At 41.2% G+C, this 288,358-nt stretch overlaps 2 protein-coding genes across 3 annotated transcripts; both read right to left on the reverse strand.

Moving 5' to 3' along the window:
* Nucleotides 1-9,017: 9,017 nt before the first annotated feature.
* Nucleotides 9,018-196,547, reverse strand: LOC117157804 (uncharacterized). 2 transcript variants are annotated; one of them, XM_033336075.2, is made up of 6 exons: nt 196,528-196,547; nt 90,902-91,434; nt 82,730-82,938; nt 15,253-15,396; nt 13,511-13,640; nt 9,018-13,432 (listed from the first exon to the last, which is right to left on the reverse strand). In XM_033336075.2, exons 2-6 carry the CDS (start codon nt 91,268-91,270, stop codon nt 13,202-13,204), a joined length of 1,083 nt encoding a protein of 360 aa, XP_033191966.1. In that variant the 5' UTR covers nt 91,271-91,434; nt 196,528-196,547; the 3' UTR covers nt 9,018-13,201. The 2 variants fall into 2 exon arrangements, with proteins under 2 accessions (XP_033191966.1, XP_076478229.1); XM_076622114.1 differs by lacking the exon at nt 196,528-196,547 and adding an exon at nt 178,599-178,799 and having other exon boundaries at nt 13,331-13,640.
* Nucleotides 196,548-283,643: 87,096 nt separating this feature from the next.
* On the reverse strand, nt 283,644-284,122 carry LOC143303268 (uncharacterized). Its single transcript, XM_076622268.1, is given in 4 exon segments — nt 283,644-283,741; nt 283,804-283,826; nt 283,961-284,037; nt 284,099-284,122. Coding segments are annotated over 4 exon segments (222 nt in total).
* Nucleotides 284,123-288,358: the final 4,236 nt, after the last annotated feature.

Genomic DNA, 288,358 nt, shown 5'->3' on the forward strand with positions numbered 1-288,358 from the left:
AAAATCGTATATCTTATAGGTCGAACAAAATCAGCTGATTTACAAAATCAGTCGAATTACGAGTAGGTAGTTACGTTTGAAGAAACGGTTGTCGTTTCCAATAATGGTGGGCACCGGCTAATTTACTAATGTAAAGCCATCCGTTTTCACGCTCTCCCCTCAAACTTCGCCGTTTATCTCCCTTTTGATTCCACCCCGTTTCATCCCAACTATGTCTCTCACAAGCATCAATTTCGTTTTCCTTCGCCTTTCTTTCTTTCTCCTTTGTGGCCTTTATGCGATCCTGCGATCATCCGCCTTTGCCAACGCGTTATCTATCCTCTTGAACCAAGCTATTACGCGATTGTATCTTAAATAAAATATCACCAGCGTTCCGACGCCAGCCACTCGAAATAATAATTGTCATCTGGATGTCAGCTTTCGCTCTTGCGTTCCTTTCACCCTCGTCTCTGGGCCCATGTCCCTTTCCTGTCCATCTTCTTGTTCCCCTTTCCGCGTTTACGTTTCGAGAAAATGTAAAGATATGATCGCTACAGTCCGGGAGAATTCAAGTGAAAACGTTTCGATTTTCACGAAATATTTCTTTTATTTCGCATTCGTATATATCTTAGAAGTTACTCCTATCGATATAACAAATTGTGCCAAGGCGAAATTAGTTGGTTTAGGATGAATAACATTGACTTTAAGATTCTCTTCCTTTGAAGCTATTTTTGTCCAGTTTTCAATGTCACGAATATATTTTTATTCTTTACAAAAGACACATTGCAGTACTTTTGTAAGATATATCGTTCCAATGACGACAAAAAAAATATACGTAATGATCCAGCAATGAAAGTTATCTTGAGACGTATCATTCCGTTTCTAATCTTGAAACATTGAAACGCATTAGCATAGATAATCATAAGAGTATAACAATTTCTACAAAAATCCTTTTCAGTTTTTTTTTTAGTTTAGTTAATAGAAAATCTTTTCTAGTTAAACACATATAATAAATATATACAGTTAAACATGTATAATAAACGTTGTTTCCTGTATTTATTTAGTTACTGTTAAAAATTATGTTCATTTATACTACTGATATACGAATTACGCTTTATTTTAACTAACGTGACTTAAAAGAAGGAACAACAAAGCTATCCCCGCCTCAGCAATCGAATGGCATAGCTTAGAGAATTAATTAAATTTCAGCTTAATACGCGAATAAAACGAACGATTTAATAACATCAGCAATTAATATCTACGTTGTATTTTTTCTTTTTTTTTTTTTTGCGTCGAAAAGTATTCATCAACCATTTCAATTAAATATGTGAAAATAAATTCCTTTGTGAATTCCCCTGGACCAGAAAACTTGTTCCCTTCCTCCCTGTGCTTCAATTTTTTTCCTTTTTCCTTCTCTCTCTCTCTCTCTTTCTCTGTTTCTCTATTTCGCGACACAATATTGTACTTTTAATTATTTCGAACGCCGTGATCCTGCGAGCGTTATTAAAGCAATTGCAACAGGTATCGTCGCTTGATTCCGGAACGGACACTGGGAACGCTGCGAATATCGAGTGTAAAAGTTTTAGCAATGGAGGATTTCCATTCGAACGTTTCTGCCAGAGGTGCAAAAGTTAACAAGATTTTTCCTCTGCGACGTTTATTAAAATCCTCAAGTATGGAGAATCATTCGATTGATTAGAAGAAATTATATTCGTTTATCAGATACACAAATGAGTTTGGTGTAGCGCTTAATTCGTTTGTCCCAATGGTGTACTTTCTTTTTTGTCATCTTGTTTAGACGAGGTACTTCATGAAAAAATATCGAATATAAGATTATGATAAAGGACGATTTCTTTAATATATACATAATATACCTCTAACGTTCTACATAATGTAAATAATATATAATACATAAAATTGTATAATAAATTAAAATTCAAACATACGTTAGCTGAATACTTTAAATAAGCTACTCAAATCATAGTAATTCATTTGTTTCTTCTTTCTTTTTATCATTTCAGATCACCTTTTCACGGACTAAAATTGCAGCCAACTTTTAATATCTTCTACTCAAACACACCGATGGATCCATACCTCATCATATACGCACCATATTTTGAAAGGAGTTGGAAACCAACTAACTAACATTAAACCAACTAACCAAAAGTCCAACAAATTTTTAATATCTTCAAGTGAAACACACGAATGGAGCCAGGTCTCGCGCATCGTATCTTAAAAGGAATCTGAAGAACACACGGAGCGTTTCGATCACTAAACCAACCGACCAAAATTGCAAGAAAATCTTAGTACCTTCAACCGAGACACACCGATATAACCAGCGTATACGCGTCATATTTTACGTGCATTTCGATCGGCCAACCTTTGCTGGCGGATATCGTTTCGAAGGTGAAATAATTATTGTACCGAAGGCAACGAGCGTGCAGCGTGCACGATAAAATCCTTTCCGTAGATGGCGAACAACACATATTCATTCGCACGAACATGCACACAATCTCCCTTTCTCACGCATGTGTACTTGTGTATGTATATGCGAAACATACATACATACTTAGTTGAAGCAAGAAAGAGAGTCGAGGAGCTTATTTACTTAGCCTGCACACCACCCCCAGACGCAGGGAAAACAGTTATACGTAGCTAACTACGTAGCTACGCTAATTAGAACCACTCCGGCGGAATAATTAGAAATTAGACCGAACGGACTGCCGGCGAACTGGGCAGAGAACGCCGTCGGAGACACTCTTAATATATGCCTTTTATTTTTCCGCTCTCCCTCGTTTCACAGGATTGCACGCAACGGAAAACGGGTGTCGTTGGAAGGAGGATAAAAAGAAGCGGAGCGTGCGGTTACACCACTTCCAAGACGTCCGCACGATCGAACGCTCAGTCGCTTGTAATCTCGTTTGCTCCTCCTTTTAATAGATCGTTAATTAGCGAACGAATTAACTAGCCTTCCATTTCTGGTATAACCTTCGATCGGTAAATTTTTCTTCTTCTCGACAGATGAGGTACAGTGATTGGCGAAAGTTATTCGGACGCTTATTATAAGTTCGTCATGAGTTATATGAAAAATTGTGAAATTTCTTTAACGTTGTAATGAAATACGATTATCATAATTATATTGGAAAGAAACCAATTTGAAAATGGACATATGTAGAAATTGTAAGACGTTTGTTGCAAAAATATATTTAGTAAAAAATGAATATATAGTATGAATAGACATTTAATATATATATACTGAAGTGTAAAATATGATATGTAATATATAGTATATATCTAATAAGAGTCTTATTAATATAATAATTGACTGTCTCTAGATATCCTTGACTCTGCAAAATATACATACTTACACTAAATATCTTGTAGTTTCTGTATCAGATTTTCAGATTTGTTTCACATTTTATCGATATAATCATGATAATCGAGTCTTCTAATAGTACTAATAAAAGTTCAAAACGTTTCCTTTAATACGCGTAATATTCATATAAGATTTGCGCAAAGTGTTCCAGAGAAGATATTCGAAGCTATTTAATACGATTAACTTGAAGCTAAATGATTCGACTATTAAGAATGATCGTAAACGAGCAACGGATGCTCGTGAACAGATAACTAAATTAACCAAAGATTTTATAAAACTATCAATCTGACAATTATCGATCTTATCACTAATTCATAAAAGACGCAGATCATCGCACACAATAAAAGAATCGTAGCTCGATCTCGAATTAACCTGTTACTAACAGCCGGTTGTCTCGAAACAATCGAGCCAGGTAAAAGCGGGTTAAACGGATCGCGAACTCGTTTCTACCTTAATTATAATGCCGTTTCTCTGTTTCTCCTATATCAGAGAGAAAGAGTGGGGAAAGTTTGATTTTTCGCGTGACAAAGGCAAAAGTTTATCGGTTCGACGACGCGTAATTATCGTTGTTTCGATGGGAGGAATAGTCAACGACAGAGTCTTTCAGAGTACACGGGGCCAATTCCGATGGGGCAGCCCCCGGTTTCTACAACTTTAGCGGTAATTAACAATCGGTCGCGCATAACAAACTGAATTTAATTAATTGCATAACTGCACGGAGGTCCGTGCTTCTAATCGAACCGGGTACATATTGTTGCAGCCACCCTTCTACCCCTCATCAGCCACCGGCAATTAATTATAGCATTCCGGGTTAGCCGGGGAATTAATTACGTCCAGAAGTTGGACGTAGCCGGGGGATCGTTAGAAATCGTCCTTCGTTAGAGTTAAGCGAGCACCGGTTCCGCTGGTTATTGATGGTTTCTGGTTCCTCATCGGCCTGTTACTGACAGGGCCGAGTGCCCGTCCCGGCAATTCTGCATCCGTCTGCAATCAGACGCACTTTGCATTTTAATAAGAACCAATAATGTTATGGGATTTCTCTCTTTGCTCGGCCCTATCTTTATTTTCCCATGTTTTCTCCTTCCTTCAAGTTAGTAAACTTTATCTTTTTTTGTCGTTTTTTATTTCTTCTTGTCAATGATCGTCATTTCTGTTTCTTTCCTTGTCAACCTTCTCGCGTTTGGTATGCGATGCGATATATTTCAAAAAATGATTAATCCAACGATACATTTATTTTTCGTAAAACCAGTCTTTATTTTAATTTTGCTTCCTTGCGAAAATTGACCAAAGATGAGTTATCAATAGGTAAAGTCCATTTTAAGGTAATTATTCGAATTTAATATTCCAAGAAAACCGTAGCTCTCTAGGTAAGTAAGTTACTTCACCAGCGATAAGTTCTAGGATCTTCATCGTTCAAGCTGGATGTTCTCCAATTTGATCTCTAGATGATCAACTACAATCAGCCATCTCTCTCGAATGATTCGATACGAACAAAGAGAAATTTACATGTTAACCATCCAATTCAAGACGGCTGTCCACCGTCGGAATTTCTAAATTGAAACACGCGTCCGAGATACATCGGAAGAAATAACGGCTTCTTGATCGACACAGGGCAAACGAGCCAGGACCGCGGTTTTTGGTCTGGGATTATATTTAGAGGCATCCGGGGCGTCCGCCAAACATTCGTCGTAATTAAAGACGGTTCGGTAACGAGTTAGCGACAGTCAATTAAGAAAAATTCCGACAGTGTATTATTAGAAATCCGCGGTCATTAAGGGGAATGAGACAAAGCGGATCCGTTGGTCGGTCAGATGGGGTGGGTGACGTTTCTAACGAGCGAAACACGTCGTGGTGTCTCGACGCTTTTTGCGAGGGTTACACCTCGCGAACACACGCCTATTTATACGACCACTTTTATTTAAAGTGGCATAAACTTACGGATATAATAGGTGCACGTCGGAGGTCGCAGGGTCCTCGTACACTGAGACCGACAGAGTGAGGGAGAATCTGGCATTCTCCGTCCCGTGGAGGAGGCATTTAACAGACGTGCACGTGTTCGACCATATTGCATTTGTGTCGTTCGATAAATAGGTAGGTAAGCAACTCCAACGGAAACCCGTGTTAATTAACGTTGAGTTTCAGGACTGATTTACGTGGCGTCTAATTAGCGGGCCTGCCGGCGACGTAGTAGGCATTTTGATTGGCCACTCCGCGAATAGAGCATGGGCCGATTGGCCTTGCTTTCCTGTTCCGACAGTATCGATTGTTTTCGTTTCTTCTCCCTGCCCTGCTGCCTCCTCCGCTTCTCTCCTTCTCCAACCCCTGTCCCTCCTACCTCAACCGTCACCCATTGCAACCACCCCGTCCCAGCCCTTGTGGTTGCTCTTTTTACGATCTCCTCTTGGAACAAAGCGCAGATAGCTGGAGCAGTTGCGCGTCCTCAAAGGGATTCCGTCGCAAGAAGAGTGTCGGCTCGAAAATAATGTATTACGGCCGTCTGCTCGGCCATTAAACCGTGCGCTTTTTACGCTATTATTAAAGTTTTATTTCGGCCCATCGGTTCCCCCGCAGGATCACATGCATTGTTCTTCTTTTACATACTTGCGATCCTCCATCTTGTCCACCGCGTGCTTGTCCGCCGAGTGATTCATGCACCCTGCGCCGGTAGGGTTATTAACGATTCCTTAATTAAATAAATTCTTCCGTTTCCCTTTTTATTCGGCCAACTGTCAGCCTATTTTCTCCTTCCTGTGCAAGGAAATGCGTAGAGCAAGAAAGAGTTAGTCGAATTAGTGGAATACTTGAATCAAGTTACGCGATTCATTTTGCGATATATCAAATTCGATTACGAATAACTCTTTCCAACGATTGGTCTATGAAAGTAGATTCCTTGACTCGTCGCTAGTGATATGAGAAAATCTTATTGACAGTTCGACGGTCATAGTTTTCTACGAGAATATAACCTTCACTCATCGAAAGGAAAGTTTGTTCAACTAATATTAATATTCTCGGCTGTAATTATGATAATTCAGTAGCGTGCGCATACTACTTTATTTCTGAAAATTATTTGGTTGTTTATTTTATTACTTCCTGTATATTAAATACCTCCTTCTATTTTAGATAATCCTATTAAAGGATTATCCGAATGATTTTCTCGTTTTTGACATTTTCTCTTGCTCCACCTACGGTACACGATATTTTTCATTTTTTCGTTATCATATTATAAACTAGTGCAAAGTACGAGATCGAATATCGAGAATGTTGTAGCTTAATTGAGTCGAATAACTCTACTTTAGCCTATACGTTGCGTTGTTCTCTTTCTTCTTTGTTTGCCTATGTACAAAGATGGAATTGATTTGTTTCTTCGAAGTCAATTCACAGGGGTTAAATTGAATTTGCTGGCACCAATGGCTGCCAATTACCGCAGTCTGTGTGTATAATAATTCGATCGAGTGGAGCTGGCCCCGGTGCTTATGCGCCGCTTGTATTTAAATTGTGTTATTGCCGTACAATAGTTTCGTTTATCGTACGCCCAGGAAAACGATACAGCGCGGTGCACCGTAGTTCGAACTATGTTCAATTCCATTGTATTTTATTAGAGCCGTTCCAATAAAATCTGATTACATGAAAAATTGATTGCGTGCGCGCGAGCACGCGCTTGTGCGTTTACCGATTCTACGTTTGCAGCCGTGTGCCACGTTGAATTTTCCAAAAAATTACACGTCCAAAGCTATGAAACTTTGATATGAGATTTCTCTGTCAAAAATGTCCGATATTGGGATTCTTAATTGTTTCACAGATAATCCTTCCGATTCGATAAACATATTTATACTAGAAACTTAAGAAAGTACACCGGGTTGTCAAATAAATTTCTGCAATGCTTTATTTTTTTCAAGTTATTGTTATTAAATGTTATCTTGATTTAATGTGCAGCGTAATGTATGTACATTTTATATATACACATATGATGATGTATTTACAAATAAAATACAAGAGAAAGAAGTAAATACACGTCGTTAAACTTTTATACTATCGTAATCTCTGTCGAAACTTGTTATTTTTTGTAATACTCCATAATGTTGATTATAAAATGCCTTAGAAAATACATGTGCGATTTAAGTATTTCTTTTCTTATTCATCGATCGCCGCAATTCTTTTACTGAACCTCCATAAAACACGAAGTAACTGAGAAATATTAAGAGACGTTATTCACTGATGATATCTCAGTCGGTAAAGTTGGAAATTGCTAATATTATAACCTTCGTATACTTTCTTAATAATCCCTAATAATGAAACTCACCTGTACTTATACCTCGCCATAGCGAAATGAAAATCAACTATAAATGATTTGTAGCAAGATCTCACAACAAAACTACGTTCCGTTTTTTACAGAAACCTGCAACTGTGCCGCGTAATGTTAAAGTCTGCCACAGATGTCGCACTAGTAGTTTCCTTAAATCGATTGCTTCTTGATCTCTCAACAAATTATTTCCCGTTAACAACATTATTTCACCATTTATTCAGCAATTAATCACATACTTGCAAACTTTCCAATCATCGGGAAATCAGTTAATAAAATTTTACGCAAACCTATTAAGCTTAGTACAGGGACAAAGACACCTGTATAGGTTTTCCTTTTTTATCAAAATATCTGCGCTCAATTGCGTAGCATTATCGTTCTGAAATTCGGTATTCGACAGCCAACTTTCAGCAGGATTGCTAATTCATAAACGTTTATTACATCTATTTATGTCCTTTTTGAAAATATCGTTGATGGATGAGTAGTAGATAAGGCGTAGACGAATAATAATAATTGATTATCGAACAATTCGATCATTTACTCGATGACAACTACATCGTGGTCGAATGTTTTCAAAGTAAGTTGTAGAACTACAGAAGCATGAAAGAAATAAAATCTATAGATTCTAAAATAACTGATGAGTATTTCAAATATTTTTAGAGCAAATTAATCTGTTAACCGGAGGAGACGAGTCAACTTGTCACTCAAACTGCAACTTTCTCAGTTACGATAATATCTTCAATTAAAAATCCGCTACTTGTTTACGTAATCGCCGTTAAAAACGAATTATTTTACATTTATGTTTGCAAGAACTAAAACCGACTTAACTGAAGTTGATCTGTCTTTTATAAAGTTCCTGGCTAACAACGACTCGGTTAATAAATTAATTAAAATTCCAATGATTTTGATAGATATTCCACTGGCTCTTTTCGTCCGACCTTGAAACGTCCTTGATCCTTTCTCTCCCAAGAAATAAAAGAAATTGCCATCGCGTCCTTTCCTCAATGGCAAAACAACTTCCGCCACGGGGAGAGAGAAACTTTTTCCCCGTCTCCCGAAAACGCGGCCAATAAGTTTCCGAAGGTGGAGGCATGAAAAGTTTGGAAAGCTCGCTCATTAATCTCGCCACGCTGGGTACGATATCTCGTGAGATTCAATTTCTTAAATTGGACAGTAACGTTCGCTTACCTCGAGGTCGTTTTGGGCTTCCTCGTCTGCGTCTGTTCGCGGTAGACTGCCAAGGAAATGATCGTGTAAGTATACTGCGGAAGAACTGGGACGGATGTGATATTTCTCGTATATACACACATCAAGAATCGAACGTATGACCAAGCATATATATATGTGACTCACATGAACGAACGACGTTCTAAAAACTTGTGATTTTTATTTAATTAATAAACGTGTTTTGTATGTGTCTGTGTGTCGTGTGTATTTTTTTCTTTTTTTTTTTGTATTTTACAAGAGGCCGCGAGAAATCATTCAAAGATGTCGTCGGGTCCCGAATAAGAAGATCGAGATAAATCAAATAACAAAATTAACTAAACGCGAAAAGATCGTGATCTGATCCAACCGCGTGTACGCTCAACCGAGGACAACGTTCTTCGACGTACCACCACCAATGGATGCGACCTACGCATACAATCTTTCCAGTTTTCTTCGATCATTTCGCAATATTGGAAACCACCATCTTGTGGTTCGAGTCGAGACGAGCGGATAGATCTTGAAATTAAGATTTCGAACTGAGTATGAGGAATCGTAATTTCACGTCGCTTTAAACGAAGATAGATAAAAAGCAAATTGAACGAAATCTTCATTAACGATACAAAGGAAACAAAACAAAATAGTCAGTTTCATATTAGAATAAGACCGATGAAAATGATCATCTCGCTCGAACAATCATCAAGCGAGTCACACGTTCGATCGTACAATGTAGCGGATGATCGAAATCGTGCATCCACTAGTGATGGCCGTCGAGGCATCGTACCCGCGATCGTCCATCGTAGGACGCGCGGTGTCCCGTCGCCGCATTTAATAGTAAATACATAACCATTTATATCACACAAACTTTTAACAATATACAAAATGTACCCTATGTACAAGATTAAATTACACGATCCGTCAGCAAACAACTCCTTCGTCCGATCGAGCTTCTTCCATTCGAGAGCATGAAGTTTTCGTTTTCTCGCACGATCGCGTCGTGGGTCGAAAGAATTGGAGAACACGCGCGCTATATTCGAAGAGAAATCAACGCGAAATCAGCAAGGGAACGAACGCGCTTCCCCTTGGATCTCTTTCGTCGAGCACCATTGCGGCGATCGTGCGTTGAAAACATTGTCATCCGCTTTTTCTTTTTCGTTCTCTCCTTTTACTTTTTTTTTCATTCCGTTAACTCTTTAACTCTATCATTCTCATCTCGAATCCTCGTAAGCGCGAGGCGGCGTTCTCAGAGACGAAAGTTTCGCTAAGAACGATACGGGTAAACGAGTAACGATCAGTTGCACGGCACGGAGGCGGTCGTTCGGTCGCTTTATAGAAATTTCGGACATGGCACTTGTCGATCGATTTTAAAATAACGCGGAAAACATACAGTGACTCGTATTGATATTCGAACACGTGGTATGCGAAACATTATTGTTTGTAATTAACTAGTTGACTTGTTTTTAATATATTAGAATAAATACTGTAGTTGAATAGTGAAATATTGTAGTTGATTGAAACATTTTATCTAATGTACATAGCTTTCCTAAATAAGAAATGCTAAGGTAAATAATTCTCAAATTTTATGAAATATCCGATTACTAATGCGAGTCATTGTATATGAAAAACGTCGGAAAAAACAGGGGAAAGGATATTTTTTATTTATCACAAACAAAACTTATTACTTTGAATAAACCTCGAAGAGGAAGTCGTATATTATAATCACTGATCGTTCGTCAACGACTTTTCTTTTTTCTATTAGCTAGTATGCTATTTAGGTCTATACAATGTATGAATTTTTTTCACAATGTTCGTTAGCATTCGTTCGATATATTTTTGCAATGATCTCGACGATCGTTCGTCAAACGAAGAATTCTACATATCTCGAGGATGAGAAATCGACAAGAAAATGTAGACCGCCATAAAGCGAACCGAGGCAGCCGTTTCCGCGTGATTTACACCCAAAACATGTGTCTTTAGTTTCGCATTGAGCTTCGAACGTGCCCGAACCTGTGTCGTTTCCGGTTTCCCTGTCGGTTCGTCGACTTCGACGACGGAACAGCGTGTCTTGATGGAAAAAGGAAACAATTTGTACAACTTGTAACGAGGGACTTCGACACGGAAACCGACGACAAGCTCGGGCGATAGTAGATATATCGTAACGTGTTCACGATTATACATTTACGTAAATGTTTATTACGGATGTCGAAACCCTGCCACTTAGAAAAAGTATTGTTACACGTTTCAATCCTTCGCCATGAGCATCCTTGGGCAGCGGAGCTCGCGCTCTCATCATCCGACAGTGTATCAACTCTATTTCCTGTCTGCAAGAATTTTCTTTATTGTGCAGCTTACGCGTCAACTTTTTAATAAACAGAAAATATCGACAAAACACTTTGCTTTGATTCAGGACGATGAGTTTCTCTCTGCAGAAATTTTCTTTATCGTGCATCCTACGTATCAATTTTTTTAATAAACAAAATATATCGATCATATTGCTTTGATGCTGAACGAAAAGTTTCGTAGATTCTATCGACGTTTTGGAATTGTTTAAATTGAATATAATTGTATTCCCGATCGTTATTGGAGAATATTAAATGAAAAAGTTCTTCATCTTCGTGGGTAGAATATTACAGTATCAAATGACGCTAATAACAAACTGCGAATGCGATGTTTGATGAATACAATTTTTTGTTCGATGAAAATTGCGTAACGTCTCATGAACCGTGCACATACAGACTACATTTCGCAAAAGGAAAAGAATCAATCCAACCACGAGGGCATTGGCAAGGAAAATTCGAATAACAATTTCGCTCATTCGACAGTTTCACCTCGATGTGGCCTTTTATTTCACCATGGGAGAGACTCGATTAACGCGAGAACAAGGAACGCTTAATGAGATTACAGGGAGAGGCCACGCTTCAAGGACGGAGATGGGGCGACATTGAAAGAAAAATAATTTCGTAAGGTCCGGAACCTGACAATTTCAATCGTCGAATTATCTAGATCGATGAGATCTTCCGACATACGCGATTTTAGATCTCGAGGTTCCCGCTTCAGGTCCTGACTGCTTTAGAAATTCTATTCGAAGAGAAGAATACGTAAAGCCACGTGTTTGAAAGCTTCGATCGGTTGAACCTTTGCGAACGGAGAAACTGTTCTTTATGTTGTTATTAATATTTTTCCCTCGGGATTAAAGCAAAGCCAATAGGCCATAGATTAATAATCGCTGCAACGTTAATAAAACGAACAACCTGCCGAAGATTAAAATAATATTATCTTGAAACTAAAACGATGGAAGGGGTGATTTACAGCAATCACGAGACATATAATGTTTACAAAGGCTAACCAAACGAAATCGATTACAAAATATCGTGAATAAACAATCGTAAAAGAGAGAAAAGAGCACTAAGCGCGGATGCAAACACGTTACAGAGGAAACGCAGCGAAACACAAGCGCGAAAGTGATTGTCGATTGGCTGACGTGAGATTAACAGGATTACCGATTCGATTAAACAGTGACGAGTACCAAAGAATCGACTGGAGCCGAAGAGAACTTGCGTTACACTGCTGTCGGCGACGATACACGCGTCCGTGCACCGCGGGACGCTTCGATTATTCTCGATTCTCCGTGATTGAGCAAAGATTATCGATTAAAGGGGGGAGACCAGTTGAGAGGATGCGTTCAGCGTTCTCGCACGTGGCCGTACGCGCAATTTACCGAGCAATCCAACGAGACATGTGCACGCTATTGCTCGAAGTTCGTCTGGATCGCCCTCAAAGTGGCGATCTAGAGGATCGTTGGCGCACAAACAATTATCACGTGACGAAAGACCGAATCGAAGATACGTTCGATCGGTCGGAGCACGTCGAAAGACGAAAAAGAAACATTGTCCTCTCCATTCTTTATGGAGTACTTGCTAGCGACATATAGTTCGGTCACAAGCAGAACGAGAACCTCGTATTGCAGGCAGGTTCCTCGTCCACCAGGATAATCCTTCGTTTCCTCTTGCACTCGTACACAGAACTCGCGTCGTTCACAGGACAAGATACAGTCTATCACTTGTTTCCTTTATCTCCGCGAGAGGAGACCGCTCGCGAATCGGCTAATCAAAGCTACGAGGAGTTCACGATTCGAACGTCGCTGCAACTCTTTCTTCAGATGACAAATCGTAAGAACTCTATATCGTACTCCATTCTTCCTTTCTTCCATCTTCGAATCGACGACGATGATGGAACTGAGAGAGGAAGGAGACTAGCGGCGGCGCTCGAAACCAGGGCGAGGATTGGTTCAGCCAGGAAACGGGCCTGACACCTCGATAAAGTTAATCAACGAGGGTAGTTGTTCAATCACAGGTGTCCTGTGCCCACGGAGACCAGTCCTGATAGGTGGACGCCTGCAGGTGTGTTTGCTGTACCGCCAGTCCAGGATGTACGAGTGCCATCTGATGATGATGGTGATGGTGGTGGTGATGATGGTGGTACTGCTGATGACCCGGCGGAGGCGGCGAATAGGGATCCCCTCCGACAGCGACGTCCACGACATCTACCTGCGATGGTACGACGACGGGCGTCGGCTGCGGAGAGGCTTGTACCTTCTTCGGGCGACCGACCGGGTTGCCACCTCATTCGCGGCTTCTTCGAGGCCGACCAACCTTACCTTTTCTTACCGGTGCGCCGCCGTTCCCGGCCGCCGCTGCAGCGGCGGCGGCCGCGACGCTCGACGATTTCACGATTTTATGCCAATCCGTTTCACAGACCGGTGAACCGGACAGCAGGTAGTACCTGTGTAAAAAAAAAGATTCTTATTAATCTTTGCCGTTATTTGTATTATTTATGTAGGTTCTTAGATTTAATTTTAACATTACAACTACCTAAGTATGACCTGTAACATGTTACAGCGAATATAAATGATATATATATATATATATAGATGATGTAACTGACCCTCTCACAACGTGGCATGAGGTATATTTAAAGATGGGTATGTCGGTAAATATGGTACCATAAATTCTGCATTTTGAAGATCATACATAATGTAATTATCAATAATTCTTGTAAAGTACTGAATGTATGGGAAAACAGAATGAAACATTATCTTTTTAATTAATTTTTAAATTTAGTATTATTTATGTCATCTTCTTATACTCATGGAAGTAAGTAATTTGTTTTTGAGTATTGAATATTAATCGTGTACTTATATGATAAGATTAAGAAATTGATAAACCGTTTTGATTAATTAAATTTAAAATTACATCAGCATAGATGTATTATTGGTTACGAGAATAAGAAAAAACATCCAAATTAGGAACAACCATTGAAAGTAGCTTATCGAATATGAATCAATTATTGAAATAAAATATTAAACATCGCTGGAGCCACAAAACAGTAAGGACATTAACACTTGACGAAAATCGTGATAGTATAGAAACATGGACGTGAAACAATCGTTTCAAACGAACAAAAACCGTGGTTCGAAACGAATGTCTGGCAATCAAGCAGAGCACGACGTGCGCACAGAGTATCCACGAAATCGATGCTCATAAACAAGATTGCTTCATTACTGGCCTGCAATAATTGTGTCCCTCCTCCTTTATTACAAAATCCCCGGTTGCGATCCCCACCAATTAACCGACAGTCCCGTGTGACACGCCTCTTTTCCAACCCTTTAATTGCCGCGTTTCCTCTTCGAGTCGTATCTATGCTCCCTAGCAAAATTCGCGGCCAAATCCTAACCCCTCAACCGATTCCTCTTGACATCCCTTTGAACCCATGATCAATATTATCCTATCTTAAGATCCAGTCTTTAAAAATTCAAACACTAATGTTATTAATGTTTCAACATTTTATATAATAGCGAGATTGCAAAGCGAATGTTCTAGTTTGATCGTGATTGTATTTAATTCCAACCCCTTGATACACGTTTCTTGATACATACTTCTTTAAATCTACTATATGATCGATTCCATTTTATACCGAAATTTATACTTCAAAACAATTAAACAGTGGATATTTATGCAAATCGGTATTTTCAAAGAAGTGGGACTTAGTAGTGATTAGTAAGTAACCCGTATTCATATTTTACATTATATTCTTATTATTATTATACTTATTATTATTATATTTTATATTATTATCGTATATCATAGGTATATTTTTCGCTGGACATTTTTCGTAAATGCGTAAACATCCGTAGTCTAACAAAAATATTAATTTGTCTATTAACAGCATTGATAAAACTAGCTTATTAATTTCGATCGTAATTTTGTCAAATCCTAACTTCATGATTCACTTCTACCTATATATGTGACAGCCAAAACTAAGTACTTTAGTAGCTATTAATGCTTTATCGTATCAATAACACTTACAAAGTTCGTTTATTAGTTCATAATCTTACCTATCGCCGGAAACGAGTTGATTTCCACATTTGCTGCAGGTGAAACATTTCTGGTGAAATACTGATCCACCCGCCCTCATTACCAGCTCGGTGGCAGGTATCGCGTTGCCACAGCCTGCGCAAGCACCACTGCTTCCAAACATCCTGAAACAATCGAGAACAATACCGATTAATCGACAATCTTGATTACTTACACATTAGATTAATCCGCAAGTCTAATTATTATTCCATATCTACGGTATTATAAAGTTTGAAGAAGTTGGAGCATGTGTAGAACTATGATAAATTACATTCTTCCAAATAAAACATTTGTTTTGCGTGTAGTCTATATAGCACGTCACCTTAAAGCGTCTATTATTCTAATACATTTTCGTATCTTTAATAATAATGAATAAAACATTTGTATTTAATAATATCGTGTTTGTTACTTGTATATGTTATATATTTCACTGTTTGAGTTAATTCGACTTTGATTTATGCTTGAAGAGGCTGATAACGAACGATAAGAAGGAATTTGTAAAAAGAGGCAGTGGGTTTTAGGAACGATATTGTATAAGTAAGGGTTAGGTCGATCAGAGAAGGAATGGATAAAGCGAAACGAGGCGCCGATAATTACGAGATTTCTCTTTGTTTCGCGAAAACGAATATTTCTACGTTCATTAATGTTTCATTGGGTTATACGCGTAGCTGGCTACACTAACGAGTCCACATTTATGCCAGCTACGCATTATGAATTCAATGATGTTGACTGAAAACTGGTAATTCACAAAAACATAAGTACCCATATATGTATACGGCGGGTGTTGAATATATGTATATTCTACGTATTATCGTGGCATTAACAAAGTGATTTTCCCTCGAAGCCGAATAAATAGATTCCAATGGTGTCCGGACTCGTTACGACGCATTACCAGTTAAGTTAGTAAAAAAATTTCTCCGAAATGAGATTAATCTAATTAACCTGCTATTTCCTTCACTTTTTCTTCATTAAAAACCCGATCTTTTTAATGCTAATACATAGGAATTTATAGTGAGATAGTCGAGCTATAGAATATAAAAATCCTATGTCAGACAAGCAGAATTTTTGTTTAAACCTCGGAATTAGCATGAGGAAAAGTAGGTTTTAATGGTTTTTTCTTCCCTTCCTTTTCTTGTTCTGTTCTTCTTTTACTCTTCTATCCTTTTGCACTCCATCCTTTCCATTGTTTCCTTCACTTTATTTTCCAACTTCTCTTTTCCTTTCCTTTCCTTCCTTCCTTTTAATATAAAACCACTTTTATTATGTAATCCATTGTTACCATTACAGGATAGTTGCAAAATCATTGTCAATATTTTCCTTTCCTGTCCCATTACTGTAACATTACTCTTGTAATATTAAATATTATAAAAACTCTTGCATTCTAAAATAAACTTGTAACAAGCAGAATAACATCGAAGCCGTCTCGCCTACGTAGAACATAATATCAACCTCAACATCATCAACCGTTCTTCCCCAGGAAAGATTTTAAAACCCAACACAGCTTCATCGCTTGAACTCGTCGCGAATCTCCGAAACATGTTCGTTGCCGAGGTTCCTGGAGGTACGCCATTAGTCCGAATATACAAATTTATCATTGGGTAGGGGGGGGTGGTGGCGGCGGGTATCCCCTGGAAAATCCTGGCGGTCGGATGAAGCGAGAAAGGCGACCAATTACGGTCGCGGCCGAGGGCTCAGAGGATGACATTCTCCGGCTCCGGTTTGAACGCGATAGACACGAGGCGTTTCCAATTAAACCTCGCGCCAGTCTCATCGCGCAAACACTTTCTAACTAAATGAGGTTAGGCCGGCAACAGAGGGACCGTGTAGAATCCTATATTCAACCCGCCACGTTTCCCTTTCTTTTCTCCCTTATTATGCGTCGTCCCACTGATGTTCCAGCTGCTTTAAATGACACAGAGAGAAAGAGGAAGAGAGGTTGAAACAGACGAAGAAGGTAGAAGGGAGAGAGAAAGACCGATTATAATAAGGCGTCGCATATATAATTGTCGCGGTGTCTTCGTTCGCGCGAAATCTATCCTCCTCTCCTTTCCTAAATACGTTTCAAACTGTTCTAGTCGCGAGAAGAAGAAAAAACGAAAGGAGAAAATAATATAAAAAAGAATAACGAAGAACAGCGAGATGGAGTGAGAAGTCGGAAATATGCGTCGCTGCGAATTTCGCAGCTTTCAGAAGCCGCTAGCTCAATGAGCGTTATGTATCCACCCTTTTGATCCCTTCAAAACAAGCACGCCTTCTTTCAGGCTAAACGTCGTCGTTAGTCGCGTGCTAGCTACACCAACAAGCGAGTTAATAAACCCTTTTTCTCTCACTTCGTCCCTGTACCTGCCTCTCTCTCTCTCTCTCTCTCTCTCACTGCTCTCGTTCGCAATTAATACGTCATATAATGGATCGTAACCGGGAACTAGAGATGGTATTAGTTGTTAGAAAGGGAGCCTAAAGAATTTACGAGAAGAAGTCCTGTCGTCATAGAAATCGTCACTTTTGTTGGCTTTAGGCAGTCTTGTTGTGTAGAGCGATTACCGAAGGTGCTTGATGGAAATTTTGTATTGTAATGTAAGAGTTTGATTCTTAGAAAAATACGATCAAAAATAAGTTGGACATAATTGAAACAACATAACAAGGTTAAAATTCATCATTTAGATATATTTCCATATTGCATCAAAGACAAAAGAAAATTTAACATGTCGGTAATATTTATCTACATATTCGGGGGTGTATGTGTATTATATTTATATTGTTAAATTTTATACATGTGTATACTATATCATACTGTCAAATGTAATTCCATTTAGTAAAATTATAATGTTTTCTCTTACGTTTTATCTGTTAAATCAAACTATAACACAAGAGAAATATATTTTTCATATTACAATTGAAAAAGTTCAGTGAAATAAAATGACCAATTCATAGACATAAGACAGCGAAGAGATCAAGATTCGAGAGCAACGCTGTATAATTTCAAAATAACAAATCCTCATCCTCCTTCATCATCACACTATCTCCTTATCACTCTGTTCTCCATTAACGAATTACAATGATCAGAAAGCAAAGTCAGAATTCAGATTCGCGTTAGAATACGAGTATTCCAAAGGGCAGAAGGATTAACGAAACTGGAGAGACACTTGGAAATTTCATCCGTCGCAATCGTCTCGGTCCAGCTTTTGTCAATTTTACAGGAAAGTACATCGTGAACGTTTCCTTCGGCGATCTGGTCGAGCGTAAACGGGCAAACGTCCGCGCCTCGAATTCCTGAAAGGTCCGCCATGACTCCGGTAAAGCGAAGAAATAAATAAAGCCCTCGGTGCTTCGTGCTATCTCGAGATACCGAATAATCGGCTTTATAAAATGTACCGCGTTGCGTGACTAAAGCTTTATAGGTCCCTATAATCTTTAAATGCGCGCAGCATGTCGCGTCAACGCGTGGACGTTTCCCTCGTCGTGTACAATTCGCGACAACCCCTTTAGGTTCTGTGTATCATTAAAATTCCACGCTTTATAATCGCGAGGTCCTTTCTCGAAGCGGTTATTAATACAGGCTACGGAGCAATTAAAATAATCAATGTTAATATATTTGGGTTAAGTGGGTGCGGCTTGACGAAGTACCTATACGATATATAAGTGCGTTACTGAAAAATTGGCGATATTTAATGATCACGCGAAAAAAATGTGATAATTAGATCGTAGATATTTATGCATTAAGAAGATATAAGGTAAAAATCTTTTCGTATTTTATACAAACTTGAAATATGTTTTAACGTCAGATAAATACAATTGATATGGAAATATCCGAAAGATGCAGCAGGGTTGAAAGATGCTAGAGATGTTCGCTAAATTTCTGTTTGGTAAGTTTCTCTGGGTGAAATGTCGAATTTTTTTTATCGGGGTTAGGCTACGTACGCTCGCGTATATCTGGTTTGATAAAAAATAAAAACGACACGCTGCCAGCGGTCAACAATGGAAAATATATTATCGAGGCGTCGGTGAATATTTTTTTCTAAGCGCGCGTTCTTTCGCACCCGCGTTGGTTGCGATGGAAATTCCCATTAATTCACCGGGCGAACTTCGATATTTCACCCAGCTCGATCGGACAGCGTCGAGCGTTTTTCGTCGGTTCGTTTCAATTTGCTCCCTTCTCGTCCCTTTTACATCTTCCTTTATCTGTTTCTTTTCTTTTTTCCTTTATTTTACTTTTTAACTCCCCTTTTCGCGTTCTTTTTCTTCGTATATGTATAGGTACTAGGTGTTTAAAAAAAGTAAACGATATTTATACCTGCATATGATTCTGAACAATAAAGGAAATTCCATTTCCAATAATATGATAATTATTTAACTATAATTAAGTGTTTAAGTACTTTCACGATTTTGTATGTAAGTGTATGTAATATAGATACTTGTATTAAATGCGTTAATGAAATTTCAAAATGTTTCATATATTATAATACATATATTGATAAAAGACGCTTACAAGCGTTCGAATACTTTCATGAGTTTATGTATATATATCGTCGTATCGTCGATAGTATAATAACGTAATGTCGTCATCTATCGACGTTATCGAGGATACAGAGTTTCCGGATTAACAGGCCTGCCCACAAACTGGTTACTCGCGGTGTACGGAGCTTTTCACCCCAACCTTTCTATATTCTCTTGACTCTCTCTCTTAACTTTAACTCGCGATATTCGCCAGATTAGTTAAAATGTATTCGCCAGGGGTAGATTAATATCCATCCATTAGCATTACGCCGTGCTATCTCGGCCAATTTCCTGGAATGTTTCGCGTCAGGTGTTCGATTATGGGACGACGATCTTCAACATTTCAGCCTCTACTCTCCCTTGACATTGCGGATCTTCAAACCGCGGACGCATCAATACTGCGGCCTTATATCTTCGTTAATGGTGGTTAATGTTTGCCAGCCATACACTGGTGCCTCGTAAAGTCCACTGTTTATACCGCAATTAGCCGTGTAACGATACGTGGCCACATCGAATCGAGCATAACGCGATGCCTCTCCTTCGATCCTCGGGAATTTCGAAGCGGAAATTTCAAAGCTTTAAATCCGATGAAGGATCGACGAATAGACGAAATCATTCGATTTTCTGCTTGGTTATGTATAGAGGCGGAATTTGATCGATGATGAAAGCGTCGCAATCGTCTATAGGGTATAGTGATTTTAGTTTAGCAAGTTACATGGTGGATAAAGGCCCCTTTTTGATGGTAGAATTGATAGGAAAAGTTGACTGTAACAGGCCTCGACTTTTGTTGCTTTTGTAAATTGAGGTCAACATTTTTTAAAAATCATCTTTATATATATATATTTCTTTTTTCGTTGCTAGGGTTCAGTTTTTATTTATTGGAATTCTTCGTTGTTCGGAAGTTATAGTGCTTTTTAAATTATTCGAATTTTTTCTCAACGTTCTTACAAACTTTCTTTATTACTGGAACTTTTTTTATTTTGCACTTTTATCATGTTATATCTTTACTTTTTTATTTCTCTTTTATTGCTTTTGCATTGCCCTTTTATAACTGAAATATTCTCCTTTTTTCGGAGTGCTGCGTCAGAAATCCTCTTACAAGATTCCTTTTCGTGAATGTGGAAATTTTTCAAATTCCATTTTGATTACGATAAATAATAGAATATTTGGAGTAATAGAGTGTTTTCACATTATTGATTCGAAATATTCACGAAATAAGTTGCAGCTAAATGTAAAAATTTCAAGTCTCAATATCACTAAGAATATTTGATAAAAAGAGCGAAAGTTCGGTGAATAGCATATAAATTATTTTTCAGCCACGATTCTAAACTTATTGATAAAAGTAAAATATCGTGCTTCAATTTAGAATCTCATTGTATCGTAACGTCTTCCACGCTACTCTGTAATTACTAATCACTTAACCAGTGTGAAACAAATTGTCGGACAATAGAACCTCTCATCATTTACTATAAATCCTATAATTACTTAATACTCCGGGTTTCCATATTCCCGCTGAGTGAGAGAATTACGTTGATCGAGCAATAAAACCGCGCAGACTCCCGTGTGTTTTTCCCGCGTACGAATCACATACAAGCGAGTCGACTCGATTCACCGGATTATTTATGCCAGGTATAACACACGGGGAAGTGAAAATGAGAAAGCGTGCAAGGAGAAAATGAAACAAAGTTCTTGCCGGTGTGCGCGCGTCACGGGAGTGGTTGTGCGTTTAATTGCATCGGATAGAGGCGGCGTTTTGCATACGTGATCCATTCGACGGGATCGATCGTCGGAAAAAAGAAAAAAAACGAGCGAGCGAGAGAGAGAGGGAGGGGGAGAGGAGAAAAAAATAGAGGACGAACGGAGGAAAGCGGGACGATACAAAAAGCTCGAAGCGACCAGATGCGGAAGAAGAAAACTCTTTCCATGCTCGATTTTGCCCCCGTGTGTTTTCTCATTAATTTACGATGGTTCTCGGAATGCGATACTTATAATCGTTCGTCACTGAACCAGATATGTTGTTAAAATGAACTTTTTCCTACGGACCACGAGTGCAAAATGCCCATCGAGCAAATTTTCTCCGGAATGTGAAAGGCCTCCCACATTTATATTCCATGGTTATGTGTGAGTATTTGAATACATAGACGTCAACACGTATTACTATAGGAACACACATGCGTAGAATCATTGGTTCGTTCCACCTTCACGAACACACGTACGCGTCCGATATTGTCCAGAACGACGAAAGGAATCGATCGAAACGAACTGAAATTACCTTGGTTCGTTCGATTTTCGATTCATTCGGCCGAGAGATCGATAACTCACCGGTTCGTTGCACCGACTCGTTCTTGCTGCTGATTAATCAAGTACGCTAATAATTACGGTGACCTTTTGAACCGAAGGAACAAGTTGCCCCTCGAAGAGCCGCGAGTTACTTAAATGAAAGTTTGATTAGTTTTTGATTTTGATTGTAGCGAGATCAAGGGGAATATATTGGCTATCTTGTAAATATATTTAAGTAGATCGATCTACGTTTGTCAGACACAGTAGAAACTTGACCGTGTTTCGAAAGACCGAAACTATAGTACGATTCATTTTACTCTTATTATTCTATGTTTACTGGTATAGTAGTTGTAGTGAAACTTTCGATTTTAACTTTTAATCTATGAGCTTCTAGGTAAGCCATAAACTTATTTCTCTCTCTCTCTCTCTCTCTCTCTCTTGATATGATTATTTTTATCCTAACTTTACATCAAGCGTAAAGTAACTTCTATGCTATTGCTATCTCCGATCAGAAACGTCGTGACATCTTCTAAACGATAACAAACTTTTTTATAAATGAATCAATAAAAAGTAACATAAAAGAAACTCTAACTTTATCCTCATTTTGTATTCCTTCAAACTGAGCTAGCGCCTATAATTACCAAGTCTATATGGAAGGAATAAAAAGTATCATTAAAAAGAGTAATGAAATAACTAATTCTATCTTCGGTTCATATATCCGTAGAATTCAATGAAATTCTAATAATAATTCAGTGCGAAGCACACGTAAAATCTCAAAAAATGGAAACAAATATTTTAAATACAAACCAATTGCCCAAGCACAGGTACTTTCTGTAAAAGTCGTACAACGATAAAGAGTAGGAGGAGAACCTGAAGCAAATCCAGCCTCGACGGAACGATATCGAGCCATTTTCCGTCTGTCGTGGTACGCGGAACACGTGGCTGTCCGTTCACGGTGCTCGCGTTCGTTGGAGCGTAACGACTCGGACACAGTTACTGCACCTGTATGCACGTGCAGCTTGCATACCGCGATACTTTGTCGGACATTCTTATATAGGGCATACACTAGCTACAGGATGGTTCACGAATCTGTGCTCGATTCCTCCTTCGAAACGATAATCCACGCCAGAAACGAAGCACAGATCAACTAGGAAACCTGTTGATTCTTTGCGTGGAAAATTCGATGAAGAGGAAGAATTAAAATATCGAAGGATGGCATCAAACGTGGTGAATTCGGCAATTTAGCCATGTATAGACGATGATCGCGAGCCGATCGACGTCGATGAAAGTTTCAGGCGCGTCTCCGCTCGATTCCCCATTTATGTTGCATCGCGAGGAAGCGTCGAATTCGCCGCGCCGACCATCGTGCCGCGTCGATAAAATATCGGGGAATTTTAATCGGGCCCGGGTTCACCGTCGACGTTTAATCTCGTATCGGCCCGCCAGCCTGTAAACACTTTTGCTTTTCGTATATTGGATCACGTGAGCTCCACACAATGCGATGGGATACGGAGGTGTTCTGACTGGCGTCGAGGATGATCGACGTTTGCAACCTCGTCTGTAGACCGTAGACAGACAGTGCCCTGTAACAGTCTTAGAACCGTAATTTTCAATCAGCGTGACGCAAAATTTTTTTAAACAATACTTGACTATTTGGTCAACAGCACTGACCTCTTTTCCCTTAGATTGTACAAAAAGAAGAGGACAATAACCGTGCGGTGAATGTCCTGTCTTGAGTCAAACAGAATGTATCTTTTAGCGTGTCGTAGAACTTTAGCAATTAATTTATGTGCGCTATGAAATGAAAAATATGGAAAATTGTCAAAGACTTTTATACAGTACAGTGTAACCTTTCATGGGACGTTGGGAGTGGAATCTACAGTATAAAGGAATATCTTCAACTCCTTAACCATTCCATACAGTAACTTCTATTCGAAGCAACAAATTTTAATCATTTTCCAACTTATCCGAAAAGTTTACCACTGAATTTTCATTGGCGTCGAAGAACCACCGTTAATCAAACATGACGAACTTCCATGATATTGCGAAGCACCCCAATTACCAAGTAAAAACCTGTGCCATAAAACGAATTTTATCTGTCCCAAAATTCCTCATCAATCATGTCTCACGATTCTAATAAGCATCCCTTCATGAAAACGCTGTTTAATTCGCGTATAATTTACCTCTGCTGGGTCTCCTCATACCGAACAGCGAAGAGAAGGGAGGGAGAGCAAACGATGAGAAACAAGCAACTAACACAGCACCGACAAAAACAAATATAAAAGAAGAGAGGAAGAGGAAAGAGGATAGAGAAGAAAGAGCGCGAATAACGAGATAGAGGAAGCGAGCTCTTGCGAAGCGTAGGAGAAAATTGTCTGCAATTTCTGACAGCCTTCAAAATGGCGCGACGTACACACGCGCGCATATCGATGCGATATCGTCGGACGAGACCCGTGGAGCGCGAAAGGTTGCCACGACGGATCGGATTGGATTCGAGGTTTCTCGTTATTAATTTAATTACCGCCTGACAGTTCCATAATTAAATTGCTAATTTATCTGTCCAGGATCTGGCCGATCGCGCGCCAGCCAACCAGTCAGCTTGATGATTGCTCCCGGAATGACGTTTCAATTCTTTCTCCAATTTTCTTCCTCGTTTCCTTTTTTTACTCTTTTCCTTTCTTTTTTTTATTAATTTTATTATTCCAGACCTCTTCTATCCCGTTCTTTCTATCCTCTAGCAAACCTTCCTCGCTCTTTGCTTTTCCACATTGTTTCGATCGTTTATATCGTGATTATATTTCGTTTAAGCATACATATAACGCGTATGTGTTATATTCGTTTAACAACGAAGAAATAGAGATTTTTATCCAGGAATCAAGGAACCATGAGAATCACGATGATGAGGAGAAAGTATCCTAGCTAACTTTCCCACTTCGATTACGATGTTTCGATGATTTATACTCGTGTGTTGTGGCTCACGAGCGTTCGTTTTCTAGTTTGATGCGAAGCGTGATTTTCTTGTATAGGTTATGAGGAGTCGTCTAATAAGCTGTTTCTACTTTTGTCGGGCTCGTCCGTCCAATCAACGACGAACGGTACATTCGACGACATAGAAATTAATTTACCGATTTCATCAACGATACTCGTATTATAAAATATGTTTTTCGATTAACCGTAAAACCCAAGTCCCGATGTCGAATAAATCTCTAATTAAATCCTTAATTTATTCTCAAATCTAATCCCGCAATCTTCAACGACGTTAATTAAATTCTTCTCGATCAAAAAGAAATCTGGGTAGAAGATATTAATATTCGAAATCAAAGCGATAGCTATTCCGAACACGTAACTGTTTCGAACTTTATTATGCTCTTATTACGCGGTTAGTCGCGCTTTCCTCGGATTCAATTGGCCAGATTGGTGAGCAGAGATCGCGCCTTGATCCTCGCCAAAAGGGATCTTTCGATCGACGCGGCGTACCGTGAAACTTATTATCGTTCGGCCATCGCATCGCCGCCGCGACTCCATTGGACAAATACCCGCGCGCACACGTGGCTATTCCCCTAACGGGTCCAGCAATTTCCAAAGACCGTTATAACACCGCCGTAAGAATCGTCGATCGCCACGTCGAAATGCAATTAATTATATCGAAAGGCGGTAAACGCGGCGCCACGGAATGCGACTTAATCACCAAAAGACCTCCCGGTCTTCGAATCACCCTCGCTCATCTTTTCTCCTTTCTTTCTATTTAACGTCTCGTTACTCAGCCCGGATCCCGTAACTAAAGTCTTTTAAGATACCGATTTCCCCCTATTAACGAGCAGTTGAAATAAAAATATTTCCTGTGGAGGTTCTGCCTTAACCTTCCAGCGTGATTCGATTATTTGTGAATCCCCAAAGAGATTGTCGGAGGAGATGTATAGTTTATTGGAGAATCCAGATTGGAAAGTATCAATTCGAAAGAGAGAAGTAACAAATCGAAAGGTACATAAATTAAGTTTCCTTCTTTCCATCTCTGCCTTACAATCCCACAATAACTTTCAACAAATAACTTCATCTACGACTTCGCATTCCATTCGAATCATTCTCTCGTCTCATACACAGCCAATAAAACGATCGCACACGCCAATCAGAAAAATTAAACACAGAGAGAAAGAGAGAGAGAGAGAGAGAGAGACTCGTGACTGTAATTCAAAGCCGTCTCCGGTCGAAACGTCCTCCGCGTCTCATGGCGAAAGACGCCATGGAGAGAACCCCGTTAACGAAGACACGGACAGATTGATTAATGGAAAATACACGGGGACACGACGAAGAAGAGAGAGAAAGGACGAGAGGGAGAGAGAGAGAGGAAGAAATTCAGCCGGCGGAGGCGGCCTCGTGTATCAAGGTTAAATACAGATTCTATACGAGCGAACCGTTTAATAATTTTAATGAGCGAAGTTCAGCGCGCGGCTTACTTAAGGAAGTAATTGGTGATTACAGCCGGCGGGCTCGATCTTTAACGAGCAATCCGCGCTATTTCTAATTAGTTGATTTCACTAATTCGAACTTCGAAATTGAACCAAACCATCGGGTACACCCTTGTGTTCTCCATCTTCCGTCTTGCACGCAATTCATTTCGAGTCCCACCCCCACACGCCACCCGCCATCACCTAACGTCCCCCACTCTCGCGTCTTAATTATACGCGCGGTGTCAATCTTGCCGCGGTTAACGAGAATTCGTGCCGTGTTGGAACGGTTTGTCGCGGCCTCGTGTCGCTAATTAATACGGTCGATTTGCACACAATCCACCGACTGAAACGGCGAAAGGAGGGCGAAAAAAAAAAGCGGAAGGAGAAAGAGACGCGATCGAGCTAGAAGGCGCGCGAGGATCCAGGCCGCGGGAACAAAGCTCCGCAAATTGGGAGCAGTCGGTTGCCGAGATGGCTTTAGATGGTTAATAATACGACGACTTGGGTTATCGACTTTTTTGTTTTCATTGACGTGTTGCAGAAAGGAAGATTGGAGGATAAAGGGATGTTTGCATGCACTTTGGTATTTTCTATTTTTAGTTAGATTTTATGTGAAGGAAAATCGATATCGTCCATTTCGTGACAATATCGTGGATACAGGAGACTTGATAAATTATTCGATAGAAATTTAGAATCGAACGTTGAATAGTGAGATAATTTTGGAGACGATAGATCGAGCTTCAGATATGATCGATGTTGTTATGTTACTTATGCTATATGTTTCGCATTTAATTCTCTTGAAGAGATCCAGCTAAGAGCGTTATTTGATAGAAATTCGTAACAAAAATGCTAAGAACAACCCCATATGTGTATCTAGTACTCGATACCAGAAACGCAAAAAATTTTGCTGATAAATGAACGATTATTTTCCAAATTTCTGTCATTTATTCGCATTGTCGATGAGTGAAGAATCCAAAATACAAATCACTAGGCATATGTGCGAATAACTTCGAAAATTAGAAACGTAGATGTATCGGGGAACTTCACCAGTGCGCGTTCCAATCTTTTCGGGGTGTAATCCATTCCGCGCCCTCCCCCCTCACATCCCTAAATCGGAGCGATTGTACGATCCGTACGTAATAGCCGTAATTACGGGCATGCCAGGGCCCCATCTGCCACGCAGGACAATTAATAATCTAATCAGACGGCAGTGATTAACACGTTAGACACGGACAAATGCCGAGCGAAGGTACAGCCGAGATGAAAAGGCGCCGTGCCAGCGAGAGAGCCTCTTTGTGCGTCCTCTTTCAGGTCGCTCGTCCCACCGCCACTGCTGGGAACAACCAGTATCCATCCCGAGGAAATTATTCCACCGAAGAAAAAGGAAGCGAGGAAAACGGATCAACCGGGTTCACGAAATTGAAACGTGAACGCGCGTGTTATTTTCATCGAGGCTCGATTATATTCTACCGGTTTAGCTACTTTCTCGTGCTCGATTTTAGTTGAATAAGCCAATGGATGTTTCGCTGAGAAATCGATATTTTGATTGCTTACAAGAAATTGAAAATTTAGTATGCTCTACGTCAAGATGAACAAGAACTGTATTATTATTGCTCTGTATATCAAACAAATTCTATGATCAATTTCAAAAACAGTCTCCGGAATACCTCCACTTCTCTGAACATTTCAATGTTTGCTATGTAGTTATCTGGAAAAACAGCGAAGACTTCGAAACTAATAATGTGAAAAAAATAATGAAATATATAATAAGCAAAATTTACTCTTACCTTACCAGCAACAGTATGAAAGCAATGTTGAGCACATACATATACTGATGATTCCAATCAACAGTACTTTGATCTATTACCTCTACTCTAAAATACACTGCGTCAACTCTCCAAAGATTACCCTAATTGGAATTATGAAAAATTACTAGATAGAAAAATGTTGTAATTATGACAAATGAATTGAAATTATAAAAAAAATGTTAAATAGAAAATAATGCTAAATTTTAACTAATAAGAACAGTGTGGAAAGGTTCAATTACGAAATGTCTCAGTGCTTCGCACTCTCGCCGAATCTTCCTCATCTTCTATCGATTGTTATTTATCGTTTCGTGTATAACGAAAATCCCAATCGAAGCGGGTGGCTGTTTATCGACGTGGCATGGCGTGGCGCGGTGCGTTCAAGGGCCCCCTCTCTCAAACGAATCGACGTGGCAACTTTTAATTGCTCCGACCTTATCGAGCCAACGATGGATCCGGCGCGCGTCCTTTGCGGCGTAATGAGCGGAGATGCTCGACCGCTTGACCGAATCGCTCCATTTTCGATTTCTCCTTAATTACTAATTAGAGGCCAGACCGTCCCGCGTCGATCGACTAGAACGAGTAGAAGAAATTACACAGACCCGACCGGCCGGTGATCGCGCGCATAAAAATCTCCTTCTCCACCTCCTCCTCCTCCCTCGTCCTCTTCTCCTCTGCTGCGCCCAGACCGCCGTCTATCGCGCGTCTCCTTTTTGCCCCACGATTCTCCCGTTATTATGCTTTTTCCCATTTCTTTCGTCTCCTAATTAACCTCCGGAATGTCCGATGGTGTACGCGCTCCTCGTAGCTTATGGATGTTTCCATGTCACGTGCGATGATAGTATCACGAAATTCTATATTTGTAATCGTTGGAACTTTTTCGTGATCTTAATTGTTGTTCAGATATTTGAAATATTCGAAGTTACCCCTCTTTCTTGAATATTTAAATATTGGGATACAAGTACAAGCTACTTATGGTTTTAAGTCTATAACTTCGTAATACATGAAACAAATTACGTAATCAAGATTGTGTGCCTTAAGTGTCTTTATAGTGAACGTACAATAACAAAAATAGAATTCCAAATCTTCCAAAATCTCTTCTCTTTTTAGAAGATTTTTTGTTACGAAATAATGGCTAAATATTCTTAATGAATAGAGGAAGACAAAGATGACAGAAAAGAAATGATAACACTTTAGTTTCTAGTTTCAAAAATTTCTACAATTACAGATTTGAAAGATAACGAGGATAAATGAATTGGTACCTGAATATTTGAATGCTTGAAAATGTAAATATGATACAATTTATTTTTAACAGAAGTGGACGATACGTAAGAAAATAGGAAGTCCTCGAATAAGAAATTATTATATTCAGTCTTTAATCTACTAAATCATCAAGCACAGTTAATACGATGGCGAGAGAAATTGGAGCTTCGCAACGAGTCTATATTTTAAAAATTATTATGAAAGCGTAGATATAAAAAAAAAAAAGAAAGGAATGGAGTAAAAATAAAACGTGGAATAATAAGGAACGTTAGAAAGTTGGAGATTTCGTTCTTGTTCCTGTTTTGTCGCGCTTAAGCGCCACGATAATGGCCATTATGTAAATAGTGTACGTAAAATATGTTTCAAGCGAAAAGCCATCCGCGCCGGTCTTATCCATATTGTATCCACGCGTATGTTACTATTACGGGCAATTTGAGCTTCCTATTATTACTAGCACGTTCGCCGTGTAATAATATGGCATTAAATCAAATTGCACGGGACACCGGTGCGTTTCGTGCAAAAAGTCCCTTTTCTAATTGAAATTTGATTGCACCTGCCGAAAGAGAGAGAGAAAGAGAAGGAGAGTGAGACGACGTAGAGTGGTACAGAGAGAGGGTGGGAGATGGTGGAGAGTGAGAGGGGCGTATTTAATTAAGTGCCTCTGCAACGGGGCACCCATCTCCGCGTGAAATTCCTCCATTGTGTTATTAAACGGCCTTACGATTAAGGAACACTTTTCCACGATTATCCTTTTGTCTTCTCCGGGGCACATTTATTACTAGAACTGAATTCAGTTAATTAACACCACGAAAATTGCACAATCGACGATGCTCGCGTAATTCGTGTTTCTTCCTTCCCATCTTCTTTCTTCAGTTGTCGATTCAATGCAATATCAATGCATCGATGATAAAGATACGGCCTGTGTGCCAATTTACGAGAATAAGGGAGAAGAAGAAATTTTTAATCGATCTCGTTTACGCGTGACGCCAAGGCGCGGCTTTTTTTTTTCTTTCTTCTTGAATCTCGCGGCTGGCGAAGTTCGCGCGAATTCGAGCGAGCGAATGAATATTTCATGTCCCTCTGACGGGGCGAATAAATCGCGCGGATTCAGTAAATTGAATAGCGAATTATTACATTCCATAGCAGGGAAAATGAGTACCGCATTCAATGACGGCTGTGCCGAGAGAGGGCGCTACGCGTGTCGGAAGGGTGCGCGCCCGGAGGGGTAGGTTAGAACGTAATTCCAATTATAGTTCGGTCGGACTCCGTGTGTACAGAGTGTTTCTAGAACGGCGTAAGGGAAATTTACGTCTGACGTAATATATGTATGTATAATGATGTGATAAATGATGTTTGATCGCGAACCCATTCCGATTGAAAATAAGAGGAAATATTGACGAAGACGGGTGGAAAACTTTTCCTTATCAAATATCGATCGTTTTCGGAAACACCTTGTACATACAGCGGCTTATTACACTTGCCAAGTTGCGAAACTGTTAAAGAGACGAGTCAAGCCGATGGGGGTACGTTCGGCGAGTTCTATAAATACACGTTCGTTCTCTATTCATCGGTGCTTGATGTATTCCATCAGGTTAGCCGCGGAACGCTTTGGCTCGTCAATGAGAGAAAAAAGAAGAGAGAAAAAAAAAGGTAGTAATTTATAAACACGATCAGAGGCCGACTTTCCATGTGAGTAGAATACACCGCGAAGCAGAACAATAATGAATCCATTTAGGAACAGGAACGGACACTCGATCAACGGAGATCTTATTTCATGGCTGACAAAGAAATATGGATCATTATTACGGACGTGTGGAACAAGTTCTTGTTTCTGTGCAACGTAGAACGTACCGTTCAACGATGTTCAATGAACAAATTTCCAACATCTTTCGAGTACTATCGAACGTATATTCCACTTCGGAATGCAAATAGGTGTACCTTTGTCCTCAAGTATGTACGATCTATAAATTACTCGACAAATTTCATTATCTTACGCGGAATTTAAAAGAAACAATGAAAGACACACGAGAGATATTAAACCTTCTGAATACTCTTGGAATATTCCCTTAGACCCAGAACCGGAAGGTTTTCCTATATACTGCAAGCAGCGACGATCATACGCGTATTTATTAACACCATCGTACTACTCTACGTAATGAATTCCTGTACCGTTGAGTCTATTCATTTGGAAAATCAAGGCACTAGAGATAGAAAATTGGACACAAGTTCAAACGAAGGCGTGGCGTTGTCCAACCGGTGAACTCGGATTTTTAATCGCGCGAAGCGCTAACGAATCTATTTAGACGGGCCGCGGAAAGGGTGGCAACCACCGCCACTCTCTCCCTTTCCCTCGGCCGCTCGATACAGGGATCTTGGATAAACGGACAAACGAACCAAATAATTACGCTAATTAAAGCCGCCCAATTTGCGCTTTAGACAATTAAAGTGGCGAGGGTAAGGTGGTCTAACTCATTAACAGCGAGCCGGCCTCGTGTATGCACACGTGTGCACGTCGGGAATGCGTGTGTGAATGCGTTCATTTCGACGCGCCCGCGCGTTTCCATGTTTCCCTCTTATTCCCTCTTGTTAGCGAGACACGGCGAGGTGAGAGGGGGTGGAGGGGCGAAGAGGAGGAAGAGGAAGAGATAGAAGAGGGTGATCACCCTCGAGGAAATGGGCGAACAGACAGACGAAGAGACGGAACGGAAAGATAGAACGAGAGGAAACGACGAACGAAAGATGGCGGTGGGGCCAAGTTGTTTCGTGCGCCGTGAAACAAGAGAATTGAGCGAGAGACGACGGCAAGGGTTGCCTTGGGGGAGTTTCGGCGACTTTTTTTGCTTGAATTTGATGCACCGTGCATATATACTTGTTAATACCGAGGAAGAATTACGAGGTCACCGCCGTATGGACAATTGTCCGGTATCAGCCAAGTGTAAGGATTAAGCGGGATGAAGGCACAGTACAACTCCATTTTCCATGGCCTACCAATACTAATCCTTTCTATGGATCAGTTTCTACCGAATCGTATTTTTCTGTCGTTAGAATACTCCTTATGTTTGAAGAAAGTATGAAGAGCCAAGCACCATAACGATGAAGTCAGTCCACTTTTATTCTTTGTCAAATAATGTTCTGCGTTTTTTGACAGACAACATTTTGCTTTTTATTAAGCCGTCTGTATGAATTTCTCGGTTGAAACGAACGTGAGATTGAAACGTAAAATTTGAGGATCGCAGCAGAATTAATGCAAACGTTCGGTGATACCTAATCGGTGGAATGATGATTTTTAAAATGTGTCTAATTTGAGAGACGTTCGAAATTCGTAGTTCGGAGTTCACGAAATGACTGTCTTTGATCCTTGCGCTTTTGGTTGGAAATGTTGTAATATTATTGCTGTAGTGCGTGCTTCAAAGAGAATGGAATCAATTACGACAGCTCGTTAACGCAACTGTAATACAGTTGCAACGGACTTTCTGTTTCGAATATATTATCTATAGTAAGAAGATTAAAGTGAGAAAATCACGAATCGATCGACTTAATTTCGCTCCAGTATTATTAATAATTTTTGTACTCGTCAGAAGTTGCGAGAAACAATCAGGCAACCGTTTCGATTCTACGATATCCACGAAATAAGGAAGCAAAGTGTATCCGAACTCATTAGGATGATTATTCCAGGCTTCAGAGAGCAGAAAGGATAATTAAGGACACGGTTCTTCGGTGTGCTCTCGATTCTCGTGTTTCAGATTGCGTATACCTCTTTCACGAGCCCCGGTGGCAGACTAAATGGGTTAATTCTCGAGATAAAATGAAGGCGATTTCGGGCGTCCGTCGAATTTCGCGTGTAACGCGATAGGGTTATATAAATTTTGATCGCGCACCAAGGGGCCCGACAGCGCAATTTAGTTAATCTGCATATAATTGCCGCGATGTATAACCGCTGAAGGCTTTTGAATATAATTAAGCTACTTGCCACTTCGATCATATCGCGTCTTCCTTATAAACGAACGCCTAACAGTGTACATATATAAAGATTATCCAGAAACGCTGAACGTTATTAATGGCAATGAGTCTCGAGAAAGTAGCAATCGTAAACGAGCTCAAAGTCCGACGAATCGACGCGAAAGGAAGAAACGAGAGAGAAAAAAAGAGAGAAATAACAAATAGAAACCTAACGGTACAGGAGATCGATAATACAAAAGAACCACAGAAAAAAAGATACGGGGAAAAGTGAAACATGTAAAAAAGAAAAAAAAGACAGAAGGGAAAAACGAAAACGCATTATCTTCGTTTTCTACCGTGAATCGCATTCTCGAAGCAGTGCGCACACATTAATCCAATTACGAGCACGAATTTTTCGACTCTGGAATCATAATAATAAAGCAAACGTACTGGACGGGGCCCGCGTATCGAATCAGTGGTAATTAAATAAAAGCTGCAGCAACGTGGAAAAAAGCGAGCGGCAGACCGTAGACGATGCGGACTGAAGGGTGGTATACGGTCGCTGAGGAGAAAGAAGGAAATGCTCTGCGTATCGTACGAGGATGCAATAGAGACGGGTAGAGGGAGAGCGAGGGGCGCGGAAAGGGAGAGGCAATGAGGAAATTAAATACCGAGCGACTGCAATCGTGCTAATTTAACTACAGAAAATTACGCCGCCAATTCTACGAATCGCGTTCGTTCCAATACCGCTAAATAAACGCGCGTGCCGCACCGCGCACACCGCGTCGCGCACGACGAGTGCGTGTATCGGACAACGACGGACGTTCTCTAGCGACGCGACGTTCGTATTCGTCCGAGCGTCGCGGGCTAATTGCGCGACCGGAAGGTATCTTCGAGAGCGCGCGCGGCCTCGAACCCGCGTTTTTCATTTTTCCTACATAATAACGATTAATCGCGTACGCTCTCGGACGGACTAGCCCGGTTTAATTAAAAAGCGACACGGCATATGACGAACCAGTAGCAACCCCCTCTCTGATTCCACTTCCTCATCCCCTCACAGTCCTTTTACTATCCTTCGTCGTCGTTCGTTACCCTCCTCCCTTGTATGCCACCCTTCGCCACCCTGCGTCCTTCTTTCCGCGACGAAACGGCCGACCGGCAAATTAGATTGAAATTGACTAGGTCCGGTAATGAGGTGGCCCGCAGGCTCGACCATATTAACTAGTGTGCGTTCCAGAAAATGAGTTCCGATTTAACAACGAATTACCTCGGTGAACCCCCTCCCTCACCTCAATTCTAAGTCTCGTTCGAGTTTCGTCTAAGCTCGTTTCCAACTGACTGCCCCCCATCACTTTCACAACCTTCCTCTGGCCTTTTGCATCGACTATCTGGACAATTCGGTCCTAATATAGCTAATCGATACAAAAAGCCCGAATTTCCAATAACTATTTAATTCAGTCAATCAAAATTCCTATTAGCTCCCGAGCGCAATTTGGCCGGATATACCGAACATCGCGCTCATATTAGAAGTTCGCTGAGATATTGGATGGGGCCAGCAATGGCTACGAGTCGGTCGCGAAATCGAATTAATTCCGTCCTGGTCCATAAAGGAAGACGTTTTGTGCTCTTTCGACTCGTTCGGAGGTTTAAGCGTCCGGCAAGAAATTATTGCTTCTCTTTCTGTGAAATTGATTTTTTTTTAAGGATGAAGAGACAAGTAGAATGAAACGTTGAACGAATCGAGGTCGAGGTTTGTTATAGAATGGACGAAGTTATTTCGCCGTGAATCCGGCGAATGAGTAAACTAAATTATGTATACATCTGGATGTAGAAGTCCTCGTTTTGATTTTAACTACGCCCGTGTTCTACAGTTCAACTATTCCTGACCCCAGCATAGTTCGAACAGCCTCTCGTTTCGCTCCATTATTATTTTTTCAATTTAGAAAATCGTGATTTTACAGCGGACCCGTAAAATTCAGAGATCGTAATGTCGCTCGTAAAACAATTCGATAGCGAGCAACTTCCATACGATCTTATACCAACTACGTATATCAATTTTCTATACACACGTGAAAAGTTCGATTCTCGTGAAATTTTGGAAATTCTAGAATAGCAAATTACTCTTCTACGGTCTTAAACAAACTATGTGAATTTTTTATACGCATGTAAGAAACTCAGTTTTCAAGATGTTTGGAAATTTTATAACATCATACATAGAGCGAGAAATTCAATTATCAAGAAATTTTAGGAATCTTAGATGATGTACATAAGAAGTTCAATTTCCAAGAAGTCGTAGAAATTATATAATAGCAAGCAACTCTCATACGATCTAAAATTAATTTCTCAATTAATTAAAATCAATTTCTAAAATCAATTAATCAATCTCTTATGTAGGTACGCGTGAAATTCAATTCTCAAGATATTTTGAATTTTTAAAATAGCAGGAAACTTCTATACGTTTCTAAACCAACAACATCTATTCTCTATACATTCGTAGGAAATTCAATTTTCAAGAAATTCCCAAAATTTTAGCGATTGTTATGCGATATCATAAACCAATTATACATAATATACTTTAGTAATTTGAAAGATCCTAAACAATCGAAATGTTCTGAACCCGGTACGAGTCAAGTTAGATTTTTGGTATACACGAGTTCGAATGCCACTCGAGGCCATCGTCAGGCTACTCTGATTGGTCTGATCTTCGACTCATTTTAATGTAATTAACGTTTTGATTGCATGCTTTGTTTCCTCGTCTAACCTTCCTCTCCGTCGTTCGCCTACCGTCCCTTACCCGCCACAGTCCAGTCCACCCCCGTAACAAGGGGACCGTACAGTAGGAGGATCGATCAGTCGTGACTGGCACTCTCTGTGTGTGCATGTGCGTGGGCCGTACACAGACGCTCATACACATACACATGCCCACCCATACCGAACACAATTTCACTTTCCTATAGTTGTCACTTTACACAGGCTGCGCATTGTCTTTCGTTTGATCTACCTTCTGATATTTAAACACCCTATCGAACCGGTATCGAGAACCCGTGTACGCAACACCGCTGTCAAGACTCTCGATCAACATCTCAATTTCCAACGTAGCTCTCTGTGTACACTTTACTCAATCTTTGAAGCTAGTCCGATATACGTGTTTCTTAAAAGCGATACTTGTTACACTTTCGTAAAATAGCAGGTATTTCGGAAAATACCAATGTATTTCTATTTTTAAGATCAGTTTCAAGTTATGTAGCAAGATTTTAATACTTTCAATAACTTGAAATACTCTGATAAATGTACAGAGTCAGTATGTACTGACTGTCTGTGTGGCCGGCACTCAATTTGATCGTGGCGCTATGGGGGTCACCGGTGACCGGCACATCAAGATTAGTAGAAATACATAATTTGAACAAATATCAATAGTTATACATTTTTTATCATTACCATCGTTACTACAATGGTGTGACGAAATTAATGCAGTATAAAACATAAAAATATGTTTTATTTATACATGAAATATAGATCTATTATGTGCGCCCTCACCACTGGATGTCGAAAATGGGAAAACACGCTTTTTCCGTGTTTCACCTTAATGAAAAATAACCCTTAGGAACTTTTCGACCTGAAAGATGTATGATGGCAATTAAGGACCTTGACAGTAAAGTAGAAAATGCTAAATCTCGTGACAGTCCTTTAGGATTATTGGAGGTCCGAATAAGTATGACCGAGGGATGAATTATGGTTTATGGTAGGTCCCGGAATGTAACAACATAGAGCAATTATTCAGCAACGCGAAGAAAGTATGAGACAATTGATAATTATAAAAAATAAGTGAACCGAGCGAAGTTACACTATAACGCCATGGGGGTCACCGATGACCTCGGTGAGATAAATTCATTAATACTGATTATACACCGTAATTCTTGTAGGTAATATTTTAACATTATATGTATTGCGTAATAAATAAAACATCGTGGCGTCACGGCCAAACCTTGTAAAACTGGCGTGTTAATACGTTAGCGAAGAATACGAGTAATTTTATTTGCTTGAACATATTATTGAAATTTCAAACTTTTGTTTCCAGTAGAAGATTGTAAAATTAATCGTCTATCGTTTCGTTATATTGATTTTCTATTAATATGTCAAGTTTTAAAATAATTGCCAAATGATAATTTGCTGTTATTTTGAACTAAACGTGGAAAGACTGTCATCTTTTTCTCAATTCTTTAATAAGCTGTCCAAGTATTAATAAAATAGAATGGAATAAAATTATTTAGAAGACATAAAATAGCCATTCCCCTATTTTTACTAAATCCCCGGTTACGAAATAAAATAGCTACGGCTTAAAAAAATAAAATCATGTAGACAGCCAGTATTTCCTCAACGACTTTCATAAATCCAGACCTCATAGTCCCCCCTCAAAACACACTAAACGTCATTGAAATGGAAAGTAATACAGAATATTATTGTACCGAGATTTATAACGTGGATGAAAGTTCAAGGAACACTAGGGTTCATTCGTCGAACAAGTTTCATATCCGGCAAGCAAATCTCGTTACGAATTGCTAACAAAACGGCGGAGGACTAAAACGCGGAACCATTGTTCCTTCTGAATCTTTTTCGCCGCGTATAATCGAACCCTACGGGGTCGTAAAACCACAGATGTCCTGCACCGGTAATAATTGCTCGATTTGGTGAAAACCGTAAGACTGGCTGACGAAAGAGAGAAAGGAACAAGGAACCTGAGCTTCGACTTAATTAATCTATTTAAATTAGCCGCTTCCTTCCACCAGAAGAACGCTCGTTCCGACGGCGTTCGCCTTAATCCCTCGGCTATAGTCGACAACGATCCCAGAATGGGGTTAAAAAGGGGTGGGCTGGTGTACAAACTATGAAAAGAGAAACGTCACGGACCGAAGACAATTTCCTGTCAGTTTTCCGAAATTTCAGCGAGACGTGATTTTGATGATCGCCTTGTCAGTAGAGTAGAACTCATTTCCGGACATTGGCATCATTTTAGGTAAAAATTGAACAGAGAACTGGAACGAGTTGATCAATGATCGTTAGCTTGCTAGCAAATTTTAATATTAGTACATGGACTAATTGTCGAACACTTAAATCGAAAGGTAGAGCAAATGTGAGAATATTATGAATATTATTCTACTAAATTCATTTGGAACGTACTATTATTCATGCGATTTCCTTATGAATCCATGGAAGTAAGTTATTTATTTTAAAATTGAATATTAACCGCGTGCTGGATAATAAAATTGAATTATTTATAAAAGGTTAATCAGTTCGATTATAGATTTTGCTAAGAAATTCATTTTATTTTATTTCATATTTGATAGTAATAAAGGAGCTATTCAGCAGGTTTAAAGAACTAGTATGGAACAGTAGCTTTCTGGAAGTAGGTGAACGCGAATTCCTTGCGATATCGCGTGCGTATTGTACATTTATCACACCGTTCGCTAGAAAGTGAAAGAAACAAAAGTGAAAGAATAGCCATCGCTCGGAGCACAGGACGTGGAAAGTGTATCAACCGATCTATACTACGTGTAATCGTTGGCTGAATTGCTAGCTAAAAAAAAAAAAACATCGAGTGCTGCTTCGATAGCCAATGGTCGACTAAATATTTATTAACCTTTTCATCTACTTGTCTGTCATCGAGTTATTAAACTAACAAAGTATACTAATAATTCATAATAAAATACAATTTCCAATGTATTAGATTGTGTAATAATGTAATATGTAATATTTCGAAGACTATTAATCAAACGTTACTTATAATAAAATTAGATGACAGAACTAAATTAATACGCTTCTTTAACGAAACGTGAGTGAATTTATTCTAACAACTTAATATTTCTCATCTCTCCTTTTTCTAAAATTTCAACTCGCGATCAAAACGTACACAAACTATGATTTCATGATATGTAATACATATTACATAAATTAATGAAATTCTTATCACCGTTGTCCTTCTTGTCATTACGAAAATTTTACATTTTTATACAAATCAATTAACGCTTCGAACTGAACAATTCTTTCAATAAAAATCTCGTTTTCTACGTATGCGCGAGGAATCGGCAGTTATTCGTTCGCGATGTGGCGTAGTAATTAAAACTGGGTTCATTAAACCGCGGTGACTGCGTTAAAAATCGTGCTCGATAAATCCGGCCCACAATATGGCCAGAAATATTTGTAAACGAATAACGTTCCATAGTTAGTGGTGGGTTTCTGTCGGGCAATGTGAACTCGTTAAATGATTCGCGACGCCGCGCTGTTCAAGGTGGTCGTCTGACGTTGAACGCAGGCCAACGGAACGCGATGCAATTAATACGTCTTGATTAGTTACCGACGAGACACGCACTTTTCTCTCTCCCTTCTTCTCCTCCACATTCATTTCCGGTGACCACTGTCAGCGATAACGCTTTCGATGAATCGGTCTTAATTCCGAGTATTCGAGATCCGAGAAATGAATGAATGTTTTCTCAATTAAAAATTAGTAAATTTATAATTACAAGTAGTATATTTGTTAGTATAAAAATATATTAATTTGCAGATTCTATTTAATTCACGCTAAGTTATTAATATGAGATTATTATTACGAATATAATTAATCAATTTGTATTGCACTTTAATAAGTTATTAATTAATTAAACGAGAAATGTGTTTATTTTTCGTAAAACTGATCTCGGATTTTATTGTATCCGGTCTTTCTCACAAAATCAACCGAAAGACAATTTGTCTTACAGGATAAAAAGGGGATTCTGCCCTGACAGCGTTGAAGAAATGAAACCTAAGCAGAGATTTGTTTCATCTACTAGAACATGACAATTTGGGTATTTGATATATTTTTATTACATTATTACGATGAATGTATTCTGTGTACTTTTAGATTTCCAATAAACGTATAAATATCCAAACCTATAATTATTAACAATCCCGATATTGAATAAAAATTAAGAAACATATTATATATATCACTACACAAAATTTCTTTCTGAAGACTACTTTTTGAGAAGAACAGATGTCCTCAACTAAATACATAGATAAAAAATTAATAAATACAAATATAAATAAATAAACCGCAATGCAAGAAGATTAAGGAAAAAGACGGTTCTATCCAATAACGTCTAAAAGAAACAACGTCACTTTTCAAGAACTCCTATCGTCTTTCACCGAACAACTTAATTTTCAACTGGATCGCTAGTTAAGAGCATACAAAACCGATCTATTATATCAGGCTATTAAGCCGGTCGAAAACAAATAGCGAGAAGTAACCACCAGCAAGCGGCAATAATCACATTGTCGGCGATAGGAAGTCAGTCGTTTTGCTCTTCTTCTCTCGTCCATTTGTAACCCTTTTTCCAGTTCCTTCTCACCCGCTGAAGGTCGCACATTCCCAAACTCGTTCCCATCCCTGGGTCGCGATACAAAACGAGGATTCGCTCGATCGAACGCGCTAATTGGCGTTGTTTATCGCCGAGCGGGATTTTCGTACGAGAAGGTTAACGAATTTACTTTCGGCCCATAGCAGATTTCCAGCTGGCTAGGGGTCCTAGCAGGGGAATAATAATTTTTTCCCGCGGATTACGTTTATCGCGCGTATCAATTCTAATCAAGAAAGGGTTTGGAGAGGAAAAAAGACGAAAAAATAAAAAAAATTGGCTGGTACGCGCCTCGAAGCTCGTAAATTCGCGCGTACAGTGGGCGGCGAAGAGAGCGGACACGTATGTGTGTATGTGCGTGCTTTTTCGGAACTTATTACGGGTCCTGTATATTTTCGACGCTTAACAGATATTTTCGGCGATAACAGATTTCTCGCGTACCAGTAGATTGAACCCTCGCAGCCGGTGGAACACGATGCACGCTATTTTTCAGCAGAAATTGAAGGCGCCGGAGCATCGAGGTCGACGCGCGCCCGCTCGATATTACGATGAACGCACACTTTTCCCCCGCGTTTGCCTGCCCCGCGAGTAACTCTCTCTCCCTCTCTCACTCTCTCTCTCTCTCTCTCTCTCTCTCTCTCCCTTTCTCTGTTTCTGTCTCTCATCGCCGTGTTTGAACCGCTTTTAGATGCGTATCAATGGGATAGGGGAAATAACCCTCGCGTCTGCAAAGGCTATGTCGATTTAATATTTCAAGATTTCGTTAATGATTGATGGTCCGAACAGTGAACTCTTTTCTGGAATCGAACTTTGCGTTTGTTCTCATTCCTCCGTTGTCTACCCGTACAACTATGAATTATTAACTTTCTTTCATTTTTCTAGAGAATATCCCTATTAAATTTTTTTTTCTTTCTTCTTGAAACATCGTTACTTTATATTTTATTTTAGGATGTATCCATTTAGAAAAATTTGAAAGAATTTATTTGAATTTTGTAGCACGTCAGGCACATTTATTTGCAACCGAGAAAGTAGCGAGCAACAGCTTATCGTTCGTTTTCTTAATCATAAGTGGCACCGATTCACTACGACCGCAAATGGGACAACGTCATTAAACGAAACGAACCGCGTTTCACTTATCTCGCCTCTCCTCCGTTTCAGTTGATCCACTTATTTCTCAAAGTGAAACGATTCTGGGGCGAGAAACATGCGAGCAGCAGATATCGATCTGTTCTATTAAGTGAATTTTCTCATAAACCTTCATCCCACCGCGGGCGGAGTCCATCTTAAAAGCAATCGAAGAACCGTGTACCTTTCTCGTGATTTGATGGGACGTCGCGAGAAGGGCCAAAGGATGAGACAACGGGACAATTAATTGCAGTCAATTACAGACATTTTTCTTTTTTAAGAAATAGAGAAAATTCCAGTGACAAAAGATTAAACTTGTATCGAAGTTCATTATAAAACAAGTAGGTGCTGAAAGTAATATGGAACGAAACATTGTCATTTCTTTCTAAATATTATTTTACAAATCAAAAAGAATACAAAGGCTCAAAATGTATGTGTTAATTGATCCTTTCACATTTGATCAATTGCTTTTGTTAACTTCTATAAGTACAAAATATTTGTCGTTGTATACCTTACTAATTGATATGTATATAACAACAAATGTATTAGCTTTCAGTACAGCTGCTTTCAAATTATAATATTTTACACCTTCCTTATAAAGCGACAAAAAATATATTTCTACTATCAACAAATAATAAATAATGATCTTTCCCAGACTAACAGAAATTAGAGAAGGTTAATACTTTACTAATAATTCTATTGCAGCACCCAGTCCTAGAAGAAATCCCAACTTCGATACTAAAATATCCATAAGATAACAACGAACGCTAAAGAATTTGAGCATAACGCTCCTGTTACTGAGGCCCGTGTATTTACTACTCTAAACTCACGCTAAAATCGTGAAACAGGGAGCGTTCAGTCGCGGAACAACCTGCGCCCCCGGCTAAAGTCGACTGGAAAGGTCGTCGCAACCGGGTCCTCCGTCCAATAAATTCACCGTGTAAGGACTGAAATCCCTGGATAGCGGAGCCGCGGAGGCTGGATTGTGCACGTGGAAAGGTGGGCAAAGGATAGGGTCGGCCACGAAGGAAGATAGGTAGGTGGAGCATGGATGTGGGTGGCAGAAGGGTAGGTGGAGGTTGGTATCTATCGCGGGCAACGAAAGTTTCTAAACGGTACGGTAATAACAATAATAACTTTTGTAACTCTGCCGACACACACCGGCACGAGAGAGAGAGAGAGAGAGAGAGAAAGAGAGAGAGAGAGAGAGACGACAACGGCGACGACGACGACGACGACGACGCGACGGGGCGAACTGAACGAGAACGCGACGCGTGCGCTCGCGCACACCATGTAGAAGAGAGGTACGAACGAGCTGGTCGCGAGGGCAGGAGAAGAGCGGCAAGGCACTCCGACGCGTAAATTGAACGTCCAACTTGTATTTATATGATAATAAGCGCGTTTAAATATACCCGGTGTACCTAAACTCGCTACTTAAATATCGGACGATTACGGGATACCCGTGGCTTTCTTTCGAGCCGAGCCTCGAAGCTCCACCAACCGACCATCCTTCTCTTTTTCTGGGTTTCTTCTTTATCTCTTCGGCCGGTTTTACGCAACGTGCAACGTGTACATGTAATAACATCCACTGGCCTCATATTTACATATTTACCAGAGCCCACGAGTTCGCGTAAGTTCCAGTTAATGCCGCCTTTATCCGGATGGAAAGTATTTCTCTTCTTAGCCACGGCTGGGCGAGTTCCTTACGAGCGTGGAATCCTCCTGCTCACGCTCGTTTCGCGATCAGACACCCCCTGGACCATTTTCATCCTCCTACCATCTAACCGATTTGGTCTAGGAATGGGGATAGTTTGGAACTGTGATGGCTCTGCGAACGAACCTTCGCTGGCTGTTTGACGGGCTCCTGGAGAAAGTACGATACTCCAGAGCCGCGACCGGAGGACATTTTACGAGCAAACGACGCGGTTCCGGTGATTAATGATTTTCCACGGATACTTGCGTCGGGACAGGTTATGTAAAAACTATGACCGAGACTTGGTCGAATAGGTCCGTCCGCCTGAAGAAATGCTGGCGAATCGTTCTTCTTCGGCAAGGAAATAACTTGCACGAGTAACATCTTTGTCTTGGTCGACAGTTTGGATAAACTGATTCGTCTCTTCGTAACATTGGCTATTTATCGTCTTGTCTGACTAACTGCATTACGAATGCTTTCAGATGCTGTTATGCTTGGAACGATGTCAATCGATTGGGAACATTAATAACTGCCATTTTATAACTACGGCAAATTTCTATTATTTCGATATTTTGCTAAATATCTACCTACTATTATTTATTTACTTTCATAATGATTTAATTTTGTACGAATTTTGAAATATTTCAAATATGGTATCCATTTATTCCAACAAAATTTTAATTAACGTCCGATTAAGTGAATTCCTGTCAATTGAATCAACTTACATGGGCTTCTATTATATGATAATATATGATAATCCATTCAACTCTCCTATAATACGGCTAATTCGCTCCACGTTGTATCGAAAACGTGTTAAGCGAAACCAAAACAATGTGATGGAAACATTCGTATTATATGAGGGTTATCCAAGTTTATTAAGTCGTTGTATGTGGAACTGTGACGTAATTTTTGCACCGTGTTATATCGACAACAAATTTTCATAGTACCGTGTTATAAAAGTGTAGAATGTATATTATATAAAAGAAAAATCATAGATAGTGAAAAGAATCAAAGCACTTTTATTTTTTGAACTTCGACTATATAAATTGTTTTCGCAGAGAAATTCATACAAACGGTGTCCTATTGCACCTGTTTAATTTATGGAAGATTATTTTCCTTAACGCAATTAGCGTTGAACAACGAGTTTTTTGACAAAATACATTTCTAACACGTCCTCGAGACTCTCATCTTTCAAAACACAGGATATAATATCGCGAAATGTGCAGAAGTTGGTCGATATTCGATTAAACGGACGCGTCTTGAAATCAGTAGCGAGTGGTTGGCCCCCGAGCGAAAAGGGGGGTTAAAAATACGAAACGGGGCCTCCGGATGGGTGGCGATAGGCGGCAAAGCTGGTGACGCTAGGCGATGGAGGACCGGGGTGGTGATACAGGCGGTTGGTTATAATTTTAATGACGGCGTGTCCGCGCGCAGACTATTAAGAATACGCGTCGCTAGAAACTTTTAACGAGACGCTGCCTCCTCTCTTTCTCTCTTTCTTCCCCTTACTCTCTCCTTCTCCTGTACAAAATCTCTCCCTCTTTATCCACACAACGGGTAGGAGGGATGCAGAAGCAGCAGCAGCGTACACACACAGTCGGTGGAGGTGAGCAAGAGGGAAGCACCGTCGCGCGGGCTGGAACGCGCCGGGCGCTCACAGCCAGAGAAAACGAGGAGGAAAGTAGCGAGTTCGGTCGACGGAATATAGTGGGGCGGGGGCAGGGGATAGTGGAGGAGCAACGAGGGGAAGAGCGAGGCAGTAGGCGACTCGGCATTATGTATTTTATAATGATCTCACAACAAAATTGCAATTTGCAGCAGGCGATGTCGCACACCACCCCCACCCCTCCGCCGTCCCACAACGCCTCATCCACCCCCTTTGCCCCGTTGCACGCTCGTTTTCTCTGCTTAGTACACTTTCCCTCCTTCCCTTTTTCACCTCCCTCTACCCACGTCCTTTCAATCTCTCCTACTCTGATCATTTCTCTGTCTCTCGCTGTCAGTTCTTCCCTTCATCCACCACTCTCTTCGTCTTTTCCTTCGAATCGTCTCGTTTCCACTAACCAGACGAGCCTCACTGTCGATGCACCGGCGCACACCTGCAAACCTTCGCTTACCTCCGATTCAAAAGACCTCCTTTCTTCCAACCTTTACCTCCATCCTCCCCCCTCGAGGCTGCCGCCTTTCTCGCTCTGGCCCCCTTTCTCTCCTTATCATTCGTTCACAGTATCTCTCTCTCACAGCGTGGCCGACGCTTCGACATGATCCTTTTCTTGCGACCATCAACCATCCCCTGTTACTCTTTCCCCCTCTCGCTTTTTCTAAACTTCTCGTTGTCTCTGTCTATGTACCCAAACCACCCCGCTAGATGCACCTTTTTCACTTCTCCTTTCTTTTTCGGTGCATCGTTATATATGCGTTTAACTTTGTGCTTGCGGGATTTCTCCGATCAACTATCGTCCGCATTTAAGTAATGACGCGGACACGAGGACAACGTGGTACGGGCAACCATTGCCAAAACTGTCGAATTAGTGGTCGCCGCGTGAACTTTGGTGATTTAATAGAATCGATTGATTTTTTGACTTGTTATTATCGGATATAAATTCCTTGTTAATAGCAGTGAATACGTGAATGATAACGATCCTTTCTTATATTTTTCTCAAACTTAAGAAATCTTTTAACGATAGAAACACCGCGATTAGGGCGAAGATTATACCTCGAAGAAGCTTATCAAATTTAATTAAACGAAAACCCATCACCTACAATGATAAACGGGTACATCATATTCATAAATAACATTGAATGTTACCGAGTGTCGTCGTGAAATCGTGTTCGTGAGAAACACCCGGTATGTTAGACTCGCAAGGCACTTCCCATATTGTTCGCGGTCGAGGAGGAGGGATGCCCGTCGCCAGAGAATGAACGGGAGGCTAAATGAAGGTTGCGAAACAAAAGTGCGTTGTCAGTACGCGTCATTACTGGAACATTTGCATGATGTTAACAGTTCTCCGGGGCTAAACAGAGTTTGGCGACGTTAATTACAGCGCGCGTCGCGATTATACCGACTGCTTGTGATTAATAAACCGTTAATTGCATATTACACGCGCGGATTTGTCGCTTAGTAATTGATTCGACGTCAAGCAAACGCGGTGGCGTAGAACCGATCGATCGTTGAAGGCGTTCGCTTCTTGCGGAAATTTTGTAAATGAACGAAAAGGCTTGTGGAAGTTGCTGGCTGTAAGATATATTGGGATAAACTTTCGTGTTTTCGGGAAATTACAGACGAGCAACTTACATCCTTCCGTTGCAGGATACTCGTCTTACCTGGCGCCTTAAATATTGAAATTTTTAATGCACTCGCGTTGCCAGGCTTAATTAAAATTTTAACGTAACCTCGTATGCTGAAGGGAAACGTGCATTTTGCAGCAGCAGAAATTTCGAGTGGTACGTTAGAAATTTTCTCCAGCTATCTAAATTTCATTCATTAATACATTCGGCAAGAAACTTCTCGAAATTATCTACGACTACCTACGAGAAATAAGGAAACTGCTATTTCATGTTCGATCTAAAAGCTTCTAAATTGCGATAATGACTTGATAAGGAGCTATTTCAACATTAATTATATATTATATAATATGTCATATATAACGCAAGGCTGTAACAGATCATTAATTAGTTACACGATAAATGTAATCGTTAGGGTAAAAATTCTAATTTCAAAGTATTATATACCAATTCCTTACAAAAGCAACAAAAAAAAATTTATTTCTATTACGAATTATAGGTACATAAGAAAAATTTTTTCCGTAGAAAATATAAATGGGTTAACTGAATTTTGAAATCCAGGTAATATTAATCATATCTCCGTTTATTAACGATAAATGATTTACTGTCCATCCAACTTGAAACGCGCAAGAGACAGGGTAGAGTCAGCCGGTGTCGGATTTATTATCGTTAAAACTAAAAAGCGAAGCGCGAGTGTTACATATTCCAATGACATCGTCAACTCCTGCCCGAGGGCGCAGCCCATTACGATTCACAACCCTTAAGCAACGTTCTTTGAGCCTCCTTCCCCTCCACGCCACCCAGCAGCCCCCACTGACGGCACTGTTGAAACCCCTAACCGAGATAACGACTCCGCTTTATCTCTGCGCCAACCGCCGAGCATAATACTCACTCGACGCTGAGTATTATATAAACGAGTGCAGACTCGCAAATCCATGGTTCCGGATTTGATCCACGACGAGTTTCTCCGCGTTTTCTCTAGATGATGTGTATCGTCATAATTTACGTCGTGTACTTACTTAACCGTTTCGTTTTTGGTCAACAACGGATCCGATAATGACCAAGTTTAGATCGTTTGGAACTTTATATAACCTAGCAACAGTTCTCAAATCTTCAAGATGTTCAAACAGATTTTGCAACGATATAAGAATATAATACAAGAACAATGTAATATAATATATTAAATAAAGATCATTTAGATTTTAGATGTGGATATTTGGTTTCTTATTAAGAGCGAAGGACAATTTTAGTTTTTTAACATTCGTATTTACTTGCTAAATGTGTATATAAGTAACTTTTTATATTTTATGATTTCGTCGAAGAAATTTTAATATGTCCAACTGTATCAAAACCTATTATTTCTTTAACTGCAACAAGAATTTAATTAGTTTCATTATTATAATCAAAGAAAATTTTCTGCGTTGATTATGTACTTTGGTGGTTACACATGATTGTAAAAATCAGCAGGACGGTAGTTCTCTCTTTAATCTTCCCTTGCTTTGATATTCACAGCTATAACACTTCTTAAAAACTGAGCAAAAGGATTGATCGAAGTGATTATTCATGTACCACACTTCGAATGATTTCCATCGATTACGTCCAGCAGCGAAAGGAAAACAGGCGTTTTTCAAACCATATCTACTGGACATGCCGACGTGCGTTATCTTCGCGGCGTTCGTCCCGTTTCCCTACGCCACTGGCGTATGGGGGCTGGAGGATAAAAGGAGGGTTGCAAACGTGGGGGCCAGAGGGAAGCAGGTTGGTCGTCGGGGCCACAGTAATGAGGGAATGCGTGCCACCCTTCTGATAAGGGTGTATCTCACGGCGCCGCCGTTGCACTCATGTTTACATCACGACGCACTCTGCATTACGCAACATCCACCCTGTAACTCGTTCTGATTTGTTTTAGTTTGATCAGCGCGAAAATCCGCGTCAGGGATGTTCTATGCTGTACTCTATGATTTACGAATCAGACGTTGATTTTACAGTAAAATTGCTCTTGCTCTTTTTCTGTGATATCCGATAACATTTTATATTTTTATACAACTTCAACGATCTTAAATAAAACACGTTAATTTTAATTTCAAATAAATCCATTTTAATCTTTGGAGATTATGTATTCAACTATTCGTTGTTTATATTCCCATAGTACATTCAACAGTTCAGTAAAGAATGGTTAATTGATTGCGAATATGATGGAACAATAATTGAGCTGTTTATCATTAATATACATAAAACTAGAAAAAGTATATCGATTATCATACTACATCAAAATGATCACGATTGGAGCAGTAAATCAAATAAAATTTCTAAAATTCTAATGCATATTAGCAAATTGATAAGGATTTGTTTTAACGAATGAATCCTGGTAAAAGTATATTTATTTTGACATGCCAGTTTTAGAGTTCCTCCCAATTTTCATTGCTAATAAGTAATAATTAACTGTATAAAGCTGGAAGATAAGGAAACGATTGGCTCAAATCCTTCATCGCCAGCTTCACTCTGTTTTACGAACTCGCGATGCCCATATAACACGCGTTTAACCTATCGTGTCTAGGAAACTGCGTTTCGCGAGTTTTTCAGCCGGTTCTTCTTTACTCGTGGCCCGGCTACAGCAATGAATTATTGCAAATTGTACATTGTGTAAAGCGGCCGTGGACGCACAGCCGCGGCGGCGATAAAACGCTGGAAACTTTTGGAACTGGGACAAATGCGGTTTCTTGCGAAAACACTGAGATATAATGTAGCGCTATTACGACTTAAATTACAGACTGGAGCCCGCGGGGCTGGAAGCACGATGGTACGCTGGATAAAAAGCAGTCACGCATACGTAGCGTAGAAACGCTGGAGGCCTCTTATTTATCGCAATTAGTTCCGTGGGGTTTCTTAGAAAGGCTTTGGAATCGTCATTAGTTAAAATGCGCTGTGTTCTCGCGATTTCAAGCGGCGGTTCCCTTCGAAAACACCGAACGAGAAATTATTAATCGCGCGCTTTTCAAATTGCAATTAATTCCCGGCGCATTCTACCCGCTCCCAACCGATCATTCCTTGCACCTCCTTCCACCATTCAGCTGCGGAAAGTTACGATATTAAATCGTTATGAGCGGGTGATTCACGGCTGAAACTCGAGCACCGCCACCCTGATGTATCCGGTATTGTGTATTTGTGCCTTTATTGGGCTAAGTCAGCGTTTTTAAATCATTGTTAATTGCAAATTTTTCTAGTTTGATGCAACCTTTCGATCGTGTCGCGTTGTTTAATTTTTCATGTAAACAGTCGCAAGATATAATATTTGATTCGACGTATTGTCAGCGTATTGCGAATGAAGATTACATGGAAGTTCATTTTTACGTTACTTGACAATTGAGAAAAAGGATATTAATTATTATTTATTGAAATGTTGATAAAAATTAGGAAAAACATATATAAACCGAAAAGTGGATAAGAATATAATACTGGTAATAGAAGATGGAATAACAGAATTACTCTGTACAAAATCCATCTCTCAGCCCAGACGACCACTAGCTGTGGAAATATAATTAGTCGAATAACCCTAAGGAACTGTCATAAAACTAAGCATTTTTATTTTACCGTCAAGCCCTTCATTGCTACAAAACCATATTTCAAGTTGAGACGTTCCTTAGGGTTATTGTTCAATCAAGTGAAAAATGGAAAGGCCGAGTTTTTCCCTTGTTCAACGGTCATTTCCAGCCGCAAGCGACCCTTGGTAGAACGACCAACACTCATCAATAGTTTTCCTCTGCGACAGCATCCTCACCAAATTTTACTGGTTTTTCATCCGTTGACCAGGCAATATCTTGACTGGTTTTTCATCCTCAGATCAGTTCCCATATCTTGACTGGTTTTCTGATGATGATTTATCAGTCATCAGTTTAACTTGTTACTTAACACTTCGTTGAAAATACATCTACACTCACCACGCGTAACTATTTATATTTACGAAGTTGTTGGAATAAAGTGGATATTTTAATTTGCTAACTAAGTGTTATCATAAGTTCAACCATCTCTATTATCCTAACCGAGATAGGGGATCGTTCGAATCGTGGCATCCATTATTAAATTGTAACAGGGATGTACGACTCCCGTTGGCGCGCTTTTCCGCGATCGCGTCTCTCCGCGAACGATCGAACAAACAGTATACTGAATTTTATAATGGTCTCCTTATTAAATCCACAGAATGTGACTTATCATGCTCGTTATCCGAGATTTTCAAAAGAAATAGAAAATGAAGAAAACGTACAGTGAATAGAAATCAAATACCTAAATAGTTGGCATGATTTGTGCATGGATGTTCATTAAAAAGTGTTGATAAATCGTAATTAACGCAAAGGAATTGATCATGGTCGAAAGAATAAAATTTGCAGAGAAACAATGCAACACACGATTATTCTCATTTCGCTCGTAGAACATACACAGTATGTGGGTGTATGGGTTGTACACCTTTTTCTTTCTGGGCCGAAGGGTGGAAACAACGAGGTACTCTACTCGAGAGCCCATTACATTTATTATTGCCCTCCCGTTCGTTTTTGTTATACCGCGCTCCGGAAGAAAAGTTCGTTAATGAATTTACTATAACTGCTTGGTTGAAGCTTTATAATTGGTATTGCCACATTCGCGTTATATAAAGTCTCGACTTGTAGCCCACATTGTGCCAAGACACATAAAACATATATATGTATGTGTATATGAATATATGTATATATGCGCGTTTATAAATATACCACGTTTACTACGGGGGCGTTTTTGTTCTCGTAAAAAGCGCGTTAACGATTATCGGCCGCGTTATAATTAGTTATAACGAAATTACGATGGAAATCAATTACGCACCGCGGATCAGAGTTTATATAACAATCCTGTTTTCGGATCATGATCAGGAAGTTAAGTCGATTTTTCTTACTCCCACGCGGGAATTAATCGATTTCACTTCTGCCGTTGAAAAATTAACGTGTGGACAATGCATAGAATTTGAACGCGTGGGTACGTGAACTTCTATAGTGTGACAGGATTATTTAGAGACAAGGATAAATCACTTAGTGTCTGTCAAAATGGAAACGATTCGAATTAGTGATACTTATACTATTCTAGATCTTCAATCAGATTGTCAAGGAGTCACTGAACCATACACTGTTCAAAATACTTAGAAGATTACCATTATGAATGATTTTATTGCGTCAATCAAGCAAATAGGAATAAAGAAGTTCTATAAACTTGATAGATTGGCATGTTATAACATGATACCGCAATAAAAGTGATTTAAGACGATCATTTAAAACAGAGCAATCTTCGAATTAATTCGAACGTTGTATACTATAAATCCTCGTGACTGATAACTAAACAACGATGTAGAAACCGGTTACCGTTAAACTCGATATTCTACATCGAAGAATCGTCTGTTAAATAATTCTAAAACTAAACCAATTCCAAACAACCACTTAAAGCCCAATTGGTCCCCACGCTATACACAGATCTATCCTACGCTTTCTGTTTCGCCGAATCTTCCTAGTACTTGTCCCCGCTTATCCTACCTGTGCAACAAAAAATCCTGCTTCAAATTAACCAGCCCGTGCAGGTGCACTTTCGCGAGTTCACTTTGGGCATTATTTATTCCTTAAATCGTAAACTCCGAGACGAGACGCATCACCAATGCAAATCGTGGTGACGCGGGCGAAGGAAAGGAGAGAAAAGCTTGGCTAGAGGTGTATCTACGAGGGTGAAAATCGGGGGTGAATGGTAAAAATGGAGAGACTCCTATAGCACGTGGCGTGGCCGAAAATCAATTCACCGAGTGACCGGCAGCTTTTACTAGCGTCGTCCGGACGCGTTCACGTTGTGGCCCGATATCGTTCAGCCGGTTCACGACGTCTGTCCCCTCGATCCCCTTGTCGCTCCACTTTTTTCTCTCGTTTCTTCGCCGCGAGGCAATTATCCTTAATTCGGTCCTGTGGTCCCTCACTCTCCCCCTACCCCACGTTCGAACGTCCCGCTCCACCCCATCGTAGAGGTGGACTCTCTCTCTGCGGGTCCACCGATGCCAACCCTGGTCTACGTAAAAAAAACCGCGACATCGGGGCCTGGTAGTCCTGATACACCCTATGGAGTGGGGAAGCATAGGGGGAGGCGCACGAGGAGAAGGAGGAGATGTCGTTCAATCTACATAATCATTAACAGAAAGGAAATTTATTTAATCCCGCGGCCGAAGGACTCGTTATTTCCCCTCCGGCTAATTTGAATACATTTGCCTCTCGCGGATGGTAAATTAGAATCCAATTTCGGTGTAATTTCGTGCTATTAAACGCGATTGGACCCCGGAGCCCCTCGTCTCCACTAGTGATCTCTTTTCGTTTCTCCTCTCCTCTTTCCTCTAACCTTCTCTTCTTTGTTACTATTAAGCAGCCCCTCCCCGTCTAGAGTATTCGCCTGGTTCTTCGAATTAACGATTCAGCACGCGGACTGTCCCATCCAGGCGCTCTCTCTTTCTCTCTGTCTCTCTCTCTTGGACTTCAAATTCCTTCTCGTTTTATTCGTCTACTTTCTGATCTTCGTTTCGAGTGAAGGGTATCTTGTTAAGTTAGCTGCTACGATAACGTTTTTTTGTAAATTTGATGCGACAGAATCACAAGACTGGGCCCCTTCTTTATTTTGAGAAATCTATAGATTTACATCAAAGAGATGATAGGTGTATAATAATTTTATGCTCGAGTATTATGTTTGATACTTTGGCAAACTAACCGAAAAAGTGTATCGGCGAACACTGGTAGCGCGCAATTTTACTTCGTTACTACCATTATAACCCGATCATCATAATCACCGATCAATTGTCCAGGCAGAAACCGCCCCGCACATCACATCCTTACGTCATTAGGGTCACAAGCGTATGCAACGTCGTCGTTTTCAAAACGAACGACCAGGGGAACACATAAGAGGTACGAGTTTCATCGGCGCGTAATTTCAAGCGTGCCGGCCGCGGAAATTGCCACGAATCGCGCAGGTGAATCGACACTCGCGCACACACGTGGACGTTAACGGAGGCCTCTCGACGAGGTATTAAATAATCGTCCAATCAACGTTCGAGCAACTCCCAAAGTCTTTAGAGGGCAATCTGCATGTTAAGAGGTTGTTAATGCCTTTTCGCCTAGAACCGCGCTGCCCACCAGTCACTCGATCCCACACACAGTCTACTCTCGTGGCAGTAAAACGCACACAAAGACGTTTCCCGTAGCTCGTTCGCGCGCAACCACCACCTTCTCCCTCGCCAGGAGACAATCTACGCGTAACCAGTTCCCTCTTTCGTCGTCGTTCTCATTTTAATCCTCCGCGCTCTGGACAACGACGCCTCCGCCGCCCTCGCATCCAACACACACTGCCAGACCGCGTGAAAGTGACCGGACTCCGGAAACTGGTTCGAGCGACAATTTATGCGCGAGTCAATCAACCTGGTAAATAGCAATTAACACCTTTTGCTCCGGTGGAGAGCGTGCGTGTCCCGGATGGTTCGAGATGTTCAACGAAAAATCTATTCTGATTTTGTTTTCCTTGCGCGATACTTACAATTGCGTTCGTTAGGACGTATGCTGATCTTATGCAAAATGTGGCAATTAGTTTAGATTATTAAGGGAATGGTCATCGGCAGAAATTATGTATTCGTATGAGATAACAATTCAGAATGTGTAGGAAAAGGAATGTGTAGGAAATTTCTACAAGTTATTCAATTTAAAAGTTAAAAGTTATGAGAACGTAGTAAATTAACTATTATCTGTATATATTGATGCCTGCAATTCTTTGATTAAATCTTGGTGAGAAAATGATAAATTAGAAAGACTTCAAGTATAAATTTTAGCTCTCAACTGATTGTACGACTGCGTAATATCGTTTTCACATGTAATATGTTGGAAGTGATTTTCAATTCATATTAGGTAATTTTTTTGAAGAATAATGTGGCAATAGTGATATGTAGATAATGATAAAATACTAAGTACGGCAGGTAATCTGTATGATAGGGTGATAATGCGATAATTGTACCTTGGGTTGATTATACACGTACGAGGCAAGAAGGCGTGGAAAACAGGATACGAATAAGTGAGTAAAGAAGAAGCAGGGATAATGGTCGATATATATCAGTGGATATATCGTCTAAGTTTTAATCGGTAGACGATTATAAAAGGATTTTAAAATAGCGGTGAATAATATGCGCAAACAATTCGCAACGAACGGTCAGCGAACGCGATTTTCATGCATAAAAGCCCGCAAAATTATGCGTGCCGTTTAAATTCCATTCTTTCGAAACGTTTGATTCACGTCGACTCGACCATCCCTGCCGGCCGCTCGGCAATTTCGCGATATATATGTATCGAAAAGCAGGGGAAACCAAAAACAGCCGCATTGCAACCTTCGCGAGATCGTGTTCTGGAATCCGCAATATTTTATCCGTTCTCATCAACGCGAATAATCGTTTTCAAATTCAACCAGGAATTCTCAATTGAAACGTTCGATCAGTCGCGAAAAAATTTGATAATCAAAGGAAAATATACGTTAAAACCAAAGAAAATACTTGACATCTCTTTTATCTTCGAATATCTATTATATTTATTTTTTCATTTTATATCTCATTTATGCTTCTATTTTATTCTTTGTATAAAATTACTAGGCATATTAGGAGATTTCGTAAAATGATAAAAAAGGTTGATGTCGAGAGGAGATTTCCAAAGAGATTCATTGTAGAAGAAAAGGTTCGATCCGACCGTAATCGGCGCGACGTGGCACGGCGTGTGGAAAATTTGAGGGTCCGCAGGATGAGACACTTCGCAACCACCTGTGGCGTGGCGTTTCGAGAGGCGTTCGAATCTTGCGGGCTACCGACTGTAGGGAACGCGTATTATCGAATTTCCACCGGTGTGGATCGAAAGTCTCGGCGTGTCGGCCCTCGAGATCGTCGAACGGAAGCTGAGCGTGAAACCGTTCGCCCAGCTCGTTGCCGTTACGTGAAATGATCGTGTTAAACGTTCCTTTCAAACACACGGAAAGATGACTTTTATGATTTTACCAATAATTTTCTATCATCATAATCATTCCATTATCATAATCTATAATCATAAACTTGCAATCATAATTTTTAATATGGCATAATAGATTATGGAAGAAAAGATGAATCGAAAAATGAAAAACGACGACAAGAAAGAATTAGATTTTTAAGATATTCCTTCGATTAACACATTACGAATAATTCATTTTATATTCTCACCTGATCCCCATCCACGGGAACTTAAATTTGGCACGCTTTCCCTATTCGACACAATTATAAATTTCATCAGGACGATAGCATCTCGAATTACGCGCATCGGAGACGACGAGGAGACTAACGCGCTCACGTTAACCTACTAAATTTCACAAATAAGGGGTTTTTGGAATTCCGATCGGAGCGTTGACAAATCGTGCAGACGAAACATAATTTATCGGAAATACTGTGTACCTAGGCGTTGTTAGTCCCACCTCCCATCGCGGAGAACACAGTCTTTTCTCTCCCTTTCTCTCTCTCTCGTTTTCACCCACTTTCTTTCTCCTGCTTCGTCCCTTGGTTTCGATTCATATAACTTCCCCCGACTATCTTCCCCTCTTTCTCTTCTCTAACTTGCTGTTCCCAGCACATTGGCTCTCGTTATACAGGTACACAGATGCGTCTCGTTTCATCCCTGGTAATTGCTTATTAAATTCCAGGGCGATGAGGCAACAACCCGAAGCGCCCCGTGTCACCCCGCCTCTAACACACCACCATTTCTCTATCCACCTAAAGGTATGTACCGGGCCAGAAGGGAAACGACCGACAGAATTGTTTTCCCGTTACCGTGAAAATATGCCGTAGGGAGCTGGATCTTACCGCGTAATTGGATTATTAATTAGATTGTTAATGAGACAGATTTCGCGTTAAAAGGTATCGCCGGGGCGAGACGAGGAACGCCATCGACGTACCAATCGCGCAAAATCCGGTTACGACCGCAAGACATTATTATTCCGTCGCTAACCTCGACCCGTCTGGCAAATCCACCGAAAGAAATGAACTTCCTTTCATGGCGATGGCGAGCCGGAGGGGGTTGTTTGAATATATGGCTCGGTTTTCTTCGAAAAAACATGGTTATTTGTATATTCCGTGTTCTAGGTAACCGCATAAGAATGGAATATTTTATGTTACTTGTTTAAAATGTAGAACTTTAAGCCTTAACTATAGGCGCCCATTTTCTTGCAATTTCCCTTAAATAGTAGGTTGTTACATTTAATGCTGCTGTTCGATGAAATTTTTCAGTCATTTTAACATCATTAACGTCCTTTAAACTGGGTCTTCACTACCAACGACTACATATGCATTCTATTATGTTTGTATCACGATACCTTGAAGAAACATACTTCCAAATAATTTTCAATTGTCGCGCTCCGTACAAAATATTCCACTTCACTGATGCGTCTACTACCAAGCTCCGCGTAAAACACGCTTCTGCTTTTCTATCCTCATAATTATAGCGCTATAGAATGTATTAAAACCTCTAGATAAATACAAATTTAGTCCCGAATAAAGAATCAAAATCGACCATTCATTTTCCAAAAATATGACTAAATGATTAAAAAGATTGTTTAACTCTAACCTGCGAAACATAGCGTAACATCTTCAAAAAGAATTATATAGCATTTCATAAAATGACGTATAATCCACGCTGGCGACTATTCGATACCAGGACTAGTTACACGGCGCGTTCATCGTCGCGCGAATCCGCGGGGAATAGCGTTCGGTCGAGCGCAGCGCACAAAGAAACGTATCGGCCCAATTAGCGATGATCGTCGAATCGAACCCTCGTCAGGGTGCACCGCCATAGATTTCTAGCTCCCAAAAACGGGCAACGATGCGACGGGTCGTCCCGCGCTACTTAATGGTAATGAGTCCGCCGTCTAAAAGGGCTCGCTAACGCGAGACGCTGGACAGCAAAACAATTATCCGCCGCGTCCAATTACGCGCTCCTCTCATCGATACACTCGAAACGAGAACGGCCGTGCAAGGTGGGTCCCTCGCTTTGAAATCGACCGGCTGAAGGATAAAGGGAGAAGTAATGCCAGCCGGAAATACAGAGGGAGAGTGGTAGCACGAAGGGGGAGGAAGGGAGGGTGGTATGCGTACAGGGGACCCTGCCACGTTTTCGTGTTTAATTGACCGGGCCACCGGTGGTGTGCGCTCTCGTATCTACAGCCGGGATAATGATACGAAACTGCGTGGCTCTCTCGCTATAGATTTCCGGTGTTTCCGATTTCTAGTTTCGGATACAAGTTGCTGGACACTCGAATCGTCCGATTTTGAAACGATATCGCTATATCACGAACAGTCGCTACAAAATCTATTGACACGTTGCTAAGTTATAAATTGTATAACTTATCCTTTGTGATTTTATAATTTTTGATCGAGTAATCAGGTAACTTGTAATTTACGAAATTTTCTCGTAGAATTTCATTTGTTTTAATACCAATCTTGTTACTGTTACATGAAATTATTTATTAATATCTATCGATAATTTGTAACTTGTTAATAGTAAAATTTCGCTAATCATATTAATCCAATTTGCGCGGGACGGTCCTGAAAATATTAAATAGCATCATTCTAGTCCATAGAGTGCGAATTAACTGTGATCGATTATAGTAAGAGTAAAATTTCTTAGATCGTTGAAGTCCGACTAATTAATTAGGAATTTTTTTAAACAGATGAAAGTTGGACATCCAGATTCCACATGGCGCGTTATTTGTACATGTCGGTACGCAGCGGCTCGCGCGAAATTCAATTCCCGCGTATTCTCCACCGCGAAAGGGAAAACAGGCGACATTGCGGCAGCCAATTATGCGCGCAGCTCTCCAGCCAGGTTTTAAATTGCGTTGTGGAGCCGCGCAAACTTAGCAAAGAGTCAGCGCTGGTCCAGAATTCAGAGCGTCCCTCTTTCTTACTGATCGTACCATATTTAGAACGACTCTTGAGTGATTCGACGAGACAACCAAGATCGACGCACAGTGTTAAAAAGTGACGATTCGATTCTGCTTGTTTTGCATTTTTCCGTCGCTGTATGCACGAAATGATTCGTAATTACAAGGCAAGAACACGGAGACACTATAAAAAGGGGTGAAGACATTCGAAACGACGGTACTCGTTAGTGAGTGGACGAAAGTGGTCCGAAGTATTTGCCAATTAATCCAACCTCCCTTCGTGACTCGTCAATTTCTTACATAATTCATGCGCGTTCCCGCGCTCGTGTTTGTTTTTAATCGAAATTCTCTGACCCCGTAAGGAAGCTGGAAACGAACGCTCAGACGATCGTCAATCGTAGCGATTAATTAATCGCTGTCTGCCGAAACTTCACAGTTGATTATGATTCGACGAACGTGCACGCTGGCTGATCGAGAATATCGCGATAATTAAAATCCAACAGGAAAGTACAAAGAAATTTTGATACAAAACTCTACGACAGTTTTTAAATAGATGATCCGAGGTATTCGTGTCACAGGCGGTACAATCAGGAGAATAACTTAATTAACAATTAGAGGAGAAGACTTTCAAATAACCGAAATATTCTTGTAAGCGCACAAATTTTGTAATTACCATTTAAGATAATTTGTAATATGCAAAAATATATAGAACAAATATATTATGAAAAATATACAAAGATTCAAAGTAAAATGGACTATTTAAGTGATGAAACGAAACTCTATTTATATTCTACTTCTAACATATCAATAAAAATATGAATTTGCTTAAACATCCGCAACCTATTAATAATATTTGAGGTTCGCCTCATTTTCAGTAAATATCCTAATACTTATAAATGGGCTTTTATTTCCATTTCACCCTACCAGTCAAAGGTAAAGAACGACACTCGAGAAAAAGCAAGTTATATTTCAATGCGCCTCATCTAGCATCATAAGCAGAGTCCAGGAGTTTAGACACGCACCCTCTTTCTATGTCTAGCGCCGAGCGGTTTGTCATTCGAGGCACGCCGCCATAATTTGATATATTAGGTACACATAAGCGACGGCTGATCGCGGTTATTAGGTTGAGTACACGGTAGAACCGTCCCCGAACGTAGTTCGACCGAGCCCTGACCTGTTCGCCAGCCCACCCTTCGCTTCACCCTTCCGCCGATCTTCCTCCCCTGTTTCCCTTTTCTTCCTCCACAACGTTCCTCCATGTTCCTCTCTTTCCATCGCATCTGCCTCTTCCGTCCCTCTTAACCAACGATTCAGCCTTCAAGCAATGTGTTCTGTACCCCGTGGCGCGCGCACAATGTCACACGAACTAGCGGGCGCGCGCGCGCGCGTGCACTCTGTTTCGAACCGAACGTCGAACCACACCCCCGTCGCCGGAGAAATTCACATCGCGGTGCTATTTGCTATGCGGCCCGTAGCCGCAAAATACGATTATTATTATAGTCGTGCTCGAACAGCAGCGCTGACAGGCGGCCGCCCCCGCAGGTGTTTTAACTGCCTCTCTACGGAGAATTTTAAAGAAGGGAATTTTAAAGATTGGTACATCGTGTAATTTGAAACTTGATTATTCCGTATCCACGATATCACACTATCCGTGGCTGGTCGTGGTTCTAAACAATTAAATAGAAAGTTCTGAAATTCCACCATGGAGAATTTTGAAAATGTGGATAGATAGCAGAGGAAGGTAAGAAAATATTAAGTTCAATTATTTACTGAACAATGTACCTACTATAAGGATATATAATAAAGCAAACATAATTCTAAAGTTAACATTAATACTAGTGCGATTGCCTAAACTTCTCTCATACCTAATTCCACAACCTGTGTGCTTATTTTTATTCCCAATTGTATACGTATTAGCATATACTACAAAAGATATTGTACTTAAGCCTAAAGATTCTAATCGAAATTAAATTAAACCCATGTTCTCATCAAAAAGAAGCTTATTTAAAAAAAAAAAGAGCTCGTTTTCTCTCTAGCTATTTAAACAGAAGCCCTTTGCAACCACTTCAAATGGCGTCTGCCAAAACAACGAGAAACGTCAGGCAGCATCAAACCCGACGGAGAAAATGGAAATTCGCGGAATCGACGGATAACGACCTGTGTCGTTTCATTCGACGTATCTAAAGAAAAATCAACATGAATTTGCACAAGGGCCGGGGGTCCGCGTTAACGAAACAGCCAAAAAGGGTCCGAACTGAGGCAAATGGGAAAAAAGAAACATATAGGAACAGCAGGAGGTAGGCATATCGTGGCGTGGATTAAGGGTGTGTGAGCGCTAATTCCAGTTTTCCCCCGAATCGTCACTATTTTTACAAGCAAACGAAACCAAAGTGTCCGCCACGGGGGTGGTTTACCCTGGAGGCGAGCTTTGAGGTGTTCCCGACTATGTACATTCTGGCTACACGATCGTCCGGTGGAAAGAAAAATTCAGACTTTCCTTCCGGCGAGTCCCGAATCGTTTTTAATTGAATCGCCCCAACACGGCCAACTCTGCGAACCGTTTGAAATTCTAGAAACTAAACCGTGGTGGCCAGAAGACGCCCCGTTTTTAAAATATGAAGCCTGCATACATATGACAGGAATCGTAAAGAATGAGAAGAGCAGGGAGAAAAAAGAGGTAGAAATTCATCAATAAAAAGAGGATACTTAATTAAATCTCTCCAGCCAAGCAACCAGGTACATGGTCATAAAGCAGTGATTATTAAAACACTAAATCTGTTGGCGAAATTTTACGACAGCTTAATCGCGATAAATCTGGCAAGCGGTAAAACATTTTAACCGCCCGTTTAACTTCGCGCCTCCTCTTTGTTTTTTTTTTCTCTTCTTTCTTCTCCTCTTCTTTTCTTTTCAAATTAAAGAACATCTTAAGAGATTCGACGATTTATTTTCCACGTGTCGTGTGAGTCGCAAATGTTGGATAGAAAACGCGGGTTACTCGTACATATACTTACATAAACTCGATCGCTGCGAGATGGAGAGAGAGAGAAAGAGAGAGAAGAAGTATGACTATTGCAAAGAAACGGGAGTCGGAGAGAGCTTGCCCAGAGCGAGCCGTTTTACCTCAGCCCCTGCTAGCAACCCGATCCCTTCTCTTCTTTTTCCCAACTCCGGGGGTTGTTACCGACCGCCACACCACTGCACGCCCATGAATTTTAATTCTTCCCGTCGGATCCCGGGAAAAGGAACACCGCAAATATATTTTTTCCTTTTTCGAACGGTTCGTCGAAATAAAGAGAACGAAGGCCGACGTCGTTGAAAACGAGAGTGGTTGAACCGGTGACGTTGACGTTCTCGATCGTTAGCAACATCCTCCTATCTCTCTTATACATATGCACATTACGCATACGTGATGATACAGGCCATAAGAATCAGGACACCTGCTGATATTTAATTCAATTTGAAATATTTAATTCTTTAGTCACCTCATTTACTAATTATTGGGTTGGGCATACCTATTCAGGTAAATTCATATTTTTACGAACACATAAAATGAGAAAGTGATAATATAGTAACATTCTAAATTACTAAATGAAATTAATCCGCCGAGGCTTGAAACGATTTTAATCAGGCAAAGTAATTAAACGTTGATGTTAGGTTAAAATTATTGGCGTTTACGATATGTTAAATTAAATCCTTTGTACGAAAAAAAGGATGTAATAAATGGATAAAAAAGAATGTTTACGCCGAGCTATAAAGATAAACTGTTACAAGTTGAGCGAACATAAAAACGACCATAATTCAAATACAAGGACAAACGCGTAAACCCGCTTTTACTGCCTTTTAATTACCAAAATATGTAGTGGATCGTTGCGAACAATATTCAGGGGCAGTATCAGATTTTATGCTCGCTATTCTATCTTACAATGTTCCATTTGCATTAACATTTCAAGCAAATAGTTTACGAATAATAAAACGCTCTATGGAATTCTTTACAACATTTTCCAGACCGTGATGAAAAAAGTTTCTCCGGTAATATTTATATTTTTCCGAGGAAAATATGTTACCAATAACAGTAATAGTATAACATGTAGAATTTTCCAAAACAATGTGGAATTCCAAACTGTAATAAAAATACTCAAATTCGATTTTTTTCTAACATCAGCGGGCAAAAAATATTCCGCAGTGAATAAAACACATTTCAGAATTTGCAAAGAAAAAAAAAAAACATCAATTTGCTAGAGAAATATTCAGAGTTATCTCGAAACAATTTCTTCCTGAAACGCGCGTGGCACGTGGAATACCACTTGAACGAGGTATGGCGGTTTCCTGGAGTGCAAGCTCGCGATGATCTCACCGCGAAGAATCCCTTCGGAGCGTCGCAACCGTTAAAATCGCTCACCGGGACCGTTAACTTCGATTATCCGTGGCAATTAGCGAAGTTCAGTTCGCCGCGAAACGGCCGCCGTTCCATCTTCCTGTCAACGTTTACAATTTGTCCGCCATTAAGGGTTATCGATCCGCGTACGCGACGCGGATCCAGCGGCCTAACCGCGGAAACGTTTGGGGTCCCCTTGAAGACCGCCATGAAAATTCCACAACCGTCGCCTCACGTTACATTCACTTCTTTCACTTCCGATATCGCTTCGTAAATTACTTGATAGCTTAATTGATTACCTTCAAAAGTGATTATGCACGGCGGTTCGTTGATGGATCGATTACATAATATAATAATAATAATCGCTTTTCTAACTTTTACAACTCTAAACTTCGTGTATAAAATTTAGGATTAGAAACTTTCCAATTTTAAATTTCGCATTCTGAAAGACGAAACAAGGGTTTGGGTTTGATTTAAGACGAAATACAGCAACAGACCGTACTAATCGAACCTTAACTTTATGGGGTTAGAGTAGGAAACGAAGTAATTTAACGAAAGAATATTTAAAGACTCGCGAAGAAAAACATCGATTTGTATACAACATTTTCAAAATTTCAAATGTCAGGAATTAAACATTTACGTAGGTAAATAGTAATCTAGGACGAAATGAAACGGCAAAGTAATCGACCTTTAAGTTTAAGAAAAAATATAAAATGTTTAAGATCGTGGTAAAAAAACAAAAGAAAGATGCGGGAAGAAAAATTCAACTACGATTATCAGATGCAAGTTTGTGAGGACCACAGTATTCTGCAAAAAGGCAAGGACGAAAGGTAAGTCGAGAGGCAAAAGGAAACACAAGGGAGAAATTCCAACAGCGTTGATTCGTGAGCTGCACCATGACTGGGGGCATGGACGGTTCGAGCTATTTCCGATATGGGGGCGGCATCAAACGGAGCCACAAATCACTCGGAAAGCACAGATTTGTCGGGGCCACGATTTAATTTGGCCCTGGATTAAGTTGCCCCGCGGCCGACTAGCTTGTATTACGTCTCGGATTTATCGACGCTTATTTGCGGCACGCGCGCGCCTCTATTTTCTCCTTCTTATTCTCTTCCTTCTCCCACCCTTTCTTATTCTACCCTTTAAGCCGACAGCCTAACTGGAAATCTCTGTTGAGAAAAAGTTTCGCACGAACCAATAGTATATCGATGCATCAAGAAACAAATATAGGCGCGAAATTTGAACCTGTTAAGATAAATTCCTCTTGTATCTACTGGATACAAGAATGAATTAAAATCGCGTTTTCACCGAATCAAAGTCGCAGATTGTTCGTTCCACAAAACGTTTTGTTTCTTGACATGACGGTATCAGAATGAATGAAACGCGACACAAACACGGCTTAAAGAAAGTCGGTAAAGATGAACGAGCGATTAAAGAGAAGAGCCTGTGTCAATCGGTTTCAACGTGTAACCTGGACCTAGACGTTTGTTACCGCGTATCTGTGCAAACGTGAAAGCCATTGGTGACCCGTTCCGGGAATATTCATCCTGCGAACGACTCAAATATCGCGTTTGATTCGCCATCGAGCCGGGTAATGATATTTGGACAGCGCCTCGTATGACCTGGAAGGTTTACTAGAAGGGTTCGCTTGAACGTCTGTTACGCGCACACAAACGATGTCTTCCTACACGATCGTTGAGTAATTGTGGGTAATAACGGTATTTGCTATATCCTATAGTATTCTGAAGTTTCCTCGATGAGTGGATAATTTTTCTGGCAAATTGATCGAATAATTTGCACATGCATTTCAAAAGTGATATTACTCGAATGAGATTTTCAGAAAAAACGGAAAAGTATTTGGCTGCTTAGAAAAAATTATTCACTAAACACACAACGTTGGCAACAAAATAGATTCCAGGAAATAATAGTTAAATATTACTTTTTTAATTTTACGTTCTTCTTCCTTGAAATTCTTCTTTTGCATTTTTTTAATGTTCTTTTAACGTGTTAACACAGGGATGAATTATCTTCAATTGTGATACCTTTAAAGTGCATGTGTTAATTGTTGAAAACTTTCCCTCTAACTATGTATCCATCGCGGACTAGAAAACTGACGTCGTTTTGAGTTTCGTAGAATAATTAAAAACAAAAAAGTTTAGAAATCAGTTTAAAATCGTATTATCTTGAATAACGATTGTTTGGAGACTTTCAATAGATTATTAGGTTGAGAATCTTTTAACAAATTTGTTAGTAAAAGATAACTAAGATAATGAAAGCAAGCTAAAGAATTGAACTTAATCTCTTGTTTCAACTTTAATTATATTCGCCGGATGCTTGGCTATTTTCTTAAGAAGAATTTATTATTCTTCATTAGACTTGGAGGTTTGGAGACTTGGTACGTCTCTAGCGGTCGTTCCGCGCGATCGCACCTTGAAAATCGCGAAAATCTAATTAATCGCATGCAGGAAACTGCGGCGGATGTTCGGCGCAACGCCCGGTAACTAATTAACCTTCGTCGATCCATCATTCGACGTCGTTGCAAGGGAGAGTGGGCAACAGGCAATCACATCGAAAGCCTGTTACGAGGCGAAGGAATATTAGAAAACACGGATGCTCGTTGAACGATCGGAAAACCGATTGTTCGTGCGCTACCTCACTCGTTTATTTTTTTCTTTTTTCCCAACTCTCGATTCGCGATTAATATTTTAACGACGACTTCCGCGTGCAATTTACATTGCGATTCTATTACTGCGTAAGCTGTGAATATAACACATCGAATCTTTTTGCGAAAGGTTGCAATTTTTCAAGAATAATTTTATGTATAGCATTAGATTGTTTGGAAAGTTGGTAACTGCATTTGCCAGTCAATACATTGTGTATTGTATGGAACTGGTAAAGGTATAATTAACTACGTGAAATGATAAATTCTGCCAAGTTAGATAGTAACAGAAATTCATGAAAGCTATTATATAATTTACGATGTTCGCTGATTTCGCTGATTTCAAAGGATCCTGTTCTTTTTTCTTTTTCAATAAGACAACGTCGAGCCTCGTATGTCGATGAAGAGGGGAGATAAATAGGAAAAATCCTGAACCTTAATTGGGATAGTTTAATTAAAAAAAATTAAATAATTTAAAGAATTGAAGGAACTCGTGTAAAATCTGCATTATTAGAGCATATCGATATACATCATTACCATTAGGTAGATAAAGCTTTAGTTTGTGAGTCGGTAACAATTTAAAAAAAAAATACGTTGTTACAGTATATAAACGGGCAGATTATCAGTCGGTTCAGTCGGTTTGACGTATCTATCTGCAGCCTAAAAGGTTCGTACTTTCATCACGGTGATACCTTGTTAAAACTTTGCCAATCAGTTTAATTAGAATTTTCTAACTGTTTGGCTGGAACTCGAGATAGCGGAGCATTGAATTCGATCACTACGCGCACTATACCCACTCAACTTAGAACAGAATTCAGGTTAGATCCTCGATTCGGTATCTCGAGTTCGATATGTTGAACGACTTACATTTCATTTTTCTTCATTTTTATCGAAAGAAACCAACCGAGTCACCAATATGAGATATCCACTGTGATCCTTGCCAATTCCAACTTTTTCAGACGATCGTATTAACCCCTTTAACGCGGTGCGTATCGTCTTCTTTCCTGAAACCGGTTCTCCAACTCACCTCTGTTATTTCGTGACTCGGGGAATATTTTTGTCCGAGTGGATATTCTTCTGAGGCATCGATGCATAAATTCGGTTTCGTTTCAGATGCCTTCGCCGATAGCCAGCCTGTACTGAACTTTTCGCTTTTAACCCGCCTACAGTGTTCTCGTACTTTTCACAATGAGATAACTCCGTTATTACTATTAATTGAGACTCGTCTAATCATTTCACCCTCCATGTTGTATATATATGTTATTAATTAACTATTTGTTTCTGGTAAAAGTGATATCAAATTGTAGCGCATTACGTCTTCTTTGTAAAATCATTTAAAAAGTATCCTTCCATTGCTAGTAATTAAGAAAAACGAATTTTTCTTCCAAAGTAAAAATAGAATTCCGTTTTAAGAGAGATAATTGTAGCTCATTGATATAATCTCTTATGCATTCATTATTTCGATGGGTTGGTTTGAGAGAGAATGGGGCGAACATCTGATGTTGTATTTATACTCTACGGTTATGCTATTATTATTACGCGCTAAATAGAACAGTCACAGTGACGAGCATGTTTCGTAAATAGGAACAATCCGTTTTTACCACTCGCGTAAAATATGTAGATATAACAATATCTACATCGACATATATTTCATTCGTGATACGAACATTTCGCATTAACCGAAAAATTTCTTAAGGTTTATGAAATGGTAAGTTATGGTAGCTTATGTCAATGGAAATATCGAATAAGGATCTATAGCACATTTTGGTCAAAGTTCAATTAACAGTAAAATATGATTCTGCAATTCCTGTTGGTCGTCTTAGTACACGCAGGTTGCAAATATTTCGTCAGAAGGCAATATAACGTTGCGCATAAGAATCACATTCGTCACAGCTTATCGAATATAGTGTAACATAAAAACCATTTTTTCCTGAAATATGCTAGATATGGTCTGTAGATCCTTATTTGAGATTTCTATTCAATTCTATTTGCATCTAGCCTAAATCGTAATTCGACCGATTTATCGAGGTAACAAGAACAGCTATGGCCAACGATTCTCCCTTTGAACGTAGACGATTCCGCGTTTCGCGAGTTTCCTGCGACAAAGCGTCGCGTTTGTCACTAGCAACGTATTACACGGACATTTATGCGTGGTTCGCGTTGACAGGCTCCCTTTGAGGTTAATAATAGACTCGTGGCTGTGCGTTCTTAATATTTCAGTAATCGCCGTGGCTGACTACACTTTATACGTTTAGCCGTTTCATCTTTGGTTCCTGGAATACGATGTTCGGCGATCATTCTGTTAAGATTTGCTTTACTTTGCTCTACGCTTACTCTAATCACAAGACCCACATATAATGTACAGCCGAGTTTAGATTCCTGGATGTAAATTTGGATGTTCTGAGCGGTTTTTACGGAGGTTACAGAGAGTTTATGGTCGTTGTTCAAACGTGATCTACGAAACTTGAAATAGTAGTGCTGATTGAGATTTTCGTAGTGCTTGCTGTGGATACTGTAATAAGACGTTGCCAGTTTTGTGACCTCTTCTCCATACACAGTGTAACTCTCGCGACAGACAGAAATCCTTTTTAAGTTCTTTCTTTCACAATATGAGAAAATTCAATGGTATACATAGTTTAATAATTTATCAATTCATCAAAACATCATAGATAAATTGATTAACTTTATACAGGTTAATCGGTTGATTTCTGAAATACTAAATCATTGACAGACTGTAGGTATTAACATAATTATAGGAAATTTAAAGAAGTAAAAATATGCAGAATGCATGCTATATGCGTATTATACCTACTAACTCTTGTGTGTTCTCTAATTCAGATTAAGATATTCTCAGAGAATCATAATTAATTAGCTTTTCTAATGCCTCAATTGACTTCGCTATCACAGAATAGCCTAAACGAACTTCAACTTTGAGTTTTAAAGTTTCGAAGGACGCTCACTTTTCGGATAATCTTCAGATATTCTTTTGGCCTTCATCAAGGGATACTCAGCTTGAGATTTCTATTGTTCAGAGATTTAACTTGAGATTAAGCTTAATATTCAAATTTATTCAGGCGAGCACGTTCGCTCGATCTGTGAGAAGAAAGGTTAAAAGGAGAGGACCTATTCTTCCGGTTGATCGTGCACCACAGGACCGACAACTGGTATCCGCGGCCGAATGAAATGTTTGCCTGCGCGATCGATACTCGCCACGTTCAGGATCGCGTGTTGACAAAACGATGCCATCGATGTTCATTAAATATTCAATAGCTGTTGCTCTATGACAATTCACGCACCTGTCCCGCCCACATGAAACAATGGCAACGAACGTTTCGAGCAAAGGAAACCTACCCCTTTGCAGAGAAATCAGTTATCTCTAGACATCGATATCGATGAAAATTGCTTACACCGATGGAAATTTGTTAGAAAGTTTATATTTCAAATTCTAGAGTCTTTCACATAGCAGATATAGGTGCATTGGTTATTGATTGGAAAAATAAAAGTTACAGGAAACTAATTTAAAAGGTATCTGTTCTAGTCGTTCGATAAATAATTTATACACAAATCTGTACGAAGTAATTAGCGAGCATTCATTGTCAGATATTATGTATAAAATAACAGCTATTTTTTAGTTTTATGAGAAACGATGCGCATGAATATTAATTTATTGAAAATTAATTGGAAAATAAAAATTCTCAATTTGCATCGCTTCCAATAATAATCCATCGAACTAATAGTAATCGAGATTAAGTTGGACGGTTCATTTTAGAGTACATCATTGTAGTTTATATTCTGTATTAATAGCATTTATCCTGTCAAATATCAAATACAAATTGAGATTAGATATCTGTATTTACATATTCACATTATTGCGAAGAATATTTGTTATTATAACGATACTAATTGAGGTATAATGCGTTTGCCGCTACTAAAATATAACGACGTGCCATTTGTATCTTTTATCACGAGTAAGTTATTTATTTATCTTAAACAAGCACATTTATTTCAACACAATGTTTGGCTTATACCGGAACTCGACTTAAACCACACGGATCAACCCTATTCTTTCTAACAGTGGATCAAAAACAGAGGAAATTAAGATTCACCAATTACAGATACTCTCGTTCATCATCCCCTTCTAAAAATCACACGATGTTCGAACAACAACGTATTACACCTGAATCAAATTTAAATCACTTTAATCAATTCTAACTAACAATTAATTCAAAATAAAAAAATTCTGATCCACCAACTCTTACTCCACTATCCCCCTTCCACCCTTCAACAAGATTCGATCAATGAAAAAGATTCGCGAATAGGGAGCAGCTCCCGACGCGGAAGGAAGCAAACACAAGTCTCGTCGTGGCGCTTTATTCGAGCGCGTACACGTGAACGACGTTAGTCCCGCATTGATTATTCCCCGAATCAATTCCGAGTGAGCCGTCCTGTCGACGACGACGACGACGACGACGACGACGACGGCGGCGGCGGCGGCGATGGCGACGAGTGTGCACAGGCCGATGCTCTTGCATGTTCGCGAAAAATCTAATCGTTAAAGTAAAGCCCACATTACGGTCCCGGGGACGTTTACCCACGATCGAACTGCACACACGTGCCTGGGCGAACCCTTTTCAGCAGCTGAATAATAAATGCCGCGGCGATCCCCATACCTCGAAACGTATTTGTCCCGGCGCTACTGCTGCTCGGCCTTTCCTTTGACGTGGCTACTCGATAACGTCGATACTCATATTCCCGCGTACCTACGTATGCATGGTCGGTTAATTGCTGGCGAAGGAAACACGAAAAACCTGCAGCCAGCGATGGCGCGCAACTTTTCCTTTTGCCTGAAAATGTACTTTCCTTCTTCGTTTGGGTCAGGTACCTGCCATTTCTGGACAATGAACACACGGTAGGCCATCGAAGAATTTAAACTTGGATTTGTTTCGTAGAGTAGTATACAGCATATTAGGATTTTCTTGTAAGCTTTTGTTCTGTCATTATGAGGTATATTGATTGGAAGTGAGAGAGAATCTGATTCGCCAATGGGACAACGCTTCGCAATTATGTATCATTTTAAAGTCTAATTAATACCAATCTCTATGTGTGATTGATATATATCTGCAGGGGCACTCGACAACAAACTTTCCAACGGTTTCTGTCCCGTGGCTTGCTACACAAAGCAGACTCTATGAGAGAGTCAAGATGACTGCCAGATGTCTGAACATCTTCGTTGCATACCTTCAACTACAATAGATGTTTCTAGTTAAGGTCCTCCAAACTGAACAAGTATTTTTTAGTTTTAGCATTTCTTAATTTATTATCTACTCCGGAAAGATACGGGAAATCTGGTTTTTCTCACGTATGATGCTTCCCGCTAGCAACTTACTCTCGAGGGCGGTTAGCATCCTTCTTCACCTGGTAGGTAGATTAACCAATTATCAGCAACGTGCATTGCCCTCACTTTCCTAACGAAAACTTTCCTTAACGAATCCGATTATCTCGTACCCTTAAACACACTCATCATAGTTTTCCTCCGCAGCATCATCGTCACAGAAACTACAGTTCCTTGAGCAATCATCATCTTAACTTACATCGTGCACTCTGCTCAATCGCTATCTTAACTCATCGTCTATCAGTCGAGTTGTAACGGAGAAGTGCGAATCGTCAGTTGCAATTGCGAGTTCTACGTAAAGTGTCGAAAGCGAGAATTGCTAGTACATATACTGTTTAACACGTTGACTGTCACGACACCCGTATTCAGGTGACAGCAAAGTTCCCGGTAGGACCGCGTCACCCGTATTCGGGTGGCGCTTATTTGACTACTTGCGAATTGACTACTTTCTAGAGGAAATAATAAAACTATTGAATTGTTATAAAAATAATACAAAAAAGATTTATAAAAAAAATTATTTACTCGCATTACTAAAATATCGATGACAGTACCTAGCAGAGAACGCTTGGTACTGCGGCATGCGTGGCCTGACAGAGATTTCAGTGAAAACACGCGTGCAGTCAACGTGTTAAACATCTCTGAGTGTTTCTTTGGCACCGACCACGTCCTTGTCACGTAAAGTTAAGGGTTGGTTGATGAAATAAAATAGCTGAGTCGGAACACAACTATTAATTTTGTTTTAATTATACTTTATTATGAATTCAGCAATCACAATGTAATACACACTGAATTAACATAAATCACAATTCACTCCAACCGCGTTATGTAAGACTTAGTTACACTGATACGTTAAGTACGCGACTGTTATAAAGGTAGAGACCGGTAAAGATATGTTGACTATTCTAAGGATACAGAATAAGTGAGTCTTACTGACGATACTGTGTCTGAGGAAGGCTAAGGGTGGGTGTGTCTAAGGACACGGGACTATGGAATTTGTTGATGACAATTTTGGTTAAGGAAGTGAGGGCAATAGACACCGTCTCCGATTGGATAATAAGACGGTTGGTGGACCAGGAAGAGTTTTAGCCGCCCTCGCGAGAAAGTTGCTAACAGAATATACCAGATGTGAAGAAAACCAACTTTCTATGCTAACACGTGTTAGACAATAAACGTAAAAGGAAATCTAAGACAAGAGATACTCGCTTGGTCCGAAGGACCTTAACTACGAAAATTTCAAGACCCCTGGTGGGTACTTAAGACTATTGAGGGTACGCGCCAAGGATGTGCAGACATCTGGATGCCATCCTGTCCGCGGTGTGTGGCCTGGTCCCTGATGTGAATTGACGTTACATCCTATCCACCTCATATCAATTATTAATTATCATCATGAAAACAATAATTCGCTATAATTATCAAAAACATCTTATAACTGCATTTCGTACCAGCCAATAACAACTAAGCTTATAATAGTCACATTATGGAAACAGATCATTCTCAATTCAGTGCTCTAGAAAAGAGCACACCATTCAAATCACACTCCTTTACGAAAGTCGAGAGGCTGTTTCACGACCTCGATAGGACGAATCGTTGGGTGCTCGACAGGCAAACGAAGCAACGAGAACGAGGAGAGGCAATTAGCCGCGCGACGCTCGCCTCGTTATCTTTCCTTCACCGGTTCACTTCGCGATTTCCTCAACGTCGATTCTCATACGGTACATCGCACGACGATCTCTCGCCTCTTCGTGTTTTCTGAAACGTTACCGATCGCATCGCGCGCCTATTGCTCAACCTACACGTTAGCCACGGAAACTGCTTATGCAATTGGCGAGTGCCGCGGGATACGTGCGCGTCAATTAGCCCCGTCTATCGCGGAACGTTTCAATTAGTCCATGAAGAAATCATTGAGAAAGAATTCATATCCAGGCGAAAGTAACGGAGAACTGTTGCAGGCGCGTTTGCAGATTTTCTGGCTCAACTTCGTTTCCAGATATCACGAATTTGTGACGCTTTTGTGACATACTGAAGATTACAGACGAAGCATATAAGTACAGTTTCTTTCACTTTCTCATCTTGATATTATTTAATAGTTAAAAGAACGTACTTTGATATAACAATTAAAAAGAGCAACAGCCTACCTGGTCCAAAGATATGCCTACGTACCTAAGTCTTTTAGTAGCAGATTTTGTGGCACTTTGAAAATCGATAACCCAATAGGTCTATATCGTAAATTTAAAAAACAATATTTATCATCACAACATCGCTTGTTTGGACTTTTCAATTTATGAGACTGATTAATGTAGCTTCTAAATGACTTGATTAATATTATTAAGGAATAAGTTGCTGTCTGATAGATATCAGCTAATTGGCGTTCTGCAAAATATTAGACGCTGACAGAGAGCGGTATCATAATAGCTTTGCCCAATTAAAGTCTATGAGGCGTCCAAGCAAACTGTTCAATGAACTTTATACATAAAAATTACGTACAAACGTTATACGTAGAAACTAGTATTTTTATATTCTACGCATCAAAGACTATCATATGTTACAAAAAAAAAAAAAGAAAAAAGAAAAAATGAGAAATTCAGTATGGCCCAAAACGAAGTTGAGCTGAATTTCGTATTCGCAGGGAGAGGGTCGGCGTCGAGCCGCTTAATATGCCGTCGCGGTTCGCGGTCGAAATACGGGAACACAAAGCTTAACGCCGTCAAAGGTGGCCCAATAATGTCGTGTTTGTTATCGACCATTATTAGCCAGATGTCCGGAATTTCGACTAAATTGCCGACAGAAATTCCATCCCCGATCGAGGGACCGCGTTAGTAGTTAATATCGAAATGCGCCGTTTCATCGGTAATAAAATCAGGGGTGGACCTTTTGCGTCCATAAAGTCCCGATCGAACATTATCTTGCCGTTACAGGCTATAATCACGGGCCCCGTTTTGTCGTGTTTGCGTTACTCTGCCACCTACGGTTTACTATAAAAGCTGTCAAATGAAAAATTGAGGCGCTTCCACTAGGACGATAATAAATATCGAAGATATTCGATACACGCTGAGCCATTTGAAAGGCCTCTCTGACATTACAAGTTGTGATTTTTTTGAAATGAGATCGAATATTCCCTTGTTGGAGCTATCGAAAATTTATACAACGTTTAACACGTTGATCGTCGTGTTACTAGATTTTTTACAACGATTAAAATAACGCATTTGCTAACTTGAAACATTTTCAACGATGCGAATAACTTGGATAACATTATTGGAGAAAAAGTACTCAAATACAATATAATATTTCGTAAAAATTAAACGTGACGATGTACTATATTCCAATCTAGTGCGGTTCCAAGGACAAAGTATATGGATTAAAAATCGCGTGTCCGTTAAGGTGTTAAAGAGATTGTTTTATATAGAAACTTGTTTTTTAGATTAGATACGGAGATATTACTGTGATTATTATGTAGGGTAATGTCGTGTTAGAGCATCGACTGTCATTACAGCAATACGCTCGCTGGAGAACGGACGTTGTTATTTGCTAAGCGGTGAAATATTACCTTCATTAAGACAGCCGTTTCCAGGGATTAGCAGTCGAAAGAACGTACAATTAATTACGACACGTTCGAGCCGAGCGCTCGTGTTACTTCCTACCAAGCATCGGACAGGAAATTTACGATCGCTTTTTGCCCCCCATCTCGAAAATCTCGTAACCAAAAAGAGAAAAAAAGCAAATTATACGAGATATGAACACTTACGAGATACGTTTACGAGGCACGGTCGGAGATCGTATTATATTCTATGTTAAAGATCTGCTTCTAGTCGAATCAGTATATAATAATCATACGATAACAAGTTACAATTTCTCTTATTAATCCTCAGAAATCGGACTACTCTAATAATGTCGAAGACTAATCAAAATAGTTCAAAATACACATATATAATTATTGATAAAAATCTTCGTACATTCTACATTATAACCGATACTATTTTTGATAAAATAAAATCCTACGAAATCTCATTGTAACGTTAGTATATTCTATGCCAAGAATAAGAACTGGATCCAAGTACAGTTAAAAAGGGAAATATCTTTAATAATCCGAAAAATCGATTGTTGCTGACTTATTTAAATATAGGTACACAGTACGAAGAATATTCTGTAAAAATTTCGTTAAAAGACTTCCAAAACTTCGCTTAGAATTATAGTCAAAGTTACCAGAGCGCAAATATAAAAAAGTAGAAAACCAACAAAGAAAACCAACTCCTCGGGCACCAGCGTCCGGTCAAAATGACCGGGGTTCAATGTCTGACAATTAAAAACCAAAATCCTCTGTCCACCTGTCAAACCTACCAACCTGCAACTACTAATTATCCCACTATCTCGGTATTAAGCAGATCCCATTGTGCAACGGTTTCTCGGCGAACCAGGGTCGAGGAACATCCCACGCAAGCCGAGCGTGAAGCAGTGGGCCGAGAATTGGAATAATTAGAAGTCACCGGTCGCGGGCGAGTCACGAGGGGCATTACGAACTGCGGCGGTCAGGACACGTCGCTGACCATGGACAGGAAACTTTCGAGGCGAAAGGTGTGAAAAGGGGCTCGTGGGGGTGAGAGCGGCAGACGTGGAACCGGTAGGGGAATAAGGATGAAAATATATCGTCTCGATAGTGGCCCGAATTAAACGTTTAATTGTAAAGGCAACACGTATGAGCGTCGTACGCGGTGCAAAGAACGAATAGAAAGAGGAATGGTAGGGAGACTTGGATGTAGAAGAGACAGAGTAAGAGGGTTAGGGGAGGTTCCGCAAGGATCGAGCCGGCGGGGAAGCGAATATGGGTAGGTCGGAGGTGAGAAGGTGGCAGAGGTGGAGGTAGCAATTAACTTCTCCTCGCGAGATTAGAGCGAGATATTACGAGATATCGAGCGACTTAACGGCAACACGCGAGAGACTTCAAAGGCAGTAATAAACTGTCTCTAATGAACCCCTTATCGTTGCTACCACCACCCTCAAACTTCTTCAGCGACCTACCACCACTACTACCACTACCACGAAACCAACACCCCGATAGTTGGCAGCAGCCAACGACTAACCAGGCCGCTTGTACGTGTCCGCGTGTTCTCTACCACTCGAGCCCGCATCGGTCTGAACGCTGAAATACTCTTCTTCTTACTTTGCCTGCATACCAAACCCGCACTTCCTATACACTATACATGCGACACGACCAGCGTGTTTCTCCTCTCGCAGCGTGTTTCTTGTCGCTTGTTTTTCTTCCCTTTCCTCTTCTTAAACTTTTTCTCCTCCACTTCAGCGGACTTTTTTCTCCAACCCTTTGCCCTCTCTTATCCGTGACCCTCCTCCGCGCGCGCCGCGTCATCAGATCGTGTGTTGTCGCACGACCAGCGCGATAAGCTGCCATTACCACGTCGATCGCGATTCCTGTCATGCGGAAAACTCGTCCCGCCACGTCGTTCGCGTGCCAGCCTCTATTACGCTCTCACCACTTTGTAAATACGTTCCACCGTCCGAGGAACGATCGTTCGCGCGTATCACGCTGCTCTTTGCACCCGGGATGCTGCGTTGATCGTACGATCAACGATCCTTTGCCGGTGAACTCGTACGTCGATGTATAACCAACGGTGATACGATGAAATCCTTCATCGAAGAGTAGGATGCCTCGTGTATCGTGTGCATTAGATCGATTTCTAACGCGTCATTGATCGCGTGTCGACGCGGAAACCGCCGCGAGGAGAACGTCCCGAGTGTACTCCGATCTGGCTGAACCCGTTCGGCTTTTCTTTCTTTTTTCTTTTCATTCCAGCCCCTCAAAGTGACAACGGGGCGAAGAGCCGCACGCCACTCGACCGCGTCTACTCTTAATGGAATTACAAGCTACAAACCGGTCCCCGGGACCGCGAAAGGGTTAGGAAATGAAATGGCGGGATCGCATCGGCGATGTCCTCTCCCGGCAAGCAGCCGGTCGGAATCGCGGCACGACGGCAGACGAAGCACCCTGTCGCCGGGCTCCGTCAAGCCCAATCATGTTGATTCAACAAAGTACCCACCTACCCAAATTGCTGGAATTTGGTATTCGGCCAGAAAGACGGAGCGAGGAGAATCAGAGAAAACGGTGAACAGAGAGCGGGACACAGAGAGAGTGGGGCGGAGGGGGTGGTCGGGAGGATGAGGAGAAGTGGAGAAAGAGAGAGAGAGAGAGCGAGGTGCTCTGAAGCGGTCTGATTGCACATCTAGGCCAAACCAGCACCACGACGACGTCGCTCCAGCGGAAAGCCGAGCGATGATTGGCCGCTCTCTTCACTCCGCAACCCATGCCCCTTCACCCTCCGTACACCTTCAATCCCTTCAGTCCTCGTCCGTGCACCCGAAACCCGATGGCGTTGGAGGCTGGGGGTGATTGGACGCATCTCGGTGATTGTGGCACCCGCCACCCTACCACCCTCCCTCTTTCCTCCCGAAACTACCACCCACTCAGCCACCCACCCTTCGTACCCCGTGTGTCCCGACTCGAACCGTTCCCATACCTATACCCAAACTCCCCCATCTTCCTCTCTCTCTTTCTCTCTCTCTCTCTCTTTCGCTCCCTCTTTTCCCCTTTCTCCCCATACCCCTCGTGCACGGCTGTAAATCGAGTTTACCCTCTTGCCGTGGCTCAGCCCTTCAATCAAACTGATTGAAACATTCCTTGAATCCAAAAGAAACGAACCACTACCTCCTACCCTCGCCTATCTCTCCGCTCTGTCTCTCTTTTCTTCCCCACGCTTATCCTGTCTCACTTTCTCTCTGGATCAACCTTCTCTTTCGCCTTTACTCCCCATTCACTCGGTCGATCGCTGGTTCTCCCTCTGTTCCGGGTATCCCTCTCTTTCTCCCTCTTACACCAGCTGTCTCTGCCGCCTTCTATCCACGGATGTGCAATTCGACCGTCTCTCTCCCACCGTCCGTCGCGCTTCTTTCTCAGCTGGCTCCCCCTTCTAGCAACCCCTACCGCAAGCCTGATGTCGATGCTTCTGTCGCGTCACTCCGCTCCGGAGTGCTACTTCTCTCAATTCGGATAGCGGCTTGTTTTTCCTTCGAAATTTCACGGGGAAATTTTCTCGACGAGTTACGCCTTTGCAGGCAGATGAGGGGGCAGGAGGCGGCCGCCTCCCGAATTGTCGTGGCTGACTCGCAAGTATACACATACGGGTATACACGAAGAAGGACCGTGACGTGGTTGTGTCTTGCGAGAGTCGTTCCGTCAAAGGATTGTCTTTAACGATACTGCCGGCTCCGAGTTCCCGGGTAACCTAACGAGCAAACTGAACAGGATATTAAATTGAGGCAATCGTTGCCGGCAAATTGAACCACTTTTCGTTCTGTCGAACTCCCGCGATGAAATATGACGTTGAATCTTGTTTTATGTATTTTAAATATCTCTTATTCTCTCGGAGTTTCACTTCCATCTTCAAAGTTCGAACGATCGATCCAAGGACACTGACGTACCATCTTTTCCAAAATTTGCCTCTTTCGATTCAATTTTTCCGTCGCCTCGAACTCTTCCTCGGGAACTTCGATCTTTACAGAGTCAAACTTACTTCGTGTAACTCCATCCGCAGTGATAATACATTTTCTATATTTTGTTTCTATTCCTTTTTCTTTTTTTTTAATTTCACTAACAAAATATACAGCTTTCAAGTTGCAATATACATCCTAAATGAGTTTCCTGCGAAACAGATCAGCGAGGAAAACACGCGATCGTAATTAACGCCAAGTTTTACTCGCATTGTGTTTCCAGCGAGATCGATTTCTAGGACGACGTCCGACTTCCGGAAATACGAAGGAACCGCGCGCGCCACTGGACATCTGGATGGACGAATCCGTCTCCAATTCCGGCATGCGGGACGGAGACGCCTCGTAATCAAATATTGATACTACGCTAGACTAAATCGTTGGACTGTGCTAACAGATTAGAGCGTACGTGTGCTGCTGCGGACGAGTCTCTCGCGATTGGTTCGACAAGGAAGGACCACGACTAACACGACCACGAATACAAATGTCCAGCGGAATCTTATAATCACAATAATTCAATAGAAAACGAGATTTTCTATTTTTACGAGGAATCTAAGGTAAACCTTTCAATGTTTCCTTCTTTGATCGATTGATAGATTTTTCATATATTTATACACAGGATTGTATGAATGACGGATGAGAAGGGACTACGTTTAGCACAGTCGCGAATATAAATGTTTAAAGGAATTTTACAATTAATGCGACTTAAGGAAAAAACAAAATTTTCAATTTTCACCTGTTCTCCTTTCGTGTTCATGTGTAGAATTATATATGTTTCATTAAAAATGTCTCCATTTAATAACATTTTCTTCAATCTACTGTTATCTTGTTTTTTAAGCCATTTTGCCAAGAATGCAAAAAAATAAAATAACAGTTATGAATCTGTAATATTATTTACGAATGATGAAATAAATTAATTAGAGGAATGAAACGCCTGTACCAACGAAGGTATTAATCATTAAATTTTTAATTTTAGACTAGATCTTGTGTATAATTACATGTATTAATCTTCTTGTGATTATGATCTGTGATATTTTTACGATCTCTTCAAAGTAAAAATTTCAAATGTTCCTTAAAGCCTTCGCTACACGAAACCAGTCCCCGTCGAAGATCGTAATAAAGGAATTAATTAAACGAAGTATAAAATTTCATAACGACCAGCCGACCCGTTTTACTTCGAACTGCCACGGGGCTGAATATTTTCCTTCATTGTCGACCGTTTAATTAATTCGTTCCATCCCCGGAACGCTGGCCAATTCGTTTCGACTACGTGTCACTCTCTTTCATGTTTATCTAATTTGTCAATTCTCCAACAATTACGTAACTCTCAAGAAAAAAATAATCGAGAGAAAAAAAGGCAGGTAATACAACTTTCGAAATATTAATTTATCCATCCAATCTACTTAATGAGAATCAACCATAAATTTATCAGATTATATATATGCTGTGATCAATAACGAGAACAAATTACGTTTCAGTATCTATTTCATCACGCTTGCTCGTTCGAAGACTGTATCATATATTTTCCAGGTTTAATCAGAGATGAAAAGAAGCATCGTTTCGCGGCGAATTAATAGGTCGACAAAGGAAAAAAGAGAATACGGACAGACTCATTGGATTCTGTACACACCGGCTGCCCCGGCCAGATTGTGCCGATCTATTTTAAGGTGATGCCAACTAACTTCTGCGTCTGTTTCTCATTAAATTGCGCTTTGACCTCGAATCTTCTAAATTTGGAACGGTCTCCGTCGATTAACCGTTTTCAAACGCGACGTAGACCATCTCGGTAATTTTTCAATCTATCGAAAATGAGAACCGATTTGACATATCGACGAGATTGTTTGGAATCCTAAACCTTCGCCAATAATGCAACTCTAAATATCAGTAATTTAATGACCGGTATCACATTATAGCGGAACAAACAACTTTGAAAATTGTAAAGTTTTCAACGTTATATCGATACATCATTAAGATCGTTATAATAATTTTGTCACATAATTTTTGCTTAACCTACCATAGCCTCCGTATCAGAAATCAAAGTTTCCCACTTTCCCTTCGTTTAAACTTAACGAACTAAAAATGAAGAACCTCTGTTCACTCGATGATAAACCATCTATTCGAGAAATCGATGATAAAAGGTATGATCAAAGAGAGTCGCGAAGCGGGGCAAAACATCACGTTGTTACAAAGACAGTATTCGAAAAGAGGGACGAAGGAAGCGGCGTATAATCAACGGCTAAGTGTCACAGCGAAGTGACAGCTTCGTAGATTGCAGCTATTTTGCGCCAGCGGAATGTTGATTGTTCGATACTTGGCGCCAACGAGTCTGTTCGGTTGGTGATCATCGATGCACCGGAAGTGGTGCGATTAATTCAGCCGTAGTAAGCGTTTATCAGCATGAAAACGTTACGTATCAATTATCGTTAATTCCTATGTCAGTTGCGAGCCAATGCAACTTCGCTCGTGTAATCCACGCCTCTTTTTCTTCCGGCGCTTAAAAGTTTTATCATCTTCATCGTATTACTTATCCGCTAGTGCAGACACGTTTAATAATCGAACAGGCTGATACGAATACGCGGCCACGGAATTAATCGGTCGAGCAATTGCGTGTCTGCGATTTAATGAAGCTCTAAACGCGACGTTCGTGCCGTGTAATCCTGTTTCGCGATCAATCAACGGCTGCGAGTTGGGACGTTTCAGGCGAGCAATCGGGTCATCCCCCTAAGTAACGCCAGCGTTTCCAACAATTGATAATAGCACCGCTAAAACGTAATTTGTACTTGAATAAATGTCTTCTGTAGAAATTAGAGTAAACGGGAAAAGATTTATAACACTTGACTATAACGCTCGATTCAACTTTGTATAATCAAGTTGGAAGAATTTTAACGAAGATTAGGTTGCGGACGTTCATGCATTTATGGGAAATTCAAGTACTCTGAATTCGCATAATACGCAAAAAGTATATAGGATATTCAAAATTGCTCGTTATCATCTCCATGTGAGTTTCACTTCTCTAACAAGTAATTAATTCTCTACTAATAACTTCTCATAGAAATACAAATTTACATAAACATTCGCGGGTTACTACTGCTGCTGTTGCTAATGACATAGAAACCGAAGAATTTTAACGACGAAAACGATTTAAAAAAAGTATCGAATAATTATAGCATATCTTTCCTAGTATAGCGGCAGTTCAAGTTGAAACGGAAAATTCAAATCTGGCAGAGACCCATATTATTGTTTCTTTGAATACTAATAACGTTGTTTTGGGTTACAAAGTCTAGAAGCAAAAGAACTTTGAACATTGCTTAAAAAATTATATTGCATAAAAATAGAAAATTGTTATTGCTGTTTCTTATAATCTTCAGCCAGAGTTACACAAAAAGGTTAACTTTCTGTGGTAACGTCCGTTGATATAAATGTATGAACATTAGTATTATTATCCATTCTTCGATTGATTTAGTAGCATTGAACGAGCGACGATTAAAACCGGCATACACTATCTCTGCATTTGTACTTATTTTAACTCGTTACTTTATCAAATACGCATACACGTTATAACCACCTCACTAGTGTAATTTCTACACGCGAAAATTGTTATTATATGTGATTGATATTTTTCAATTTGTCTCTTTCATACATGAAAATATAAAAATATTGGTGTGGTTGGGAAACGAATTTCGCGATCGTACGAATTTTGTAGTTCGTTTCACAAATTCGCAACGATACTCGTACCATTAGGTAGTTGAATGGTTAGCTGGGCTACTTTCAAGAGAAGTGAGTACGATCCTTACCTTCTGTAGTCGCTTTTGCAGAGGATCATGCCGCTCCTGGTGTAGCACGAGTGGCCGATTTCCGCCAGTGCCGCACCACAGTACGAGCACTTGAGGCAACCGTTGTGCCAATACCGATCCATCGCCAGCAACAGCCATCTTTCGACTATTTGACCGCCGCAACCGGCGCACTGCTGGATCCCCGTTGGACCACTTGGACCACCTTCTTGCTGTAGCAAAAAGGACACACCATGTTTCATCGTAATGTGCATAATTCCTTATATAATACTAAAACTTGCAAATCAATTTATTCAATTTATTATATCGTCTTACGGGCGCTTTTTCCAGAAAGCTACGATTATTATTTGTCAGCAAAGTGAAAATCATATTGAAACGATTTGTAAATTGAAATTCGGAACGATTTCAATTGGTCAATATGGAAATTAAAGAATGGAATCTGGTTAGAAATATAATAGAAGATTTTTGGTAAATTTTCCAAGAGTTTTCCCAGGCAGAGTAAATAATGTTTCAGGATTTCGAAATCGTGTTTCCTAGAGAAGTTCTCGAATAATAATTGGCTCACGCAATTAGGAAGCAACGAAGTTACTCGGTGACTTCAACTTCTTGCGGCACTGAGAACTGCGAAGTTCTCCAACCAAACGGCGCGAAGTGGAAATTGATTTGTCCAAACAAACTGGCGAATGCTACTTTCATGGATACACGTGAAAGTACATGGAACACTTTCCAATTGATATTCTGCTGCAGGACAAAAGAATACACGAAGTATAACATATACATTTTCCTAAATTTTCGCACGGTGTATTTTATGTGCGCAGAAAACAGGATATGAAGCACAGAAATTTTAATTCTTTTTTATAAAGGAGCTATATATATTGCCTTCCTCAGCTAAAACGGAATTTCCTATCTAGTATTCTCTTATTTTTCAAAATGTCTTGAAATATGAATGAAATTCCTCGAGCTTTCTACTTTAGGTGAAGTTGCATTATACAGACCCGTTACAAAATGATGAAATATTTTAAATGGAATGAAGAAAAACAGATAACACGAAGAAAATAATGAAGCTTTGGTTTTCCTTAATTTGCAAAATGGTAGTATCTACATAAAATTTTGATTAATAAGGACATAATACGGTCTAACCGTGAAGGCAACAACTGTAAAGAAATGTACGACGAGTTACTTTGTATCTTTGAATAATTACGAACATTTTGTGCCTTGACTTATGACGAAGCATACAGTAAAATATAAATTCCACTAAAAAGAGTCAATAGTATAGTAATTTTAAACAAACCATATTAAACACAAATAAGTAAAACAGCAAGCGTATTATGAAGTACCTACTATCGTTTGTAATGTTAATGGCTGAAGCTATAAAAGTTTATTTATCACTAAGCTGATTTACCACAAATTGGTTCTTTAATAGAACCTGCCTTTCCCCATAGTTGGACAATATAACAATGACTTACACAGTATCATTCTACAAATTTTATTCATTATTCCAATGGAATCAGAAAAAAAGACAAAAGTACGAAATTTACATTTGGAAGATAATAAATCATCGCATTGTTCCTGCGCGACTTTTTCACCATTTCGTAACAAGCGAGCACCCATTAACGTGAGCGCAATTACATGTGAGCGTAATTACGTAAAGACACATTAGCAGATCGATTAAACGGCGCGGTATTTCTTGTTTTAATCGGCGAAGACTTTGGCTGTTTTATCGAGTGTCCACCGGCCGATTACACAACGAAAATGTTAAGCGTAATAACACGTTGCAACGCGAGCCCGCGACGATTCACGGTACTTCTATTACCAGGAAAGAGGGAACGAGGAGGAAGAGGAGGAGGAGGAAGAGAGAGAAGCATTGCTATAATTAATACGAAATCGAAAGTCATTAACTGACGATAAATCATCGTGAAGCGTCAAGCGGGCAATCTCGGCGAACACTTAGTCGCTCGATTATGTAAACGCCGGTAAGCGTGAATAATCGTGGTCGACGTCGCTGATTATTAAAATATACGGCTATCAGATAAACCAAGCTGAGAATTGTCGCTGCTCAGCTCTGCACCGGGAAAATCATTGCAACCTTTCGATGTAAGGAGCTTCCACGAGAATACTGTACGTGCTCTATTGTCTCTCCTTGAAACGTCTTATCTACCACATCATTTCGAAATATTCGAGAAAACCTAACTTCCATAGTATACCTTCTCCTACCTTCGTTTTTTTTTTTTTTATTAAATCGGCGACATTTAATTATTATTTCATAGCAACCAGTATAATTAGTGTACACGCAATAGCTCACGAAGGTATTAAATTGTCCGGAAAGTGTCTTCCTTTGACAAACGTGTTTTTTATAACTATGCACCTTCACACAAACGTGAAACCAAGTCTGTGAAATATCGCGGTGTTTATCTCAATAGAACAAAATGGATCGCACGTAATTCGACAAAATAATATAAAACAAAAAACATTGTGTGTCCATTATTTCCTCATAAAACGAAAGAAACTTCTCGAACAATCTAATATTTGGACATTTGTAGAAACCTTTCCTATATACGTTACGTGTTCTATACAAAACATTCTGAAAATTCATGGCTTTGAAATATCACAGTAACGAGAGTCCACTGTCATTGTTTATAGCGGTAACGAATCTGAACTTGTATATACATAGAAGCTACGTGATATTTTGTCCAAGTATATAAAGGATATTTCGTTTATCTTGGATTCATTAGCATCTCTGTTATTTTACCAATCGTCGTGACAGTCGTGTCTCGTTAAACACATTATGGCGCTAATAAAATTTCAAAATGTTTGGCGTAACAGATATAATCATATTCACGAAAGGTATGCATAAATGTTAAAATATTCTCGTGAGCCATTGTATATCTTGAAAAATGACAAAACGCTAGAGGACAGGACATTTGGTAGTGTCGCCATCGAAATTTTCGTTCGTTTGATCGAGTGTTTCATCGCGTGGATTCTCGGTGGATAAATTCGAGGCACCATACCGCGATTGTAATCTGTTTCAAAGTAAAAATTCACGTGAAGCGTGACTAACGCGCGGAACAATTAAGGGGTAGGTTATCTTTAAGGCGAATCTTTTATTACAGGAAATTGAAAAGGAAAAAAGAAATATAGACAGGCCCAAGTACACGTTTTCTGGGAACTTGCACATTTAGACGCTTCCAATTTGTTGGGAAGCGGAGAGTGTCGTTTCAATAAGCCCGAATTCAAGCGACGTACCTTTTCTTGCCGGTCATGAACGTCATTAATTTCTGTCAAGCGCATAATAAACTCTAAACGGATTCGAGTGAGCCATGCTAAAGACCGGCCACTTCAAGCTTTTTCTTCGGTTCACTGTTCAACTAGAGGAAATCAATTTCGAGTGTCTAAATGATACACGTTAACGTGCATATTTTTCCTCCTATTAAAATTGAAACTTAAAGAATTTGAAACGTGTAATTGGACGTTAGAGTATGTATACGAGTAGCGTGAAAGATGAAGGAAGGTTGTGTAACAAAATTGAACCTATACAATTCAATAAATGTATATGAAATTGAAATGTAAATCGAAACGAACTTTCCGGCCAATATATCACCATAAATAGTTATCGTCAAATGAACCGAAGAAAAGTCTTATAGGCTTCATAGATTGGCATGTTCTTCGTGTAACAATAGAAAAGAGAAATTTGAAAACGGTCGTTTAACCAAAATTTTAACTATATTACTTTACTATAAGTAATTTTCCAATATTATAAAATCGATTTATTCCGGAAATGAATGATTCAATCAGTCAACAGAAAAAAAAAACAGTTTCCACAAGACCGATCAAATTTAGCGAGTCTATTCCAGATTCCGTCATCTCCTGCAACCTGTTCGGTGAAACGAAACTATTTCTGACCGAGTCGAGCGTTATTACACGCGCGACGACTGCGCGATGAGCGGTCGCGCGTACCAGCGTGGAAGCTTCGAAAAACAGCGAGCGCGCAACTGGTTCCGAGGCCGTTGCTTGATTTACTGGAACGATTTCTATGATAATCGGGCGGAACAAGCCTGGACTTGAAGAACGCACAAACGAAAGGACCAAGAGACACCGAACGTGACGCCGTAAATTCAAAATCGAGGCCGATATTGGCGCTACAGTTCTCCGCGAACTTTGATCTCCATGGAAAACTTCTTGCAAAATCGTTGTTGTAATTTGCTTACAAGAATCGCGTGGCTTATCGTTCCACTTGCATCTCATGAGATATCGCGACAACGACCTTTCTGTCCACGCGAGTCCGCGAAAGAAAGGTAGAAAATGCAACAACAAGTAGAGAGCAAAAGAGAAAAAGACTAGAAGTGTGAGAGAGTTCAAGGTGGCTCGTCCGAGTAAACGTCAACAAAGAAAAAAAAGTGTCTTCTTAGAAAGCGACGCGTGCAGCGGCGGTAATTTATCGAAGAACTAGCATCGCACGGTAAACTCGGTGCTCGTGTTCGATCAACGAGGAAAATCGTTTTCCTTCTCACTTTTTGCCTCGACCTAACGACACTTCTTTCGCAATTACCACGCAATTACGATCGTCCAGTTACTATAATCGAATGAAACTCGCGTAATTGCGCGTAGGAGGTGAGTCACAATGCAGTAGGGAACAAGAGACGACGTTGATCATCGTGGATTCGATTGTTCTTACGGTTCCGAGGCAACGAGTCGAAGCAAATTGCCAGGGAAAAATTCGGAGAGCAGAAGAAAGGGGGAGGGGAGAGTGAACGTAAGCAGCGACGCGTCGTATTAAACAAACACAGGAGAAACGTTCTCTGCGTTGCGCAATCGTTAGCTTGTTGGAAAAATTTAATTAGTCCCCCCACAGCTTCCCTAATGAGAACCATTTTCGCGACACGGGCAAAAAAGCATGGTGTATTGTCTTTCGTTGAATGGAAGAGATAAAAAGGGATAGAGAAAGGGATGGATCGATGAATATGCATATTTAGGCGGGAGAACGTGGCTAATACGAACGTTCGATTCACAACGATACCATTAACGCGAGGCTGAGATCGGAAACAGCCGAGCATCGGGACAAATCAAGGCAATCGGAACTGCCGGAGTCGTCCGGGCAATTTGCTTCAACTAGGATCACTGTCGAACGTCCCCGGTCAGATTCTGACGAAATTCGAACGTCCAGCCTCGAAATTTGCAACTGAAAATCGATTCAGAATCAGCGAACGTTGAACGGTTTTCTTTTTTTTATTTCATTGATCCACGTTAATTATTCGTACAATTTATGCAACACGAAAAGCTATGTAACGATAGTATGGATTCACTTCTAGATACTTTAGGGTTACGAAAAATATTCAGGACGAAATAAGCAAACCACAGCTTCCACTGTGCAACTAGTTCGCAGATATTGCCACGTTTGTCGCAATGAATACCACAGAGAAATCATCCAAATGACGAAAGACCAAGTAATATTATAATTTGGCTCTTACAATTTTATCTCCGGTGAAACATTTCATTTGGTTCATCCGTGACGCGATGGCGCTGTAGTGATGCGCGTGCACCTCCATGATCACCAACAGGCTCCCTCGACACAGTACCCGAAAATGATCGTCCTCAAGCACTTCTCACGTATTCACGCGGGCACTGATATAATTCGTTCTCGTTCGAATCGCCAACACGAAAATAAATTCTGTTTGGTATACACCTTGTTTGAACCACCTTGCACCAACCACCACGAAGAACCATTCAGGAAACACGATATATTTCCACGGACCCGCACGGAGCACGTTGTTCTTGGAATCTACGCGTCGCGACAAAGTTGCGTTGCCGTCGGCAACCGACAACAAGCTTCTCCTGGTTCGTTGTAACGCGCCGAGTGTAGCATCCCGTGGGCTTAGTCCAAGCTATATACACGGTGATCGGTCCCAAAAACCACTACGCGTGGTAGCGATGACGATCGCGATTACACAACGCAAAAAGCGGTCACAGAGCGCGCGAAAGACACACAGAGCAACGGTGTATATAAAGACGGATATATAAAGCAAGGAAGAAGGTGAGAGAGCACGCGCCACGAACAGAGGAAAAAGACGAACCGGTCCCGACCGAAGTCAGCAGCAAACTGACTGGTCCGTGGCTGCTTTGGGCCTCTGAATGCCTTGCGAGAGGCCCCGGGTTCAGGTAACCCAGCCAGCCACAGCAGGAGTGGGCCTGCTGGTGGGGGAAATAAAAAGGTGAGCCTAGAAAGGACCTAACTAACGTTGAAAGGGGACGGGACCCATCCATAGCTCCGGCCAGGCCGAACGAGGACAAAGATACGTGGTAGGGGAACGTGGAACAGAGATCGTGCTAAGTATTATGGAGTGAAACACGTTGCACGGAGAGAAGAGGGGGCGGCGTTCGAGGGAAAGAGGCAACCAGGGGGCAGCCTGGCCTCCTCCAGTTCCCCTCCGCCCCTATTCAATTATATTTCTCCATGGTAAATGCCTATATTGTTACGTTTGTCAATGGCGAGCTAAGTGAGGGTCACGTAGACGGATAATGTCTTCTGAATTTTAGCCTGCGACCCTGCTGCCGCGATTCTCTCGTTCGTCACTCTCGTTACCGACCCATGCAATGTTACTTGTAAAGGTATAGCTCATCGCACCTGTACGTCACACTGATTTCGCATCGAGGTGAAAAGTCGTTTCACACGCTAATCTATTGACACGATCAAGGTGCAAATATTTGCATATTAGGGTGCATGGGTTAATCTGGTTACTCGGGGTAAGTTTGCTGCGGTAATAAAAGAAATGTAAGACTTTGTATGTATACATACTTGATGAACAATTACTGGAATTTGTAAAAGTGCGTTGTTGTAATGAAGGAATTGAACGTTATGACCACTTTTGTAGTTCTAGTATTAAAATATGGATATATTTAGTGTATCAATAATTCTCAGGTTACGTATATAATTGTCGCCTACGATTAACATTTTTTCAAATGAGAAGTATTATTGTTTAGGAGAAATTAGACAGTGCAGAGGGAATGAACTTACGTAATGAACGGCCGACGCTGGTTATTACGCGAACAATGAGCCGCGTACACGTTCCAGCTGTTTCCGGTTGAAAACTTTTTCTCGTGACCATCGTCGCGCGACCAGCCAGCGTAGAAAGTGCATTTTAATCGTACGAGGAGAACCGTTTCGCGGTACGAAACGCTTCCAAGACCGGACCGTTCCTTCTCTCCTTTCCTCCCCTTCGATGGAACAGAGTTGGCGGGAAACGAACGCCACTCGACCAGGCCTCATTAACGAGGGATTTTAATTTAATTTCATTCGCCGTTTGATTCTGTAACGGTCGTCGGGAACAAGAATAAGGGGAGAGAATAGCAACGAATGGGATAATAAAAGCGAACAGGAAGTACAATGATACGGGGAATGATTCCTCTGTACGGATTGAGAACTGAAGATGTGAAATTAATCTGAAGAAATCATCTATAGAGTGATTTAATTTACGATGTGATCAAATTTACAGATACATTTCGAGATTCGAGATTCGAGATTCGAGATGAGAAGGGAAAGAGTTTTTAATGTTTATGGATTCAAATGTCGAAAGTTATACGATACCGACGTAGCACAGGTTCGAATTTCGCAAACTTTACAAAATTAAATAGATTGCTACGTTACTCGCATCAACTCTCAATACAATGATACGGGGAATGATTCCTCTGTACGGATCGAGAACCGAAGATGTGAAATTAATCTGAAGAAACCATCTATAGAATGATTTAATTTGCGATGTGATCAAATTTACGGATACACTTCGAGATTCGAGATGAGAAAGAAAAGACTTTTTCATGTTTATGGATTCAAATGTCGAAAGTTACACGTTACTCGAGGTAACACCGGTTCGAATTTCGCAGACTTTGCAAAATTAAATAAATTATTACGCTACTCGCATGATTTCTCTGTACCAATTGAGAACTGAAGATATGAAATTAATCTGAAGAAACCATCTACAGAGTGATTTAATTTACGATCAGAGCAATTTTACAGATACGTTTCGGGATTCGAGATGAGAAAGAAAAGTGTTTTTTATGTTTATGGATTCAAATGCCAAAAGCTATACGCTACTCGGCGTGGCATAGGTTCGAATTACGCGCACTTTGTAAGATTAAATAAATTACTACGCTACAATCTTCTCAATAAGTTGACAAACTTACCTTAAGCGTACAATTGTTGTTGTGATTGACCGGTGGATAAGCAGGATGTCCCGGTAAGTGGGGGTGTGGGTGTCCGGGGTGATGTGGATGATCGGTCATCATTCCAGCACCGCTGTGATGATGTCCGTTGCTGCCCATGCCCTGTCCAGGCTGAAGGGAACCATAGGGGGTGGCTGGGTCCATTGATGGCCCATGAGGCGGCGAATGGGGACTTGGTAGGTCTGGGGTTGTTGTGGTGCCGCCACCGCCACCCCCACCGCCTCCGCCGCCAGTACTGTAGCCGTGATGGGGCCCGGAATGATGCGGACTGCTCGAAAGCGAGGGATGATGCGGGTAGGCTGCGGAATGGCCCGGATGGTGGGGGTTCATACCAGCGGTTAAAGCGCTCGCCAGCTTGCTCGGTGGAAAGGGTGGGCCCAATGAGCCCACCGACTGCTTCTCACAACGAAAAACAACAGTTACTGGCCTACGGTAGCTTACTGAACACCGGCACTGTTCGAACCGGATATTTTGTTCCGGCTCTCTACTGCAACCTGAAACGAGAAAAAACAAGGTTATACAGGTGATTCCGAAGGTTGTTTGCGGGGCTGTTTGTATTTATAGGCAATGGCTATGGGTATTGATGGGTAACGTGGATTACAGTTGCAGGTGGACGTCACAGGTTGGAAAGTGTTATAAAGACGAGGTAAGCGGTATTCAAGTTGGTTTATAATGAGTGTTTGACAAGTTTTAAAGGTATAAGATACGACGTTATGGCAACCGGTGATGCCACGGTAACATTACGCGTTAGGTCGTGCATTAATAGTCACTAAGCCACATGGATGTACGAGTTGTATCATGATATTTATTAGAGAAAGCTTCATAAAAGTTATTAAAATTACGAGCGGAAGGTCTGCGAATGGCTTGCTATCGAACTCGTACCAAGACTTTCGTAGCCCTGACTTTCCTTCTAGAATTTTCAAAACACTCTATGTTATGTCGCGTGAAACGGTCCGTGCGACGTTCTTCAATCTCTGGCCGTCAAGGCCCAAGCACCATTAGACAGACCCTCGATAAACCTAAGGCCCCACCATAAACCGAATCTTATTAGCTTGCAAGAACCTTTAATCCTGCAAATATTTTCGGTTTATAGCTGGTACTTAAAAAAGTCCTTAGGTCTATTGCATGTTCTTATAAATTCACTCCTAACGTTGGTCATAACCAATCCGCATCGCAGATCGTTACCCTCACTTTCCTGACGAAAAGTGTGAGCAACGAATCTACGTTCTTCGTTCAAAGGGCACACCCTTACCGAACTCTCCTCCATATTACATAAGAATGAACTTCACTTCTACGACATCAGGAGGGTCAACTCAACTTTTTCTACTACACTAGACTTGTTCCACAGTAACATTCAACAGACAAATCTCATCGGTTAGTCTACATCAACTCGAGTCAGAGGACAGTGCGCAAGTAACAGCAAGAATCTCCAAGTCGAAGATAGTCAATCGACAGAAGATATATCCTCACCGTCGTCAATACGAAAGGAGTCTCAGGTCGTACTCGTTCGTAGTTGTTATTTCAAATACGCAATCTTGTATCACACTGAAATTGTTGGATCATTTAAAATATATAATAACCTGTTAATAGCAGCGGTATATTCAATCAACCACCTTTATTATCTCACTAGAAATAAGGGATCGAATGATTCGTGGCGTCGATTAGTCAAATCGTAACGGGAATTTACGACTCCCGTTGGCGCGTTTTTTCGAGATCGTGTCTCCCCGCGAACGTCCGAAAGTTCACTCTATAAAGAAAGTCTAATTACCACCAGAGTCAATAGTATCGATCAACACATTCGATCGGTCATCGTTACGAAGAAGTTGAAGCAGCCTTCGAAACTTCTTTCATAAGAGGACGGTCTGGCGAAAAATCTCGAAAACACACAATGTTTAGGCCGAAACAGTTTCCGAACTAGTCGTAAAGACGACCGCCGCATTGCATACTGCGATGAAACTGTACTGGCTGATATTAATTTCACCGGCGGCCGGAGTTCCGTGCAATTTTATTGGCCCTTAAGACGACGCGCAACGATTTCATAATGTCTCTCTCCTACCCTCTTCTTCTCCATCTCTGCCACGATTCCAATGAAACAGCAGTTCGTAGCAAAACGATTCGTCGGTGAGGTTCGCGAGGGAAAACGTAGGGAAGGGGGTGGTAGGAAGAGAGACGGATGATGGACCTTTTACGACAGGGCAATTCGCGAAAGAGTTCGTCCGTCGAAGGAATATTTAAATTCAATCCGGATACAACGGTAGTAAAGCATCACGGTTCCTGCAGATAGAGTGAGGGAAACTAGAGGGACGAAAGGTGGTCGAACAGAGGTGGTAAACGTGGCCTTGTTCACCGTTTCTTCTTACTTCTGTTTCCTTTGTTGCTTCTTCTGCCCGTACCAACCTCTCTTTACCCCCACAGAACCACACGATAAAGACGTGCTCGATTGTTATTGTAACTACAGACATCAAGGAATACTGGGACGATTGGTATAATAAACATTTTACGAGAATCAGTGCGATGGTTTGTTTATCGAGCTTACGAGTAATTATAGTCGAACGACTAAGGGCCATTTCGAAGTTTCTAATTTACATCGTGAAACTTGTCTCGTTCATTTAGATTTTCTCGATTTATGAGTTTTAAAACTTGAATCAAGTTAAGTCACGTTACGGGTTTAAACTTTAGATATTAACTTAGAGTATTAGGGTGATTGACAAATGGTCTCCAGCTTTTTTTATTAGATTTTTTAGAACTAGGTTGAAAAGTATTTTACTTTTCAGGCAATTAGTCGACAGAAGGGAAACGTCGAATTTGGTGTAACGGAGGATTTATGTTTCCATTTCGTGGCACTGCTAGATTTTTTGCGGCTGATGTAGGCGTGACGTCAAAGATCTAATTTTCCCAGCTATAATTAGAATAGCGGCCCGGAAAAACGGGGATTCAGGGAAATCGATAAAAAAGATAATTTCGATCGGGACGTTCCCCAATGGGAACCACGGACACCGGAAACGAAGCGTCCGCTGTGGCGACGAGGAACAAAGCCTGCTCTAATTACACACCTTTGTGATCTTTTCCGGTATCCAATCGGATCTCCTCGTTTTCCTCGCTCTTCGCACGATTAATCTCGTTAACTCATCGCCGTTAACACCTTCTAGTCACGAGCCGACACGTGATATAGGTGTTCCTCGAAAGCAAACGATTCATCTTCTAACCATTCCACGATTCCTATGAAATCTAACACGGTTATAAAGATCCTCTTCATAGTTCTATCTAGTGGTTACACGGAAGAAAATTAGAACAGAGTGGGGAGCTGACGTGGGTTATGGTGAGGCAAGTGACCTTGAATAATGAGATTTCTTGTTTCAGTCTATACTCTACGACTTATAATTCTAAAATCATCCTACCTTAAATTTTCTTTAATTCTCATACAAACATGAAGTAAGATATACGTAACACGAAAAAAGTCTGATTAGAAGTATAGTACAAAAACGAACAGTTAAAATTATAAAATTATCGTTGAGAGTAATTTTATTGCATGGTAGCCTGAGTTTAACTTTTACGTCATGAAATATCTTATTAGGCTGGTTATAATTATCAAATAAAAATAATGTAGTTTCTTAAAATTATTTTTCTTAAGCTTCGAACAATCCAGTTTACACACCTCACCCTCACAATTGAATCTTCTCTTTCCAGAAACACATACGTATTCCACGAAGTCGTTAACAGTAACCTCACCAGACCCGGTTAAATGGGCGGTTTCAAAATTTTATTTAAAATTGTACGTTCATTGTTACTTCTCTTGTTCATCGAACTTTATGTAAATTCTCCTATATTAACAAAAATTGAGAAACTGATTAATCAGATAATATAAGAATTTACATAAAGTTAGATGAACAAGAGAGGTAACAACGAATGTACAATTTTAAATTAAATTTTGAAACCGGTCATTTGACTGTGCCCGGTAAGCCTAGCGTCAAGCCCGAGAAACACATTTGACGAACAATGGCTGTTCGATTGGTTATCAAACAACCTCGTTAACGTCGGATAATCCCGCACAAAGGTGAATAGGAGGACTAATTACATTAAGAGGCGACGAGTCGAAGAATAAGAGGGAAGAGGGCGCAAAAGTCTGGTGACGACGATGAAATGCAAATGCTTGGTGAATTTTTGGTGAAGGGGCCAAGTCGGCATTAGGATTCATAAAACGAGCTGACCTGTCCCTTCGTTAAGGGCCGTGAAACCGGCGTGCGACTTGCCCGACACGCCCACCTTAATTAACAATAATCTTCCTTCCTGGTAGCTCAGCGGGTGTCGCTTCGGGACACGATCGCCGACCTATACGAAACTTCTGTCTTTTTGTCCGGGGCCGGATAACGAGTACCTTTTCTTCTCTTCGGTCGCGCCACGTCACCCTATTTTGCCCGGTCCCTAGCATTAAGAATATAACGGTGCCCGGTTCCTGACCGTTTTCTGGAGAAAACTGCGCGTGAAACGAACCTGCGTTGCTCTCAGATATATTCTCCATGGAATATCCAATTTATTCTCTTACAAAATATTTTCACCGTTCGCTTGTTCAGAACCTGGTAACTTTGTTAATTCGATTTTTTACAGACAGGGAAGTTAAGATTACAAGCGTGATGTGGCGAGTATCGTAAGGCTCGGTTGCGTGCGTAAATAAAAGAGGTGAGAAAGTATCGCTGTTCGACACGTGAGGCTCATCGAAACGAAGCAAATTTCAATTTTATATGAAACACAACGTACCATGTAATATTTCCCTGCTACAATTACGTATATACATTTGTGAGATGGGTTTAATACGTAGAACACTGCGAATTATTGAAATGCATACAACAGTCGTGCAGAAAATAATCGAAGAGTGATTGATCGACTGAGTAGCTCGAGTGTATAAATACAACTAGAGAGAGAGAGAGAGAGAGAAAGTTGGAAAGAACGATTATACGGATTCCCTGCGTTAATTGCAGTTTACTGTGACTTTTATCACAAATAACGCGCGTCAACTAGAAAAAAATTACTTGCAGACGAAACAGAGTCTATCGCTATCCTAGATCCTTTAGATTTGTATCCTCGAGGGAGAATAATAGCGTGTTCCGTTTCAAACGAGCTACCTACTACGTTCCAAGTCCCTTCTAGCAACCTAGTGAAGAATGAGCAGTGGCCAACGTTAGGTATAACGAACACCGAACAAAATTTCGTCGCGCCATCACGTTGCCCGATTCGAACTTCTTCAACTTCATTTTGAACGGTTTCCCGTGAAAGTTGTGCGATGCGGTTATACTGACCTCTTCTTTGTTGCAGTCGTGTGTACGCGGCTTAAAAGAACGCGCCAGCGCCCTTAACGTCACGCAAGAATAACAATACTTCGTTAGAAACTGCGTTCCGACCTTGCTATTCTTCAAATTTTGCATCGATATTCCTCGCGATAATTAAAATCACCGTCAAATTCGGAAAGAAGACAAACGTTATACGCTCATCATACATAAGATTTAATTTACGATCAAACATTTTTGTAATTAACAATATAAAGTACGAGTGGAAGTACAGTCAATCAAATTTAGATCCAATTAACTTCCTTCACTCTGAATTAGATTTCATCTTTCTCGTTGATAAAGTAACCTCACACCCTATACCTACTATTCTTAGGGCTACAAACAAAATCGTATCTTGACGAGTCGGTACTTTCGTGCGATTCCAAAAAATCCACCGGAAACCATCGAATCGTAAGAGATTACCGGTTCTTCATCATACATGGAAACAGGAGTCATTGCGCCTATTAAAACGAATTACAAAGGCAATCGGAACGGATGCAAGGTGGAAGAAAGAAAAGAAGAAAGAAAGATATAGAAAGGAGCGAGAAAGTGGAAGGTGAATGACGACGCGGCCGAAGCATTTTTACCGGATTTAATTATACGGACGTTTGAAAATCTCCCGGGGCCCGCAATATTTATCAGCCAATGTGTACCAGGGAGGAAATTAAATTCAAAGCGAGACATCGAAGGAGTCGTGCGTCCCGTTGCGCTACCACCTGCCAGTTTCTCTATCTACCTCTTTCTCTTCGCTCGTCACATAATCTCTCTTCGTTTCTTTCACCACCCAAACCCTCCCACTTTTCGTGTTACATCCAATTAAACCTCGCGGTGTTACACGTTAATTTCAATCTTAATTGTTAACCATTAATTATTAACTACCGGTTGGGCTTATCGGTCCATCTAGACAACAGGAGCGTTTAAAGTGAACGATTGTCGATAGACGCGTGTATCGGGCGAAACGATCGATGAAACTGCATTTCAAAATCGCAAGTGTGTCCTGTTTAAGGGTTGAATCTTCTTGCGATAATGTCATTTTTCTTTGAAATTTACATAGAATTATGTTGATTAAGTCTTTGTATTATTCTAAGTTTTCTAATTATTTTAAGTTAGTTTTCAAAAGATGAATATCCAATTTACGGAACATTGGTTGGTGTAAGGGGTGCTGCAAAAATCGTAAAATAGCATAAAATTATCTTTCAACTATCCTTTTCGAAGGATTATAGGAATATCTAAGTTAATCCTGGCTGAATGAAGAAGATGAACCGTGAAAGGGGGGAAATATCGGTATAAGATGCAACGATAAACGTTATTATCGTACAAGACTTCTTCATAATATTATTATGTAATTGGTTTTCTTTCTGAGCCGTGTTCTTTATTTACAATATCGTTGTATCGATACAACATGGATTCTTAACATAGGTTTTCAAACGTATCGGTTAACTCCAACGGTAATCATTGTTGTGCGAACCTTTGTTCCTTCCTACTTTGTGGAATAATCGCAAAGTAATAATCGCAATTAAATACAAGTAATCGGAGGAAGAAAAAGGAAGAAAGGGACCGGGAGACAAAGAATAATTGAGATATGGGACTGATGCAATCGTTACGCAGATTGGTGCAACGTCATGGCGCTATTAATTGCGAAGAAACGCGCGTGCACGCACAATACGATCGTACGTTCAATCTGTTCCAATTAGTTGCGAGGTTTGTTCATTACGTTCTACGATTATTCGGCCGGATAAAGGCGAGACGGTGACTTACGTTCCAGTTAACGAAGGTCAATGCAGAGGCAGTCGCGCTTGAAGTCTTTACGGCCAGACTGGCCGAGGAAGCGCGGCCAATATGTTGAATCGAACGCACGAACCTTCGTCGACTGGCTTCCTCGTTACAAGTCGTTTCAGAAATGATGCGTAACACGATACTTTGGAAGAAAATAAGTCGACACTGTGATCTCGATTTCTTAATCGAGTCTTTATTCTCGAGAAATAAACCTTGAGGTTGTAATTGAATTTATTTTTAAACATCATAACATTTTTTAACTTGGAAGAATCCTTTTCTGTTCGAGTTATGTGTCTGTACTTATATGGATAATTTATGATATTTATATTGGATGTTGATACACCTGCGAGTAAATGGAATTCTCAATCGGCGTTACAAAGCATTTCAGACTTTGTGTATCGTCGACGTTCGAAATTATTTTTAGGAATTGTGTGCCGCCTTTCAAAATGTCTTAATGAATCTGATTCCTCGTCTTATATTTAGATATGACTTACGCACCACGAGCGCCGCTTACGTAATGTTATTGTCAGCTGATTAACAGCAACGCGTCACAGAGTTTCACGTGACAAGTCTATTTCGAATATTTCCCAGCTTTTTCATTCTCTGAAAGTGAAATAAAGCTTCGATACAACTTGATATTTTATTCTCTGTTCTTAGTTAAGATCGATCGACACCGATCAATTTGCCCCTCCAAATTTCTTTCCCATTCCGAGAGAAAGATTTTCGTTCGAATTCTACGTTTCTTCCAAATAATCACGTATACTACGCGCACTGAAATTACACAGCAGGCCGCCGACAGCAGGATGTTCATTTGGATTCGATGAGATCGTGCTGCCTCTATACTTAAAGTCGAAGTCCAAGTGCGTATTAGTCGAATTCAGGCCGATCGAAGGCACATCTCTAAACGTTAGGGTGTATTGCGTTTCCCATTCCAGCGAAACATTTTGAACTAATTGAGGCCCTGTAAGAAACGTTTTCAGGCTATCGTCGCTCCTTCTCCCCTTCCACAGACGATGCATTAAAATGGACAAGCATAAACGTCGATCTTTGTATTAATACGTCAAGCCTCATCGACACCGGTTGGTATCATACAATTAATCCAAATTCGAGTTCTCACGACTATCATTAAATTCCATAGATCGACGATTATTAGCTATCAAGGAACATTATAGAAACTTGTCGATTATATCTCCCTAAAGTCGTTTCCATGCAATACAAAATTCTCACCTTTCAAACGGATTCAAGTAAGATAGGGTTATTTGAGCTAAATTAAGCTTCGACAGCTTAAAGTTCAACCTTGAATTTTACACGGAATAATTATACCGTTATATTACGAGACTATTAGCTTTTAACAGCCGAGATATCAGTGCAAGCAGAATGATTGGTATCAAATTTTTTCATTTTTTCATTACTAAGAACATGCAAATATTTTTGGCGATATTAATGTATACTTTCATCACGACAGAAATGTATACTGGTACTTCTTATTCGTCTTTGTCATATTATTTTAAGTTTAATTAAATGTATAACATACACTTAATTTTATTAAGCCCTAGTATCAACCTGTTACCGGATCATCCTTTAACCAGAAGTCTCTATAATTGTAAAAACAAGTTAAAAAAATTAAACTGATTTCAAGTAGGTTTTGAATAGATCTAAATATAAATATGACAAATTATTTGTAACAAGAATAAAACGATACATTTGAAATTAAAGGATTCTATAAATAAACATGTAACTATGGCCAAGAACAAATTTAACAAGAGAATGAGAAAATGTTATGTATTTCAGATCCAACAAGGAGAATACAAATAAAAAAATCGACAAAATTCTCTTCCGTAAAATGGCGATCGATATCTCTCTTTTTTGACAAGAAGAAGAAGGAAAAGGAAGATTCGATCTGGAACATCTGGCTCGGGGGACCGTGTTTGACGAAAATCGCGAGATGCAGGATCAGAGGTCTGTTTACGACCCCTGACCCAGGGAGCCCTCGAAATTCGATCAGCCGCGGAAGCACGACGGCCAAGCGATAACAAGATGATAACGAGGGAATACACCGATAATTACCGGAATGATAATGACGAGGAGAACGACGACAACAACGACGACAGCGACGAGAGAGAATGTGGATGGGAGGAGGATGGACGCGAACGTTTCGAACGAAGTGGAGGAGAGAGAGGAGGAAAAGGAGGAGGCGAGGGTAGAGAGGAGAAGCAAGAGAAGAGAGAGGACGATCAGCTGCGATAGGGATAATTAACGATCGCAATCGTACGAAAATGAGGACAGGGCGAGTGCGACGACGACGATAACGAGCGGTCCAGCGATCTTATTAGCGATAAGCGACGATAACGAGGACGCCTCGTTCCATACAATAACGACGCCGTTCCGATGCTTGTAGTGGACGACGAAAAGAATCCCTGCTACTCGAGGGGAGCACAGACTCGCGGGGGTGAGTGGTTGACCGGCAGCCGAAGTTGATCCGCGTGCTACGATTATTATGGCTCCATTAGATCCGTGAAAAAATGCAAATACCTAATGTCTGCAGCATTGCGACCACGCTGAATAAAAGGAGACAAAAAGACTTTCTTTTGGTAAAACAGATCGGGCTGCAGGATCGACGTCAAACGCGTCCACCGGGGTAACGATCATAAAATAAAGCAACGTGTTGTTCGGTGAATATCTTATGAGGTCAATATTTATTCTAATTAGTTCGGTGATGGAAGGCAGGAAGATAGTAAATTGATTTTGTAAATTATTGTAGATAAATTAATGGTGATCCTATACTTGGTGTCACGTAGTGTGTAAAGCCATTTCAAAGATTGATCGTATATACGAAAACGATGAAACGGGCTCGTATAAATTGGTTCAGGACACAACATATATAGTGACCAATTTATATAAATCTTATTGCAGTTCTTCGCCGTTTCTTACAAAGTCCTTATATCAGATGCGAAGAAAAATCGAAACAAAGGAGCAAGTGTATCGCGATCCATGGATTGGGTTCCATTTCCTAGAAGGAAGGATCTAAATCAGCGGACTTCGGTGTCGCAAGAAAATGGTCCGCGGAAGCACAAAGCGAGCCATCGCGGTGAAACAACGCGTCCACCTTGGGGCACGAATCATTTCAAAGTTGTTGCATTCAATGCATAGCCAAGCGATCGGGTAAGCTTTCTTCCGCCGTCAGGATTCCTACATAATTGCACGCCGGGAACGTGGTCCCTCTTTCTCTCTCCCCTTTTCAACATTCTCCATTTCGTTCTTCGTCTTTTCGTTTCACGTTTGCCCGCGTGCACACACAGGCTATCTCGAGGGCACACGGTTCCTCGAAAAAGAGGTCCGTAGGAGTGTACACCTTTTCATTTGACCGCTCTCATAGGCAGAGTATACCTGTAATAGGTGGGCTGTGCGCGGCAAACGGGGAACCCGACTTCGCCCCGGCCCATGGACGCTGCATCTAATTACTATAATCGTCCCCGCTAATAATTAGATTATTTTCAATGTCTTCGAGCGCTGTCCCTCGATGCTCATTATACCTGACTCCAAGTTATCATTATATCCGTTCTTCCGACCGATTCCTCTTTGGCCCGGCCCGGATTCTTCTTTTGTTTGCCTCCGCTACGGTCACGGGGTGAATATTTTTCATAACCCGGCTTTTGTTTCACTTATTTCAGTCGTTCTGTCGCGATTTTTAACATTTTTTTAGATAGAATTTTTAATCTGTGTTGGCGTGGCGATTCTTTGATTTTATTACGTCCATATCTCGGAGTATTATGTTATAACCCGGTGTTTTCTGGTTCAAGAACCACAATGTTTTTCAATATTGGTCATTCTTATAATTAATTTCATATTGCATTATACGTTACAAGATACTTTTCTTCTATGTTATACCTGTTAAGTTCAGGTTAAACGAAATGCTAGTCATCTACTACCTCTGATTTTTGTTGTTTTTTTTTTGTCGTATACATACTTTAGTTATTTTAAGACTACACGTTGGAGTTCTAAAGAGCAGAAAAGGTGCAGAGTGCCGGTCTAGTTCTTAAGGAGAAATGCCCTATGAGCATCAGAGATAAGCTGTCTTTCAACTGTACAGTGTTCATACACAAAGTTTCTCTATCAATATGAGATGCGTCTATTATGCAGTAATATGTAAATTGAAGAAGCATATTTTTAAATGATCTTCAACTAATATTACACTCGTGAATTTCTTCGCTTATAGGATATCCCACCTTTAAGCTACCAACGTACGATGCGTAGTTTCTGATCGTTTCGAAACGATTCACGACTTTAGCCTATAGTCTTCAACGATAGATTTCGCGTCAAAAGCGTAAATTTGCACGTTTCTTGGAGCAGACAAATCGTGGCGAAGATTATATTGTAAAATGGCGGCTGGCACCCGTTCCACGAAAGGGCCGTGAGGGCGCTCGCGACTCTGCGAAACGTTTATTACTGAAAGCAAATCTTCTCGGGCGGATGAGAACGTCCAAGTGGAGGCGCTATTCCGAGATAGTAATGTTTTATTTTATTGTCGTCGGCCAGTTGCTCAGGAATGCCTCTGGACGTTAGCCCGTTGGTGTTTCGCGTTGCGAAACGGCCGGTCGCGACCTGCACCAGGAAGAACGGACTCTTTGCTATCATTATGGACATTCTCTCGAAGCGTTTACGTACCGAGTATTTTGTTGCGCGCGGCCCGGAGAAGACAAAGGACTGAAAAACGACGCTAGAGAAAGAAAGAGAGAAAGAAAGAGAGAGAGAGAAAGAGAGAGAGAGAGAGAGCTCGTTCCACGGATTATCATTTGTTTGTTCTTAAATCAACCTATGAACGATCAAAATTATTATATACATCTTCATCCATAGAAATTACCTAAACTTAAATTCATAGCTCGCTATTCGGCTGTCTAACTCGCTATAATAATTCGCTATTGTTGAAGTGGTTACCACTTCTAAGAAAACTCTACATCTGGTCCTTTTTAGCTTTCTCAAGCACTGAAGCCATCGACAGCGCGTAGACAAAAGACTGCGACGAAGTCAGGCCATAAACAGTAGACAGGCGACGTTGGCTTCGGGGTTTTCAGTTATTAGGTAACACAGCTAACGTGCGGATCTGGACCAGCTCAAATTGTATTTTTACTTATTACACTTCTATAAATATATTTTCTACCTTACAATTTATCCACGTGTTTTCTCTGTTTACACACCGAATAACCTCAACAGCTATATTGACATGCTATAAGGACTCGCTATACTGACTGTCCTAGAGATCATGTTTGTCTATTCCTAACTACATTTGTTATTATAGGAAGTTCGAATGTAAATCCGGTTGACGATTACAAATAACGGCGATAATTATTTTGTCCGGTATTCGTTTACTTTTGAACCTAGTAAACCAAAACAACATTGATATTCCAAGGTACAACAATATGAGTCTCTTCCGATTCGAATCTTCCGTTGGCTCATGTGCCGCTACAACGTAATTACAAGAACGAGATTAGAAAATGAATTATTCACTCTAGTTAAAACTTCTCTCGGAATTTCAAGGATCCAAAAAACTATCCGGTAACAGGTCGCAAAAGGTGATTATTTCGAAGCAATTCGTGGTGTCCCTTGGTGATGTCGCACGTTCACAGGTGAACATATATTATCCCATGATACGGGCGTACATTGGAACACACTCAGCCCCTTAATACGTATTTAATTAAGTATGCCCAACCGGTCGATGGGGCACAGGCGGGGTTTATGGTGGATATCAGTACGGGCCACCATAATTCTCGCGCCTCCACCGACATCAGCCGGTACCAGCGCCACTTATGTACGCGTACCTACCGCGATGGAATTTCATCCTGCCCGTTACGACATAAATCTCCGACGCATTAACGCCCTTGTCAGTCCACCATTCCCTCTCCGTCTCTCGTTCTCCATACTGGCCCCTTAATACGGTCACTCGCGACCTCCAACCATCGAGAGACCCTTATCGATGTCCCCATGCGGTACTTTTTTCACCCTTTCTCCCTCTGCTTTAACATTCAGAGATTTTTCGTAAATATTTTCGAAGAGCCGTTCTTTATTCCGATTCCCAAGGTTCCCACTTAACCCTTGACCTAAGAAACGAAGAGGAAACGAAGGACATGTCTATAAATCAGTCGGTTCGACCATTTGGCACAATGTTGCGTGACATGGTGGATGATACAAGATCTCCTGATTATGATATGTTCCTATAGTTATCGCAATACTATTTATTTACCACGGTTTTTAGTTGTATTTTTCGAGAACTTAACCTCTACCTGAGATGAAATTATAGTGGTTTGCGGGAAACATTGTATTTTATCAATTATTAATAATAGAAACACATTCTATGTGAAAGGATTAAATAGAGCACACGAATTTTCATTATTGACTGAAGCGAGACTTGAAATTAATTTATAGATTATCTACATCTACGGACCAACAGATCTCGTTTTTAAGTTAATACTTTCCAGCCATGCATAGTATATTCTGTGTAAAAGGCGAGTATCGTAAGCGAAAGAAATTGTCATTGTAATTTTGTAACATTGACGTTATACCATTCGGTAACTCTATATTTTGTATAGAAAAATCGCAGTGATCATGTGCACCGTATCGTTAAAAATTCATTAATGTTTGCTTCTTCAATGGACTGGTTTTGTCCAAATTTAAGTGAACCATTCTCGCCTTTTTCTACTCTACTCGGTCTATTGACAAATAAACCTATTGACACAGATAATAAAAAGGATACAGAAAAACCGAGCTTGAAGTATATCTTTCTCCCTTGTACTCACTAAACATTATATTCCTTCTTCTTGCTCAGAGACTGGAGAACACTGTACAAATCTAGCGAATTTCACAGCGACTCACAATCACAAAATCGCAACGAAATTGCGTGGTAAATCAACAAAGGACGTATTTATCAGGATCAGCATTTACTTACGAGACGACCGAAGAAAATTGATTTTCGACGGGCTTAGAAAATATGTACCGAGCACAAGCACAAGCACGAGCTTTCGAGAAAGGAAAAAAAAGTAGGAGACGCGGTCGCGAATTCGTCGAAGGAAGCGTGTACGGTTAAGGATAAAGTGTAAAACTGTTGTGTTTGGCACAGCTGCGAGAGGCTTTCGCGCACGTATTCCACAATACAGGCTTCGACCCCTGACGGCCCCTATAAATATCCAACGGTGGCAGCTTGTTACTCCACACCATGCGAACTTCAAACCGACCACAACACTCAATATCCTTCGACTACTTAACCGGCCGCGCGTTCAATTGCCGAATAATCTACGAAAGAGAGAGAGGGAAAGAGACGTCGACAGAGTAAGGTAGTTTTCGGTAATCTTGCTGTGATTACCTGCACGCCCTTTGGGAACTTTATTTTACCTTCGTCTTTGTCTGTTTTTAAAAGAGGCTCCGGCGCTAGGAAAAACATAAAGTAATCCAATGAATGTTTAAGCAACAAGTTAGTTTAAGCTGTTTAAAAGGTATCCATGTTTCTTTATAATATAGAAGAACTGTTTCACCTTGTCTTAGTCCAACCCTCATCAGACTTAAGCGATTTCTCTTGCAACGATGAATGAGGTGATATAATAGCACAGACTATAATACGGTACAAGTTTGAGCAAATACAACTTAGTTATAATTTTTAGAACAAGGTATATTCCCATTCATAATGAGATCGTACGTCAATATATGACGTGATGTGATGACAATTATGAAATCAACTAACAATTTTAAAGTGACTGAACAAAATAAAAGCAGTGAAATGCATTCAGTTTGTACTAAATATCAGCGGCTATTCTCACTATGCAATCACCTACATATCTAGATATAAATTAAACAACTCGTCATTCTATCTATTCCGATCTATCTCGTACGTATTCTGATAAAACTGAAACTCCTACATGTAATCCTACTTTTCATAGTAAATACAAAATTTCCACACGTGATCCTAATTCAACAAACACATCCATTCCAAAGTATCGTACCCGAAGGAAACAGTAGACTTTATCCTTCGAAGGTATACTCGAGTACCAATCGATCCTTGGCAGTTTGCACCAAGCGCAGTCACCCGATCATCGTCCGAATGTCTATGTTCGATCGTGCCCTCGTTAGTCCACTCAACCCCTCGCAATCTGCCAGGCCAGAAAGCACGCGACAAAATGTAAGTACAAAGACCGTTGGTCACGATGTTTAATAAGAAAATATTTAATCCGCAGCCAGTCCGCACTGCGCAATGTACCACGAAATTAGGAGCGGGCGTCTATCGGTCAAGGTAAATGCGGCGCGCATTAGACGAGCTGCAAGTTGGCCGGGCCACGGAGAGTGGAAAAGCGACAGAAGCAAAGAGATGGTGAGAGAGAGTGAAAGAGAGAGAGAGAGAGAGAAGCGGTAAGGGCGAAAGCGACACAGCGAGGACGGCGAAACGGGAGGTGGTGGGAGCCTAATTGGTCGAAATTAGCAAGTTTAGTCATTAGTGGAGTTTCCGGCGGTGGCGGTGGGTCCACTTGACTCCACTTCCTGGGAAAGGAAGGACGGAAGGAAGGTGTGTACACCTACCATCGGTTACGCGGTGTCTGGATACGCTTCTCTATGTATGTACGTGTGTCCCTTACATATGTACGTATACAGGTATTTGTGTCTACTATAGTTTGAGAACACGCGTTTGTACATGTGTTTGCGCATATGCATATGTGTATATATATACATATATACACGTAAGAGGTTGTATAGGTATGGGTGACACGTATAGTAAGTTCGCACGCGCGCCAGTCAGCGAGCGAGCGAGCAAGCGCGAGCTCGGATACGTCACGGTACACTTCGTGACCGCAAATAACTGTTTCCATTGGAATCCTGCGGTTTTACACCTTACCATCGCCGCGATATCAACGCCTTCACGCATCGTACGTATTTAAACCGTATTACCACAGCCTCGAGTGGGTCACCCGTCTGGTGGACCCAACTTTGCCATGAAACCGTTTCTTTTTCGTTTCGAGACCGACTGGTGATCGAAGACAATTTTGTAGGAAGGAGACAGAGTTGGAAGAGGAATAAATGTATTTTGTGCGAATAAGTATAATCTGAATCTGTTGACGGTCGAAGATGATCTTGTAGCAAATAGTTAGAATTAGGGAAAGAAGAATCGTAATGTACATAGCGGGTGCACGTTTCTTTATAGCCTGATGAGTGTTTGCGACAGGTCAATTCGATAAATCTACCGATACACGGTTAATACGACGTGTATTTAGATTGTATTATCACGGTCCAGTAGGCCAGGATGCAAACGAACGTGGTCCCAATTCCTCGTATTTACTATGAAAACTTTTAACCAACTTTTGGATCGTTGCCCACCCTGATGAGAACGTTTCGCAGCCTAACTACTCGGACTATCGACGACATCCTTCGTCCTCGAATCTAACGTTCAGAAAGCATACTGTCTACTTTATATTACGTTCTGGTATCCATCATGTCTCGTAGATAAGCGAATTTGAAATTTACCTTGTCCCTTTACCTTGCGACTATATTTAGAGAAATCTAAATCAAAACTTAAATTTCAAATCTACGAATTTTTACATCTGCACGTTTACATTACTTAATTTCTCAATTTTCAAATGAACATTTTCTAATTTCGTATGTCTTCACAATTAAAATTCCTATTCTTTTATATCTTCGCACGTAAATGTTTCATTTCTCATATTTCCAAATTTAAACGTTTAAAGTTTCAAATATAAATATAAATATACGAGCTACTTAATTTAAATTCTACTTCGAAAAATTAGGAACTGAATTCTATAGTCTCTCCAGCCTGCTCTAAATATTCGATACACCGTCAATTATGAATCGGTATACAACCAGAAGAACATTCTCGGGGCAATCTTTGCAGTTGGACCGTTGGATGCCATTTTTTAGCGCGTTAATCCCGCGTAGAATTCGGATCGATGCTTAATTCCCCTGTGGCCCCATTGTCCGCGAAGCATACGCACCCCCTGAATCAACAATACATCGTCCACGATCCAGATCCGCTAGCGAGAGCTCGCGCGCGTGTGCACGCGCGGAAACGCACGATCGAGGCATCAGCTGCCGCACGAGGACCCTTAATTATTCTATTAAACAGGTCGCGGACTTATTGTAACGCGTGTTTGCACGCGTGTGCGCGATACAGAGATGCAAAAGGGAGAGATTGAGAATAGGGAGGGGGGTGGGGGGTTAAGTAGTGGCACTGAATGGAGGCATAAATTTATTGTGCCGTGGAGGGACCGAGGAAAAGTTGTTCGCCACGTTTGTATACGAGTTGCGGTATTGTGCGTTCAAACGGAACGTTGGATCAATTCGTCCGGATGCTCTTTTTTCCTTTCTTCTCTTCCTCCCCACACCCACTGAGCTTCGCTTTACCGCTGCCCTGGAGAACGTACACGATCGCGTTTAAGGGATGCCGATCAATTTAGACAACGACCCACTATTAGCCTCGCAGGCCCCTTGTGTTTACGCTGCTCGTTTCTTTTGAGAGATATGTTTGATTTAACTGTCGTGACGTAGGTACAGTAATTACAAAAAGTATTTGCACACCGTCTACTTAATTAATGTAGCATTTACATATTAGCTGATCACCTGATCAGCAAGTACAATATATTGAATTTCGTATGATCTAGTAGTACTTTCGTATGACTGAAAAGATTTGATATTATGAAACTGAAATGTGAAACTTCGAACAAAATAAGGATTGCATTAATCTCCAACGGCACTTTCCATTTTGTTATTTTATTTGTTACTTGTTTGTACTCTCCTCGCATGGGACTGAACATGATTAGCAAAAGATGGTTAAGCAAATCGATATAGGCGGAGGCGACGTTTTTGGAAGTGGCTTTACGATCGTCGTAAAGCGACGTTATGCGTAATTCGAGCGCGTCCCCAGAATTGATCCAATTGGGGTTGGCCAATTCGAACCGGTTCAATTTAGAGGGGACCATATCACAGATTTCTTATCGAGGCCGTTCCAAAGCGAAATTATTGCGAATGGCCTTGAATGAGTACAGACCAGTTTATAATCCCGGCTACGTACCAACCACCGATGCTTCATCCACCGAAATGCTGTCCGTAAAACGCAAAGTGTCAATAACCTATTAAATTAGAAGGAAGATTTTATATCTGTCGTGTAAATATACCAGACAGAAGAAGATATACTATGACATATATTCTACATGTATGCACTAGATATACTACGAAAATATATGTACACGTACTTCGAGATTTCGCATGTGCAAAGGAGCAATACGTAAGATATTATGTGCTAGAATTATCGATCTGTAATATGTTCACCAAGCAGCATCAAATTTAGAAAACATAACGAAGCAATATTTCTGTTTCACGAGTAGATAAAAAGCATCAAACAACTCTTTATTATTCCTTCGAAAAAAACGAAGGAACTTCTAAAAACACTCAAAGAGGTCTCTAAACTCGTTCCAGTCTACTCCGTGAACCTCCTACAAAGAAGCGAAACACGAGATAGAAAAACTAAACTGGAGGAATGGTTGGCACGGGGGCAGTCGTTTTACGGCGTTTCGATCGGCGGAGCATCGCAAAATCGCCGTGCAATTTTCTTTCCCGCGCGAGGAATATTCGCGTTGTAAAGAGGGGCAACTGTGGCTGCTGCGAAAGGAAAAGGGCAGACAAGTACCGAGCGTTCTCAGCGGCCACGTGATTGGTCGTAAACGCCAAAAATATGCGCCGATTGGCCGGCCGGCCGGCTAGTTTTATGGTAGCGCGCAGCATGCCGACCAGGTTTTATGGTTAATTTTTGCAATTTTGTAATTGCCTCATGCACCCGCCGGCAAACTGCAACAACGTTTACCCTCTGTCCTTCTCCACCCTCTCCCTCTCTCCATTCTCTTCTCATCCTCATCCTCTTCTCGTTTCCGCCTTTCTTTCTCCAACTCGAACCGTTTCGTTTCGTTTGAACAACGATTGCGCGCATCAGGAACAAGGATCCTCTCTTCTTCTTCTTCCTTTCTACTCTCTTCTCGTTCCCAGCGGCGGGATAATATTCGCGGGAACGTGCATCGGTTCGCGATAAATTATCCCGCGGCGTGTGTGTGCGCGAGAGACCGTTGTGTTCCACGTTTGCATCGGCGCCGGCCGGCGAACGCTAACGGTTCAGCCAAAGTAATTATAGCAAGTCAACGCGCGCGCGGCGCAACACGTGGCCGCTGATTATCGAAATGTCGGCTTACTTGGCCCACCGATGGAATCGCGTTTCACGCGCTGCGGTTTCCGCGTACACGGCCCGTGTCCCGCTCCATGTCTCCCCGGAATGGGGCTTCCAGATCGTGTTCCAAAGAATCCACCCGGAAAATCACCGATTCTGACTTCAATCGGGGGGTCGTTGTCTTTGTTCCTTGGGTAAATGGATTGTGACTTTACAGAGATTGAAACTTATTAGAAAACGTGTTTGATGGAGTTGTTCTTATTGCTTGGATTCGTAATTACGAATTTATAACGTGTGATTAAATGTAGTGTGTAAAGATGATTAATATTTTAATTACATCTACTCACTGATCCTGTACATCCTTTTTTTTTAGCGATTGCCTTAAAATCAATCTCTAGCTTAGTACCGTATCGATCGATCGAGTAATAATGGAAATAAATTGGAGCGTGTTCCAATCTCGATCACATGTAACGTTGATTTTATGAAGGAAGAACCGACGTATCTTTAGTAATCGTAAGAAATTGTAGAAAATCTTGGTAACTCTATTACTGGAGACAAATGATCACTGTATAAATAGAGAAATTATTTGTATTACGATGAATTTTTGTTCCCACTTCTTTTTTTGTTTCTGACTCGGCCAAATAGAGACATAGAAATCATCCTTGATAAAGGCGCATGATAAAAGCGTCATTCAAAACCAAAATACGATATCTCCGATTAACTAATCCTGCACCAAGCAATCTCACTTTTGAAGCCTAGAAAAAATTCATAAGCCAATCGGCCTCAAAACGTTCCGACTGTACACGCTGTCATTCTATTCGGAGATGCGATCAATACGAAAAGATAGATCGTCGTGAGGACCGATCCATCCATCAGCAGTCAACCAGCAGGTTTTACAGGCAACTGATTAGAAACGATCAAGGGTTACTCGCTTTTTAGAAATTCTATCGTGATCCACCGGGTGTGTAGCCAATTTTGCCGGTGCGCCCGTAAAGTAATGATTTCAATTTCGCGAGATCGCTGCCGCCGCCGGCTACGAAGGGTTTCTCACCCTTCCCCCCGCATCTTTCCACCCCTTTCAGCGCCCACCCTCCCTCGCTCTGTCTCTTTCCCTCTCTTTCTCTTAACACACTCTCTTCGCCCCGTTCCCGTTCGAGGATTTGGATTAAGCGACTAAGGAAATTCAATATCAGTGGCTGAGATGGGCACATAAAATTACTGACTGCCACTTCGCCTTAATTTGCGCAGTAAAGTTCCCCGCTCCGCGACCCGTTCCACCCCACCGAAACCGGTCTGTCCCCGCGCGCCGCGTTTCCGTGTAAAACTAAGGGATTATGATTCGGTTATTGGCTCGAGCCGCGTTTCACTGCGTAATTCGGCGAAATTTCCAACGACCACCCTCCTCCACACGGATGAAATACGAGGCTCCTGTTACGTTTCCGGGAAACGGACGGTTCGCCACCCACCGGTGTAGTTCCAGTCTTTCAGGTCACCGTGATAAGTGTTTGGGTAAAAATGTGTTGGGAATAGCATACAGCAGAGAAATGAAAGAATGTCTGGACTTGGGCGAATTTTGTTATGGTGTTTTCGCATGGTACAATTTTACGCATACAAATTCGTAAGTTTTCAATTTGAACGTTCAACTTCAAATTGCGAATCTTGAATTTAACACTTCAAGGTTATCACGGCTGTAAGTACGCCGCAGCATATATTCTTTAAAGTAAGAAATTGATAGTGTTAATAGATTCGAATCTAGCGTCTTATTCTTATTCGCCGTTGGATAGATGAAGATTAGAAAAATTATTGTTCGCAAATGGTATTCACACAGGATGATAATATTAAGACAAAATTCACGTGAGATGAAATTTCACGATACCAAACTAAGAACATTACCGAATCGATAAGTAACAAGCTGTGAGTTTCTTTCTATAATTTTACAATTTTACCAAGCGAAAATACAGATTCCACGTTCGAAAGTGTAAAAGTTTACTATCGCGAACATTAGTTGGTTAGGAGTTTATAGCATAGTTCCGAAAAGTAATTTAATTACAATTTAATTAAATAAACGATTTTCATTCGTATTTGTTAGTTTGCTCAAATTACTGGAGAATGAAACTATCTTTTTATTGCAACAGACCCTCTAAATGGTAGATAGGAGACTTGAACCCAAAACAGATTGCCTTACAAGCAAATGTAAAGAAACTATGGTAGAATAAAAATTCCAATCTTGGGAATTAACCGTCCCTTCGTTCTACCACTTTCGATGACCTTGGCAATTGGCCACTAGAAAAAGAAAAAGGTTCAAACGAGATACAGTGACAAAAGGTCGAGAACGGCTACCGACTGTAATAAAGCGCGTCACAGCTCGTAGACCGGAAACGGTGCTTCAACGTGTGTAATTTACAAACCTAATGATGGTACGGCAAACGCGAACTCTCCGGAAAATCCGTTCATAAATTTCGATTTATACCCGAAGAACCCCTGAAACAGTACACGCAACCCTAGCCATGTGCAAAACTGAAAACCATTCTGAAACTTCGGCTCCAAATGCTCTAAAATATTAAACTGCAGCGGCACATGAGTTAGAGGACAATTCAAATCACGTTGTTGTTTTGCCTCGAAACATTGACACGGCCTTGACGCACGAAACTCCGGGCAAAACAATGTCACCGCTACGTGCAACCGTCGAACGAAAACGAATTCGAATTTTCCGACTCTCCCCCGACCAACCGAAAAGAGTTTAGTATCTATCAGTATCTACGAGTATCTTCCTGTATCGACGAGTTATCTACCGAGTTATCGACGATTATCTAACGAGCATTTACTGAGTATTAATTAGCAATTTTACTTTGCAATTTATACTCTGTACGGTCGCCTCAGCGAATATAGTCTGTATACTAATTTACTATTTTAAATATATTCGACGGTTACGACACAACGAGCAATAACATCTAGTAAATCTCACGGTCATCCATCCTCTACACAAGTCCTGTACAAAACTGTGACGCTTCAGCAGGAAAAATCTCAGATACAAAGAAACCTTAAAGAGAGATTGTACACCCCCGAACTATAGCATGTGTCACTAGTATTAGTTTATCAGATGCTGAGGATGACTGTGGCAGCTGTTACTGGGAGGTATGGTAATTTTACGGAAAGAAACTGGGATAGGGGATTGAAGAACAGCGGGTGCGAGAGGAGAAACAGAGAAGAAACTGGCAATAGAGAGACAGACTAGGTCTGTTTGTGAAAACGAGGACATACTAAGAGTAAGCCGACCAATATCTGTCAAACACATATCTTTTCAGATTTATCACGGTCTCCTCCGTGAACGCAATTTAATTTCTTTACCGCAACCCACGTAGAATCACCCCCTGTTTCGATCGAAAGCTTCGCGTTTTAGTAAATTCACCATTTCTGGAAGCGATGGAAGAAATTTCAACGTTTCTCCCAAGTTGTCTTTGTTAATTCTTATTGACGAATTGAAGCTAGAACTTTGGTATAAATAAAAAATACTTTGTTGAATCGTAAACGAGGAGGCTAACGCGATATTATAAATAAAACAAGGGGATAATTCCGAATAACATTTCTCATCGATATTGTATGAAGAAGGAGACGAATAAAAGTATCCATGCTATATAGAAATTCCAATGTCATCGTGTCACATCGATTCATAACATCGAGTCAATTACTTTCGATCCCCTTCTCCCCCCGAAACGACTAAGTCAGCCAGGTCACCTTACGCAAGTACAATCGGGACTAACTACTACAATCCCCAATTATAACGATCCAACCGGCAACATCCTAATTGCATCGTCGTGCAATGACACGCTAATTGTAAATCCCTCTAACGACGTTCGCTCGCGAGTGAACTCACGCGATCACCCCCGGCGAGAAAAGAAAAAAGGGGAAGAAAGAAAGGAGTCGGCTGGCTGGTGCTGTGGTGGTATGACGACGAGGACAGGATCCTTAACGTGCCTTCATCGAATTAATTTGCCCGGCGACGACAAAGGACCGAAGTCCTTAAAGAGCCAAGCGCTTCCTCCTTTTCCACAACCACCCCTTCTAACCAATGTTTCTCTTTTCCTGCATTCTCCCCCTTTTCATCCTTCCGTTTCATCCCCCTTCTCCCTCTCTCCTGCGTCGCTTAATACAATTCCATACTCCCCTTTCTCCTGCTTTTCCTCTCTTTTTCTAACAGATTCCCTTCTCCCTCCGCCACGCATCTGCCTCCGCGAGAATAATAAAACTCTTTTCAGCAGATGCAATCCAGCATGACGTTACTCCAGGATCGCTCATGGCTTCCAACATTTGTCGGTTCTCAGCTTACGCGGCTGCGGTTTGCGCGTGAACGCGTGCAAAGCGAGGACTCGCGTAAACACGTGTGTGCGTCAATTACGTTTACAAAGATGTATTACGCATAAAATAACTCGGTCGATGGAAGAGCAGAAATTAGGCGACTAAATTCGGTGATCATGTTCGAAGGCTCGAAAGTATCGATATTTGCGAATGAAGATGTACAAAAAAGAAGGAAAAACAATTCTTTTGCAGACTAAAAATTCTGAGTGAAAGACTGTTTATTGCATAGGTTAGTTTCGAGTAATTCGCTGGCTAAATAACTAAATTCAGTGCAACAATTGATTTCGTTACATATTTCGACACGATTTGAAAAGAAAATGAATTCTTTCATTTTTTTAACGATTAGTACATCTTATAGCTATAAATGAACATAAATACAATAAAAACGCAATAAACACACACGATAAAAAATGTTAGTTCAGTAAAAAGATTTCTGCTCACAAATAATCTACCGTTGCAATCGTATTGAAAGCTCCGCACGCCTGGTTTGCATCAAAGTTAGTCGTGGCTTGGCATTGAGAGCGAAAGTGGGTCAATTGTAAGTCACATTTTTTCTTTATCTGAATTTATAGCAATAAACACACAAGAACAAAGAAATTCATTTTTCCCCCAATCAAAACTAGATAACAAATGTTTCATCGAATATTTTGAACTGATATCTATCTCAGACAGACTGCGTATTTGGAATTTCTTTGAATTTTGGTGGATAAATATGCAAATACGTGTTATTAGGCTGTTCTCGCTACTAATTCTCATTCGAGGCACGCGGTTCGAGCGTATGAAGTTCGAATATTTGTCGTGCAAATATGCTCGTGGCGTGAACGCGGTTATTCAAGCCTGACCGATTGTTTTCGCATTCCCAAAATGCGGACTGCCAGGCTAAATGGCCTTGGTATTTGGTGCAAACCAATTTTAACAGAAACACTCATGGTCAAGCTTAGTTTTGAATCTCTTGGAATGATCATACACTTTCAAATGTATACAAGGTCTGAACTTACACGAGAAATCTCAATTCTGTGATTAATTTATTGGATACGACAAAACAATCGAATCTAAGTTGCATAATATTTATTCATTAACACTTTGACTGCCACGCCAAAATCACATGTTTCGCTCAGGACGTCACGGGAGTATTTTTATTATTCAAAGCATATAATGGCAAAATAACAATAAATTGACGATGTAAGACAACATTGTTCCCCAATGGATCGTTTATCTCATTGGTGGTCACGGGTGACCACCGTGGCGCCTCGATAACAGTTGATAGCGACATATTATAACAAGGCTTCGTTTATTTCAACAAACCATTCGTATTCGTCATTTCGTCGTAAACAAAACGTCCAGAATATATTGTTGAAACGTATAGAAGATATTAGTAAGCAGTATTTGTATATAATATACAAATTCTATATATAATAATAAGGTATGTGCACACTTCTAACTTCAATTATATAATTATGAAGCAGCATTTACGATTATTTTCTAAGGTGTGTTTATAATAATATTCATAGATTACCCTTCAAAGATATGGATGCAAACACAGTGCACCGTTAGATGCAAGATTTGTTCTCATCCTTTTTTTTATTAATGTTCTAATAAAAATGTACAATTGTTCAATGGGGCACTTTTTATTTCAAAGTATCTTCTATTTATCGGTTATATTCAAAATGCCCTATCTGTCAACTTTCATACAATTTTTATAATTGTAAGTTCAAGCGCTGCGGTCACCAATGACCACCGTGGCGTCACAGGAGAAACTGTGGCCGGTCATGTATGACCAACGTGGCAGTCAAAGTATTAATAACATTAATAATAAAAATAATAAGAATTGGAAAAATAGAAGAAAGAAGCTCGCGGAACAAGGGAAACGGTCAACACGCATGCACGTCGGGAGCGCATTTGAACATTGTACGGCGTTCGTTTATGAAACAGGAAATAATAACGCATTAGCAACGACAGCTGCGATATTATACTGGATTGAAGCGTTATTCGAGGGTCCGTAGAAAATTGAGAAGGGGACAGGGGACACGTCTTCGTAGGGTGAGTAGCTTCGATGACGATCGCATAGTTACGTTTGGGTGGAAGCAGAGTCAATCGTGGCAATTTGTCGTCACTCGTGTGAATTTATAGCTGGATACAGGTGGCAAGGGAGAATACGTAATGTTATTTTTATATCGTTATACAATGGTGATGGACGAAAGAAAGATTAGAAGATAAACAAGCCGAGCGTACACTGTAATTTTACAAAATGGAATTATATCTGACAGCAGTAATAAATAGATATAATACGTTGCTGAAAATAATTAGAGGGTCATTTCCCACATCACATTAATTTTAATATCTAACGACTGTCTTAAAATCAATCTTTATAACATCATCGTACAATATATACAATAATATGGCAATCTATCAAGCCAATAGGACATTTCTTCGCTTCTGTTCTCTTAATTATCGTGATAAAATCATTCATAATTGTTTTAAACAATATATATACCGTGGAACGAATGACTGTTAACAACATCGTAGAAAATGTTTAGTACGCAAGTTCTTAATATTTATAGTCCATTAATCGTCAACTTTCATTTGACCATCAGCGTATGTCTACAGATACTTCTTCACTTTTTCCTTCTAATCTACTTTCTTAAGATACACGTTTATACTCGTAAAAGAAACTTTTAAAGAGAGGAAAGCAAATTCTGATGGCCGAGAAAAAATTCAGATATCTCGTTACTGTATCCTCGGGAATATTTCAAGTTACCCTGATTCGCCTAAACCACGATGGTTTCTAATTACAGCTTATCATCCGAATCACTCGTAAACTTCTTTATCCCTCTCGCAGACTCATCTCGTTTCGCTGGCTAGAAGAGACGAAGAAAAAAAAGGCGGTACCGTATAGAATAGATTCGCAACATATTAAACTATATCTCGCGAAACGAAGAGCATAAAGCACCAGGGTCTGGAAAACAGTACGACCTTACGCCAGGCTACTTAATGGTTAATAATTATCCGCCGCAGCCACGAGAGCACGTAACGATGTTTATCTTTAAACCCATTCCACTTCGAACTTCTATTACTAAATAAAAGATCCTTTCACCTCGATAACGGGGCTCTCTCGAGCACGCGCGCGGACACACACACGCGTACACATACACATACAAGGATACGTTCGTTCGTTGTGTGCTCGCCTATGAAATTATCCAGAGTGTATCCGTAAATCCCCGATTCTTACGATTCTTTCTCCGTCGTTAATGAGTAATTAGTGCTCGAACGGCAATTAACGACGAGAGAGTCGGATTGGGCAAGGAGGAAGGAATATTCGCAAAAAGAAACGAGGAGAAAAGAAAAAACGACAACCGGAGAAGAGAGTAAGAGAGGGGGACCCTGGCAGAGAGAGAAAAACGTCCGAAGACTGCGTGGCGATGAACGGAGAGAGGAAGAGAGAGGCTCGCGAGAAGCAGCCATCGAAACGTCGAGTTCGTGATACAACCACGCTGGTACAACGAGCTACGTGACCCGCTGTATACGTGTGCGTGTCGTAATTAGTTGGAATCGACGAATTATAAAAAAAAAGAAGAAGAAGAAAGGAAGAAGGGGAAAGAGAAAACAGAAGATGGAGGGAAAAACGAAAGGAACAAAAGGAAGGAGGGAACGAGGGAACAAGAGGCTCGCGTTCCTGTTTATACGTCGAAAGCTCATGGTTTGGCCGCGCGCACGGCCAGCAACATCGGACAAAATTTTAATTAATCCGGAGAGCTTATTAGTTTGAGTGCCGACAAGGACCGGGCAGAATCGAGCGGGGGCCGAGAACAATTTCCAAGTTGAGCGGGCCGCACAGGGGGATGGAAAGGGCTCCGTTTCTCCTACAGCTTGTACAATCGACCGAGCACTGGCCAGCGGAGACAGGGGAAGGCAGAGAGAGAAAAAAGCTTCTGGACGAGGAAAAGCGCGTGATACGAACCAGGCACACATGCTATTCGATGAGTCTTTCTCTCCGTTCCCTGTATTTTCTTCCCTTTTACATTTCATTAGCTGGTTAAATTATTTTCTTCATTTCTCCAGTATCTTCTATGTCTTTTACGTTGAGTGACTCGTCCGAACGTGAACACCTATTAATATAATATTTTTTTCAAGCATAGACTACAGAAGGAAAAACATGACAAGTGGCTTTTTCACAGCACAACAGGTACATTGTAAGAAGAATCAAATTTTACGCTGTAAAAGATCGTTCTATTTTAGGATCATTTTTTCGAAGATCTTTAGGAATATCGATGTTTGTTTACGGATATCTTTCTCGTTGCATTTTGTAAAAATGTCTAGAAATTAAAGTGAACTATGATATTTCTGTCCGACGCTACAATGTTTAACAATAGTTCGACTTGGTAAAGAAAGAGACGGCGTTCACTTCTTGGTAAACCACGCGATCGTGTTGAACCAGAAGAAGCATTAGAACACGCGCTTATTGGAACGCGTAAACGCTTTGTCACGCAGTTGATTATTACCGCTGATATCCAACATATTATTATTGTCCGTATTACGGCTGTGTGAGCGAATAAAAGGAAATATTAAATAGGGTTTATACTGGTAGCATTTATTGATCGACCAACGGAATAGCTAGCCTGTCGTACGCGTTCTCTTGTGCGTGGATCGCTGCTATTGCTGTCTGTAACTTTGATAATAATATGCTTGGTATTATTCACACGAGGCCTGGTGAAATCAAATTCAGTGACTTTGATGAAACTTTACGATGCATCGAAATTCAATAAGCTTCACCTGAGAATTGATATTGCTTCTGTATTTTCTGCAGGTTTTCTTTGTTTCGGTCGATTCATATTATATCGTTTATAATCGAAATTAAATATTTTACAAGCTATCGAATCTCTTACTTTTGCAACCTTGCCAAAGCTTGGACGTACTTATCGTTTGTTTATACATTACATATACGTACGTTTCACTACATTGATAGATTAAGCAACAGAAATATATAGTATGATAAACTCATATCTATTGATAACATCATTGATAATGCAAGGTATTTATTCACAATGATTATATCCATCCATAAAATGCAATCGAACATTCCGAAAGTTCTCTGAAAATACACGTTAAATAACAAGCTACAAGCCACAAGAACTGCAATAATCTTTCCACAAGAATGAAACTGAACATTTTGTTTTATAGTAATAAAGAGCGCAGTTAAATGAAAAAAGTTTCTTACTTTTATGCGATAACTAAATTTTTATGAGTGAAGCAGAATAATAATACAATATAAATATATCTATATATAATCTATATAATAAAGCAGAATATAATAAGCATATAATATCTCTGTGTCTGAGAACTGATCCAACCTTCAATATTCAATAAAAGTTAATCCTTCGGAAGAAAATTATACCAGCCACAAAGATTATTCCATTACCATCGATCCAAGGCAACAGAAAGCAGAGAATACTTTGGAAACTATACAAAAATAAAAATCGTATAATACTGACAAGAGTTGCAAGTTACATTAAGCGCAAATAAACTGTTCTACATTTAATCTTTCGCGACATTTCAATTTCTCGCGTGTTAACATTACTCACCGTAGCCAAAGGCAAATGAAGTCGAACCGATTGAAGGACAAGACTTGATCAGAGAAGTCGATCACGATGAAAAACAGGGATCGTTGAAAAAGTGTAGAATCTCGGGGCTGACGAAAGGCGGGAACAGGATCGAATCGAAGGAAACCAAGCGAACGAGTCCCGGTCGGACGATTAACGAGCGTCACATTCGTCAAACCGTGGCCAGAGCCACCGGGTGATACGTGTAACGAGCTAATTAACTTAATTTATCGCCGTTTGACGGAGATCCAATCGCAGATGCGCGGCACGTTAATTGTACGTCCATTAGCTACCGATACGATCGTATATACCATGGCCCGTACTCTCTAACGATCGCTTTACAGCTCGTTTCGCCGAGATCCCTATACTCAACTCGGCTGGCACGTCGACTTAGTCGCCGCGATTTTCGATTTTTCGATCAGCCCCTTTGCTTCTTCTCTAGTTGGAAAATCTTCTTTATGAGACGCGATACGATCTGTAGTCCACTGTCTGTAGACACGATTGAATGTTTCTTCGTGAACGCTTGAGTCGATAGGATGCAGGAGTAATGTTTTTACGTTTATTTTTTTCGACGATATTTTGCGATGGAAGTGTTGAAACGATGAAAGATAACGGTTGGCATTCGCTTAGGTCTTTTTGATACCGTCTAGTTTCGCATTAATTGATTCTATATAATTATCACGAATGCAATTCGTGCTGCATGAGGTATTCGATTGTGGCGAGAAGATTACACGCTACGAAATATAATAATAAGGAAGCAGCACGTGTCTGTAATTAAACAAGAAAGTAAACGAGACATAATTAGGGAGTTACGATCCCATTGAGACCCTTGCCGGCTTCTTTTCATCAGCTGTTCCGAAACATCCGCACGCTTGAACCACAACGAAACCTTAACAACTCAGATGGGTTTTTTCAGAGTTGTAATCTCTCGTAAGTCGAACACAATCGAATCGGTAGGATTAAAACAATAAATTGTCCAGAATAAGCGAATATCTCTTTCACGCCTAAACCTATTCACGTCAATCCATCGATCCAGCTAACCCAAACGTAACCTCTGTACGATAATTCCCTGGCAAAAGTCCTATTTACTTCCAAACCGAAGCAGAGCTTTCGAACTCGTCCGTCGATATCAATGGGAGGAACCGAAGTATCGTGCACAGGCACAGAAACTAGGTACCACAGGTACTTGGAGTGCCTTGCCTTACCACGCGATAGTCGAACATTGGGCCCCATGTGTGTCGCAGCCACGTAGTTGAGCCACGGGTACTTAAATTCTCAGGGAAGCAAGCAAGGAAAGAGAAACGGTGGAGCACGAGAGGACAGCAGTAGAGTGCCGTTACAAGAGAGCGGAGGAGGTGGAGGAGGACGAGCACCAAGAGACGGAGGACAAGGGGGTGGCTGGGCGGAAGGGACAGGGAGGAATGGTACGAAGAGACACCCGCAATTTCGTGATTGCTTTTCAGACGACACTTTGTACACCCATGGACAGCACCAACCAACTCATTACGGTAATGACACGTGTGCATCAATTCGCATTAATATTCTAATGGACGTCAGGGAAGGGAGAGAGAGAGTGGTTCGACGCGCGAGAGAGCGGGCACAGAGACGTTCGAAAGGGTAGGGGAATAAAAGGGGCCGGTGGTGGGGAGAGAGACAGGGGCAGTAGTGGGGGAACGAGGAAGAGCACGGATGAAGTCGCGTGGGAGTCGAAGCATGTGGAGTGGGGGTAACCGTGAAGGGGAAGGGAAAAAGCCGTAGAAAGGAAGCAGCGAGATGAAGGGAGATGGTACGCTATCTTGCGCATAATGCCAATTAATTAATGGATACTGTGCCCGTGCCTCGGCTCGATATTATGTAACTGGTGCCTAGGACGGCTGTTATCGATTTACGGTTTCGTTGCCGAGGTGAACGTAAGTCTGCCGCCGCTGTACACGGACCGTGCTCGTTAGAAGTGTACGGAGAACGTCGCTCTGCCCGTCCAGACCATTCTCCCGTGGATCGTACGGATTCGTTTGAACTCTCTTCTTTCTTACCACACATGACCGGTTCCCAGTATTCAATTTTTGACAAAAAAAAAAGTTCACGAATATTTTCGTTAACTGTTTCGAGGACATTTTATGGGCGGATAGGGAATTAGGTAAATTGATTCTAAGGTACATATTAGGTTAGGTCCAGAAATAACGAAATTGTTCCGAGAACTGAGTTTGGAATAATAGAATCCGTTGCGATAGGAGTTTGATAAAAACGATGTGTACACGCATGTATAACAGATTAATTGCTATTGGCGCATACGTTGGTAGACTCTCAATAATTAATAAATTGAGATAAACATTTATTAGTTGAATTAAAGATAACTGTGGTGAAAAAGCTTTGCAAATCCTTGGTAATAACCGAATTAGTTATTGTAGGAATATATATGTATAAAAAGCACATTACTCACACATAACTTAATTATTCCACTGTCTGGAATCGAAATTAAAGGCTATGAAAACACACGAAGACTTAATTAAAAAATAATATTTTCAAACGTTGACAGGCTAATAAGGAAGTTCAAGAGTAATCACCACTATGATGCTTCATTTTTATATCGCTTGGAAGAGAAATAAGGGTAAATCGAAAAGTAATTGTAAACAACACATGTATTGTAGCCAGTGTCGTTCAAAAGAGCCAGTAGAAAACGTTTAACCGCCGGATCGATAAGTCACGTAGGGGATGTAAATAATTTAGATGATATGGTCGTACATATGTAAGAAGAAGGTGAGCTCGATAAGACTGTACCCTGTTGACGACTGGAAGCTCAACAGCTGAATGCCGTTATCAATAAAACGCAATTCGTGACTGCGATGTTAACACGCGACGTAAGTAAATTGGCGATATTTACGACACAGATATGTACGTAAGAAAATCAACCAATATCAATAAATTACCGATAGAAGGACAATAAAATCTGTTCACATGATATTGTAGTACTTACTACATTGTGCATGATAAATTGTCATGCACAAATATTCAAAAGATATGAAAATAATTATACGCTTCTAGTAAATTTGTTACTTTGAACAAACGATCGGAATGATCGTAAAAATAGCAAACAAACGGACAATAATTGAGGTGAAAAGACAGGACGCGTAATAGAATCGGTTTCGTCCTCGTGGGTTGCAGGCGGAGAAGAAATATCTGGTTTATGCGTCACTTCCTTATAGTTCATCTATCTTCGTTCGTGGAAGATTAATAGTCGCTTGATAGATTATAAGCGAGTTATATTTAACAAACACAAGTACTTAGTCATTATCTGATGCTGTAATATTATCACGAATATGTAATATGTACCAGGAAAATTCCCTGGTACAACTGGAACTATCGTTGGAACATGATTATCCGAAATTACGATAATTAGAAGGCGTGAGTAATGAAAATTCCACGATGTCAGGGAAATATAGTTAATACAAGAATAGTGATAAAATTCTAAAAGGAAAGTTGTTTTCAATACTAGAAGTTAATGTAAAAACAGCAAACATTAATACAATTGATAGAGTAGAATTTCAAATCGTTTGAACACGCTTTAGAAAATGTTTAGCCTCGTGTCTATGCGTTATAAATGTCACGAACGGAATGGATTGGTTTAACGGTTCGCAGGTACATACATATGTAGATGATCAAATTCTATCGAACGACAATCCTTACTTTAGTAAACATTCCTGTAAACAGGACAATCTATAGGCTGTTCCATACCAAGATTGTTGATTATGAATAATTTAACGGTGCAAAATTGTATAAAATACACATAATATGAAAAGTATGAGAAATAAAGCACTTAGAGTAAAGTAGCCATTACAATATTTAGAAAATTAAATCGAAAGTTTCTATTAAACTTCTATTTTCTTAAGAAGCTTATTAGGCATCCATTTTATAATATATACACATGTAAAATTTGCAAGAAATTAGTTAGTTCGTTATTGTGAGATTATAAAAACAATTTCGCTAAACAGATGTTGAGGATATAAGATTATCCCAACTTTACGACACGGACAGCACATCTGCTATTTTTGAGAAGTTGTAATTTTCCACATTGCACATTGTAAAGTTTAAAACTCAGATCACACCCACAACATAATTAGCATTTTTAAGCGCTCCGTTCAATAGCAAATGACGTGTCATAAACTTCGACCCCAAGGAGAATTACGTTACGAACCCTCGACCAGACACGCACGACACGCACCACTTGCTAAACGCCAACGACAGTTCGATAGTCAAATGATTGAACAGACATAGATTCCCACCTCGTAGGAAACGTACATTATGAGCACTAGACACTTCGAGAAGAAGACACTTACGTTTCATTTCTTACGTTTATACTAAACACTTCAAATAAACATACAAATCACACGCAAACTAGAACTCTTTAATCTCCCTCCACCTTGAGCGTTAATATCGTTCAAGGTTCGCGACCCTAACCGAACAGTTGCAATTTAACTGATCGCCATCTAGTTGAGAGGTCGCAATAACACAGTTTCAAGAAAAACACGTTTCAAATTTTGCACTCAGCCCCAACTACGCAACTTTGTCATTTCATCTTTAGATATACAAATACAAGATCACATTTCCAAGGCAAGATACAACGATAGAAAAGGATGTAACAAAGAAAAGAATCGATTTTTTTCACTGCGTCAAATGGAAATACTAATCCTCTTTGAACGATATTCGTGAAAATACCAATTCGCATAGACATCTCCAATCTATTTGTCACATTTATGAGAATAAAACCTCATCCCTATAATAAAGAAAAAGAAAAAGTGGAAAAGAGCAGAGGTAGGGAAAACAAAGAATTCATAGTGTATCAAGTGAATCGATCGGACTAAACCAATACGGGTGCCGAACATTCGTTCAAAGTGGTTGAAGCAAAGTCAAGTGCATTCCCAAAGAATCGAAGAAGATCGTCGAGTTAGCTGGCTCGGATCCTCAATAAGAAGAGAGTCTCGGGAGTAAGATTAATGCGCGTTGTTGGACCGAGGCAGTCCATCAGTCGCTAATGCAACGGGAATCTCGTTCGAATGTTAACAAAGTTAACGCGCGGCGGCCGCAGTCTCACGCAAAACGCACGTCATCGGCCGTAATGACCGATTACGCGGGACGAGTGTCATCGTCATGGCTTGCCAGCGTGACGATGGCGTTGCAACGTTACGCCTAAACCGCGCGCGCGGATCGTTATTGAATTATGCACGATGCCCGTAATCGAATGATCATTATTAACGGTTAACGAGCCGCGTACGAAAGCGGAGGTGGTTTATTCTCTCACTGCAACAAGCGGGAAAAGAATTATTTTCGTCCGTTGTTATCATTCGTGATTAACGATTACAGTATTTGATCGATGAAATTTTTTTTTTATGAAGTTCGAATTATACGCTTCCGTTTAAAGAGCATAGGATATTGCGTGAATTTTTTTATGAAGCATTCGAAATGGTGTTTAATGAAAGTTTGATATTTGAGGTAGATTATCAACTTTAAATTGCACGCGCGTTTTAATAAAATTGTTTGATGCTATATAGAAATTTGTATACAGAGGTTTATTTATGTGTGAATAGACATCTTTTTGCTTTGTCTTAGAATTATATTGGTAGAAGCGTTTTGAAACGGTCAGAACGTGTTCCATCAAATTTCGATATTGCCGGAAAATCCGTAGCCGCGACACGCGAAATTTACGTCCTCCTGTAGAGTTTGTAATGCGAGTTACGTTGTTGCTGTTACGAAATCGATTCAGATGGGCGGAATGTTGTTAACGCGTTTTAGCTTTCAATTTTGAACGCGACATTTGGTGTCTATTGTGGAATAGTCGGGCGCAAGTACGAAACAGGGAGAGAACGAGACCGCATCCGATCGATTCTTTTGATACTCCTACTGTCAAATTTATTGAACGTAATATATTTGACCGTGTACCGAATGGTGACGATGAAAATCGACAACATTTTTTCTTTCATAAATCTTCGAATTTTTTCATAAAACCTTAATCAAACGTCCTTCGTGTATCTTGAGAAAAAAATATTCTATCTTTTAAAGAAACGAACGAAATATTCTTCGGTTAATTGGATCTTCTAACTCTTCTATTACGTTTGCAAGAGCTTATGACAATTCTACAACAGCTATGATTTTGTATCGTTTTAATACATCTAGTAATTTTGTACGTGTATTCTAAAATATATAGAAAATATATAGAAATGAAGCAAACTGAAAAACATAATTTCAATAAAATTTAAAAAGATAACTAAACTAAGCTAAAGTATGTATATGAAAGGTGCGTTAATCAAAAGACACGATTTCGAACTATCTGTCGTACAGACCCGAATTCAATAGTATTTTGAGTGTTTTAAAATAAACACTAAATCGCGCTCCGTGTTTTATCTGCAGCCTACGCAATGCAAATGTCTTCGAAATTCGAATGGCGAAGAACCAGGCATTTAGTAAAGGAGCACTGTGCTTTTTTATTCACCTTTGAAAACGTCGCGCTCTTCACGATTCATTTTACTTCGATGATTCTCGATCCTTATGCAGTTCGTTCAGTTGCTGCACACGGTTGACTCATCGTTATTATGAAAAAATAAAGAAAGCATTTCGAAGCTTGAGAGCCGATCCCTCGAGACGCGGCCACTTGACTTCGTGGACGGTGGTCGGCGGGAAATGAAAACACCAGGAGATAGACTACCAGAATTCAAACGATATTCAAGAATTCGAAGGAAGTTTACAAACTCCAAGATTTCTCGCAAAATTTCCACAGAATTTCGTTTATCGAAATAGTAATTAACAGAACGATCGATTATTGAAACATTTAGCAATTATTTAACATTTAGCAAATATTTACAGATGACACTTCCTAAAAAAGATTGAATAACAGAAGATTAAAAACTAGATTTAAATGATATTATTAAAACTTGTCTGATTATTTGAAAAGTTCAGTTATATGAGCAGCCTGTGTCACGGTTATTTCGTTATTTCGGATAATAAATTTGTCTAATATCATATCACAGAAAAGTTGAAGAGACGGAGTATTGATAACTGAACAAAACATTTGCTATAAGAAAGTAGTTTCTATGAAACATGAAAATTCTTCATAAGAATTTATTACAAAAGGTAACCTTTGTAATATCGTGAAACATTCCACCGTCGAGCTCTAAATACCACAGAACCACGGCAATCATTTACACTCATCAATTACCATCCTGCATTCTCTACACTTTCTCCATAGCCAGAGCGTTTGTATTCTTCCAACAATACGCTGACGGCCGTCCATGTTCGCCAATAACTTTCCCACAAGTCGATTGCCAATTAACCCCGTCTAAAGTTCAAATCAATTTCGTTACCACGTCGTAAAGCAAAATTTTAATTGTACAAATAACATCAAACTCGTATTCACGCATCATTACATGGTCATTGTGTATCATATATCACGTTTTATATAAAGTTTCCAGCTTCAAGTTGAGACATAGTTAAGTGTACAAGTATCGTGCAAATATTTAAGTCTCTGGAAGAATTGAATTCTGCGTTCTCAACTTTCAAGTGAAATCATTACAAAACTGACGAGCGATAATTGCACCTGGCAAGTACATCGAATATCAAATGTACGTCAAACTTTTTAAAATAATTTCTAAGCCCACTTTTCAAAAAAAAAAAAAAAAAAAGAAAGAAGAAGAAGAAAAACGAGCTACATCGATTCGATCTTGAACGATAACAGTATCAGTTTCACTAACCCGCTCAGCTCCATCTCGACTAAACCAAATTCCAAATTCCCCGCTATACCAAGTTAAACACTTAACCATAACTTCGTTGGATTCCCAATTAAGCTCGCGTAACGTCTAAATCAATGTCTTGCTTGTTAAATTCCAATCTCGATCATCAATCTGCAATCTCGGACAGAATCAAGAAGTCATCCCTTCGCCAGCACATACTTTAACAGCCCGAGGAAATCCCCAGTGTAAATTTTCCGCGTGCACGACGCACGCCTTTATTTTTTCTTTCCAGATTTGGAGGCCAGACGCGCATATAACGGTCACAGGCCTTCCCTCGCCCCGTTAGATTTCTATCGAAGCGGCTACGGTGTTCTCAGGCGATCCTCTCTCGCGCTTAATCTCGCCGCGGGATCTCCTTGGGAGATGTCTTAAGAGCACGGAATCAATTACCGCGACTTTCACCGCGTGGGCGCGCCGCATCTGGCGTGTCCGGCTCTCCCACGTGCTATCGTGTGCGTGGCCGTCAGTGTACTCGCACGAGGCTATCGTATCGACGCGGAATTAACCATGGCTACGATGTCAGTCAACGAGAGTTAATATCGATGATATAGAAGGTACAGATTTTATCGGTGAAATCTTGTGAAACAGAGTACGTAGTTCGATCGGGGCGTGTCAGGTTCACCATTACACTTCGCACAGTTGGAAAATAACGTGGGCTTGATTGGTCATAATTAGGTCGCGAGTTAAACATTTAGGTCATATAGCGGAGAATTGGGAATTCTCTTTAGTTGGAATTAGGGTTGGAGGAGTGAGTGAAACCGATTTTATGTTAATTTCGTTAAAGTAATTGTTCGAAGTGTCAGCATTAGAGCAACTGTGCTATCGTTTCGATATTTATTGACGTTGAAAAGTGGCACTCGTAGGATGTTTATTGTTCCATTTAAATAGCTTTCATTTCCATATAATTAAGATAAACGCAGTAAATAACTGAATTTAAATACTTGCTGGTGTTAAGACATGGAATGTTCCTGGGTTGTTACGTTACTGTAGGTTGACGTGTATAATTGATTGATGACAATGCTAGGAACAAGATACCCGTAGGCCGCAAGGCTTTCATAATAGCTGATTCGGCAATTAATAGATTGAAGAAGGCGATTAATGGACTAAAGAACGTAATTAATCGTCGAATTATGAAAACTTCTTCCATTTGATATCGAGTATCGTATAACACTGTCAATAGCACAATACTTATCCTTTCTCGAGTCGTCGAAGAAGGCCTTTGCGTCTCTATTTCGAATAAATTACGATCAACAGTGCGTACGGAACGTGTGGATAGTATTGCTTGCAAGTTAATAAGAAACTTATATTTACGGCATCTAACTGCGTTACATGGCGATCATTAATTATAAATTTGATACGCGAAGCGTCGAGATTGCGAAAGAAAAATTTCCTACCAATGTTGAAACTGCGAAACCGGTCTCAAGTAGCTGCACGTCCAATTCCAAAAAGCTAATTGCGTCTCTCAACAAACATTCTATCATACACGGCATATACGTACATATACCTATTAAGCTCTTCACACGAGCGTTCAGCATATCCACTTAGAATACACCTACATACACGGACAAATATTTACCAAAGCAATCGAAATATTTCTTTACCATTTAGCGAAATTAAATTCGTTCGATGTACGCGACAGCAGTTCGACGATACGGCTTCGTTTACGAGGTTCGTAAAAATGTTTCACGATTCATCCTGGACGAAAGCACACCACCGACGAGATGGAATTTCGCGTGCCTCATTCTGCTCAATTCTTACCCAGACTCGCTCCATAAAAACGTTCGTCCGCTAAACGTATTTACGTTGTCACGACACACTTTAACACGAATCACCGCATTCTTTCTCTATTGTTTATTATCAGTCACTTACGATACCGTTCTTAGTGCGAATTTTAGCAAAAAATCGAAGATGAATTGAATTAGATATTCCAAGGATCTGAGTTATAAAATATGCAATAATCGTAAGGATGTTAAAATTAATCGATACAGTGATCGCAAGATACGAAAATGTTAATCGCACCTCCGATTGTACTTTATCAAACAGGTCTTTCTTCAAGTTCGTTCATATTACGAAAGACGTTTGCTTATTACACGGTGTACTGTCATCCGAAAAAATGCGATTTATAATCGAACGGAATTTCATCGAGTAGCATCGATGAAAGCCCGTTATTTCCGTAGCTTGTATGAAGAGAGGAGGCACGAAATCGTACGGTTTGCCGATCGAAGTCGTTAAACGTATCGAAAACCGAATTTAATCTGCCGGAAAATAGACGGTGGAAATTTGTTCCGAATGTCATTTGATACGTATTATGTCAGTGGGAGAAGGAAGGAATACCGACGAATATTTGCACGAAACTATAACACGTCCTCTCTCTATTTCTATCCAATTCGTGCGGCAGACTTTATTTTGGCCAAAGCATCGCGGTCGTTGTTTGTTGTTCACCACCGTCCACCCCGTTTTTCCACTTCTCTGTACAGTTTCCAACTCAAATATTTCTTAAATTCTGGCTACGAGGAAAAATTATATCAATAATTGATATAAATCTACCTGGCTCTGTAAAAATGGCTATGTAAAATATCCCTATAAACCTTGAAATTATAATTTTCTCTTTATATAAAACAATTTTATAAATATTGTAGGATAACATTTAATTCGCCGAATTTGGATCAAATACTTTTCATCGCTACCCAATCCATTTACTCTCTATCATATCATAGCAGTGAAATCGAGAACAATGGTGGAAAAATACCGATTTCAAGTGTCATTCTACGCACGCACGATGCACGATGAAAATTCCCCTCGTGCACGGTCGTGAATCGGAACTTCAACCGGCAAGATTCATTCCAGACAATCAGACAGCTCGAAGGAAACGCAATTACTGGTCTTAAACGAACCAATTAACGCGGGTCCGCGTTATCGAAGCGCACTGTTTCACCCTGCGAAATGGTCCGACTGTGCATGCACATATACATATATCTGCAACACACATATATATATCTAGATCAAAGATTCGCATAAACTACCTTCTGTAACAATAGTTAGATACACGCCAACAATAAGATTATCTTATGGAGTCGTCGGATATAGTATGTTATCTCGGTGGAAACTGTATGGACCGGAGAGACGAGACACGATAAAGCTATTCCAACGGCTCACGAAATCCGACGGTGACCGCAACAGGTTCAATAGCGCCACGTATCCCTTTAATGCACAATTGAAATTTGCACTAACGTTCCAGCTATGTGACAACAAAATTGCACCGATACCGATCACAAGTCGAGAAATGATCTTTAAACGAACGACCATCGAACGTGGACAGGAAGCTTAGCCACGCGAAATTAACGTACCCTAATTTAGATGATAGCCGTTTTGAACGTGGATCGCGCGATGATGGTATACAGTCGACTGTGAATAACGCAATTAAATCGAAAATCGATGATATCAATTAGAACTAGAGAGAGTTTTCCTTATTCATAGGAAATTTAATTTGGAAATTTGAAAAAATAAAACATAGGTTATCACAACGATATTTGTACTATCCGCGAGGACATAAAATGTTTTTCACCAGCGAAAATATTTTTTTCCGCCCTGAAGCTTTGAAAATTTCGCAATAACAACCTCGTGTAACGTGGACCAGTACCTATTCACAGGTCCCTTTACAAAGGACCAAAATCTAATTATTTCGAGCAATTCACTCGGTCCACGAAGTCGAAATCAAATCACTGGAAAACAATCGAATCACGCAAAAAAGCGATCGAAACAAAAAAAAAAAAAGGAAAAAAATTACCGGCCATTGTACTCGACTTTTTCCGTTCGATTCTTCGCGAGCAAGTTATTTTCCGCAGTGACCGTTTAATGGCTCTGATTCGATCGGAAGATTACGTCATGTCAATGTCAGTGGAGGTATCTTGTGATTGTGTTCTGCTGATAATTCTAGCCGTTGACTGGCCGCTGGCCAATCCAATATTTGTAAATCTAAATGCGGATGCGCTTAGAACTCGATTCCACAGGTATAAGCACCTTGTCGTTTGCTTGGAACGATGCCGCGTTTCCAAAAATACACCTGTCTCAGAGGAACAATCCACCTTTAACTAATACGTCTTGAAACCAACGAATCGATACTCCTTTTTCAAAGCAGTCGCCTACACATGATCGATCAATCAACTTCGATGTATTAAATTTACTTTGTAAAATTCGACGAGGTACTTCGTTCCAATAAACCGAGTTGAAATGAGAGTAAAAAGAATTAATTTACAACGATGTAAAGTATAATAGCGTTTGAAAGCAGGAGATTGATTTGCAAAATCAGAACGGAGGCGTAATTTAGCATAAATTAATCTTCGTGCATTATGAAATAAAATTTTATAAAGTAAATGCTACGCACGTAGTTTTCGTTCGTTAATAAAATAGCTGTCGATAGAAAATGAACGCATGAATCAATCGGAAGTTTTCGAATGAAGCAATTACATAGCCTGCTCGTTGATAATTGATCAAGAAGGGTTATGTATTTAGAATATAACATGCGATTACAGGTTACAACGTCTTTTGATTACAGATTAATCGATCTGCGCTTCTTTCGTTCTCTCGCCATTTTTATCCTCTCCTAACGCTCTAAACGTGGTGCATCGTTATCAGAACCTATCATTATCACGATGAACCTGTTTTCCGTTCAACTATGTTATGTGGATGATTGCGTAATCGTTAAAATATTCTGTCACTTACGTCATCGACTCGAGTGTTCGTGCAATCACTATCGATTATGCTGTTTAACTACTGTGAGATCAACACCGCTGATATCCCTTCAGAAATGCACAATAGTTACAGTACTTGTAACTATTTGATAATTTCTATCTTTCAAACAAACATTTATTATTTTAATAGAAATTCACGCCAGGATAAATAAGCCACTGTGATTAGAATTCCGCTCACTCTAATTACGTTTATTGGTATAAAATCTTGATTAGCGAATTTAAGTATCTAAAAGTGAATTCGTATGGATGGAAAGTCATAAACGACCGAAAGAATCAGTGAATTCCTATCATAGGAACAATTTGTCCTATCATAAGAACAAATGGGAAAAAATTATAAATTAAATCTTCAACTCTTCTGTGATCAATGTTTAACCCAATAACGTGCAAATAATGTTCAACTACTATCTCGTATAGGTTTAACGATTAAACATCCTGATAGAAGAAATGGTCCAAGTAATACAACATTGACCTAAAAACAGTCGGTTGAACTTCGTCTCTAAGGCTTGAAGATTCAATTTGTAATTTGTTTCCATTTGTTCTTATTGTAGTATCGTGGACGACGGGCCTAGGGGGGTGTCGTGCGAATTGTAAACGAGCGGTTGCTGAGCATGTGCATGATGGGGCTTAAACAAAAGATATCAGACAAAAGACAAAGGGTTGCTAAGAGACATAAACGAATTAACAGCAGTATTAGTTGAGAAGCCAGAGAATGCGGATTGCGTTGTCGAGATAGTGTTGTTAGAGTTGTTGAGAGAGAGTTGAATCTATGTTGACGAGAGTTGTTAATTAATTATAATACATTGTTACGATTAGTTCATGTTAAATAACCATTGTTCTCTGTATAATCCGTTTATTATTAATAAACTAATTATTATTATATTTACGATACTACATTATGATAGGACAAATTGTTCCTATGATAGGAATTCACTGATTCTTTCGGTCGTTTATGACTTTCTATCTATACGAATTCACTTTTAGATACTGCGATTCGCTAATCAAGATTTTATACCGATAAACGTAGTTCGAGTGAGCAGAATTCTACTTAGCGAAAGATCTTCGAGTCGAAAAGCGTGGAAGCTGTCCCGATCGGCCGTGTTGTGGTCGAAAAACGATCGGGACCGATTAACAGCGTCCGTTATCGTTCGACAGAAGATCGTTGTCGAGGGCGTCAAGGTCGATATATCGAGCGACGGAGCCACTTTACGGGCCGGTATGCGCAGGTATTTCGGCACTTCCGACAGAGTCGTTTGTCAGCATTAGAGAGAGAGACGGAGCCGGTCGATCGGAATAAGCCAATTTTCCGAGCGATTTCTTATCGACCGCGCTGATCGTCCCCCATGATCCTGTCGCTTTAGCTACTCACGAGACTCTCGTCACGTGTCGTCTCAGTGTCGAGCACGTTTTATCGGTGGTCGTTAAACGATCACCGCGCGACTCTTGTGCCCCTTCTTCCGTCTCTGTATACGGCGTTCTCGATTTCTTGCTGCTTCACTCAAGCTATTTCCGAACTATTTCTGAACGAAGGTTGAACGTTTTTAACGTGTGTTAAACGTTACGCAAGATGTTGCGCTTGTTTACTTGTAAACACTCGTGAAGATAAAGAAGACTAGAGAGATTTGAGGAGTACTGGTATCTTATACACAGTAAACGTGTTAAGTGCGGACTATATTTAGATATTAACGACGCGATTAGGAAGATCGATGCCGAACTAAAGAGTCCCTAGACCAGTATATGTCTGTTACAACCCTCTTGCACGATTGAACCAATATCGCTAGCGAATTTTTACAAATCGCAAATTGAAAGTTATCAATGTGCATCAGTAAATTACAAATCTTTTAACGAATCAAACGAAATTTAATAAATTACAAGTTATCTGGTTTGGAATATAAAATTTGTAAAATTATAAGAAGTGTGTAAGCTACGATTTGTAACTTATAACTTGTTCATTGACTGATATTACTTCTAGTACTTCGCTTTCTACGCTACTCTCTGAATTGGAATATTAGACTTGAACATTTCCAATAATCGATACGATACGCTAACTCTTTTTACTTTCGATCAAACCATTTTCACAATGGTTTGGAAAATGCTTCTATCGTTTAAGCTTCTAAATGTCGCGGTTAGTTTCGAAGGTGTCGTAGGCTTGGAAGATACGAGAGATTTAATTAAGTTTGATCGAGGTGGCTGGTGCTGAAACGGAACGGGGCAGCGCGGCGTGCCGCGTTCCCATCCGGGCCAGGATCCCACGATTTCTACAAGAAGTTTCAATATATCGGCTGAGATGATAAGGCTTTAGTGGGCTGTAAATCATCTCGTATCTAAGTGACCGAAGCGAGGGATTCTCGAGGAGGAATGGCCGGTTGTTCCGGCTTGGTAGAGGGCATTAATGAATTTCCATAATGGCGCGATAACAGTGTACACAGTGGGCCATTAATACGCACTCGCGAGATCTTTACGGGCGTTTTACGCTTCTCGTAAACCTCGCTCGCGCGCAATTTGTCCCTCTTGCCTCTTTCTTCGCGGACCAAGCTGCTCGACCTACCACCGATTTCTTCCATAGATTCTCTTCTTGACCATTTTCTACTCCATCATTTGTCACTATGACGAGATTTTACGCTTGTGCTACGTAACGAAAAGGTATGATATCGATACGTAACAAGGCGGAAAGCAGGATATTATAACTCACGAGTCGTTTCGTCTGCAACAATAAGAATAACGAACATGATTGCTTGACTCAAACCGTTCGCCTTTTAATTGTTTTGGGCAGTTGCAATATTTCATGTACGCATTTTTGGAATTATTCGAATTATTATATCTATTACGAAACGTATATTCCATTCGTGAATAAGCGATGCGTAAGTGTATAAACACTTTAGCTTATAATACTTTCTCTTCTCTGATCGAACGCCACGAGAAATATGTTTTCACCTAAAAGCATTAAACTACAACAAATACCGGTGCATAGCGTGCTTCGTTATGTATATTTGCGGTACCGAAGCTGTGACTATATTGTCAAAGACTTGAGAGGAAAAATGTTGTACAAATAATACAACTTCATTATCGAATTCGAAAATTCATTTGAATTAATAATAAGCATCTGCTTATATGATATTATGAATATTTGACTATTTGAAAGAAGAATTTTTTTACGGAGAAGAAATCAGCGTTCACGACGTAAGCAGTTAAGAGCATAGAGTCCCAAGGAATCGGATTACGAGAAGGCAAGGGAGAAATGGGACTTCCACTTCGTTGCCCGTGAGTAGTTCCAAAGGCGAGGGCCTGAGAGTCTCTTCTGAAACTCGATGAAAAAACAACAAAGCCTCTGCAGTTCACAATACTCAGCCTCGGGCCCCGTTTCTCTATTTGCGTTTACAATAAGGAACAGAGGATCCACGGAACTCGCTCTCATGCGAGGGTGACCACAACGAACTCGACACTCCCCGATCCTATGAAAAGTAATTCTCATTTTGTTTGTAAATTTCATTAGTGATCTGCTATTTCTTCCAAAATTTAATGAAATATCTCTTTTAAAATATGATTTTTATTTCGTTTGCAGAACAAATCAGTCACTTCAAATACTTTATTCTCAGATGTGGTATGTCGCAACACATTTGCCTGAGTGAAGAAAAGGACTTCACAAAATTTAATAAGTGTAATTTATAATGGTGAACATGATCCAACCATAGATAGCATCACTGAATGTCATAACGTTAAAAATCGTTTTTCTCCAATTTCCAGCAGTGGAACATGCTGTATCATCGATGACTCATGCCAGTGACCCAACTTGTCCAGGTTCAATCCTTTTTAAATTATCATAAATAATTCGATTCCTATTGGAACTAGATACACCATAACAGTATAGAGTCCAGAAGATTCGAGCCAATAGCAACCTACGTTTATCCTAGTGTGGACTTACGTAACTGACACAAAGCGGAGAAACTTTTTCTTTAAATCAATTTGAACGCGGCAGGCTCCTCGTAAAACCCACGCGCGACCAGTTCGATGGTTTCCCTTCCTCTTAGTCGTTCTAATTGAGACCAGCAGCAGGTAACGATAGGAGAAGAAGCCGGGGGAAGCAAGAATGAAGAGGTAAACGGGACGAAAATGGGCAAACAAGAAGCGCCTCCCTGCGTGTTTTCGTTCGACGCTCATTGCCAGCAATGACTAGCAGATATAGAACGTTCCCGATAGACCTGTCTAGGGAGGATAGTCACGGGACAAACGAGTGCCACGGATACGACGAACAATCATTATTACGACGTCGTGCACGATGACGACGGAGAACAGCCGGGTCTTAGTGTCCACTTCTGTTGGGCAGATAAGCATGAGAGATCATGATCTTGTTCGTCGAACTTGCAATGCGTTCTTTCAAATTGAAATCGATACGTAAAATATATTTCAAGCTGGTAATAACCAGACGTAGGAATCGCGGATTAAGCTTTAATCATTTTAAAACGAACCACATAAATTGTTTGTAGTTTGATCGATTGTTTTATCTATTAATCTCAGTAGATTCAAATATCAAGCTCTTTTTTAAAATAAGAAACCTCAAGATAATCATTGAAATCGCACAGTCCATTAAAACGAACTTTACGCTCGAAGATAACGAAGCCACGCGATAAATCAAACTTTACGGAGTAATTTATAATAAATCTGTCTACTTGCATCAGTGAGCAGAAAAGCTTTACAACGTGCCATCGTATTTTATCATATTTCGGTTTGGTTCAGGGGATGGACGCAAAGACCAAAAGACAAAACTTCGGAAACAACGCTCATTTCCAAAAAGGCAGACGTCAGTGAAATTCCGCCAGGGGATCGTTTGCTCTCATTTAACGCGGCGTCGATGTTTTCCGCGGCCGGCAGGCCGACTGCGCGTAAATAGTCATATCTAACATTTATCAGGTGACACGGTCGTTCTAGCCTCGTCAAGATCCATTTGCGGGCCAGGATGCACGGGAGCATTACCGTGTCGTGATGTCAAATACTAACGGCGGAGAAGCGAGTGGTGTCATTACCGGACCTCATAGCCGGCCATCGCATCTCACTACTCCATCCCTTTCCTTCGACCAACCCCGTGGTCGTATTTCTCCGTTGCGGAACACAGAACAGCGTACACCGACGCAAACAGGTTGATAGATCTTGATGGAGCACCAAGGCCCCTTGGCCATAGGTTCTATGCTAAATACTGGCGTCGCAATTAAACGTATAATTCAATTATGCTGGAAATAAATGCGGGGATGGCTTCGAATGGGACGTAAACGCGATCTGAATATAGTCCATGACGATGGACAAGATCGGAATTTTTTTTCAATTTACAGATGTATTTGTGGTATGATCACGGATCAATGATCACAAATAGAGTCAGAGATTTTTAAAAAATTTTATATAGGTTTATGAAAGAATTATAGATAACTGAAATTTTTTTAATTTTATATACTCGTAGATCTGTGATAGAGCTGGCTTTTTTCAGGACAGTTTGTAAAGAAGACACGAAGCATTAAATTTTGAGACCAGTTTCACGGAAAATAAATACGTGTATTATTTAGTTAATAACGTCGTATACGAAGAAGATTGAATTGTTATTCTTACGTTTATATAATATATGGAGGAAAGCAGGACGTGAATGGTTTTTATGTATTCATGGAATTTTACGGTATTCTTATTTTCAAATATGAATGAACGAAAACTTACCGTCGAGGCTCAGCCGATACGACACTCGCGAATTCCTAGATCCCTTATTGTCCGGACATCTAAGTCACATGCAGCAGTCGAAAAATTCGTTCGTACTTGCATATGGGGGATAAGAAAGGTAGTTTCAGGACCTAAAGAGAATAGAACATAACCTTATGAAGACACGCTTTACAACACTACTTCATAATACTATTAAACATTACAAATGGCATTCTAACGATTCTTCCTCAGCGTTTCTATTTAATCGAAAATTAATAGTTTCACGATTTCGAATAATCCCGCAACTATTCCATCCCACCCAAAAAATCCCATCTCAACGCTATCACTTCCGCAAAACACATATTCCCAACCGGGTATTAATTCACGCAACGAGGGTACATCTCTCTCTAGGTAATACTTACATACATACACACATACATACATAAGAGCGTGGCTACGAGAATCGTGATTGGCGTTGGCGCGAGGATGGCTTAGAGGACGAGGCTAAAGGGAGGACGAGAAAGAGGATGACGGGCAGAAGCCAGAAAAAGGAAGCGTAGGAAACGTGAAGGAAGAGAGAGAACGAGAGTGAAAAGAAAGGGATAAAAAAGAAGGAAACGAGAGTGTTTGGGAAAGAGGATGAGAAGGTGAAGAAGAAGAAGGAGGAAGAGGAGAGCTGGCATCGGGGGTAGGGGCTAAGACGTTGTCCTGCCAACAGGTGGTAGCAACCTCACACTACCAGCGCTGCTGCTTCAGTACGGCAGCTCAACCCCTTTTTCACCCTCCGTGGCAGCAACCACGACGATAACCCGCGGCGACACCCGATAAAACGGGCCGTAGAGAGGGTTGGAGGTCTTCTACGATGTCGGGATAAGTGGGTCGTGGTCGGGGAACGGAAAAGAAAAACACCGGAGGGATTATCGGCCGTGGATACACCACCACCCTCTCTCTCCTCGGCTCTTTCGCCTACGCTAAGCCACGGCGCCCCTTTAACGAAAGAAACTTGCTCTTTGCCGGCAGCAGCACGTGCACTTGCTACGAGACGACGCAATGCTCTGCTTACGATTCTCGGTCAGGACTCGTCCCCCCCCTCCCGCGCCCTCTCTCACTCTCTGTATCTCTTCCTATGTCGACGGCATGCTTCCACGACCGGGACGCTCGAGTGGCCTGTATTTTGCGACACGAGGATTTTGCGGTCTCTCGGGGAAAGGACAACCCCCTCTATGTTTCTGCTTGTCTCGCCCATCCTGTTGGCCCGTGGCGTGCAGTCACGTCGCAACGCTCGGCCAAGGGGAATTACCAGTGCGGAGGCTCGACGAGCTGGAAACACTAGCGTCGCGATCATTCTTTCAACGGGCCAGCTGATTTTCCGACTTTTGCCACTTTTGCCACTTTTGTACTCTTCGGTCAGAACGATTTTTATGTTTTATGTAGTTTTGTTTCTAGATTGAAGATGTTCAACCCTTTCGCTATGAGTTAAAATGACGATATGACGTGCAACAGTGACACGAACCTTATTACATGGTTGACATACTTCTTGTACGATAGATTTTAAAAAACAGTTGTCTACGAAACGATCGTAAATCTTATGTTTACATTTTCCGATGTGCTCGTATGATGTACGCACTTCGATAGACTTCGGTTCTAGCATCGATTTTACTGTCGATAGTAAAAGATTAATTGTATTTTGGAGGAGATAATTTAGATTGATTTAATAGAACGATCTTACTGGAAGAAACAATACAAAGGAGATAGAAATTTACAATATATATTTTCTTTTGTAAAAGAAGATTTGCTGATATTGTGGATAGATTCGATAATCTTATCCTTGCGACCATCGAGTTTCTCCGCGTCGCTGTAATTTTAACGAAGACACCATTAAGGCGATAGGGGAAAGACGATCCAATGTAAAAGATTCGGACGCCTCAAAGGAAAATCTTAACGAGCAGGAACAATGAACCCATGTGAATTATTACTCGGCACAAAGCGGCCGTGTTTTCGTCGTTTAATAAAACGCGGAATGAATTAAACGAAAGGCCTTCCTTTTCCCTTCCTACCCTTCGTTTTTTAATAACGAGACTCCCGGTGCCCTTTGTTTCTTTCAAGGTGCTTCCTCTGTATCGTTATTCAACCAATTATCTGATATCGATAACGAGACCACTTTAAACATCCTGAATCTTGATTATCGATCGGTATTGTCGATCGGTACCATTTATTGGCAAGCATTATACTTTTTAGGTAATTAAACAAGATATTTTCAAATGCAGAAGTATGCTTAACCTTTCCACAATTAACGATACTAAAAGGATTATTACTTGTAAAAGTTGAGATACGCGACTAAATTTCAATTCTCAAAATCTAGACTTTTATACCAGTATTGTTTCAGTCGGCCATATGTTATTCAACAACACTCTATAGCAATTCATATTCATCGATGATAAGTTAGAAATTTACTTTTCCCTCCAATAAATCTACGATCTTCAGAACATTAAGTTCAACGTGAAGCAAAAACGATCGAGAGAGACACACAGAGAAATAAAAGGGGAAAAAACACACACACAAGACGTAATCATGCTTGAAAACACGATCGTGAACAACTGAACCAACAAAATCCGCATTGAGAACAGGGCTACCTTTCAGATCGCGAAACTAAACAACGTGAACGATAGATTCGATTTGTTCGACCGAACGTTTTCCATTCTACGGTCTGCCCCCCGTCCGTTTTTTTTAAGGGAGGACAAAGGCCCGTTTGTTGGGCCCCCGGGCTCACAAAGGGTTCCATTGCAGCTATGCGGCCGCATGAAACGAGGTCTGTAAGACCTTCCCGCTCCCACCTTCTTTCTTCGAACGCCACGATTCTCTCGGTAATAAGAATTTGCTACATTGATGTTCGCTAAAAGCGCCGGTTATTGTACCTGGCAACACTGTTATCCTCAACACCGTAAAATCGCGAGAAATTGTATCGTACACGTGAACGAACGAATCCTTCACGCGATTTTCTGCATTGTGGTGACTGAGTGTTTCTCTGGTTTAAATAGATCGAGAATACAATGTTGGGAAATTTTATTTGGTGAACTGTTTTAGGAACTTCCGACGATTATAGTATAAGACTTGTGGTGAAGAAAAAATGAGATGAAATATACATTAAAAGATATTTAGTACAAGGGAAGAAAAAGCTCGTGTTTGGACTTTATTTACAAATTTAAATTGCCAAAAATGCAGCGCTGTAAATCTACAAAATTTTGCCAACTTCGTTATCAATCAAAACTAAGCTAAGTTTGTTATTTCGATTATTCTGAGTATTCCGGTATTAAACAATAAATTAGATAATCTTGAAACTCATGAATTTGTCAATTCGATTATTTCGATGATTCAATAGTCAAATACCAGATTGTATAATCAGAAAATGAAGCTTTCTATTTGGGAATTTATTATTTCGATCGCCTTTGTAATACTAATGTTAAGGAATGAACTGGACAATTACAAGACGAAAAATGATTCCAGGAATTCGCGTCAAGATCTCTAAGCCTCAGAAGATCCCCCAAACAATGGGTAAACACGAAAGTAAAGGATTCGAAAGAAAGAAAAAAAAGAAGATGGTCCCACGAGATCAGATCGAATCGAATTGCCGCGAATTTACCGTTCGGAGAATTCGGTGTAGTAAGACGATAAAACTCGCCGGTGGATTTCGAGCAAACAAGGATTCTCGCTTTTCTCAGGCGTTTTACGTGCGTGGAATGACGCGAGGTGTGTGCGCGCGAGCGTGAGCGCCACTCGGTTCCCGGGTCGAGTTCAAGGGTTTTGAGGTGAAAACGGGACCGTGATTCCAGGCACAAACTGGATCGACGGGTTCCTGACTTGACGAAGCCCTCGACCTACGACCTCTGACTCGTGGAAGAGGTCGAGATGAAGTTGCAGGATCGTATATCGTTGGTTCACTTGCAGTAGACCAGCTTTTCCCCCTCATCCTTGCCCGCCTACCCTTGCCTTTCTTTCTCACTCTAACTTCTACCTCTCTCTTACTCTTTCTCTGTATGCTTATCGATCCTCGTGAGCCAGTTTATGCGGAAAGACCACGCCAATTTCGAGAATCCGTTCGACTTATCCGCAGCAAATACACGCAGACGATGAAACCTTGGTATGAAGAGTTGTTTCCTCAAGAAACATCATTGCCATTGCCACTAGTTCTGACCTAGAGACAGAGAAGAGAGTCGGCGATCGGTGAATCAACGGCATAGCAGCTTCTTTCTCACTGTTGCATCGTAACGAGAGCAAAGGCAAGGAAGTTGAAATCCGCGGGGACTCGAGCGATCTGTTTCTGCCGGGTAGCCGCGAAACAAGAACTGGAAAAGATTAAGAGGACGATGAAGTTCTATGCGGGCGGCTGGGACAGTGGAACGAACGGGGACGGAGAATGGATCGATGAGTCGCGGGGAAAAACGACCAGCAGACCAGGGAATCAATAATCGAAGTTAAAACATAAGCTCCGTTCCTGCTGACTTCTTCCGGGCACCGTGAAGCGCGACGGCAACTTCCACGTGTTTCTATTGTCGTCTGCCGTAGAGAGAGAACGGGCTGACGGCAAGTGGAAGAGCGAAAGGATAGCCGGAAAAGAAAAAAGGGGAAAATAGAAAGAGAAGAAACGTCTATCTCGCTGTACAGGGAGAACGCGTCGTTTCTCGCGCTCCTCTCCACTCCAACGAAACTCGCCGCTCCGGAGAGAGGACCAGGAAAATTCGCAACCTTCCTCCCCCCATTTCGGTGGTGCGCATTGGCCTGACGGCCCGGGAGAGTGCTCCTCTTCGCAAGAAGGACGGACAGATCCAAATTGAAATGTAATGTACACCCCTCCAACGTCCACCCCCTCGGCCTCTCGATCGGCCAAACCTCTCGCCCGTTCAACGATATGTTGCTCGCTCCTTCTCCTCTTTCTCTTCGTTTCCCTTCGGCTCGGGCTTGTGCACGCCGACCAAAGATGCCTCGTTGTTCCATACGAGGGAAAGAGGCTCTCTCTCTCTCTCTCCCCCTCTCCCTCTCTCTCTGGGACTTCGTATAAGTGTAGGTGATTTACTGCTTCGGGCTTAATGGAGGCTGTTTACTGCTAATTAAAACGAAGGCCCGCTTTATACCGTATATACAGATGTGTGTATATACGTGTACATAGTAACTATATATGTGTATATGTATAACAGACTGCGTTCCGAAAACCGATTCCACGGAAACGTGTCGTTTCGCGCAACTCCGGCTGCCTACTTGCAGACTTCTCGTCTACGAATTGCTCTTGCTGTTACTGGCTATAGGAAGAGGGAGGGAGGGAGGGAGGGAGGGTAGCTCTTTTCGCAATGAGTGTGCACAAGGTGAAACTGTTTGGTGGATCGTGCGCTTACGATTGGAGTGGTTCGCTCGTGTGAACCAAGGGGTTTTTAAGGAATGTGCGCGGGCTCGGCAAGTGGACGGAATTAATTTTCTGCTTTACTGTTAGGGGTAGAGCGAAATGAATGGCGAGCAAAATGAATGGCGAAGTATGCACTAGCTACGATCGAGGATAATTCTCTCATCTTCGCGTATTATCGTTGATAAGTATTCCTATATGTGAAAAACACACGAGAAGAACTTGACCAGATTGTTTTGGTTAATTTCTTGATTTCCAACAACTTTTTACATTCACAAACAGCTTTCTCGAAAGCATAGGATAAATCTGTGAAATTCAGTTAACAATCAAATACCGAATCAATTGGTAAGATGATATTGATTATTGAATTTTAAAATAAATTACTCCTCTTGCCTGTAGTCTTTCCGTAACGTTATACGTTTGTTTTAATTAATCGAATGATTCGAAGGAAACACAGAGACTTGCTATTTAAATCCAGTCGACCAGGCAATTACCTCTGATATGGTAAATCATCTTTTTTCCTGCAGACGCAGATACTCATCCGTCGACATCGAGTTTCGCAAAGCGGTTCGTGTATCGAAGCCACTTCCGGTTTCCCGTAAGAAGCAAAAGTGGACGCGCGGTTCGCGTACGAAAAGAACAATTAACTGTTCCCTCCAATTACCACAATTACCGATCTTGTTTTATTCATAAAGATCCCTTGCATAAAGTCTCCTGGCCCTGCTTCTCTTCCTCCTTCTCTCTCGTTCACTCTGTCGCCCCGGAAAAGGGCATTCCCCTGGTCGGTCGTCGAATGTAAAACCGGCCGGGACACCTTGAAACACGCGACTCCGTTGTGGCATCGTTGTCGTCGTCGTCATCGAGACGTCGAGACTCGAGCGAAGCAACCATCCACCAAGCCGTTACGTTCCACGATAATTACTATTCTTGTCGGGGCAAAGAAAGGACGTTTCAAAGGCTTGACACGCGTCGATCCCTCTTCGTGCGCCGGGGAACGGTAAACAATCGCGTTCGAGAAACGAAGTTACTCCAATTAGCAACAGGGGTCCCGAATAATGCCAGGCCCTTCGTATTTAGTATAACGCGGTAATCCTCTTTCTCTTTCCATTTCCTTTTTTCTCCGCCGTTCTCTCTAGCCTACGCGATCCAATAAGAGGCGACCTAGCCGCCGTTTCACAGGCTCTTCTCCGCTCTTCCCAATTAAACCGTACCACGCTGCAATGAGTTTGCATACTGCGTACCGATATCAATTACCGGGCCAAGTGACACGATGGAAGAGAACGACCGATTAAAAGAAGGAAAATCATGAGACGAGGGAGCAGGGGAACAAGTGAGAAGGCAGAGTAACAGAGATAGAGAGGAGAGCAGAAAGAAGAACGAGGGAAGAAAGCGCGATCCTAGTGCAACGAGACAGAACTTTGTGTATCGTAGGGGTTTAACGAGTGTAACGATAAGTATAGCTATGCTCGAATTGGTGTTCAAGGACAACGAGTTACGATTTCCTCTATTGTACGATGTGATTACGTATATACGCTGGATTATCAGTTGTCTAAATGACGAAGACAAAAAACGTTCAGGTATAGTATCGTTTTGTGTTGACTCGTCATTGATGGTCAAACGCTCGAATTTTATCTGCGCATCGCATTGGCAGAGATATAGTTGTAGAAAATCCTGAGTATGTCTTTTTTCCATCGAACACGAGTGAGATATAAGTACTTGACATATTTGTTTATTACATTAGACTGTCCCAAAAGATTCTTTCATTTTAGAAGGAAATAATAGATGCACAATATTTTTTGTTTTATATTATTTCATTGAATTATGTATGATCCAATGTATGAATCAATGTTGTGCATCTACTATTTCCTTATAGAGAAACTTTTGGGACGATCTAATATATGTAGCAGTAGTAGGTAATTTTTACTGTAAATGATTTATAATTTATGATTTAACACTGTGTTACGTATTTTCTATTTACCATCTTACTTTTGCAATTGCGAATTCGAATTGTTCTCTTGTTTCTCTTGAAGTTAGAAAATGGAGAATAAAGGATGGGAAATAGTCTCTTTTCTGTCACTAACACGTGTCGGTTTGATTTCGCTTCTTATTAATTCTTTTACTGATTTTGCGAAAATGTTAAATGGTATGAAGTATGGTAAGATTTACATTGAAAAATGTATTGCTATAAATTGGGAGCTCTAATTGCTTGTGATTTTATTGTAGTTTAATGTTATAATTATTAGGTTGTCCGACAAGTTTCTTTCGTCTTATGAGGAAATAATAGACGCACATTTTTTATTTTATATTATTTTGTCGAATTACGTGCGATCCATTTTGTTCTGTTGAGATAAATACAGCGACATTTCACAGACTTGGTTTCACGTTTGTATAAAGGTGCACTGTTGTAAAAAACACGTTTGCGAAAGAAAGACGCTTTTCAGACAACCCAATAATATGTCGTTAATCATTTCTTCAGTCATTTCCGAACGATATGGAGATAAAATAAATTTCAATGCTGGGATTTTATGTTAGTGGAATTTAACAATATTCATCGGTTATTTTTCTGGTTTTTCTTAATTTATTATAATTTTCAAAATATTGTTAGATTGAAAACCGTTATACCGAAACCGACATACATACTACTATGTTACAATCTGCAGAACGTTGTCGGTCTCATATGTCAAGTGTCGCGGCATCAATCGGTACGGCCTCTATTTCGACAATCGAAAATCGAAGCATTATATTCTTTCCTGTAGTGCTACGATTCGGCGATATTATTTCGGTTTTCGGTACTATGTATGTACTGTGTATGTTTCAATGAATAGTTTCAACGCCATAATCCGTAATACATAGGCTTAAAACATCAGTTTTGGTTCAATACCGTACTAATAGTAATTATAAAATTATTAATAGCAGTTATCATTACATTGTAATTTATATTTTTAGAGGAAATCTTAGAATGTTAATATCATACTTGTAATATTTAATACAAGTATGATACATATTGAATACAAGATACATATATTGTTTTGGCAAAATCGATAAGAAAAATTGGCAAGAACTAGTAACCGAAATCAGACCGGTATAAGACTGTACGTATTATAAATTATATAGAAACAAACCGTAAACCGATACAGAACCGAAAAATAACAGTTAGAGAATCGATATGGAACCGATGAAATATCGGTTCTAAAGAATTGAAACCGAAAGCGATATGGTGCAGAGTAGCTATATTTATAGCATTTTCTTGGTACTCGTTTCAAGACCCAAGCCGATATCATAACTGTTTTCAACCCCTAAGTTTAGAGAAAAAGGGAATCATTCGATCGATAAAGAGCTTAATAGAAGGGTATCCATCGTGGTATTGACACGATCGGTCATTTAATTTCTTAAGTGGCAGCACCACAAACATTAGCCCCGCTAGAAAGAGGGGGCGAGGACGCATACACCTCATGAGGTCAATGCAAGGAAGGAACGAAAATCCTTACAAAGTTCCAACGTTGGAATCGTGTTGAAGGTATTCCTCGACTGGAGCACTGGAAATGGAGCTTTTATACGAAAGTACTCCATATCACTTTATTTAAGATTTACCCTCTCGCTCGCCCCTTTCAACCTCCAACAAGACTCGTCCATTTCGTTGCAACCCCTCTTGGCCCGCCTCTATCCGCTCGTTCTACCATTCTTAAGCCCGATCCTCGCTGCTCGAGCGTCCTTCTGTATCGACGTCTTTCACTCTCCTCTCCTCTCCTCTCCTCTCCTCTTTCCTCGCCCACCCACACTCGCTCACTCTCTCTCTCTCTCTCTCGCTCTATTCCTACACTCCACCAGCCGCTGTTTCACTCTTCTGCTTTTGGAACGTGTTGTTTGTTTATTCCATTCAGCCTCCTTAACATGATCTGTCTGCTTGGCATTCTACCTTGTCCGTCCCGAGAGGAACGTTTTGCAAATTGAAGAAACACTTGCGTCGATCGATGCGATACGCGATTCGCGACTATAATCGCGTCCAGTTGTTCCTTTAAGCCTTTTAGTGCCGAGCAACGATATATCGTTCTTTTCGACTTTATCTTAGGGTAAATTTATAAAACGTCATAAATGGTTGAATTTCTCTGCAGAAGCTCTGTGCTTGTGAGATGTTCTACGAATTGAAAGAATTGTTTATGGGTGTTAACTTCTTGACATCCTTTTTCCCGCGATGCCTGATACCGAGACGACTGTGTGTACGCTAATGCCATAAGATAAAAATCCGACAGGGGAGATTTGTTTGAGACCGTAATCACAGGTTTTAGATAACACTGTTTAGAATAGAATATCTCCTTATGTTTCAGGAAATAATCTTGCATCGACAGGCCGAGAATAAAATTTTTGTTGCACATTACATACATTACATGTTGCATGTTCCATACATTAGTAACCATCAATGCTAAGTAGATTATTTGTGTTAGTAATAATAAGTAAATATTATACATTTTCAACGGCCGGATAACTTTAAACGTTTATAATAACATTGGAATGATATTTCAGTGATGTTATACTAGCTATATGAATCACGAGTTTTGAAGCGATTATCATTTAGTTTTGTGTTTTGATATTATTGTAGAAATTTGATTACAAATAATTGAGAATACAGTACTTACGCTTTATACTACGCGTTCTACATCAAACTACGACCAAAGAATGATTCTTCTTCTTTCCATATACTCTGTATAAAAAAACTGATTTCTCTATCTTTCCTAATGATTTTAAATAAATTTTATCAGTGTGACTCTCAACAAACATTGAAATACAATTGGCATTAATTTATTCTTCCTTTATTTTGTAATATGTCCCCTTTTCAATTTTCCAAATATCATTCTTATTTCTATTTTATGATTTTTCTCTCAAATCTTACCAAATTACATCACATTGCTTCGGTATTCTTCGCTTAGGTACAATTCTTTCGGCCGGCACTAGAAGGGTTAAGATTCTTCTCCTTTAAACACTATCGATTGTTGATAAAGAATTCGATTTTTTAAATGGCACATTTCTTTGAAACTTAGAGTACATAACTAGTCCTTAGGAGAAACAAATTATTTTATAAGAAATGTATGATTCATCACGGATAATAAATACTATATGGTAAAATTTAGTCGATTAATGAGATACAATTAGACATTAACAAAGTAACCAGTAGATAGTGGAATAAAACATTTAAAATATAATGACAAAAATTATATGATTCCTCTATATCGACCTGATCGAAACTCAAAGATTAGTAGAAATCGCAGTAGTAGTAGCGAAGAGTAGTTATTATACTGATACGTAATACTTCTGATCAGTCAAATATTATCTTATTCTTAAAGGTTCTATAAGAAATTTTACACTATTTCTTAACCCATAAGTGGGTGCCAATTTCCTCGCAAGTTCTCCGGAGCTCGCATGCCATTTGTCGTCGAAGAAATACCCGAGGCATCCGTGACGCGAGACTCAGTACGCAACATTGAGAGTGAAATTCGGTGTAGCCAAGTGAAAAGGAAACGAGTGAAAGGAACGCTCGGCGAAAACTGCTAATAATTGCCGAAGAGACACGCCGCTGTTGTAGTTGTGAGACAAACCGGGGTGGCAGGGATAAAAAGAGCAACAGAAGAAACGGGGAATAAACAGATGGAAGACAGAAGGGAAACAAACAGAAGCACACCCCAGAGGGTGGAAAATTCCGGGCAAGAATCTGTAGAACGTGTTCAATGGCTTTCCCTCCTATCATTTCCCTATACATCTTCTATTCCTTTCACGTGTGTTGCGTGTCGTTTGGAACGTGATGACCAGACACAATGACACGAACGCTATCGCTTCGCCGATGAAAACCGTCCTATAATTTCGAAACTAATGTTTCTAGACTTATGCTTTTTGAAATATTTTTTTATTTTGATAAGCATCTTCCACGTGATTCTTTCAAGTCTGACCAAAAGTCTTCGAAACATCCTATACACAGTGAAACCCTTGGATCTGCAGTTTGAAAATCCCTCAAAATGAATATCTTGATAGTAAAATAAGACAACCACGAAAGCAACTAACAACGTGAGCAGCCTATAGTCCACTAAACAATCTCAACCGATTAACATCATATCCCTCAGACTGCCTTTTAGGTTCAATATGATCGACGATCAATTGACAATAATGTCAAGCTAAATTTCGAAGCTCCAGAAATCAGTGCTCGTTTCTCCTCATCGTGTGTATGTACATATATACCAACACGTGTGACGTTGCGATCGTTCCCCTCCATGGTTTGAATGGAGTCTCGGCTGGTACGGTGGATGCGCCTCTCGTTTTCTGTTTCGCTCCCAGGACCAGGCTGAGAGGCGTTCTCCGATCTCCAACCATGTAAACCGGTCGGTCTGGTCCACGCAACCCCACCATACCGACCACCTGCTCGCCTAGCGAGGCCCGTAGGCCCTCTTCAGCCTGACACGAAGCCCTGCCATTAAATTTATTCGAATCTCATCGGTACTGTCCGAAACTCGGGCCGTTACGAGTTGGAACAGTCGAAAGGATCGCGCGAAGATCGATTTGAGACTTTACTCGTAGTTTCGTTCTGATCGAGTTTGTAGAAGAATGGGAATAAAAGAGAATGTTTATTTTATGCGAAGAATTCATTAGAATACACATCATGAGACTCCATAAAAACTGTAATTCGATGTTAAATATACTCCGGTATCAACTTACTGTCTAAATTCTACTCACTATATCTTGCTTTTATTCAAAACGTACTTAAAATTCATACTTAACCTAGGTATGTAATTTACTGTGACATTATAATCTACGTGTAAAGCCATTCTGTTCTTTACATTTTGCCCACTAACAATTTCCCTAATCTACGAGCGTAAACCCTTCCAGAGATGTTCCCGTGAACGTAGGCCAAATCCACCACTGTGTCGCGCAAATTGAAAGGAAAACGACGAGGCTCGTAAAAAAAGAAGCCCCCCAGCACTTTGCTCTCGTATCGAGTAACAGAGCCCTGGAATCAAAGGATCTCGTTATCCAGCCACGAAGTTTAAGCGAACGTAACCGCGTTAACGAAATCCCGAGATCGATGATCGACCGTAGCTCGAGAGCAAGTTGACCGATATTTTCGTTATGAGCGTCGTTAACGAAACAATCCTGAAGGAGGATCGTTTCTTCTTTGACTCGCGAGAAACTACGTAACTGGTTATAGCTACGCTGTTGACAGACCGAATGTCTGAAATAAAAGTCGGCTGCGCTATTGCGTTTCTCGGAACAAGACGCGATCACTTAGAGAGGATTTAAGCTAATACGAAAATGGTTTCGTTGGTAGAAGATAGGGAAATGATCGTCCGATGGAAACTTTCGTTGTCTTCGCCGCTAATTATTCTATTATTAATCGTTGATTATAATTAATTACTGGACGGCCGGCGAATAGACTAATTGACATTGATTTATGGGTTTAATTAAAGGCGAAGACGCGCACGCTGCCGCGCTCACGTTGTCTTACACGGCGAAGGAACGCTTTAACAACACCTTTTCAAGGGATTCCCGGCTTTGTGCCACGGCCTTTTACACAACCCATTCTCTGCCCCTTCTCGGCGACTGGGCCGGGTCGCCCTTTCGCTGGGTCGAAACTATGCCGTAGCGATATTTTTCACGCGAGATTGCTAGAGCTTTAAAAATTAAATACAGTCTGCTTGCTTTTAAGGGCAGCTGTGTATCTATAGGCCTGGGCTATTAGTAGATGATTTTAACGTTATTTGATGATTTGATTGATGCAGCAGATTGAGGATTTACCTGTTCAAGAATAATTAATATTTAAATGACATGTTACCGTATCTGTAGATTACGCTGATTGTGTATTTAATAATATTACACAGGTTACACTATATAACCTGTATAATATCGTGTGTCAAGTATCGAAAAATATTTTTCCTCTCATATCTCGTGTTTAGAATATTCTACTGTACTTTTCTCTCTTATAATTCATGCTCTGCTACAAGCACCGACTTTGACCAGATAAAATATCAACCCCTAGAATCCTATAATCTCTAATACGAAGACTTTTAAATAAAGGAAACTAGTAATAATCTAAGGAAACTAATAAATAATCTACAGTTGGAAAATACAGAATTTGAAAGAAAGCTGGATAAGTAAATTGTGTAACCAAGATCAAAATGAACTCTCGCAGAAACAATTCGGATAGTCAAGCCAAGGATAATAAATGGCGCGGAACGTACGACAAATAAAAGCGAGTAGACGGTTTTAAACGACTCGGATTGATTAAATCAATATTTTACACGGTTGTTCGCCGTCGAACGCGAACACACACCGATCATCCGGCCACGCATGCAGGATTTGCATATCCCGCGCGTAATAGATACGTTAAACAGGTTTACGTTAGCAACATTATTAGTTTATCTCGAGCGTAACCGCCTCGGAATCAAGAAATCATTCCCGAGAGAGAAAGAGAGAAGCGATGATATAACCTGTTCCTAGGAGGCTTATCTACCCAAGCGGTTCCGCGTCCCACTGTCTACGTGGTTTAAACACGTCGCCCAATTAGAGCGCCTCTCCCAATTAGGCGTCTCGTGATTTTTTACAAATATAATTGACACTCAGCGTGCCCTGTCGTTTACGCGAAAATAGGCGAGGACGCGTGCTCGTTATACCGTTTCTCTTCTTCTCTCTCTGTTTCACAACCGGATCGTTCACACGCGTTCGTAGAACGACTGGTTGAATATTTTACGCGGACACGTTCGTCCGCTCGAACGGTCGACGCTATCGAGCAACAGCGCGATAGTGGCATAGAACGTTTCCTCACGGCTTGCGATGATGCTCGTCCAGTTTCTGGAACTCGTTTCGATCAACCAAAATTACGAATACCTACGTAATTGGATATTCGCGGAAATGAATGGTAATTCATTAAATAATAAGTATTTATGTTCCGTTGAGATGAAGCGTGTGTTGTACGGATGGTATTAATATGCTTTTAGCTCTTTGATTCTCAACTAATCAAGCAGAGCCGTGGTATAATGATGTCTGCGATTAATAAAAAAAAAAGGACGTGCAGTTTCTCTTTGCTAGTACGAATGAAATATCGTAAATGTTTTTGATATCTCGGTTTTAGATTGGCAAACCACGATACGAATTTTGTAGATACGTTAATTTCCAACTGAAACGTCTAATTGAATATTATCAAACAGTATCAAACGTTAAATGAATTTCTACGTTCAATAAAATTTTATTGAATTGAGAAGAGTATATATACATATATATTCTATGTTAAATATCCTACTACAAATAAACAAGAACAGATGAAACTTTAGTGAGAATGCATAAATCAGGCTTGAATTACCATGTCACGAAGACGTCAGTGTCGAAAAGGGACAAAAGGGACGTCAGCGTTCCGATCCTGGACATCGCGGTTAATCCGAAATTACACGTTTCAGCGTGCAATGATCATAACGTTAACAAGAATAACGAACGGGCACGGTTCCGGGCCGGTGGCGGCTCGACATCGGACAAGATTTAGCGTCGACTTCCTGGCAGCACGAGCAGCCCAGCCACCCCTTCCGCCCTGCGATCCCGACACGGCCTCTGGGACAGACCAAGAGAGAGAGAGAGAGAGAGAGAGAGAGAGAGGGAGGGAGGGAAAGAGAGAGAAACAAGGGGAGGCGTATCTCTTCGACTCGTAAAGATAACCGCGAATAACCCCTTTCTGGCGGGCACGTCGCTCTTTCTAAATGGCCCGGGTACCCGACTGAATTCATTAAGTCGCTGATTTACCGACGCTTTCCGGTGTAAACGAAATTACGAACACGCGAGCGCACCCTCGAGACACGGTCAGAAAAAACGGATACGTTACGCGGTCCACCGGGATCTGTGGCTAATTCGGGGATACCGTTGCGCTGGGACTCGTGTCTCGCTGATTGGTTGTAATTGATTGACAGATGTCAGGGAGAATATTGTTCAACTAAGTAACAGATTTGTGATTTTGCGGGTTTGTTTTATGTCAGGTTGACCTGAGAGTTCTGTCGTCTTCGTTCTTTAAATCGGGAGAAATTAATTGTTTCGATGTTTTAATTTGTGTTACTAAAATATTCTTCCAGTACCTCGACAGTTCTGTCGTCCTCGTTCTTTAAATCGGGAGAAATTAATTGTTTCGATGTTTTAATTTGTGTTACTAAAATATCCTTCCAGGACCTCGACAGTTTGATACAACGTTACAGTTCTATATTTGAAAGCAGATTGAGAAAGTTAAGAATGATGTTTCATTGGAAATTTGATAAATTCAAATCGCTCTATAAACTTCTTTAGACTGTTAAAAGTAGACGTATTGCGTTTAATGAAAAGCGATTAGAAGGAGATCTTTAATAAATAGAATGAAGCGTGCAAGATTTCAGCGAATTGAAATACATGAAAAATATCATTTGATTCGCGTGTCTCGATACCAAAGAAATAAGAATCGTTTACACGAATTGATAACGGAGAATAATGGAAACCAGTTTCGAGATTTACATCTAATTTCCTAATGACTCGTACCGTACGGCGCTATGAATAATGGCGAATTGAATTGCTATAATCGGAGAAAAGTAGCGTAAACGAATCGAGAAAAGGAAAAAAAGGAAGTATAGCTACGAATTAAACGTTCCGTATGATCCCAAATTTGATCCCACAGTGCAACCGAGTTATTGCACTTTGAGAAAATTAGCGACTTTAATTTAACGTGAAACGAAAGTATATGGGAAACGGTGCAACGCTTCCCAACGCGATCCGATTAACCTTACGCTATATCCATAACCTCTAAACAAGCTGGCGGCGAACGAAATCGAACAGGCACTTGTATCGATTATCAGAATCACGGGATCATTCCTCCGGCGGCTTAACCCGTTCCGTTGCGGTCCAATTAACACCGACCACGACTCGCTATGCTCACCATGTATATCCATTAATTTCCGTCGTTTCATCGACCACTACCAACCCTTTTCGCTTTTTCAAAAGGAACTATACAAGCGTTGAAGAAGATCGAATAAGACGTCGTCGTTAAGAATTACTTATGAAGAACTAAAAGGATTAAGAGGTTGATTTCCATCGGTATTATCGGTACATAATAAAAGAAAATAATTACACATCCAAAAATTAATAATATTATGTTAAACGAATATTTAAGTAGGATAAGCTCAGCCAATTTTTCTAGACGAATTTTTAATATTAATAGTACAGAAATTATTATATTATAGATTCTTAACTAGGAAGGCCATTCTGGCCATCTTAATTTATTAATAAATCAACAAAAATTATTTTCACTAAAGAAATATAATTATCCGTAAATATTTGCTTCGCAAAGAAAAGTATTTCTCTGTGTCTTTTTTTACATACAATACACAGTATTTAAGATATCTTTCAGATATGAGAAAATGAAGATAAAACAAACTCTGGTATTTTTCTACCTAACGTCCCATAAGAAATTCTATTTCTTCAGCATCACCTTCTTCAGAATCGACTTTTACCATTTAAAAATACAATTCATAAATCAACGAACCCAAGAACAAAAGAACCAGCCTAATTCGTTCATCCAAATTGCTCAATTATGAGGCTGACTAAACCACGGAAGATTACTAAAATGGTAAACAAATTAATCAACGAATAAAAGCTGACATTTCGCATTCGCCGAGATCGGTTAACCGTCTAATTTCGTCAAACGATTCCAAGGGGGTGGAGAATCGATCGTACAGCGTATCCAGTATTTCCTGATGCCTGGCGTTACCGGGGGCCACGCCGGTGGTCACCGAATAAACACGAGCCAGCTGGTAAATTGGCGATAATCGAAGTCTTCGTGTACTGTATGCTGTATACCGCGGCAGCGGAATATCAGCTAGGGTTCTCCGCGGTTGATGTATTAACCCTCGACGGAGCGGGCTCGTAGTGTCGGGTTCGTTAAGACCATTAGTACGGAGGAACACACGAGGCGCAAGAGAATCCACAAAGGGTGACGACGACGGGGCTGCTTCTTCCTTTGCTAATGACGATCGTATCGCCGCCGTGCGTCGCCGTCGCGGCCGCAGGAAAGCGGGAACGACTCTGTGGTGAAACACCGGCGGAGTTAACGAATCTGTGTCCTCTCTAGGTTCTCAATGGCTGGGTTAACTGGTTCCCCAGCTTTTGTCTCGCACGTGAGAAAGTTATTCTCATCTTTTCCTCTTTTCCATCTCAGAGCTCGCGGAGAGATCGTTGGGATTAATCGTGGTATAATTGAGACTGTTACCTACGTAGGTATGCTTGGTTATTTTGATGTCCGGTGATTAGGTTTAGTTTAGTAGAAGGGCTAGAATTTACCGTCGTATATAATATACGAAGAGCGTAGGAGGATCAATCGATATTCTTATTTCAATGTCATTTTACGACTACAATGTAATATTTTGACGTATTCAATGCGTTTTACAGTTGTCTGGTAGATTGGAAAAAAAGACACGATTGTGCGAAACTGTTAAGAAGAAATAGTTTAATATCGTAATAAGCAATATTTTTTAAATCACGAAGGGCATGTGGAAACAGACTGCAGGACATTTTTGGTAACACAAGATCAATGGATGATGAACTGAATTTAAAAAACATATCTCACGAATCTAAAGACCTTCCTCTTAGAAACGTTTAAAAAATCATTAAAATACTACTACAAGCATACTCATAAAAGTCTTTCATTTCCTCAAATCTGCTTCAAAAGCCAATTAAATAACGAAGATTTCATTAAGAGCCCGAAAACCCCCATCCATAAAAACTATCCCCTATAATAGTCCGCGAATGTCTACACTAAGATACCACCCAATGATCTGGCAAATGAGTGGAGGTTCCAGCGCGATAAGTCGATACGCTTATCCAATTTTAAAACAAAGTCGCGGTGTGTCCGCATTGGCGACGAAGAGAGGGGAAGAAAATCCCTGGTCCCTGGTGGGTTAACGAATCGGCCCGGACACGGAGACAAATCCTTTAAGCGGGTTTTATCTCTCTCTTCCACCCGGGGTGTCGCGACGCCCAGGGAGAGAAAGGAGGCGAAGCTCTGCTCGTCTTCGAGCCTCGCCGCGGGCCGTAATGACACTTTTACACGCGGATAATGGGGCTCCAAAGGCACACACAATGTGGCACAAAGCGTGACTAGAGCCCCGGAGCGAACATAAAAACACATGCGTGCATGCGAGAACAGAGGCCAGGGTGAAAGAGGAACGACGAGAGGAAGAACGACGAGGGAAGAAAATAAATACATACCGGGAGAATTGGCGAATAGAAGAGAGCGGAGAATGGAGAAACGTTTGGAAGGTGAAAGGACGACGGGAAGACCGACCGAGGAGACCCGAGAAAAGAGAGGCCAGCATAAAAAGAGGGACTTTTACAGGTTGAAGGAAGAAAGAATGTTTCGTTCGTTGGTGTGAGCGTGCACTTGCGCGCACGCCTGTCTATGTTACATGTTTACGTGTGCATGTGTAGAGAGAAAAAGGCCGCAGAAGAGAGAAAAAGAGCGAGTGGATGGTGAAGGTGCCGAAAAAGGAGCAGCACGCTCGCCAAGCAAAAAGGAACTAAACTCATTTCCGAGGCATTAACCAATTACTTTTTGCGAAAGGGTGTCGGTTACCTTCAACTTTCCCCCATCCGCCACGATCCCTTCCGCGTACCCCCTTCATCCCTCTGGCTTAAGGTCTTGCAACCCTCCCGTACCCCGCATGGTTCGTTATCCGACCCACCCCTCGGAGAAACGCGAAGGACGTCGACCAGTAACGGTACGTTAACGAAGAAAAATCTAAACGATGATACACGTTGTCTGCCGTCTATTATTTGCTTGCTGCGTTCTATAATAAATGCTTTTAAATGAATGTGTCTATAATGGATCACGAAAGTATTGCAACACTCGCAGATACCTTTTATGAATGTATTATAAGTGTTCAAATATTTTCGTTAGCCACTTATGTTTCAAACAGGACCGGTTTCGCTTGAATTTTAGAATAAACGCGTAAATAATTTTAATGCCAACGATTTTTCAGCGATTGATGGGCGTGAGTTTAAAAATGGACAAGACTTGATTTCGTTTGTATTTCAATTTAAAGATTTCGGAAAATCAAAGCTGAATTCCAATTAATTGTACATTATAATTATCTATCAATCATCGTGTTTTATTATTTTCACTCAAATTGGATGGAAATAGATCGTTTAACGCATCGGACGTAATTAGAATTTCGTACAAGTTTAATAAACGATCTATTATCAAAGAATTCCCTAGGATAATCTCTCATTATCGTATTCGATTATCCGCTTAATTGCAAGCAACAGGGATACAATACAATACACAGCCTGAGATCACCAAGCAGCTTTGACTGACGCTATGACTAGGCGTTCCTAATTAATAGTCAATTAGAAGCCTGTTCGGCAATAGTAATTAATTTCCTACTCGAAATTCTATACGGTGATATACGAATAAATAAATATCGCTGATTACTAGTCATCGAGTTAACGTGAAATAATAATAATAATAATTATACGCGAAATAATAGGAATAATGGAATAATAATAACAGCAATAACTGAAATAATGAAGGAAACTTAAGACCACACGACTCCGGAAGGGCAGAGGTTAGTGTACATTATCTTAGCTAGAGAGCGTGGTGCTCTCTCTCCGCCGGAGAAACCGACAATAATGAATCAATTTTGACCGACCGAGTTGCTGCATTCATGGTTAATCTCCCTGCCTTTAATTGCTGTTAGGGATGCACCGAATATTCACCAACTATTTGGTACTCGGCATATTTGCCAAATTTACTGAATATTCTACGTGCTCCGATGGTTAACGCTAATCGAATCACTCGATGCGGCCCTGCAGAGAAACATGATTTTTTCCCGACCAGAGCATAACCAGCGATCATGATTTAAAAAATTATTTTTAGGCTTTGATATTCCATTTCCAATTATTTCTGATACTTACTACTACCTATTAAAATTAATACTGTTGAGCGAGCCATCGAAAAGTACAAAATTGTTACAAACACCTGAACAACTATGCATCTCTTGTTTTAAAACCTAATATGCGAAGAGTATACATTAACAAATAGACCTATGACAAATTCGCATAAAATCTCTATTATCTAACATCTTCTCTCGATCGTCAAGTGGTCTTCATTGCTAATGCACGATCTTGCATGATCCTTAAGACCTTTACGCGATATTATCAACATTAGCTCAATGAACCTTAACCACGTTTCTTTGAAACGACTTAACATCAGAATTAAGAGATCTTGTTAAACTGTACGAATTGTCCTGAATAGCCTGAAACTTTCGACATAGTTAATATGTATATATTGCACCTGCTATCTCTGTCTCCTATATTGCATTATAAGAAACGAAGCTTGATAATCCGCTCTCGCGTGAGTCCAGCCTAGAAGACCCTCGAACAGTCTCTCAACTCCTAAGACGCCTCATACAGGATCCACCGTAGCAAGGTCTGTAGATATTACAAGCTCTACAGAAGGGTAAAGGGTATATCGGGGTGTGTAGTAGGCTTTGTGCGCGGGCAAGCAGCCAGCCATCCTACGAACCGACCAGGAAGCTCATGGGAGACAGAGATATCGAGACGCGGAAAGAGAGAAGAAGGAGAGCATCCAGGCACAGCAAGTCCCCGATCTAATATCTGCCCGGGCCGGGATAGAGCACATATCATACTGTTAATCTGAAAACCGCGTCTATAAGAATCCACTTAATGAAATTTCCGACGTGGCTGGTCGATCGACGAGCGCCAGGGGGAGAACACCCCTCGTGTGCCTACACGCCGCTGGCATTGTGGAGCAATTAATAACGTCGTTGTGGCGCCCCTCGAGTCCCTGCTCGCGTCATTACAGCTACGGGGGGAGAAGTCTAGAATGGACACGAAAACTTGCACCACTCTGATGTCCGGCCACGCTGTCCACTATGTCGATGATAGGACCATGGATGATTTCTGCTATACATCCACGTCATTAGAGTCATAGGAATAGTCTAGAATCTACACAAACCCTTGCACTACTACTCTGGTAACCAGCAACATCGTTGACCACGTCGATGATGAACTCATGAACGATTCACACGATACATCCACGTCGTTCCATGATCGTATGACAAAGCTTTCGCAACGATAAGTATCATCGTGTATTCTGTAATATATGAGAATCAGGGAATCCTCGCTGCAGATACAACCTCATGAACTCACGACAGCATTACCATCATCAACGTGGTGGAGCATAGCACGCTACCTTTGGCATGGAGAACTGTAAAGCTGGGTACGTAACTACTATACCATGGCGAAGTCGATGGAGGCAAGTCAGGAAAGCTGGCCGGGGGTGAACGGAAGGGGTGGCCAGGCTGACTGCTAGCTGGAATATAGGCTGTTGTGAATATTACATTCCCTGTGTATATAGACGCGGCGGGTCCTCGGCAACGCTTCGAGGCACAGGGCCAGAGCACAATAAGACGCCAGGCGCAATTAATTTTCGGGCTTTTGCTAATTAAATTTTTCCCCGTCCCGCCTTCGTGCCTGCCGACGCCCCCGCGTGTCCTTCCTGTATTATATCGCGCGACATCGACACGCCGCTCTACTATTGCAGAATTTTTCGAAGAAAATGGCAAGCTCTTTTCGTAGAATTTATTGTTTCATATTTTTTACAGTGAAAGAGGATTATTTAAGTGAGATAACTGTTACGCCACCTAAACCTCGACAAGCGTTAAAAGGAAGATGATCAGAAGCATGAAACAAATTGACAATACAAATATCCAGAGAGCATAGATCAAATACGATTGTTTTCTCTCTAGGTGAAAGTCGTCGGAGAAGTACCAAGTACGATAATGTGACGCCCGGTATGTCTGCTAATTGAACGGCGAGTCGAACGCTATTTCTTCCGCTCAAACACCGTCGGTATACGGGAAACATTCTTAAACGATGCGATCAGCATCGAGCAACGATTCTCGACAGTCCGAGGAATTGAACAACCGGAACGGGCTGATTGGACGATCTCTCCGTTTCATCATCGTCGTATGTTTCAACGAGTGGCCTCGGTTAGGTTCGGGATTCATAATGGGATTCCCGGAGGATCTCTAAAACTTCTTGAAACCGTGCGCTCTGAAGCGTGATACGGTAACGAGGGAGAGTTCAAGGTTAAAAGATGATGGAGACAGAGGCAAGAACGCGGGGAGAGGAGGCGTGTAAAATGGAGGGGGCCCGCGAGCGAATCGAATCGGCTCGAAGAACGGAGCGACGAGGAAAGGAAAGATACCACGCTTGGATACCTGTAGATTAGGATCGTAATAACGGCATTAGAATAATAAGATTTATGCTAACGGACGATAACGCGGTACTTAAACGCGGTGCCATTACCATAACGTTGAGGGAATTACAATGGCAATTAAAACGTCCGATGGAAGGTGTGCCTACGTTAACGGCGCGTCCCGGAATTCAGGGTAACAAGCATCCAGGTTGATACGTTCTCTGTGTTAAACGGCCAAAGAAAAAAGAAAAGAAGAAACACGATTTTTTGATTAAGAAGCCTCCCATAAAAGAAACTATCGTTTTGTAGCAATTTATGCTCGATAAAATACATATCTCTCCTGTAACCAGGGGATTACTTAAGGAGGAAAAGTTTCAAGAGCACGGGAAGCGCCTTTTGCAACGGAGACACGCGATTTAATCAAATCTGGCGTAATTAAAGCGATTCCGTAAGAGCAACGAAGAAAGGAGATTCCTGCCCCCGTCCCGAAATAATTACGGACTCAGGTGTCCCGTTGTATTCGCGTCTGCGTTACACCTGTATCCGCTGTTTCTTACCTGAGCAAATATACTCGTTTGTATCGAGGACGAGAGTGGTACCAGTCACAACGGGCCGAAAGAAGAAAGAGAAGACGAGGATGGCTGACGAGGAGACAACGAAGGGAAACGAACGAAGAGGGAACGAAGACGAGAAAAACGTACCGGCCGCGAGACAGACAGAAATCGAAAATCGAAGACAACGAGGGAAGAAAGAAAGGTTGATGAACGAACGAGGAGCGAGAGAAGCCGAAGTACATTTGCTCCGCGGAGGAAGCAGCAACGGAGGCAGTAAGATAATACGAAAGCTCTTAAAGGAGGCAAAAAGCGAATTGCCGTAAATCTTGCCACAGGTGGGGAAGCCGCGGGTGGCGACCCAAGAGAGAGGGGTCATTTAAGCCACGGGCCCCGATTCTCTTCGGCTGTAAACGACTGCGTCCCTTCGTCTCGCCCTTCCGCCTCTCTTCTGACCCCCTTCTTCTTCTCCCACTTCGCCATCGACAGACCCGTACCTCGAACTCTCGTAAAAACCTCACCTCGTCCTTCTGCTAATCGGCAACAAACACATTGTCTTTGTATTGTTGCGTGGCTGCCCTTTTCACCGCTACGGTCCTCGACTACCCTATACTTCTGTCTCCTTTCACGAGGTTTCTTGCCTCCTTCCTCAGCTGCAGCCGATCTCTCCCAGACCCCCTTTTCGCATCTTTCGCAAACCTTTTTCGGTAAATGAACTTAGCTGTTGCCGTTTTCGCCGCTACCGCCACTATGCTCGGTTTGATCGACTCGCGTGATGGAGGGTCGATTGTTTTCGAAAAGGTGATCTTTCAAGGTTTCGCGAGCCAGAAATTGTGGGCTGTTAAGATTTGATAGGCTGATGACCGAGTATTTTGCAACAGGATTTGTTCAGAGTCTGATTGTTACTATCGACGGATTGACAATTTCGATGCAAATTTATGGTTTTGTGAATACGTAAAATATTGTTTAACTCTTCAAATATAATAACGAGTAGTTTACTTTGGACATTTTGTATATGTTCGCGTATTTAATTATATTCGAAAAGTTGTACTTCATTATTGAGAATCGCGGATATGAAATTCACTAGGGAGAATCGATTTGTACTTCGATATAAAAGCTATTGGAAATTTCATACGGAATGATCTTAATCTTCATTGACGATCGGTAATTCGAAGAGAAAAGACATGGCGGCTCCGCGTTCGATTCAATAGCGGCCGACAACATTCAGCGAAACGGACTATTATTCCACGCTGGGAAACTGCGGATATAATTTCGTTCTCCAGTACGACAATGACAACATTTCATCGTGCAAAATATTCATATTCGGGCGCAATTAAATTGTTCGCAGGAAATTTCTGTCATAACATTTACACGGAGTTCACGCTAATTTATTTAATTCCCTTCGAAAGTTACAAACATATATCTGTCCTCTGATTCTACGTTTCCAATTCTGCGTGGATGTATAAAATCAATTTTTCTATTGTAAAAGAACATATACGTTACGAATGTATTTGAACAGCTGTAGAAATACTTTCTGAATATATCATGTGTATTATATATGAAACATTTTGAAATTTCATTAGCATTTCTTCTAGCTTTCGTATGCATTTTCAGATTGCTTTTGAATACCAATACGATCATAACAATCGTGTCTGATTACATCGAAATATTATACATGAAACGTACGATACACGGTGCTCAAATACTTTCATCCGCCACTTGACTGTCAACTGTCCTCACAATATCCTCAACCATCGGATGTTACTACATTTCACTCAATATCCTCGATTCGCTGTGCTCGTAAAACGAGAAACATCGGTAATCTTCGTTCGACGTTCCCTGCAGCTGGACATCCTCGCCACTATCGAACTACGTCGTACCCCGGAATAACGATGGCTGAGAATCAAACGTCACCGAATCCGTCGTCGATCCTTCGTCTCTCCATTTACGAGCCCTTATCATCCTCTTTATCACCCTTCGGACACCGCAACGCATTCTAGGTTACGCGTATACGTACGCGAAGGACAGAGTGCGTAGCACCTGGTGCTCGCGTGGAAGGTGTGGACATGTCACGGTTGGTTCGTAACGACTCTGAGTGCTGCAACCACATACACACGTGCAAACGCACTAAGATACGGACATACACGTGCAAACATAGTGAGATAGAAACACACGTGTACAAACACATTGCAATACAGCCACGTACGTACAAATGCACTGCAATACTGACGCAGACACAAAGATAGAGAGAGAGAGAGAGAGAGAGAGAGAGAGAGAGAGAAAGGACGAAGCAACGAACTGGCTGCCACATGGTTTTCCACGGCGAGGAGGCGAGGGAATGTGTGGAGAACGAGAGAGGACGAGAGAAGGTAGAAGCCCCAGCTAATTAAAACCGCGGATGGTAATTAATTAAGCAGACGTCAGAGGAGATCTTAGGATTCTACGCGCGGCCAGGGGTTCTCCGAGTCCGCACAGACATCAGTGGGAAATCGAAGCTGAACAACGACCAGTGTACAGGGCAAAAACCGTTTCGCCGATCAAACGATAAATAAAACAAACGTTCGCTTGGACATCTGCAGAATGATGCTGGAATCGGTATAAATTACGAATACGATGCGATTTCATAGTTTCCCTTTCTTCCTTTTCGTGAGATGTTCCGTGAAAGATGATCGAGCATTTCCTTTTTTCAAGCGGGGGTAAAATGAGGCGATCAGTGCTTCTCAAAGCAGCATGATTCGAGAGGATGATGTATAGTATTCAGGTAATTTCTTGCTACAAGGTTGCAAGGTCGCTACGGGTTTATCGATTCGTAAATACTCTCATCTTGGAATAATACGAGTTTTTGGTTTTGATTTTTAATGCTTTCCACATTCGATGTGAAATGTTTGAGAATTTTGGCTAATTATGATATTATGAAGTTCATATCAAACCTGTAATTTGGTATCTTTGTTAATAGCAACATTCCAACAATGGTGTTCGAGTAGATACAGCGAGGGACGAAACACAATTGTAAGCGTATGCACGTAGAAATGTCTGAATACATATCTGTGTTCGGAAAAACAGATAGACAGAAATTGTATTTCTGAATGTCGTTTCGCGGGAGTTATGAATATCAAATCAAGAAAGCTGTTTACCAACGATAAATATTGTCTCGCTGAGAGATATTTCCTGGCAGGGACATTAAAAATTCTTCTATTAATATGGAACTAGGAACAACGTTGTTTCTTGTTACCATTGTAACATTGCTATTCTTGTTATTATCTTTGTTATTGCGCTACTTGTTAGTTGCAGTCATGAAATTCTCTTCTTCACAGACCTTCGCCTTGATCGTTTCAAAATTAACATCGCTTCAAAATTTTTTATTATTCGTTAATAGTAGATTGAGAACATCTGTGCATTTATATTTGAGAGACATTCAGATTGGATATAAGAAGCAACAGTGAAATTTTGATTTTGTTTATTGACTATTATGACAACCGCTATCCACTCGTAAGTCATTGAAAGTAGAATCGATTTTAATAAACTTTTTCTAGTCTACAACAATCTAAAATTTGTATTTAAAATTGTTAAGAAATCTGGATCTAAGTATACTTTCAATCGTGACAAAAATCCAAAGATGTACAAAGAGTAGCATTTCTGAATACTCGAGTTATAATATTTCGAAGTTCAGATAAACCTCTGCTTCTATATTCCACTCTTCTATTTGCGTTTATAAATATATCAATTTGCATGAAGGATCATAGTCCAGCCATTACCGCACTTCGACCCAGGAAGTATAAAGAAAACTTATGCATGATTTATACACATCATCACTATGACATCGAGAAGTGTATCGAATCTAATTTCAAATTGCCATTATCTAGAACAATGTTATTAATAAACAAAACGATATTTCGAAGTTAAAACAAACCTCTACTTCTAAGATCCATTCCTCTATTCGTGTTTATAAAGATATAGATTTGCATAAAAATCTGTAATCTAAAGTCAAAGTCACAAGCTATATAAAATAGATTATGCATTATGCATATATTAACTGTATCACCTTAAACATCTATCATACCTAGTTTTTTTTTTTACTGCACTTGTTAGAAATGGAAACAGGAAAAGAAGCAAAATATTCATCTGGCAGTCATCATGCTTTGGTATTTCAATTCCCGTGAAATCGCTACAATGCAATGGCCGGAGTGGCCAACTAATCCGTGGCAATCGAAATTACAGCAATTAAGGTTATTGCTCGGAGCGACGTCGCGCAATCAGTCTTGTTCTTCGCGTTTCAATCCACTTTCTCGCTTTTCCTGATAACGCGCGAGCGCTTCTCTGGCATCTGTTACGAAATGGGAGATCAAGAGTGGCCTCGATAGCGCGATCTTGAGACCACCTCCGTGATTCAAGCGTATCGTATCTGATAAGAAACGAGGTTGGATTCTCTCTCCCTGATGCACACCCTTCGACAATTCTTCGCATTAACGTGGCCACGTCAATCTCGTATACCATTTATATGTATTGACTGCAAGTTAGTGCGAAAACCACTTTGGGAATTGATTCGTAATTTAAAGACATTGAAACGAGACTGTTTATCGATAGCATCGACGATGTTTTACGTAATTTTGGAGATAGTAATTTCTATATATTTTACGAACGACAGATATATATAGCTGAGCAAAGATTTAGAACCATTTCTCTAGTTGCATTCGTGTTGAAGCTGCTACTAATTTTTAATTACTTTTGCTATTAATTTAAAGTTAACGGTAGATTTTTTACTAAGGAAAATTTTAAGATAGAAGGATTGTAAAGAATTACACGACCTTCGATTTTTGAGAGAATTATAGAATTTTCTACTAACTTTGTTATTAATTCGAAATTCATTTTACAGACGTCGATGATAATAATTTCCCTCTGGCCAATAAATTTTTTTTATTGAAAAGTATCACAAGATAGAGGAACTTTAGGAGCTTCATTCCAAGCTCATAAATTCACGTTTTTAGCCAGTAGTACTTGTATATATGTGCGTTTGAATGTACGAAACGACCATCTAAAATTTGGCTAGAAGCTTCTATATCATTGATCTATGTATTACATCTTTACCTCTCGCTATCGAACTACATTTGTAAAATAGCTAACAAGATCTACAACATTATCCAGAAATATATATCACTGCAATTTATCAAAAAAATATATCGAAACACAAAACGCAAGTCGACTAAGTCGAACGCTCTTTTTTTTTTTATAAAAATTTATCTCATTGTTCCTATACAATGAAACCGTTCGTAACATTCGCTCGTACATTAACCGGAGCCCAGTATCATCGTCCTGTAAAAGAGTGAAAAAGAGAGAGAGAAAGAGAGAGAGAATGGTAGATTCGTCGATGAGAACGAATCGATGTAACCGAGGCTAGCAACGTGCGGATGTAAATGAAACGGAACTTCGGAAATTTCATGAGAAAAGTTGAGCAAATTAACTTTTCGACGTCCTTCGATCCGACCAACTTTCGTCGACTGGTTTAGCCTACCTATCCGAAATGGTTCGCGATTCGTCGAAAAATAACCAGCTAGCTGCTGCTGGTCGATTTTCAAATAAGTAGGGAGACACATGCTCGTGCTATAGCTACGGGTTGAAACGTTGTGTACGCGTTAAAGAGGGTGAGGAGAAGGGTGGGCAGGGCGCATCAGCGTTGCGTGTTGCATCCGTGGATAATCTCTGCTTACGCTCGAAAAGCATCTCTGCCAAGTAAACTCTGCATTCCCATTTTACGCTATGATCCATCGTTAGAAAGCAAAGACCGCGGCCGGGGAATTAGCGAAATCCTCTCGAATCAGAGTGGCCCGAGTGCTGCCTGGTCCCTTAGTGCTCCATTAGTATACATAATAAACAATAATCGTGGTACAGTTACACGGGAAATTACCGTCTCCTCTTAGCCACTGGACATATGCCGGACCGACTTCTGCCCGACCTTTGGAGCCATTCTCTTAACCCCGGGGGAATGTCTAAAAGCCAACACGTTCTTATTAGCCTTCTTTCTTTTGCCTAAACTAGATATCCTCATCGTCCAAGAACCTGGAAGCTCTTTTGCATTCTTGTCGCGAGCTGGCGATCGGTGAATGTGTTCTTTATAATGGGACCAGTACGAGCTTGATTTCCAGTCGAAATCGTACTATGGAACCATTATGGTACTTTTTTAACGTTGCAAATCTTAAGATTCTGTGACATAGTAAGGTATTTCAGTTACCTACGCTTCGACATGTTAATATTCAATCTTGAACTTTGCACAGAATAATTAAACTTATTGTAAATTATCAGACATCGTTAGTCTTTGCTATATTAACGAAGTGTAGCGGCACTCGGCAGTAAATCTTCCAACGGTTTCTGTCCCATGGCTTGCTACACAAAGACCCTATCCTTCCGACAAGATGATTGCCAGATGGCGAAACATTTTCATAGCATACTTTCAACTACTTTAAGGACCCTTCTAAGGATTCTAGCTAAGGTCCTTGAAACGAACAAATAGATTTTGTCGTATTATTCCCTAAATTTATTGCCTACTACGAAAAAATGCAGGAAATCTGGTTTTTCTCACATAGGATGCTTCCCGCTAGCAACTTTCTCTTGTGGACGGTTAGCATCTTTCCTCAACCACCAACGTAGAGATTAACCAATTAACAACGACGTTTGCCATATTAAAACCTGTTTAAACCTATGGGATCCAACTATGGGAAACAGCGAGTAATTCCACATAGAAATTCTTCAACGATTTCAATCAAAAACTCTAAGATCCTTAATAGATGCACCCTGGTATGTTACCAACGAAACAATACATCGCGACCTTAAGATACCTACAGTTAAAGAAGAAATATTCAAATTCAATAATAGATATAACATAAGAATTAACAACCACCGAAACCCACTAGTTACTCAGTTACGTGACACGACGGATCAGATCCGCATGTTAAAAAGACATTACCCTCTAGATTTAAACAGCTAAAATCAAACATACGATAATCATTTATTATTCATGTCATAGTACCACGCCAGAATAATTTACTTATAATTCTCAATGGGAATTGATTGTAAGCTACTTCCAACTAAAAAAAAAAAAAAAAAATAACGACGTCCATTTCTCTCACTTTTCTCACGAAGGCTTTCCTTAACGAATCCGATGATCTCGTATCCTTAGACATACCCCATCATAGTTTTCCTCTGGAGCATCATCGTCCTAACTTGTACCACACACTCTGCTCAATCGCTATCGTAACACACCGTCTAGAAGTCGAGTTGTAACCCGAAGTGCGAACCGCTAAGTGTAATCGCGAGCTCTACGTAAAGTGTACACAGCGAGTATTGTTAATAAATATACCGTTAATTATACTCGAGTGTTTCTTCAGCTCCTATCACGACCTATACACATCAGAAGGAATGAGAGAACTTCTGTGTATTTTAGGTCCAGTATATGCTAGATAGAGCAGAATTATTGTATATTCTAAGAACTAATAAAACAAACGACAAAATAATTTCCAGAAAGAAAAAGCTACACAAGGTAATCAATTAGAATAGAAGTTGTACAAACTGTCCTTTCGATGAGTTGAATCCTTTTGATGATTAAACTCCTCGTAAAGCTGTCGATGTGCACGATACGTTTTACCGTTTATCAGGCCACTGATAACGAATTAAATAGGCTGTTCACAAACGTAGATCATTAAGAATGCTTAAAAATTGTCCGTAAGCAAATTTGGTGATTCACAAGACAGATTAACCTAACAGTAAACTTATCTCAATGTACTTTGTTGGTGACTTGTCTGTACAATCTTGCAGAAGAGAAGAATAAATATTTATACCAGTACGTAGATTTACTAGTATTTAGAGAGATCGTAATTGTACAAGTATCGTCAACCATTAACCATACTTTTGTTCATCGGATATTGCGACAAAATAAACACTTTCCTGTAACGCGTCGATTTGAAGAAGTCACTTTGTCAGAGTTCCTGGAAGTCTTCGTTACAATCGGAGAAAAAGACGGAGAAGCTGTGTCAACGTTGCGCGTTAGCTTGTTTAGCTAGCTAGCTGGAGAAGTCGATCGACGAGATAGAAAATACACTGCGCATTATCCAGCGACGAACCTAATCGAGTAGTAGACCGACTCATTCTGATGCACAGGCCACCTGTCGTATAGGTGGCCGGTGTTGGATCTCAATCCGGTCACCCTGTAGACCGTGGCTCCGGGATAAAGTATGGTAACAGAACACCTAAGTAAGAGGTTCGCCGTGTACGAAGCACAGTGTATACGGCGCTCTCTCTTTCTTCGTGTGTAGTCAAGAGGTATATTAGCGTGTGTTGTTTGTACGACGATGAACGTAAAGACGAGAGAGACTCGACGAGGTCCGTGGTCGGATAGAGAACAGGGACGAGAGAGGGATTGAAAAGGAAAGAGAGAAAGATAGGAAACAACCGAGAAAATAAATGAGAAAGAGAAAGAAGAAAAGAGAAGAAGCAAGAGAGAGATGAAAGGTATGAGGGGACGGTCGTTGAAATGGAGAGGAGAAAGGAAGAGAACGTAGAGGGTGGTGGTGTGCGAAAGAGAGAGAAAGGAAGATGCATAATAGACAGAGAGAAAGCGCAGGCGCACGTGAGTATGTTACGGGGATGGCCAGAGGGCAGCTAACGTTTATAATATTAACGCTAATGGACTACCTTATACCTTATATACCATCCGACCCCTCACCAGCCTCCCTTCCCCTTCTCCACGTCTCCAGACACCCTTCTCAGCTCTCGCCAAAGTACGGGATAATATTCATGGATGTATTCGAGCTAATGCTCCAAGGCGTCCCGGAGAAAAGGGAGGAGAGTGCACCAGTGGCTCGTGTCAGATAGAGAAACAACGCGAGATGGTAGTTGTTGGTGCGTTCGAACGAGTGTGAAAGTAACGCGAACATAGACTTCACAGAACCGATATACGCTTCTTTAAAATTGCCTCCTAAATCGGGACAGGTTTTCTCTCCGCACTTGAAATATTCTTCTCGGCATTATACAAGCGAGCAGAGCAGCCAGAAGAGTTGCCCCAAGATCGCTAATGCTCGGCTCCTTTTTCTTTTTTTTCCGCGTCAGGCTTCGATCAATTATTATCTGTCAGGCTGAATTGGAAAGCTTCGAAAATAATTTCCCGATCGTGACACTTTTATGGTCGTATTACCCATCGAGTATTCCTTCTTCCATCACCTTCGTTCGCGCTCCTTTTCTTCCCTCCGTTCTTTCAAGCTAATTGGAAACGACGCGACACGCGTCGTCTCGCGAACCCAGCCGCGCTCCGACCAATCCGATAAATCTCGCGTCGCGCCCCTATTAACGTGGTAATTCGTAAATGGCGCGTCTGAAACGCAAGAAATAATAAAAGCCCCCGTCGCGTCGGGCGCGCGCGGCCGCTCTCCGCCGCCCGCCGGATCCACTCTCCTCATCAATATACGGCAGAGTAATATTCATAATGTAATGGAAGCGGCGTAATGTAAGCTAATGCATCCTGCAATTTCTTGAAAGCATTCGAATAATTCAGCCCGGCCGCCAGTGTATTCCTAATATACTTAAAAATTTCTGCCAAGTATCGAACGGGAATAATCGACGGCAGGACGCCTTTATGAGATTGAAAACGCGTTCGAGTAACTGCACCACATACCCCCCAGCATAGACACACAGGCTCCGGATATCTTATTTCAAAGCGAGATTTTCAATCGTCCAGGCTCTAGCTGTATTACGTAACCGACCAAAGGAAACTATGCGAGCATCCGCGTGCGTGAACTCCGTGGAAGGGTTTAAGCTTCCCCCCTGGGAAAAAACCAATATTCTTCTTCTTCGTGCTTTTGATAGGGAACCATCCTTTTGTTTTATCGTTATTTCAAAGTTGCGCGAAGATCGACGATTTGTTGTTTGCGGAAGTTACTCCTCGGTATTATCGAGCAGTTAGTCAGTCAAGATTCGACCCCGGTTGACTAACAGGAGGGTTAAATTGTCGAGCTTAAAATTAGAAAAGGCAGTTACACAAGAACGTTTCTTGACTCGTTGGCTACGTTCTGTTGGTCATTATAATATAAAAAATATGTTCTAGAGCTGCAAAGTATGAGAACAAATGAAATATTGGTGTGCATGATTTTTCGTTTCAATTTCATGTCAAATATCTTCATAGAACGTTAAAACTCTCGTTTCGTTCGCTAAGTGAGAATAAAACTGAGATACCACAAACTCGAGAATCACACGCTAGGATAGAGTAGGCTTGAGAACGAAATTTTCTTATAAAAAATCGATATTTTCTCTTTACATAACAACGTCCACTTTGGAAATTATCTGTGAATCGGAATTAGCCACCAACTTTCGCCATTTATTTCTTTATCAATATTGAACTTAAGATAAATGCTATCGTGATCAACAGACTAGTAATTAAAATATGACGGATATTACTATCATCGCGAAGGAGGATTTATTCGGTGGCGAGGTAATAGATAAACGTTGTTAGATAAAACAGTCTATACAAATAGGAGGAACGTCGACATCGTCCATTATCGAACGTTCCTCGGCGTCGACGTTTTCCAAAACGTCTCTTCTCGACGATTCATTAAAAATAATGGATATTCATTAAAAATAATGAAACTCCGAATGCGAAATACTGGCTCGATTATTTGTTCGAATCGCACTTAACGCCGTTAAAAGGTTTCGTTATTTTTTCCTCCTACTCTTCGCTTTACTCTTAGCTTTCTTTTTTTCTCCTAACGAAATTCTTCGCGAATCGATCTCTATCCACGCTCCTGGTCTGACTTAGCGCGTACACGCGCGCACAGATTGAAAATTATATTTCTGTCACGGTCGGTGAGTCGCGCTAAACGAAGCAATTCATTTGCGCCCGCCGTAAGTTCGATTCGTTAAATCTGTATCCGAGAGCGAAATTTCGTTTTAATTATCGAAATGAACGAACAGACGGATTGGGAGGGTTTCGAGGGACCGACACGGAACGGTTCGAAAGGAAAAATATCGTCGGATAATTGGATCGTTAAGGACCGAATTTCTCCGCCTTCGCGTTACGACTTTTCAGCTATATCAGGGTATACCTGATAAATTCTATCTTTATCCTGGAAGAATAAAAGTGGCGCATAAACAAGACAGTGATACGTAATTTTCATTGAAAAACCTTTATTTTTCAAATTAAGATGAGAGAATTTGTTCGCTAAAAGCCGATAAAACGTGTTTCATAGCGAGCTTGTCTCTCGTGAGGATCGACCTTTTCGACGTTGAAACTATTTATTCTGCTACCTGGATTAATTTCGTTAAGAGAAATCGTTCCATTCCCCCTTACACTGCTCGACGGTCTATACTGAATAAATTTTTCATTAGCGATTATTAAATCCGCCAAGGAATTTCATTTATCACTCATTCCTCTGTGAAACATTCAATTGGCTTAATGTCAACAAAACATATATTGAAAATACCTTGAGAAAACTATTCAGCGTCCAGCGACGTTGCATTTCACGTGTTTCGCGAATTCATTTTGCGACCGCGATCCCACGCACTCTCTTTGTCCCTGTAATGAAAATTTACGGGTACTTCAGCTATTTCCTAATTACGACGCTTCCAATAACGTATATCGAGCAGCGGATTCGTTACTGTTTGCCCGTGTTTCACGATTGCCGGATCTGTTTCTCGATTGGATCGGTTTCCATTGCAGTGGCCTTGTTAGACGTTTAATATCGTGAGCCTTGAACTATTGTACCTAGGTTGTAAAGAATACCAGCGATTTCTAATAGAAGCGAGGAAAATTAATTTTCACAAATGCTCCATGTGTATTTGCGTGAAATCTCTTAATAATAATAATCTCTGAACAAAGTCGAATAAAATTTCCAAATAGAAACTATCGTGATGTCGCTATCATCATTCGTCTTTCTTCTCTTAAAGGGAACCGCCTTTACAGATAAAACTTGAAAAATCTTCGGAAGAGTACGGGAGAAAAAAGATTGTCTTGCAAGTCACTGATTTAACTCTCAAAGCGTGGAGTTGCCTCGCTTCAACTCTAAACTCGTTTCGTTTTGCATCTCGCCAGCGTAATTAATTGAATCTTAACGAAATACAACTTCGGATAAAAAAGAAGGAAAAGGAAAAAGAAATAGTAATCTCGAAGGTGGAGAATATATTACGACGGTAGAGGGGTTGGAAACGATAAAAACAAGTTCACTATCGTATACGAAGAATTACATCGCGCTACCGAACGACCTGCGACGAACATAAACCAGACGATTCTCAACTCTTTCCAACACCGTGCAATTTCAACGGAACCCAATTTCAATATTACAAACGCGAATCGATTACTCCTGTCGCTTTTCTACTCACGTCGCAACGAACCCATCCCGAAGACATACACTTAACTTTTAATCACTATCATATAACTAATTAGCCCCGGTTGGCCAGAAGGGGGTTTTGTATATTAATTTAATTTTCAATCTCACGGGGTAATTCTTGGCGCAACGTTAGTTTTAATCAACCCTTCGCCCCTCGCCCCTCGCACCACCAAAGCACGCAGCCCGTTTCCACGCGAAGAGGACACGAGGGTAGAGGGGGGTACGGGTTATAGACACGGATAGGAGGAGAGCAGAAGAGAGGGGTGGCATGGAAAGGGGTAGAAGGCAGAATGGAGTACACCTACTCAGCTAATAAAAACCGGCAATAAAAACCACCCCTTAGGACCGACGGCTCTCTCGCGCTTTTCACCCCCTTTCTCTCCCTCTTCGCCGCTACTCTTCTGGCCCCCATCCTTTCCCTTCCAACCTCCGTAACCCTCGCGTCCCTCTCTGCTCCTCCACCACTCCACCTCTCTGTCTTTCTCTCTTTCGCCCCCTGTTTCTCTGTCTCCCGCCACAGCAGGTTTATTCACCTGGCCGGGATTAACTTTAATCAAGTATTTACATTTTAATTCGCTGCCATGTACACTCAACCGACCTACAGGTCCTTTACGATAACATCGTCGTTTAATTGCAAACTGCCACTTTCGTACGACAAGACGTCTGCTCTAGCCCGCGTCCAGTCTCGGAGAGAGGAGCACGAAGAAAGGAAAAGACAGCACTATATGCGGGATAATAAGTCGAAGTAGGTGAAACGTGACAGCTGAGACGCTATTGAGAAAAAAGTATGTCTGGCCCGCGGAGCTAAACATTGTAAAAGTCGGTCGTTGTAAATCGAGTCTGGAAAATTGATATTTGACGATCATCGTCGTCATCGCCGTTGTATGGATGATAGTTCGAAGTCTTTGCGTGCGAGAGTCAGTGGAACTGGACGGTTATTGCGTTTCTATGTTCCGTACCGGATACATAGATATTGTTTTATTGTATCTTTCTTTTGTGTCGTTTTAAACGCGACATTTAAATGTACCAAGCTTTTCACACATTATCGAATCGCGGTGATAATCGAGCCTAATCTGACGCAGCGCGAGGCTGCAGCTTATCTTGCGTGACAGCTGTTCTACGTCGCGCGATACGTTTCTAATTGAACTTAATTGGATCCTTTGTTGAATTTCATTTGACGCGAACTCGTCCCACCGCGCGGCAGATGCGCTACGAAATCGAATCGTTGCGCGACTAAAATTAAAAAGCTACTCGCCGTTGTAGCAAACAGCTACTCCATTCCATGACAATTCGTTTCGATACTAAATTACAAATTCTCAAAATTTTACTGTCCATACGTAATAAATTATTAACGCGCAACCTAGTAGACATTTTTATATGTTTTTTTAACGGTCTTTTAAATACAGAAGATATTACAAAATTGTATTTTCAACATAGTTACGTCAAAACTTATATCTATGCGAGAATTTTAGACATTAGACCATTAAATACAAAAGTATTAATAACGTTACATATTAAATATTCAAATTTTTAAATATTCTTATAAACTTACGAGTAGTCTCTCGGAGATAATTTTGACGAATATTCGATAAAGATGAAAACAACGCGCAAAACCTAAAATCTCAGCTGTAACTAAACAGGGAGTACTGTCGATATTTCTCTAACGAAAGAAAAACGAAAGATGTTAAAGGACAATAGCCCTCGTTTTTGGGGTGCAGCAGATACCTGAAACTATTCATGCGCCCAAAGTATTTGGGTCGACCGTTTGACAGGTTGTAGGGGGCTGGTTATGGGTTCCAGGGTGGTCAAGGACCCAAATTTATTATTTTACGATGCTCTCTCCTGCCTACCTGCCTGCCTGACGACTATTTTCGCGCCTTTTCCCCCGACCTCCCCAATTCCGCACGGTACATTTTTACGATCTCATTCAGGTGTCAAACTTTCCAATTAACGAACACGCTACGGGGAACAATGAGTCGGCAGATCCGAGTTTTTGCACGTTCACGATCGTTCTGGCTTGAACGGACGGAAACAGATCCTAAAGTTGTTTTTTCGCGGCCCGGTTCCTGCCTGAATCCTGTTCTCCCGATCGGACCGTTCAACCCGTTTTTGAATAATAACGAGAGAACCTGTTATACTTTTTGGAACAATGATTGTCATATACAGACACGGTTAATTGAATTTATTAGCAACAGTACGAAGGAATGTCGGTATAATAACATTTAATTGGAAATTTTGAGAACGAATCACGCTGGGTCGATAAATTCTATTCACTTTTTATTCAGTTTTTAAACTTTACAGACGTCCAACTACAGTCAAGTAGTCTCTTAAATCATTTGATAACTTTATTTATTAACCCACTGCGTTATATGGATTAACGTAATAGTTAAAGTTCGATTTCATTATCGCAAATAGCTTCAATAATTCTCTATTTACGACAATCGAATTGCCCTAAATTTGTGCACGAACTGTAGCACGAAACAACGCAACTCGCAGTTGGCAAACCCGAAATAACATCCACGATGATATTATAAGCGTGGAAATACTTTATAACCGTCTTGCATTTACGCCAGAGTAAATTATGTTATCGATAGTATGTACGTCGCGATAATGGCAACTCGTCTAAAATACTCTTTCTCAACTAGTTGCACCGAATCATTTTCAGATATAGTTATTACCAAGCTAGCTACGATATACCTACATCTGTAATAACGGAACAATCTTTCTTTCAAAATACATTTTCTAGTGGATGTAATATTCGAGTAGCAGTGGAAATCGATCTTTGCCTTAAATTCTTTGTCTTTATTTAACTCTTATTCTTTATTTAAATTGTCTATCAAAGTTGATTTCAAACAAGTAAAATGTACCATAGCTCCTAAACGAAGATGTACTTTTTGACGCATCTTCGTTCCATTTACTACAGTGAGTAGCACACTATATAGCGAATAATCCTTCGTAACGTATCCTACAAACGATGATTTTAGAACGTAGCAACAGCATGGTTACAATCGGTGTTACAAAATAATAGTCAATTTTTCTTCCATTCGATTCAGCTGATTTCCTACACCGAACCTTCTTTCGTCTTTCCTTACCTCGAAAATACCTCGTTCGTCCTATATTCTGCATAGATGCCAGGCCAACGAGAATACAAACGACGCGAAGGAACGCGAAAAATAAAGGTCGGCATTAACCGGTCCCGAGTCTCGATAAAGCAACGATTCTTTCTGCAGTTTAACTCCTTGGCCATCGCGTATTCTCTCTCCTTTGCTTTCCGTGTTACTTTCCAGAGATTAATGGCGCGCCAGATAGAAGCAATTTCGGGACTTCGCTGACAAACAGAGGCCCCGCGCGAATTTTCTGGCGATTTCGCTGGAGCACGAGGCTTCGCTGTAAATGGTTGAGCGACGCCCCGAAAAAACGCCGACAACCACGGAGAAACGATCGAATCGGTTCGTGCGCTACGTGTGTGGCGAAAAGGATCTGCACTGCTGGCCAGTCCAGAAATCGTAAGCTCGCCACGCTCGATAAGGAGCCAATTACATTTTAGCCGATGCTATCTGTTCGCCAGCAGGCGCGATAGCGGCGGCAAACTAATTGGCCGCGCCAGAAAGGAGATACACCGGCGATAGCCGCGTGAATTACAGAAAAGAAGATAGATAGAGAGAGAAAACAAGGGCGAACTTTAGGGTAGGACACCCCTGGTGCCATACACGGGCAACCTAGTAAGAGGTTAGGTTGGACGATTTGCAGCGTAGAAATCTCGAATATAAGCGTCCCTCTTTCTTCCTCTTCCTTCTCCCTTCGCTTTTTTTCTCTCTTGCTCTGTCGTTCATTGTCCTATCTCCGACGCGCATATAATCGCCGCGGCGAAAGAAAGCCTCGAACGCAATTTCAAAGTTCGAGGCTCGTTTGGCGGCCTGCCAGCGCTCACGTAACTAACTACTTGTTTTGCCAAGCGTGTGCACACCCTCCCCGCGGCGAGCTAGGCCGCCACCGCCACCGCCACCGCCATCGCAACCGCCACATCAGCCGCCGCCACCGCCGCAGCCGCCGGCTGATCCCGTCGATTTTCGAAAAAGGTTAACACCTCGACTAGCGCGGATCAGCATTCGACCACGTGGCGACGGACGCGCCTGCGTGCCCCAGCCAGCCTCGAGACCTTACACGGAAATTTCTTCTCTCAGTCTTCCCGTGCCCACCAGTTGGCACGATACCCTCGCGACTCATTGGTAAAATATTATATAGCGTTGAAGCAAGCTTTTGTACTAAGAATTCGCTTTTCGATATGTTTTACGTACGATGAGAAACGTGACGTGAGCCACAGCGACTCAGACCTAAACTCACAATCAGACCGCAAGCTCGCGAGTACTACGCTCACCTGACACCTACAGCCTCGACACATTTGACAAGACACCCGAACGATTGTAAATCGTGTAGTGAGATTTAATTAAACAGATGTAGTGCTTCACTCGAATTTGTCGAATACAAGGGCTTTCGGGCGTTATCTGCGATCTACGATATCGATTTCTTCGACAGATAGCAGGCGGTCACGATAAGACGCGCGAGGATCAAAGTAGATACAGAGCCTGACGGACTTACGTGAATTTTGATCGCCCGTGGCAAAGGTGCGGGAATATCTTACCTCGATCCACGGCATGCGTAGGCTGTGTTCTTGGTCGACGGTAATATTCCCTCGAGCCGCTGGCCGCCGAACAGACAACAAACAAATACACTTTTTGCACAATGTAGTAGATCGACGAACGACACTTGTCTAACGACACGATTATTATTATATTTCTTTTCGTCGTGTGAACACGATGCTTGTTGTTGTCGGTCGATCCGACGGTTCACAGAAAGATTATACGAGAAGGTACGACATTCGTGGAAACTACGAACTATGAGAGGTCCGTATGGAGCTACGGACAGGTGTCAACGCACCGGTCCTGCGAATCCTTCGCAGTGTCACGGTGCCTGCAACGAGTATGACCTGTCACTCTGTCGAAAACCTTGGAATCGAGAAAACGAAGCTTTCGTTCGAAAGCCCGCGTCTTGCACGCTCGACTATTGATCTTAAGCTTCGCTTCGTATCGCGAATCCCGCACCTAACGACTCTCGTAACGCACCGACCACGATGCACCTCTCCCGGCTGTAGTTCAGTCCACTCGATCATCGACGACGATGCTCCCTTCTACGAACGACAGTATCTTCCCGGTCATCCAAGATACGTAGTCCAGGTGATTAGCGTGGACACAGCGAGCACAGTTGCGTTGCGGTGTTCCGCATCAGTTCTCCGCTTGTTCCTCGGTAGGAGAAAATCGGAACTCGACGAGGTAACACGATGCAACCGCGACTCGACTCGCGATATCGGCCGATAGACGAGAAGAAGCAGCGAATCTCGCGTAACTGTTCGCTCGAATCGCGAAATACACCGCTGTCAAACATGAGATATGGGACCGGTGTGTGAAGATCGAGTCGAACGCGAAAGCACACCGCGCGACACGTAGAACATGTACGAGCCACGACACGAACCGTACAGCACGACGGCGGACGAGCGAGTGGGGCTTTCGAGCTTTCCCCCACTCCGGCTCGGGCCGTGCAGAGGACCAGAGTGAGCGCGCCTGGCGCCCGAGCGGATAGGCTGCAACTGAGGGGATGGCGGGGTGACTGGTGGGGGGAGCGGGGAGCTCCGCGGTGGGCGCGCGGTGGGGATAGGAACGCGGCGTGGTGGGGACGAGGAAGAGAGAAGCGCGAGAGGGATGGCGCACGATGCTAGGGGAACGGGGTGAGCGCGGTGGGGGAAGGATAGATGGACGTCAGGGGCGTGAGTGAAGGAGGGGCATCGATATCTCCCCTCTTTCGCCCTACCCCGGTGTACAGAGAGCGCAGTCCGCACTCCACGCGACTTTACGAGTGAAACATTTCGCGGGTTTCGCGGACGCTGGGCGTGGGATGGGGTTCCGGCTGTCGGAGGGGGAATGGAAGGGAAACGTAGTGAGGGAAGACAACAGTATTCCCGTTAATTGAACGACTCTCGTAGAGAACGAGAGGGGTGGCGGCAAGATGAGGAGGCCAGCGACGGAGGGGGAGGATTACTCGCAGTAATTACTTATTTTTATTACGCTCCGCCTCTCTGCCTTCCCCCCACCTACCTTGGGTCTCACTCTGTGTTCGTGTTTCACGACGACGAGAGGACGATGACGACGACGACGACGACGACGACGGCGATGAGGAGGCAGAGGTGGAGGACGAGAACGACGATGACGACGAGGATGGTTCGTTTGCCATTCACCGTTCTTGGTCAGCGTTATTAAGTCCACTTTTTTGCGTATTACAATCTGCAATAGGTTTATCTCGGCCGAAGTACGTTGTAGTAAACTCGTAGCGATCGTTCATCTGCTTACTTTGTGCTTGCAACACGGCTATCTTGATTACGTGTTACGTTGTTATAGGATCAGATATACAGAGATCGAGGTTGTCACGTGAGAAACCGTGAAAAACCAACGAAACTGCGAGCATTTCGGATATCGGTCCGTCCGTCCCTGTGTTTCAACTATGAATTCCTGAAGGTCCCGGACAATGGTTGCCGCGGTAACCGTGGAAGTGAAAGAACACTTTCAGCTAATTGAACGACCACGGTCCTCGGGAATCCGGAATGGTGGCCGATTACTCCGAGTAATTACTTATTTTTATTACTTTCAGCCTCTTTGCCCCTCCCATGGGCTGCGTAACGTCACTTATCGCTGGCCAACCACGAGTGCCGTTCTCTGTGGACCACCATATTTCGTTGCACATATCTCTTGATACGTATCGCGTCTTTTAGTACCGCTCCGAACCACGGATTCCATAACGTCTCGTCTAATTAACATCAATGAGCAAATGTATCATCCCATTGCTTTTGTTTCTAGTCGTCGTTTGAATCTTCGATGTACACTAGATCTTACTATGGGTAAACGATCTGTTTCTATTAAAGCTTAGTCCGAATTAGAGAACGATCTCGATTTTCCTAAAATTTATGCGAATTCCAATTATATCGGTTCGTACTTTATAAATCTGTATTTGTGGGCTAAAACGATAGTCGCAGGCAAACTTCGTAAACCCCACTGGACGATAACTAGATGGAACAATATGTACAACAAAACTTCTCAAGCGAAGGAAAAAGACCATCATGAAAATTCATTTGGGATAGAGTGTGGGGTCTATGATTCGCATGTATCTCCACACGAATCAGCTCTCGATTCTTCAATCAAGTGGAACAGCATTCTTCCATCGGCAATGAACGTGTGTTTCGTGGAACGTCGTCGTCCACCAGCTTTTACCTAATCCAATTGCTAAGCAGCCTCTTTTTGCCATGCTGCACAGTTCACTCGACCGACGTTCTACCGAAAACAAGCGCGCGATCAACGCGTATTCACAGTGTATCTGGAGGACTCGCAGCCTCAAACACTCTCGATTTACCTGAAACGATCGGCGCGAGAATCGTTCGCGAATTCAACGCGCGCGTGTCCACGCGAAACTGTTGGCGAGTCGCGTCCAGAATGAAAACTAGGAGTCGAATCTCTTAGTGGCTGGAACGGGCCGTGTCTAGTGGCACACGCGTCTATTTATATTCATCCGTGAAACGGCATAGCTTCAGCGATTACGCTAAAACTCGGGAGAGAGTACAGTTGCGGCTGCGGAAAACACGAGTTACGCGCATAAATAGCGCGGCGCGTGCTCCGGAAAAATTATACGACACTTTCAAGTGCTTCCCTTAAGGCGGGATAAAATGATTACTCCGTTTACCGGTCAGACTCCCCTTCTTTCCACTTTCTACCACTTCCTCTTCCCCTCGACTTCTTTTTCTTTTCTTTCGTCTTTCTTTTCTCTCTTGGACGAAGATTTTCTTCGTTGATACGCTCGTTTCTACCCGCTCGAAGGAAATAATAGTAAAATAACGGACGAAGGAAATGCCACGCGATTAACACGACCGCTGACTGTGTCTTGAAAAGATCTCGTCTTTCTCGCGTTGATGAAAGAGAAGCCGCGTCGTCTTCATTTTCGTACGCAACTCGTAGGGAACTCATTAAGTTCCAATTTTAATTGCTGTCCGGCTGCTTTTATACTCTTAGCGCAAGCTCACACACGTTTGTTTGCATAACGTTCGAGAATTCGTTTTCGCGTCTGGATGCGAGCTACACTTGGTTATCCTCGTTCCTTCGGTCGAAAACGATCGAACATCCAATTAAGCTCTCCGTTTGTACTTTGTCGATGGTAATCGGTTAATCGAAACTTGCAATCGGCCAGGACGATTAATTGAAAGCCGACGTAGAGCTAATGACTTTCGTCATCGTCGCGTCATCTTCGATCGAAGCGAGAGCAAGCGCTAGAAGAAGGGAAGCAACGAGGATGGAAAGTCTTACTGTTTCTGCTGAACAGTGGCTCGATCCACCTCCAGGTTCGTGTTATTTCTATTTGTTCTACGGTTGGAACTCGATTTACTTCCACTTTCCAGTCATTCCTGGAATCTATCTACAACCTCTTTGCTTGATTGTAACATCGCTGTAGATTCTACTATGTGAATGTAGAATATTCGTTCCAGATCGTGTTCTGGTATTAAAAATACGAACAAATCTTTCCTTGTCGTTTTACGTTATTATTATAAAATATGTGGATCTTAAGCAACTAATTTATACTACAGTGATATAAGCTAGTCTTAAAACAGTACGAAAAATATATACCTACAGTAGCTCACAAAAGTATTTGAACACTTTTGCGAAAAAATCTTCGAATATATTACGCGTTGTATAAAATTTCAATAAATCTATTCGATTTGCCATTTTGCCTTATGAAACCTTCTTAAAGAAAGTTCCTCGATTATTCAACAATTCCTTATCTTCGTTAAACAAGAACCAAGAAAGATACACGTGTATGAATCACGCTAAATGATGAAACAACTTACATAAATCCTTCTAAATTTGAATATAAATAAAATTCAATCACCATTAAAATAGATACTGTAGGATCTTTACTACAATTAGTTTATTTACAATAAATGGGTTAAACAGATGTTGATTAAATAAGAAACGATGGTTGTTTAACGTGAACTAATCACAATAACGTATTATAATTAAGACAATGAGATAATTAATTTGCAACTCTCGTCACCACGGATCTAACGGTCTCCCGACAACGCTAGCTACACTCTTTCGACAACGCAATTCGCACTCTCTGACTTCTCAGCTCACAATAACTGTTAATTCGTTTATCGTCCCTTAGCAATCCCTTGTCTTTTGTCTTAGCCTCACCACGCACATGCAGCGCAACCGCTTGTTTATAATTCGCCCGACACCCCCAGGCCCCTCGTCCACGATACTACGATACTGTGGTTATAAAAACTATTTCCGCATTCCCTTATTCTGCATTTTGTTTTCATACTATCAAAGGTAGTCGTTACTAAGATCAGTAAGTCATAAGTATTAGATACTAAATGTCGTAAGTAATTAGTATCTAGATACAATAACAAATACGACCATGTATAGATAATTTTTGTAGTCGCTGTATATAATACCTTACAGGTCAGTACCTGTCTGTCGATCTACGTCCATATTTCACGTTTCCTATTTTGTTCGCCGGGTAAACAAAGGAGGAACGCGATTGAAATTATGGCGCACGGTACCGTGGCACGCGTACAAGTACTCGCGACTCGTTTATCCGGCTTTAATTCGTTCAATTATCCCATGATTAATTACTTTATTAATTGCGATCTACTTATTCCGGCGGGTGTGCGCGCGACGTCAGAGGCTGTGCGACGGCACACCGTCATAATGCACTTTTAATAATTAACGCGGTAAATAGCAACGCGAATGAATTATTTCCCTCACGTCTGGAATGATTAAAACATCGGCGTGCCTGCTTTCGGGTCAACGACGAGCCGATCCCGCGGAACTCCGCCATTCCAATTTACATCGCTCGAAATAATTAGAGGATCGCCTGCCTCGAGTAATTGTATATCTCGGTCGATAAAGGTCGTCGTCCATCTAACAGCACAATGCATGGAAACGACATCAGATCGACAACGACATATTCGCATTATTATGCGTATTTTAATGGAAGTGCGCTTAGTGGTAACGGCATAGAATCGACACACCTCGATAGCAGCATCAATGTTTTGCTGATTGCTGCAGATTGTTTGTGTGACGACTACAAGGTATCGTTATCAACGATACCGTTGCTAACAAACAATACATGGATAGGATGGATGATCAATCAAAAACATCATATTTTGCAATGTCCCTTCTTCACAGGCTGAGATTGTTATGCGAAGTCGATACTATTATAAAATATTGCCAAGAACATGTACATATTATTAGTATTAGGTCGTCCGAAAGATTACTTTCGTTTTATAAGGAAATAAAGAATCTATCAAGATAAATATCACAACGTTTGATAGATTAGGTTTCATGTTCGTATAAAGATGCATCGTTGTAAAAGACGTGTCTGTAAAAGAAAGACAACCTAATATATATTATTATTGTAACGATACGATGCACTAATTCTCCTCGATTTCTATTAGCAACAACCAGTATACTCGGCACTTACAGAAACTGTGCAGAAAATTCATTTTGAATTATTTTGTATAAAACAATTTGCAAATTTAACTGTGTAACTCTTTGTTATTTTGATTGAATATCGAGCAGCAGCTTTAGTTAAGAGAAAGAATATAGCGAATAAATTAATGGACACAGGGAAACTGAAATATATACACATTCGGTCATACTCAATAAAATCTACGTAAAACGTATGTAAAACTATCTTAAAACATGATCATCCAACGAATCGGGAACCGTTGCTGGCAAAACGAAGGAAAAATCGTAGCAGTAGGAAAGCGCGGGCGAAAAATTCGAATATGCTTTACGACTATAGAGCGCACGGTACAAAAGCCGGCCAGCTTCCCGTATTTTCCCGCGCGTCGTCGTTCGTCGAAATTCTAATTTCGCGTGGGAGGATATTTCACACTGTGGCACCCTTTCTCTCTCGCTCACAAATTTTTTTTTTTTTTTTTTTTGTTTTTCACTCTGAAGCCAACTCGCGGCTCCGAACTCGTTCGTCGTACAGCTTACCATTGCGATCGCGCTCCGCTTTATTGTTGCGTACTCCCCTGTGCACCCGTCTATTATTATTATCGTTTCTCCACGCTATCGTTTCGGGACCATAAACAAGTCGGTGTTCGTCGCACAATGCCACGAAACAATGGCCGCGACTGATTGATCCTTAACTTTTAAAGCGACGCTGGTACCGCGCGTATTGCATGCCGCTGCCGGCCAAGTCGCGCGACCGACCGACCGACCGACCGACCGAACGAACACACTGTACTACGTATCGATGCTTGCAACTTATCCGAATGCGTTTTCAATTTGCATACAGTAGGAACTCGAAGCGCGCCATTGTCGCGTTTCGTCACGAGAATCGTTTGTTCCCTCGACGTCTCTATTATTCGTTGGCGCACTGTAAATCCTGACCACGGATATTTCCTTTTTTTTAACGACACGTGCGTGTGGCGGAATAAAAAATTACGTTAGTAGATACGAACCGTTTCGTTCGCCTCTTCCGATACACTGGGTTTTCATTGGCAAGAGTAGATGAACATATTCTTTTTCTTTGTTCTGCAAAGTTCAAGCTCGAATTTTAAGATGTTGCGAAATTGTTAGATGATTCAAATTATCTTACTCTACAGGATACGATTCATATTCGACTCACAATGATTTGTCACAAAATTATATTTTAATCTAAAACTATTAAACATGTAGTCTCGCGTATTCGATTGCAACTTTGATTCTTACAAGATCTACGAAAATTTTCACGTAATACTCTGGAAATTCTTCAAGGTTCGTTCAGTCCCATCCAGTCTCGTCAGAGATAACGATAACCCGAAGCCTTAAAACCACAAAAATTATACATACAAAAAACATGTCTAAACATCGCCTCTGTTTACACTACTAAAACGATTCTACGTACGAGTGAACTTCCCGAACCAGAATTTCCTTAGCGATCCCTCGTTATCAGTGCATACATCATTAAAATTCCTCGGTCTGCCTATCTAATCAGCGAAGATAAACAGAGTATCAACAAACAAAACATTCGGTAACGTGACAGAACGCGCTCACTTTCATTACCAGCTTTTTGTTATCGGTTCACCAGGTATCGGGCACCGCAATCTTGTCAAAACTTTTATCTAGCTTCTCATCAGGCCAACCGCGATGCAAGAAAACAGCGAAGCCGAAGGATTCTCGGTCACAGACAATAGGCGAATCCCTGGAAAGGATCCTGCTGGCCATGGACAAGCGTCGAACGAACAGGCGAAACGGAGGGTAGAAAAAAACAACGAGAGAGACCGAAGCTCGCCGTGGTTTCGGATAATTGTAGCGGATAGCTCGAAAAGGTGCCGACCGGCTAAGGACAGGCACGCTTGTCAGGAGGCATTAGGATATCTATCGTGAGCCCGAACGATATCCTACGCGGCCAAGCACTCGTTAGGACGACTTAGGATTGTTTCTTCGTAATCCAATAAGGATAAAATTCCCAAGCCCGGGACTCGATTGTCCTTCGTGGAGGTAGAACTTCTTCCATGGTATAGGTATACTTGGTGGGGTATACTTTGGGTGAACCGAAGTTTAACCGACGATCGCTGCTGCTTCTTTTCTTCGGCAGTAGTTTCTTTCGATGGAGATTGCAAGAATAATTTCAGTTCTTCTTTAGGATAGTGTATTTGGAAGTAATTGTTATCCGTTTCTTCTGGTTTTAGTGTTTCAGAGGATAGTTGAGAATAAATTTGAGACACGGATGGATAGAATGAAATATGGCAAACGGGATAGCTTTTTCCATAGAATTTCGAAGAATAATTTCTGTCTTATAACTGTCTTCGATCCACGTTGTACGTATTTATTTGCTATTACGCGATACACCAATTTGCCGCAGAAGATTAACTTAGGCGGCAGAAAATAGGATGATAAGTATGTACATACAAAAGAAAAGAAGAAGATGCATATATGCAAGGAGTAATGAGACAAGAACAAAGCGTAAAGGGACTAAGAATAAGATATAATGTAATGTCGTCATAAAAGATACCGAAGAGAATGTCTTAAGGATACTAAAGATTAGCCGAAGACTTCGATACTCGGATGGCAAGAGTTTGCGTGATTGATCATTCGATTTATGCAACTACAATGTCCACAGAGTATGCGATGTTCCTTAGTACGTAACAAGAGATCACTTCTTAACGGTACGTTGAAAGAAACCAAATGGATGACATCCAAACAGTCAACAGTACTTTAACTTTAGCTGTTTTATCGTTAAAGATTATATCGGATATCAGAAGGTCATCCAAAATTAAGAATTTTATAATATAATCTGTAAATACTATTAAGAACAGAATAAAATATATAATAAAGGATAGCCGACAAAATTGACTAAGCCGTACGATTCTGTTTGCAGATCGCAACAAACACACATATTGGTCGTAGAACGAACAGGGATCGATGTCTGCGAGTTCGATGGTCACGCCTTTTTTTCCGCAAACTTCCGAAGATCATTACGAAAGCCGCGGAGGGCGCGCGAGCCTCGTAAACTCGCCTCGTAAAAATCACCAAAATACACGCACCTTACATGGTAGCGTGGCGTAGGCGGGTGTCATATCCCTGTAAAATCATTGCCACTAAAAATCAGAGGTTTCCGCGGCAAATTTATAACGGTCATATCGGCGGTGTGTGCGTCGTCGTTGGTGTGGATCCGCGCGTCACGGGGTGTTAAATATTTTTCAAACGTCCAAAAAGGAACACTGCCTTTGGTCACCCACCCTTTCACCACCTTTCTGCCTGTTCTCCCTCTCATCAGGAACGAGTTTCGATACGCAGAATATCGTATTTTTTCCTTATTTGCATTCTGGTCGCGTCGATGAACACCGCGCTAGCGCCTCGTAACGATCCGCTAAGCTACTTTCCGCGAGGACACGTTGCTTACTTTGTTACCTTTCGTTTGACTGTCTACGTGGCTGGAAGTTTGATCATCGTGCGACGGAGAAAGGAAGGAATCGTAGGGTTAATTTAGTTCGGTGATATCCTTTTGTCGTGGTAAAAGGATGCTACGGATGATCGAAGATGATAGAACGATTTGACTAGGGTTCATAGCATCTTGAAATTAACGTGACTTCCATAATTATACATTTTCTGCATCTGCGGATATAATAAAAATCGAAGATCATTTACTGTTTGCTTATGATAAGAGGACAGTGCGAATGATTAAAAATAATAGCAAGCTTTGGTTCGTTCTTCGTAGGACCAAAGTCTCTTTCATAGTCCTAAATTTCGATTCTTCTTAGGTAACCTGTGAACTGTATCCTGAGCTTTCTGCTGAATTTTGAAATTACTTCGACAAATGTCAAAATCACTGTCACGTAAATTACAAGAAAACTGTATTCTTAAAGGATAATTATTAAAATATCCGAATGAAAGAGTCTCAAGCGTGAAGGAGGATGTTTTCACGCGTAATTTTCTATAAATTGTGGAATCACACCGGGCAAGGAAATTATACGACATCGAAGTCGAAATCTACGGGTCAACCGAGTGTCTGCCGCTGAAAAATCGACACCGTAACAGCGTCGAACCGGGTTTCGCCACTTGTTTGCTCTCTCTTCTCTCAGTTTCAAATTAGGGATGCTTCCCATTTGCCTGACGTTTGCCCCGCCCTGCAGCAGCTTCTACGGTAGCAGCTTGTTCGAATTCCAAACTGACCTGTCCGCTGAACAACCCACCGACTTGGCGTGGGGTCTAGCCGTCCGCTTTTTAAAAATCCTCCTCCAAGCCTGCCACCAGCCAGAAACGAAAACATTGTCCATCGTGAATGTAATTTCACGGAAGCGAGCGAAGATAACGTGTAAGAAAATATTTATCGTAATTAAGGCATCGAGAGCAGAGGTGAATTTTTTATGTGAATGCGCACTTGTAGTATTAACTTATTTCAATAAGCTGTTCCAATCATAAATAAAGGAACTCACCGTTCAACTCAAAATGAAGAATTTCTTGTTTCCAAATCACATGTTATTGCACAGGATATTTTCTTCTTATTCTTCGTTATTTCAATATTATATTAAACCGACATCTACTTTAGTCAGAGAATTATACAGTTTGTTGTTGAGAGTATTGGAGTTACCTTTTGCTCTCAATTTAGACAAATCCAGAAACCGATGTGACGAAGAAACGAATTGATCTCGCAACAAATGCCAGGCAGACCAAAGAAACGACCAACACAAAGAAAGGACTCTTGAATCCTAATTTTCTAAGTTTCCCAAGTTTCCTAGCCCAAAACAAGGACACGATAATTTTCAGTAGCACGTTCAAATTCGACCAAGTCCAACACACTCGGCATCTTACAAAATCCGCCGATAGAATTAGAAAATATATATCAAAAGGCGGTGAGTCGAAGAGGACGCGTCGAGTAGTTGAATCGTCGCGAGAAAGAGGTTTGAGAGAAGAAGAAAGGAAGAAATAGAAGGAACACGGGGCGGACGTAGAGCGCGGAGAAAGGAACGCCAACGAGAATATTGAAAAGCGGTCCTACGAACGCGATCAAGAGGGCCAATTACCCTGGGGAGGCTGGAAAGGGGGAGAGGGCAGCCCGCGCGTACGTGTACCGAGCACGTATTTTATCTACGTGCCTTACGCGAACACTCGAAGCGCACTCGAGTCACCGCGAGTGCTCGCATACGAGCGGCGCATTCGAACGTTCGTCGCTAAATTTACCTGCTCGCTCGTACGTTCTTTCTGGAGGAGCCAGATACACATAATGTTCGCCTAGCTACGTACCCGCTCGGCTCCCATTGTGCGCTGCCATACGCTCCAGCCAAAATCGTAGGGAGTAGGGCATCGAGTTAAGGGTAGCTCGCGACCACCATCGTTGGGAACATTTATCCGATCAAATTTTCCGGTGGATCATTTTTACTGGCAAGTCGAAGAGGAATTTTCTCCAGCCTTTTTTCTTGCTCCAAGGGCAAACGGTAGCAAGGGTTGTCGAAGGAGAAATGGTGGCTGTTTGTCCGTTCGATTAAAGCGAGTTTTTGAATTTTCTCTGGAATGGTCGAGGATTTTCTGACAAAAGAGATAGGATTAATGGAATATGTGGCAGTGAAATTAGTTGGTAAAAAGCGCGGCTAACAACCGCTCTCGTATCGTAGGGAGGTTAAACATAGCTGGGAAAAAGTATAATACAGTATTTTGGCGGGGAAATACCAAAAAACCTGGTAAACCTGTGATACAAAATGTCTGTTAATAATTCGATTCAAAATTTGAGGCTTGAATATCAAAATGTTTATTCGAATCGTTTGTATATTGCATAAATGACAGGCAAACACATTTCAAACACAAGTTCGCTGATAAATAATTCGAGAATACGAGAAAATTAATAGACGATTTATACTATGTACTTAGGATAAAAAATATTAGTATTTGTTCGTTCTACTTTACAATTTCTTAACGTAATCTCCCGAGAGGGGAAAAAAATCAAAGTTAAATCTAGAAACGCGTGACTCGTGTATCCACGTTCGTCTTAGACGTGGCTACCATAAAGGACACCCCGAGAAAGAGGGTCGCTTAATTAATCGGCTACCCATTCAGTGGGATGTTTACGTGGGGGCATTGTGATTTCCGGTTGAAAACAAAATGGGGGAGGGCCAGTAAAAAGGATCTCGTTCGCGGACCGGTGGAGATTAAATTGGCCAGTGGCGCAATCTTGACGAGTACTGGGGACCACTGAAATCTTAATTCAAACTGCCGCGCCATTGGCATAGGGGCATATAGCCCTTTCAAAAGCGGCTCGTTTTCAAGAGAACCTTATGATTGTTGTTCCGTCGCGGCACGCCCGCTTACAAACACGTTACACACACAGTTAGGTAATTATATTTACCTTCGCAGTTTTATTATTTACGGCCCGACGGACGGGGTTGCCTTGTTCATCATCCTCTTTCTTCCTCAACTGCGTTCTAGGGAGGATTCGCGTCCCTTCACCTGCTAATCAGCAGATTAAATTTTACGCAAATATTGACCTATATCCGATAATGATCCGTAGTTCCTTGTGTATCTTACTAGGGTGTCAGGTATTACAATACAATAAAAGTAAAAATGTTTTCGAACAAATTTCCGCGAAGATTTAGGGGTCAGTAGTTAAACTAAAATTGAAAACAATTTGAACTAACATCTGTATTAGCGACGAGCACATTAACTACACGGAAAAAGTTTAATGTCGTGAAGAAATCTGACGCGAAGTTCTCCGAAGATTCGTGTTTTCCACGCCAGTTGTATACAAGTTGCGATATTTAGTCCATGATTTACCTTGAATCACGAAACTCGATCAATGGGAAAAGAGTAAGTAACGAAGAACAAAGGACTCTCGGGGGAAATTGCGCGGCTGTGAGAGGGAATTCGTTGCTCGCACGATGATCGTGTCCGAGGAACGCGGAAGACACGAGAGGCGAATCGTGTTTTTCGAAGAGAGCTACGAACGAACAGGGAATCGACAGGGCGGATTAATTCGAAAATGAACCTCGTAAAGGTTAAAGTGCTTAACGAAGTTCGGTATCAATGTAGCCCGTTAGCTAAGTGCGCGGCTGCCACGCTGTTTTCGAGATCAAAGGGTTAATTAAACGCTTTCTTTACGGGGCCCCCGCTGTTGCTGCCGACCTCACCTGCTAAATCTGTTTTGTGAAGTCCCAACGGCGATACTGAAGTACACACTTTCCTCCCCTTGCTTCCCCTGTCGATAGGTCGTGCACGTGCAGCTTTAGACTACGTTCACACGCGATAGTCTCGCCTCTAATTGGACCTTCGGTTAGATCGAACGTAAGTTGCTTAGAAATTGAATTTCTTTTTTCATTTTCCGAAAGAAACTACGAGACGAGCAATGGGGTTGATACTTATTAGGCGAATATTATCTGTACATTCGTAAGACCTATATTAATTTTACGTTTATGCTTGTACGTATTTTACGTCCGCGAATTTTAATATTTCCACATGAAATTTTCTATGTATTTGTATTTTTTTTATAACAATCGATTGCTTCTCAGGCTTATTTAAAAATGAAAACCCCATTGGAATAAAATTATACATACAATAGGTTTCAGTTGACAAAACACCCTACCATATGCAGAGTTCAAAAGCTAATCAGTGTAAGTCAGCCTCCCGTTAAAGATGACATCTGTCGAGTAAATATCCTTCCGCTGCTGAAACCATTAATCAATGGTTTAGTCATTATATTATAATAATTAAATTCATGAATATATTATGACTAAACTGTAGCATGGATTGACAGTGGATCCTCCGTATGCACGTGTGTATGTTTCTTCTTAAATTCAGAGTATTGCGTGAAGAGTAACAATAGCCTAGTACAATTTGATAAAAAGATAAAGAATTAAACGTTTCTCCAACGATGAAGCATATTTGTATAATTTTATTCCATGTTGAAAATTCATATCTTCTCCAACATCCACTTTACAATAGACGAAGTATCAAATTATTTTTATCATGCCGCGATTGCTACCGGAGGATCGTATTAGAAATATTGTTGGATTTCAACGTGCAATCGTGTCGAAAGTTACCGGCGTAACAACGACGCCGAAACGACGGCTATAGAAAAGTAACGCAATGTACACGTCGAGCTTCGACGTTAAAACCGTGCTGCGATGATGACGATAACGATAATAAAGAGTAGTGCTGGCGTAAAGCGCGAAACGAAACACCCCCATGGAACAGCACTGTGAGGGTGTCGCGGATAAAACACGCCCGAAACGAACAAAAAAATGTACGAGTCTTTGTATGTCGCGGTATGATCGAAACGTTAGCCTCTACGATATTTACCACACGCGAAGTAATTAAAAGACAATTTGTAGGTGACGAGAAATAATGTTTGCAAAAGGTAGCGTGTAATTACGTACAGCTTTTAAGACCGAGAATGATGGATTTTCATAGCCCTCGCTCTCCTCTTCTCCGCTGTATTCATTTCTTTGAATTTCGATTCTCAAAATGCAAAAACCCATATCCAAAAACGGAATTAAAAAGATTATCAAGAAAAATCATGCGACAGCCTATTACCCTTCGTAATCACTTTTCAAACACATCGAGCACGCGACTGTCGCGCGTTTATCTCACGAATTATCCCAATCTTGCTACCCTTCGACGGTGTAACCCCTTTTTACGATCAGCCTAACGATAATACGTGTCAGACGATGAGGTGGCGCGTATCAACAGACGCGCGGAAGCATCGCAGTACGAAATCGTTTTTTCCGTTGTCGCTGCAAGTACTCGATAACGGCCACAGGATAATGATACACGTAACCATTCGCGATATTATATTACGTGGCATTGTTTTCAGTCCGGTCTTTCGTCGCCGAATGGCCAGACATATCCCACCCCTCGGCGCAAGGGTTGCTTTTTTCAAGTTTCACGTAATTTTTTACGATGGTTAACGTGCCTGTTAACGTTGGATAATTTCAACTTTGTTGCTGCGGCGAGATTTCCTCGAAGACAAGCCTTACACACTGACGAGCTTCTTGAAAGGACTTCACCTTTCGATGGTATCTTCAAGTGCGTGAAGACTAACTTTCTCAGAGTTAGATCTTAACAAGCGACATTATTTAATTGACGTAGAAATTACGTAGATTCCTTTATATGATTCGCACAAGTTAAAAAATATTAAAAAAAGAAAGAACATGCTATCGGCGTTGTAAATGTTCAGGTAAACTAAATAAAAGAAAATCACTGAACATTCCCAAAGACCATTAGAAATTATTCCAATTGAAGACGCTAACACTTTACAGATTGTTCCATGTACAATGGCTTACTCAAAATCATGTGATCTATGAAAAGTTCTGCTGCTTATCAAGTACGCTATTCATGTTACGTAGCCGTAGCAAGAAAAAAGAATACTGTCCTATTTACTTTTAAGTAACCTTAAAGGATGATATGACGTCAATAAACGACGTCGTTATTCCGGTAATGAAGACATACTTGTCAGGATTAGTGAGACGGATTAAGAGCTAAGGTACCCCGATGTTATTCACCCTATGGAGCCGGCACTTTCCCAGGGGCAGATCGAGCGGAGAGAAGCAGCACACCTGGAGCGCAACCTCCTGGTTCCGAAGAAAGCTTGTCACGGTCTTTAAGAGCGTTATTCGACGTTTTCGAGGTTTTTAGCCGGAATTCATCGCGCGCGGTCAGGCCTTCGGTTGTCAGCGATCGTTTGCTTCAAATTGACCGCGTTCCCTTTCCAATACCGAGAGGGCCGATTGTCAAGGTTCATCGGACTGTGAAAGACATGGGGCGATATTCTATGGGAATTTCATTGGCCCCTGCCTACCGATCGCCGTGTTCGTCTCTCTCGAGTAATCGAATAAATAGCACGAGCGGTCACCAACGTAACGCTTCGTTAATTCAGAAGAAGAGCTCGCCTTTCCTAAAGAAGATCACCCGAGCCGTTTCGTCTACAATCGCCGAACTGAAGAAGTTGATTTTTCGATTCTAATCGATCGAATATTAGAAAGTTGATTTTAGAACCGTTCGATGGGACCACCTCGACACGGCGAAAGGCACGAAAATGGGGTGGCACACGGTAGGTGAAACGCGGCGACGAGCCGCTGCTAGACGATTCTGCTTGTCCCTGGGACGGAAGTGACGTCGCAGGCACCGACGGAAATTCGTACTGGAAATTCCGATGGGTTCGAGAGGTCGAGGAAGGGAGAGAAGAGGGCAACAATCAGGGTAGACCCGGCATTACGCCCCATTCATCCCCTGCCGCCGCCCCTTACCACTCTCGAACCGTATTTGGCTGACAATTCTTCATTTGCGTGCAGCAAACTCTACGAGCGCGCCGCGGCATAGCGAAAGGTTTAAACGGCTCGCAAAAGCCGGCTAAATTCGACTCCAATTTGCCGGCTCATTCGTGCAACGATCGGAAACAAAATGCCTCGACCGTTCGCTCTTTTTTTCTCTCTCCTTCTTTCTTTCCCTCGATCTCTCTTTCTCTCTTTTATAGCTGCGAACACAGAGTCGCAACGTTCCGCTGACCGAACTCCCCCGTGGCCTATCGATACGCGCCTTTCCAAATCAACTCGCATTGTCTTCCACGCGAATTTTTGATGCGCACTCGTCCCGTCTATGTCAGTTTTTTTTTACCCTCCTCTTCACTTGTCTTAGGCTATGGTTACAATGGATGACGAACCGTCATTCCGATGAAACGTTCAAGTTAAAGCAATCAAATATGTATATAGATTCTTACGACCATGGTGTAAAACAACGACAAATTTTAGAGACTATACCGCGACCAACTTCACAAACTGAAAACTAGAGAAAAATACTGTCATAAACGTTACACTTTCAAATTTACTGTCGAAAACAGCGAGTTTAGCTTATGCAAGTAAATCATCTGTTTTACGAAAATGTAATGTCAAAGATATTACATACAAAATTGATAAAAACTACACTTGATCAATTTTGCTTTCTAAGATGCTCAATGTAGAAATATAGGAATGTTAAAATTCATTGGGTACATCTTCCTCCAGCTCGATTCTTTTGTCAGGTTCAGATACGTTGCTACAATAGGGTCAGGCGGGCATTTCGTATGGCACAGTTAGGTCTATATACTGTGGCGTACATACGTCGACGTCACTCACCAGCGGTATTGTCAGAAGCTGACTAGCCTACCATCCGGGAATACGAAATTCGTCGTTGGTACCCGCGGTATTCCGCCGCCCACGATTTTTACGCCGTCGCGGTCGCGCGCAATCTCTAAGGACGCGTGACGCGGTCGCCAAATATTTCCTTTTCCCGAGTACGCTGTTTCCCGATTCTATTCATCGAACGTCGCAGGGCCGTGCGATTGTTTCTTACCAGTTGGCCACCAGACGACTTTCGTCGAACCTTGTCGCCCGGACAAATGTATTCAGTCAGCCCGCTTTCTTTATTTTTCCCTTTGTTCCGGCTCCTTTTTTCGGTTTCCTTGAGCAGAGCCCGATTTAGCGCGGAATTTTAACCAGGCAAGTGTGAAACATTCAATGTTCGTGCTTCGAGCTACGTTTCTCAGAGCGAGGAATTATACGTTCTTTGTTAGATTCGGAACAACGATTTTTTTTTTAAAGAGGTCTATTTTTACATTTATATAAGAAGAAGGACAAAGAGAATGTTTCTCTTGAATATCATTTGTAATGGATTTTGTAATATTTTTATAAGGATAACGATATAGATATTTCGAATAACAGGTAGACCGTGGATGTTTATGCAAATTTATATCTTTGGCAATATTATTGAAGAAATATGTAAATCTTAGGTAGCACTTTGTTTCACCCACTAACACGTTTGCTGTGAATTTCATTTGCATAATATACAATTCTATTTACTAATAGATAATTTTCATATAATACCTGCCTCTATTCAGTAACTTAGTATGTGCACTGGATATTTCAATTTCCCAGAAATATATAAACACCCGCAGACTAACAATAACATTATTTAAACAATATACAAATTCGTAAGAAATTTGTCAGACGCCTGGCTCACCTTGATTTTCTGAAGAACGTTCTCCACGATCAAACGCGAAAGACACCTAACCCCCGATTTTCAAATGTAACGTAATCGGCCACATGATTTCTGAAACAAATAATCGAAAGTAACAATGAACGGGGGCAAGCAATTTACAAAATAGAAAAATGGAGAACTAAAATTCAAGCGTCTTCCGCATTTCGCTCTCGGAAAGATGAAAGTTTAGCCGCTCATCTACGAAAACTTTCTTCGGCAAGTTCGATGGTTAACTCACGAAAAGTGAAATTACAGAATAACGCGCACGTAACAAGCCGCATCACGATCGAATTTAAATTTTCCCAACTTACGATACGAAGCCTTTGCCGGTCGGATACATTTAATGATATTTAAAGGGGCTACGAAGCTGCAGACGATGATATCGCGATTAATCAATAATCGGGAAGTTTCTCCGACACAACAGTGTACCACGTAGTTTTTCTATTTCGCTAAACTAAGTTTGCGATATTCATTTTGATTTCTTCGCCAAAAATGCTACGCTTTAGCCTTCGATAGTTTTAACATCGATGTTTTTTTTCCTATTTATTATTTGGTATTTTAATATTTAAATTAAAAAAATGTCGATAATAAAAAAGGGACAGCACAATTCTGTGTATCAAATAACGTTTTATGTTCTAGAACGAGCATCTGGCAACACCAACGAAAAAATGATCCGTATAAATACAATAATTACACGAGCCCAGCACCGGCAACAAGATACGCTCGGTTTTATATTACGCCATAGTTTAAATGGTTTCCGAGGAAAATCAAATTTAAATGTCTTCTACGCGATACAGCAAGGAGGAGATTTAAATAGCGGCGAGTTGAATAAGCATGCTCGACCCGCCAGCGCTAATTAAATTCCAACGCAAAGAATTAACACGAAGTAAAAAAGGATAACCTCCCGTCGGCTACCGCTATTCCCAATGTAACTTTCTCTACTGGTTTGTGTACCTTCGATCTCCACCAGCTTCGATTTTCTATACACATTCTACGTATCTTATCCAGCAGTTGTTGAAAATCGTGGTTTAAGCCGAAGAAAGAAGTTTCTCGTGCAAAAGAACACGAAGCAGATGTAAATCGACAATTTGAAGAGCTGTGTAGCTCGATGTATTCTTGTTCGCCATAACGTGTTCTGCATTTATCGTTATATAAAATTCATTTTACTATTTCAGATGACACAAAGTTAAGTTATAATTCGATTGTGTAATCGTAGAACTAAGGGTATGACACACGTATCAAAAATTGTCATTCTACGTACTTCGCTCACTTTTACATAAAGAACTATTCTTCTTCGACTTGTGCCACCACTGTCGATACACGCTATATCGATCCTCCAGTATTCTGTTGCACACGATCACAACCTTGGAGATCGACAGAAGGATTCGAGCATCTGGACAAGGGCAACTGGTCGGTCAGGTGGTCCAATTTTAGGGGATGCGATGAGAAAAAGGACGAAGAAGACGGGCGAGGAGAGACGCGAACACGGACAGACACGGCGAGTACGTCAAATTGATCCATATTAATAAGAACGGTGGTTCGCGTTGCCGGATTTTTGCATAAATTTGAATCGGCCCTAGCGCGGCAAGGGTTGCAAATTTGAATAATCGAGAATAATTCCGAAGTTTTCGCGCCGTGTAAACGCCCGGCCGACGTAATCAGCGCGGACTTCGAAACATTTCATGATGTAACGCCTCCTCTTCTCCTCGGCGAGGATGTGCGGCTAATTAAGCGCCAGCCAGTCCCACCGGCCATTGGAAAAAATACACGGTTGGCTCTACGAATTTTCCTTTATACCCACGTCCGTTTCTCTGCCTTCGTTCTCTTTCTTTCCTCCTTTTTTGTCCAGTCCCTCCCCCGCCGCATGGGTTGGGATTCGGTGAACGACGGGATTCGGGCGTGTTTGCGATTTTAATGAATCTTAACCACGCGATAGTCCAGGATTTTATCTCGACAACGAGTCGCGCTGCATGTATCCGCTCTGATATTTTTGTTCCAGTTGCGCTGCTCTTCTGTCACGTGTAATCGTTCACAGAGACGTTTCCTTCCGTTTGCATATCGCGGTGTAAGGGATTTGGACGAGTACGAGGAAAATAAGAAGTACAATATGATCCAGGTAACGCAGGAATTTCCCTTTTACGTATACCAAGTATATTTGCAATTAATCTGTTAATTACAGCAGGTCTACAAGCAAACGTGACGTTAGTACAAGCTTCTGGAGAGAACAATAACACCTTAGGTGCTAGTTACTTTTAACTGTTTTGAAAAACGACGCAAAAGATTTGACACGCGCTGACTGATCTGACTTACACCACACGAGAATTAAAATTTATTTTTTCTAATTTGAATTTATGTAGATATCGTGGTGCTTTCAGGCGCAAAGGATTTCGGTTAAAAACAGTGTAGTTCGCTGGCTAGCGTAAATCTAACGATAGGTGACAGTTTATTTATGTGCTGAAATAAAACTTTGCTCGATCGTTGTTAAACTTCGACTTCTCAATAATTTTTCCAACTTCTTCTTTTTTCAAGGTGCACAACATCAGATCCAATTTTATATCGAATACGGTCTGCGTACTATAACGCGTCTGAACGTCTTCTCTCGGGAAGCAAACGTTACATTGTTACATCAGAGAAATAATATGCGAAATGGAGTAGGAGGAACAGTGCTTAAACAGTTTTTATCTTGGTATGCGGTAATCTACGACCGTGGCGGCGTCGTTCCATCTCCGGCCAGATTAAAGCGAATCTTATTATATCGAATGACGAGATCACGTGATCAATCACAAAAACACACAACGGAACTGTCGTGTCTCTAATGCGAAGCGGAGGAAGACAGCGATACTTGAAGAACGGGCCACCCGTCGTGAACGTGGAATGTGGAACTGTACCGACAGGGCCGGCGATGTTCGTCTCTTCGCCCCTTATCGATCACCTTCTCGTGTCCCTTATCCTAATCCCTTTTTGCATTTTTTAAATCGAAACTCGAAAATCGAACCGACCCCGTATCGTTTCATTTTTTCTTCTCCTTCTTCCTTTCTTTTTTTCCTTACCGACTATGGCGTAACGCAACGTCTTCGGAAGAATCGTATTTATACAACTGATAGCACACATTTTTCTCGACAATTTCTGCTTTTTATATAAGTACACACAATATTATCGCGTTAAACGATCAGAAAAATGCTCCTTTCATCGATCATCACCTATATACTCCATAAGTGCGTAAGTATCAAAACACTTATAAATAACGAGGTAATTAATATTAAGAAGCTATTCGTTTAACTTCACGTACCATCTGACAACGCCGATAAAAGAGAATTTCAAAAATCTCGTAAGATTGCCAAAACTACCGAAAGAACATTACGAAACCTTGCAAGCTCTCACACTTCTTTCCTTAAACTTGTCTCGTACAATCAACGACCCGTTTAATTTATCACGTGATTGCGCCGTTCGGATTCGATCGATCTTCTAATCAGACCCCATTATTATTATATTATGCAATTGACTATTTACAAATATCGCGGCCTTCGCGATCCTTCTCCACCTTTTCCCTCCTGGTCAAATGAACTTTTTCCTTTCACGAAATCCTGTTACCTCTGGGACTCCCCCGAGCTTGTTCCGTGGCCCTTGGTCTCTCGTCCTGTTATGGTCTATCCCATTATAATTCCGAGCATGCACGCTCGTCGTCCGTACGTCCTCTAGAGAGATGGAAGAGTGTAAAACGTCGGACACCTGGGCAGAGAGTTTAGCCGGGTATTGTCAGGAGACAAATATGAGTTAATACGTCATCCAGGGACCTATTCAGGGCCCAGCGCCGACGAGAATGGTGATCACGAATTGGCCGGCGTATAAATGTGTTTTAATTGTTCCCCTTTCCCTTTCCCCACCCTCTTTCACTCCGTCTTTCTCTAAAGCTGTCCCACGTTCCCTCTTGTTCATCCAATTCGCTTGTCCTCCACTGTTCCTTTTCTCCATCGTCTCTCTGTTTCGCTTTGTTCTCTCTCGGCCTGGACCCCGTTCGAGGAACGCCGTTCGCGGAGACTAGCCGAGATGTGAAACATAATAAGAGACGGCGTTGAAGAATTTCCTATTATCTTATTGTTGCTCGCACGTCCTTTTGTGCCCACTGATTCCTCGTGAAACGTCGTCTCGTCGTTGGAGGCCTGTAGATTTCAGTAGATTATCGCATTTCGTGTATAGGGAAATTTTGTATACAGGGAGACCCATTGACATTTGTTAAACTCATAGTTTTCTTCGATATAGATTAATAAATAAAGTGATGTTAATGCGTAGTAACTTTTTATTAGGTTGTCCGAAAAGTTTCTTTCGTTTCATAAGGTGATAATAGATGAACAACAATTTCTGTTTTATATTATTTTATTGAATTAGTTCGAGCCATTTCGTCGTATTTTTATTATTATGTTCGTGCATAATTCAATAAACTAATATAAAACAAAAAACTTTGCGCGTTTATTTTTTTCTTATAAAACGAAAGAAACTTATCAGAAGATAAAGTTGGCGTTCGTAAGTTTTCTACGTTTCTACTTGGAAAAAATATACCGACATCAAATTATGTTTCTCTCGAAACTATCTAACTTTTGTCCGAAACGCTTTCCCATCAATGATGAACAGCTTCCAAATATTCGCAGTGATCGATTTAAATTAGGCACCTTGTATAGGTGTTAAAGGATTTAGAATGGAAAGTGAGAAGTTTTTAATTATTTCTGTATTCCTGTTTTGACCATTGATTCTCCACAAGACGGAATTTGAACTATGGTTGAAGATATTCGAGAAATAGAAGAGACTTTATTTTATTTTTGTAAAAGAACAAAAACGTTCTACCATTTTTATACGGGGAACAAGATTACTTCTACTTGATTTTCAAAGGTGTTATAAATACTCTTTCTGATATGATCTGCGCGAGAATCGCAATCGAAAACCTGTTAATGACACCGTGGGCAACAACACGTGTTGCTCTCTAACGATAGAACGATACCGCGGATGAAATTGTCGAATAAATTACTCCGAACATTGGACCGGCCGAGTTTCAACTTCATTCGGCTGATAATAGCTCGCGCAAAAACTTGATTTCTGTAAATCAGGATTAAAATATTTGCAGCCTCGTGGTTTTCCAATTTTTTACCATCAGTAGATCCAATTCAATATAATCTCTTAATACCATAATCACAGCTATTAACGTTTCAATATTTTAATCATACTTGCCAATTCTATCTTTCAATTCATAATATAAACGCTCGTTAGCTACACGAAGTTTAATATCAAAATTAACATTAAACAGCGATAATACAGCAATGGTGTAAATCTTCACCATTCGTTAGATTTATTGGAAAGTCTGTAGCGCCTCCAGGAGTGGAAAATTGATCAGAAATTTATTACAAAACATCGGTATAATATTCTATGCTACTCATTTAGTTAATTTTAAATACCGGATAAATCACTGCACTTACCAACCTAACCACCTTCTCATTGATAAGATTCGATTTCTCGATTGCAGGTCGCTTACGTTTCTCAGACGATGGACCACGAACCAGACACACGACCCAGTTTATATTTATCTACGTCAAAAACTGATGACTGTGCTTTTCTTAGAAATACAGGTATACTATCTGGAATTCGTAATGAAATCGAGTTGTAGCAACGAGGCGGAACAAGCTCGTACGCCACTAGAACTGAAAGAATGTTAGATAAAGCTAATTTAATTAATAGGGTGGCCGCGTGGCCGTGCATTATGCGCGCACGCCGGGATTAATGACCGGATAAGATTGTTAATTTCACGTCGGCCGTCCATCATGTCAATGCAAAGATATGCCACTGACAACGTGGACCAGGTGTATCTCGCGTCTGTGTGCTAGGAACATTGCAAGTCGCTGGTGCATGAACACGCATGTATATCGGCAACGTGCATACGCGACGAGAACCTCGAACAGCATAGGCGCCGGTTTTCTCGTTTTTTCACGGACCGATCAGCTTGCACCTTGTTGTACCCTGGTGTGTAATTGACTTTTTATCCGGTTAGCGCTGGCGGGAATTTTCATGCGGAATTTTTCCGAAGACGCTGGCGATAAATTGTTCGTATCTACTTATGAACACTTTCAAAGGAGACAGCAGCCTGATCAAGAAGCTGATTGAGCATGGAATGTGTAATGTGAGACTGTGTCGAGGGTCTTGGTGGTATGAGTATTTTGATATTTGTGACTTTTCGCACTTTATGATGATACAATGGGAAAGATCTCAGTGTATTATCTTTGTTTAATATTTAATTTTGGTAATAAGTTACTAACGCGTGGTAGTCATCGGAGTCGACGAATTTAATAATAAAATTATCAATCACGATTGAAATTCTTGGAATTGTAATAGCTGTGATTATGATATGGGTTGGTCTGTAAAGTTGGTGCAAAAACTGAAGAAAAATTGTCGAGCGATACATTTTCTCAGAATTAGAATTTCATTAAGCAACTTGTCCACTGTTCAATTACCAAACTTTCCTTGCACTTAGAATAAACAGCATTTTCTTATTCTTCCGTTATTGCATCAAAGTTCAATATCGTCTCGCATCGTACAATAAATTTCATTGTTCCATAGGAAATCCAAGGTCGACGTTTCAAGATGAATCTTAACCAACTCCAATAACTACAGCTTGCTCTACCGAACAACCTAATAACGCGATTAAGTTCAGAGTATGCGCGAGATCTTTGATCTCAATCAACATATAATGTATTCCCTTTGACAAATGTCGAGTGTCAACTACGAGGAACGCCACTTGGAATTCCATTTGTCGGTTCGGATGTTCGATTCCGTGGGATTAACAGCGGAGAAACGTGAAGGGCAAAAAGGAGAAAAAAAAAGGAGGGAAGCGCGATAATAACGCGGCGTAAGAGGTGGTAATGGGCAGGAAACTCGTGTCCTCGAGAAAATAATCTCGGGGAGATTAGGCGAGTCGTTTAGCGGAACAGCACGCTCCATTCAGATGCAAATGTCTGTCAACAGGTACCCGGCTCTGTTCTCCGCTTGCGCGAGATACGCTCTTTTGAGAGAGCCCCGGGTCATCCCATCTCTCCTCTCCCTTTTCTTTTCTCTTCTTTCACGTGTCGGAAATTTTAAAAACGATTAACCCCTCCGCAGAGAGAACGAGAGACTTTCTACTCCAGGAGAATACTGATTCGCCAGCTTGACAAACGCGACGACTCTCGAGCATCGCTTCCAGAAGGTGTTTAACATTTTATATTTTAGACTTTCATCATTCAATGATGTATTTGCGGTTCTTCGGATTTCAATCGTGTTTGTATTGGCACGTTGCGCTTCGTTCCGGCATATCGTGAATATTCCAGCGTGTTTCTTCAGACCAGACTGAAAATTAAAGATGCGTCGAAGATCAGGTCTGCTCGAACAAGTTGGCGAATCGTGGGTATAAAGCGCTTAATAGAAACACGGTGGAAACTCGGACGACCATAAATATGCGTTTAATATTGCTCACGAATATAAGTTGAGGTAGAAGAAGGACCGTCGCGATATAGAAATCGTTCTCAACCCTTTCCATGACACAGTTGCCTGCGAGTTATCCCTGCCTCGACCTTAAGTCGAAAATACCACGGATCAAAATGCACATTCGTTCCCGATTTAGGTTTCACTGCGGTCCAATCCCAATTTCATCTACCTTCGATCTAAACCTCGCATGGACTTGTAGCGCTGTTGTAGCGTTAAGTTTTTGTCGAGACTAATTTGTAAGTCGAGCGTGCTGATCTCTTTACCCCCTTTACTCGTAAGAAGAAGAGGAATCACGAGACTGGGTGATAATAGACAAGAGAAATGAACGTATAATGTAATTACGTACAATAAGCGAGTGTTTGGTATAGACAAAATGTATCACACAAATTTTTGTTAACCGTGTTACGTTAGCTGCCGACGAGAAGGTAGCGTTAACTAACGTTTAATGCAACTGGCAGTAAGTTCCACTTTCGGCTAACCTGCTATGTGTGGGAATACTGGCACGGGAGAGGATTAAAGTTGTTCGAAAGTAAATTAACAATATATAATGATTTATTCAAATCTTACTCGATTTCGATATTGACAATTGACTGACAGACTGACGGATATAAAATTCTTCGGTTGACAAAATGATAACTAACTGTTCGAATGGTAATTATTCAGTTGACGAACGGTAATTATTGTTACTGACTTCTCTGAGTCGCTACATTTATTTATATCTGTTGGAGATGAAAAAACGTCGGGGTCTTTCTTTTGAAAATGTTTGGGAAGATCCCCAACGTTTGTTCAAACTGCCGACTTTTTTTACAATTTAAATTGTCTTAATATCGTTATAAAAACATAGTTAAATAAGTTTTTGCAAGATATAGCTTTTAGCGGCTTTAACTGCCTTTCATTTCAAATACCGTAAACACGGTTTCAAATAAACGTTTTAAATTACCTTGATTTGAAAGAAATTATCAAGTTTACTTTCGCGTTACGAAACGCGCGGGGCGCGGGACTGTATTCATAAAAAGTGTCTAGAAACGTTACGAAAATTGTCGTATACTTGTGTAATTGTGTATATTACACACCGCGATAATACCGTAAGCGCTCCACTTTCGACCATAATTTCCTGATATATTTCACCGAAATTCCGATCAGCAGCAATTTCACCGGCCAAGGAAGGCAAAGGGTCCGCCGATAGTCGTAGCGATCGGTTCACCGTTTCCTTCGCTGTTTACGGTTTTTCAACGACTCGTTCAGGCGCGTTTATTCGTCGTGGCGTTCCGAGAAAACACAGATGAAAATCTCACGCGGCAAATGCAAAGCAGTCGCGCGCCTCCGCCTCGTTTCTCGTGTTGCTCGCTCTGAAAGATCGTATCGACGACGCTGGAAACGGGCTAAAAGGGGCGACTAATGCGCCCCGACTTCTAACGAATCTGCCGTGCGATTTAAAGGGGGTTCAGATCGCGGCTGCAGGCGTGTTTCACCGAGGGACGCTCCATAGCCATTGGAATAAGATTAACAGGAAATCGTGGTTCGCACCTGCGCGTCCGCAACCCATCCTCTGGCGTTCGTACGCGAGCCTACAATTATACGCTTAATCTCGATTTATTGTACGCCGTAATGAGCAGCGTCGAGGGCGAAACAGATCGTTTGCATGGAAATACTCGCGGATTCCGACCGGCAGAGAGTATTTCGTATGGGGATTTATTAAAAGTAAGTGGATATGAATGGGCGAGGAGGTAGAAGAAGCGCGAGGGTGTCTGTTCTTGCAACGGGCTTATAATGTGCGAAGATGTTGTGGCGCGAAATAATTGAGTTAATGGTACAGTGCTAAGTCCAAGTCGATACAACGCGATAACGAGATACGATGCGCAGCCTTTTTACTCGTATCTACAGTGTGATTTATTAACTTGCGTGATAAAATATTTCGATATGGAGTGTACGTGTAATTTATTTGCGAGTAATTTATCTATGAACTGTCTCGCTTAGTTAAAACTACAAAAAATAGAAGTTTTATCATTTCATTCGTGTCGTCTAATTTTCTCTGTCTAATTTAAAACACTTGATCCGTACACAGTAGAGTTCCGATTAACCAAATGGAAAAATGCACGTTCGCTGTGATTATTCTTCAGCGATCGTCGCGAATCTTATTTCGCGCGAATAAAGAAATTACCGTCGCATTCATCCGGCAGTAACATCGATACCAAACAGATGAAGAAACTGAAGGAATTCACATTTTATTTTTGTTAATAAATCGCATTAGTATATTATCCACGATGATTTTTTTAATTAGCTTAGTCTCGTATGTATAGTCCAATTATCCCACACGATTGATTATCGAGTACGCCGGATAATCGAGATTCTACTGCACTGTGACTTTTTTAAAAGATAGAAGACGCAGGAAGCTTCAGATGTTTTAACGTATCCTGAAAAATGAATAAATTTAGCATACAACATTTCGTCTCTATTACTTCCGCTATTGTCGTTTGTAATATAATTCGTCTGAGAGAAGATGCGATATTTGAACCGTATAGAAGCCATATATCGATCGATTTCATGAATTAAAAAGTATGGAAAACGTAAGAGAAACGATCGTGTTAGAAATATTATCTTTTTCATTTACCATTATTTACGTCATTCTCTTGCTTCTGCTTCGTACAAGTAAGAAGCAAGATATATTTGTTTCGTAAGAATGTACTCATGCGATAAAATGAATAAAAAGTGATCAATTCAAGAGGCTCGCTTCTTCAACCAACCAAGCACATTTTCCTTTACAAAATTCGATTATCTTGGTACTGTATATGAGTAGCATGGTAGCGGTGGAGGAGATCATCGGCCCTTGGCCTTGGTGAATCGTGGAAGCATAATTTTTACAGTGACCTCGCTCAACGGAGAAAAGAGAGACTCAGGTATTTACGATGGCACTCGACCGGTGACATGGGTTTCTGAGACCAATGAATTTTAATTCCTCCACGGACCCTGGGCCTCGTTCTTCGGATCCTCTGGGGCCCGTGCCTGGCAGCCCCGCTGCGACACCAAGCCACGATGATTTAATATTTTAAGAAAATGAAAGGTCCACCCTTAATTTAAGCTCGCCGTAGATGGGTCCGTGTTCCTGGCAGCGGGAGACCCAGAAAGCTATTACCCAGATATTCGATTCGACAGTTCGGACGATGCTTTCGTATATACCAGCCCACCCTCTGCCCCCTTTTTCCCACCCTCCGTCTTCCCTCTTCTCAATAATCCCTCTTCACCAGGCTTCCGATGCACCGGACACGCGATCAAGATTCCTAGATCTCGTATAACGAGCCCGATCGACGGCCGAATTTGAGAGAATCGAACGTCATCCAGGGAAACGTGAGGACAGTTGGGAAAGTAGGTTCGGAGTGGATTTTTTCCATCCGAATACATACTGAGAGCAATGGTATTATTATTTACAGCTATTATATACTTTGATCTCTAACGATTATCTACTTGACCAGAAGATGATGTACTAGCTCAAGTTAATCTACTATATCATCTTTGGGGGTTAGTTCAGAGAACATTATAATATCAGAATGATCAAATCCATAAAACTGACGGATTATCGATTTGGCAAAATACACGTAGACTTTCATCGAGGAGGCTAGAACTACCAGATCTATCAAAATGATGGATCACAGATATTTGTCTCTACAATTACTGAAACTAAGCAAGTGCTTTTAGAAAAATTAACATTGACTTTGAAACTGATCATTTTTACATAATACCACTTCAATGACACCGTTAAGATAGTCCGTTGTAAATTCGTCGTCATCTTATTCCACGGTCAGAGAGTTGATCGACGACCTTCGATTTAAACTCCAAATAGAGAAAACACACATTGTCCCAAGAAATATCAGAAGAAATTCGTGCATATTCAAGAATATAAAACCTAACTTCACTGTATAATTTTTCAATTACATAACCATATCATTCCCACAACCTCCCATTAACAAACAACCTTCCTTTCCACACACCCAATCCCAATCCTTTCCACAATCCCAATTCATCAACTAAAAAATGAAAAATAAAAAGGAACCACTTATCGAACGGAAACATACAAAAATGGTTCGTCAACAGGAGGCACGGCTGGTAGAGAAGCACGCATTCCACGCACATGAAGGGCCCCGTGTTCGGGGCCTTAGGACTCGACTCGTCGCTGAGGAGAGGGTGGACGCAGGCGGCGGAGGAGGGGGCCGCGACAAAGGACATTCTAGGGGGCGATTCCCCCCTCGCTCCTCGCCACCGTCCTGCCTTTTTTCTCCCTTTTTCTCCTTACCTGAGAGACTGCGGGACCACAGAGCCTCTCGGCGTTGCCGGTTCGACGACTCCGAGCATCTTATGGGTCGCACCACTCCCGGCAGAAGGCCTCGAGAGGCCTTATCTCCGGGCCCACGCAACGCGGCACGTCATGCCACGCCATTTTTTTCGATCGATCGAGCTTCACCCGGAGTTCGGCGGTCTTGCGGTAGTCCGCACCTCGGTACCGTCTTTTTCAAATTCGACTCGTTACGCGCTATTGTTGCCTGGCGAAGAGACGAGAAGACTGGCCTTTGTGCATTCCACGATGCGCCTATCAATTAAGAGACGCTCGATCGTTCACGGTTTTAATCGAAGGTCACGGTTCACCGATTGGCTCGGCGTGAAACACAAGATACAAAGGGACCAGGCTATATGAATTTGGACTAATACGTGTCACACGATTCGTTGTAAGGTCTCTCTGTTGTGCATGAATCAGGAAGAATTGTTTAGAGGAAGATGAGTAACAGTGCTTTCACATGAAGATACGTGTGCAAAAACCCTTTACATAGTAATTTACCGAGTAATGGTATTAGTAAATTGTCAAGGTACAGCTTGTGGGTTATAAGCTTCTCTTCTACGATTTTACACGGATACCGTGCCGTATATAGCATGAATATCTTCCTGTATTTTGTTTCTGACCAGGCATCTCGTACAAAAGTGTACTAAGAAATCGATTTACGAGGTTCGAATAGATACGACCGACGATGTAATGAAAATTTGGAGAAGAGCTATTAAAATTGATCAGAGAACGATTAACAAATAACAGAGTTCGATTTATCGTAATACGACCATAGTAGTAGAAGCCTAAAGGTGGCAATAGCAGTATCTAATAGGAAGAACACTCTCACACGGGGCTCCCTTCCTATATCTCCTGGTAGGGTTCACGCGAGGCATACGCCCCACTTCTCGCGGCCGATCTACCCAATTTCTGGTCGATGTAATTGAAACGTAACCCTATTGTTAAGGCGTAATTGACTGACACCGCGCAGCCTCTCGGCTCGCCTTAGCCGTGCTGACTCGATCGGATCTCGAGCTCGAAGCAAAAACACCAATCAGACAGCCGCGAGCAAAAAACCAGCCTGGTAAAGCGACTAGCTTCTCTCTAACTTCTCCTTCTAACCCCTTCTCTATCTCCCTTTTCCACGATCATCTTCGTTTCACCGTGGCTCATCGTCCCTCGTTGTTATTTCACGGACGTTTCTAACCAAGAGAAAGAAAGGAAGAGAGAAAACCGATCCGTGGCGACAAAACCGTCCCTTCTTCTTCGCAGACTCTGGAGAAACGAGACTTTCCTCCTTCGATTCCTTCAAATCGAACTCGGCTGGACTCGATTTGTCAACCGTGAGGCGATCGCGACTCGTCGTTTTCGTCGGGCTACGTCGAAAAACACGGCTGGTTATCGCGATCGCGAGCAACACGGAGAAAAAAAGAGGCCCGTTACCGTTAGACCAACAGGGTGGACAGGTTTCGGCGCGCAAAACGCGGCAGATATCAAACGACGATAAGCAGAAGACCGTAGGCAAGAAAGTGTCGTGTTCGAGCAGAAGCTTTCGCTGGGCGATCGTTGGCCCGGCGTATGTAACCGGACGGATCGAGATCCATCGGGTGCCAGGCAAAAAGTTAATAAAGATCTCGGACCGACGAGGTAAACAATTCCCTCGTGGCCGCGGTGAAGTCAACTGTGACGATACCTGGTCGAATTTTTGACGATGGAGTTGTTTCAGGAAGGTAGCTGCAAGATTCCTTACGCTTTCGCGTAATGTTTCGTGCGCTTAGAGCGTTTAACACGATTTTAGCACGATCTTAAAAAATTTGTTATTGTAATTGGACATTTTTGATCCCGAAGAAATAACCACGCTCGATATTATAACGTGGCTTGTATCTCAGCCAATCATCACTTCGCGTTCGCTTATAACCTCGGCTGACCTTGACTTCGGATCATTCGAGATTTTTCAATAACCATTGGCGTACAAGGGGTATAATAACGTAGCATTTTGTTGAGAGAAACAGCGGAGCCGAACTCGAAGCAATATTCGCGCCTTCGATTGCTTATTACGTAGAAACTTCTTTGCTCGACGATCTTTTTAATCCTCTTTGCGTAAACTACCAAAAACTTGATAGTTGACTATTTGACTGTAAATTAAGATCATGCTATATATAATGATTAACAATAGTTATATCGAAACTAGCCTGCGAACAAAAGACTCCCAATAAGCGACAATAAAATGGGTTAATAAAATCATGTTTGATACTTCATTAGCTTTCTACATGATATCACAGACGCATCCAATTAGCTCACAAAGCTACACTTACTGGACCACACAGCTCCCTTATCTTCGCTCATCCATCATCTATCGAAACCCAAAACGACTTGCACATTTTCTTAACAACTTCCTGGCACATTCCGCAACAACTAGAAAATTGCCACCATCCGTCACAATTAAATCTCACTCGGCTGATATCCTGGCAGACCACGCCTACCCACGTCTTCATAACATTCAATCGAAGAAAATTCATCGGCCAGATAATAATGGCGGCCAGGTTGCGAAGCACGTGTTTAAAGGACCTTCGAGCTTTCGAAGGCCGAGCCACGGTGTGTAATGGAGTAACCCGAAGCACGCGGCGCTGGAGGGGATATCTCTGGCAGGTATCTCTGGCGGACAGACGGACGACGATGGGGTTGAGAATGGAAGCGAGAGACGATGGACCGACCGGCAAGGGTAGAGGATTAATTAATAACGTCGGTAATTGGACTCCGTTCGATCTAAGATAGCTTGTATAGCCCCTTGCTAGGCTTGCATACCGCGGGGGATATGTGCTGCACGGTTGAATACGCTCCTCGACTCTTGGCCCTATGCAACTCGGCCAGCCTCGAGCTTCTTAGCGGCCACGATCCTTCAGATGACCCGTATTTCCGTCTGTTCCCGTTAACGTTCGGTCATTTGGGACTGGGATCGCGTCTTCCAGCGATACTCGAATCAATTGGATGCTTTTCGTCCGCCAGGATCCCTGCTCTGGTGTTCTAACCACCTGCTGAGCTGCACGAATTCTGAGTACGACCTGTCCGGGGATATTCGTCGCGGAGAAAGCAAAAGTTCCAATGGTTTAACGGATTATCATCTTTGAGGAAGATAGAGCGGTATGTTCCTGCTGTTTCATATCTTTATGAATGCGACCGAGGAAATTCAAACTTTAACGAAAGTAAAGTTGCTTAAATCACGAAACCTAGTCGGAGATTTTCTGACCATTTGTCAGGATTTTTGTCAACTGCTGGTAACAAAAACACATTGTTCCTGGTGTTTTTGTAAAGAAGGTATAGTACGTTAATAGTAGGAGCAATTTCACGGGAAAAGTTTAGTTATCTTTCAGTTAGTTATTATTGATTATAATTATTTATTCAATCTATTGAAGCACAATGTGTTGAATAATAATATAAGCGTAATTGTTGACAGAAAGTAAAGAGGGTGAAACAATCAGTGACAAACACGATAATGAAATTAAGAAGCTACCTACAAACACACGAATGCATAATTTCCACGAGAGAATAGTAAAGAAGACAGAGGCACACATACATTTGTATTACTACGAAGAAATAGTACTAATCAAACAGGGCAAACGATATGATCACTGCAATGGATCTTTCGTATCAAGATTGTTCCTCGATCAGCAGATCGTTAATGTCTGAAAGCGGAGCTCCAAGTTTTTGCGGGCGTAGAAGTTCTCCGCGAAGTCACGCGGCTATCGAAGCGGCGCGTTTTTGCGAAACCTCGGATCGTCCATCGCGATACACGGTGGCCTTTGCCTACACACCGTGTCGACGAATCTCGAGTCATCTTCCTTGTGTGTATTAATATCAGTAGTCGAGATAGAATAGCCACGATTACCGGTAAGGCAAGAAAATAAGATCGATGACAGGGAACATTAATAGAGTCCGTACACGGACCCGGTTGGCGTCATTATCGCTCAGAAAGGAATAAGCCCATTCGGTCTCTCTGTAATTTCAATCTGATCGCGACGCGTTGTTCATCAACCAGGCGAAAGAGAACTGAACCATGGTTCGTGAAAATGAAGTCATTAACGGTCTAATTTTCGTCTTACGATTGCGCCGGATCGTGTCGGCGCAAAAAGAAGGGGAAAAGATTCGCGATAGGAAAAAGGGGACGTGTTATCCGGCTTAATGGCCTCTAATTATATTTAAACCGCGTGATGGGATCGATCAGCCACCTGATCAAGGACGAAAAACCCATTCCTTGCGTCGCGTCGTATTAACGACGATCGGTCTTGAGAAGACATCTCGCGTAACTTTTTCTACGAGCGTGTTCGTGTGGTTGTCATCGTCATTAACGCGATCCCGGTCGCCGCGCCGGTGTATATATGTATAAGGCAGTCCTCGTGGTGCGTTTATGCGAAGTAAACAGTGCGTGGACGTGATTTAATTGAAAGCTGAGGTGCAGCTCGACACCGGCGGTGCAGCACCGCGGCCTGGGACTCGTTCTATGAGTCAGAGTGCAGAAACAGAAAGAGAGACAGAGAGAGAGAGAGAGAGAGAGAGAGAGAGAGAGAGAGAGAGCTTCTCTCAGTCAAGAAGTCCATTGACTTGCCGAGTGACGTAAGCAATTAGTGCGCTGTTTTGTTTGCGCGAGTACACACGGCTTAAAGTTGTTTGAGTTCGAGTTCGAGTGGTGCACGGTTAGGCTCGGTGACTCGCCTCAAACCCTTCTTCCAACAACTTACTCCCCCACCTCGACGGAGAACCTTCCGCGACCTCACTCTCTTTCTTCTGCCTTCTTCTTCCTTCTTCTTCGTCCTTTTTTCTCTTCCTTCACATTCTACTCCTGCCCCTTCTCCACCGAGTCAAGCCAAGTCTTCTGCTCAGCCTCTTTCTGCTTATTCTTCTCCCTTTCTTGTTCAGCTCGTTCCGTTCTTCTTCTGCTTTTTCTTCCCTCGATCAGACCCTTTAACTTCTCTCGCGTTCTCTGTTCGACCTCTGTCCACCTTTCTATGGTCGCTTTGTCTCTGCCAAGCTGCTTGTTTCCTCGCTTCCCTAAATCCCCCACAAGGCCTACCAGATAGTCGAAAGTCGTTCTTTTTTGAATATGAGTCGTGTAATTACACTGGATTCTCGAGCTGATCTTATAAGCGGATTTCGTTAATTACATCCGCGATTGGATCTAGCCAGCAGCGTTTTTCCACGCTGCCACGACGAAGTTTGACGTCAATTGAGAGAGCTATCGATATACTTGTCCACTGTTTTTCACGCTGTAAGCCAGCAAATTCGCTTTTTCTTCGTCGTTTAAATGCGACAGTATCGTGTCACGACGTCGATACTCGAGAACACGCGTCTTTTAACGTCTCCTTTGCAGTCACTTCTTGTCGATGAGCTGGACACTCGATCAAACGGGGTCTTTAACGAAAGTCGAGTTCTTCAGAAAGCCATTCGACTGTCAAACATACCGCACCTCAAAATCCCTCAAGAAGTAAAACTCTACGAGATCTACAATGTCCCCAAACTATAAATCAATAATTCTTCCATTGATTTATCCTCCGACTTATCATCGAATGAAAATTAAACTTACAATAATTGCTTAATATAATAACAAATTTATTACAAAAATTGAAATTCATTCGACAGGAATTAGATGCTAGCGTATTCTTTCGCACATCTGGCAAAAGACAAAGACAAGGGTAATTTTTATTATAAAATCTACGATTGTCCGTTCTCAATCTCGTGACGGTGAAAACGGCATAAAGTGACATTCGATCGATGGAAAAGCATGGAGAAAGACGAAGAGAAGACAACAAGACATCGTTCTCTACAATAAAGACTAGAGACCTGTTGAGTCACGTAGAGCAAAACGTGTCAGAACTGTTCGTCGCCGTTCCCAAAACGATCGTTCCGTGTTATCGCTTCGGTTCCTCGGTTCTTGAAGCCCGAGAGACTTTTGGGCGCGACGTAAGGACGCGACTTTTCAGGTTTCCGAGAAGAAGTTTGCACGTTAAACAGGCCCTCGGCCTTAAACGGGCTGCCCCGACGTCCTGGCTGACAACTTCCTGAGATAAGCCGCGCCGATAGAGGCGTAAGCTCCCCTTCCGCCACCTTCTGCCGTTTCGAGCGCGCTCTCATACTGTCTCTCTCTCTCTCTCTCTCCCTCTCTCTCCTCTCTTTCTAGGTCTCCTCACCTCATCGAGTTTCCTATCTTATCTACTACAAACAAGAATTACGTTTGCCGCGTAATCTCCGGCCAACCCGCGATTTATTGCACCGTGCGGTTGCAGCCCTCGCAAAATCGGAAGATCGCACGCGTCACTGCAGAACGCCTTGCGAAAGTCGCCCGACTCGATTCTACTTCCATTTCCTTGATAGGGTTCGCATTAATTTATTAGAATCCGCGAACCTAATCGATTCTCACGTTTAAGTGTGAACGTGAACTATGTAGATCTTTAACTTTATACTATTCTGTTCACAAGAATCAGCACACTTAATAAAGAATTTACATATTCTACGTTATGATCGAAATCAATAATAAATAACAAAATCGAGTCTCTTTGTTATTTACATTTTTCTTTCTCTGTATTTATCGTTAGATCTCGTATATTTCATAAATGATTTCATGAATTTCCTAATTAATTCATCTAGAAATTTCTTCGTGTTGTTTAAATCAAAGGATTGATTGACTGACACAAATATGTAATTGCTAATTTGTTATTTCCATATAACTCTTGCAAATTACCGTTACAAATTATTCCATAACTTAATTTAGTATTAATATAATTTTGGTGAGTTAATTGTTTCCTTGACAATATGGATCGATTATTATGTTCTGTATGAGATCGGCAATTACTCTAATATCTAATATCCAATACGTACGCATAGACAAAAGTATTAATTAACATCGTATCTTCGTATTAAATTCATCTCAACGTTTCAAGCACAACATTCTCGATCAAAAAAGCAACACTCTCGAATTATAATTCGCAGTTTATTTTGCCATTTCGGTGGAGCAAACGGAGAAACCGTCGGAACGTTAGCGGACGAGAAGACCGTCGAAAAGGCCGAGCATCGACTTCTTTTTTCCTCCGTTGTTCGTTACACCCTTGGACCCCCGGCTGCGCGAGTTCCCCTCCGCTTCGGCGCGTCCACGAGCCATGGTAATTCCCATTCCAGCTCATTCCCCAAGGGGTTAGTTTTCACGCGGGTTAGGCGAGTAATATGAGCTGCCACTCAAGGGCCGTTCTGTATTACCGGTCGAGTAATTATGGCAAAGCCTCCGCGTACGGACACGTCCAAAGCAACGAGAGAGGCTACATTGCAACGTTATGAGTTTAAATTGTTGCTAAAACAACCGGTCGACCGGTTACAAGGGGACGAGAAGTCGTTCCTCTGTCACGGTTCACCCGCCGAGTAATTAAAGGCTCGAACCTCGTTTCTTCGCGATAGGGAACTTGAAACACTGAAATACCCTTTCGTTCCGCAGTTTACGCGATTTTAGCGAGTATTTGTGGCACCAGATGAGTGCTTTTAGAAACTGAATTGATTCAACTTCGCTATTCTAGAATTCTTTCACTTCGTCAACGAGTGAAGTATGCTTTTCTTATGAAGCGGGTTCGCGAAGAACAGAAGTCGAATGTTTCGGAATCTGTTCTGTGTTAGGTCCTTCGAAATGGCCCCTAAGTAGATGTTCTTGGAATTGGGCTCGTTTAAATTCTTACGTAGCGAGGAATTTGAGAACATTCTATTAAATGGGTATTTTGAAGATTTAGAGATCGTCTCTTTAACGATGTTCGTTAGTAAACTCATTTTCTGTTGGATCTCTAAAAACTACATTTCCATCGATTTGAAACTTCCGCTGTAACGTCACAGCGCATTAAAATATCGTCGTCTTATCCTCGTCTTATCGAGACGAACGTCTCATTGTTATCAAATAAATCGGTGTCCGTCTGCTATTTAGTAGGATTCTCTTCCTGCCGTTCGTATTTTTCATCCAATGTCAATTTCCATGGAAAAACAAACTCTCTTTCGAAATCTGTACACTTACGTAGTAAAAAACCCATTCTCGTTACACATTTTTCCAATCTACTAGGGAAAAAGAAAAAGGAAAAAGTTGAAATTCGAATTGTAATTTCCGGGTATCATATTCTAACGCGCAATCCCGTTGGAAAAGGCAGGTCCCTGGGAAAAAAATTTCCGTTAGATTTTTCGTCGGGAATCGGAAGTATCGATCGCGATCCGTTAACGAGAAACGAGGAACGATACGTTCGTAAGAGCGACGGGCCAGTCTGATTGGAAAATACTTCAAATATTTCGAGTATTCTTTCAGCCGGTCGATGAAAATGCGTTTGACAGCCTTAATACGCTTCTGTTTAGTCGACGAGAGTGCGGCTGACAGCCTTGACTGTACCTTATTGTATCATCGGCGAGGGAGGGCACGCAAAACCCGCGACAAGTGTACCAGCAACCTCTCTGTTACGTAGCTCGAATTATCTCCACAGCGATATTCGCTCAACTTATGCTATGTCGCGGATTTCATTTCGTACAAATTTTCTTTCTTTCTTTTTCACGCCACCTATCCAATTAGTGTCGCATAAATACACGTTACTATACCGACGTTTACTCTGCTAAAACTGCTGCAAGCTCAATCAGTTAACGCGTCTTTTAATTCGACATTATTTTATTCGTTACCTATGATGATTTGTTCTATTTTTTTTCTATTAGATGACAGATACTTACTTCATTTACTAACAAGATCGTTCTTTTAAATGAATTGCGATGATATTAGATAGAAGATTATTTGATATAATAGCTACAGCCGACGTATCTCAAAAATACACAAGTGGATCTTTGTTTCCTTTTCGCAAACACTCGAAGCGCGAAGGTATTCGTGATTAAAATTCATATACATCGTTGTACGAGCTTGCGAATGCGTTCAAGTTTACAAAAACGTTTGTCAAGTGTACGATAATGAAGGGATCTGGAAGTTTTATCATAATGATGAGAAAATATTAAAAACAATTGTTATATTTTTATTAAACGATTATAATACAGTATATTTTGATTGGTCGGTTGATTTTTAAAGAGTTGATTTTAATTGAAAACGTGAAACAGATAGAACGAATAATTGTTATACAATATTAATATTGCTGAATAATTTCACGGTTGATATCACAGCGTGGTGATTAGTGCACGACGCGTAGCTCCAGTTTAGCATACGGGTTTAAATTTTATATCCGTACGCTGGTATTTATATTAATTACTGGCTATATTAGCCTAATTGGGCTTATTAGACCCAGGATACATATTTGTGCAACGCGAGATACGAAGCCCAAAGGACCGGCGTATGTATGCGCGCATGACTTTGCGATCCCGGATCTAAATTCCGGATCTACGAATTATTCCATTTACGGGAGAGCATCGAAAATTCCTCGCAGAAACGTATCTAGGTATTTATTTAAGGAATTCAATTTAAATTTCTAATACTTATACGCATATTGTCGTTTTATTACTGATACGTATATAAATGGAAATTAACTTCCATCGATTGCTAACAATAGGGATGAGCAAGAATTCTTTGAGAAACTACTAGTCTATTGTAAATACTCTTCTTAATTTTTTGCCAGTTGTATACATCATTCGTTGGTACTATACATTTTTATTATTATTGTTGTTATCATTATTATCATTATTATTATTATTACAAATCTCACGAGTATATAACTCTTTAGTACGCAATTCGATTACAAGTCATTTATGGGTGACAACGTTTTATCATTATACTTAAAGCAAGGTTGTATAGAGAAAAAGATCATTGACTCATTTACAATTTTCCTAATAATATTATTACATTTACATTTTTATTATTATTGTTGTTATTATTATTATAATTATTATTATTACAATACTCACGAGTATATAACTCTTTAGTATGCAATTCGATTACAAGTCGTTTATGGGTGACAACGTTTTATCATTATACTTAAAGCAAGATTGTATAGAGAAAAAGTTCATTGACTCATTTACAATTTTTTTAATAATATTGAAATCGAAAAAATTATGGGTTTCATAATCTCACATTCTCTATTTTTCTATAAATTTCGCAAGTGACCTATCGAAATTTTCGTTGTGTATTCTTTATCGTTGTACTACACGATCATATAATTCTGATAAAGATCATTAATCATTAGATTAATAGGACCACGAAGTGGTCCAACATTTGAACAAAAGTGTCCAGAAGCTTGAAAATAAAAATCAGCTACTCCGAAACTATAAACCTCGTAATACACAGTTTACATCTCTTTGTTTCAATTAAATTCCTGATACTTTTAACTGATACATTGAATTCTCCTGGAGTCGAACAACATAATTCAAAAATTCGTTTATCAATGAACTGTATTCCAATATCCAAGCGTAACACGATGTTCACCGTTCGTAACCAACGAGACTGGACACCATCGGTAGAGCGTTGGAAAACACGGATCTCGAGGTATCGATGCGCGAAAGTCGCGAGCCGCGACGGTTACAGCGTGGCGCGTCATTCATCGTGGCTTTTCCGGCTGTTTATCGCGATAGTCTGGCAAACGGGAAACGGTACAATGGCGGACACGCTGGAACAAAGAGATGGCCGTGCAGGTATCGCGGCGTCGCGTCGCTTGGTATCGCCCTCGTAACGTCGTTCGTGTCGCAAGGGTGCAGTGATAAAGAGACGCTGTGGCGAAAGGGAGAGGGTGACGCGGGCAAGGGATCGACGAGCGCGAGAACGTCAAATCGATGGCGTGAGAACGAAGAATGACGAAATGAAACGAAAAAGAGAACGGCGCAAGTTTGTTCGTCAATAGGAAGGTTTAGTGTTAAATATCCTTCCTTGAAGAATAGATTTGACGATCTTCAACAGATATCAAACCTGACACGTGATACTAAAGAAAGTTTATACATAAAGGTACTTCCTCGTTCGAGCGTTGTAAATACATTTCACAGCCTTGAAATTCTAGAAATAGAACCGAAATGCCAGATTTCCAGCTTATTCACAAGTATCCTCTCGACGTTCTATAGGTATTTTGTCAAACATCGTCGTTAATTCGCCATTACGCTATCAACACGACGAATTCAGGTCCATTATTCGCGAAGGTTGCACGTGCGGAGATATCAAGAGAAAACCTAGAAAGTAACACAATGGTTCGGTCACGGTAAAAACGTCTTAGCCGTATCTGTTCGCAGTATCTTTAATCGCGCGGGGTATCGATGGAGTGGGCAGCGTGGGCGATTTACAATCGGCGGCGAACGAGATCGGGCCAGCTAAACCGAAATTTATTGACCGCGTCGCGTTCGTTCCGTTAGTCGATTTGGGCTTCGCGCCTTTAGATCGGACGATAAATAATAATTTGCCATCGCGTTGACGTGCAGTCGCGTGTTTACGAGCCGCGGTACGAAATAATTCGCTTGCCCCCAGCGCAACAACGAATTCCTCGAACGATCTAATTTCTTTCGCGATTATCCGTCGTTTTCCGAAGCAGACACCCTTGCACTCGTGTATTTCTCCCATGAATTTGGACTTAATCACCGCGAGTCGCTGGGGAAAAATATTAAAATGATCTACAAGTGCAAAGAGGTAAAATTTCGTTGGATATTCTGGAACATCTTGTAGACAGTGGATTCCAAGTATTCCATATTTTAGAACATATGTCAATATGTAATTTAATCTTATAGCATTTAATATAATCCTTCTTTGATATATTCAGACGATACAGGCAAAGGTTAACGACGAGTATGACCTTTTTCAAGAAAATTCTTCCCTATGATCTTCCTACGTAGAATCGTCGATCGGCGACGTAATCGACCCAAGCATAAGTTGACTTATCGACGCTTGTTATCGTTAACAGGTGTAGCGAGACGAAATACGCGATAATCGACTCATTTCTCCATTGAAAATGGCCGTTTGTTTCAGAATGGCAATTACTCGTTATCTTAGCGTTTCCGGGTGTTAGTGTTATTGTTTCCAATATGCGGAAAGTAACTGCCAATAAAGGAAAACGGCCCGTATCGTCTTCATTACCTCGCAACGTTTCCTCTCCTCTAGCCGATATTTAACGATCCCAATTTGTTCACTCATTAATCAAAGCGTGGTACGACGAGCCAGTTCACCCTTACAAAAACACCACTTAACTCTCTAATTTTAGCTGCAACTTTCGTACCGCAAAAAGCACCACCAGTTAAAACTCTCAAGCTCTGCTACACGTTTTCAGATCAAACTGTCGAAAGAAAAAAGCCGGAAGCCTCTGTTACCAAGTAAATACGAAACAGAGTGCATAACTCGTTATGCACAGTGTCTCTCAAAGCAACGATACGAAATCCTTAAAACTAACTGTATACTCCGAATCTCAGAATAACAGTTTAGAAGCAGAGAAACAACACCATTGCGACCATTGCGAAAATCTATCCTGTAGCACATCAAACAAGAGTGGAATTCCGTTTCGATTTTCGATCGATCGCCATCACGAGAGTTTCAACCATCGGCTTCAACTGCGCGCGTACACATGCATATGTATAATAATAATAATAATAATAGTAATGATAATAATAATAATGGCGGCGATGGTTGCGCCGCCGCGAGAAAATAATGTGAGAACGATTTCTTCCTTGGCCGCATCATTATCTCCCTCTTTACTGTTCGAGGCGATCGATCTGTCGAGCCGATTCCGAGCCCGACCGGACAACCCTGCAATTACTATCTATTATCTCCTGGCGTGGGTGTAGCTATAATCTCGCGATCGTGTCGAGAGCCACTCTTCTCTCCTCTTCTCTTTCCTCCTTTGCTCGTGCCTCCTTTCTCCTTCAACCACCCTCTTCTTCTCTATCCTACCTTTCTCTCCTCTGTTCTATACTTTCGACCCTGTTTTCGCTCTCTCTCTCTTTCTTGCTCTTGCTCTCGAAACCTCCGTTAACGGAAAGCAGAGCAAATAGAAAGAGAGAGAGAGAGAGAGAGAGAAGAAGAAGAAGAGAGGTTCAGGAGGCGGGAGGAACAGGCAAGATATCGTCGAACCAGATGAAGAGAACGAGGAACGGTTACAATGGCGCGGTGTCGTGCGCCGACACGACGAGAGAAACCGGTCTTTTCGCCAGCGGATGAAAATCCACCACCGGTTTCCGGCCACGGACAACTTCGGGATTATTCCGTTTCTGCGATTGGAGACACTGTGGTGCGGACTCAGGTCAACTTGCCAACTTGATGGCTGACCGATCGAATCAGGTATTGGGATAGTGGTGGTTCTAGGCAATGGGATAACTGTGTGCTTGGTGATTGGTGATTTATGGAGATGAAGATGATGAAAGGATGTTTGATTGGTCTTAATGTGTTATGACAGATTTTTTACAAATATTTATCAAGTTAATTTCGTGAAATCGTATCGAAAGTTGCGTTATTTAACGATGGATTAAAGATAGAAATTTGCATGTTCAATTAGTCCGAAAGCTCCTTTGCAATTGGTCAAACGCGAAAGCATCTTCTGAAACTGTGGAAATACAATTATCGATATTATTCATGCAACAGGGAGCAATTAACAGCGGCAAGTACTCGCCATTGCTGGATTGCGATAGCAAACAGATGCGTAACTGACGAAGAGAGAGGGAGAGAGGGAGCAGTTGGTCCGTTTTCGAGCCGTTATTTTGTTCCTTGAACATTCGCCTCATTAGCATATGCAAATATGTACTCGACAAAAGAGGGTCAAACTCATTTATGTATTTCGATATCGATACCTCTTCCATTTTTTTCTCTTACCACGATTTACTCCTGCCTCGAACTCATTTTTTTCCTTTCCTTTACAAGCACCGGCTACACTAGCAGATTTACGCGCTACCTTCGTCGTATACACACGTATGTACCTTATAATTTATCATTTTTGCCACGCAGAGTTGAACAGGTGAAACCGCGCTTAACCACAAGTCGTTTATCCGACGAATCGCGTATTTAACAGTCAGCGTTGTATAGCTGGCCAGTTTGACAAAACGATGTATGCTTGAAATTCTCGCGGCGTGTTGTTGAAAAAAAAAAACATTTCAAAAGGTATCCAGGAAAAGAGTTAAACCGGTGACGAAACTGAAGCAATTTCGTGTTCCAAAAACGACGTAGAAACCGGACGCTTTTTCTGTGCGCTCACGATTCAAGCGAATCATACGTGGAGATTCCGCGAATCCCTTTTCAAAAATGATTCAACGTTTCATACGCGCAGAATTCCCACAGTTGCGAGAGCCGGCGATCGCCAGTTCTTCGTCTTCTTCTTCTTCTTCTTCGTTTCTGCCTGTTACCCCACCTCCCAATCCATTCGTGGATCCCCCACTAGCCATTCCACTTTTAAAGACTCGCGCGGGGGCTCGTGGAGATTCCAGATGGTCGTTTTCTATGGATTTACATTATTTACAAACTGGTTTCTCGCGATGTGAAATAAAAATCGGTGCCTCCCACCCAGCACCCCGCCGGAGCCACCTTCGGCTCCGACAGAAGCGCGCCGAAAAAACCGGGGAAAGGGAGCTCGAGGACGAACTCTCGAAAGACGAACGACTCGCGCCGCATTGTACGACGTATATAAGCGTGTCCCTACGAATCGTAAGTACGTTGATGTAACGCTTCGACCCTAGACGTTATATACACCGTGGGTCTAAATTCGTGGTACAAACGAAGTCAGAGGAATTCTATGGCTGAAAATAAGAGGAAAATCAAGGATAACAAAATCGCGTTGGCCAGTTGATTTTCTAGAAAATCGAGTTCCAGAAAATCAAGTATATATTTGTAGCAATGGTTCTATAAATTATACGCACATTTTTCCACTGTATCTCTTTCAAACTGTATCGCTATAGCTGTGTCACATTATAGCGTTTAATGTATAAAACACATAAAATATCTATGAAACACTTTTACGATAAATGTTCACTTTGGTGATTAACTGTACAAAGGAGAAGGCGTGTAAAACGATAAGCTTCGCTGTAATTGTTACGTAATAACTTCTCTTTGATCGATGAAACACGGTCGGTTTTAAATAAGTCCATAATGGTTTTCGTGCAGATTTGGAAAAGAGCGGCAGCACCAAGGTAATCACAGAAGCGATACGGCATTCAGATAAAAGCGGTTATTTTCGCGTAGAATCGTTTTTGGTCTCGCGATCTGCCCATTTAATGTATAGATGACGGCGTAAGAGCGTTGTAACGCGGCGGCGTTGTGACGCCTGTCCGACGTGTAAAGCGAACGCTAACTCAATTTGCGCGGTTTTATCGTCCCTCCGGCCGGGATAAATAACGCGAAAAATCAGCGGTAGTTTGTTCATTCGCAAGTTCGTTCCCGGGCTTCACGAAGGATTAATTGATTCGCGGTGGGACACACTTCGAACGTAATTATTTCCTTGATTTTGTGACTCGCGGTCTCGCCATAACGAACCTTACCCGAACCTGCTCTAGAGGGAAATATATTTTATTTAAATCTTCCACTTCCATCATTCGTTCTCTTCATAGTGTTTCGTCACTTGGAAATTAGTGGAAAAATATCATCAAAATACAAGGACGTTTCTTTGGATCAAACTTGAAAATTATTTGACCGAATAATTTCCTAATATAAACGAAGAATTTCTCAGCATTTTCTTGCAATTTAGTTTTCTATCGAAAGGTACTAGAACGTTGACAAAAACAGCGACGTTTTCTTGAAATCTTACAGTTTTGTCGCTTATTCTCCTTATTCCAAGTTTACCACTACTGCAAGTTAGTGAAAGATATTGTTATAGCAAGGAGAACGTTCTTTTGATTCAAATCAAAGAGTCCTCGTATCGTCCATTTACATTTTCAGATTTGTTTCAAAGTTTATTAACACAGTGACATCGGTATGCTGCCGCATACATGTACTTTCATCTGCCGCACAATTTTGCAAGGTAAGTGTGTAAGTGGAAAATGCGACGGCGCTTGAAGAAACAAAAAAACGTAGTTTCACGTGTGTCGTTGGCAACGCTTGAAAAATACAAGACGTTGATTCACGTTCCCTGGCGTAAATGTGTTAATACAATCACGATATCTCATATCCAATAGCATCGAAAGTTCAACAAATTTTACTCCACTCGCATAACATATCTGTAAAAGTTTTCCACGAGATGTATGTAAATACACACATTGAATCGCTGTACGTACAACTTTACATAATCTTCGATTCCAATTTCCCATGGAAATATCATTTTCCGCATGTTTCATGCGTATACGTAAAACTTTACATATTTCCAGGAGAAATTCTTAAGATTATTTTACTCGGGTTGGGCGTCGCTCTTAATTAACGCCTCTATGCCGATTAGACTACTTCTAATAATCACGATACCGCTGACACTCCGTATTTCACGTTTTTAATGATCCCATAAAAACTTGTTCCCTCGTTGGCACCGAGGAATTTTCAAAGAAGGCAGAAGAGAAAGATAAAAGAAAGTCGTGGCAAAGGGAGAAAGAGGAGACAAGAAGCATCCGATGATCGTAGTACGTGTCACCCAATCAACCGGTTGCCCCCGGCGTGGCGAATTAATATAATTTATGAAAATGAGCCCCGCCGTCGATAGCCCCTTGATTCTCGCTGGCATTCGAAAGCCTCGATTCGAGGGGCTCGGTCGTGTATACAGGAATTCCGCATCTAACTTTCTCGGATCGTTCCAGGATTTTTCTTCCTTCGATCGTCTATTTTACCTCCATCTTTTTCCCTTCTCTCGATTGAATTGGTTAAATTACTTTAACGGTCCAACTAATTAACGCACGATTTCTAAATAAATGGAAATTATAATTGAAGGAATAAAAGTTAAGCAGTTCGTGGATCTGCATTCTGCATAATATCGAATATCTCCGAAGCAAAAGAAAAAAGGAAAGAAAAGGGCAAAATTGCGAAGATCGTATTTTGTACTTTGGGATTTAATCTCTCTGCAATCCTGCGATCTTTACAGTTTGATCTTCTTTTTATTTCAGCAAACAGAAAGGATTAGTAAAATTTAAAATGACGTTTTAAGAAGACACCGAATGTATAGAACGTATAAAGGAGAAATTTTGCGTATCTAATAGATTTCTATCCTACAAACTGGAACAAAACTCGAAGTTATAATGAGAAATTTATCTTGAACACAGTTTTTGTTTTGTAGAACATGTCGATCAAAGTCTATCGCGGCTGTGGCAATACCATGAAACAAAGGGTTAATAAACATACATATGCCGATAATTTCACGTACCGCTAACTCGAGATAATCACTGCTTAAGAGAACTTTTCTTTGGAATATTCAAAGGAACAATCATGACGTCAGGTTATCACGCGACTTCGCCGGAAACGCGTAATTTTTCCTGCTACTTAGTGTTCGATAGCAGCCGAGTAATGAATAACAGAACAAAGAAAACTTGTACTTTCAGATCAGCGATTGTTCCTAGTATTATATCAAGATATACTATATACACACATAAGATTATACGGTTCCGGTATTTAAACGCACGCTTACGTCCATTAGTCTGTTTCGCTCGCGAATCGAGCCACGAATCTCGCGCGTTTCGCAATTAGCACCGGGTGTCTGGAACGAAAGGGAACGAACTGGTGGATGGAATCGGACACCGGTACGATTCGCGAATCTGCATTGCAGATTTCGACCACTTTCGTCTCGATCGTGCGACTCGTTTTACGCCGTTCCCTGTGTTTTGCTCGAATTCGAGCAACGGAAACGAATATAGAACTAAATTGCGATAATGGAATATATCTCCATGGCAGTTTGCATATAACGAATCTTTTCTTCTTTTCTTTTTCCTTTTTATGTAACTGTTATATTGAAATCGTCCAAGGAAAATAGAAATTCTACACTAAGGTGGTTTCTGATAACGTTTTCGTGGAAAATAACTGGTGCAAGTTAGCGATTCATAATAAAGAGGAGGTTGCTCGTTCTACTCTTATCAGTGGAATTTATTGCTTCCGAAGTGTCGCAAACATAATACGAAACACGCAGTGGCTGGCTGGCTGTTGCATAAATTTTCGGACGATTCATTGCGACCCACGGAAAATGGACAAAGCTTTGCTTCACTTAACGAAATGTGGCTAATTGAGAGAAGAAATTTGAGGCGAAGTTTACTGAATTCTAGAATCTGCAGTGCTTGGTAATCGAATGAAAATCGCAAGGAAAAATATCTTTCTTGTAATTACAATAATATTTCATAAATGATAAATTATTCTTGGCTGTGCAAGTCATTATTAAATAAGCAAGCTATCAGTTATATATTACTGTTCATAAATATTAAGATATCTGCTGATCTTGCACATGGCGTAATAATTTACCTAGGTCATGAAGGAAATGATTAATCGAGGATTATCTATTAATAAATGTAACGATCTTTACATATGAAATTCGTAAGTGTGAAATTCGAAAATGTGTTTCAGATTCTTTCAGCTAAAAATTACTATACATCGTAAGGATGCGATCGAGTTAAATTAGAGCGAACGATGAAGAACAAGATGACATGATTTTGTACTTGAGGAGGTTCCGCTCATGGTCGTCGCGTAGCGCGTTTCAAGGCCGAGGATAACTACGCAGAGTGAAAGAGCGAAAGTCAGGGTCCTGGTGACAAGGTGCCACCACCCGACAATAATTCACAATGATCGTATCGAACGAAACACGTACTCGATATCAAACGGTCGATTTGACTTGTTTCCAGAGTGCAGCGAAATAGAACAGAACCGCCTTATCTTCCGCATAAATTTTCTTTATCAACTAGACGTTCTCCTAGCGTTGAAACAGAAATATTGTTGCTTAAGGTTGTTCCAACATGCTAATTTATGAAGGCTGAATGAATTTGGGTTAGAAAGAATTATCGATTTCGGTTTTATTCCTGAAGGACGTTTTTCACAATTTTTCTACGTTACCAAATATGTATATACAAAATGCAAGAGATATGGAAATATTCGAGGGAAAAGTCTCTAAATATCATTGCTTTGATTATAAAAATAATATATTCTAAAATGATGTGAAACATTTTTTTCACTTACCGAAACGATTGCTCGTCGATACTGTTTCCGGCTCTGAAACACAAACAAAAAGAACTTTTATAAATACATTTTAAATGGAAAATAAATTTTTCAGAAATTAAAACTACACGCCAACCTTAATAAAATATTCGAAAGCCTACATCGATCATTTCAATTTGAAGCGAAACGAGAGGTTATAGAATAATACATAGAAAGAAACGTCATCGAAGCGAATCTTTCGAAGAGGTCTCGAAAGGAGTTGGAACGATCGCTAGAGGGTTAGAGGCAGAGAAACGACTATGAAATGGCATTAATTATTTCGTTCCATCGAACGGGAGAGCGGTGCCGTGCGCGAAACGCGCAGTAGAGGCACGACGAGCGCAACGAGGCGACGAGTTCGAAATTTAATTGGCCATAAAGAAACAATCATTATGCAACTCTCGGATCTCGCTTAAGTGGTTCGTGTCGCGAGAGCCAGCTTCCTACTTACCGCTAAACGAACCGTGCATCGATAACCATCGATAAATCTGGAGATGCACTTTGTGCTCTCGCAAACGGGCGACAACGGCACAAGCGTTCTACCCAAACCTATACATATAGCTGTGTTCGTCTCTTCCTCTATGTCTCTCTCCGTCGTTCCTTTTCATCCCTTTCATCCATGTGTTTCTATATATACGTAGAAGCACGCGTATCTACACGTGTATATCGGTACAATACTGGCATGTTAGGCCAAAGGAGATCCTCTGTACTCTATACTACTCTATAGACAAGGCAGAACGTTTGTCTCTGCGTTTCGCGACATTATTAATTGCATCATTATCCCGCATCCGACTGTAACCCAAACAAATGCTAATCGGCCATAAGTCCTGGCCATTAAGCTTTGTATAGACTAATACGAGCTAAAGCTCGAACAACGTCTTCTCCTATTATCGACGTCAGATCGATTTAAGATGTATGACACGAGCTTCAAGCGTGAACGAAACGAAACAAAACGCGGGAGAATTACATAGTTTCTGGCCGGATTTGTTGCGTTTGCCACGCGGTCGATACTCGATGAAACGGAGTGTGTGGCAGCATCGAGCCGCGGCATCGAGATTTCAATAATAAATTCCCGTGCACGCGTCGCGAATAAAAATCGACGCGGTCACTTTGTGCCGGGCTTTTTTTCCACACGCTGATTTCGCTTCCATTGAAAGAAAGGGAGAGAGAGAGAGAGAGAGATATTTATTGGCACTCGATGCGCTACGAATATCCGCAGACTCCTGCGCCACATCGAAGCCGTAAAGACGAATCTACGTTAACGATCGGGATAGCTAAGAGTCGTCGAACTATCTTCATTATTTTATACGGCTTTTCAAAAGCAATTTGTGTAGCTATGTAAATTCGCAAATGGAGTTTGCAATTACGTGCAGTTGGATTTACGATTGGCCGATCCGTCGATTGTAACACAGCGTTATCAATAAGGCTATTATCCTATCGTCGGGATAATTATAAACTGAATTCAACCCGTCGAATCCGCTTTCTTCGTTCGTTTTCCTTTTGAACCCTAGCCTATTGAGGAAGCGCAGGAAAAATTGAAACGTGACTCGCTAGCATGATAATTAACGCAACACGGCCTGAATCGTCCGCTTTCGCGTATTCACCGGTCGCTTTCATTTCTATAGATACAAATAATCCATTGAAAGGTGTCTTTTTGTTTCGATTCCTCGCCGAGACCGATTCAACCTTCTGTCTTCTACGAAGATCGCGTGGAAATCGAGCGATTCAACGGCTCATAGGACTCGCCAGATACCCCGCCTTCCGTCGCTTTTCTTCATTTTCGAAACAACTAGCTACTTTTTTTTTATAAAAATGCTTTTTTATAAATTGAAATGATTTGTAAAATATTAGAAGAAAGATCTTCACATAGATATCTCGTCCATATAAATTTCCAGATCAGCTTCAAATGTTTCCAAGATCAAGACAATCCTGACGTCTCATAACAGCGTTAGTGAAATTTTTAAACGTTTTATATAAAACACGTACAATATATGTACATGTATATAAAAGTATTCTACAACAATTATTTAAATATTCATTTCGTGAGTCAGGCGAAGTGACTTTAGATATCCTGTGTTATTGTCTTAAATGAAATCGATGCGTGTAAACTCGTGACGCAACATCCATTTTTTCATCGTATAAATCGCGACACAAAGTGTCTTGGAAACGGCGCGTCGTCTCTGCATCGCGACCCTTCCTCTCTCCTCGTCCATACATAACAGCCATTTATATTTCCGTCTTTCGTGTAAGTAGCTTTATTCGAAAAAGCACATTAGACGACCACGTCGCATCCTCTTTCGAATTGGACCGGATCCAAATACGAGAATCATCTCTTCTGCGCGCGGCTTACGTCCCAACGGATATAACGTGGTACAGTGGAAATTTGTGACCTTGGCATTTAGCGTCGTCCCTCGCGATTCGTTCCACGTGATCCACGTTCGTCATCTCTATCGATTTTAGCTGATACTTATCCTTGTTTTTGAGTGATTGCGCATTTGATAAATATCGTTTCGTACTATTTTATCGTCTGTCCTCTGGGATAAAGTTAATCATCGTTAGAATGATGATCGTAATTATAGAACTACTGCGCAGATCAGTTTCACTCATTACTACCATAAGGGATATTTTATAATATTTTCGCATATTCTGTTCATCGTTGTCCTTATGACTTTTCCATAAATGCAGAGACACCCGCAACCTAATTATCATAATCCGAGAATCCAATAAATATTTTTACATCTTACATCATCGATTACTTTCTAGTAAGCGACGTGTCATTCGTTTTATCACGTCGACGGGATAATCCGCAAGGCAGCTATCAACTGAAAAATCGGAATAAAAATGAAAGAAACGGAGAAGAAGAAATTAAGGAGAAAAATGCGAAAGACGTATGAATGTAAGCGACGGATGGCCATACACGGTGGACATAAGTCCGCTGCAATCGCCTCTCGAATCAGCCTCGGTCATGATTAATTTATACCCGGAGACGAATGTAAATTCATTATAACCATAAAGTATAGCTAATTGGAAGCGTAAATCTTAAGAGGATGGACGGTTTGCAATTACGATCAAAAAGAGAGGCGAACGAACGTCCGGGGGAACTATCAAAAGGTAGTGAACTGCGCGCGCGGCATTTACGAGGGCTTTTCAAAAAATTCAGCCCGCACAGCTCCCGCTGCGTCGTCTGCAACAGGCCAAACGTACGGTTATTCCGTCCGCTTAATGTTAAAGGGGGCATTAATGTATAATTTACATTCGGCCAATTAAAGGCCAATTAGATACGAAGCGTTTCACTCGCGGATGGGGGATGCCATAAAATGGCGTGTGTGTACGCCCTTTTGGAACACCGTCGCGTCGTGGCTCCGCATCAACCGGTGCCACGCTTTGATGTCGACCTTTCTCGAAAAAATTATCCACCGGTCGCCTTGTTACTATGTAAATACCCCCTCCCCTTTTTTACCTCTTGCTCTTTTTCTCTCCTGTTCAACCCCGTCTCCCTTATTTTTTCTTTTTTTTTTTTTTTGTACATTTCAAACGTTACCAAACGTTATCGTTGTCCGGTCGTTCCTTCGGCAACGTTTTGCTCTCTCGAATAAATTTATACGTGCCATCGCGCGGATTTCACAGACCAGAGGGGGACCAGATGAAAAAAGAGCGCGCAGGGTATCGGGAGAAGGGGAGAAGGGCCGAATAATTAAATTGTAGCAATGCAGCTGCTGGACTGCGCTGTAAAACTGTGCCGCGAAAAATAACGACGTATCCGAATTGCAAATCCGCTACTCGCGACCGCGCCATATCGCCGACTCGCGTTATCGCGTTTTCAGCCTGTAAAGCGGGTTCGATGGATCGAGATGCGAGTCGCTGTTAGGGAACTGTTGCTCGTTCGCTGCTGCAACGCTATAAATGAACCAGTGCTTGCATTTAAGTAACATGCTAAATCGATAAGTCCTCGTTACGGGACAACTTTGTCGAAATCTTTGGTGCTCTGTACGAAAGTGAAACTTCGGCACGGAAATTCGTGTATCAGAGATGTCGTATTGGAGATGTTAATATTTAAACAGTCCTCCGATTTCTATGGCACACATAAATCGGCAATTTAGATAAATCTACAATTAAGTCATAAAATTTGAAAACTTTCTGCCAAATGTACGTGTAAGAAACTTTTCTTCCCTTCAAATCACTGATAGTCTAAATCCGCAAATTTCTGCGACTAAGGTACGAAATTTCAAAGTTTGATTTTAATACTTTATATCGTGTATTATTAATTCAAATAAACACAAGAAATTCTTTTTTTGTAATATTTGAAAACATTGAATATAATATATAATAATAAAACATTCATAATATTTTATATGTAATTGCAAAATACTTGAAGAATCTGATATTGTAAATCGTAAGTAGTAAATCTGGATTCACTTTGTAGTATACATATATAGTATAGTTTTTAGTTAGTATAGTTTCACCGATAATATTAGTTCAATCAAGCAAGAGAAAATCCTGCCCATGCTTTATCCACGAAGAAACATATAATATCACGTCAACCATCATTAAAACGCCAAGAAAATATTCTTTTTCCACATCAGCATCAGACATCGCGATCATGCATCGTTTGCGGAAAATCAATTTCCATAAATCGAGACGTCCGTGGATACGGTTTCGGGATGGATTCGCGTCTAGCAGCAGCTTTACAACGGTAAATTAATTCACCCTGGTAAAAGTTACGCGGCGGCGCAATCGTGGGAATGTAAATAAGAAGAATGACCGCGCGAGGATGGACGCTTTTATTCATGGCCGGGAACTGTTTAAGCGGCTAACTGTACAAATGAGAGAAACAGGAATGAAAACGCGGATAAGGCGACCAGCGTGGCGAGCGTAGAAGAGGAGGGGATGTAAAAAAGGCGTCCTCCAACGCCGGCGTACCGTGGAAACCTGTCCTTAATTGATAGGAAATTCCTTGGAGCGCGAGTACCTGCCAGATTTTTCAATGTCCGTAACAGGTTGAAACTGGATACTTGGCGACGATTTGTAATCCACGCGTCTCAACCCTGTATCCTCGTCAGCTTAGCGACCAATCGCTCCAACGTCCATGCACGGATTCTTCGTTCTCGCGTTATTTCTTTTCTCGTGTATACGATAAATCGCGGCCGACTTCGACTCACCGACGATTTTCTTCCCTTTGCGTGTGGTATCGCTGCCTCGTTGTCAATCGCGATCTACAACGTGTGAAACGCCATTGCGAGGTTTCGCGCGTTTTTCATCGACAACGCGGTGATTACCGGACGCGACTGTACTATATGCAGCTTTTTGCTGCTGGAGTATGTAGGTAGTTCTATTAGAGACTCGAGGAGCTGTTGATGATACAGGGGACGAGCTTCTTTTTGTGAATTTTCCATTAGGAGACGGATGCCTGCGTGGTTCGATGCGTCGCGAGTAAGTCCCTGAATATTTTAATAAGAGCACGACAAATTTGCATTCGTATTAAGATTTTTTTAGTGACTCCAGTTTGAGGTTTATTTATAGCTTGTTAAATGCTTGTGATGAAAAAATAGCGGCGGGTTATCGCGTGCAACGTGCAACCTATCGATCATAGAAGTTTGAAATAAATTTGGGATGGTAAAGAAATAGCAAATATTGATTGAGACGGATAATATTGTGAAAAATACCTTGGAACTTCTGAAAAGAATGACGTACACGTATATGGTTTTGTGTAGCTACATTACTACCCTAACGAGCTTTATCCATATACGACTAGAAGATATTTGTTTACCACTAAATTTGATAGTACAATTTCTCCGAAGCCTAACCACAATACGAACATTACAGAGAGACAAGAAGAAGCCACAGCCAGGTGATCACACGACACAGTGTTGGCGATTGCTTCGACAGATAATTTTTCGTCGTGGCGAAAGTAGGGCCAACGTGTCGGTAAAACGCGCGCCCGTGCGCACGCGAGCTTTCCAACGCGGCGCGCTGTTGGCAACGCACGCGGAACAGCCATAAATTTATCAGGAACGCGAGAGTCCACGCGATATCGGGTTAATTCCCGGGCGGTACGACACGGCGCCATGCTTACGTAGGTGCGTGCGCAATTAACGACAGAGAGGCGAGTATAATGAAGACCGGTCGAGTACTGTCCAGGAACAGCTGCGAACGAAGGCGAACAGTGGGTTGCCGTGTCGGCCTGAGAGAGACGAGAAAGACCAGTTCATTAGCGACACTGGCTAAGGCCTGCCTCGGAGACATCTGTTTTATTTATTCCCTTATTTTTCACCTTATCCGTCTCTGCTCGGCCCCTCTCCTCTCTTTCTGTATCTACGAGCATAGGTGGCTACACGAACCATGCTCTTGTATGTTTAACGATTTTGATCAACCAATGACGATATCTAGCTTAGGACAATTATAGAAGCCAGGTAGAAAGTCTGTCAGATGTTGAGGTATTTGATAATCCTTGCTAAGTGATAGAAATGAAGGAACTTTCTTATTTCTGAAATTTTCAAATCCTTGTTTGATTCGTTCGAAATCAGATTATGTGTGTCATACAGCGAAATCTACACCTTATAATCTAAACTTGAGATATTGGAACATTCCAGATATTAATTTTATTTACATTTAATGAGAAATAGTTTGTCATTGTTTCATTATTCTCGAAAATGAATACCCTGAAATTTAGCTCTGTCTCATAGTAACCAATGTCAACTCGGTTAAGAAAGAATATTATTTTCAAAACGAAGAACAAAGTGAGTATTTTGAGTTCAGGCGAGTTTACGATCAGAAATATCAGGACATTAAAATGTCTACTCCTAATGGGGAATCGTTTACTTCGAGATCAGTCTTGAATGGATTAAATCGATCGTAGCGTTATCTGATACAAGATAAAGGGAACAAATGACACCTGTTAAGAGACACTCGAATATCGATGCAAATCCAAGTTAAATGAAATGTAGGAAATGCAAGTTAAACGTAGAAAGTATCGCGAATAGGCTCGCGGGAGACAAATTTCCCAGGCGTTGGTCCTTTCCCGGTGGATGGCGACCACAAAACCGCCAATTTTCCCGATCGTCGTTCTCGTACAGAGAGGCGGGTGTAGGCCAGCCTGGCGAGCAGACAGGAGTATACGGAAGAGCGGGCGAGCGAGCGAGCTAGCGAGAGCACGTCGAGCTGCCGAGCGACAACAGGTTGAATTAATTGACAAAGATAGCATTTTCCGCGTCGACGTGGCTACCTAAACGCAAATATTCGATTGCGCCCCGCTGGTTCTAGGGTCAGCCTCGGTAGCCAGAGGACAGGGAGGAGGCAGCAGGGTGGATCAGAACGGCGTAGAGAGATAGAAGCGATGCTGGATGGAGGTGGAAGCTAGGTGAACACGCTAGGTGGATGGTCAGGGGTGGGCCCGCGGTTCGGTTGATCGAACACATTTTAATCAATTCCATTAGTCCGGCCTGTAACCGTCCACACGGATATTTGACGGTGCTCGTGATGGTAGCCCGAGTGTGCTGGGCTGTTTGGGTGCGCGTGCTCGCTTCTCTTCTCTTGCACGATGTCTATGTGTGCCTCTATGTATTACGCGTATGTGTAGCACCATGTGAAAGCGTATGTGTGCGTGGTGTGTTGGCAGCAGGTAGAGAGACCGATAGGTAACCGTACGGTCCCGGCCGGTTTACGAACGGCGAGGGCGTCGGTCGTTGGTTCGCCAGCGACGTCATCGTTTCGGTTTACACGCGCCAATCATCGGCCGACTAATTGGTCGGTACTCCGCGACCGATTCCGCGCTCCATCGATTCCACGCGCCCGCACCCACTGACACCACACCCCTGTCCAAATCACGCGCGTTTTCCCTGAGAATATATCGCGATTAATGGCGTTACCACGACGCGCATCTACCGATCGCCAACTCACCCTTCACAGCGTCCCTTCTCTTCGTAGCTTTCAGATGGACGTCGACATCTCTATCGATGCACTGGTTTACACTGTTCGAGTTATTACCCTATCGCTACAGGGGATGAGCGTACATGATTTATTCCTAATTTTTTGGTATACAATACATACATTTATTCTTTTTCTTTCTCTATTTTTATATATTCGATAGGAATACCCTGGATACGGTATGAATATCGTGACGTAAGGGTCGAGTTTATAGTGAAAATGTAGACTACTATTCGTAGAATAAACACGATAGTACGCGTGTTGCCTAATCATCGCGATCTCGCCGCGCGGACCATGGTAAACGTGAATATGTTCTAAATTAGATACACGATGGAATATATCTACCGTAACTTGAGCCTTCATTAGGTACTTGTTTGTTAAACGTTGGTAAACCAATATGTCGTTAATGAGTCGATATCTGGCGATGAATACACGGGAAAAGGAACAAACACGTGCTACGCGTACTCTTCAGAACACCAAGCTTCGAAACGTGCAACGAACAACAGAAAGCATGGACGAGGTATAAGATGTATACATATTATCGAACTCGAAGAACTCTGGCATTGGTCAGACGTTGAATGTTCCGATCGTAAAGACAGAATATAAAATGCAAGTGAATAAAAGTCGACTTCTCTACGATCGATTCGACCAAGCAGGAAGAAAACAAAAAAAAGAAAAAATAAGATTAATCCCGTTGACGTAGAATAGTTCTGGAGGTAAATGGTAACAAAGCTGATAGAACGTAAAAATTTTCATACGTCGATTCCGGCCAGCGAGTACGATTGATCTTATCGCGGAACGATAGCTCTAAAAACGTAAATTGGATCTATTCAAAATTTCATTTTTCCGACCCGCCGTAAAAACGGCGGATAAATTGAACCACTAAAAAGTATTCCTATATGTTATCGTTTCGCGTTTTACAAGTCCACCGTCCCATGGTGTAAGCTTATTACGCGGATTCGCCGCGCGACCCGACCACAAGTATCATCGAGCAGGATCCATGGGAGAATACGGACCGGTCGAGTCACGGTGCCCAGCTACCTATTTCTAGATATTTACGTTCGATTATTGCTGCAATTGAAACCAGCTGCCGTGATACAGACTCACATTTCGCTTTAGCACTCTTGACACGCGGCGCAGGGTGCAACGAATTTTGATTGACGCAAATGAATAGGTATCAACGTAGCTTATTTGTTAGATAAATGCGGAGAGAACTTTGTATCGTTGAAACCAGATATCCGAAGAAATCTAAAGTGACTGTGATAGAGTAATCCAAATTACTGAATTTCTAAGTTTTTAGAATGAATTTTTAAATTTCTAAATCTTCTTCAGCCTTCAATTTTCCATCTTTGAAACACTTAACTCGCAGTTTATTGATCTTTATAACGAATAATAACAGATATATCAAAGTTCTTGGCAATGAAGATACGAGAGTGTTAACGATCAGTTTTTCACATCTGTCCGTAACATATTCCGCATCACTTCTTCGCCTTCGCGATAATTACTTTGATGTCAATTTCAGTGTACGGTCAAAGTAACCACCGGCTCACGAGAATTCGTGATATTTGCCTTTTAATTACACGCCAGTCAGCCACATCGAACGCGCCATTGTAAAATATATATAATATATCGTCATGGAGAGTTTTTATTGAGTATCGAGAGTACATGGAGAGTATTTACAATTAACCGAGTAAAACAGTCGAGGTTAACCTTTTAGGCTAATATGACATATAGGGATACGAACCGCACTGCTTTACCGCAACGGTGGTTCCGCATACACGCGTCTGCTTTGTGCAACATGATGGAAACTTTACGTTACACGTTCGTTACACACTATCTATTGATGGCCGGGCAAGCTAAATGAACTGACGGTTCATCGGTGAACGGCGGCGACGGCCCAGCTTCCAACGTAATAGATGGAATATTAGGGATTTATTCGTGCTGCGGTGATCCACGAAAATTCGTCAACGAAAGTGACCGTGAATCTCTTTCGATTAATCGATCACTATTAAATAGCAAAGTCCTTTGGAATTGATCTTAATTGAAAACTATGTAATTAGAGTCAATTCCACTAAGTGAAATATTAATACTTTTTATGGGTTTAAAAGAATCTTTATCTTATCCTAATACGTAAGGAATATATAAAGAATGTTCTGTAATAAATTTTGTTGAAAAATTATGGTACAATACGTTTCTATCTATTCGTGCCTATTAGCTCTCTAATACTATGATAATAATAATACAACGATTACTTATTGACACATATTACAATTTTTATTGACGATTTTGTAATTAAATTATATCTTGTGAAAAGTAGGTAAGTGTCTGGATACTATTGAGCCGCAACTTTGGTTTTGTTCAACAAAATTTTTGTCCGACAAAAGGTATCCGACGTAAATTTCGTTAAAGGGGACGAAGAAGTTGGAACTGTGTTTCGGAGTTGAGAGTGTGCGTCACGTCGCAACACTAGTTAATATTTTTGCTGGCCGCTTCAAAGAGGCCGCGGCATGTAAATCCTTCTATTGTGTCTAATCAAATTATTTGTCGGTGTTTCGTAACCTTTGATTCGGACGATCGCTTGATTCAGAAACACGTGCATGAATTACATACTTATACACTGTCTTTGTTTCTCCCATGTTCTTTCTTCTCTTTATTTTATATATATATATATGTAGATTATATATATATGTATTTTACGAGTTGCCTTTGTGGCCCCATAACCGCATTCGCGTTCCCGGCGACCGTGATTTAATATGGAAATACCAGAACATGCTATAAAACTGATCTTCTGTTACTGCAGAGACTTCACTCTCGTTCTTGATATTCTATATAAAACTGCAAATAATACCGGCTGTTTCTGGAACCATCTATCAAACGCGTTTCCTTTTTTCCATCGCTTGTAAAAATGAGGCTTTTCATTCGTATTCATTTCCCGCTCGGACCCCAATAAAATTCTAATTAACCGCGTTCTCTAGAATTAACGTTAGTCTGCTCCTTTTTTCCATCAACCTTCCGACTGTTTGCCGCAATTATGTGGATTTAATTCAATTTTTCGTAGATTTTCTTTCTTTCTCTCGCTACTTAAAATTCGTGTAAATATTGAAAATGCTTCTTTTATCAAACGAAATTAACTCTGTACTTGTAATTTATTGCGGTTTCCATTTGTTCTTATTTGATTTTAAATTTCCGGCAAATCACTAGGAACAATTCTAATAGAATATCACAAGGCAAAATACGATAAGTAATAATTTTGTTATTATTCTACCTGAAAATTAAGTATCTATCATTTAAGATATGATAACCAATACTTTTGACAAAGATATCGATTATTTGTTGATTTCATTATAACATGATATGTACTGCTCCTAGTTGCTAGATTCTCATTAATTCATACATTTTACTAACATTCATGCTAGTGTTCCAAATCGGCCAATGATACTTAAAAGCTGTAGCCCATATTTTAGTAACCAATTTTTTTTTTTAGAATATGATTAATACGTAACTAAATAAAGTAATTTCAAATTGCACGTTTTTCCTGTATATTTTACAAATAGGAGAAAGTCGCACCTTTATAACCTTTATCTTCGTGACTAAATATACAGACGGAAACAAATACACACACCGCACGTTATTTTAAAAGCGAGACAAATATTTTGTTACAATTGAGGCAGTAAAAATGGGAATTCGTATTTTTAATATCGCTCGGCTAATATTTACTTAACACCTAAAATATAAAAATACATAGGAGAAAAACATCAGGTTTGCGCGCTAAAAGATACTAAATTCCACTATTCCATAACGGAACACTTAAACATCCTGTCGAAAATCGTAACATCCGTATTTTTTATTCACTATATAAAAATCAACCAGCAAAATCTTTAAAATCATCTTTCCAATAAACAATATCATATTCTTCGCCAATAAAATACTTCATATATATAAATACTTCCTTTGTGAAATAAATTCCTATCCTTCCTGGAATAAAAATTCCGCGTACCCTCTCACGTCAAACAACAATTCCAAAACCATCGCCCCAAAATCGTAACATTCACATTTTTTATTTACCAACAAAAACTCGGGATATTCCGGCGACTACACAAAACCATATCGGTGGTTTCCGTGGAAGACACAGGAAATAATTGAAAATACGTCCAACCTGAACGCGTACAGCTATAGAAGAGAGGTAAGAGAAACGTACGAGTCCGCGAGGCAATGGACGCCAGTCGAGGCCTAATTTATATGTTAATTCAACGAACAAACGATTCCCGGAATGGCTTCAGGTAACACCGGATCGGACTCGATCTCGTTCGTTTCTCGTCCGCCCTTCGTTATCGATCCCCGAACGAGAAGTTCCGCCGCGGACTGATGAGATACACGTATGCGCCGACCGGCACATGGGAAATTCTGGTAATCCGGTAATCATTACTTGTAGGACACCACTCAGACATGCATAGAACCAACCCGGCCTATGGGGTTGGTCGAGGGTAAAAATGACGGCGGTCGCATGACTCCGCCACGATTCGTAACGCGCCACGCGTGCTTGTTTTCTATCGATTTTTTTGTTCGACTCGTGGCTGCCGAGTCGAGGATCGGTTATTCGAAAAAAAATTTCTTCCTGTTTCTCTTCTTTTTTTCTCTATTTCTACCTTTTTTGGTTTAGCTTGGTCGGTTCGGTTAGCGACGCCATGGAGATCAGGATAGAACAGTGCGGGACGATACTTTGACGTCGCCAGCCTCGCTCTCGCGAGTTTTGCTACACTGGAAACAAATTTTCACCGTTGTTGTTTTATAACGGCGGATTTCGCACCGTCGTCGCGTTTGTCCGTATCCAGCTTTCCGTTGTACTCCCTCCGCTCACTGATTTCTTTTTTGTATTTTTTTCAGATCTTTCTAATTTTTTTTGCTGCCGTGCCAACGTGTTTTACATGGTTAGAAAAATCTGTATTTCTGGTGACAAAGAATGTTGATGTTACTGCATATGTTTATATATATAAAATCTCTTATTATATCTTATTCTATATATATAGTTACATTATACCATATATTATATGTATTATACATATTTTATTTCTTACTTTATATTTAGTTATATTATATTCATATATATATCGTAGAGAAAACGTTATATATACATAGGTTAAAACGTGGATCGTTAGCGTTTCAAAGCTGACAGGCAGCGATGCGGCTGCAACAGCTTTCGTCGCAAGGAAATCCCTAATTTTGCTGTTCGTGCGATCACGCGGATAAAGGATGAATATATTAATGGTGGTGGGTTCGATCAGAAATTGGGACAGTAAACGGTAATAACTCGGAAATTACAATGGCGGCCGAATAGGATTATAAATTTAAATCACGGATCATATAGTAATTAATTTCGAATTACGTCTGCCGTGTACGCGCACCGTAAGCCCGTCGACTAAATTAATTTGTAATTAGCAATTACGCTCGTGTTTGCCGTTAACGAACGGATTAATCATTAATTGCGCGTAATTTAACAAATAAAATCGTTCGATCGGCCGCCCCCGTAGGTCTCGTTAACCTCCATAAACACGGACGAGTCAAATGAAGAGAAAAGATGGCCGTTCTTAATTCTGCATTATACCGTTACCAACCGAACGTATCCCCAACTGACCCACGTACGATCCATTCCTCATAGCAGCCACTGTTTTAGAAAGGCCTATTACGAGCCTGACACGGCCACCATCGTCAATCCTTGATGAGAACGACATTTGGCTTTAACAGTTGTTTCTGCCATGGTACGACACATGACTCGGAAAAGAGTTATTACCATTAATTTCTGTCCTTCTCGTTGTACGTGATCTGCCATCCCGTTTCGTCCACGCACGTTTTTTTTTCTTTTAACATCGAATATCGTTCACATCGTGTGTATAATAATTGTAGGTGATTGATAAATTGAAATGAACGAACGAGCAACAACAACAATGACAAAGCGTGAGATAAAGAAACGTATGAATAAGGGGGGAAAGAAAAAACATTCGGAATGTTCACGCCAGTGGTGAAATTTAAATTGGAATAATTCTGCTAATTAAATGGAAAAAGTTTCGAGAGCGGAGCGAAAGGGAAGGGATACCGTTGGTCGTAAACTGTGTACGCTATATTGGAGAATAAGTTGTAAAGACGAAAGAGATGCAAACGAAATAGAGAATTTCGATGCGTTACTTGCTCGTGTAAGGCGCGTCCCTGTCAGTGAACATGTTGACGAACATTGTTCGCAAACATGTTACAGCTGCTTGTTGATTTTTCGCGAACGTGCTTGTAACAAATTGACGAACAATTCCCGAATACCAAGAAATGGAGTGGTGTCCCTGCGAACCTCTCCAGATATTTAGATTTCCAAGCACCGTGCATGCACCAGGACACGAGTGAGAAATGGGTAGCGCGAGTGACATAAAATAGGCAGAGTGAAGTAAAGCAGTATATAGCGATTCACATTTAATATTCGGTACTATGATGTCGAAAATATCATATTATTGAATATATTTGTTTATGATAGAGTTTCTATTGTATTAAAGCGAACATTATTGTTGATAAAAGATTTACATTATTCATTTAATGCATATACCTTTTTAAATAACAAACGATAAATTAAGTATCAACAGTTATCGTTAAATATATGATAATATAATTTAATATAAATTAAATACTGCTATCGCTTATTATTTAAGGAAGTGTGTGTATTAAATAAATAAAGCAAATGCTTTTATCAACAACGATATTCATTTTAATATATTAAATAAGAAACACAATCAATTCTTTTACGTTACTACAAACATACACCATGAAATTCAAGTGTGCTTTTCTTCTGTGCTCGTCTGGCGTTCGCCAAAACTTCGTTCCGTAGGCGAACCAATCACGAACAGCTCGTGAACAGCCGAAGGATAGCGTAGGACATATGAAAATAATTAAACGCTCCGGTCCAGTTCTTCTCGAACAGTTTCACGAACAGAGAATTTTTAACCCATACTGTTTGTAAACCTGATCACGAACTGCAATGTGGATACAGCGTAATATACCGCGCCGTGACGCATGATGGTGAGGAAATGTTTGACTATTTTCCTCGCTAGTGTTGCCTTTTTTCTTTTATTTCATTCGCTTATTTTCTATTCAATTTCCTCAATACAATACGAGCCGTGAACAAGGGTACGTATTCAGTTGCGAGCAATAATGAAAATATGTAATAATAATGATATCATAAATGTCATAAATCTGGTGCGTATAAAGTTTGATTTGTATTACAGACAGTGATATTCGATGCATTGAATTTTTCGAGATTCAATTACAATAACGAACGCCGGTGCACACGCCGGCCGCTACGGAAAAAGCTTGTGTAATTGGGATGATTAATTTTTAATCGATGCCACGCACGCGCGCCCGCCCACCCACGTGTGTACGTGTATACATGTTCGCGCTCTTCTGTTTATGTATTGGTTGCATTGTTTTTCCGCATCATCACGGCTACACGCTTCAATTAGCGTTGATTATTTTTCCGCGGGACGTGACGCTTTTTATCAGTTTATTAATATTTTTTAAAGTTGTTTTCGACGTACGTTTAACGATATTCTCGGCCTATAGATTTTCGATATTTCGGCTAAATACGCCGAGTGATACCGTGCCGCGCGAAATTAAAACGAATTCGTTGAATGTCCGCTCGCTCTAGCGCCGGTGTATATAAACCGATGGTTGTTTTTAAATATTAAATTCCTCTATTCTTTACACTGTTAACGTATTTACGAGAGTTGAATCGCTTAATTACCATTTCCCTTCGGAATACCGTGTCTAGAATGGAAAACAAGTTTAACGCGAAAACTTTTCTTTATCAGAGCGATCAGATGGAAGAATCGACGGATGAGAAACGAAACGATTTAAGACGACGCCGGGTCAAAGATAGGAGACAAACTCATTTATCGATGTGTCCATTTGTAAACGGAAACAGCCAGCAGAAGAATCGAGAAAAGTTGCCACGAAAAGATAGTGGAAACCTGAGTTTCTTCTATACGACGAATCGTTAGCACAAAAGCGGAAGGTTTCATCGACGTCTCAAAATGTTTGCCAACCTCGAAACCTTCTTCTCTTTCGAAAATCCCTTGCGATCGTATTCTTTCGGTGATAAACTACCCTAAGGTACCCTTGTCGGCCAAAAAATCGCTCCCCACCATGATTCGACCATAGGGGAAAAAGGAGGATAAGGGGTGTTGGTTGCGCCGGTATGGTAGGTGCCAGTACTACCGGCACCTAATCAAGCAATAACTATTTGTCAGTTCCCCGGGCAACCTAAATCCAAGCTAATTCGACATCCGTGTCGGACACAGATTCGCTATCGGGTATCTCTTTCTATCTGGACGACAGCATATTCGCATTAGCCAGCCCCGCAACCCACGCTCGATCGACTCTCTCGACCACCGTCAGCAGTCTCTCTCTCCTTCTCTCTCTCCTTCTCTCCTTCCCTTTCCGATGTTACCCTCCTCTGGTACTCCTTCTACCATCAGGACTCTCATTCACTCGAATCCACCCCCTCCTTCCTCTCACCCTCCCGGTTCTCTCACGATCTTGTCCCCGTTCTCGCTCACCCTCGTCCATTTTCCGCTGTTTCTTACTCCGTCTATCGGCCGTGTTTCTCCCGTGGCCCGTTCTCGCGTTGTCCCCATCGTGGCCTCCACTCTTCCCTGTATCTCTTCCCGGTTGATCCCCGCTGCCTCTCCACGTTGATCTCTCGTCGCTGTCGACTAAGTACGCCATATACCCACGTGCATCACACCATAGGACCAGATCTCGACACGATTAGGGCGGTACTCAATTCGACGTTTCGTCGATTCGGTCCCTCTTTCTTTCCCAAACGATCGCCGCCTTCATACAGCGAAATTCGCTGCGTTTTTCCTGGAGACGGACCAGAACCAAAAGAGCCACCGTAAATGCGACAACCCTTTTCGTGTGAGCCAGAAACTGCCACTCCGTGAAATTTCGTCCCGTAGCCTGCTACGACCACACCGCTTCCAATGGCTTCGATTCGACCCTCCTTTTCCTTTTTCCTTCTTCACCTTCCTCCGTTTCTTTTCCTTTCCTTTTATTTCTATCTCCTTCTTTTTCTTCTAATGCATTTAATTAATTTTATTCCGCCAGGCCCTCGTGATTTTACCCAGCTTCTAATTTTCCGTCTACCTTCGTAGAATCAGGAAATGTCCAGCTCTCGTCGAAGATTTTCGTCGAGCGAACGCGCCGTACAGTCAGCGTAACGTTATTATTTACAACGTTGACGAATTTCCGTCTGGACCGGTGACTGAAAAATCGCTGTTTGCTTTCATTAAAACAGCCCGAAAGGCGTGTAAATACATCGTCGCGAGCGCACAAAATTAGAATTTATAATTTCGCCTCTACGATTTGTCTGCGTATTTTCCTCCATCCCTTTTCTCTCTTCCTCGTCCGTCTTTTTCGCTCTGTTTTATTTCGTTTCGGCTAATATAATTCAGCTGCCTCCAATCAACTTGCTACCCGCGAATTACGCGACGAAGAACGATTTGTAAACGTTGGAATTCATTTTTCGCGTTAAAGAGACGACACGGCGCGTTGTTTCTGCGGTTATTTTGTACTCTCCGTCCCTTTGTGACATCATTTTTTTCGATCATACAACGTATGGCTAACAGCAACGGGAAATAAAACGAGCAGTTTGAAACTTAATCAGCAACGCGTCGGCAGCCACGTAAACGCTCGAACCGCCAGCGGTATAATTAGGAAGAAATATTATTTACAACACTATTAAAGTTCATTGAAGAGCGGCGTGGCCGTGTTAAACGGCAAACATTCGAGTCGCTGCTCGTCTGCTGTATTCGCCAACGAAAATAACAAAATTCCCCACCCTTTATTCGCGCGGGATCGTATTATTTCACTTCGTCGAATGAAATTCCTCTGATGGCGAAAAACAGTTTCCCTTCTCATCCCTGTTCCGTCCTCTTATTTCTACATCGACCATTGTAACGTTTTCGAGAATGTAATTCGTTACCAGCCGGGGGAATTTCATGACGGATTTTAAACTTGCCATTCGGTATTCCGGCGATGTCTCGATTACGAAACGGAACTGCGCGAACGTCCTTCGTAAACTACAGATTGAAAACTTCAACGACGCGGATGCTATTGTAAGATAAAAGACGATGCTGAAGTGGAACGGTGTTAATTTTATCTTGTCTCATTGTAATAATCTAGTTTCTTTTCGTGTCTAATATCTTTTGTCTCTACATTTTTTTCTAAAACGGAAAAATATGATAAATCATATTTCATATTTTTCAGTCGGCGACAATTTCTAAGATTCAGTATACTGTCGATCAATTCTACGTTGCCAAAATTCTCATTTCATTCTGTCTAGAACTATCTATGTATTTGTATTCCAACAAATCCATATAGAGAAAATTCCATTACACGACAAATGTACCAACCCGCGTGAAACGTTCAAACACCGGAACCGATCGTTGGGAAAAGCCAGAAGCAAAAATAGAAATAAAGATGGAAGCAAAATATATCGTATTAAGAAGAACATTGACAGATGTGTTTCCAAGAAAACCACTTGTTAAGGACTCGATGCAACGAAGACGACGAGCAGAAGAAAATAAAAGAACGGGAGCATGAAGGGTATCACAACTATCGTCGAAGACTATCGCTCAATTAGCACCGGGTATCCGGCGGTTATCTCGAAACGCACGCGAATCACGCTGGACCCCTGTTCGCGAATTAAGGATTCGTCGAATGTAACTTCCTGTACGAGACGCGTTTAATCCCCGAGTGGACGGGAATGACGTGTTTTACGAGTCGGTTGTTAACGTTTTCAGTTACAAAACCGGATCCGTGTTTGTTCCTCTGCCTACAGATTAATCGAAATCCATTCTCGTTTCTCGGCGTCGCTGAATGCCCGGGTAGGCCACGTCGATATATACAGGGTGTGCTGCTGTTAATGGTACTCGTTTCAAGAATGGACTCTACAGAGAACAATGGCCACGTAGTTTTTGCGTTAAACGTTCCTTCCAACAGCCTCGACTAGCATAATCACGTACAATTGGCTTGCAAGTGGATTCTCCATTCTTTCATTTAATTCTTTTGTTTTTGTAGCTCGGATGCTGAGTTTAGGGGATGAAGTAATTCGATGATAATTTAGTGAAATCATATTATTCTTCTTATGTATTATTTTTATCATTATAATTTATTTACCGAGGAATTGTCTTTATGTCGTTTTCCAAGCCAGGTCATTGTTCTAAACATACCACGCAAATTCTATTATACCTCCGGTTTAACATCCGCATTTCCGGCACGTTTACCAGCGAACGTATCTGTATGTATGATTTTCTACGAATCTGTCTGTGACTTCCAAATCCATCTATCCACTAAAAAATAGCTGTCACCAGTAACAGAAGCACCTTGTACCTGATACCATACATGCTCTATCTATCTATCGCACGATAAAATCAAACGACTCGACGATATCGTAACGAAAGCAAACATTTTTCTTCGATTAAAAGATGACTGGTCGCGATACTTGCTGCCAACGTTTCGATGTTTGTGCACCCTTTCTTCGCGAGAAGAAAGCTCGATAGAAGGGTTGGCGAGGGGAGGGACGAAGATAGATTTCCCTCCGATATCGTCCAAAAATGTGCACCGGATAATGGGTTGGCGGTCGGATGGTCGAGAAGAAAAAAACGAGAAACCAGGGGGGAAAAAAGAAATGCCCGAGCGGAATTCAGAAGCGATATATCAAGGCTGCTGGAGAGTCGAGTGGCTTGCCAGGGAAAGTTGCATTTATTTCGCGTGCTAGCGCACTCATTGGCCTGCGAGGGACCGAGTGAAATGGACGTTGCAAAATGACCGTTCGACCAGCCTAGCTGGAGCCGGAAAACTCCTGAAGAGACGCGGGATTATCGCGATCGTTAATCATTCGAGCTTCGTCGTGTAGCGCGATACCTCATCGATGGAATTCTTCTCCAAGCAAAAGTGGAAGGGTAAAAGGTGGAAAGTGGAAGGGGCAGAGACATTCTCGCAGGTGGTACACGTGCGTAAATGTCGAATCTCGAACGCGTTAGAAAGGCCTTGAAGGCAGATCGGTTTTGAACGCGCGGCTGTGGCGAACGAGAACGAGAATTCGGTGAGATACATGTGTCCAGATAGGCACACCATCCAAAACGAGATACATTGCTAGCTCCCTAATGAACGTCTTTATCGAATTAATTTATCATTCGCCTTTAATTCCTGTCGCGTAGCGGGCGCGCGAGAAACGAGGAAGGAGAGGGAAAGGGGAGAGGAAAGAACGAGTTACGCAGGACGACTGGCGGAACGGTAAACTCGCTACGCGATAGGAAACGAGGGAGATAAAGAGAGAGAAACCGTGGAATCGAACGAGTTCCGGGGCGACTTTGCGCCGCTGTTCGCAGCTCTTGTTCGCTGCGCCGGCCATTTTCTATTGCGAAAACCAATTAACTCTAATTATCGATATCCCGGGCATTAGCGGTAGCGGCGCGGCGCGGCGCGGCGCGGCGCGGCGCGCGGTGCACTACACGAGCCTGCTGTCTCATCGATGGCAATTAAAACGCGATCGAACCGTCCCTGAAATTGAAAAGCAATGGAAGACGGGAAACCGTGGGAGGCAGAGGCGATCCGAGGATCAAATGTCGTTTATCTGGCACAACGTATGCCTCTGTCTATACGTACTTTCTCAAGATGAATTCGATACTTTCCCTCGAAAGGAAGAAAATCGTAACGCGATCGAGGATCCACGATTCGAACGAAGAATATACGAGGCAACGAAACGGTGCTTGGAGCAGATGTATGCACGAACGAATATAAATAGACGGCTACCTACGTAGACGTCCGTGGATGTCCTGGGTGGGTTCAATTAAGCCCCCATTACACTTTTACACGGGGCCGCATTAAAGCTCGCAGCTGGTCGCGAAGTCAGATATTATTTATCGGTTGACTTACGCCGAGCTCATTTGCCCGGCAAAACGACCAGCCGAAGAAAAACGAGCGCCGAGCACTTACGAGGCCGCGGCACCGCGATACCATTGGTCGATCTCGGTTAAATCTCGAAGGTGATTGGCCGTGGGTGCCGAGTTGGAAAGTTCGTCTCACGAAACGGCCGGGGCCACCACCGCCACGACCACAGATGATAGAATATCTTATTAGTCGGACAATGGGCAATCAGAGACGCCATACAGCCTCTCTGTTAGCGGTCCAGTCTCTCTGTCCGTTCGGTGCACGTCTGTTTGTCCTGCACACGCGGTTCGTGCCTATTCAAGGTCGCCTGGATCGGACTTCACGGATCTCTATCTCTCTCTTCTTCTTCCTCGCTCGTGCATTGATACAACCTCGTCGGGCCATCTTCTCGAATCGACGCCCGTAAGAACAATAAATATTACCGAGAGGTCGCGATGAATCTTCGATTCGAATAAAAGGGACGGACACTTTTATTGGATCGCGACCTCGTTTGCCAATGACGTTTTCTCTCTTTCTCTCCCTCTGTTCGGAAACTTTAATTCGTTGAATAAATTAGTACGTGGTATAGTTGCCTTTCTAAAAACTGATCCCGGGATTCACTCGCGGATTGAATGGAAGAGACAGTTTTAAAGTTTAAACATCTTAGATGCGACCCTTTCTAAAACTCGATTGTTCGGTTTGAGCGAATGAATCTTGAAACGGCATTCATACAACTGTCCATTAAGCTTTGTTCGTTGAGGAAATCAGATTCCTAGTATTTCTAGCAAGTAAATCATTCCGGTTTTCCGATAACGAGCTAATTTGATTCGCGACAAATACCATCGGACAATGTCTCCTGAATTACACAACGACGAAAGGGATGCTTCGAACGTTCCGAAATCGATACCGGAAAGGGTGCCGCGCGATCGTTATCAGTCGCATCTCGACGAGAAAAAAATTTCGTCGAACGGGACAGCCGGTATAGCAAGCGTACAAGCGATTGGTGTTGGGATAACAAGGCGTTACGCGGATTGTTTCGCAGACAGCAACTGTTTGTTCGAGCTCGCCATTGTTCCCCGGTCGAAAACGGTCAGAAACGCCGCGATTCCGTCCTTCTCGCGACATCATGCAATTTTTTTGCACCCGATACATATCTCATCGTCGCCCCGTAGTACGCGCAAAATAATTTCTCGCAGCCAGCCATCGCGGAAATCTGTGGGCTGAATAAATATAAAAAAAAAAAGAGAAAAGAATGGAAAACAGAAAAATATACGCGCTGCAAGATTGCCTGCACGCGCGAAAACCTCGGTATAGTTTATCTAAACACGTATCGCGTTTTGGTCGCCTCGCTGAGGACACAAATTTGTTTGCGCAAAGTGAGCCACTTCTTGGCTGAAATTTCCGAATTTTGGAAATTTGGATTTCACGTTTTCATTTCGTCTTAGGCCATTGTTACAGTGGATATGTGGATTCTGTCGAACTATCGTTCTGGCAAACGAAGCAACTGGAGATCGAAATGCACATTCTCATAAGAATCTACTTATATATTTTATTGCTTTGACGCATTCGTCAGCGCACTCATTTACTCGCAAGTAGAAACAAAATGCTTATCTTCGGTTACAACCGACATTACCATAAAGCCTCTTTATCCCCATTAAATTTCACATTACCCCAACTTGCCACAGGATATACGCATCGCCTGGAACAAATTTCTCCATCGAAAATCACCCTACGCTAAAACCTTTCCAATCTCCCATCGCAATTCGCACTCGTGTCACTCGCAGTTCCATCTCAGGGGCAGATAACCGCATCAACATCCCAGGCAAGTGGCCAGAAGAGAATCAGTCCGAATCGTCATCAGATAGTCCAGTTTCCTCTTGAACCTAGCCGCGAATCTTGATAATTGAGGTGACTCGGATGACCGTCGAGGGTCGAGAACGAAAGATACCATACCAAAAAAAAAAAAAAAAAGGAAAAAAAAGAGAGGCAGAAGAAAGAAAAGAGCAGATGGAGGGAAATAGGGACAGATCGTTTAGATTTTCGAAAAGCCAACGAGAAATCCCTGTGTTGAAGATGATGATCGAGATAAGGAAACGTTCGACGCGAGAGTCGCGGAGAATTACACGTGCATATCCCTATGTATATTGGATCGGCCTGGAAAGCGCGTATCCGCCGAGATCCGAGCACAATCGTGGCCAATAACGATAACTCGACGCGAAGAAGTCCGAGATCGAGCGATTTACTCGCACGGTGAAGAATCTTCTCGGGTTCAGAGGGCAGCGCCCTTGCTGCGCGTTAACTCTCCCCCGCTGGGCGCACCGACATGCGATGCTACGGGGTTGATGAATGGATTGGCCGTCTCGTGCGGGAAGGCCAGAGAAGTTCGGAAGCGGACGAGATCTCTCGCTGGCCATTGGGAATCGTACCGTGAGCGATCGAGTATTAGTGGAAGACGACAAGCGCGCCGATCGCGGTCCAGCCGATCGAACGTCCAATGAATCTTTTCCTACAACAGCTTATACAAATATACGGGGAATTTCAAAAAGGGTGCAAAATTTAGTAACGATAGTTTAAGGCCGGTTTTTTAAATTTTGTCATTAGTAGATTGCGAATTCTTATGTAAATCCATATTTTCATGAATAGGATTAAGGAAGTAGAACTTGAGTAGAGATTCGTTTCGCTCGTTAAATATTATAAGGAGAAGTTTACATTGGAAGTTTTATATATTTTTATGATTCTTACGAATGAATAAAAATCTGCAGTAGCGCAGCGTGTCTCTTTAATATGACATAACTGTCTTATAATCGTCTATGCAATTTATATTTTGTAATGAAGAATCCTCCACGAGATTCATCGTAAAATTCCTTTGACAACAGGTTATAATGTAAGCTCATCGACGATTTACGTAAGATTAACGTCAGTTAAAAACGACATTCTACCTACGTAAGTCTTAAGTAGATTTTATCTGAAACATTTAATCCAAACTCAATCCCATTAACAACAAAATCTTGACGAGATAAGAATAATTTAATATTATCTACGGTCATATAAAACTCGAAGCTTCATATTTTCGTTGATTACGCTAAAAAAACGCAAAGGCAAAAAGGGGGGGAGGGGAAGAGGAGGGGAAAGAAATGACGAGGATGACGGGACTCGTAAAAGACACCGGTATCTTCTTTCAGCGTGAAATAAAAATATCACGCTGCGAATTGGCCGGTGAACACGGGTGATTTATTAATTCGATTAAACCCTATAAGACGTGTACCGGTGCGGTGGTTTAATCTTAGTTGAGTGCGACCAAGCATTTTTATATAGTGCGTGCACTCACGCGATCCACTTTATGCGGACCGATTGAAGCTCGCATAAACGTTCCCCTTCGACGACTATGACCTGCGTATTATTACCTTCTCCATGCAATCTATGAAAACACGATACTATTCACAACGTTTACGACCATTCCTGTTATTATGCTTAGAACGTTTTTAACGCAGCTCTGTTTTCGTGGTAATTTCTGTACTTCGCCGTACCAACGTTCTATCCCGTGAACGCTCGCGAATTTCATCGTGATTAATTTCGATAACAAAGCGATCTCTTAAAATGATAATTCCACCTCACTTTTAGCGCATATAGCGCTTGATTGTTATTATTATTGACCATCGTTCCAAGATTTAAAAAGTCAATAACAGCTTCGATTTCTTTTCGATAAAGCAAGTTTCTGCTGTAAGTCTAATTTACTCTACTACACACAGTAAGAGGATCCGAAAAACTCGGGTACCGACACTCGGACTCTGCCGATACGAGGTAAATTTACGAGGCGATTAACTCGAGAACGCGTCGGGATGTCCGAAGTCAACGTACGCCCACACCCATCCCTCGGGGCGTCTGTTTTTCGAGGCTTTATTAAAAAGACGGCCCGACTATCAAAGGCCGCAGCACAGGACATCGGAAACATTTTACCCGTGCAACATTACGCCCATCACCGGTTATCTGCGAAATCGGCGAAAGTACACTAAATTACATGCCCGCTGCGTTCTCTGCCTTTCATTTCGCTGCTGTCAACGGCCGATCACGGCCACTGGCATGCATACACCGCCAGTCACGGATCATCGAGAGTTTGTTCAAACGAAACAACGTGGAGAAAGATTGCAGAATCTTCACCTTTTTGCTTCTTCATTTATATTAAAGTAATGAAGTGACAAAAAGAAGGGCACCGAATGTCTTTAAATCGGTAACTGAAAAAAGACCAGCCAACTCGTCGCTTGAATAACATACATAATTTATAGATTATTTAACACGTTGCTCCATGTTATACGTATATTTGGAAGAATCGAAAGCAACCTATGTGAAATTCATATGTCTTTATTCATTTTCGATTTCATGATTACGTCGTTTGTGATTAAGGTATGATTTAATTAACAGATTAATAAGAGAAACTGTATGATAGTTAGAAAATACACCGAATGCTGCCAGATCTTTGCTTACGTGTATCGTTAATATATGTTTAAATATCCTGAACATGATAACTCTTCAACATCTAATTACGAGATTCTAAATTAACCCTTCCAGACTCGAAATCTTTTTATGGTTAAATAGTTAACGCGAAAAGGGTAACACATTAAACAAGTATCCTAAATATACAAAGACCACTAAATATAGCGTTTATTCCAACCGGAAACAATAAGAATTTGGTCGAACCTGTGTAGCGTCAGCGTCATCGTTCGCAGAAACAAGGGCACGCAGTGATCGCGAAAGAAGAGGCAAAATACATTCCGAAAAGAAACGATCCAGAGAGAGAAACTCTGTCCTGTGGTCTAACGCAGCCATAATCGCGTCATCGCAGGCGGCATCTTTAAGATACCAGCCGCATAACCGCAAGATTTTCAATTTCCTCGTTATCCTTACGTGGCCTCCCTGAGGTCCGCGAGTATATCGAACCCTCCCCGGCTAGCCGCCTCGTCCGCTGCATTCATTAACGTAACACGATTTATCAATTAGCGTAAAAGGCAGCGATAGATAGTCGTTCTGATATGTTGCCTCGTTCCAGCTACGCGGCAACTCCCTCCATCCCCCTGGCCCGTATACTATCCAGCTCTGTTTGGCCCCACACACGCGCGCTCGTACGCATTTCCGTAACGTGTGGTTCACACGGCAGCATGTGTTCGTGGGCCAACGGCCACATCAACGTAGAATTCGTGCGCGGAAACGAATACCAATCAGAGATTGCCGGAATGTGTGCGTGCGAGTACATAGGTGGGCGGATACATGTGAGTTCGTGTAGCTACGAATCCGCGCGAACACATATTCACGGGGATAGCGGGGTGTTAATGGGATGCATTTTGAGCGGGAAGGTCTTGAAGAAGATCGCCGTTAGTGAAATGGACCTTGGAAAGAACGACAGTTTAATAATATTTCTCGGAATGATAACGTTTGATTGTATGTCACGCTGATTATGCTACGTTATTTAATTGGTATATAGTATATAGGGCGTTCCGTAAGTTGAGGCAGTTTAATGTTGTTTTGTGAATTAAAGTATAGAAGAAATAATGGTTTTATTCTTCGAGTAACATAGAAAAATGAGAATCGTGCTCTGCTACGAACCAGTTTCACGAAGTAATATTTTGTACGTCGATTAAATTTACCAGCTCACGTTTATCTATTTTCATAGTAGGCTATTCTGATATTTGTATCAGAGAAGTCGATATTTTGTGAACCAATTTGTTATCTAATACGCTTAATTCGCTTTAATATTAGATCCATTATCTTCCCTATAGACTTCGTATTTTTATCACCGCCTTTCAATACAAAATATATATCGCACTATCATCTGGTCTCGCTTTTACCTGCAAAATACATTAGCAAACATCTATAAAACCTACGGAAATCTATGAACCATCCAGTATAATCCACGCGAATCCAACATTCACGAAACCCTTTTTATTACACCGGCCATTCATCCATTATCTTCTACTCCGATCCACTTTCGACCTCTCTCAGTGGACTACAATAAACTTGAATAAACGGTCCATTTGAGACGAATCATCGAGTCAAACGATCTTTGTGTTTCCATTACGAAGACTGATTAGTCGGTTTCGCCCGGCAAAAATCTGCAAATTCCAGCGGATGCTTCTTGCGCTGGTAAATTGCAAGCCGATCGAATCGATTGATTCGCGATACACACGATTCGTGTGCGCGTCTATCTGTATAGGCTCGGCCGGATACACGCGCGCATACACACACGCGTTTTTCCATTCCACCTAAAACCGAACGGCGGCCAAAGCGCATGAGGGTGTATCCTACGTATGAAGGGTTGCACACGGTTTCATTAATGGAAAAGTGGCATTTCGGGGTTTAAGTGCATATTCCAGTTCACGCAACGACCGTACCGCATCTTTTCGCTCGCCGGCTTGAAAACAGATCGATGTTTCAGCGGCTCCGGTGTCGCCCGATCGAAACGACGCGCGATGTGACGCCTACGTCCTCGCGGTACCCTGTGGTCACGATCGTTCGATTTCATACTTTCTGATTTACGTCGAGTTCAATGAATGGCCGTTCTTTCGCGAGTGGGATTATTTTAATACATCGAGGAATGTTAAGATTCACTCGCGTGCATACAGTACGGCTACAAAAAGTATTGGTACATCATCGTATTTAGCATGGCATTTACATACTAATTAATTTCATCCATGTTAGTAATTGCATGTTAAATTTTGTATCACTTGGTAGTACGATACTTTCATACGAATACGAAGATCAAACGTTGAACGATATAAAAGGACGCTTCGTTGGAAAATAAGGATACACGTGTATTAATATTTCAACACGTTGGAAACCTAACAATTTTTTGTTGATAAGCTTAATTAAATACGAATGTCCGAATCTTTGATCAAAGACTTTAATTGTAATAAATTTCGATAATGAGCATTCACTTTCCTTTTGATTTCCATATTGCCTGTAACACCCCATAAATCACACGTACACGCAACCTGTGCGTTGCCAGAGAACTCTCTTGGTTTTAGAGTGGCGCGTTGATCTCCGAGGGCCAGTCAGTTCCATCGAAACCAACGAACGAACTTTCGCCATTATGAAATTAACGTAAACAGGGAAAGTTGGTCCGTAGATCGCGGCGTGGTTGCGTCGCACCGGAGAGATTTTTTCCTTCTCCGAGATGAGTTTATTCGCTTGCAGAGAAAATGATTTTTATTTTATTTTTTCCCCCGCACAACGTACGCGTACCTTTCGTCGAATTTTTTTTGTAAATAAACTTTCGACGAGATACGAAAGGCATACCGAGTGAGAAATTAGAGCGTGGATTTTCAACTGCGAAAAATAGACGACGTGGCTGGTATCAACGAGGAATTTCATTCAATGGCGCGAAACAATGCACGGAAATAAGTTGATTCGATTTCCTATTAACTCATTCGGTTACATCGAACGGCCATTAATGTTGCAGCCCGCTAACCCAGTTCGGAGCCCTCCGTTAATGACGTTTTATTTAAACACATTCGCCGAATGCTAAAAGGAAAACCGCATTTCGCGCTCATAGAACAATCAATCAAAATACGGAATCGACGGGAACCGCCGCCAACGCCGTTGATTGATTATTTTCTCTTTATTAACGGGGTCCGGGGTGCGCGATTAATTGATTAATGATATGCTTCGCGTAATAAGCTCACTGACAAACAACGTAATTGATATGTAACGAACTTTAATTCTATTCGTGTCGATGGCTTTGAGCTAGTAATCCAATCTAGTCGATTACACGTACATTTGGTTTCGTCTCGCAAAGTATACATTATGGGTCTAAATTCATGACAGTTCGCGTACATGTGAAGCCAAATCTAATTTTTCAACAATTATATTATTTAATTTACAACAGATCATTTTGAAAAACTTCTTTATCGTCCTTACTTACAAATCGTTCTGGAAAAGTCTCTAAGGGATATCGATGAATCGCGTATTGAATTTTGATATGCTGTTTGTCAAATTTGAAACGAGCAATTAAAATGTATCATTCGTTGATTCCGTAAGATGATGATAAGTATCGCTTTTGTTAGTTTCTCGGTATAGGAAAATTTGAAAATTCGCGCCGATTTAATTCGCAGAGATGAGCGGCGTAAAATTCTGTTTGACTTCCATTTCCGAGACGCTAACGTCTGTTAACATGGACGCGAGGGCGCGGGCCAAGTATTAATTTTGTTATTACTGCGGCTACGGCACACGGATGATACAATAATAACGTGCCCATTCGTGCGTTTCTCAACTGCGCCGGAGGATATTATACGGGCCCTTAAAATAACTGTAATTTCAGTCCAAACTACGCGAGCCCCGAGCCGAGTCGTTAACGAACAAAATTATCATACTGACAAATACCGATTATCCGTGCTGCATGTCTCGTTCCTAGGTTTTAAAGGAAACTAGAATCTTAACAATTTGCTGCTATGCGGTCATTTCCTCGATACAAAGCGATTATCAAAACTTATCACTCATTATAAACGGAATTCTACCATTGTCAATAACGTTATACACGCTTTTTTTTTTATAAATTACAGCGGCTATGGGAAGTATTTGTACATACCCTTAGTTTCCAACGGAGCATCTTTTTATCAGATTTTACATTGTATTTTCATAATACCAAATTATCGAAGCTATATTAAAGTACTACTAGTAAATGATACGAAATTTGATATACTCGAGCTCGATTAATATATAAATGCCACATTAAATACAATGGCGACGCAAATTTCTGTACCTACTGTATTTTGCACAATCTGCAGATTTCCATATATCTATTTATATTACATTTGTTCTCCATATATTTCGGAACAAGATTTTTGTAATCGACTTATTTCGACGATTCTTAACGTTTCCATCGTAAGAGAACACCTATCTGTCCTCGAGCGGCGAAGCTTAACGATCGCAAAAACACCTCGAGCAGTGTCCGGTCCGATCCCCGAGCGGAAAATCGAGATCGGCCGGAATCCGTAACGGAAGGGTGGCGTGAGACGAGAAACAAGGACGGCCGGGACAAAATCGGCGAGGAATTAATTTCTTCTTCAATAACAGTTTCGCGCCTCGCTGCGCATCGATGCCACGAAAGTGGTCGTGGTCTCAGTCCGCGATCATCCTACGGCCGGAAGTGGCGGCCGCGAGCCAAGAGCCAGAAAGAGAGACAAGGTCGGATGGACCAGCGGAAAAATTTCGCGGACTACCATCAAATTGACCGTCGAACCGCGCCGAGAAACGAAAAAATCATGCCGCAGGTGTCACGAAGCCGATGTTTCACTGTTTATCGGCTCCACTCTAATTTCTTATTTCTGCGCCCCTGTCTCTGGTTTCTCCCCACTTTCGTGTTTTAATCTCGATCCAAAAGATTCACTCGAAGTCTTCTCTGGGATATGGTCGAGCGGCTTCCGAAGCTATTTCATTGCGTTTTACGATATCGGTGAAATAAAATTCGTGCGAATTATGTTTGAAGTAATACGCGCAAGTGAGACAGAAATTGGAAATTTGCAAATGTGAGATTTCGGGAGTTAGAGAATTTGAGAATTAGACAATCTAGAAGATTTAAAATGTCAAGAACTGAGTTCGGAGATTTGAAAATTAAAGAAACCGCAATCGAGGTGCGACATCTCGAACAGTGGTATCACTTGTAGCCCAAATTCTTCCATCGATCGTTCAAATTTCCGTAGGCGATAGTTCGCACGATGAAGCTTTCAGCAACGCATATTTAAATACCCAAGCAGAAAGGGTGCACCATCGAGCGAGTGACAACTGTATTCGCTGAAATCAGGCGCGGTGACCAATAGCAAAGGATATATCTGCACGTGTAATCGACGTCCGCCCGATGCGCTTCTTAGGCTGTTTCAATTAACCGGAATCGTGTAATCCGGCTCGCGTTCGCCGCGAGTGTACATCGAGCCCTGTGCGAGTGGGTCTCGCGTTCTACAGGAATGCGAATAGCAGGGGCGTGTCGACGATTTGCGAGAAGGATCGAGAGAACGAACGCCAACGAAGAACGACCATCCAACAAACAGAGAAAAAGAGAAACAAGACAACTGAACGAAGCGAGAGAGGAAGAACGACGAACAAACAAATTATCCGACGAACAACGAAGAAGAAACGAACGGCAAAGAGAGACGGAGGAGTTTGTGAAACGAAGAAAGGGTAAGGGGTGAAAGAGAGACAGAGATTTGTAAAACGAAGAAAGGGTGAAGGGTGAAAGAAAGACAGGGTGAACGAAGGGGGAAAAAGTACGAGCCAAGGAAGATTCTCTCTGGTTGGATCGGTACCTATAGTGGCTGGTAATGAAGGTGTTATTAAATAGATTGAGATTAATTGCGTGATTAGTGCTTTATGTGTAATTGGATAGGGAATCGAGGGGAATCGAGAGAGCCGGAATTAAATTGGCGTTCGTGTACGTGTTTATATCTTGAGACTGCTCTCTCTTCGGCCCCTTGTTCAAACCGATACTCGGCCCATCTTGCAGGCTCTAGCTGGCGACGCGAGCCAGAGAAACCAACGAATGAACCGTACATATACTGTACACACTGTCGATGGTTCGATTTTACACAGGCCTGAGTTGCGATTAAGCATCGCTGAAATCTTTTCCCCATGGAGAAACGTGTATCTTATACGTTTGCTGTTAATTGCAGAGAAATCACAAGAATGATCCAGCATCGCGATTAAATCTCTAATTAACCGCGTGTAAATTACGACGAGGCTATAAATCATGATTCGATAATGATATTACGAGTCAAATCAATTTGGCTCGGTTAAAGAATCGATCCTGAGAGATCGCGTGCCGAGAGAGGACGATTCGTAGTCGTCCGACCGATTGGTCACGCTCAACGAAGAAATATATGTAACGAGAAAGCAGAAGAATGAACGATTCAAAGCCGGAGACATTAAATAACGGCTGACCTTTGGTGCGGTGTAATGAAGAGGCGAGCGAGAAAGCGTGGATCACGACAGAGGCAGGGTAAGGGGATAGAGATGGCAGGAAGAAGAAGTCGTGAAAAGGTTGAAAGATGGAGGCAACCCAGCAGGAACGGGTTAGTAGTTTATCGAATTAAGGCAATTAGCGGTACAACCATTCTGCCGGCGTGCCACTTAACCCACTATCTCCGTGGACACTCGAAAGCTTTTCGGTTTCCAGCATGCCAGATAACCCGGCGTTTTAAGGCACCGTTCACACGTCCGTTTATTATAGCATTTGCCCGATCCTAGATACCGGCCGCGTGTCGCTTCGACCACTGCACCAAATTTATTACACGAATTTATTATGCTCGATCTTCTTTGAATGATGCTCTTCATGAACCTTTGTAATAGTACTTAGTTACTGCTCCATTTGTGCAAGGAAGAATAATTGATGTGACGCTAGTTTTGTGCCAGGAAATACATAAAGACGAGTTTTGAACAAGTAGTCGGATATAGTACTATCTTCGTAATACATAACGTAATTATTAATATTTATTTTCTATAAAAAGCTGAAAGTATGTGTTTTTTTGTTTACGGTTCCAGAAATTCAAGATATCTCGAGAAAAAACTATTTTCCAAACAGCTGAATCTAAATTGTTTGTCATTTTATTACACAGTTGAAGAATTCGTAGGTTGCACATAGTAGCGGCAGAGGCAAATCAGATGGTTGGAACGAGTAGCGTTCGCTTGAAAAATATTCAATATATTTTTTCTGCTCATAACACACGTAAGTACAAGCAGTATTTAAGATCGCGTATCAGGTAAATCGATTCTTCCAAATTCGTGCTTAAGAACTAATTTCCTCTGGGACATCCGCAAATGTAATTAATTTTATGAATATAACACGAAAATGAAATTACCACGCATTACACGTTCCAATTTATTACGCTATAATTCTCAAGCTTATCAAACCGACGTTTAGCTTGATACCTCGTTAAGATCGAGCATCTAAATTTCCTCGTCCTACAATTTCCATACCTTTGATCGCAAACATCGATATTACCGAGGCAACTGTCTACCATCTGCCAGTAGATTCGATTAACATTTAACCCGGTCGGGAATGCGTACGACGATAAACAATTTTTCCAATTAAATCAGCGTGGCAAGGGTGCTATTAACAGTAGCACTTAGACGAGACGATGTTCGAAACGAGGTTCGAAACGACAGAGAAAGAGAACGCGGTTCAACGGAACTAATCGCTTCGTTTCTATTCTTGCGTTCGAGAAGACCGGCGGGGTGCGGCGCCGGTTAATGGAGTCGAAAACAATTCGGTAAATACGACCGACGATTTCTTTTGGTCGACGCCGACGGGCAACGTGCTGACGCTCGTGTTCCTCGTGTTACAAATCGTTCCGCGCCCTCGTAAACGGTCTATAAAAATTTGCCACGGCTATCCTGGCGCTATCGCAAAAAACCTGGACTCTCGACAACGGCCATGCCAGATAGGAAGGATTTTCGATGCAACTTTGTTTCGTAAATCTTGAAATCACAGGATACCTTTTTGCAACTTTGTACTTTATTTGTGAAAAAGACCAGGCTATAGTTGTTTCGAAACGAATCAGTCCGGTTCTTGCAACGATACTCGAGAAAGTTAGAAAGTATTTCGATTGCAAGTGTTTCGCGCATTTTCAGTCAATTCCCGTTGTGTTTGGTACGTTCCATGCATCGAATGGTTTAATTCGATCTTCGAGATGATGGCCGAGAAAGCCGAGAACCATTTTTGGATAAAACTTGTTTCATCGATTTAGTAGTCGTAAATTTACTTTACGGTCGTTGCAAGTTCGCAATTTCGCGAGTTATGTACAACAGTGTTCGCTCGCAATGATAACGGTATAGTAAACGGATGGATGTTGGCGGGAGTTTGTTCGAAAAATCTGACAGATGTCGATCGTATCGTTTAATTTACTGATGCGATCAAGTTGATGAGTAATGATCTTCTGATCGATTTATTCCAGGATAATGAACATTCTCCTTACAACGTTAATCTCGTAAATATCACGAGTTATTAAAACCTTGTACAACAGCAAAAACAAACATCTCACGTCAGCATCGGTGCATCATTTTCATTGCGATGATTTAGATGCTCGTTATAACATTTAAACAGGTTAAACAAATCTCTGTTTAAATTTAATTTCGCCAATGACCTCTATAAAAAGCGAATATGCGCAAATATTTACAATCTAATCACGAAGAATAAGATCATCACAGATCCTAGCAAGCATAGTTCTATTTATGCAAATTCATATTTTTGCGAATACAATTTAAAAACTAAGACTTGTTTTTACCTATTAAAAATCATAACAAATACCACACTTTAGATATTTATATACTTTCGCGTATTACGTGCATTCTGTATACTTTCGTACCTCCTCTTCCATAAATGCATAAAAATTCACGGTCTACCAATATATATTAAAGAACGAAAATTTGCATGGATCTGCTTGGCAAGATGACGAAAAAAGAAGACACGGGCGTCTAATCCCTACCGGAGGAAGTTTCAAGCCAGTTCGCCGGGCGAAACTTTTCTTTCTGTCCAAATCTGGCCGCGTCGTCCGGCCGGCATCGGAATCTCGTTTTGATGGTACACGTTGTCGCATCGCGGGGCTTCAAACCCCGAACGCGGCGCGCGATTGCGAGCCAGCGGATAAAGTTAGGGCTCACAAGCCAGTGAAATGCGAGTTTAAAATGTTGCCTGGCGACGTGCACACGTCGAATACCCCTGTCCCTAATACTCTGCTTGGCCAGGCAACTTTATTCGAATTTCGCGGAAAATTAAAAGAGAGTTTCCGGCGACGCGAACGGACTGACGGCCGAAACGTGCGCGAAATGCGAAAATCGGGAAAAGTCGCCCCTTTGTCGAGTGGAGACCGGCCAAAGTCTAGGACTTTCCGTTTCCGGATTTTCGATTTTTCTCTAGCTTCCATACCAAACTCGTTGTTCTCAGTTCATTGTTTCTACGGTTTTAGGGATGGTGGTAATATACGAATCGTGTTCCGATTCGGTAACAGGCTTCTCGTATTTTAAAATAGAATCATAGTTACCTATGGAGTCGTATTTGAGAGGTTTATAGGGTAGATGTCCTTATAACTGCCCTCGTGAGCTTCTAGTGTGATTTTATTTATATTTTAGGCAAATATTTGATCGAAAAATTGCCGCAATTTGAAGCATAATATTCTTTCGTATCTCTTTAATGAATGCAAAATACTTTGATGTCACAAATACTAAGAATTCATTAATTATTAATGATAAAAATGGAGAAGTTGAAGTCTCTTTACTGCAAATAATTTCAATATCCGTAAGTAAAGAATCGTTGTATTCGTATGATCGTCGGATTCCTGTTTAACGATGGACTTTTGCTCGATTATTTCGTCATATTCTATTGTATTTACGTAGTAGTATTTTCGACGTTCGAAGTACACATTTGCTTCTGAAAATTAATTTTTACGTACTGATTGCAAGTACAGATATATCCGTACTGTTTCTGTCTTCATTGAAGTAGTTACATTTATCAGTACGTGATACTTTATGCGTAACTTTCCTATTAAATAAAGTAAAATGAAAGATATCTATCTCAGTCGTTACGTTGGATTATTCGAATCACGTGCCTCACATTTTTCGTATAATTTTCTATGTAATCATATGACATTCGCATTAAAGTTTGAATCGCGAAAGTTGGACTTATTACAATTTAGATAGGCATAGATATTAAAGATATTAATACAGATTGAGAATTATACTCTGCGTTACGAACTCTGTATGAGGGACGCATATTATAACTTGGTTCCGAACAGCAGAGACAGAGAAAGCACTCGTCCTCTTTGTGTGTGTAAAAGTGCGGTCGTAAAGTGCTTTTCTATTTCAAATGGAAGTGCAAATTTTCTTTTTAAATCGATCGATCCTTTCTGAGGGATGTTCTATGCTCAATATTATATCAAATTTCTATATTTTTCACGTGTCACGTTACCGTAAAAGATTACTAAGAAATACAGGAATATATTTGAATTTTATCGAAACTAAACAATATAATTTTTCTAAAACCTGTATTCTTACCTTTGTTCAACTTACAAGTATTTTATTTTCTATGAGAGTAAAAAAATGCACGAAAGAACATTTTTAGAAGCGTTTCACGTTCTAACAGGTTTCCACGAGAATATTGAACCGTAACATTAAATTCTCTCCTTATAACATGGTTACATAAACCTACAGAGTAGAGCAGGGCGACAAACGAGACGAAGTTGTTTGGCTTTTATCTCAAACGTTGCTGTAAATCACACGTGGACCTTTCTTTCGCTATTAGACAGTCTACTTCTATTCACCGTTGCTAGATATAGTGGTGAACCTTTCATTTAAACCTTCTGATACGTTAAACTTGAGTAGATAACGTAGTCGGACAACGCTGGATACTTTCGAACTTTCACTCGAATCAGAGAAACATCGGAAATCTTATGCAAACATATTGGATGTAATCGGACCAACCAGGAGTTTAAATCAATAATCGAAAAGTGTAAACGAATAAATCGAAGGATATAAATAAAATTGTAAATGTCTAGATTAATGTTTTAAAAATTCGTGTAAATATCATTTCTTCGCGTTCTACCGATAAAATGTAGGATTATCAGAAAAGCTTTTTTCTTAATAAATAATTCTAGCAAATAATTCTTTGAAGTATTGAAATATTTTCTTCGACAAGAGGATATTATTCGATTCCGATTTCCAAGAATGATTTTCTATGATGAATAAAATGTCGAAGAAACGTTTCCCTTTTCAAACGTTTCGCGTGTTTTCTTAATACTTGCACCCCGTCCTTCGTTCCGCCGCCGGTGAATTCATCGCCAGCGCGTTAATGGAAATCGCGATTAATTATAATTTTTCGCAATGCGCGGCCGTGTCGAGATCGTGATTAATTAAAGAAAGAACGAATCCTCTGCGCGTTGCTAACCAGCTCGAACAATGCGTTACGTTACCGAGTAACGTTCCATCGCGAAGAAAGCAGAGCATTTTCTCGCGTCTTGCAGGTCGAAGCTTTCGGTTCGCACAATTTAGGCGAACCAGCTCTCCAAGTGGTTCGCGTGTTAAATATAACGGGCTATAACGACCGTTTCGCCGAAATGTAATTAGGAAGTGTGTATGCATGTACTATTCTCGCATACGAATGTTGTTTTGAAGCAAAATTCGCGTCTAACACGTAACGAAAGAAAAACGAAATTTTCCATTTTCAATAAGTAATAATCGTTGTCCTTTGATGTTGATTGATAGGATCAATGGGAAAGCGGCACAAATGCATTACTTTTCGAAAAACCAATCAAGTACAGACAAAAACACGTGCAATTAGCCTATGTATGTTTATAGAGTTTCATATTTTTATGAATGTAACTAAACAAATGGGACCTAAATAAAGATTTCTTCTATCCAAAAAATTTAAGTCATCTGAGACATCTTTTGGAAGAGAAACGATTAAAATCGGTAAATCAATCACTAGACTGTTTGTACTCTTCGAACGTATATTCAAATGTCCGTAATACACGAAACACCTTGTTCACACCCGTTCCCGGCCAGTGTTACAGGAAAATTTCGATCCATTACAACAATGTTGAAAAGCTTATCACCAGGTTCATCGGTATCCCCGCTGGGATTCAAGAGCACGCTCTGTTTCGCGTCAAACGATAACCTGGAAATCGTTTGGCCGCGTGCTTGAGAAGCTAAGGACGAGAAAGGGGGAAGCAGAGGTGGTGATGGAGGAGGGCGGTAGTGGAGGAAGAGGGTTTCGTGTCGGTGAGACGAAGGAACAGGAGGTGGAGGTTGGAGGACAAGATAGAAGGGAAAAAATGAGAAAGAGAGAAAAACGGAAGGAGCGAGGAGAGAGAGAGTGAGAGAGAGAGAGAGAGAGGGAAAGCCCTCTCCTCGGCCCTATTAAAAAGCCCGTTTCTGCCTCCGTTTCTGAAAGCCTCTTACGGCACTCGAGGCAACTGCGAAAGCACTTGAAAGCTCCTGAAAAGCCCGACAACACTTCCCTGGTTGAGTGCCGCGTCCCGCCAGGAGGCCGCTGCGACTTCGCACCCTGTCACCGAGACACGGACCTACTGCGACTACCCCTCTATGTGTTGCAATATCGCCACTATCCTATGTATTAAACATCGAGTGCCCTCCCTTCTTCCAACCGTCGCGAGGAGGACGCCTGCGAGCCAGCCAGCCAGCCAACCCCCTTTCCTCCCAACGTGGAATCCCTCTTGGACAGCCTTCGACCGCGTTAAAGCAACCCTTCGTAGAGCAGCCGCGACACACTACGCCGTTAAAGCTGGACGAAAGAACTTCGATATCGGAAAATTCGTATGGAAAAGATTATGGTCCGGTATGAAGAAATTTAGTGCAATTTATTCGTTAGCCCTTTGGAGGTCGCAGTCTTAAAATTGGCGTCATAGATTGCGACGTATTTGAGAGCTACAATGACCTTAATCTGTGCTACGTGGTTACAAGTTTTGTATGAAATTATACAAATACATGGAGGATGTTAAATTCTATGATAAAATGGATATATGGAATTTGTATTCGTTGAATGAAATATAAATATGTTATTGACAGATTGAAATCGCGAAATAGTCTTGCTAGAAATTTGGAAACAGCTGAAACAAGGTACAGACCATTTGCGAATAATTCTTTTTCTTCCCTCCTATTTCTTCTCTTTTTCCTTTTCGCTTACTTCCCTTTTCGCTCCTCGCCATCCCATTGATAGTGCAAAATACCTAGCCAGAAGTTCTTTGATAGAATAAAGAACACTCATCCCGTCCCACTCGTCGGGCCGAATCGTAAATCCCGGTTCATCCCATCCAAGGAACGCAATCGGACAATGGAATCGCCGATACTAATCCCGAGCGTGTTTACCAACCGTATCGGGAATCTCTGGCGGGTTCGTTCAATTTCGAGAGAAAAGGAAGCGTGGTGTCGGAGGAGTGGCGGCACTTCTACCGCGAAGCAGTTCGGCAGGGGTTAAAATTAGTGGGACAACGACACTCCTACTCGCTAAGTCTCCGTCCAACCATTCTTCTTCATGTTGGAAACACTAACGAGAGAACGAAGGCGATCGTTTCTGCCTCCGAGTGGAACCATTGAAAGGGCACGAGAGAAAGAGAACGTTGAAAGTCGAAAAGCAAAGGGACGATCTAAAGGTAGGGGTAAGATGAACGAGAAAGGACAGAAGGTGCTGATAATCTGCGTGTTGAAACGTTCTCGGCCAGGAGATAACGGGAACATACATAATGCAGTGTTTCTTCTGCGGACTACCAATCGACGGTGGTTTTAAGTGAAAATGGGCCAATGGCCCGTCGCGCGAGAAGGTTTACCTCCCTTCGACAGCCTTATTACAATACATTAGAATATCGTCGTGGCCGTCTGACTTCGTATGCGAAGGAAAAGGAAACGTGCCTACGCGATGATTTGCGTACCGGAAACTGTCCTCGCGTGTCCCCACTTCGGTCCATCGAAATCTGTGTCTTGGAAAAACAGTCGAGTTCTTTGTTGGTTTTCGAAGGAACGACCGCTGATCCCCTTTCTTATTTTAGACACGTTCACATATTTACAGGAACCACAAATAACATATGTTCATTTATCTATTTCATATCAAGTAATTCAAAGTCGACGATGAATTAGGTATGCGATTCAATATCTAAATGAACGATTTATCTTAGGTTTCGATTTATATGTCCCTGCTGTTTCAGTCCCAATAAAAACGATTAATCGAAGTTCCATTGTATAAATAGGAAAAAACTCTGGCTTCCAACGATCGTCTTATTAAAGGATTCCAACTTGAAATGTAAAATAACCGTCTCGATCCCAAAATCTGCGTGAAATATAAAATGTTCCCCTTTTACATGATCAGTTTACGAGCCATATAATCACCTTAGAAACTTTGAAATGTTTCGAATCTGCTAGAACGAACGACGTCGCGTAAAACTCGCGTGCACCGAGGGTCTCGTACTTCCTTGAAACTCGGCTCTCTATAGAGGACTCGATGTTCGCAGCTAAATGAAACAATTCCTGGAATTCTTCGTGACTTCCCTCTGGACCGGGACTGAGGGTCGGTTAATTTCTGGACACCTACGGCATGGCGAGCCACGTTTGAACGGGTGGCAGCCTCGCTTAATCTGGCGCAGTTTAGACAATTTAGCGCGGTTACACGGTTAGCGTCAAACATAACCTCGCCACTTGGCCGGGCGTAAAGAATGACGGCAGTAATGTCGGTCCACGCACCGGGTTACCTAGCGAAAAGGGAACCGAGAAGCAGCGAGGGAGGAAGGAGACAGAGACGCGCGTTCAACGAGGGTGGCTGTGTGCTTACCAGTTACCGAAGCAGAAGGAAGAACAGAGGGGTTGGAATAACCTGGCTCTTTAATTTAAAGCCGCCGGACAGTAATTAAAATAACCACCCCCAACACATACTCCTTAAAGCGGTGCCCAACTCGTTTAAGACACGTTCCGTTCATAAAGCCTAACTGACCTTTGATGGATTTGTTACGGAATTGTTCATGGTCTTTGGTAGAAGCAACTAACGATGGTGGAAGGAGAGGCAAAGGATATTTTAGAATTCTTCATTGCGAGAATGCGAATTTACGTGGATGGCGTGTGACTGAAGAAACGTAGAGCGGAAAACCTTTAGAAAGTTCGAGGATATGGAAATCTTAAGAAGAATTTCTATTTCCATACCGAGAAACGAACGACCTTCCATTTCGATTCTATTTAGCAAGACTTAGAGCGATACTAAATATTCTTATTTCAAGACGCTGTACCAACTTTCCTACGATATATTACATCTAGAAATCGGGTTCATTTTTTCCTCCACTGGCAACGGAATTATTATGTTACTCAGTTTCCACTCTCCAAGCACGAAGAACACCGGGTCCGATAATTACTCGCTTTCGAGTAATCTGTAATATACTTCCTCTAAATGATATGTATTTTCTTAATGAGCGTGTTACATTATACAGCGTCAGGTAGAAGGGAGTTAATGCCAGAGTAACGCGGCGTGGCTCGACCTCGTCGAGAGCGCCGCGTTTCTGTTCGTCGGTCCTCCTACTTGGTCGCGATCGAGGTCAGAACACGCTACCTTCGTAAAAGTTGAAAATTCTGTTTAATTCAGTTTCACTATAGTTCGATCGTAATTTTTCTGCTCCACAAAAGGGAAGAAAAATACGAAAAGGGAAATTTACGATTTACGTAACAATCTACGATCGTAACAACTGATCTCAAACATCGATTGCGAACACCAAAACACCGATTGTTTATCGCCGAACATCGAATCATCCGCCAGTTATCCGCGTGGACCGTAACGCACGGGGCTCGTTGCATATTTTATTAACGTGTATCGTGTTGTTGGATCGCGGCCATTGTGAATCAGCTACTTCCAAGTAGTGGCACAGCCTTGGAATTAAATTTAGACGGTAGGTGCACACGACGTACACCGGCTGATGGAAAGATCGGTATCAAATTGCGGATAATAATGGAAATAAGAATGGTATTATGCGGGTTCACCGTTTATGGTATAATGGATCCGATACTCGGTGTAATATCATTTAATAATTTACTTAGATCGCTGCTATCCTCGAGTTCTATATAGATACCTTCTATCAACAAGCCGACGAGCAAACCAACTTGCAGAGAGCGAACTTTTGTTTAAATAATTTCTAGGTACTCAACATCGAAATTATGAGAGTTGGGTCCAATTTTAATGCCCAATTACACTTTCATGCCAACATTGATATTAATATCTCGGAGTAGAAGGTGACACGAGACCAATGCCGCTTGCATCTTTTAAGAGATCGAAGCCCCGACGCGAATAAAATACCCTAAGTATCCTCAAACGAGTTGCACGAAGAAGAGGAAGGGAGAGAAGATCGGCAGTCCGCGAAGGTATCGGAGGTACGGCACGTTTACAGTGCAATCGTAGCCTGGAAAGCGTCGATATAACGTAGGCACTCAGCCGGCGTGGCGTGGTCGAGTTCCGATATACCAGGTGTTACGATAAATTTAAACGATATTTTATTCAGGCGAGCCGATCGCTAGTTTTCAATTTGCCGGCTCGTATATATTTCGCGAAGGTTGGTGAAGGAACGAGCGAGGAAGGGAGAGAGGCCGGCTGCCGCTGCTGGCCCTGGAGATGCAATTTCTCGGGGTGCTGGTTTGCTCCGTCCGTCTGGACCCTCGCCCTAGACCTCCGCCTTCCTCTATACCTCCTCGTTCTCCTTGCTCGCACACACGGCTTTCCGTGGCTTGATGAAAAAATAATAATCCCAGGGGAACGGTCAGTTATGGGGAATGAAATCATCCTGGCACCGTTCGTGCTCATCCTATCGATAGCGTGCCTCTTGTCTCTAGCCGCGAGGTGAATCTTCCTCCTTTATCCTCCAAGCTTAGATTCCACCGAGCCGAGAAGAACCAACGAATTCTAGAGGTCTTTCGCGCAGCGAGCACACTCTGATAATTCGACCGGATGCGATCTCCAACTTCCAAAGCGGACTCCCCCCGTTTTAGCTTCGAATCGGATCCTGTTATAGGTGTTTCGAGGTCCGAAACGAGATTCAACCGGGCGAAGTTAGGCGTTAGCTACGGCCCCGTTGCTTCGCAACTTCGGATAGGCTTCGAGGAGTCTGCATAATTAGGATGATACATGTAGTGCGCAAATTGTCCGGGACTTTGGTTAGAAACTGCTGCAAATTGCTACCTTTGGGTGGTGCGTCGATAGTGGCGGAGGATTCCTTTCATTCGTCGGATACGATTCCAAGAATCTCCGATTTAGTTTGGAACGAGCCTCTTTATCGAGCAAATGGAATGTTAATCGGAAGTATTATGCAATCGATGTTGTATAACTTGCAATGATATGGGAGAACTTGGCGTTGTGAATATTGATAGATGCAAGACAGAGTTAATTGTATCGGAAGGATATTTAAGTCGAACTGAATATTTTGTCTTGTAATTCGTATGTGTTGTGACTGTTATTAACGGGTTATGAACGGTACTTAAGCGATCTAGTTTGCAGATTTTAAGATGTTGAAGCTCAGATGACTCGAATTATCTTTGATATACTACATATGTACATGGCCATTCCTTTATAAAAATTGTTAAAAAAAGCAGTTAAGTACATTTAAGTACATCTCGATTTGTCTAACAAGTAAAAAATGAGTCTACCAACGTCATCGAGAGAATAGGCACGATATTGGGCACTCTAGAAAGACAACGCTAAAAGCGGGGAACGTAAGTTAGACGCTCGTTACGAGACGCGATTAACGCAAGCATTCCTACATTACTCGCGTGGGAGACAACGATTGCTTAATCGTCTAGAGTAAGGCTAGAGAGCGAAACGAGTCGCTATTATAAGCACAATTTCGGTGGCGGGTAATTCCATTATGAAGTGACGAAGGAAGAGAAAGCGGTCAAGTTTCTTAATATCGGCCGCGCCGAGATGAAACGAAACAAAATTGTGCCATATTTCAATGAGTCTGAAAACTCCAATCGACCTTAAACTGCGAACATTCATCCGCAATTTGTTTAACTCTCCTGTCTCTTTCCCCTTCACAAACCCACGAAGCAAGCAATCAGGGCGATGCAGTCGGTCTATTCAGCGAATGTTTATACCGAAACAGAGAAACGACAAGCATTCGCCACTGGCACGGGTACATTCTTAATCGAAACGACGGAATATCGCGTGAGAGCTCGAGAGTCATGCGCGAACGTGTCGATTTTCGTGGTACGAGGCGAATACGCTACTGCAATTAGCGAGTGTCGACTGTCGATCGAAGGGGTCAGGTGTGTACAGGCCAAGCACCACAGGTATTTACAGCCACAAGTGTGTACAAACGGTGGCGGCTTAAACGGCACGGCCAAAAGGGAAGAGGATAGATGGAAGATGGCGAGCAGGTACGAGTGAGAAAGGGCGGAGGAGTGACGAGACCCGGAGATGTTTGGCTTCTACTGAAATTAAAAATATCGATTCCCATTCGCACGCCGGGCTTCATAGAAGCTCAATTCGTTTCTCTCCTGCAAGACAATACCTATTCTTCCCGCGGACAGTAAGAGGTACAAATTGCAGTTGCATCCCCCGTTCGCTCTCTCTCAATCCCTCGACTCTCGCTGCGCAGGAATCCCAAACACAAAGGCTCTTTTTCATTTGGTTTTTCCTCCCCTGCGCTACCCCTTACTCGCCCAACCCCAGCCACTACCCCACATACATATACGCACCCCTTCCGTGGTGGCAAGCCGATTCTACCACCATCCTACACCATCGTATACCGTCGCCACGCGAATCAACGATTCTTCCTTTCTTCCTACTTTCCTTCTTTGCTTTTCTCTGTACATGTGTGTGCGCGCACGCGTGTGTGTATATTTTCTGTATGTATGTCCGTGATCATTTAGAGAGAAGGAGAGAGAGAGAGAGAGAAGGAGACCCATCCAAATGTATGGAGTCGTAATGGTATATACATAATTGACTAATCCATTGGATTACTCGGGGGAAAGAGGGCGCGCCCTGTTTCATCCCCCGTGGAACAACCCCGAAACCAGGAACGAAAGCCCGCTTTCTAATCGATCGAAATAATGCCACGGCTAATCGGGCCGATTGGAGAGCAAAAATTCGTCTTCTCTGATTCAGGCGATCCCGAGATCGAGTGACGTTGGTGGGATAGTGCGGCCACCGGTCGTTTCTCTTAATTGAATAGCGTAAAATTTATATTTACGTATTGCAACTTCGTCTTGTTGTTCGAATTGAATTTTTTAACGCGTAAACCGGCATTCTATACGGAGAATCGATTTGGGTTGTATTCGTAAATGCATCCGGTTGATTTAAGAGCGAATCGCTGGTTTATCGAGGTATACGGCAAACGTTGGATGATGTAGCGTTCTACGCGGGACGGTGGTAATTCGTATGGAATTTGCGTAAATACGTTATTCAATACAGAGTGATTCACCCCGTCTAGAATAGGAAAAAATAAAAATAGAAAAAGAAGAGTAATACACGGCTTGTGGGAATCGATATGAAAATAAGTCGGCACGGGAAAACGGTCGCGTTTTACGTATCTATCGCCGCTCGAAAAACCTATACGACAGATTGAACAGCAAATACGTGCCTCACGGAGCACCCTTTCGACCGTGTAACGGACAACCAAAAAATCAAAGATCGAGCATCGAGCACTGAGCGCGCGGCCACGGGAACCTCTCGATCCCGGCACGGAAGCGTTCGCCAAATATCTATCCGCTCGGAGTCGATCAAACACAAAGTGTGAGCGAGAGAACGACCGAGCGAGCAAGAGATAGACAGATAGATAGATAGATAGATAGAGAGAGAAAGAGAGTGGGAGAGCGTCACCTGTACGGTGGCTTCGCAATTTCGAAGGGGTTTCAACGATGCAGAGCGACTGCTACCCTCTTCGACTACGAGCCTTGATTAGGCTTCCGGTTAATTAATAACCTCTCGTGCACACATAGCCGTGGCCCACGTATGAATATGCATGCGGTCTGTTGTGCGTTTCGCAGTGTGAGAGTGCCTACTGTATTCACCACGTTCGAGCAACGAGGAGGTCGCGAGTAGAATCAGCTTGCGCGAGAAAGACGGGGACAGAAGGAGAAAATAAGAGAGAGAGAGAGAGGGAGGACGAGTAGAGAGGGTGCTGGGAAACGAGAGGGTGTTTCAGCGTGAAGGACAGAGACTGAGAAGTAGGGGTTGAAGAGAGACGAATCGTGAGTTAGAAAGGGTGGACGAGGGAGACGATGAGTGGCGGAGGGCTACTTATTTGCATTCGGAAAACAAAGGGTGTGGGCCGACTGTATGCTTGCCCCTCATTTCGCGTAACGAAGGACGAAGGGAGCCGATCAAAAGTCTTTTCCCGCCTTCTTCGTTGTATGCGTTTGAATCGAGCGAGTTTATGCTCGAGATTTTAATTAGTACCGCACTCCATTCCCACGCGGGCGCATTTTAAGGGCCATACCGTTGAATTAATGCGCCTGTTTATGGTTTGTTTTATACTTTGGGAGATTTTTTAAGCAAGGGAAGAAGGAGTTGCTGCGCGTTTTCTTTTGTTACGCTGTTGCTCCCCTTCTCCCCCGCCCTCTCTCTCTAAGATCGTCCTTGCCACCTGCAGGTTGACATTCTTCGCGTGATTTCATTTTGCTTATCGTCGAAGTCGTGTCTTCCTATTCTTGTATCGGGCTATGTCCAGAGCAGGAATGTTTGCGCATTTATGAAAAATACGGTTGTAGAAACACACAGAATTCGAAAATCATGCAAAAGTTATGATGATTATAGAAGCTGGACACGGTATGTCATATTCTCCATTCTTCACAGGGGAGCAGTCCTTAATTTCAGAATATTGTCAATCAATCTCATGTTACCAAAATAGTTTACTTTAATTTATTTTTAAAGCTAAATGGCTACGAGAAGATAAATGATCTTGCGATATTTCCTCTTTGTAATCTTCAATATAAAATATGCAACGTACAATAGGTTCTTCTTATGATGTTTGGCAGATAAAATAAATCTAACTGACCCCATAAAAATATAAATTTGCATAAACATCCTCCTTACGCGTACAAATGATAGATATATTTGGTCTTTTTACCCTCTTTAAATGAACATCAAATTAGCATAGTCGGAAGAGAGGAAGCATTTGTATCTACTTATTCAATGATCGTATTGCGTCGACGACTGAGTCTATAATTGAATTAACAAATCCCCATGAGCTCCAATCGACCGACAGGGACTGATACCATCTGTTGTTGGCTACACCTGCGTTTTCGGTCCCTTGCACCTTATGGCGCACGAAACTCGAAGCTATGACACATCGTAAGCTCTATATGTACGCAGATGAAATTAATGTACATATAAAACAACCGTCGCAAAGCCTGGATAATTAAGAACCTATTACTGGCATTACACTGATAATACGTATCAAGCTCCTTACAGGCAAATAGAAATCTATTTTCTATACACGAGAATACGTGTTTCGAAAAAACTCTCTGCTTCAATGCAATGTTGGAACTGTGCCGCAGTTATGGTATTTAGCTTTTGTGCGCCAAGAAACGGGTCGAATATGCGAAAGCGGATTTTGTTATTCTTGCCGCGGTACAATGGTTCATAAGAACGATATTGTATGCTTGGAAAGATGGCAGCTAGCTTCTGACAACGAGTAAATATTCGTGATAAAATAGCCATAAGAATTTTAATGATGATCGGTTCCACTTAGCCTTTGTGTATTGAAAGATCACCAAACACGTGTCAGGATTGAGACACTCGCTGAGAAAAGGGACCGGTAAAACATTATTGGGAAGATTAATTCACAATTATAATCATTCTTAAAGAACTTTGCCCGTTTTGTATGTACAAAACGAATAGAAATTTTATAATACATATACATATTTCACATATGTCGTAGACTTATAGGATCTCTTTTCAGAAAACTTCTGAATTTACTTAACATTTGCAATCTCTGACGCGTCCCTCAATAACGATGGTTTTAAAGAAGAATCTATATAAATATAAATCTATTATCCCCCAATTTTTATATCATTCCGCATCACTTTGAAAACCAAAAAGTCTCGCGATCGAGTTTCCGTCATCCTTAAATCGTCGCGGCATCTGTTTGTTTGTAACAAACTCGACTGTCTGTGCTCGAATTCGTTCGACCGGCCCGCGGAACTCGGTCGAGCCCAGCACCCCCCCCCCCTACCCCTCGTCATTTCTCGCGTAATTTCCTCCTCGAATACAATAGCACTCGAGTCGCATTGCTCAACCTCGATCCTCCAGACGAGTCAAATCCCCGTTCCTCAGCCGGTGAGCACCGCAAACACCCAATCTCCACGGTTATTTAGAAATCGGATTCGCGATCGAGACGATGTTGAAACGAGATCCTTCCTACCGTCTTCCTATATCGTTTCCAACGTGGAAATCCATCGTCCGAGATGTACACTCCCGTCCATAAATCATCGGATACTTACTTATTTTTTATGAATATATACATACGACTCTTTGAATTGATACTTTATTCTTTAGTCGAATTAAAATATGCACTATCTTCTACTATGAAATAACCTGTATTATGAAGTAATTATTTTAAATTATTTAAAATTGAAATTAATGTCAGAAGCCGAGTTCTAGATTTAAACATTAGAAACATTAGATTCAGACAAACATTAGATTTTAGAATCAAACATACGATAAACATTTATTATTCACGTTATGCCAGAATAATTTACTTATAATTCTTAATGAGAATTGTTTGTAAAATTCTTCCAAATAAAAAAAAAAAAGGAGAAGCGGTGGATAAATGAAAGTTTAAAACCGACACGCTATCAATTTTCGTAACTTCTATACTAAAAATCTCTCAGCATATTGTTAAAAATTATCTATGTGTGATATATATCACATTTATTCGTTGCTCTTATTAAATATAAATTCAGTTTGTAAGGTTACGCTGTCTTTTTATATTTCTTACTTTATAAACCTCCTTTTGTCCGCCACTGTACATTCTAACAACGATATTGCACAAAATAGGCAACGGGCATAGCAGTGTACAGGGAAACTGAGAGCCCCTGCGGGTCACCGTATCCTCAGTAAGAACCCTGAAAATGAATTAACTTTTTGCCGGACAGCAGAGTTCGAATCGCGTTCTGAGCCATTGTGCAGCGTGTCGCGCGGCCTACCGTGATACCACGCCATCGCGAATTAAGTAGCTCCCTCGACAGACATTCAACTTGATCTGGATGGAACAGAACGATTGCGGGAAGGACGAAGGATCCAACATTGCCCGTTGCAGCCTTAATCGAGGTCGCGGATCGCGAGCAAGTTTACTTGTTTCTTACATCGACTAGCCATTGCACCACGGATATTGCGTTCCATGGAATGAAATTTATGTCTCGTCATCTTCTTTGGTTTGATGTCTGCTGTCTCCTGCTTTGGTCTTGATATCCTTTTGATTTATTGTGGTATTTTTATCGATGTAGGAAATATCGTTAGAGTGTTTGATTATTGATTTTCGGTCGAATGTTCCGATACTTTTTAACGTTTTAATAGAATCGAGGGTTACGATGGAATTCTAATGACTAAGCTTGTTAATCACCAAGGTGCTGTATACATACTGATATTGCTTCGATGACTGAAATCAAAAAAATGAATTCCACGAATCAGCGTCAGATTATTTTAACATTTAGATATATAAGGTCTTCAAGTGGTAAATTTATATTCTTAGAAGCATGTACGAAATGTGTTTTCCAAGCTTAAACTCCTAAAAAAGTTATGCGAATATTCTGATGATTCATGACGTCAAATAATAAAGTTCTGACAATTTTATTATAGCACATCTTAATGCTCAACACACGCGCATCATATAAAATTTCTTCTTTTTTAAGGTGAGTTACGACGACTGAATATCGAACAAAGATTCAAACCTGGCATCCACCCGTTAATTTCGTACTTTAGAAAATAAGGAGACGTTTAATACGGCCACTTCTTATATCACGTAATTAACTAACTAATGAGAATTTGTTAGATTGTAATTCTACTGTAATCTAAAAGTAGATTATGTCTATGCATGTATGTATATAATTGTACCCAGTCATGCTGCTTAAGAACAGGTTCGTTAAAATACTTTCTGTATCATTGCCGCTGTTAACGAGGGAGAGCTTTTTGTCCGATGTAATGATTAATTACGCAGAAAATTACACGAGCCACCGGGGTGAGGGGAAGAATAAGCGAATAAGTAACAAGAAACGTACGAAGAAGTCGCATAATTTAACAGCAGTTTTCCCAGGCTAAAACAAGAAGCCCACAGACGCTCCAGGGCTAAGACGTGTTGTTCTTTGGCACCGTAATCAAAGTATAAGATAAGATGCCGTAAGCGACTCTGTATTTTTCAAGTACTTACACATTCTGGAAGCAAACAACAGCTTTTTGATTCGATTGTACTTGAAAAACCCAAGATGTTATTAGCTTGTGTAATGCGTTCGTTTCAATGATACATTTTAGGGAATATAATAGAAATCTTAATGAATGTTTAGTAAAAGAATTCTCTGATGGAGCATACTAATTAGATCACAAACTTCTTTTACGAATATTGTCCTTTACGTTCGTCTGAGCAATTAATCGTCCCAATATTTGGAAAACTGTTTTACGAAGAACATAAGAATACATAGATGAATTCTTTATAATATAAAAATGAAATTGATCAATCCATTTGCAAAGAATAACAGAACATACATCTTATGTAAACGAACTTACACAACAGTTTTTACACAGAAAATGTGTTCTCTCTAGCAGAGTAAATCTCTACAAAATGAAACAACATAATTCCAGTTCCGTAATTATAACTATAATGTATTTTCTTTCTTTTCTTCTTTATCATTATTAATAGCATTTTCATCATTATTATTATTCGTGAGAATCAGCATCGTGTAAAGAAAGGTGAAATGTTAGGGAGAGTACACAAGAGCCCGAAGCTGTTACACGTTTCAACAACCATTTTCCGTACATTTTCTAGGGAATGTTTTATCGTTCATGTAGAAATTTACGCAGCTGCTATTCGCATTCGGCGAACTATCGATCGCATCCGCGCTGGAAACGCATCTTTGAGCGTTGCACTTGCATCAGAGGCAACGGGGGGTCTCGTCACGCGCGTAGATTCAGACGTTGGAATGCTGGTTTCGATCATGAACAACGCGGCCGCAATCCCGTGTAATTTGCCACGATTTAGGACCAGTCAAAGTAAATTAAACGTTATTAGAACAAAGCTAACGTTTCGGCTGGCCGTCGCGTATTAACGAGCATTTACCAGGCAATCACGCGCATACCTTCGATTTCAATTATTTGACCATTGACCCCTTTCGCTGAAGAATCCATGTGACAACCAACAATTCGTATTTATGGATATTTATTGAAGGAATCTACCGTATTAATAACTTTTAATATCCGGATGAAATTATCTTGATAAATTCACGTGATAGTTCTGTAGTATCGTGGACAGATTGCCTAAGAAATATCGCGTGAACCATAAACAATGTTGCGAGAAAGCCTAAGTGCCGACAGGCCAAAAGGGTCTGGAAACTTCAATAGGCCCATCAATGTGTCGTCGATCCTTCAGTCGAATAGTTGCGCGGAAAAAAGCCCTATGTGACCATGGCCGTGGATGGTCGCGGAACACATACGTGGTGGGGCTATGAGAAAGGACAAAGGGATGCTTAAGGGAGAAAGACGAATTAACAGGTAGTCGTAAGTTGAGAAGTTAGTGTTGTCAGCGTCGTGAAGGAGGATGATCAGCGTGAAAAAAGAGCGTTGGAACCGTTGTAACGAGAGGAGTGAGCGACGAATGGTGACTGCGTGCATATAGACTTAGGAACAACATATTAAATCAATTATAGACAAAATATGGATAAAAAGAAGACAAATGTACTGGCTAACTAGTCGAAACTCTAGACTCAACATAGAAAATAAAATAAAAATCTACAAAACGATAATAAAACCAATCTGGACGTACGAAATACCGCTATGGGGGACAGCAGTAATGAGCCACATAAATAAACTACAGTCGCTGCAATCGAAAATACTGAGAACAATAATCAACGTCCCATGGTATGTCAGAAACGAGGATATACACAAAGACTTAAAAATACCAACGGTCAAGGAAGAAATCGACAGGTACGCAGAAAAATACAAGGAAAGAACGGCAACACATCCAAACCAGCTGGCTGCTGAAGCGAGCAGAACTCTCATAGAAAAAAGACTAAAAAGAAAACACCCCACTGGCCTCACTAAAGAAATAAAATAGACAAATTCGAAGATGGTATCCCGCTGGGGGTAGTCATCCACATTGTTATTTAGCAATCAAGTTAAAAAAAATTTACCAAATGTCCAGCTGGACAAATTGTAAAGTACAAATTAAATAATAATAATAAAAAAAAATATAGACTGACGGAGCATCATACTTGATTTTGTGTTGATGTGAACGATATTGAAACAAATGATACCGTTACCAAACCTACTAGCACAATACTTTCCCACAGTTCTTTCAATAGCAAATCAAAATGAGATCTAACTAGAAATTAAAGAAGACAAACGGACGCCTGTTTTTATACATCTATTTGACACGATTCCAGAAAATCGTCTCCAGGTGAATGCTACGCGAAAAATTACGATTCACCTATAACTTCGATCTTACTAATTCAAAAATATTCAAACGATTGAAAATCTAGATACGTAAAGGAACAGCCGAACTCGATCAAACGACAACAACCTCTCCGCAATGTCTCCAACATCGATGAGCGAGCGTTCAAACATCGATATCGATCGTTCGTAGGTACCCGGGCAGATTATTATGTCGCTTGGTCATGTCTTCTGAGAAATTGATACATCGGTACGTCGAACGTGGGTATACACGTGTATAGAACGGGTGTGGTGGCTTTACACGGCTGGACCGAGTAGACCGACAATCTCGCGCCATTACGATCGCATAATGATCGTTATCCGCGAAGCACAAAAGGCACAAAGAGTGGCTCTCAATCGTCGAACCGTCTCCAACTATCGGTCGAAAATCGTCGATCACACTTGGCCTCTTCGCAATTATGATCACGAAACGATACAGCTGATCTTCTTTTGACCATCGAATCGAAACGTCTGCGAGGCGCAAGATCGTCCACGATAATCGAAGCAGTTCACCAAGTGCGCGCGCGCGCGCGCGTGTAATTTATATTTAAATAAGCTACGATCGAAACCACAAGGTAAATACGAGCGGTGCGCGTGTGCGTGCGATTTTCGCGTGGTATCGTGGGTTGTGGTTGCGAGCGGAAGACACGCGGGACTCATCTCGATCGATGAGTACCGTGGATGATCGATCGATCCCGTCACGGAAGAAATCTCTTTCCAGGGAACCGGCCTGTATTTGCGTTATATCGCGCCTTCGACACCCTTTTAGAGGATGAAAAAGGGAGATGTTGGCTCTTGCTGTGTAGACTCGAAAATACCTGTACTATTTAACATTCCATTATCGGGGAACGTTAAGTAAATCCGCGTACTGGTTTAAGGGACGAAAAGCTAGATGTGTTAAATGTGTACATAATCTGTTATAAAATTTTGGATAATTTTAAGTAGGACCATAATTGAGAGCTATTGCATTTTGATTCGTATACAGAATTACTAAGAATACGTAAATACCTTCAGCAAAATTAATGATTTCTTTATCCAGGTTAAAATATGATTTGTTTATTTTATATATGTTGATTATGTATGTTTATTGTTTCATATCCATCAATTTTAATAATTTATTTATACATATATAGCGAATAGAATCGAAGATATCAAGAAGATTTCAAGTGTTGGAGCAAATTCAAGACAGAGAAGGACCAAAATGGGCGAAGAGTAAATATTACTATAGTTGATCGCGTTTTACAGATACTTCGAGAAAAATTCATATGATAACTAAAAGTATTATTTCACAAGTATCGTTCAGAAGGTAATACAATGATTCGATTATTGACAAATTTGCAGTGACCGATATTTCACACGTGATCTTATGCTATTAACAACCATAGAAGCTGGACAACATCAAATGTCCACGCGCCATCAACGACCATCTGCATCGAGCGACTGATGATCGACCTGTAATCGTTCGTTTGCCGGGACAAGCGTGCCGTCGACAAACAGCTTTGTTCACGTTGATAGGCGTGTAAATATTGTAATTAAAATGTTCGATAATCATTGTCATTTTTCGAGGAACCACTTCATCAGTTCCCGTTTCGTTATGGTAACGCGCCGGGCAAACAATGAACGTGACGCCGCAACGCTGTTATTGTCAATTTCGCCTCGTACCGGGCCTTTATCACTGTCGCTTGCGCGCGTAAAATCGAACACTATTAACATATACACATATTTCTACGAGCATGGCGATTTAAGAACTACCTGTGTCTCAATTAATATTCGATATTCCGCAATCGACATTTTAAAATGACCGTAACTAGAGAAAAGTCTAACCCACATTGTTTTAAATCGCAAACAATCGAAGCGACGCGCGTTACGGCCGCATCACACGAGTGGCAATGTGAGTTCTGCTATGTATTACGTTGTCCGGAAAGTGTCTTTCTTTCACAGACACGTCTTTTACAACGACGCATCTCTATACAAACATGAAATCTACTCTGTCGAACGTTGTGATCTTTATTTCGATAGAACAAAATGGATCATACGTAATTCGATACAATAATATAAAACGAAAGAAACTTTTCGAACGACCTAACAGTAAATTTTTTTTTTTATTTGGTAGAATTTTTACAATTAATTATCATTGAGAATTATAAGTAAATTATTTTGGCGTGATACTGTAACTTGGATTATAAGTGTTTATAGTACGTTTGATTCTAGTTGAATCTAATGCTTAAATCTAATGTCTTTTTAGTCTGCGGATCTGATCCGTCGTGTCAAGTAATTGGCTAACTAATGGGTTTTGGTGGTTGTTAACTCTCATATTATATCTCTTACTGAATTTGGATATTTCTTCTTTAACTGTGGGTATCTTAAGCTCGCGATGTATAATAGCAGATGATAAGTATTTATGAGGTGTCGTATAGTCAACAATAAGCTACATTCAAATTTTGCATAAGCAATTAACAAGGAATCAGAGAGGTAATTTCGGAGCTCTAACGAATCATCTATCAAATAATTATACGTTAGTAATTGAAATTATCATTTCCTATTTTTGTTAGATCTGGTTTCCGACTAAATTTGATTCTCAGCGAAGTTTGATTCTTGCCTAGCATCCCCTCGCGCATCTCCTAATCCTTCGTATAATACTAGCGCGCACGTTCACGGCAATTTTATTTTGATTCTGCCGGCACTACGGTACGACGAGGAAGAAGGGAAAAGAGAAAAGAGGAAGAGTAGAGGAGGAGATGGCTGCTCTGGCCATATAATAAAGGCAGCTTGGAAACAATATAAAACAATAAAGGGTTCTTACCATAACCGCGCGGTTCAGCCGGCACGATATTGTATCTGCCGGGCGAGAAGGTACGGGGGTGGGCGAAATGCGGCAGCCACACACGCCAACAGACGTATAGTGATAGAAGAAAGGTGGCAGCAAGGGGTAGCAGGGTCAGTTATCTAATATATGTGATAATAACTTCGAGCCCAGAATCGAAGCCGGCCACCTCTTGCAAATCTCGGATCTGCATATATGGATTGTTCGCCTACCTCTTTCCTCGTCTATCACGATCCTCCACATTCCTCGTGCTATCGCACGTTCTCCTCTTTCTTCGCGATTGCGTCTTCTCAACTTCCTCCCTCGTCAGGGTATACACGTATTATGAACACGTTGGGGCGATCTTGCGATGCTTTTGACGCCGCTTTTTACGAAAATTATAAAACGAATGGATAGATTAATTTTTAGAAGAGCGGAGATTTCTATAGATTTGTAATAGAAGACAAATATCAAGTTCTGCATGCTGGAGCGGACAGATTGAATTTTGAATCTAGAAGATTTCTATAATTTTCTAACAGATTATGAATATTAAGTTCCGAGTATCAGAGTAGGTAGATTTTATTCTTTAATCTAACCAACTGTTAGTTTTTCAATCGGAAATGGATACCTATTAAAAAATAACTTGTACAACGAATAACTAATCAAGTTACTTTAAAACATACTCTTACAAGTCTCATTTCGATTAAATTTGGGTTAGAACAATTAACTGATAGCATAAAATAGCATTGTTCAAGTACCAGCCTGTAAATTCATGGCAATTGCGTTACATGGCCTACTTAATCCGCGCGTTTCCAATATTTCTGCATCGCGAGCGCAGCTAAGACCTTCGTACAGACCTCTAAACTCCCCTGATTTGTTCGCACACAACGTCGGTTCAGCTTGTAGCTTTATCGAGTTAGCGTGTCGTACAGATACAACAACGTTCCCGAGTTCGTTGGTGTAACCGTTAGGTCCGTGTGTATTCGTACGAAGTTCAATTTCGCGTGTCCCTATGTGGGTTCCGAGCACGAAAAGTTTCAGTCCGTTCGTGTGCGAGCACACGCGAAGAAGGGCGAGGTGGAGGGGAATTTCGAGATTGAAATTTGAAATATGGAAATAACAGAAAACGATTCGGGAACTAGGGGATAGGGCTGCCTTCCGCGGCGTGAAAATGACGAGTATCGATATTCGCCTACGCGGGCAAATAGGTCACCACGGCGAGGGTAGTGACCAAGGAAACGATTATCACTCTCCAAAGAGTTCCGTACGCATTTTTCGAAGTACATTGTTTTCCTCGAATCTAATTTTACCGGCCATTAAATAGCTAATTTACCTTACATCATTTTTAGATTCGTCCTAGAAACGTTTGTGATTTCTACCGGCTCGTGACAGTAATAAAGGAACTTTGAAGGCCAGTAAATCACTTTTTACAGCCCAATATTATTAACGTTTAAAAGCGCGGTTGAAATCGCGTGGAACAACGAAATCTGCCTTGAAACAGCCCGACAGAGGCCAGTACTACGGGGGATTAATCCCTGAGCCGAGCGTAGGCAGAGCAAATCTCGTTTCGAAAATTCCACGAAAATATTGCATCCACCCTGTGCTCCTTAAAACACAGGAACAAAAAAAAAGGAAGAATGTGAAAAAGAATTGCCTAGCAAAAAAGAAGAGAAAGAAGATAAACCGTAACGTTTCCTAACTGGTAAAAGCGAAGGGCTTAAAAAACGATACGGCAGCTAGGTTTTCGAGCCACAGCGCAGTCCCTTTGACCTTGTAACCATGGAATTGTTCGTCGAGCGTATGATCTGCCTCCCCTGCCATTCCCCACGAGTGCCGTCTTTCCACGTGGTTTCTGCCTTTGGTCTTTCGGTTTACTCCATGCAACAGCTCGAACGGCATGGTCCCGTCGCATTATATTACGTTACGTCACATTATGCACCTAGCCCGCTCGCCGGAACATTACTATGTTCTCTGCTATGCTAGCTGCTTGGTTAATGTTCTGTGGCAGCATTCCAGTCGCGCCGTCTTCTCGAAACAAAGACTTTGTTTGCCGTGCGCTTTGAGGCTGCCTCCTTCGGCTGCACCCCGGCTAGCGGCCCGCTATTCACCATTTACATTCGAACGAGTTAGTAAGCCACGGGGATATAGCCCGAGAAGAAAGCGATGCCACGAAACGGGCCATGGAACGTAAACCTTCCTGTATCCTTCGTAAAGAGATTATCATTTTAGGTATTTGTGTTCCCCTAACTACGTATTTACGACGCGCCTCACGGTCTCCAGCAACGAACGACCCGTTTCTAGATCTTCCTACTTGGCTTTCTACCGACGTTTCTTTCCTAGCATCGACCGTCAGGGATCATTTAATTCACGTCCCGTGGCTTTAAGCGGACACTGTATCATGAATAACTATGGTGCATAATGGGACTATTGCATAGTTGACTAATCAAGCTTTGAGTGTGCTCGAGGTTCCCTAAGATTATGAAACAGAAATCAAAGATTCCTTAGAGTTTAACTTACTAAAAGAGCAAAGTGTAAAAATTTCAAGAAATATGTTTTTCAAAAAATTACTTAAATTTCTAAAACTTATAAAGAATTACATATCCGTCGTTCTGTCCTCTCGGTTAATACCGGTATTACGGTCGTTCTAAATATTATAGCGCGTCAAGTTCGCGACCTAGAGTAATCTAGTTGTTGTACAAGGATCTACATAGATCTACAAGCGGAAGGAGCAGGTTCGAATAGCAGAATACAAATGCCCGATACATTGAGACAGTCCGTGAGGATCCTCGGAGCGGAGATCTTTATCGAAGATCAAGAGAACGAGGGACTGAAGGATCGCCGCGAATGCTCTGACAAAGGCCGGCGTCGGAGACCGAGGAATTCAGGAAGGCATAACGAGCGTTTTCACGCATCTCCGCGTAGAGGAGTGGCCCCGCCGCTGGAATTATTAATTAAGCACACTAATTAAGCGCGTTCATCGCGCTCGCCCGGAGGGGTCAGCCTGTGCGCGCGAGACCGACCAACAGGGAATCAGAAAGAGAAAGAGAGAGAGCGAGAGAACGACGAAGAGCGAGACGGCGCACTACGAAGGCTAACACGCGATTACAAACGCGATCGATAATAAATTACCTTTAAGCTAGAAACGCGCACTGCCACGTTTCTCCCTCCTCCTTCGACATCTATCTCGCTCTATCGTTCGCGTTCATGCTTTCATTCGGCCATTACAAGTCGTTGTTCCCAACCGTTCATTACAGCTCCAAGCTTACGTGTGGGTCATGCGAGAAAGCGTATCTCAACGGCCGAGTAATTATGCTTCCTCGATGGTGCACGCGGGAAGGTTCAAACGGAGGGGAAAGGAGCAGCCGAGGAGGAAAATCAGTCGCGGCCAAGAGAAGAGAACCGAGCTGCTTGGGGGAGGTCTGTACGAATACTTAGAGAGAAAGCAGAGTACGAGGCCGTGTAATAAATGCATGGGATTAACGAGGAATAAATAACGAGAGACTGTTAATAATGTCGTACCCTCGGTAAAGCACCATCCACCTTCCCCTTACCCTCATCCCTTCTTCTTCTTCTCACTCGCCTACTCCACCTTCTTCACCGTGCTGTATGCTGTGGCGGTCGTCCCTTCTCTTTTGCCTCTTTTCCTGGCTATGCTCGTCACGCTACTACTACGCAACTCCCTCGTTAGAAGCGACGTCCGCGACTTATGGAATCGCGAGAGACGCGGGAACCCGCGAGCCAGCAACTTTCGAGAATCATTAAAAACGCATCTTCGATCCGCGCGCCCGCGATCGGTTTCTTAACGAGGCCGTTAGCTACCGTCGTACCGGCTCGATTGCTTCTACCTTCATTGTTCCTACGTATTTTCTTTTTTTGTCTTGCTTCTCCTTTCCTCTTTGCTCGGGCCGGTCCTTTTTCTCATGGAGGAACGTGCGTGTAACTCACGCGACACAGGAACACGAAGGAGCACCGACGTTCGGTAATGGGGATCGAAGGGTCGGTGGTGGGACGATTGATATTATTGCGAGAAAAAGCGTAATGAAGAAGCGTAATGAGTGGCCGGCGTGTAAGGCCACTAGAGATTGAACGTTTTCGCGGCGACCTTTTTCCCGGCGGTTCAATTAATTTTTTGCTCGCGCTTTTAAACGACTCGAATCGCTTCCTTACGGATGCTGCACGGTCGTCCACGATCGAACACCACTTCCGCCATTCACGCGATATAATCGATAGATCCCTTCGACAAAGCGCGATTCTACTTTATAGCGTAATTTCAAAAATCTATGTTACCAGATTTACTTATGCAATTTCGTGTTTCGTGAATATAAAGAAATACAAACTAAATACAGATATATATTCCATATTGCTGAATATTATAATAAACCCGTTGCTCCGGATACTTTGTACATGTAACGTTGCACATTACAATATTTCCATTGTGTACATTTTTGTGTCGTTAAATTTCCCACAAATGCCTGAATGCCCACGTTCTAATTATTAGCGACTTTTTGACCGTCTACCATAGAATAGCAGCTAATCAACCGAACAATTTACATTCCTACGATCCGGCTAATAATTTAACGATCAACAAACGAATTATTTAAACTTTAATTAGTACTCTGCCGTCCTGCAAACAAGTATTTCACCGACGACCCGCCAAACATCGAGTTTTCAAGCGGAGCCTTCTAAAGGATCCCGGTGCGTACGTGTATACGGATTCCATTCTCTTACACGAACGCAGAAAAGAGTTCCTTCTACGGTGGATTAACCAAGGCGGGGGAGGAAGACGGAAGATGGAAGAAGGCAGAAATGGTGGACGACGCATAGCGTGGAGAAATAGCGGACGGCTGGGAGGAAAAGGGTGGGAGAGGGTGAGACGAGGCGAGGGTAAGGCACTAATGAGCAAATAAGGCGAAAAAAGGTGAAAATTCATTAGCAGTCAGCTAGCAATGGACGAAGGGGGAAGGGTTACCGAGAATCGGCGTAACTCTTTTCTCGGTAAAGGACTCGTGGCTCGACAAAGGGTTCTAAAAATAAATACATAATTAAACGTCGCGATAATTAACTTCTTTATGCCGGCAGAAATCGAGGCAATGCGTTTGTACGCGTCATTCTTACATATGCACAGCTCTCTGTATGTATGTACGTGCGTATCGTTCGAAAGAATGATTTTACCGGCTTGGACGAGTCAGCCGTGCTAACGACAATGTAATGGCCTGATACACGTATAACGATCACGATTATAAATACGATACTTAAATACGATTTATAAATACGAATTATAAACATGATTATCGTGTAATGAACGGTGATAATAAGAACGCGTCAATGACAAGTACATCAGGATTTAACGAGCACGAGAAATACGAGGCAACGAATCTGGCCGCTTAATCCGCGCACGGAATTTGCATTCGCCAATTTTTTATTCGCCTCGGTTTTCCGTTCGTTTTTCCAATGTTTCTTCCGTATCTAACGAAGTTATTAAGCCCCCTTCTTTGACAAAATCAAGCGGAAACAAAGTTAATGACGTTCGTACGTCGAGCATGCACCCAAGAGCTTGCACGTTCGAGTGTACGATAAATGTGTGTGTGTTGTTTCGGGGCCATCGTGTATGACAAATAATTACCAAGTACTTAGAGAGCGTATGAAAATTTAATAGCCAATGGAGGTACTTAGGTCAACTATTATACGTTATAGTTTCTGATGTATATTTTGGAAATTTCGCTATATTAAATATTTTAAAGACATCGTATAGAAAATATTTTCAATAAAAGAATATATTTTAATTTCCAAAATATTTTATAAATAGTATAAATGCAGTACCCATTGGTAGTCTAGCAAATCTAATAAATATTGAGTTGTCCCGAAAGTTCGTCGCGAAATTACAAAAAAAATTATTATTGTTAGCGATCTACAAATATTATTTTATAATACATGCAATATTCTGTTGGGTGATTTTTTCTACCTAGCGTTACAACCCCTTTTTTCATACTTTTAGATAATAATTTCTTTTTCCAGTTTTATTTTATTTGCATACAACGTTCAACATTGCCTTATTGAAAACCAAAACATTTCTTGCAAAAATAATCAATCCTAGCCTATAATTCTTTTTAGTCTCCCGTATTAGTGAAAACCTAA

This window comes from Bombus vancouverensis, chromosome 10, assembly GCF_051014615.1.
Source record: "Bombus vancouverensis nearcticus chromosome 10, iyBomVanc1_principal, whole genome shotgun sequence".
NCBI lineage: Eukaryota > Metazoa > Arthropoda > Insecta > Hymenoptera > Apidae > Bombus > Bombus vancouverensis.

Excerpts from the sequence above, each read along its gene's own strand:
- LOC117157804 (XM_033336075.2), bottom strand. The coding sequence starts at position 91,270 with ATGAACCCCCACCATCCGGGCCATTCCGCAGCCTACCCGCATCATCCC. Across the intron at positions 15,397-82,729 it reads TGCAAAAGCGACTACAGAAG|GATGTTTGGAAGCAGTGGTG; the intron begins GTAAGGATCGTA and ends CGATTGTTTCAG. Across the intron at positions 13,641-15,252 it reads CAACTCGTTTCCGGCGATAG|GTACTACCTGCTGTCCGGTT; the intron begins GTAAGATTATGA and ends TTTTTTACACAG.